Source organism: Mytilus galloprovincialis, chromosome 6 (genome assembly GCF_965363235.1).
Source record: "Mytilus galloprovincialis chromosome 6, xbMytGall1.hap1.1, whole genome shotgun sequence".
Classification (NCBI taxonomy): Eukaryota; Metazoa; Mollusca; class Bivalvia; order Mytilida; family Mytilidae; genus Mytilus; species Mytilus galloprovincialis.
The window spans coordinates 20,761,982-20,993,063 of record NC_134843.1 but is presented as its reverse complement, the minus strand read 5'-3'; the positions used below and the strand labels follow the sequence as shown (position 1 = coordinate 20,993,063).

General features: G+C 32.2%; 11 protein-coding genes across 13 annotated transcripts; 8 read left to right on the top strand and 3 right to left on the bottom strand.

Annotated features, from left to right (window-relative positions):
- The first annotated feature begins 22,977 nt into the window (after positions 1 to 22,977).
- Positions 22,978 to 47,511, top strand: LOC143078534 (fibrocystin-L-like). Its single transcript, XM_076253397.1, has 3 exons — positions 22,978 to 23,073; positions 43,200 to 43,398; positions 47,391 to 47,511. The coding sequence occupies exons 1-3, from the start codon at positions 22,992 to 22,994 to the stop codon at positions 47,509 to 47,511; spliced, it is 402 nt and encodes a 133-aa protein (XP_076109512.1). The 5' UTR covers positions 22,978 to 22,991.
- Positions 47,512 to 49,450: 1,939 nt separating this feature from the next.
- LOC143078533 (fibrocystin-L-like) lies at positions 49,451 to 77,281 on the top strand. Its single transcript, XM_076253395.1, has 20 exons — positions 49,451 to 49,505; positions 50,971 to 51,070; positions 51,637 to 51,687; positions 52,868 to 52,944; positions 53,315 to 53,357; positions 54,694 to 54,866; positions 55,147 to 55,233; positions 55,693 to 55,973; positions 57,364 to 57,443; positions 59,159 to 59,445; positions 59,995 to 60,147; positions 60,740 to 60,912; positions 61,579 to 61,815; positions 62,526 to 62,653; positions 63,599 to 63,765; positions 64,202 to 64,453; positions 65,687 to 65,841; positions 70,564 to 70,686; positions 73,566 to 73,671; positions 77,229 to 77,281. The coding sequence occupies exons 1-20, from the start codon at positions 49,484 to 49,486 to the stop codon at positions 77,279 to 77,281; spliced, it is 2,748 nt and encodes a 915-aa protein (XP_076109510.1). The 5' UTR covers positions 49,451 to 49,483.
- Positions 77,282 to 78,926: 1,645 nt separating this feature from the next.
- LOC143078532 (fibrocystin-L-like) lies at positions 78,927 to 92,114 on the top strand. Its single transcript, XM_076253394.1, has 3 exons — positions 78,927 to 79,224; positions 87,107 to 87,231; positions 91,965 to 92,114. The coding sequence occupies exons 1-3, from the start codon at positions 78,927 to 78,929 to the stop codon at positions 92,112 to 92,114; spliced, it is 573 nt and encodes a 190-aa protein (XP_076109509.1).
- Positions 92,115 to 92,696: 582 nt separating this feature from the next.
- LOC143078531 (fibrocystin-L-like) lies at positions 92,697 to 101,662 on the top strand. Its single transcript, XM_076253393.1, has 7 exons — positions 92,697 to 92,838; positions 94,166 to 94,413; positions 97,137 to 97,319; positions 97,829 to 97,959; positions 98,138 to 98,186; positions 98,908 to 100,395; positions 101,457 to 101,662. The coding sequence occupies exons 1-7, from the start codon at positions 92,774 to 92,776 to the stop codon at positions 101,618 to 101,620; spliced, it is 2,328 nt and encodes a 775-aa protein (XP_076109508.1). The 5' UTR covers positions 92,697 to 92,773; the 3' UTR covers positions 101,621 to 101,662.
- Positions 101,663 to 102,434: 772 nt separating this feature from the next.
- LOC143079187 (fibrocystin-L-like) lies at positions 102,435 to 106,405 on the top strand. The gene is made up of 3 exons (XM_076254419.1): positions 102,435 to 102,546; positions 104,042 to 104,198; positions 105,987 to 106,405. Exons 2-3 carry the CDS (start codon positions 104,124 to 104,126, stop codon positions 106,239 to 106,241), a joined length of 330 nt encoding a protein of 109 aa, XP_076110534.1. The 5' UTR covers positions 102,435 to 102,546; positions 104,042 to 104,123; the 3' UTR covers positions 106,242 to 106,405.
- Positions 106,406 to 108,282: 1,877 nt separating this feature from the next.
- Positions 108,283 to 148,618, top strand: LOC143079186 (fibrocystin-L-like). The gene is made up of 22 exons (XM_076254418.1): positions 108,283 to 108,366; positions 109,276 to 109,405; positions 109,880 to 110,263; positions 111,276 to 112,209; positions 112,910 to 113,480; positions 113,929 to 114,094; positions 117,040 to 117,279; positions 117,780 to 118,055; positions 118,619 to 118,873; positions 119,880 to 120,035; positions 121,015 to 121,248; positions 121,853 to 122,560; positions 123,031 to 123,193; positions 137,540 to 137,769; positions 139,426 to 139,686; positions 140,178 to 140,729; positions 141,235 to 141,539; positions 141,929 to 142,297; positions 143,000 to 143,390; positions 144,917 to 145,098; positions 146,146 to 146,281; positions 147,040 to 148,618. The coding sequence occupies exons 3-22, from the start codon at positions 109,915 to 109,917 to the stop codon at positions 147,204 to 147,206; spliced, it is 6,645 nt and encodes a 2,214-aa protein (XP_076110533.1). The 5' UTR covers positions 108,283 to 108,366; positions 109,276 to 109,405; positions 109,880 to 109,914; the 3' UTR covers positions 147,207 to 148,618.
- A 3,612-nt stretch (positions 148,619 to 152,230) lies between these two features.
- Positions 152,231 to 163,810, top strand: LOC143079185 (receptor-type tyrosine-protein phosphatase delta-like). Of its 2 annotated transcripts, XM_076254415.1 has the most exons (10): positions 152,233 to 152,422; positions 152,648 to 152,716; positions 153,430 to 153,652; positions 156,281 to 156,325; positions 158,215 to 158,288; positions 159,963 to 160,185; positions 160,970 to 161,008; positions 161,581 to 161,654; positions 162,717 to 162,942; positions 163,713 to 163,810. In XM_076254415.1, exons 2-10 carry the CDS (start codon positions 152,648 to 152,650, stop codon positions 163,775 to 163,777), a joined length of 1,038 nt encoding a protein of 345 aa, XP_076110530.1. In that variant the 5' UTR covers positions 152,233 to 152,422; the 3' UTR covers positions 163,778 to 163,810. The 2 variants fall into 2 exon arrangements, with proteins under 2 accessions (XP_076110531.1, XP_076110530.1); XM_076254416.1 differs by lacking the exon at positions 160,970 to 161,008 and having other exon boundaries at positions 152,231 to 152,422.
- Positions 163,811 to 170,096: 6,286 nt separating this feature from the next.
- On the bottom strand, positions 170,097 to 173,993 carry LOC143079184 (ubiquitin-protein ligase E3A-like). Its single transcript, XM_076254414.1, has 5 exons — positions 173,947 to 173,993; positions 173,171 to 173,256; positions 172,394 to 172,636; positions 171,785 to 171,919; positions 170,097 to 171,231 (listed from the first exon to the last, which is right to left on the bottom strand). The coding sequence occupies exons 2-5, from the start codon at positions 173,223 to 173,225 to the stop codon at positions 170,174 to 170,176; spliced, it is 1,491 nt and encodes a 496-aa protein (XP_076110529.1). The 5' UTR covers positions 173,226 to 173,256; positions 173,947 to 173,993; the 3' UTR covers positions 170,097 to 170,173.
- A 1,081-nt stretch (positions 173,994 to 175,074) lies between these two features.
- LOC143079183 (uncharacterized) lies at positions 175,075 to 185,852 on the bottom strand. 2 transcript variants are annotated; one of them, XM_076254413.1, is made up of 6 exons: positions 185,786 to 185,852; positions 179,595 to 179,685; positions 178,170 to 178,520; positions 177,594 to 177,878; positions 176,537 to 176,836; positions 175,075 to 175,200 (listed from the first exon to the last, which is right to left on the bottom strand). In XM_076254413.1, exons 2-6 carry the CDS (start codon positions 179,650 to 179,652, stop codon positions 175,109 to 175,111), a joined length of 1,086 nt encoding a protein of 361 aa, XP_076110528.1. In that variant the 5' UTR covers positions 179,653 to 179,685; positions 185,786 to 185,852; the 3' UTR covers positions 175,075 to 175,108. The 2 variants fall into 2 exon arrangements, with proteins under 2 accessions (XP_076110528.1, XP_076110527.1); XM_076254412.1 differs by lacking the exon at positions 185,786 to 185,852 and adding an exon at positions 185,619 to 185,779.
- Positions 185,853 to 191,445: 5,593 nt separating this feature from the next.
- LOC143079182 (V-type proton ATPase catalytic subunit A) lies at positions 191,446 to 204,809 on the bottom strand. The gene is made up of 15 exons (XM_076254411.1): positions 204,729 to 204,809; positions 202,292 to 202,388; positions 201,179 to 201,307; positions 199,816 to 199,905; positions 199,377 to 199,501; positions 198,679 to 198,816; positions 197,160 to 197,311; positions 196,530 to 196,692; positions 196,079 to 196,187; positions 195,375 to 195,612; positions 194,661 to 194,868; positions 194,289 to 194,348; positions 193,751 to 193,845; positions 193,105 to 193,276; positions 191,446 to 191,914 (listed from the first exon to the last, which is right to left on the bottom strand). Exons 1-15 carry the CDS (start codon positions 204,729 to 204,731, stop codon positions 191,822 to 191,824), a joined length of 1,872 nt encoding a protein of 623 aa, XP_076110526.1. The 5' UTR covers positions 204,732 to 204,809; the 3' UTR covers positions 191,446 to 191,821.
- A 10,179-nt stretch (positions 204,810 to 214,988) lies between these two features.
- On the top strand, positions 214,989 to 226,093 carry LOC143079181 (N-alpha-acetyltransferase 50-like). Its single transcript, XM_076254410.1, has 5 exons — positions 214,989 to 215,109; positions 218,555 to 218,691; positions 222,762 to 222,881; positions 223,807 to 223,873; positions 225,658 to 226,093. Exons 1-5 carry the CDS (start codon positions 215,102 to 215,104, stop codon positions 225,824 to 225,826), a joined length of 501 nt encoding a protein of 166 aa, XP_076110525.1. The 5' UTR covers positions 214,989 to 215,101; the 3' UTR covers positions 225,827 to 226,093.
- Positions 226,094 to 231,082: the final 4,989 nt, after the last annotated feature.

Here is a 231,082-nt window from a genome sequence, read left to right as displayed (position 1 = left end):
GAAGGAATGTATAGATGGGTTTTAGTCTATTTATAAACAGGATTTTTTTCCGTCCTCAAGAGATCAGTAGATCCCTTACTTGATTTGTAATTGATTTCACTGTTTCAAGACATGCTTTGTAAGTTATTAGAATACTCCATGACTGATTATGCTATAAATTCATTATAAATTTGAAGTACATTTATATTTAGGATGAATTAAGTTATTTGTTTATGATATATGGGAAAATCTTATGTATATAACTATTGTATACTATATACCGTTAGTGTATTGAAGATATATATTTATTATTAAAAATGAGTAATTTAAAACTGAATTTTATTTTTGTCAACAGAAATGTAATGAATAGCAAAAATTCTGTTCTGATGTTTTAAAGATTACAAAAATAAATATGTTTACCTTGAAATGAAGATCAACTTTTATCCTAAAATTTAAACCTGATCATTCTTTTTTATTTATAAGCAGGGAGTCAATTTGTATTTGATATGACAATCAATGATTATAATATTTTGTTTTAAGTTTCATCAATTTGGAAAAAGGATCTAAAATTAATTTACATCTTAAAAGTGCTATTTTATTGTCTGAAATAGAGTGCTTGTTTTAGTAAACAGTTGTTTGTTCTTGTATTGTAAGGATTATTTTACCTTCTGTTTATTATTTTATTGTTATATTAAATTTTCGCATATTTATTGTTTTTGGCTTTAATGTTTTTTAGGGAGGGGGCTTGTGTTGTATTTACCTGCTCTGGTAATTCACCCATGAAAAGCACTTCATGTACTAAATATAATATGTGACTAAAGTTATAACATATTTACATTAAACATTTAGTACACTTCAGTAAAGTTAAGGATTATTTGAAAAACAAACGATTTTAAGATTTTAATTGAGTTGTGCTGATCATAAGTTTATTATTTAAAGTTGGTTAACTCCTAAGATTTTGTGAATAATATATGATTTAATATAAACAACCAAATTTAGTTTGCTTTAGGAGCATAAAATATCAGTAGTGGTATTGCTGAAATGTTCAGGTTAAACTAATTACTCATACCAATTTTCTGTGTTAAAAAATGAAGAAAAATCAGTGGGCAATACATACAAAAGTGTATTTCATAAATGAAATTAAATTTGAGCCATTTTGTGTTTTTCTTCAATGAAACAGAGTGTCCTTGATTTACTTATGAATCCATCCATTTGTATTATTGAGATCAACTTTTATGTCTTCATAGTTATAGTATCCAAAGAAAATGTGATGTTTATATATCTATCTATTAAAGCTTTGTTTATATTCATCTGTGATAAATGCTTCATTACATTGTAATACATAATAAAATATTAATTTTAAATCTTTCTGCATTTTTAAGAATCAAATATGTTTCCTTTTGGTAAAACATATTTTCAAATTGTTACAAGTATGTTGAATTTTAGACCAACCACAAGTAACATTTTAAGTGGCTAATTTCTCAATCCTCGAGAATTTAAAAGTTGTGAGTAAGGTTAACATTCTAATACAGCAATATCAGTCATAAAAAGTAAAATCACAAAATTACTGAATTCAAAAATTCAAGTCTCTAATCAAATGGCAAATTCAAAAGCTCAAATACATCACAAGAATGGATAACAACTGTCACATTCCTGACTTTGTGCACACAAAGCATTATTATATATGAACGAAAAAAGATATGGAGTATATGTTAATGAGATGAACGAAAAACTATACAAGAGTAGTTTGTGGAAAGTAATACATCTAGTGCTAAGTGGCAATGAAATATGCGATTCCGGTCGGTAAATAAAGGCAACAGTAGTATAAGAGAGGGACGAAAGATACCAAAGGGACAGTCAAACTCATAAATCTAAAACAAACTGACAACGCCATGGCTAAAAATGAAAAAGACAAACAGAAAAACAATAGTACACATGACACAACATAGAAAACTAAAGAATAAACAACACGAACCCCACCAAAAACTAGGGGTGATCTCAGGTGCTCCGGAAGGGTAAGCAGATCCTGCTCCACATGCGGCACCCGTCGTGTTGCTTATGTGATTACAAATCCGGTAAATAGTCTAATTCGGTAGGTCAAATTCATGAAAGGGAAGGGGATTGTAGTTACGACGTGAGGAACATATCCGATATCATTTGTGAAATGGTTATTCCATAACGGTCAACCAACTCGTGATGGCGTCCGTAAAATTTACGAAGGGATGATTTCAACTTCACCATTTGGAACTCTTGATTTAATAGCTTCCTTGTGAGCAGTAACCCTCTATCAAGAAAATCATGATAGGAAATGCAAGCACGGGAATATCGTATCAATTGAGAGATATATACCCCGTATGCAGGTGCTGCTGGAATGTTGCTACTTAGAAATGGAAAGTTCACAATTGGAAAGCTGAAATCATCTCTTTTGTCGTAAAGTTTTGTCTTCAACCGACCCTCATTGTCAATTTCTAGATGTAAGTCAAGATATGAAGCTGACTTAACTGTATCTGTAGTATCCTTTATCTCCAATTCGATGGGATAGATGCGTTCCACATAGTCACCAAATTTTGAATTGTTTAGTGAAAGAACGTCATCTATATAGCGGAAAGTAGAGTTAAAGGATATTGCTAACTTCTTATCTTTCTTCCTAAGAAGTTCCTGCATGAAGTCAGCCTCATAATAATAAAGAAACAAGTCAGCAAGTAGAGGGGCACAGTTTGTTCCCATTGGTATGCCGACAGTCTGTTGAAAAACACGTCCTCCGAACGTAACAAATATGTTGTCAATCAAGAAATCAAGCATCTTGATAATATCGGTTTCAGAGAATTTTTTGTTTGAATCCGAGTGATTCTTTACAAAGTAGGATTTATCCCTCCCTAAGACAAGATACTTGTATCTACGTTGGCCATTCTTTTTTATGAAGCAAAGTAATACCAACTCTTTTAATTTGTCTTTAAGTTTGGAATGTGGAATACTTGTGTAAAGAGTAGAGAAGTCAAATGTTTTAATACTGTTACAAGATGAAAGAGAGTTAGATTGTATGTACTCTAAAAGATCTTTGGAATTTTTAAGTATCCACATCTGATTCACGCCACCTCTAGAATAGGCAGTTTCACAATAACTTTGAAGCCCGTCTTTGATTGCTGATAAAATGGATGTTAATAATTTAGAAAGAGGTTTTGTGGAGCACTTGGAAGACCCAGCAATATACCGCTGTTTGTAAGGACACTTATGTAGTTTAGGTATCCAATACAGTGATGGAAGATCCAGTTCTTCATCTTTGGTTGAAATACCAAAGGAACAAAGAACAGACCTATGATTATCCAGGATTTCCTCTTTGGTAAGTGTCGTGAGGGTATATGTTGAGTTTCCAAGTGAATTGTCTATACCTAATTCGTTTATCAAGCAATTAATGTAATGACTTTTACAGACAAAAACGATGTTATTTGGGGCTTTATCTGCGGGGACAACAACATATTTATCATGGAGGTCGGATAGGTGTTTAGCAACATTTGGGTCTTTAAAAATTGACGTAGCATGGGCATTGATGGACCCATTCAGTTTCTTAATTCTGATTTGTATTAAGGACCTCACTGCCTTTATCCATTCGGATAGAGTGTCTACGTCTTCCTTCTCGCGCTTAGCCCATTGCCTGGCATAATCCTCGACTGAATCCATCAAAATTTTAAAGTTGTATTTCCAATTGATGGATTTAGGCTCACGATATTTCGGACCTTTCGATAACACGTTTCGTAGAGAAGTGTTATTAACAATGTTAAGGTCACCGGTAATAACGTGGCCAGCGGGATTATATGTGAATTGGGAACTAGCACAAGTGCAATCAGGAGGTTTAGACTTGAAGTCGTCAATATCGAGATCCTGCAAAACGCGTTTGTAATTGAAAATTTTAGTTGCAATAGGTTTGGTATAGGTATAAGAAATTATTGGTACAGACTGGTCTTTAAAATAAGGAGGTATTTTCGATTGAACTAATTTATGATGAAGGATATTGCCAAGGTTGACGCCATCGAGACCTTTGTTGGCAAAGGAAAGATTTAGAAAATATCTTTTCTCTTTTTCATCTTTTCCAATGCGAACTGGCTTGAAAAGTCTGTGACTTGCAATATCCGAAATTATAGCTTGAAGTTTGTATTGGTTTGAATGAGGGTTTGTAACAGTGGATTCCAAACATAAATTGAACAGAGAATGAAGTTTTGAAAGGGGTAATGAATAAAGTTTCGTGCGAATGTGATGAATACCTAACGGTTTTTGTATGAATGGCAGCAAGTCATTAATAGAGACATCATGCAGAGAGGGTGATGTATAATGACGATGACCATGACTGCGTCTACGTCGAGGAGTCGAGTTGAAAATATTCATCACATTCACCGAGTTACACGAAGGACTAGATAGAATACCTATACCATCAATTTTGTCATTGCAGCCATACGGTGTTGTATACCGCTGTTCAAAACTCATAACTCCATGGACAAAAAACAAAATCGGGGTAACAAACTAAAACCGAGGGAAACGCATTAAATATAAGAGGAGAACAACGACAAAGTATATAAAGACGTGGTTAGTATAACCATTACATTTCTGGAATCAACTGAATTATAATGTCAATGAATTGATTATATGCAAATTGTGTGGGGTTAATAATAGGCGTACATCAGATATCGAATTGTAAAGGTAGTAAAGTCACTATATAGAGAGCACCCGAGCTCAGCATGTGAATGTGTTAGATGTTCAATGGTAGGAGTAACATCATTCACTGATGTTCTACTTTCTTTCTTAGTCTTACATTGATCTGTTTAACAGGCTGATGACTAAATACTTTTGCATGCATTTATGTTTCAGAGGCGCATTTCTCGATTTACTATCATCCGGAATGGCCAATCCCAAATATGTGAAAGCCAGGGATGCACAAAAATATAGAAACAGCATTTAGTTTTAAAAAAAAAGTTAATGGAAATAAGCTCAGAGAAGCAATGCTGTGGAGTTAAAATCAGAATTAGTGTGTAATAGGTCAATCACTGAGATTAGGTTATTGACTTCCGATAATATGAAAATAAGGAGATGCTGTATAATTGATAATGAGACAAATTTCTATTTAATAGAAATAACAATGATGTAAGCCGTTACAGATGACAATATAACCCTCGACGAGTTTCATAAGTTTTATTCTTCGTCTTCCTTTTTACAACTAAGATGACTCTGGGGCTTTAATATTTTTAATGAACGACAACCCTATTGTACAGTTTAAGTTGTTTACTATTTTTAATTAAGTATTATTCATATATCCCAGTTGGGGTTTATGTTCAAATCAAAGGCTGGAAAGTGGCAACTTGAAAAGACCAGATTTGCACTCAATACATGTGTACTAAGTAAGTTTATGTCTTTTAAGCACGAGCACAAACTTGCACTCTTTATGAATACTCAATTTGAATACTCATGCAGCTATAACATTCAAAATATACCAACTGTCCCAGTCAAACTGGGGTCATGAATTTAAGATATTCACTGTAATAAAATAAATATGTGTATAATCATCATCTTGATTCAGATGAATAACTATAATTTTTTATATAGTGATGCCTATCATCATTAATTGATTTGATTCAAAGTATCTTATAAGGAGATTTGTCCTAGGGTGTTAAGTAAACCATGCACAGTAGGTTCTCATCAGTAAATCTACTTCTGGTATTGATCCTGAACGGATTGTAAAACTGTATAAAGATACATTGTATCATTCCTATTGCTTATATAAGACTGGGATTGCTTTTGTTTCATGTTGCTAACTGGTGGATTGAGATAAATTATTTTTATTGGTGAGTTTGTTTTTTATAAATATATTCTTGTCCAAGTCGAAGATATGCATTTGATATTTGACTCTCTTTGGCGCAAAGCAATCAACAATACATCTTTTTTTTAACGTTCATGCAATCCTAGTTTTCTGGCGACATTCATTCACGTGATTGATAAAACTAATTCTTTTTCTATGTGCAAATTTTGTAAGATAGAGTTGTATACTTTTTAGGGTTAGAAAAACAATTTTGTTCAATTTGTATCATATTTAGATTAGGGGAATATGTTATAATATATCAACATGCATACTCCTAGATTTTTTATGAAAGAATAAAATGCATGCATTTTGTTTCATGCTTTTTTGGTCTTCGATTTTACCAACATCTCGGTCAAGTAAACTTAATCAATGTGTTGTTTATAGACACTTTTTGGCATTGTTAGGACATTTTTCGAAATGATATGAGTACATTGTGTGATTTTCAAGAATCTGTGTCAATTGTTAGATATAATAATATTCAACTTACAGCGATCAAACATAAACAGAAATTAGCAAATCTATATATATATAAAAAGAAGATGTGGTATGATTGCCAATGAGACAACTGTCCACAAGAAACCAAAATGACACAGACATTAACAACTATAGGTCACCGTACGGCCTTCAAAAATTAGCAAAGCCCATAGTCAGCTATAAAAGGCCCCAATAAGACAATGTAAAACAATTCTAACGAGAAAACTAACGGCCTTATTTATATAAAAAACTGAACGAAAAACAAATATGTAGCGCAGAAACAAACGACAACCACTGAATTGCAGGCTCCTGACTTGGGACAGGCACATATACATAAATAATGTGGCGGAGTTAAACATGTTAGCGGGATCCAAACCCTTTCCTTAACCTGGGACAGTGGTATAACAGTACAACCAAAAACCGAACATTAAAAATCAGTTGAAAAGGCTTAACTCATCAGATGGACAAAAATACAAGTGGACGTGCACGGGTACTTATACATCCCGACACAAAAATACACAATGAACAGATCTGAGAGTACTCACAGTTATCTGACAGCTAGTTCAAAGCCACTAACAACTAATAAAAATATAACTGACTGCTAATAAGTTCGATTGACAAAACGCGGTTTGGATTTCAGGTGAATCGTGCACGATTGTACGTTGTCTCGTATTATACCCTCATATACTATATCTTCTAAATGCGTTTACGCAATTTGAATATTGATCGAATACTATTTTTCTCTTTTTTCTCTTTTACTGTCCTCAAGTTTGATTCATTGATTATATCGACCCTTTTTATTGGTTTAATATTAAGAAGTGAGTTTTATTGATTATAATAACATTAACGGTACCAATTTTCCTGCACCAGATGCGCATTTCGACAATACATGTCTCTTCAGTGATGCTCGTGGCCAAAATATTTGTAATCCAAAGCTTATATAAAAGAGGAAGAGCTATAATCCAAAAGGTCCAAAAAGTATAGCCAAATCCGTGAAAGGAATCAGAGTTTTGCATGAGGGAGATACATTCATTAATTTATAATAATTTATAACATTTTGTAACAGCAAATTTTAATAACACGAAAAATCCGTATTTTCATGCCAGTACCGAAGTATTGGCTACTGGGCTGGTGATACCCTCGGGTACTAACAGTCCACCAGCAGAGGCATCGACCCAGTGGTAGTAATAACAATAACGGTACCAATTTTCCTGCACCAGATACACATTTCGACAATACATAAGATTGAGAATGGAAATGGGGAATGTGTCAAAGAGACAACAACCCGACCAAATAAAAAACAACAGCAGAGGGTCACCAACAGGTCTTCAATGTAGCGAGAAATTCCCGCACCCGGAGGCGTCCTTCAGCTGGCCCCTAAACAAATATATACTAGTCCAGTGATAATGAACGCCATACTAATTTCCAAATTGAACACAAGAAACTAAAATTAAAATAATACAAGACTAACAAAGGCCAGAGGCTCCTGACTTGGGACAGGCGCAAAAATGCGGCGGGGTTAAACATGTTTGTGAGATCTCAACCCTCCCCCTATACCTCTAACCAATGTAGTAAAGTAAACGCATAACAATACGCACATTAAAATTCAGTTCAAGAGAAATCCGAGTCCGATTGTCAGAAGATGCAACTAAAGAAAATAAACAAAATGACAATAATACATAAATAACAACAGACTACTAGCAGTTAACTGACATGCCAGCTCCAGACTTCAATTAAACTGACTGAAAGATTATGATTTCATCATATGTCTCTTCAGTGATGCTCCTGGCCAAATTATTTGAAATCCAAAGCTTATATATATAAAATGATTCCTCAATGCTCCTCAACTTTCTCCTTTATTAGTCCTTTTGGGTTTAACATTGAACATCACTGATGAGTGTTTTGTAGTCGAAACGCTCTTCTTCCGACCACAATATTATAGTTGCCTTGTATCTTTGATGAGTTGTTTTGTTTTTACAATGACTGGGAAAATGAGTACACATTCCAAGTGAACTTAAAATAAAAATTTACTGAAGGAGCTATTTTTTAATTGAGGGCTCTTGTATATCATAATTGTCATGTCGGCTCAGACGATATAAAAAAAACTGTCAAGGAATATTCCTAATATGTCTGGGTGGTAACATTGTTAATGAAATGAATGCTCTGTTTGGGTAGGTAACAATGTTTATGGAATTAATCATTTGTTATGATGAACATTAACATCAGATTGTACACAATGTAACATGTACACTCCCTCCCAAATCACTCCCTTAGTAAATAGCATCCCCTGTGTGTCAGTTATAAAATACTTAATATATATAGTCGACACTTATATTCTTAAAACATATCTTTGGGTACATAAGATTATTCAACTAGGTTTTTACAGTTAACAAATAATTTGAGGAGGATCACGACAAATGAGTAACTATAAAGCTTAATTAATTATTCCCAATACATGTGCAGTTATTAAGTCAAAGCGTGTGTAAGTTGGTATAACTGTTCTTACTGCCTATCCATCGTTTTGTTTTCAAATGCAATTGATGCAACTGCCCACACATACCAATACAATAAAAATAAACCTATATAAAGTAAAACTTGTTCCAACAGGACAACACAAACTCTACAGATACATTACACCAACATTTATCAAACGGGATGAGACATACAAATCAGCTAAATAAGCACGAAAACATCATCCGCATAAAGTCTTAAATAGAAACATGCTTAGTTGAAGCAATAAAAAAAGCAAAAGCGCATCAACATACTGATGACTAAAATCAGCCGCAGTGATATTTTCAGCCAGTCCATGAGTTCATCAGTCTTTTAAAGAGAAATACGATTTTTTGTGAGGTTAAGGCAGATCATTCCATGAAGACATTCCCTTGCAGTCTTTAGTGGTGTTGGAGGCGTTGTTTCGTGGTACCTAAACTAATATTGCTTAACTAATATTTTTTTGGATTAATTACATAATGTAAATCAAGAGGACACTATTGATTGCCAATTTGGAAAACTTCAGTAACTATAGTTTTGATATTTATAATTGTAACATCGGTTTGTTAGTTTTCCAATGTAGAATTAATTTGAAAAGTCGGGATTACATGTTTCTTTTAAAAGAATAAGAAAACTATCAAATATAACTATAATGGTATGTATCGTGAAAGTATCTGAGATAGACTTGAAAAACTATGATGTTAGTGTCTATTTTCATATACTGATAAAATCTATATCCTAATATGTTATTATATACTTCAACTCATAATACATGTAAATGATAACAACTTATTCATCATTTGAAGTTTCAGATTTCAATCTCATTTCATATGTAAGATTAAAATAAGTATCTATCTTTTTTTACTGTCATATACATAAATTACACAGCAATTTGTTCTACATTAAATTTACCAATACTTCAGGTCAAGTGATAATATTTTTGATATCTGTGTTGTACTTTAATGTTTCATTTATTCTGCTTCACCGGAGGTTTCAAAATCTTGTTAAAACATACATTTTTATGTTATAAAAATAAGAAATGCAGGTCTTTGAAATTTGTTTAATGTTAAACTTCAATCATTAATCATTAAATTATAAATCAAATAACTCGTTTAAATTGTGTCTGATCACATTACTATATTTGCATTTTTTTGGTGATTAAAATGTTTTATGGTTTCTTTATATCTTCATTCGAACTGATGGTTCACGTATACTTATACGACCTTGTTCATGCTGTTACATCTCTATAACTTAACGAATGCAAATACAGTTTTAAAGTCTACATATTACTTAACGAATATTATAAGTTGACTTCTACGAATTACAGGTATTCGAAAAAGTCACTTTTCTTTTAAAACCCGAGGTAAAATGTTCGAATGATAAATATATAAAATATATTTTACCAAGCTCGACATGCCATTCTCGTGTTTCCCGTACTCTCGTTCGGTTGACTTCGGAAAATGAAAATATAAAAAAGGCTACGTTTTACGTTTAAACCAGATTTCTATTGTAAGAGAAAGAGAGTACAATCTTATTATTAACAAAATGATCATAGTGTTAGAATATTATTTCTATTGCTGGATATCTTGATCTTACTTTCCAAACCCATAATGGTATTTTATAAATGTTATATTTGTAATTCTCATCGAATTTTGTCAAATGTGTTGACGTCTTTTCTATTATATTCATGTGTTATGGTAAAGAAAATTAATCACCGTCTTCTTTTATTAGATTTGATTTTGTCCAACGTAATCTGTACGATGTTTTACGTTTGAAGTTAGATTCAAAACAAACCGGACATAGCTTTATAATATAGTTAATTGCTACCTTAGTTTGCTATTAATAAGTATTGAAATGTGCATTGTTATTAAATGTAATATCAGTATTTAGTACAAATATAATCTTAAATCAATGCTAATTCTATCTTATTCATTCAAATGTGACGTCATTTTTCATTTTTTGATGATCTGTTTTACAAATTAAATTGTGACGTCATTTTGTTTGTCATTTATTACAATTTCAAATATGACGTCACTTGGCGTTGAGGTTTTGACTGATTCGGATGTGTCTATTTTTTGTGTTGCATTTTGTCGGGTTATGTAATGTTTTTCGGTTGTTTCCTGTAATTAGTTAATACTTCAGTTTTATCATGTATATCTGTTGTATAGTCATATTATAAAATTTACTGTTTGCAAAAGTATAAATTATTCTAAATAATAGGGATGTTCTGGTACCTAACAGAAAACCCTGGCCGTTTTTGGCACAACTTTTTTTAACTTTTGGTCCTCGATGCTGTTCAACTTTGTACTTGTTTCGGCTTTCAAACTTTTGTATCTGGGCGTCGCTAGTAAGTCTTGTGTGGACAAAATGCACTTCTGGCGTATTTAAATTTTAAACTTGTTGCCTTTTGTTAGCTATTATTCGTGTGTTCTCCTATTTATTTATATTGTAGTCCTGTAATGTTGTGTTGTCATTTTAATGTTACATTTCACATGGCGATAAAAGAGGGAGGTTTGGCATGCCACAAAACCAGGTTCAACCCACCATTTTTTCCTTAACAAATGTCCTTTACCAAGTCAGGAATATGGCCATTGTTATATTATAGTTCGTTTCTGTCTGTGTCTCATTTTAACGTTGTTTCTCCGTTGTGTCGTTTGTTTTCTCTTATTTTTGAGTATGAATTCACATTACAGACATGTCACGGTACTTATCTATCCCAAATTCATGTATCTGGTTTTGATGTTATATTTGTTATTCTCATAGGATTTTGTCTAATGCTTAATCCGTTTCTGTGTGTGTTACATTTTAATGTTGTGTCGTTGTTCTCCTCTTATATTTAGTGCGTTTCACTCAGTTTTAGTTTGTTACCCCGATTTTGTTTTTTGTCCATGGATTTATGAGTTTTGAACAGCGGTATACTACTGTTGCCTTTATTTATACAATCATGATTCTGACCACATTTGTATTACTTAACTCCAGTAAAACTACATCTGTCCTGAATTTGGACACATCTTTACTGTAACCCATCTTAATCCAATGGTACTAATATCCAAAGATAAAAATCAGCTGGTACTCAGTGTTTGCAATCTTCTTTGGCCAATTGATGATTTGAATTGAAGCAAATACCTGACTGTGGTCATTTTTATAAGTTTCATGTTTACAAAACTTTTAAATTTTTCGAAAAATTAAGGATTTTCTTATCCAAGGCATAGATAACCTCAGCCATATTTGGCACAACTATTTGGAATGTTGGATCCTCAATGCTCAATCAACTTTGTACTTGTTTTGCTTTATAAATATTTTGATATGAGCGTCACTGATGAGTCTTCTGTAGACGAAACGCGCGTCTGGCGTACTAAATTATAATCCTGGTACTTTTGATAACTATTAACACCACTGGGTCGATGCCACTGTTGGTGGACGTTTCGTCCCGAGGGTATCACCAGCCCAGTAGTCAACACTTCGGTGTTGACATGAATATCAATAATGTGGTCATTTTTATAAATTTCCTGTTTACAAAACTTTTGATTTTTTCGAAAAACTAAGTATTTTCTTATCCCAGGCATGGATAACCTTAGCCATATTTGGCACAACTTTTTGAAATTTTGGATCTTCAATGCTCTTCAACTTTGTACTTGTTTGGCTTTATAAATATTTTGATATGAGCGTCGCTGATGAGTCTTATGTAGACGAAACGCGCGTCTGGCGTACTAAATTATAATCCTGGTTCCTTTGATAACTATTTTAAGTCATTTTCTTAGTTTAAATAAAGACGGGTAACAAAGTTGGTAAACTTACTATCTGTCTTTTATCTTCCTAGACAAAACAATGGTTCCCATTTGAACATATTTAACATTTACATGTGATCTGTTACAAAAGCGCCTACGAATTTTTCCAAGTAGAATGAATCCTCTGTATTAGATCAGGTGATGTTATCCGTAGTTTTAACCGTCATTGCATAGGTTGAATTTGATTAGTTTCTAAACCAAATACCAGTACATTTGTATAAAGCTAGAGGCGTGAGTCTTCCCCATTACTTATTTCCCAGTTGACTCGACATAATCACAGGAAATGACTGGATTACGTTCAGGAGCGATTCAGTATTGCATGTCTATTGTTTTATTGTAAAACAAAATCACAACACGCACTTGACAATCACAACTTACGAATAGCATAATTATTATCGTTCTTCATCTCAAATGTACAACAACGCCTCCAACTCGGAGGTCTCTAGCAATGCCACAGGTTAAAGTCTTTATTTGAGATGTTGATTACAATACATAATGCAATAAGGAACACGGCTATAGGATAATGTCAATCATAAATGAATATGTGTGAGTAATACCTATTTACGTCCACTGATCGACTTGTTTTGTACGATTCATGTGAAGTAGAATTCATACATAGCCATATGAAAAAAAAATGAACAAACAACTTGCAAAATTCTATTGATTCCCATTCAGATTGATTATGACCCATTTTTTTCAGCGAGTGATTTCATCTCAATTGTAACTTGGATGAAGCGTTGTGTCATTGACACTCACACCACATCTTTTTATATCTATTTACATTAATAATTTGGTAAAACCGACACTAGACGGTCTTATTTGTATTTTGATATAACAATGACAAAGTATAAAACTAGATGTGTCAAAGCGACACAAATGGCCCCGTCCCAAAAAATTGAAAAATCTGCAATTTCAATATAAACACATGTGGACACAAACATGATGGTAGCCTCACATACAAATAAAAATCAGCTCAAAATCTGAAAGGAGATAGAGAAAAAATCCGTATAACTGTGATTTTCAATAATTTATCAAAGTCCAAAGCCCGTAATTTCAGCGAAAAGTAGAGGAGCGGAACAAAACTTAAGCTTGACCTATAACTTATCATGGTTAACTCACATGCCAAAAATCAGCCCAATATCTGAAAGCGTTTAAAAAAAAAAAGTCAGTATAACTGTGATTTTCAGCATTTATCAAAGTCCAAAGCCTGTTATTTCTGCAAAAATTAGTGGAGCAGAACGAAACTTAAACTTGATCTGTAACTCATTATGGTTAACTCACATACCAAAAATCAGCCCAATATCTGAAAGAGTTTAGAAAAAAAGTCCGTATAACTGTGATTTTCAACAATTTATCAAAGTCCAAAGCCCGTATTTTCGGCGAAAATTAGTGGAGCGGAACGAAACTTAAAACTTGAGCTGTAACTCATCATACTTAACTCACACACCAAAAATCAGCCCAATATCTAAAGGCATTTAGAAAAAAAACTCCGTATAATGGTTTGTTGCGGAATGACGGAATGACGGAATTACGGAAAGACGGAAAGACGGAAAGACGGAGTTACGGACAAGGGTAAAACTATATGGCACCGACAACTTAGTTGCGGGCCATAAAAACCAACAGAAATGACAAAACGACAAAGAACAGCATTTACAACACCGCATTGGGTACTTAACACTGTGCAACACGAACCTAACAAAAACACGGGTATCCAATACATAGATTGGAAATTTGCATCGTCCATTTTTCTATGTTATACTAAAGGAGGATTTGTGATTTTCTATAATAACCTCTTTCAAGAATAATCTAAGGTATATATGGAATTATAAGTTTTTCTGTTATAAAAAAGTTCGCTTCTGAGAAATTCTAAATGACTGTTTTTATATATAGAAAGAAAGAGTGTTTGGGGGTTTTGTTTGCTTTTATAATTAACGACAACAGTAGTATATCGTTGTTCAATAGTCGTAAATCGATTAACCGAAAACAAAACCAAGTAACTAATCAAAACTGACCGAAACACCCCAACTATAGGAATAAAACAACTTAACACCAGAAACACTGAACTGCAAAAAAGACAAACGCCAACAAACATAGAAGGGGGTGACTATTTGATACCAATACTTCTTCAATGGTTCTAAATTTTTATGCGAAGGTTGTTTCACACGGACAAGTATACGACGGCGGCAAATTCTTGTGAAATTGAATAACCATATATCATTGACTCTATATTCATGATATTTACATTAGGTTTGAAATGTTATTTATTAAAAGATAATGATAATAATAGTTGTAAATTGTATGTGCCAAATTTCAAATGTGTTCAAATAGTTTAATGTTCTGTTGTACCTTGTCTTTTAGTTGTTGTCCATTCGTTTGATGTGGTGACTTTTAAATTGTCATTTTGCTTTTTACTAAGGACTTTCCGTTTTAAACTTTCCTCTGAGTTGAGTACTTTTGTGATTTTACATTTTACTTTATTTGTTTTCGATTAGTTAACAATGAAAACCTTGGCAAAGCGATATATTTATGATAATTCCATAATACACTCAACTAACTTTTGATCAAAAACATATTATTTTCATCTGAAGCATATCATTTTAATATGTAATTTATCATCTTTAAAAGTAATATAAATATATGAAGATATGTAATTTGAGATAAAAACAAACTCATCAAAAATACTAATTAAGTTTATAAGGGATTTTTATACAGCAATTTTTTTTTATATAATTTAATATGTAATAATAATATAAACTGTTTTACAGGGCAGAAAACGGAGTACATATCAAACGCTTAACTTTACATAAAAAAATATCAGTAATAGCAAATGTCATAAATACATAATACATAAATAGTTCAACATTGAAACTGCATGTACCGTTACTTTGTACATTATATTTTACAGTTTACAATTGTTTAGAATAATAAATCACCATCACCATAACAAGGTACTTTTTCTCCTTCTCACATATCTCTGTGTAGTAATTCAACACGTTCATGATATTGAATTAGACAATTCGCTTTCAAATCGTGTTTGTGTTCTTTGCACGAGGCCGCATCCACCACTTGCTCATTTTCATCCTGATGTCTTTGAGTTGGCAGCATTTTCATTGGCTAATACACTCCATCGCCTTCATAATTTTCACATTCTCAATCATCAACATTATGAGAAATTTGTGTAAACCACCATCTCAATGTGTCCATTAAAATTAGATTAAACACGTCAAAGTAATATGTTATATCCTGTTACTACCATTTCACGATCACTATATTAAGGGTGAATTATGAAAGTAATATAAAATATCCGATATGCAATCGTTATATTACTTATATATTATATATATAGATATAGATATTTCAGAAAAATCAAGATTGTAACCATTGATATGAAACAAATAATCAATTATTCATAACTGTGGTGTTGAAATCAGTACATTGGTTTAATATGTTTTATTTCAATGGTATAAACGAAGGCACACCTTGTAAAACATTTCATAATTTTCATGTCCTGTTTTCAAATATTTTTATGTGGAGTTAAATTTAATCGTGTTTTTTTCATTTTTCTTTTCTTTTAATTATTCTCGAATTTGAAGTAATGACATTCATCCGTACACTGACAATTTTCCATGGCATAACCATGTAATGTTATTGTTGGTATAATCATCAGACATGTTATTGAAACATAGCACAAATATGTAATTATATCCTTGCGTGTGGTTGAATATTAAAACTATGCATGTGCAAGCATTAATATAAAGTTTTGCCTTCATTCATTGTTACATCACAAGTGTGAATCGTATTAGGCACTGATTAGCTTTAATCGTAAGAGAAGATGCAACATACATACTTCTGATTTATGACAAGAATGGTACACATTTTATGGTCGATATGCTCAATACCAATACAGTCCTATTTGGTTTCTTATAGCGTAGCCGTAGGAATATATTTTCTGATTTTATAAAACTTCCAATTTTTCGGAGTACAGTTTTTTGCCCTTTATTCATGATTCCTCTCTGAATTTCATGTTGGATTAGGAAGCTTCATTGCGCAAGACCATTTAAGCAATTGTCTCTTCCAAACACCTACAAGGACTCGTACTATGAAATGTACAAAAGTCATTTTAAACATATTCAAAGATGAAAAGGTCAGAAGTTTACTTTAAACATTGTATATAGATATAAGACGATGAGTTATCAGTGCCAATGAGATAACTCTACGTCCAAGTCACAATTCGTAAAAGTAAACCATAATAGGTCAAAGCACGGTCTTCAGCACGGAGTAATGGCCCACAGCAAACATCCAGCTAATGAGGGCCCCAAAAATGACTGGTGTTAAACCATTTTAACAGGAAACCAACTGTCAAATCTATATAAAAATGGGAAATGAGAAAAACTTATGCTGTCAATGTTTCCGGCAATCCATTATTTCTATGCCTTTTTGTCGTATTGTCATAGAAATTACAAATAAAAATAAAATATGAAATTTTGGTAACCAGTATATGTAATAATGTTAGATATATTTTGTGCACTATTTTTAATTTTCTTAAGAGGTTTTCGTCATCAAATTAAAATGTATCTAATCCATCAAAAGTTTTTCTGATATAATTCTACCATATTTGTCTAGTAGTTAAAATCCTGATTTTCTCAAATTTTTAATCTAGATTTATTTTAGCATTTTTTACAGTGTGATGGGTTTCACATTAATAGCTCATTTACGTTCCGTTTTTTTTCGCATTGGAGGAGGATGTTGACATGAAATGTTCACAACGAGGCATCGTTCAATATTAATATACAATCGAATTGACAAAAAATAGACACAAACGATAACAGGAGACGTAATCACTACGCAATATTAATGTACCCAATATCCTCAGCTCGGTAATTTGGTTAATCACCGCCCTAGAAAGACAACCCTCTAACAAAATCAACCAAACATCTCAAACATCAAAGACTGAAATTATTTGAAAAAACATGTAAATAGTTCGATCATTAAATATGTAGACATTTCACTTTTTCACAAAGACTCAGTGCACTTTGAAATGCCTTTGCCTTCTGACTCGATACAAATTAGTTAAACCGAGTTTTGCTGTGCGTATTGTTGTGTTTGGTTTTTTTTCTACATTGGCCACAGGAAAAAGGGTAGGGTTGAGATCTCAGGAAAAAAATATATCCGCGCAGTATTTTTGTGTCTGTCCCAAGTCAGGAGCCTCTGACATTTGTAAGTCTTGTATGATTTTTAATTTTAGTTTCTTGTGTATAATTCGGAGTTTAGTATGACGTCCATTATCACTAAACTAGTATATATATGTTTTAGGGGGCAGCTGAAGAACTCTTCCGGTTGCGGGAGTTCTCGCTGCATCAAGACCCGTTGGTGGCCTTCGGCTATTGTCTGCACTATTGTCGGGTTTTTTTTGGGTCTTTTTGACAAATTACCCATTTCCATTCTTAATGTTATTGCATAACAACGACCATAATTGATTTTATGAAGTGAAATTGCACAAATGTCTAATGAAAGACTTATTTTTACAGAACTTGACAAAATAAGCAATAATAGTAGTTATTTCAGACCGTGAAACATATAAGATAAAATCTCATCAATTTAACTTCAATTAATGAGCAATGAAACAAAAAAGCACTATTCTTTTTTATTTGGTGTTCCTTTAAACATGTTTTGGAAACTTCTTAATAGTCTTACGATACATTTTCATTTTTAAAGTGGATTTGGCAAGGGTTTAAGTTCCACTTTCTGTCGAAAGAGAACTATACTTTTATTCTAATTATGCACTTTGCAAACAACATAATTAAATCGACCAATCAGAGACTGTCATATTGCTATTGATAGTGATATTGAATTTCATATTGTCAGGAAATTACAATTTTTTTGATTGTTTGAAAATACTTCTAAAAACTAGAGATAAAGGACACTACAGATATAGCTAAGTCTGCCTCATATCTTGACTTACATCTAGACAATAAGAGTTGATTGAAAACAAAACTTTACGTTCCCAATTGTGAACTTTCCTTTTCTATGTAGCAACATTCCAGCAGCGCCTGCATCCGGAGTATATATCTCCCAATTGATACGATATTCCCAGGCTTGTATTTCCTATCATGATTTTCTTGATAGAGGATTGCTACTCAAAAGGGAAGCTATTAAACCAAGAGTTCCAAATGGTGAAGTTGAAATTATCCATTTGTAAATTTTACCGGCTCCATCACGAGTTGGTTGACCGTTATGGAATAACCGTTTCACAGATGATATCGGATATGTTCCGTATGTCGTTACTACAATACCCTTCCCTTTTCACGAATGTGAATTATCGAATTAGACTATTTACCGGATTTGTAATAACATAAGCAACACAACGGGAGTCACATGTGGAGCAGGATCTGCCTACCCTTCCGGAGCACCTGAGATCACCCCCATGTTTTAGTTTGCTATGTTTTGTCTTCTGTACTATTATTTGTCTGTTTGTCTTTTCATTTTTAGCCATGGTTTTGTCAGTTTATTTTCTATCTATGAGTTTGACTCTCCCTCTGGTATCTTTCGCCCCTCTTTTTGGATTCTTTTCAAACAGCATTTTCAGACATATTATCTTATCTAACCAACGCATAAAAACAAAATCTATGTTGGTCAATCAGCTCCTTGATCTACAAATAGGCATGGAAATATTTCGTTCAGGGGTTATGCAATCAAATCATAGTACGTCACTTCCGTGTATATACAAAAAAGTTCGAAAACAAAGATTCCCTTGAATGTGTCGGCTGTATGAATGTAATGCTATATTTTATTACATAAAAGATTTCTGAGTCAGAAACATATATCTTGGGTGTTTCAAAGCATTTTCATTTTTTATTTAGTTTAACCTAGAATATTTTGAAAACTTGAGGTTCCATGGTTACTAAAGCTTGTACACAGGGGGAAAGGCATGGACATTGTATACAACTTCCATTGATAGTTATTTTCTTATATGCAATGCAATGATATGTAACGTTTTGTATATTGAACTGGAAAGGATAAAGAATATAACTTTATACATGCCAAGTATTTCAATATTTACAGCAAAGATCACAAAGACTAATAGGGGAAACTCAATGGCACCTTCAAAAATCTTTTGTTGAAATAATAAACTTCATCAGTTTCACTAGGGGCCTACATTGAACAACCGAACCTGTCTCCGATAGTCGCTGCTTTAAGGAGTTGCAGTTTTGGGTTAAGTACAGTTGCATATTCGTATGAACTGTACATTTACAGACAAAAAGTATCATTAGAATTATGCATATATCAAAGCAATGGAAATTTTGCGTTTAGTACATACGGGAGGTGGTACGTCTTTTTTGTGAAACATCTCAATAGAGTGGTATGCTAACTAAGTTCTGTGCTTGGTTGTTAATCGTTTGATACTTGTTCTATAGCTATATACAAAAATAAGTCTAACCTTGCTTTGTTTTGTCACATGATAACATCATGCATTGGAACATGTGCGTCAACCGGCTTAATTTTGTGTGCTTAGTCTTTAGTTTTAAATTTTGTGTCTGTTTGTTTTTGTATTTTTAAGCCAAGGCGTTGTCAATTTATTTTCGATCAATGCGTTTGAATGTTCCTCTGGCATCTTCAAGTGTTTAATAGTATTTAAATAAAGGAAACAGTAGTATACCGCTGTTCGAAAATCATAAATCGATTGAGAGAAACAAATCCGGGTTACAAACTAAAACTTTTATTGAGGTAAACATATATCCTTCTAAAATGAAATAAGTATTTCACAAAATTGCACACTTTCTATTCCAAGAACTTCGATTTTCACCATGAGAATGACAAGGCGGGATTTTAAATGATGTTTTATTTCATTGCATAAGTCTTGATATAAAGAAATTTCTTTTTCACAATAATTTTAATAGCAATTGAGAAAGATAATTTCACGATATCATTATTAAATAGAAGGCATCAAGCATTAACCTAGCTCTGATAAACAAAATACTGTACTATTTATATTATCAAATACGGGTACATTATTGAATCGTAATAAATGTTAAATAAGGTATGACAAATGTTTCGTTCAAAAAAGAAAGAAACACATAAATAGACACTTATATAAAATAACCATTTACGAAATGATTAACATATTTAATGTTTAATATCTAGTATATTTAGTTTTTTATGATGCCATCAGATTTGAATTTGAAACATAGCAGGCTACCAAAGAACAAAATAAGCTCTTAGAAAACAAATTATAACTATGTACGAAATCTGTGTGTTTAATTAAAAATGCACTTCTGAATGCATGATCAAAAAGCTCTGATATATGCTGATAGAGTATTTAGTTTTGGTTCAAGTTGATTTCTTTTGCCCATTGTATGACATTGTACTTAACTGTATTCGTCAGATAGTTATTCTTTTAGATTTATGGACTGGGAAATTCACATAGGCTAACAAGTTTTTAAACAAAATTTAGACGAATTCATGTTTATCTTGATCCATTAAAGAATAAAATGTTTCTAGTTGTTTTTGGCGAATTTGAGAGTACATTAAGTGAAGTTGAAAATTGAAATGGGGAATATGTCAAAGAAACAGCTACCCTACCAAAAAGCAGGTAACAGCCGAAAGCCACCAAAGGGTCTTCAACACAGCTAAAAGATCTAACATATGGAGACAATCTTCAGCTGGCCCCTAAATATAAATGTGTTCTAGCTATATAGTTCAGTAAAAACGGACGTCATACTAAACTCAAAAACATAAATGAACTTAAATTAAAAAAAACATGCAAGACTAACAAAGACATGAAACTCCTGACTTGGGACAGGCGTAAAAAAGTGGCAGGAATAAATTCCAACCCTCCCCCCTAACCTCTAGACAATGTAGAATACACAGCAATATGCACAGTAAAATTCAGTTTAAAAGAAGTGTTAGTAACTGAGCTGATAAAATCTTCGGTGTCTAGCAATATGATGTAAATTGACTGTTTTTCGCTTTATTTTTTTTTTTCATTTTTTATCTTTTTATTTTTTTAGTAAATGTACATAATTAACAAGTTTTATGTTGTTTTTTGTTTAAATTGTTATTTAAAAAAAATTGATAAATTATTTCGAATTTGCTTTCTTCTTTACATCAGCTAGCTATTTTATGTATTTGAGACTGTACCAAATATAACAACTGATTTCCATTCGTTTGTTGTGTTTGAGCTTTTGATTTTGCCATTTAATAAATTAATTGACTTTCTGTTTAGAATTTTCGATGGCGGACGGTATTTGTGTAATTTTATTTTTGCAGTCAAAATAAAGTTGTTTCGCTTCTATTTTTTCGATTATCAGGTGAACAAATGTTATCCTGAAATATTTCAAATTCTTATGAAAATTGTTGTTTACCTGGTGCAGTGTTCTTCCGTCTTTTTATGTTGTTTGATGGGATTTTTTATATTCAAAATCAATATGAAATTGATACGTTCAGGACTTGATATAATTTTTCAGTATTGTACTAAAAAAAATGAACACAAAAACAAAGCGGCATAAATGATATAACACCTTATGAAGAAATATTTATTCTTTCTTCATTTATGCTGAGTTATAAAATTCATATAAGGAGGTGTCAGATATCATAAATATCACAAATATTTCATTTTATTGTAAAGTATACTAGGCAGAAAAACATAAATATTTAATTGATCTTTATATGTATAAGGTTAAGATAGATATAGTGTTCACTTTGGTATTTTAAAGATGAATATGTTGTATATAGTACCAAATAGATATCAATTATTCAAGCCTAGTATCAATATAACATTTAGATGTTTTTAATAATCACGTTTCCTGGTACATGTATATAAATTTTCAAAACACACAAAACTATATCTTGCTCAGAAGTCGGATTTATCACAAACTAGTTAACGTTTATAAATTTTGAGGTTATAAAAAAACTAAAGTTTTAAATTTGGCCTTATACTAATTTGGCTATTTTATATTAAGTTCTTTCTGATTTACAGCTTTTCAAGTTTTGCGGTCCTTTTGCGTACTTGACTTAAAGATGAATTGTATAAATCCTATTTTATGTAGATAGATTATATTTTAAAGAAGCTTCAGAAAAATATGTTACTAAACGTTCACTAATATATGTAGGAAAAACACTCCCCCTTTCCCTTAAAATTATTCAAACTGATGCTCACTATATGTTTTTGAAACGCAGTCAATTAGATAAATTAAGTATATATTTTGTTTTTATAGTTTTGTGCCGTTAATAGGTGAAATACATAATTATAATTTTTACGAGTCTTAATTTCAATAAACAATGAAGTGTAACAGATCAATATTTAACTTCCTATTCGTTATCGGGGTTTAAATTTCTGTTGATGACGCAGGTGTTTATATAAGTATATAAGTAACAATTAGTTAAATTTCCTTTACAGGTGAACAAGGTTTTAAAAGATGGGGAAAAGACGGAAAACAATGAAGAATGTTTTTCTTAGCTGTATTATTTATGTTTTGACAATCTCCATCACAGAATCAGGTAGGATAATTCACTGAATTAGTTTTAGATTTTGTAGCAAAATAGAAAAAGAAACCGTCTTCTTATGTGGTACTGTTACAGGAGTGTTGGTATACCGCTAACATGTTTAACCCCTCCACATTCTGTATGACCCAAGTCAGGAGCCTGTAATTCACTAGTTGTCGTTTGTTTTGTTTATGTGTTACTGTTTTGTTCAATTTTTGTACATAAATTAGGCCATTAATTTTCTCGTTTGAATTGTTTTATATTGTCATTTCGGGGCCTTTTATAACTGACTATGTCGTAATTGCTTTGCTCATTGTTGAAGGCCGCCATACGCTGACCTGTAGTTGTTATTTTCTGTGGCATTTGGTCTCTTGGAGGGTTGTCTCTTTGGCAAACATACCACATCTTCTTTTTTATATTCATATATGTTTTTTTTATATCCAAATTTGTGATATCGGCGGATAAAAAGATAAATCAAACTGTAATAACTGAGCAACTTTATCTCATAGCAAACTTCAAACTGCAAGGCAACAATTACTCTAAGTGCCAGAACAGAAATATATCGACGACATAATCTAAGAACGAATGAAATTCGTAATGGAGATGGTAGTCATATCTTATGAGTCTAATACTTCGCCGTTTCAGAATCTAATGCATTCTGGGTAATATTTTCAAAAACGTACATCGAAACGTCGTGATTGGTTGAAAACGTCCAAAACAATGGAAGTTCAACCAATGTAGTGACGTTATTTTCATTTTGGGGTACGAACAATGAAATTACCCATAGTCCTATAGATTCTGAAAAGGCCACTTATGAAACAACTTTTGGTGGATATTCAGGACTTTATTTGTTAAATAAATTATGTAATAAGTAATATACATTTTACCTTCCTATTATTTGTACGGATCAGATATGATCCACTTAACGAGACATGTTTTTAGTAGCTAGTTTCATTACATTAAGCATGTTAAGTGTTTATATATCAAATTATCTTTGTGGATTTTCAGCTTCCAAAACTCATTTCCAGATTTGCGTTCTATAAATTCGAGCTTAAATTGAAATAGTTTACATGCGTATATATATTATAATACCAGCAACTACTTATGAGTTTAAATGTCTATCTAGTATCTTTCGGCTCTCTTATAAAATTGTACATGTATATAGATTTAGCGAGATAGAGTTTACACATATTTCTATTTTACACAGTCCAAAATGTTTGTACAATAAAATAATAGTAATGGATTTTGTGAAGTAGTTAATATACTGTAAATTCAGAAATTAATGCGAGGTTTTTATTATTGCGAAAAATGCGACTGAGTTGTAAACGCAATAATTCAAACTCGCATTTTGAAATATTTGATATGATTTTAACAGGATTTTTCTCAAAATCGTAAAAATTAAAATCGCATTCAAGTCTAAAATGACAAAATCGCAATAATAAATGCACGCAATAATTTCTGAATTTACAGTAGCTCATCATGTTCTTTCGAGGGGAAAAAAAAAGTGTCTTCCTGAGAAATAAATTGAAACATGTACTTCTGATATATGATTTTTTTGTTGGTCAATACGATTTAAGATCTTTACATAACATGAAAATTGAGACCTTTAAAATAAGATACCATCGAATTTTTTTATTGTTTTTACATACAGTCATATAACTTATTCTATATTGTATTGAATATATCATATATACATTTGTTAATTTGTGAATCTATATAAAACTTGGATCCTCAATGCTCTTCAACTTTGTATTTTTTTAATTACTTTATTCGAGCGTGTATAATGAGTCTTTGTAGACCAAAACCGGCGCCTTTTGGATAAAAATTGAAATCCTGGAATTTATGATGAGTTAATATACATCCAGCAAAATTAATAATATACTCAAAAGAATATGAAACTTGTATCCAGTATAAATACAAAGTGTCACGAACAAACCTTCACACAAACATAACCGTAATTTGAAAGAGGGGCAAAAGATACCAAAGGGACAGTCAAACTCATAGATCGAAAACAAACTGACAACGTTCCTGTTGAAAAAGAGAAACTATTCAATAGAGTTCAATCATCATTGAGACAAAGACGTTTTTCTGCATTTCTGATTTTGATGGGGAACATTTATAATATATTGAAAACAACACGTTATTAATTTCTTGCGTCCGAAGCGCTTTTCTGGATTTACCTTCATCAGGAACGCTCAAAGCCAAACATTTGAAATCCGAAGATGTATAAGTACCGAAACCGTTGAAGAGCTTTATGTCAAAAATACCTAAAATAAATAGCCAAATTCATCTAAAGCCAACTTTGCCTGAGGGAGTTGAAACCTTAGTTTCTTAATAATTTATAAATTTATTAACGGACAATATTAGTAAAATTTGTTTAATCATGTCAGTACCGAAATACTGACTACTGAGCTGATGATACCCTCGGGGACTGATAGTCCACCAGCAGAGGTATCGACCTATAGAAAATGAAAGAAAACCAAACCAATGGTTTGCAATAAAATATAAACTACCTTGTAACATGATAAGGAAAATTTAAGGCAATTGGACGACCAACAAAACTAAATGAAAACTGTAATGTGTATTGACTGTCACTTCTTGTGACTACGAAATGGCAAAAACAGAACAAATAGGCTAAAGATCAACACAACATAAAAACAATAAACTGAACAAATAGGCTAAAGATCAACACAACATAAAAACTATAAACTGAACAAATAGGCTAAAGATCAACACAACATAAAAAAACTATAAACTGAACAAATAGGCTAAAGATCAACACAACATAAAAAACAATAAACTGAGCAAGACTCATACCACCACAAAATTGGGGGTCATATCAAATGATCTGGAAGGTTAAGCAGTTCCTTCTCCACATAAGTTAGCCTTTGAAAAATAAAGATATAGTATTTGAGTTAGTTCTAAAATCAAGTTATCACTATTTTAAATTTGGTTGAGGATTTGCTCAAATCTAAGTGTAATAATGGCATTTACAACTTTTATTTTAGCTGAATATTTTAAACTTAGTTGCAAAAAAATAAGGGACGAAAGATACCAAAGAGACAGTCAAACTCATAAATCTAAAACAAACTGACAACGCCATGGCTAAAAATGAAAAAGACAAACAAACAACAGCACACACGACACAACATAGAAAACTAAAGAATAAACAACACGAACCCCACCAAAAAACTAGGGGTGATCTCAGGTGCTCCGGAAGGGTAAGCAGATCCTGCTCCACATGCGGCAACCGTCGTGTTGCTTATGTGTTAACAAATCCGGTAAATAGTCTAATTCGGTAGGTCACATTCATGAAAGGGAAGGGGATTGTAGTTGCGACGTAAGGAACGTATCCGATATCAATTTTGAAACGGTTATTCCATAACGGTCAACCAACTCGTGATGGCGTCCGTAAAATTTACGAAGGGATGATTTCAACTTCACCATTTGGAACTCTTGGTTCAATAGCTTCCTTGTGAGCAGCAACCCTCTATCAAGAAAATCATGATAGGAAATGCAAGCACGGGAATATCGTATTAATTGGGAGATATATACCCCGTATGCAGGTGCTGCTGGAATGTTGCTACTTAGAAATGGAAATTGGAAAGCTGAAATCATCTCTTTTGTCGTAAAGTTCTGTTTTCAACCGACCCTCATTGTCAATTTCTAGATGTAAGTCAAGATATGAGGCCGACTTAACTGTATCTGTAGTATCCTTTATCTCTAGCTCGATTGGATAGATGCGTTCCACATAGTCACCAAATTTTGAATTATTTAGTGAAAGAACATCATCTATATATAGCGAAAAGTAGAGTTAAAGGATATTGCTAACTTCTTATCTTTCTTCCTAAGAAGTTCCTGTATGAAGTCAGCCTCATAATAATAAAGAAACAAGTCGGCAAGTAGAGGGGCACAGTTTGTTCCCATTGGAATGCCGACAGTCTGTTGAAAAACACGTCCTCCGAACGTAACAAATATTGCATTGCATTTTTTTGTATTGTTGAACAAAATGTGATTTCTTAACTTGACTTTTTTCGGTTCTTTTTATTTGGTTTGTTAAAGCGATGTGCAACATGGGTTATTTTATATGCTGTGCTAAAAAAAATAACAAAGTCGACTTCTCGAACCCTAACAGAAACTTGCGATATTTAAAAATCACACTAATTTCAGAGTTTATAGATTTAAAGAATTTTTAAACTTCAGGGTAAGGTTTCTGACCTAACATTTTGTGAGTCGTTTTTAAATTCATACTCACGATAACCTGACGTAAGCTTTTTTTTTAATTTGCGTAAGGGTATCCCTAGTGATCATTTAAAAAAAAACAGTTTACGGTTAGTGCCTTTCTTTTTAATTGATATCAAGACATTACAGTATTACATTTTACAAATGGATAAATAATTAACATTACTGAACCTATTTGAATTTTAATACGTAAAAAAATTTAATTGATCATAATTTGCTAACGGATCATATATTAGATTTGAGAAAAATAAAATGTAAAAAATTAAGAGTAATATAATTGTCATATCTAAAGTATATTTTCCTAAACCGAAAAATTCATTGGAATGTGTATTTTAAATAGAATATAAGATAAAGGATAGGGTGATCTTTAAAAAATACATCGGATTTTTATTAGTTTTTTAATCTATTTTACTTTCAATTGTTTTGATTATATGAAACTGGTGAGTTCTATACGTAAAGCGGGTCCTGGTTAACAAATCTCGAGGCTGGCATCTGAGATTAGATATTTTATAGACAAATAAAAAAAAAACTGCAGCAAACAGTAGCAGTGTGTTGAAGAGGATTCCACACGTCTTAACACAATTAATGAAAATAAGACGTATAAAACATAATCTAATGAGTATCAAATATAAAAGGAAATTACAAAAATACAGAACTCAGAGGAAAGTTAAAAACAAAGTCCCTAATCAAATGGCAAAATCAAAAGCTCGAAGATCAAACGAAAAGATAGCAACTGACATATTCATTCTTGTAACCGGCATTTTCTAAAGTAGATCATTTTGGATTAAACCTGGTTTTATAGCTAAGTAAACCTCTCACTTAAGTTTATCATACCTCTGAAATAATATTTATGACAGTACAAGCTCCCTACTACTGATACGATTTCAGTGAAAGGGGTATTTTGTTCAAATTCTCAGTCTTAACTTATTCCCTTTAAATAAATGGATTACATGTATTATTCATTTGTATATTGATTTAAAAGTATTCAAATGGTTGAAATTTGGATAGTTTCCTTGTATGTGTAAGAATAATAACAATATAAAGATATTATCTTTAGAATTACTTTTAATATATTGCATTTGAAGTATCATTTACAAAAGTAATGACAAATATCAAATACAGCATGAATATAGGACTTCAATAATTTGCATCGTTTTTCAAAACATTATAAAGCAAAAAGTAATTGGTGCCTACAGGAAACATTAATATCGGATTAAAACATACATTGCTATACAATGTACAAATATAGTTTACATCGGTATCTGTAACGGACATTTGATTCTTACAAGTCATGATCACTGTGCTTAAACGGCTGTGGGTAACTTAAGTTACCCACAGCCCAAGATGGAGCCGCCTTGCGTCGGTTCGATACTTTTCTTCTATAGAATAACAATACCACGAATGCATCAATTAAACAACTGAATTTAAAAGTTGTATTAATCGTTTGTGGAAACCCCTAAACTGGAAAGGTGATTAAATTCTACAAAATAAACGATCACAGCACGATTTTAAAAAACACTTAGGCTGTCCGTAACTTCAAAACAACTTGTCCGTAACTTTTTTCATCATACCAATAGAGATGTCCGTAACTTTCAAAGAATCGACAGACGCGGATGTAATATTTAAACTTATGATAGAGATTGAATCGAATACATATTCACAAAACGAAGTAGATGTCTAGTATGATATAATTCATTGTATCGATGGAAGACAAAATTGGGAAAAATATGAAAAAAATCACGATAAATCCGCAAAACTCGGGTCTCATTTTGTATAACGTCGGGGTACCCGAATCGCCTAGTTCGGAGGGTTGTTTCCGATCATAGCAGATAAACTGTTGAAACATCATTGTTCGTTTTTATTTTTGAACAAGTAGACTACACAAGTATTTTTTACACATACATGTAGCATGTATACACTTACTGATTTTCTGCCAGCAACGACAAGGGTAGCGTGAATCTGGGATTTTGGAGGGGAACCCAAATTTCCCAGGCATGCAGTGGGTAGACTATAAGAGACTTTTAAGTGCACAAACTTTTTTCCGTCTTTTTGAAAAAGCTAAAAACACTTTTCTCTCATCCCCACAAAAACAAATCCCATCAGCATTGACAGTAAAATAAAGGGGGTGTCAATCTGGACACACTGGGACGTTGCGCACGGTGATATTGCGGCACCCTGGCCAAGGTTTACAGTAAATGGGAAAACTTAAAAAAAGGACATTTTGTATAAATGAATAAACCTAGTTTTACAGCTAGCTGCATATTTCATTTGTATGCAAGTTGAATTAAATCTCATTAAACTGAATAAAACTAAAAGACACAATAGGTAAAAGTCAGTGACCGTTGTGAATAAAAGGAAAAGAGCAGTCAACATAGTGTAACAATTCGACATAGTATATAAAAATATAAATAACTACGTAGGACAACAGGGTAATTTAATAGTCTAACAACCCCTGATAACATACAAAGAGAGAAAAAAAAACATACTAGGAAACATATTCAAAAAATCATAACACTATAATTAACTGGTGGGATGTATAAATACCGAGCCGCGTCAAAGAGTATTCATCAAAATACACATAGAAAGAAACAGAGGTGAAGGTAAACCGCAAACATATAATTAAACTCAAAACATTAAAGAGTATGGAAAAGCCTTGGTCTGACGAGTGAAAAACGTCGATAAGACGCACATCAGTAAATAAAAGTTCAAACCATAACCAGGATGGAGTACCACAAACCCCACATAAAACTTCTGTGGTGTAAGTATGATGCGTTAATAAAATCACATTTGGTGGTGAATGAGTAGTATAAACGGCCGCGAAGGTTACAAATATGATGTTTATTGTCTTCTAATTGTTGAAATTATAATTCTTAAAATTTTAAATCAAAAGTTACCCACATCTAAAAATAAAGTTACGGACAGTCTGCTTAGTTTCGATCAAAAAGTTACGGACATCTTATGCATTTTTTAAAGTTGACCTTGCGCTTTAGTGAACTCTATATTAACAAATTTATGGTAATTGTTAGTCATTTCTTTATTCAATAATCCTATAAATATTTACATTCTGCATGAAAAAGTCGCAAAAGGTACATTTTGTATGAATTAAATATCAACGAGTTTAGAGTCCGCCATCTTGGTAAGTTACCCACAGCCGTTTAAGCACAGTGATGATGGCGTTTTTTAAGAAAATGTTTTAATAGTTGGAATGCTTAAAACACTCAGTATGAATAACGTCATGTATAGTTAACCCCAACGAATGTTTAATCCATGTCTTTCTTTTTGAGAACGCTATTGTGTGCGTGTTTTATTCTTCTTTTTAACTCTAATTACCGAAACTCAAACCTTTCCATATTGAATTGTTTCGTAACGTTTGAACAAATATCTAGTAACGTATAAATTGATATATCTACTTTTAACGAAATTAGGATTTGATAGTATGCTAAAGTTTTGATCTGAGGGTCGCTGGTGCGTTTTGTGTAGATGTAAACACACGTATAGTGTATTTAGTCTGGTACCTTTAAAAACTATAACCATGTCGAAAGGTCTTACTGTAACAGTTTTTGCGTATTTCTCTGTCCTAAATGTTCTTACATTTATTTGTTCTGTAGTCTGTCATGTAATGTTGTTATGTTAGCGTTATATTTAACATTGTTATTAAAGCTAGCCGCAAAACCAGGTTCAACCTAACAAATTTTTCGTAAAATATTTTAAAACAAATCAGGTAAATTGCAGTTGTTATCTTATAGATTGTTTCTGTGTATGTGTTGCCTTTTAGTGTTTCTGTTGTGTCGTTGTTCACTTCTTATGTTTGGTGTGTTTCCTTTAGTTTTAGTTTGTAACCCGGATTTGGTTTTTTTCTGAATCGATTTATGAATTTCGAACAGCGGTATACTGCTGTTGCCTTTATTCAAAGCGACACAAGATACGAGATATAAAAAATCTACAGTAAGATTAATTTTTTGTTTGTTAAATCATCAATGCAAGTGGAATAGTGTAATATTAATTTGTTTTTTACAGCTAGTATGGTTCAATTTTGTGAAAATAAGCTAAGAAACGATGAATCCGTATTCATTGGAACTTAAATTTTACCCCTTACCTAGGTTTGGATAACGCATGAATTGTGCGTGTTCTGGTATTTAGAGGAAAAGATTCAAGGTGAAACAAGGATAAATCTCTTTTCGATTCATAAAAAAATCTGTCTTATACAACGATGATTAACATATATTTTTAATATGTAATATGAAATTAAACTAACTTTGAAAAATCCAATTGCACGACTTCTCTTTCTATTTATATATGAATATATTTATGGTTATATCGCTTATATGACCATCGTAGGTCTTCGGCGGTCAATTCGAAAGTTAATTAGATGGTGGTTACTTAAATACACACGAAACGGATTTAAATATTATCGAGCCCATGCCCTGTAAATTGTTTTTTTAGACTTTTTTTTATAATTTGAATAAATGGTCTAAAACGTTTTAGATTCGAGCGTCACTGATGAGTCCTTTGTTAACGAAACGCGCGTCTGGCGTAAACACAAATTTTTAATCCTTTTATCTGTGATAAGTTAATTAACAAGGTTATAAATCAAATATGATAATTTAAATCAAATCAATGACATGTATTTGGCAGCTAGTGCCCCTTTAAAAGAGTGTCGTATATTTAATACAATGTGATCCTTCGACTTATCAGTTTTAGCAATTGATCGGAGGAGCTAGCCTACAATATATTCACACTGATATATGCCTTGATTTTTTCATGGAAATAAACACTTGTTACATAGTGTATAAAATGTTAGACGTATTTTCAAGTTTTTCGTAATTATTTCTCAAACTGAAGTAAAAGTGTCTCGCATAGATTATTTCCGTACTAATATCCTCTTTTTACTATTTAACTTTGAAACAATTAATTGAACTTCTGTGAATCGTTAGACAAGAATAATTAGCTTTCTTACTGCATCATGGAAAGAGAAGAAAATGACATTGCAAATAGATACAAAAAAATGTATGATTTTCAAAATACATTTCATGTTTATCGAAATAAATAGCTAGTTAAATTTAAGAACCTCTTACAAAAATTGAAGATAAGGCACACTCTGTAATGAAATGGTTTTAATTAATAAAACTCATTTTTGCAGCGATTCTCTGATTTAAAGTAATAGTAGTAAATTTTATTTTACGCAAGACTTTCAATTTTATTTCAATTTTATATCAAAGTATCAAATATAAAAAAGAAGATGTAGTATGATTGCCAATGAGACAACTGTCCACAAGAGACCAAAATATCACAGACATTAACAACTATGGGTTATCATAGGCCTTCAACAATGAGCAAATCCCATACCGCATAGTCAGTTATAAAAGGCCCCGATAAGACAATGTAAAACAATTCAAACGAGAAAACTAACGGTCTTATTTAAATAAAAAAAAATGAACGAAAAACAAATATAAAACACATAAACAAACGATAACCACTGAATTACAGGCACTTACATAAATAATGTGGCGGGGTTAAACATGTAAGTTCTTTTTTAGTGTTAAATATGGAGTTTGATGTTATCCTATATTTTTATAAGCACCGGCTGTTTCTTAAGCAAAGGACTCATTTATTATGTATTTCGTTTATACAGCACTGTTCGATACTGGTGAGGATGGCCTGTCAGTTTCTGGGGGTATTATCAGCTCAGAGGTCGGAACTTCAGTATTTAAATGATTTACTCAACACCTTTCTAAAATTGTGCGTTCATGTGTGTACGTATGAATTACAAAGAAAAGTAGGGTTTCAACTCCCTCGGCAAATCTTACCTCAGATGGCTTCAGTTTGTTTCCTGTTGTTATTTTTGGTTATTTAACACTTAACTGATTCGCTCCTTTTTTGGTTCCTTGGCTTTCAAACATTCGGCATTGCGCATTTATTTTGAAGGTAAATCAAGAACAGCGCTTTGAACGCATGGAATTTATTAAGTGTTGGTTTTTTTAGCATGTTTTACTTAAAAACCGTTCTTTTATATTTTTTACAAATCTAAGTTTTGAACGGACTTTTGAAAATTTTGTTCATTGAACCTAGAAAATTCTAGAATAAAGTTTGACGTCACAAATATTCATACCAGTTTTGTGTCACCTTTGTTTATTATGCAAATTACATCCCTTAATTATAGATCCATTTTTGTAAATTCATTCATTACTAATAATTAACAAATTCGTGTCCCCCCTCCCTAAAACTCTTCTAAAGAACAATGCAAGTTTGAATCATCGAAATAATGTTTAAATGTAAAACAAAAATAAACATATTTTGAGAAACAAAGAATGACTTTGCTGCATTTAATTTTTAAATATACTTTTTGATTGTACTTCATACCCTTGTTTGAGTGAGTAATTCTCTAGTAAAATGATAAAACAACAAGTAAAAAATTAAATCTAATACTCGAAATGATAAAAACAAAATCGTCAAACAAAGAATTCATTCTTTTTGTCACAAATAGAATAATTTAAAATTAAATTCATGACTTTACGAATCGTTAACTTTACACACAATTTTAAGTATAAAGGAGGTTAAAATCCTTCACAGGTGTGCGTGTACTTCAATTTGCATATATAATGACGTTACATTATTTTATATCCGGGTATATGGACTTATTCAAATAGATTCTTCAAAGATAAAATATAAGACCAAAAAACGATGTTATTTTCAAGTGAAAAAGAGACGTTTATGCAAGTGTCAAATTTGCGTCTTTAAAATATAAAACATTTTTTGTTTTGTCATTAAAAATCAATAATTCTAATTAGATGGACTTATATTTGGAGTTTAAACTCTTGCAATATTAAGGTTTAACTTAATTTTTTTTTTTTTTCTTTTTATATAGCTTTTTCTTAAAGAATTATTGTTTAGAATTACAGATACAAGGAACAATAATTAATAGTCTATTATTTTTCGGAGGTCATGACCACTTTGTTTTCTGTCAATAAAATTTAAACATGCAATGTCTATCTGATAGACGCATGGCTAACGTTAAGACAAGGAAATAAATATATAAATAATAAATAAAATTGAATCCCCCAAAAAAAGTTCAACTCAAAACTTGTTAACAAAGTTGTAAAATGTAAATATGGCATTAGGACTGTCAAATTCATTACGATGAATACGTCGATAACGAACCACATACTGAAGTCGACATAGAGGACTCTTGTCGGATTTGTCAGTCAAAAATTGTGTTATAAGTGCAAAATAGATATTAGTTCTTTTAGCCAAATCTCACGTCTTATTTTATTTCAAATGTGTTTACTTTACCAACAAAATAAATGTATCTTTGATGTATACAAAATCTCATTTAAAAATTTTGTAAATGTAAGATTTAATTTGACTTTTTTGTTATTCGTAAACAAATATATTTTTAAATCTTCGTCAATTTTTCTATTATGCAGTAAAATGGTTCGGTGTTGGGGTTTTTCATCATTAAAATTAACTTTGAAGTTTCATTTGTACAATCCATGGCTCACTGAATATAAACATGAGTTATTTTAATTACGATGAGACATATGTAATATATATTTTAACTAGTAATAACAAATTAAAAAAATAATGTTTGAAAAAAGGAAAAAAACTCTGTAAAATATCATGCATAATTAAATCTAAAATAATAGTAAAAGAAGCATTATTAACAACCTATGCTTCAATTGATAACAAATAAAACAACGTTCCGAAAGTAATAAATGGTTTACTCGCTTATAAAAAGAGTTATGATTAACTTTCTTTCATTAATAGTTGAAAGATTGCCAACTAATTTTTTTCTTAAAATGTCCTGTACCAAGTCATATATGTGGCCATTGTTATATTATAGTTCGTTTCTGTGTGTGTTACATTTTAATGTTGTGTTTCAGTTGTATCGTAGTATCCTCTTATATGTGATGTGTTTCCTTCACTTTTAGTTCGTACTCCGGATTTGTTTTTTTTTTCTCAATCAATTTATGATTTTCGAAAGCGATATACTACTGTTGCCTTTATTTAAAATTGTTTATTCAATCAACTGTCAAAGTACTATTTCCGCCGACTACGTTAAGTTCTAATACAAAAAACCAAATCTGCACATAGACATTTCAACCCAATCTTTACAGTTCTATTTCAATCAAATCTTTACAGTTCTATTGCAACCCAATCTTTACAGTTCTATTGCAACCCGATCTTTACAGTTCTATTGCAACCCAATCTTTACAGTTCTATTGCAACCCAATCTTTACAGTTCTATAGCAACCCAATCTTTACAGTTCTATTGCAACCCGATCTTTACAGTTCTATTGCAACCCAATCTTTACAGTTCTATTGCAACCCAATCTTTACAGTTCTATTTCAACCAAATCTTTACAGTTCTATTGCAACCCAATCTTCTATTTCAATCAAATCTTTACAGTTCTATTGCAACCCAATCTTTACAGTTCTATTGCAACCCAATCTTTACAGTTCTATTGCAACCCAATCTTTACAGTTCTATTGCAACCCAATCTTTACAGTTCTATTGTAACCCAATCTTTACAGTTCTATAGCAACCCAATCTTTACAGTTCTATAGCAACCCAATCTTTACAGTTCTATTGCAACCCAATCATTACAGTTCTATTGCAACCCAATCTTTACAGTTCTATTGCAACCCAATCTTTACAGTTCTATTTCAATCAAATCTTTACAGTTCTATTGCAACCCAATCTTTACAGTTCTATTGCAACCCAATCTTTACAGTTCTATTGCAACCCAATCTTTACAGTTCTATTGCAACCCAATCTTTACAGTTCTATTGCAACCAAATCTTTACAGTTCTATTGCAACCCGATCTTTACAGTTCTATTGCAACCCAATCTTTACAGTTCTATTGCAACCCAATCTTTACAGTTCTATTGCAACCCAATCTTTACAGTTCTATAGCAACCCAATCTTTACAGTTCTATTGCAACCCGATCTTTACAGTTCTATTGCAACCCAATCTTTACAGTTCTATTGCAACCCAATCTTTACAGTTCTATTTCAACCAAATCTTTACAGTTCTATTGCAACCCAATCTTCTATTTCAATCAAATCTTTACAGTTCTATTGCAACCCAATCTTTACAGTTCTATTGCAACCCAATCTTTACAGTTCTATTGCAACCCAATCTTTACAGTTCTATTGCAACCCAATCTTTACAGTTCTATTGTAACCCAATTGACACTTATAGCTAGTTGAAGTTCTATTCGACTAAAAGATGTCAATATTGTTCCAAAATATCACAACTAATACCACACAATCTCAAACTGGCATACTTTTATCACATTAAGTTTAATACAATTATATCCAAAATTGAAGAAGAAAAACGTATATCATTGTTTATATTGATTAAGAAGGATACCCAATTTAATATAGTTATCTATAACACAAGCTTTATTGATGATCTTACTGTCTTGTTGTCTGAAAATTTACTTTGCTTTTAGCAGTTAGTTTAGAGAAAATTACATTTTCTATGTTGCGTTGCTTCCTGGACTGGTAATATCAACAGTAGGTGTATAATGAGCACGCAGTTATCTACAAAAAGTTAATAGTTACTACTTTCCTTGTTACTGCACGATAACCTCTTAAAATGTAATGACCTGTTATACATTTAATGTTAATTGCTTAAAACGTTAATGGAAACTTGTGGAGTGTTAATTAAATTTTTGACAATTTGCCGAATTGTTCCGGATGTCACTTTCAGTTTAATGTGGTTTCGACTTTGGATGTTTATTCAATATCTCAGTTAATTCTTATATAAAAAGAAATGAAAAGTCCCAGGTTCGGAGAGGTTTGGCGCCTTCGTCCATGTTTAACCCGACCACAGCATGTATATGCCTGTCCCATGCCATGCGTCTTCAGTCCAGAGGTTGTCGTTGGTTTATATCTGTCACTTTCGTTTCTTGTAGATTGTTTTGTTATAAGCTTCTATAAATTATGTCATTGTTTTCTCGATTGAATTGTGTCATACGCTTCATGTCGGGACTTTTTATAGCCGATCATACGGTATGTGTTTTTCGCATTTTGAAAGGCCGTACAATTGCCTATAATTGTTCACAACAATTTCAAATTTGAATATTGATGGCTATTTGTCTCATTGGAAATCATATCGTATCTCATCGTTTTATATCCATGTTAAGTTAACATATATTAACATTTTGTTTATTCACTTAAGTTTTTATGTGTGTTTTCTGGGTAAGAAAAATTTACCTATTATGTCTGTTAGTTTTGTTCACACATCGTTGTCAATATAATGGAATTTTATACGACTGTCATACAAGTGAGATGTTTAGCTAGCTATAAAACCAGGTTTAACTTATCATTATTTACATTAGAAAATGTCTGTACCATGTCAGGAATATCTCATGTCTATTTCAACTAAATCTGTGAAACTCAATTAATTTGTTCTTTACAATTTTGTCTTTCAGTCAAATATGTACAGCTTTTTTTCAATCAAATAACTTCTTTGACAACCAATTCTGATCAACTTACATCTTATGATTTTTATAATACACGACAATAAAAACCTCCACCCTTAGGTATTAGATTAACAGGGATCCATGAAAAATTAATGTCAAAACTAGAATCAAAGCAAAATGACAACCAATATGCAGAAGTGTCCTTTACTTAAACGGCCGTATCCTATTGATACTTAAAGCTAGTTGACAGTTTTATTCGACAGCAAATCTCAACATTGTTCCAGAATATCATAACCGATACCACACAATCTCGACCTGGCATACTTTATAACACATTCGGCGTCATGAAATTATATTCGTAAAGAAATAGAAGAAAATAAATGTTATTATAATATTTTTTTTTTTATCTATATTGTTTGAGAAGAATACCAAAATACTTATATATACGTAAACCTTGTTAATGAACTCACTGTCATTTTGTCAAAACTGACTGTGCTGGCCGCATTTACCAGCGGGAGAAAATATTATTCCGATGTCATTTTCAACCATATTGGTCCGACTTAAAAACGCGACAATTCTTATTTAGATAGAGCTATGTCATGGCATTCTCATATTTAACCCAAAAAAATCACCATCTACAGATCGATATTTAATTGATGAAAGTCGATCTGTCCTATCTATGTTTTGTATATATCATGAATCATTATGGCCAAAACAATTCAAAAGAAAGTCCCTGTATTTTTTTATTTTATCTCGCTTAACAATTCGGTTATGATTTTGATGGTTTACCAGAAGTGTAAACAAGGGAGTCATCCTCAAAACCGTTAAGTAAAAAGTTACAAAATTTCATTAAAATAGAAAGACAATTACATACAATATTTCTCGCCACCAACTGAGGAGATCAATAGTTTTCACTGTTAAAACTCATCAAAGATGGCAGGCTTATAAATTGAAATTTGGTACTAACATCAGCACTTGTATCGATCTAGTGGTAAATAATTAAAGCCTTGCTTGTACACGTTCACATCTTAAATGATCTGTTACACAAAAAAACGTTGTCTGTTCGTATGTTTTAAAAATAATAGTTTTAAATGTTTATGGAAACTTGTAAAGTGTTAATTATGCCGAACTGTATGTCACTTTCAGTTTTATGTGATGTCGACTGTTTTGCTATTGGATGTTTATTCAATATCTCAGTCGATTCTTACATATGAAGGAATGAAACGTCCCAGGTTAAGATGTGTTGGCGCCTGCAGACATGTTTAACCCCAATGCATTCTGCATGTGCACGTATCAGGAGCTTGCAGTGCAGTGGTTGTCGTTGGATCATGTCTGTCATTTTTGTTTCTCGTAGATTGTTATTTATTAGGCCGTTAGTTTCCTCAATTGAATTGTTTCATGTGTCGGGGCTTTTTATAACCGACTATACGGTATAGGTATCCCATTTGAATATTGGTGGATAATAGTCGAATTGGTATTCATACCATATCTCATTGTCTTATATTTAATTAAAGTTAATGTTTGAATGTCCTTCTGGTATATTTCACCCCTCTCTTTTAATTCATATTTGTTTATTCAAAATAAATTTGTATGCAGTTTGTATCGGTGTTTTTTGGTTATATATGTTGTATGTTTGTGTATATAAAGTGTGTCTTTTCTACCGCAGGAATAGATTACCTTAGCTGTATTTGACCAAACTTTTGGGATTTTTTTTTATCCTCAATGCTCTTCAACTTTGTACATTATTTGGCCTTTATAAATTTTGATTCGAGCGTCACTGATGAGTCTTTTGTAGACGAAACGCGCGTCTGATGTATATATAAAATTTTAATCCTGTTATCTTTGATAAGTTTATTGAGAGCCATTTTGCTGGTACAAATTTCTGCATATCAGCTGTTAAGTCTTTTTAACAGAATTTGAAAATCTTTATTCTATTCCATTCCTTTCAGTTTTCTGGTGTTGTTTTCGACATCTTTGTGCCATTTACTGATACGAATTTTTGGTCACCTTACGTACAAATTTAAGTCTACAGCTTTCAAAATGTTTTACCGTATAAATTAGCTTTCTTTGCTTTCGAGATGTTTTTTTTTTTTGGAGTTCGGTAGTTTTGTTATTTTACTTTTTTCTATATGCTTTAATTACTTCGCATGATAGTTTTCAGAAAAAAAGAATAAAACAGTTTATTGAAAGTCTGTAGAAACTCCTATGGGAACCAAATGCACCCTGTTTTTGATATATATACTTAAACTTTTTGTCTCATAAGATGAACACAGGCGGATTTTGTAAATACATTTGGATAATCTTCTTTAAATCAGTATGCGCTATATACGTTTGCCAAAAAATCTTTGGAAATAATAATTTTCAAAGTTTCAGGGTTTAGAAAAAACGTAATTTTTGACAAAAATGTTCAAACGTATTTTAATTTTTCAATTTAACTAAAACAAAGATGATCAATATAACATAATACATTTGAATATCGGTTCTAACATTGTTTTTATAAGTTAAAAAACTAGATTGTATGTGTTCCTACATGCACCGTTATGAACGCGTTATGTCCACATCCTGTCAATACTTATATTTTTGGATTGCATGCAGTGTCCAGTCAGTTTTCTTAGACTGTTACTGACAGCTTTACACTAAATCTATTGATTGGTATTTCAATCTGTAGCCTCTGTAAACATGATTTGTTTTACTACCTTTCTGTATCTGTGAGTACTCTTAGCTCTGTACTGTATGCTATTACATTGCAGTTTCGTTAAGGGAGAGTCTAGCATTCGCAATCATGTTTGCCATATTCTGTATATGGCTGTCCCATGTCAGTAGTATAGGATTCATTGGTTGTACTAAATCATATATGTTTATATTTTGGCATGCCGGTACCATCTATAGCTGACTATACATATAAAAAAGAAGATGTGATATGATTGTCAATGGGACAACTCTCCACAATAGACCAAAATGACACGGAAATAAACAACTATAGGTCAACATACGCGGCCTTCAACAATGAACAAATCCCACACCGCATACTTCAGCTATGAAAGGCTCTGAAATGACAATGTAAAACAATTCAAACGAGAAAACTAACGGCCTAATTTATGTACAAAAAATTGAACGAAACGGATCCAACCTTCCTCCTAACCTGGGACAGTGGTGTAACAGTATGAACGAATTATAAAGATCACTTGAAAAAGACGTTTAAAACTCATCAGATGGATAAAAAAATACCTTGATATTACCAAGTACAAAAGGACGTGGCCGGGTACTTGTACATCCCGACAACAAAAAGACACTTAATAAGTACAAATCTGAGAGTACTTGCAGTTACTGACGGCTATATTTCAAAGCCGCTAACCACTAATGAAAAAAATCATGCATCTTAGACAAAATCCATTTGTCGTTGTGGGCGGCACGGTGAACTATTACAGTTCCTTTCATGAACGTCGTGGGTAGTTGTCTTATTGACAACAGAGACATATAATACATTATATGTCTTTGTTGACAAGTATATCACATCTTATTTTTATATTAATTATTTATTTCATTAATTTTAAAAATGGTTATTTCTACCTATTTTTTCCAGTATCATTCACATAAATTTCAATTATATACATTTCATTGAGCATTTTATACTAAACCTCAAATTTGTCCTACGTCCCAGTGGCGGATCCAGGGGGTGGTCCCACGGCGCACCGGACCACCCCCATGACGAACCTCAATTTTTTTTTAAAGTGTCTATTTTTTTGCAATAACTAGCTAATTAACAAATTAACACTTAAGGACGGTCCTGTATTTAAAAGTGCATTTAATGCATTTAGTCCTGTAAAGAATAACTTTTTGTATAAATTGGCTAAACTTGAATACCTGGCTTTTCAATTAGCAGGTCTATTTTCCTGACTAAGGGACTTATCATTTTTTATCTGGGAGGGTGGGCTGGTCAAAATGCAGTGGGGTCAAGTTTTTTTCTTTATGTGGAAAAGGGGGGGTTCAATTTTTTTTTATAAATCAAAAGTGGGGGATCAATATTTTTTTGCACATGGGAATATGTAGTTTACATACTCCAAGAGACATAATGTGTAGAAGAATATCACTAAAGTCTAATCGAAATATATGTTTAACACCATTCATATACAATTAAGTAAGACATTACAAGACTTCGGTGATGTAGGAAGCTGCAATTTTGTGTCATATTGTCCCATATAAAATACACAGGTGCTTCATAACCCTTATAATTCAGTCGTTATATTTCACTCACTCCGATCACTAAAGTAACAAGCATTACTGCCAAGTTTTGTTATGATCAGCTTCATAGTTTTAGAGAAATTAAGTATGAGTTGAAACGAAATCTACAGCAATTTGTGCAAAATTTGTTAAAAAAATCAAATTACACCACATGATGAAAGAATATGGTGTAGAAAATAAATCCTCCAATAAATGATAAGATATTCATCTAATTTGCATACAAACAGTTGAAAATTGCTACAAAAGATGATTCTGAAATGACGAACACCACTAATGTATCTTTTTTTTCAATACCAGATTCCTTAGGGTTCATTTATTTATACATCTCACTCCCTCAAAATTTTGAGGTTACTATCACACATTTATGAATGAAATATGTCAATAAATGAATAATTTAATTGGTGTTTAAGCTGACAGCATGGACTATCCATATATATACAAGTTTAGCGACTCAATGGAGGTATCAATAAGGCCTAACTTGAGTTTAAGGGACAAATAACAGATCCTTCTTAGTAATTATATATATAATGTGTTGTTACTGTTTCAAAAAGTTTACTTTTTAATGTGTATCTTTTACACAGATCTAGAGTTACTATAAGGATCACGTTTTCTTTAATAGCCCATTATAGGAAATTACAAAAAAAAAGTCAGAAAAAGCTTCTCAAAGCACTAGCTTGCTCTCTACCTTCTCATATTCATGGAAGAGTTCTATTTCAAGGCAGTTTTCCCTCAAATATGTTTTTGGACTCAATCCAATGAGAATATTTCATGTTTTCCAAATTTTCGTGAAATAACCTTAGTGTTTTGCATGTTAAAATTTTGGTATGTTTAATAGGGGGGGGGGGGGATCACATTTTTTTTAATGTTTTTACGGGGGGATCAAATAAAAATAGTGAAATATTATGGGGGATCAAGAAAATTTTATATGTTCGATTTCAAAATGACCAGCCCCCACCCCCCCTTTCCCAGGTAAATAATGATAAGTCCCTAATTCAGTAATTGTACAAACTAAGATGGAAACATATATTGTTGTTTTTTTCTATGGTCGGGTTGTTGTCTCTTAGGCACATTCCCCATTGCCATTCTCAATTTTATTCCATGTCGTGATTGACTTCATAAATGAAAAGGAAAGTAACAACGGTGTAGGATATAGTCACGTTTAGCAATGTTTGGGTTGGATTAATAATGCTATAAAATATATTTATAAAACTGAGTTTTTTTTCAGCCGTCCGGTCAGTATTAAAAGTAAATACTATAGCAGGAAGTTTAAATGGAGGAACAAAGATTACAATTGATGGAACTGGATTGGCAACAAACCAATACGATGGAGGAAACTCGGTATTTCTGACATCAGAGACAGAGGTGGTGGAATGTAAAGTACAGAAGGATGGAACAACGGAAGTTCAAATTTTATGTGTAACAGAGTAAGTTACATGAAGTTAGAGAAAAGGGGAAAGGGGCGGGATTTTCCCAAACTATAACTAAATAGTCTTCATTATTTCCGACAGATCATCGTGAGATGTCGATTTTATTTATTTTAATTAGATAACAACATGCAATTTGTAACGTTACGTACACAGTTCTACTCCAGGCCTAACATGCATCAGTAAAAAAAAATAGTTAACATTATTGTACCGTCGGACATGTCCGACATAGATAAACAACCATACGAAATACTTGCCCTGACGAGGGCTAATATCCGGATTTGTTAATACCGACTTAGAACCTCGAGCTTAGAACCGTGCATATTTTTGGCTGCACGTGCATCAATGGATCAGGATCTAAATAGGCACTTCCATCCTTTAGTTGAAAGGGTGAGCAAAGCTGATATATCCATTACTCTACCCTTTTTACATATTTAGTGTAACAATTCAATTCAATTCAATATTTTATTGGAAAGAGCACAATAGAGGCGTGATCCAAATAGAATCCAAATACAGACAATTATAAAATTAAAAACAACATATAAATGAAATAAAGGTGCATGTAGCAACAAGTCATCAAACAATTCTATGTATGTCATTACATTATTAACTGATATTGATACCATAAACTTACACATCAGTATTATTCTAGATTTTCATAAATTTACTTAAAACACATAATATAACATGTATAAGATATATATGTATATGCACAAACTACTGTAAAAGATTATTACCTGATGAAACGGCATGGTGGTCTCTCAAATCAAGAGCTTCTTTTATATACATACAAATAGATTTTAATTCTTTTTCAGACAGGATTTAACATTTTCGTAAAATTTTCATCCAAATTATTTGAATTAATATCATTTATTTTATATTTAGAACTAATTTTGTTACATTGCGGACATTCAATCAAGAAATGTTTCTCAGATTTTCAATTTTTCCTGTGCAAAATTTACAAAATCTCTCATTAGAGGGTATTTTTGGTCTTACATACCTACAAGTTTCTATTGCTAATGAGTGTGCAATTTAGTGAGTTTTTTCTAAGGTATTTAGGAATATTAAAGTTTAAATATTCTTGTTGTTTAAATTTAGTATAAATTTTACTAAAAAATAAAAGTTTACCACAGTTTCCATCTTTTATCTTAGATAGCTCAAATATAATTTTATTTTTGTAGAAATCTTCTAGTTTCTGTTTGAAATTACTATTACAATGCTTGTTTAAGGGTATTCCAATATATTTCATTAATTCAGATAGTTTATTAGACCATGAATTTTCTCTATTTGTAAGAGTTTTATCTACTTCAAAAGCAGCCTTGAGAATTTCATGCGGATCACCAAACCGTTCACCAATATCACTGAGACGCACATAGTATTTATACATAAGTTGATAACATTTAGTGCTAATGGGTAAAGTGCCATAACAGAAATATATATACCATATCACATATTTTTGTAAACAAAGTTGACCTATATTCCTAGAGCATGATCATGATATCAGAGGCTATCTGATAGTATCTCCGACCTGGGACTGTTATACTATAAATGGTTTATATATCAATTTATTATGTACCACTTCTGACATAGTTACAAATACATGACACATTTAGTGCAATTGGGAAGTCGTCTCACTCGCTACACAAATTTGAGTACAGAGGTCCATTAGGGGTCTTAAAAGAGGCAGGGGCTGACCCAGCCATTTAAAAAAAGGGGGTCCAACTATATGTCCCCATTCAAATGCAATGATCTTAAAAAAAAAAGTGGGGTTCCAACCCCCAGAATCCCCTGGATCTGCCACTGTGAGGGTAGTACATGTAGTAATGCCTTTTCCTGTCAGGGGTCAATTGGCCATTTTCGGCTACTGTTAGCATCAAATTGATAAAAAAATTACTGTGAATTGTCAAAATATCCTTCGTCAGAGGTCTCAAATAATTATTGTTACCGTTATTTTTGGAAAAAAAGTAATGTGATTTGTCAAAGTCATTCGATTTTTTATCTTCTAAACATGCTAAAAGGAAGTGCATATTTTATAGTCATGCAACAAAAATTACTGTTAACATCATTTGGCAAGGATTTTTACTGCTATTCGTAACAAAGGTACCCCCATTACAACCCTCTTAAAAATTTAAAAATTCTAAAATCTTGACTCATTGATCATTAGGGAGCTACCATTTGATTTTTATGGGGGGGGCTAGGATGAAAAATTTTGTCCTGCTTTTTTTTTTAGCTGTTATCTCTGTCCTGCCTTTTTATTTTTCACTCTGTTTGGTCCTGACTTTTTTTTTTTAGTTTATCCTGACTTTTTTTACCTAAATTGTCGTCCTGACCTTTTTTTTTTGCAAGTGTCTCATCCTGCCTTTTTTTTTACTCAAAAACTCCTGTCCTTCCTATTTTTTTCAAATTTCATCCTAGCCCCCCCCCCCCCCCCCCCCCATAAAAATCAAATGGTAGCTCCCTTATAGCAGACAAGGATTTGGTTTTTAAAATATTGTGATAGATCCGTGTTTTCCTTTCTCGGATACTAATAAATAATAACTATATTTTTGTAACTATTTTCTATTCTTAAAACTAATCTATACATTTATGCTACAAATCTACACTCTCAGTTTATGGCTACACGTGCTGTTCTTATCTATAAAGTCATGAATATTTATTAGCTATGTAGGCGTGTCAAAATCGTATCATACGCGATAATGACCAGCCAGTACACACTGTAATGATTTCATTAACCAGTATTTAAAAGATAAACATAACAATTGATTACATTCATAAAGTAGACAAGACACTGGGTTCCATGGAACCCTTGCAATTTTTTTTATAATTCAAGGTGAAATATTAAGCATTAAGAGCCATCAGTCACGTCAATGTAAAACTCGTGTTAATCATCTCATGTTTAATATGACCGAAAAACATTTTGAGGTCATTATATTTGTATCACATCGTCATCCTCCGAAGATATTTGGTTTCCAGACAATATCTTTAGTATATGTGAAAAGAAATCTATGAATTTTAAACACAGGGTTTATAACCACAAAAGGTAGGTTGGGATTGATTTTGGGGGTTATGGCCCTAACAGAAATTAAGGACCAAAAAATGGCCCAAATAATCATTATTCTAGTTTCAAGACAATAATTTGTGGAACGGTGTATGAATCTCTTTGAAATTATACCACAAGTTTCCATGCCACAAAGAGATGGTTAGGATTGACTTTGGGGGTTATGGCTCACACTGTTTGGGAATTAGGGGCGAAAAAGGGGAAAAAACAGGTTTCCTGATTAATAGACAATTACTTTAGAAAATTTAAAAGCAGTGTAAGGAAGGTAATCCAAACACATTTAAAGTACAATAATGTGTAAGTTTGGATAACCTCCCTTTCACTGGTTTTGAACTTTTGAATTATGTATAAAGAAATGTTGTATTGTCAATTTCTATTTAGAAGTTATTTAGCCATATATTTGTAAGTCATTTTCTATTGTTAGACTTTTATGATGTATTTAAATGGGTAAGTATGGTTGCAAACTCCATTGGAAATTTGAATTGAAGTTATGACCATATCTTGAAGGAAACATTATTTTTTAAAAAGGGGGGAGTCGAGAAAAAATTTCGAGGGTTGTGTTAAAATAGAAATTGTCGGGGGAAAGAAATTTTTTTCTCATTTCAGATTTCAGAAATAAAAATAGAAAATTTCTTCAAATAAAGAATATTTCTTTTTGCCAAAAAAAAGGGGGTCAACAGCATAGTGTATTGCACAAAAGCAACTGTTCAGGGTTGGACTTCTTCGGTCGTATCCAGCTTTGTATTCAATATCTGCATTTTTGTTATCTGATGGCATATATACATTTGCTGCGCTGGGCAAAGCATTTTATTTTTAATCTGTTGCTTTAACAAGCATTTTATTTTTGAAATGTTTATAACAGAATACTTCAAACATGAAGGAAGTACTTTCTGCAATAACTGACAAATAATTATGATGTATTGTTATTTTACAGACCAGCAAAAGAAGGATATTATTTTGTAAAAGTTAATGTGGATGGTGAGGACATTCCCCCAGAATTCCTCTGTGGGGGTAATCCAAAACACTCGAGCTGTAGATTTAGAGTAAGTATTTAAAATCTAATACTGAAAACCAACTATATTTTTGCAAGCTATTTGCCTAAATGCTCCTCGCAAATTGAAAAATAATGTGAATATAAATCATAATGAAAATTTAAAACTTGGATCTTTCCTTATCTAACATGGTTCGCACAGGCACTTGTCTCAGAATTTCTTTTTATTATGCCCCATTTATTATGCGCAAGTTATTGGCATTATATTTTCTGGTCTGTGCTTCAGTTCATCCATCTGTTTATTTGTCTGTCCATTCTTCTGTCAGGCCTCTGTGTAAAGTTTTTGGTTGAGGTAGTTTTTGATGATGCTGAGGTCCAATCAACTTGAAAACTTAGTAAACATGTTCCCTATGATATGATCTTTCTAATTTTAATGCCAAATTAGAGATTTTATCCCATTTTCAAGGTCCACTGAACATAGAAAATGATAGTGCGGATTGGGCATCCTTGTACTTGGGACACATTCTTGTTCTATATAACTTTATATAACACATTCTCTTAAGGCATATATAGAAAAACAATTCAGATAAAACTATGAAGTGAATTTGAAAATCCCAAAATGAAATTGCTGTGATATGGGTTAGAAAGGGCTTAATGTGAAATAAAGTAGATCTGTGAAAATAATTTGGCTTGCATAAGTCCTTTGGTTATGGCCTCAATGCCTTGCTGTTTTTATAGGCCTATATGAATTATAATGCATGTGTTTCTGCTAGCATGCCCTAGCCCTTCACCAAAAAAAATAGGGTAGGGAGGCAAATATTAATTTTTTTAATTTGATTAGGGACAACATCAAAAGTTCAATGTAGGATAAAAAAAACTTAATTCACATAGTTTTTTCACTGACCCCTACCCCCCCCCCCTCTTAACTTAATTTGGGAAAAATTGATTCACCAATAGAGATATATGTAAAACTCGATTTTAGATATACAAACTTGTGGAATTTTAACCCCTCACCCCCAAACTATTTGATTTAAGTTTTTTATCCTACATCGATCTTTTGATTTTCTCCCTTGGTTGAAACAGTTTTCATGGTTTTAATAATTTTAAATACTTATTCAAGAATTGAATGCTTCTTTTTGTAAATTTATTGGGGTGTAAAAGCGTTGACCGAAGTACATTTTGTATGAAGCGCGGAAGCGCATCATTCTAAAAATGTGCGCACGGTCAACGCTTTTACAACCCTATAAAGTTACAAAAAGAAGCATTCAATACTTATAATTACATTTTTTAGCTATGATCATGAAAACAGGAATTTTATATATTTTTTTATTTAATTCACCTGTGCACTTTATTGTTTTACCACACGTATTATGAATGAAAAGTTGTATTGAGCAATGCAACTGCTTACGGAATAACACGTGATGTGAAGTTAGCCAATCAGAATAAAGTATTATAATGAAACATAAATGTTATGTTATTATTCAAAATTAAAAATGACAAATAGATAATAAGGATTAAAAGTCACACTTTATGATAAAAATGTATGTGTATTGAATCTTCAAAAGATCTAGCAGACTGTCGCTGTGAATTCATCGTTTTATCATTATTTGTGGACTTTTAATGGAGCATATATTATATTTGGATAATACTCAAAACTCATTCTACAATATAGTACACAGCAGTTCCAGAATTAAAAGCCTAGTAGGTGCACAGTTTCTATATTTGTTCTAAGACCCCAACTATCTATTTTATTTTACTGTAAATTCTAGCAAGACATTTTATCAATTTTGCTTCATTCAACTCACTTTTATATTTTTATTGTTCATTATCAGTAAAAACATGAAAATTGAGATTATTTGAAGTTTTTTTTTAAGAATATGTAAATGTTAATATTCATAGCTGTATATCATGTATGTTCACAGCAAACAAAGTACTAGAAAAGTTTGCCAAAAGCTAAAAGAAGATATTATTTTTCTAACTAGTTTTTAACTTTGTATTTTAAGTATACAATTTACAACACTCCAACAATAACAGAGATGCAACAGTCAGCACCACCTGGTAAGTATACAATAAATGTCATGCACATGTACACATGTGGGTCAAATAGCATCTTAACCATAGATATATGTTTGAAATTACCTCTAATTTAATTTACAACGACCATACCATCATGACCAGTATCTTATTTGAGTTTAATAACTTATAAAAAATCTGAGAATGGAAATGGAGAATGTGTCAAAGAGACAACAACCAGACCAAAGATCAGAAAAGAGCCTAAGTCCACCACTGGGTTTTAAACACAGTTGTCAGCAAGAAAATGCTGCACCAGAAGGCCTGCTTCACCTGGCACCTTAACAAAAATGTGAACTCATTTTAAATAACAATAATATGCAGCCATGTGTCTCTTTAGAATTTATTTATTAATAAGTAGTTCTTATTACTTTTGCTCACATGACCATGATAATGTCATCATCAAAGTTATAGCCCTAACTGCTAACTGTGCCTAACCTTTCTTATATCAGTTGTATATTCAGGTTCTGATTTTTTTCTATATAAAAACAGTTTGTTGAAGAATCATACCTGCCAAGTTTTCAAAATGCCCATGGGGTTTTTGCGTTCAAGATGGCTGCCATGCTCATAAAAAACCTTCAAGGGGGCCTTCACATTCAGTGTAATGTTGTTTTTTGGCTTCTTCATACTTTTATAAGCCTCAATTCATTGTAGAATTAATTGTTTTGTTAAAATTGTGGACAAAATTGCTCTTTAAAAATTTCAATTTGGGAGCCTCCATGGGGGAAATCCCCCCCCCCCCCAAATAGTGACAGTTGGCAGGTATGAAGAATTTTAAAATTAACAAATCTTAAACATTTGTTAAATTCATTAGGGTTGGGGTCAGGATTTTTGACAGGGAAAATAATCCATTAAAGGTTATAATTTGGGACTATTTTATGCCAAAAAATCATGAGATATAGTTTTATGGGGCAATCAAAGAGGGGCCACCCTGGTTTCGTTACTGATGAAGCATGGTAATAACTTTAAGAATGGAAATAGGGAATGTGTTAAAGCTACAACAACACAACCAAAGAGCAGAATCCAGACCAAAGCGCACTAACAGGTCTTCCAACACTGCATGAAAATTATACCTGAAGGCTGGCTTTAGCTGTTCATTCAACAAAAAGTGTAAAAGTTTAAGGAAAATGATCGTCACACTAAACTAAGACACATATAAATTAACCAGAATTAGAAAAAAAACATACAAAGCTAACAAAGACCAGGGGATTCTGACTCGAAAATGTGGCAAGGTTTAACATGTTTTGTGAGATCTTAAACCTCCCCTATACCTCTGGACAGTACATACCTTATTCACTTGTTCACAATTCAGAGTTCAGTATTTTTGTCATTTTAATTTTCACTGAAATTCAGAATAGTCTTCATAAAATACACAAAAGTCAAATTTGTTCATTTTATTAACAATTAACATGATTTTTGGTACAACTTCTTAGGGATTATAATATGATTTCAGGTGAAGTTATTGAATTGAAAGGTAAAATCATGTCAGCAGTATATGGCAGTAACGTAATCAGTACAGCAATAACAAATAGTATCAGTGATCCTATACTAAGGTAAATACACCAACATTATTAATATTTAAACTGTATTTTAACAAAAATTGATAATTAATTTACTTGTGGGCTGTTTCATAAAGAGCAATGTAGTCCAGGGAAGGCCTAGTCATGTACTAGGCATGCTTTTCGTTTTGCTACAAATAAGGGATGCTTCAGATTGATGGGATACAATACCTAAGGAAATTGCGTTAACACTAATACCTTTCAGTAAAGATGGGGAGAGTAAAACTATTATTATTAAGTCCAAAGTTCAAGCTTTAGTGCATTTATAATTTTGATAAAGAAGCCTAAATCAGGGTTCATATGATGAACCTGTCCTGAATGAATGTCATATTTGCAACTGGACATTAAACACTAATCTATGTATCCATCCATTCATTATAAGAACAGATGTATTTGGCTGGGAAAAAGAGGGGGAATGAAACAAGAATTGAGGCTTTAGAGAAGTAAATATTGAGGTGCAATTGTTATAAATCTGTCGTAACTATGTGAAGTTCCCATTGTAATTTAGTTACATAAAATTAAAATGAATGTGTATTGATATTCTGTTTTTTTTTATTTAGAGTTTATGCTGCTTTCCAGTTGTGTGAATTAAAGATGCCAAATGATGTTTTGTAAGTAACCATGGAAACTGTTGTGCAGTATTTAGTATATAGATACTTTTCACTTTGGAAATATATATGTGGAATTAAATTGCTCAAATTATTATAAAGAAGTGACGCTAAGAGAAAAAAAAACATTTAGCAATCTGAGTAAACTTGGCCATTGGAGTTTTTTGTCCATATTGTAATCTGTGAGAAAGAATAAAAGTTTGTCTTTTTTTAAAAGATTTAATATTCTTGTATAATGATGACATTTTTCATTCTGTAAATGAAAAACAATGTTCAGAAAAAGGTTAAACACAATATTATGTCATTGAATTTTTAACAAAATTAGTAATTTGTGCTAATTTTTTACTGTCAAAGTATGAAACCAATTTAAATTGTTTTAGTTAAAAAACAGAGTAGACTTTTTCTAGATTAAAGTTGGATAATAAATGATTGAGTGTAAATGTAATTAAAATGTGTCCTATGTATAACCTAACTCACAGGTTTCATTGCACATGGAAAATGGACTTTAGATTTATCTAAACATTTAAATCTACCATGAGTACAGACAGCTTCAATAACGAGTTGAGAACATGAAGGTCAATGCAGGAAACAAAATATAAAGATACTTTAGATAAAATAAATGAATGCAGAATTCCAGATTATAAAGCAAACTGAGTGCATAAATTTATATTGCAATTGGTTTGTTCAATTTGCATGAGTCATTCGGTTTAGAGAAATTGGGATTTGCAAAAAGGTTTATCATCAGGAAAATTAATGTACATTCCAAAGTACTAAATAGAATAGTCTTGCTTTAAAATGTCAAAATATTTAAATTATAGATGTAAATATACACTTTGAGCTGACTTTTTCTAATCACAGTCAATTATTTTAATTCAAAAGCAAACACAAATTCAGCAACAATCTTTGGGTGACCTGGCATTCAGCGGTCTAAGGTTCATGTATTGCTTTTCTTTTTTTAAGCAACTAGTTTCAACAGGTGATCTAGACATGTAGGCAAAAGGTATAATTTTCATCCCACACGGCTTATAATAAAAATTTCATGGATAATTATATATAGTAAGCATACATCTTTGACCTATAATGGTTTACTTTACATATTGGGACTTGGATGGAGATTTGTCTCATTGGCATTGACATAACACATCTTCTTATATCTATTAATTTTATGCTTTAATTTCTACAGCTATGGTATAACATTAGATAATGATGGACTAGCTCAAACAGGCACCTTGAAATGTAAAATGACTGGAACCTTCATCGGTAAGTTGTATAGACAGAATAGGGCAACATTAGGGTAGCTGGGACAGGGTCACATCATACTAAGTTAGAGGATGATAAACCAGTTATAACAGGTACTGGTAGCTTCACTTATTTCATGACTGAATATTAACTGGGTATTAAAGACGAGCAGATTGTAGGGAATGGGGATTGGATATTAAAAGGCACTTCAATGGCTTTAATATACAGTTATACACCCTTATGTTTTGTCTCATATAGAACTGTACTAAAGCTTAACATTTGTATTGTTAATTTTATGGTTGCTGTTCTTATTCATCATATATATCAATTTACATGTTTTTGTTTCTTAACAACTCTCTCTATAACAAACAATTTTTGTTTTATATTTTAGGTAACAGTAATGCCAGTATTATAATTGATGGTCCTTACGGAAGGTAGGTACTGTCTGTTGCAATTAATGCCTTGTCACAATAGGCCATGTTAGCTGTATATCATCACTTTATGAAGAATATTAATGTTGTCAGAGTTGACAAAATTCCTTAGAAACAACTTCTAGCAAATTTGACTGCAGGGTTCCTTTTAAGCTTATCTCAATCGATGGATTTTTTTTATGAATTCAGTTGGTTTGGAATGCTGTAATTGTTAATGTGTATAGATTGACTAAAACAAGCTTTAATTTCTGTGAATTTTGGTCATGCAGGAGGTTTTTTAAAGCTTCCTATGTGTTATGTATTTTGCTCATTGTTGATGGATGTACAGTTCCCTATAGTTGATATATCCCCATCCACCAGTCTCTTGTGGAAATTTGTCTCATGTCAAATAACCACATCTCCTTATTTATATAAAGTTGCTTTGAGATTTGAAAAGATAGATATTTTAAGATCCCTTTCAAAATTATGATCATGATGATTGGGCAATAGTAATGCTTGTCAACAGAGCATCTGACTTACTGTCTGAAGTGGGTACCATCAAATTTTAAGAAATAATATTTTCTTTTTAAGACTATGTTCCAATGTATTTATATGAATTATAAATTGGACCAATTTTGGTTTTATTTGGTACATGTATGTTGTATTTAAAGCAAAAAGTTTTAAGAAAAGAGAATTTTGTAAGCAATGCTAGTTGTTTAGAAAAAAATACTCAAAATCAAGCCTCAATAGAACTTTTAAATTTTAATAACAGTACAGTGGTATTGCTTCTTAACTGCTTCATTTAGTCAATATTATGATTTATTCCATATTGGTATTATTTCAGTAGGTTTCTCTATACGAATTGGATTTTGAATAAAAAAGCATATTCACCTGGGAAAGTGTTATTCACCGCGCTTAACGTCACACGCTTTTACATACAACGTTATGGTAAAATGTTTCATGTAAAATTTGTTTTGGTATATGTTTGTGATTAAATACATTTTCTTCTCTCGGAATATGGAATAAAACAATTACTGTCTTTTGTTTCGGTAAATATGGGGTTTAATTGACTTTTGAAAAACTGATATTCACTTCGGCCGTCGGCCTCAGTGAATATTAGTTTTTCAAAAGTCAATAAAATCGCATATTTACCTCATCAAAAGACAGTAATTGTATAACATTTGTGAGATCAGATGTCTTATCTGTAGTTTTTACTGTCACTAATTACTACTCGCTTTATTATCATACAATTTATTTTAAAAATATTCTACAAATACAAATAATGTTTATAAAATGGGAATTGTTTGTATGATGTTTCGACACCAGATATTCTATCTTATACTCTAGTATATTTTTACAGAACATTACCAGACCTTGATCTGCTTCGTGTATCAGGTAATGGTGATATTTACATGATCCAGACTTACGCTGAGGTAACTGGTATATCTCCACCTTTAGGGAGTACGGAAGGAGGACTCAGATTAACTGTTACAGGGAACAACTTTGATACAAATGTTAAAGTTACAATTGGAGGTAGGTTTTTGTTGAATATTTTAAATGTAAATGGATACTTTAGATAATATATTCTAGAATTGCTGAAAATTTTCCAAGTGTTACCTGTTAGATGCAAATGTAGAGAATTTTTTTTTTTTCTTTTGTCACATTCAAACACAAAATACCTAAAGGGACATTTTATTAACATCTGCCTTTCATAATTTCTGAATGAAAGTATGTAACTTGTGTCTATCATCTTTTTGAAAATAAAACCCTTGTAAGTCATTTTAGTCTTCTACAATTATGCTTATATTTGTAGATACAATGTGTGAAATAGAAGGGGAGGTTACTCCTTCAAGCTTTGTGTGTGTAACAGCAAAACAATCTTCATCCTCAGCTTATTTTGGTAAGAACCTATAACATGATATATTTTTGTTTTGAAATTTTTAGTTTTATTTTATTCACTCTATCATTACCATGATTTGATAGGTGGAATTTTCTACATTAACATTTTGATCTCTTTTTAATATTTGGTGAAGTTTATAAATAAGTCTTTTAATAATTTGTATGAATCTGATTCAATGATTTATGGAAAAAATATTTTACTACAATGACATGATTATTAAAAAAAAAAAAAATATGTATTGAAAAAAATTAAAAATAGATTAATTAACTTTCTTTGTCCTTTGGTTATAATGGGTAGTTGGCAATCATACCACAATTCCTTACTTTTATATACAAAAAATGAAATTGATGCATACATGTCTGAATATGATTTCTGACATTTCTTCACATTCAGTATTTGAGAACAAAAGTGATGTAACAGTATCTCTGGAGCCTCAAATTTATTGATATTTTTTTAAAGGGAATCGAGGACTAATTTGGGAAAGATGGAATGAAACGACCTCCACTTTTGCTAATTTGGAAACCACTATAGCAGGATTAACTGGATCAGAGCCTGATTATAGTACTAGTCAAATTGATGATTTCTTTTTTGAGGATGTGGGAAACAGTTTTGTATCCAGAGTGAAGGGATTTTTTGTACCTCCTTCAAATGGAGAGTACACATTTCATATCCTTGGAAATGGAGGAGCCAGACTTTATTTGACTACAAATGCTGGAGACACACAAAATCCTGCATTAAAGGTTAATAGATGTAAGAAGATGTGGTATGAGTGCCAATGAGACAATCTCCATCCAAGTCACAATGTGTAAAAAGTGAGAGGCCTCAAAGAGCGAGGAGCCTTGGCATACACTGTACGGCGCTCTATAAAAGGTCCCAAAATGACTAGTGTAAAATAGTTCAACAAGAAAACCAACGGTCTAATCTATGTGTGAAAGTAGTAATGTCCTTAACCGTCAGGCGTCAAATGGTAAATTTTTTGGTTAAAATTTTACCTCAATTCTTCAAAATCTCCTTATCGTGTTTTGTCAGAGGTCTCAACTAATTATCATTACTGATTTTTTTTCACAAGATTCATCAAAATCAGTCGATTTTTTATTGTCTAAAAGAAAGTGTATATTTTATTGCCATCCACCAAAAATTACCGTTAACATCATTTGGCAAGAGTTTTTAGCTCACCTGGCCCAGAGGGCCAAGTGAGCTTTTCTCATCACTTGGCGTCTGCCGTCGTCCTGCATCGTTAACTTTTACAAAAATTTTAATTCTCCTCTGAAACTTACCAGGCCAAATTTAACCAAACTTGGCCACAATCATCATTGGGGTATCTAGCTTGAAAAATGTGTCTGGTGACCGGGCCAACCAACCTAGATGGCCACCATGGCTAAAAATAGAACATAGGGGTAAAATGTAAATTTTGGCTTATAAATCTGAAACCAAAGCATTTAGAGCAAATCTGACTAGAGGGTTAAATTGTTTATTTAGTGAATACCTATCTGCCCTGAAATTTTCAGATGAATTGGACAACCGTTTTTTGGGTTGTTGCCCTCCAATTGGTAATTTTTGCCGTTTTTGGTTATTATCTTGAATACTATTATAGATAAAGATAAACTGTAAACAGCAATAATGTTCAGCAAAGTAAGATCTACAAATAGGTAATCATGACCAAAATGGTCGGTTGACCCCTAAAGGAGTTATTGCCCTTTATAGTCAATTTTTAACAATTTTCATTGATTTGGTAAATTTTTGTAAATTTTTACAAAATAATTACCTCTGTTACTAATGGGCAAAGTTCATTATAGATAGGGATAATTGTAAGTAGCAAGAACATTCAGTAAAGTAAGAACTTCAAACACATCACCATCACCAAAACACAATTTTGTCATGAATCCATCTGTGTCCTTTGTTTAATATGCACATAGACCAAGGTGAGCAACACAGGCTCTTAACAGCCTCTTGTTACCAATATTTATTGTGAAGATAACCCCATTCAATCTTCAAAGCAACAATGAGAAACACTTCAAAACTACACCAATAAACGTCAACCACTGAACAACAGGTTCCTGACTTAGGACAGGTGCAAACAAATGCAGCAGGTTTAAATATTTTAACAAGCACTTATTTTTTGTTTTCCAGGTTGAGGTAGTAACCAGTTCCAGCAGTACTGCAAATTATAGAAACTCAGCTAACAGCTTTCAATTGACTAAAGGAACGCCGTAAGTTACACTTTTTTGTGTTTTACTGAGGATTCATTTATTTTCTTGGGTGCTAATTTTCTTGGACACGAAAATTATTAATTTGTTTATACATTGGAATTCATGGTCCATGGATTACCTAGAAAATACCTGAAAATTGGTATCCAACGAATAATTAGGAATCCAACGAATAATTAGGTATCCAACGAATAATTAGGAATCCACAGTAGTTGTGAATGCCTTTCATTTTCCGTCAATTGCTACGAACATTAGGGATGTACCATGAAAACATAAATGGGACACATGGATGGCATGCTGTAAGGAATTGATTTATTTTAATATATTAATGAATGTCTTTTTAGCTCACCTGACCTGAAAGGTCAAGTGAGCTTTCTCATCACTTAGCGTCCGGCGTCTGGCGTTTGTCCTCCATAAACTTTTACAAAAATCTTCTCCTCTGAAACTACTGGGCCAAATTTAACCAAACTTGGCCACAATCATCCTTGAGGTATCTAGTTTAAAAAATGTGTCCGATGACCTGGCCATCAAACCAAGATGGTCGCCATGGCTAAAAATAGAACACAGGGGTAAAATGTATATTTTGGCTTATATCTTTAAAACCAAAGCATTTAGAGCAAATCTGACAGGTATAAAATTGTTGATCAGGTCGAGATCTATCTGCCCTGAAATTTTCAGACGAATCGGACAACCTGTTGTTAGGTTGCTGCCCCTGAATTGGTAATTTTAACGAAACTTTGCAGTTTTTGGTTATTATCTTGAATACTATTACAGATAGATATAAACTGTAAACAGCAATAATGTTCAACAAAATAAGACCTACAAATAAATCAACATTACCAAAATTGTCAGTCAATCCCTTAAGGAGTTATTGTCCTTTATAGTCAATTTTAAAAACTTTTTCGTCATTTTTTGTACCTTGTACAAAAATCTTCTTCTCTGAAACTACTGGGCCAAATTTAAATAACTTGGCCACAATCATAATTGTGGTATATAGTTTTAAAAAATGTGTCCGATGACTCCACCTACCAATCAAAATGGCCGACATGGCTAAACTTAGAACATAGTGGTAAAATGCAGTTTTTGCTTTATATCTTTGAAACTAAGACACTAGGTCAAATCTTTTAAGATTTAAATGTCCATCAGAATAAGATCTATCCCCTCACAAATTTTCAGATGAATCCTACAACCCGTTGTTTGGTTGCTGCCCTAAAATTGGTAATTTTAAGAAAATTTTGCAGTTTTTGGTTATTATCTTGAATACTATTATAGATAGAGATAAACTGTAACAGCAATAATGTTCAGCAAAGTAAGATCTACAAATAAGTCATACATAACCAAAATTGTCAGAAAACCCCTTAAGGAGTTATTGTCCTTTATAGTCAATATTGAACAACTTTTCGTCATTTTTGTAACTTGTACAAAAATCTTCTTTTCTAAAACTATGGGCCAAATTTAACCAAACTTGGCCACAATCATTACTAGGGTATCTATTTTAAAAAAGTGTCTAATGACCCCTCCTACCAACCAAGATGGCCGACATCAGTAAATACAGTAACAGGTGAGCGACACAGGCTCTTGAGAGCCTCTAGTTTTGGTTAATTCACAAACATTTGTACCAATAAACAAATAATTTTGTGATTTCCACTGAATGCTGTAATTTTGTACTCGCATGAATTTATAATAACCTGAAATTCTATTGTTAACTTTTTTTTCAGTTATTATATAGAAGCAATTCACCAAGTAACTTCAGGATCAGCCAAATTACAGGTTGCAGCTCGGTTTTTAAACACAGAGTTATTAAACACCCAAACTGGTTTTGCAAAACAGGAAAGAGTTAGATTGAAATTTGGATCAACTGTAGTAAAAGCAGTTCAGACCATGACCATCTCAGGATTCTCTTCCATGAACCAAACTAATGCTGTCTACCAAGTACAGGTGACAGAACAAAGTGGTGGCTTTACTGATGCTACATACCAGCTCTGTATATATGGCTCATGTACAGGTGAGTAATGCTACATACCAGCTCTGTATATATGGCTCATGTACAGGTGAGTTAATATATTGACTGATTTGTATTAAATGCCACTTTCAGCACGGTAGGCTATTTTGTAGGGACCAGTTTTTATTTTTATTGAAGTCAGAGAAAACTCATGATAAACCTTTTGTAGGAATAGTTATCAAAGGTACCAGGATTATAATTTAGTACACCAAACGTGAGTTTCGTCTACATAAGACTCATCAGTGACGCTCATTTCAAATTATCAATAAAACTGACAATCATTGTCAATTTAATCATTGGAGTCAAATACACACAAAATTATTCACTTTTTATGGATTTTTTTTATAAATTTGATCCATAAATATTTCATTTCAAAATTCAGGAAGCAAACAATAAGAAACCCTTTCACATCAAGATTGTTAATTTATAAAAACTTATTGAATATATGAATTTTTTTTTTCTTTAGTTTAACATGATCAAAGAAACAATTTGAGCTTGAAATTGCACATTTATGGAACATAGAAATTCATTTTAGTATATATTATTTTTCAGAACCCTTGACAACTTCAGCTGACAATACAGAAGTTGAGGCTTCTATGAATGATCTTGCTTTCTTAGAGACATCTGAATCCTTCACTGTAACAGCTACACCGACCAATCCACAACCAGGGACTCTACTAACAATTACCTTCAACTCAGAACGAGGTATTCTCATTTATAAATGTTGATCATGTTGATTGAATGATCATTACTCTAATTATGAAACAATATATAAAAACTTCTTTATAATATTTTAACACTGAACAAGGTAACACAATTTATCCTTATCCTATTGGTGCACACGTTTGGTTAAATTTACTATTGAAATTTATGTCTATGTATATTAAAACTGATCAGTTGATTGGAGATTTTTTTTAGCCACATCAACATAAAAAAGCTGTATAATTGTACTGACCACAAGGTTGTTTAATATAACATGACAATCTATTTTATGATTTATTTTAAAGTCATAAGTCATTGAAAATATTGGGGGGATTATTCTCTCTAGATTTGCCTTACATTTAACAGTTTATTTCTTTCAAAAACTATGGAAAAAAAAAATAACAAGGATTTTCAAAGATGGCATTCTAAAACATATGTAATCAGATAATGGAAAGAAAAGTTGGGGAAAATTATTATTGGCACCACATGGTTAAAACCAGAGAATTCTGATTATCTGTAAATAAGAATAAAAAACAAGAAGATCCAACATCCTTTTAAAAGCACTAACTGTTTTGTACAAAATACATTTTTGTAGGAGGACTTGGTGGAATTCAAATCATGACAACGCCAGGCAGTATTGGTGAAACCCTGGCAGCAACTGGTAGCCAGACCACTTCAGGAAGCCCTAGTGGTGATTTCCTGGCTGTATTACATACTGGTTTAACTGTTCCCTCTCCTCTAATTAGTCCGACTGCTTCAGCTCAACAGGTGAGTATTCCATCAATCTATGACTTAAAACATTCATAGTTTGTGTAGATTGTTTGGATTATTTAAAACTGAAACAGAGATACATAAGCTTCCATTACAGGTGGGACCTATTTAAGTATGGGCAGCTTCAGATCATCTTTTTACATATACCTTAACTTGCATGATAGCTCTCATTTGGTTTTGTGTGTTTGTTCTAATATGTAGTCACGTAAATTATTTTCAGGTACATATGATATAAAATTATTTCAACTAACAAAAGACCCAATCAAGTACCAAGTTGGAGAGCATTGATGACCCAAACTTTCAAAAGGTTTTGTCAAATATGAGCCATATGAACAATAATAACTGTAAAAGTAAAAATGTCAGCCATGTAGTTGAGAAGAAAAATAAAGAAACTGAAGAAGGCCATTGGCCGAAACGTCTTTAAAATTGGTTTAATACTACAATAATGTTAAGTATGTTCCCTATTGAAATTTAAAAAAAAACAACAATTAACTGATATATTGATATCAGGACTCATCTTATACATAGCTTTTCATCAGGTTTTTTTGGTAGTCATTCCTATTTGACTGTTGTGGAATAAAAAAGTAAAGAAAAATATGGCAATATAAATTAACCATTTTTTTTTTTTTTAATTATCAATATTTATGAAAGTATATATTTTAGGTGGAAACTGCACTAAGTATTATGTATGGAACCAGATGTTCCAAAAAACTGAAAAATCCAGAAGGAAAAAGTCGACATTATACTTTTGAAACATCCATACCTACTGGTTTTGGTGGACTGATGACCAATAAAGTGGAACCATTTTGTGGACAAAAGGTTGTAAGAAACCCAGGCTATCTTTTTAGAGATATGGTGGTGGCTAGTAAAGGACTATTCTTAACAACCAGTGTATTTTTGGTAGGTTTTCTTCAGCCTTAAAACATTTTTTTATAAAACCTTTTTTGTTTTTTTTATATCTATCCTTATTTTTGTTGGAGAACTTTTCTCTGGTTGATTTGGTCTAAGATAGATACTACACTGTTTTAATATACAAATGTAGTAAGAGTAAAATAATTGTATTTTATGAAATGCGTTTTAGCAATGTTTTCAGATTTATAATAATTACCAGTAAATACTGTTAACAATGTTTTTATGATTGTTAAATTTACAACATCGACATATATATATATATATGTGTTGCAACAACAAAAAGTTTTGTTTTAGATTTTGATCTCTTCATTTGTGTGCAACATTTATTGATATCAAACTAATAAAACTCACATTTATGAAGATTTTCAAAATGGAAATAATGAATGCACACAATAACTTCTGAATTTACAGTAGTTTCATCAGATATTGGTAGGATGACATCATCAAAGTCACTTATTTTGTAGAATTTCAGAAGGTTTTACAAAATGTTCAGACCTGTTACTAATTTGGAAAGTGTCTGTTATAAAATGCAAGAATCATCTTCTTATATGTTGTAAAAAATATGTTGTATGATATATTCTCTGTCTATAAAAAAACACATTAAAAGTTACTTATCCTCACCAGAGTTTAACTATCTAGGGGTGTCAGTGTTGTAAGAGGGCATTTAAAACTATGCACTTTAAAATTACTAATTTCAGGTCTGCTTTGCTTACCGTGGAAATGAAATTCAGAGCAGAATTCGTCTATCCTACACTTACCAGAATGATATGTTGGAGTACATATACACTTATTATGATGTACCTGTTACGTTTAATACAGACGAAGGGTAGGTGACATTCGGCATAAGTTAGGCCAATATTAGGGTAAGGTAGTTGACCAATTGAGTTGCTTCATTAACTCAAGTTGTTTCTCTTAAAAACCTGATTTTTTTTAACTGCAATTATAAAGTTGTGAAAAGTATTTAAGAAAATACATGTATGTTAAAATTAAAAATTGTTTCAGTTATAAAAGGTTTTTGACTAATGAAGTCATTAGTGTGTCATAAATGTAGGTGAATGTGTGAATGCCTGACCTTTTGCATAGTTTGTGTAAGTTTTCTGAAAAATTGAAATTGGTTCCACCTCTTATGATTAAACTGTTGCAACTTGTACAACATTTGGAGTAGAAATAATATTGTATAAGGCTGAAGGTTTATTCAGATAGATTTTTACATAACAATAATATACACTTGAAATAATATCTAGGAGTCAGAAACAAGCAAAGTTGCTTTCACAAACCTTTCAAAAAGAAAAACCCAGTTAAATTCAGTTTTATAAAAAAAAGTTTGTTGGTGCATATTATTTCTTAAACTAATTTCAGTAGTAAGTATATCATATATGTCTGTTTTGTTAAAAAAGAAAAACTTTTTTTTGGCAAAATTAACCAGTCTTGACAGAAACTCCCTACTCTGACCAGTTCCGGCGGGAGGACCTGACCCAACAATTGGTTGCAGGGTTGACCAGTTGACCTGACCTGACAAATGGTTGCAGGCTAATCATGTAAACTCTACATTGTAAACTTAATAATTTCAACTACTCTAAAAATGTTGAGGGAAATAGATAGAAGTGTAACAAAGTTGTTTTACATACTTGTTCATAGTGTGCTTTTCTACTGGTGAATTATTGAATTTATAACTTTGATATCAACCAATTGTTTTCATGATGCAATTGCATAATCAGAATATAACAATTGTGCAATAAGATTGATTTTATATTCCCTATTTTGTTAACAGATGGCACCTTCACTGCTTAGACATGAAAGCTGCACTAAGTCAACGACAACCAGCTGCTCTTAAATTCTATGTTAAAGAAATCAGAGTGTTTAAACAGGGTATTGTCCAGGAATTCTTTATTGATGATGTGTATATTGGAAGGAAAGCTCCTGTTGATGATTTAGATAGTAAGTTGGAATTATTTCTTTCTAACAGTTAGCTAATAATAAGTTTGATTGTATTTAATCATTTGATAATAACTATAAAGGTTTTGCTTTCATTTAGGATGTGACTTGTTTGACACTAATGGTGGATAGTTACCTCATTGGCAAACTCCTGATTTTTATATGAAAAAATTATACAATTATAAATTTTAAAGTTTATTATATTACATGTATTAGCCATGAAGTTGTTCTTTATTACAGTTTTACTTTTTTGCTATTCAACTTTTTTCATGCTTTTGTAAAACAGTATTTGTATATAAAAGCCACACCTTCCATTGAATAAGTATCTAATTTTCAGGGATCCTGTCCCGACCACCACTTCCAATTAGTTCACATGTATATAAGTAAAAAAATTTAAATCACACTTTCACTATTGCATACTTTTCTTTCTATTTTTCAGAAGTAAATGATTATAGAATTTTACCATCAAAACCAAACAATGCCTTGATGAAATCAGTATCTGTTATTTCACCTTCAATTGGTGTTTATGAAATAACATTTACACCCCATGATTGTGGCTACGATTTCCCTGCACTAACACCAGTTACTCCCCTTGTTACTGATGGCCAGGTGGCAGTTTCCAGGACAACAGAGGCATCACCACCCTTGACAGGGACATATAATGTTGAATTTAACGGTGAAACTGTATCAGGTAACTGTAACTAACATAAGAGACATGATCTATAAGGGAGCTACCATTTGATTTTTATGGGGGGGGGGCTAGGATGAAATTTGAAAAAAATAGGCAGGACAGGAGTTTTGAGTAAAAAAAAGGGCAGGATGAGACACTTGCAAAAAAAAAGTCAGGATAACAATTTAGGTAAAAAAAAATCAGGATAAACTAAAAAAAAAAAGGCAGGACCAAACAGAGTGAAAAATAAAAAGGCAGGACAGAGATTACAGCTAAAAAAAAAATGCAGGACAAAATTTTTCATCCTAGCCCCCCTATAAAAATCAAATGGTAGCTCCCTAAAGTGAAAGATCAATGACACAATATAATATCTAAATCTTAAAAATTGTCATAAAATGTTTTAGGCAGTTATTACAATTTACCGTTTTTGTCCAGTCTACTATTTTCCATCTTTTAACTATTGTATTAATTTAGTATTTTAATTTATACAGAGAAAGAACTCAATCTGATAGAGTTGTGCCAATAAAAATCATGAGTTTCTTTAAACTCCCTTTTTGTAATTTTTTATATAAATTAAACAGGATTTTTCTCAATATCGCAAAAATTATAATCGCATTTTAGTCCAAAAGGAGAAAATTGCAAAAACAAATGCACGCATTAATTTTAAAATTCATACTATTTTTTCTGGTTTTCACCAAATCTCATTAATTATTTTGTTTATAGTCACATACAAGTGCAAAAAACTGTTTTTCTAATGAGACAGTTCCTAGATTTATTTAAGTTGACATGGTTGATAATTTTGTACTTATTTACTCTGATAAGTTATAATTTGGATTCATTTATTTTCCTGGATACCAATTTTTGTGGATTGAGGAAAACAAGGCCGTACGGTACCGGTAGTGACTTATAGTTGTTAATGTCTGTGTCATTTTGGTCTTTTGTGGATAGTTTTCTCATTGGCAATCATACCACATCTTCTTTTTCATATTGACACTTTTGTGTATATTTAATTTTGTGGTTTTGGTAAAATCTGCATACAAGCCAATTGAAAATTTCTGATTCGTTGAAAATTTAAATTCGTGGTAAAATGTACCCACGAAATCCACGAAAAATTGGTATCCAACAAATATTAAAAAATCCACAGTAGGTCACATGTTTTTGTGAAATAAACAACCTGTCTCTGAAACCTTTTTTTGTTGTCAATTATGTTTTGAAAGCCTTTTTAACCTATTGATAATATTGAACATTTTTCAGGTATTGACTACAGTCTAGAAAATGAATTGTTAGCAGATGAACTGGAAACTATGCCAGGAATTGGTAATCTAGGCGTTAAACGTTCAGGAGACTGTGCTAACTTTCAATATGACATCACATTTCTGTCCCGTCCTGGAGATGTCCCACCTTTGAATGTAAGTAGAAATTCAAGATGTCAATAAAATCAGGAAACTGGGTGTTCAACGCTCAGGGGACTTTGCTAAATTTCATTTAGTCATCACATTTCTGTCTCGTCCTGGAGATGTCCCACCTCTGAATGTAAGTAGCAATTCAGGAGTCAGTAAAATCAGGAAATCTGGACGTTCAACCCTCAGGAGACTCAGGGGACTGTGCTAACTTTCAATATGATATCCCATTTCTGTCCCTTCCTTGAAATGGTCCACCTCTGAAGCAAGTACAAGACTAAGTTCAGTAAATCAGGAAATCAGGACATTCAAGGCTCAGTTGGTGCTAACTTTCATTTAGTCATCACATTTCTGTCCCATCCTTGAGATGTTCCACATTAGAACAATCTAATCCTGTCAACATCGTGTTTATAGTGTATCTATATATATAAAGTCTATACCTTTCTGTTTACATCGTTCACATCGTATACATCGCGATGTTGACAATATTGTGTCAACATCGTGTTTATATTGTATATATAGTGTCTACACGTTGCTGTTTACATCGTTCACATCATATACATCGTAATGTTAACAATATAGTGTCAACATCTTGTTGTTGTTGTATATACATTGTACATTTTTTTTCGTTCTTTTTTTTAAAATAAGTTAACATGGTTAAGCAGTTAGTTATTTAGTTAAAATTGTTTTCTATATTTTCATGTCGGCGTCTTTTATTGTTAACTATGCCATATAAACTTTGCTCAATGTTAAAGGCCATACGGTTATCTATAGATGTGCAAGTTAGTATGTATGTACTGGAAATTTTACTTATTTGCAATCATTCCACTTCTTTTTTAGCTCACCTGGCCCGAAGGGCCAAGTGAGCTATTCCCATCACTTTGCGTCCGGCGTCCGTCGTCCGTCGTCCGGCGTCCGTCGTCCGTCGTCCGTCGTCGTCGTCCGTCGTCGTTAACTTTTACAAAAATCTTCTCCTCTGAAACTACTGGACCAAATCAAACCAAACTTGGCCACAATCATCATTGGGGTATCTAGTTTAAAAAATGTGTGGCGTGACCCGGTCAACCAACCAAGATGGCCGCCACGGCTAAAAATAGAACATAGGGGTAAAATGCAGTTTTTGGCTTATAACTCAAAAACCAAAGCATTTAGAGCAAATCTGACATGGGGTAAAAATGTTTATCAGGCCAAGATCTATCTGCCCTGAAATTTTCAGATGAATCGGTCAATCGGTTGTTGGGTTGCTGCCCCTGAATTGGTAATTTTGAGGAAATTTTGCTGTTTTTGGTTATTATCTTGAATATTATTATAGATAGAGATAAACTGTTTACAGCAATAATGTTCAGCAAAGTAAGATCTACAAATAAGTCAACATGACCAAAATGGTCAGTTGACCCGTTTAGGAGTTATTGCCCTTTATAGTCAATTTTTAACCATTTTTCGTAAATTAAAGTAATCTTTTACAAAAATCTTCTCCTCTGAAACTACTGGGCCAAATTAATTCAAACTTGGCCACAATCATCTTTGGGGTATCTAGTTTAAAAAATGTGTGGCGTGACCTGGTCAACCAACCAAGATGGCCGCCACCGCTAAAAATAGAACATAGGGGTAAAATGCAGTTTTTGGCTTATAACTCAAAAACCAAAGCATTTTGAGGAAATCTGACATGGGAATATAAATGTTTATCAGGTCAAGATCTATCTGCCCTGAAATTTTCAGATGAATCGGTCAATCGGTTGTTGGGTTGCTGCCCCTGAATTGGTAATTTTGAGGAAATTTTGCTGTTTTTTGTTATTATCTTGAATATTATTATAGATAGAGATAAATTGTAAACAGCAATAATGTTCAGCAAAGTAAGATCTACAAATAAGTCAGCATGACCAAAATGGTCAGTTGACCCCTTTAGGAGTTATTGCCCTTTATAGTCAATCTTTAACCATTTTTCATAAATCTAAGTAATCTTTTACAAAATCTCCACTGAAACTACTAGGCCACAATCATCTTTGGAGTATCTAGTTTGAAAAATGTGTCCGATGACCTGGCCATTCAACCAAGATGGCCGCCACGGCTAAAAATAGAACATAGGGGTAAAATGCAGTTTCTGGCTTATAACTATGAAACCAAAGCATCTAGAGCAAATCTGACAAGAAGTTAAATTGTTAATCAAGTCAATATCTATCTGCCCTGAATTTTTCAGATGAATTGGACAACTGGTTGTTGGGTTGCTGCCCTCCAATTGGTAATTTTTAAAGAAATTTTGCCGTTTTTGGTTATCTTGAATACTATTATAGATAGCGATAAACTGTAAACAGCAATAATGTTCAGCAAAGTAAGATCTACAAATAAGTCAACATGACCTAAATGGTCAATTGACCCCTTAAGGAGTTATTGCCCTTTATAGTCAATTTTTAACAATTTTCATTAATTTGGTAAATTTATGTAAATTTTTACCAAATATAGTTCTCTGTTACTAATGGGCAAAGTTCATTATAGATATAATTGTAAGAAGCAAAATCGTTCAGTAAAGTAAGAACTTCAAACACATCACCATCACCAAAATACAATTTTGTCATGAATCCATTTGTGTCCTTTGTTTAATATGCACATAGACCAAGGTGAGCGACACAGGCTCTTTAGAGCCTCTAGTTTATTAATACCTTTCTGTTTAAATTGTTCACATAACAATGCTAACAGTATTGTGTCAAAATCGTGTTTATATTTTATATTGAGTCTATGGTACGTATATAAACGTTAAACTAACTGCATTTGTTTGCACCTGTCCTTAGTCAGGAATCTGTCGTTCAGTAGTTGTCGTTTGTTGAATTGTTCATACGTGTTTCTGGTTTCATGTTTTTTTTACATTAGACCTTTATTTGTCCTGTTCAAATAGTTTTACACTAGTGTTTTTTTGTGCCTTTCATAGCTTGCTACTCGATAAAAACCAAAACTCTGTATTAATGTCAAACCTATAGGGGTATACTTATAAAAGATGTAACTTAAATAATAAGTTGTCTCATTTGAACTTATACCGCATCTTCTTATATGTATACATCGCTATGTTAATGATGTCAACGATGTAAACAATATATAAGAGTTCAAACAATGTTAACAAAGTTGACTAGATATCGGTTTAATATTGTGTACATCGCAATGTTAACAATGTCAACGATGTAAACAATATATAAGAGTTTAAACAATGTCAATGATGTTCACACGAAATCGTTTTAACCTTGTAAACATCAGGATGTTAACGATGTCAACGATGTAAACAATATATAAAAGTTCAAACAATGTCAACAATGTTGACACGACATCGTGTTTACATTGTATACATCGCAATGTTAACGATGTCAACGGGGTTAACAATATATAAGGGGTCAAACAATGTAAACGATGTTGACACGACATCGTGTTAACATTGTAAACATCGCGATGTTAACGATGTCAACGATGTAAACAATATATAAGAGTTCAAACAGTGTCAACGATGTTGACACGACATCGTGTTTACATTGTATACATCGCAATGTTAATGATGTCAACGATGTAAACAATATATAAGGGTTCAAACAATGTAAACGATGTTGACACAACATCATTTTAACATTGTATACATCGCGATGTCAACCATGTATACATTATATAAGGGTTCAAACAATGTAAACAATGTTGACACTATATCGTGTTAACATTGTAGATATCGCGATGTCGACAGTATTCAATAAACATCCTTCACTGGACATGAATGGATGTTTCAGCTCTGAATGTGAGTACCAATTCAGAATGTCAATAATTTAGAAAAAAAAATCAGGACATTTAATAATTTTAATGCTTAGGGGACTTTTATATGTCCTTACATTTCTGTCCTGTCCAACATTTCAGAAACCTTAGTAATGTAACAGATACAGATAATCTAATAATAATACCTTTTCAATTTTCAATATCATATCACATATGCCTTCTTATTTGTCCTTCTTTATAGTATTTGTTATGCCCCACCTAGTGGCATTAGGTTTTCTGGTCGTGCATCTGTTTATCCATTTGTTCATCCATCCCTTCATTCCTCCGTTTATTCATTCGTTCGTCTGTCCCACTTAAGGTTAAAGTTTTTGATCGAGGTAGTTTTGAATGATGAAGTTGAAGTCCAATCAACTTGCAACTTAGCACACATGTTCCCTATGATATGATCATTTGTAATTTTTAATGCCAAATTAGAGTTTTGACCCCAATTTCACTGTCCACTTGACATAGAAAATGATAGTGCGAGTGAGGCATCCATGAACTATGGATATATTCTTGTACAGTCTGTTATTGTCACACAGGATACTTAGATACTTAATGTCCTCAGAATTCCAATATTAAGGAAAATTTTGCTTAAATAATCAAGAAAATGTTCTGTTTCAAAATTGTAACTGATAATGCAATCTTTCCGAGGAAATGCTAATGTGACACTACATGTTTCCAAATATTTTCAGACCTTTGATTGGTCTTGAAAATGGGAAGTGTTTTTAATTTACTAAACTAGACAAACCAAAGGAGACTTATAATTGAATGCCTTCTAAAGATCTGATCTTTATTACGAGACCAACTATTTAATGATTATTTGATAACCTGAAACTATTTTTGATTATTTGATTATCTAGTTTAAAAAAATAATTAATGATTATGTGATACTGTGATTACTTGGACACCACCATGTGGGGCCTCATTTTTATTCTGTTATAACTTCAGATTGATGGTAGTGATATAAATGGAGTTGGTGTTGTAGTTACCTCACAGAATATAGAAGATGGTGGATTGTGGTTTGGTCCAATTTTTGGAGAGTTTCTAAGAACATTCCATGTAAAACCGCAGGTTTGTATGACTGTGTTATAAAACTTTGTCTGTGTGTATGTCCTTCCATTGGTCATGTGAATGTAAGATGGTATAATGTGAAGCATAATTTAATTGGTGTAACGGTTATATAACTGTAGCCAATTGTCTGTCAGTCTATCAGTGGGGACTCCAATTATCATTTTCACATGTGATCAGCATAGAAATACCATTCTTGAATATTTATTATGCTGTTATGTCAGGATTGGGGAAACTATAAGAAATGTCACCAGAATGCCACATCCTTTTTCATGAGGGGGGTAAGGGGTACTGATTCTGAAATCCTGGGCTTAAAAACATGAAATCCTGAGGTCCCAAATTTAAAGAAATTTAAATCCTGACATACCGAAATTCCATAAAAGAATTCCTGATCACGAATAATCAATCCCGAAATCCCAAGTTTTTCAAACCACCCAATCCAAGAGTCCCAATAAAGATCCAACATCCTCCCACCATTTCCTTACAATCACTCATGAAATTATGAAACAGCTTATATTTGCTAAAGTATAAGAATAGAGTGGATTTTTTTTCTTTGGATCTTTTCAGGTGTCTGTGGTTTCTTATGATGTCCCATCCCTAGTTTTTTCTTTCTATCTTTTCAGGAGTCTGTTGTTGTCAATGATACCACATATATAGTTTTTGTGGAGCCTTCAACTTTTGTTGAAAAAGAGAGACATAGCAATCCTTCATTCTGTTGGTGTTATTGTCCACAAATATTCACTCTGTGGTTAAAGTTTTTGAAATTTTAATAACTTATACTAGCCTGGATTTCTACCAAACTTGGACAGAAACGTTTTTATGATCATAAGATAGTATCCAAAAGTAAATAAAAAAAAAATCTTTTTTTTTGTATTTTACTTATAAATGGACTTAGCTTTTCTGCCAGGAAACATTACATTCACTCTGTGGCTAAAGTTTTTAAGATTTTAAAAAACTTTCTTAAACTATCCTGGATTGGTACCAAACTTTGACACAAGCTTGTTTATGATCATAAGATAGTATCCAGAAGTAAAATTTTTTTTTTAAATACCCATTTTTCCTATATTTTACTTATGAATGGACTTAGTTTTTCTGCTTGGAAACATTACATTCATTTTGTGGTTAAAGTTTTTATAAGTCTAATAACTTTTTTTTAACTATCCTTAATTTGTATCAAACTTTGACAGAAGCTTGTTTATCAAGTTTATGATCAGAAGCTAGTATCTGGAAGGTTATTTGATAAAATTAGTTACTGTTTTTCCGTATTTTACTTATTAATAGACTTAGTTTTTGTTCCAGTTATTAACATTACATACAGTCTGCTGTTAAAGATTTTTATGGTGACTTGAGTAACACCGGTATCACTCAGATTAAAATTCTACCTTGACAGGTAAGTTTGTATTTAGCCTATAAAATACTTATTTAGCCTTGAGAATTGAAAGGTCAGTTTATCCCATTCATACAATAGAAGTTTACCTATGAGGGTCTGAATGGGGTTTACAGAATAGAGAATTCATGTTATAGCAACAAATAAATAGAGAATAGAGAAAATGAACAACAAAATAAAGAATAGAAAATAATTTAATGCGGTGCAAAAGTCTAAAGAATAACTGTGCAAAATAAAAAGGTAACTTAGGTAACTGTAATGCGATACTGATAATATAATGATCAATGTACAGAATTAATAAATAATCTTGTAACAGAAAGACTAAATAGAAAAATCATTTTCATGAGAATTTTACAGAATGAGAGTTATTTTTAAGGCTATTAAAAGAAAAATGCCCTAAAAATTTAAAGAATACAGATATTAAAAAAACCCATGCAGGTCCTCATGTCATTTACATTGTCAAAATATAAGACACATCTAGTCAAACAGGTTTTAAACTAAACATCTAGTCAAACTGGTTTAGTATAACTGACTGTTTCTTGCCCTATATGTCTATTTCACAGTGACCTTATGTGTTTGTGCTTATGAGTACATTGCAGTCATATTAATGATTTTCTGTTGGGACATGACCTACATTGTTAACATGCAAAACAGCAGCTTGAGATATCAACTGATATTAGTATAATAAATTAATATTTTGAATTATATATCCTGGTTGATGATGTTTTTTTTGGGACAAAGATGTTTTCTTCATTCTTGTTCACATTATGATATTTTAACCTTCAATGCACATTTAAAGATAGAAAAAATTTCAGCTCTCATTTAAAATATTTTGCAACTAAATAATAATCTGTCGGATTTGATTTAAACAAAAAACAAGACAGTGTTATAGATAATCTGCAAGCATAGTCTATTTCTATAAAGTCAAGCAGATAGTTTTTTGTTATATCTGAAAAAAAACTACCATGTAAAGAAATATGCAATTAAAAGGCTGAAAATAACCCCAAAAATTCAACATTAACTAATTTTTAACAATTAAATCAAGATGCACGAAGTTTTAAGTATTGGTCAGAATATAGGGTTCTTTTGTACTTTAACAATATCACAATAACAATAAAGTGACCTAACTTTTGGACAAGGTAAATGGCATGAAGCCAAATTAATCAACTTCTATTGTATGAATGGGATAAACTGACCTTTCAATTCTCAAGGCTAAATAAGTATTTTATAGGCTAAATACAAACTTACCTGTCAAGGTAGAATTGTAATCTGAGTGATACTGGTGTTACTCAAGTCACCATAAGCATTAATTAGATTCATATCCTGGATTTTTTCCACACTTGGACAGAAGCTTCTAACAATCAAAAGATAGTATAGAGAGGAATATTTATATTTTTTTTTCTTTTTTTCTCATTTTTTTTTAGCCTGCAATTAAAAGTAGACGAGACACTGGGTTCCGCAGAATCCTTACAATTTTTTCTTTCTATCTTTTCAGGTGTCTGTTGTTGTTAATGATATCCCGTCCCTATGTGACGGTGACTGTACATTTGAGTGGTCATCAACAAGTACACCTTCATTAACTCAAAGTAGTCCCTTTTCAGGTAAGGAATTGATTTGCTATTTATCTTCATGTAATTTGAAAATTGTAATTATGTTATCAGTTTTTCAATTATTATCACATTAAACATTTCAGACCCATGAAATATTTTGGCCAGTGAAGTTCAGAAATAAGCCATGAGTAGTTTTAAATGGTATACATGGTATAAAGAATTAACTTTAATCAGCCAAAGACTTTATGGATGAAACAAAGCACAATGTACTGTTATTTCAGATTGTTTTGATAGAATACCATCAGTATACAAGTCCCCTCATACTCAAATAATAAAAAATGGACTTTTAAATTTGTTAGGACTATTTTGTTTGGAGTTTTTTTTTTTAAACTCAGTATCACTCAAAATTTTTTAGAATTTATTGTAACTGAAATAAATCATAATACTAGAAAACATGATGTACTATGATTTTTCAGAGAGACACAAGTTTTCAGGTAGAGATTTGTGTGTTTTTGTTCTTTGTGTTCTTTCCTGAAGTATATATAATTAGAAAACTCATTTTTACTTGATTAAAATAGAAGATAATATTTATTCATTATATATATATAGTTCACAATAATGGGATCAGCCATCATACATTGTTTGCTAAAAGTACCTCAGCTTAAGCTACTTTGTCAATTTTGGTACCACTATACTGAACAGTGGTGTTGAATTATTCGAGTTTTGAGCTTTCTGGTGGGTAGCTGTCTCCATATGTTTGGTCAAGTTATTAGGGCCACCATAGTCCGCTTTGCATGAAGTGTAGTAAGCATGGTCTTGACCCTTGGCACTGGATTTGCACCATTTGAAATCAGATCTCGAGGCAGAGTTGAATTTGGTTCGATACTTGGTCTTCTTTAATTTGCTGCTGGGGTATTTAGTTATAACATACAGTTTGTATTTTGTGAAATTATAACATTTTAGAATTGTCCAAGACAAACATACTTATATAGGTATTTCATTGGCTTAGAAAGAAAACAAGCCATACATATCATATTGCAGTTGATTTCATTTGTCTTTGAGGTTCAGTTACTGTTCCATGTTTACAACAGCATCAAATTAAAGTCGTCGTTTATTCATACAACTTAATCCATTGTCAGTATTTCACTTTTAATCATCCAGGTGTGTGTCTTAAAGGTAGCCAGTTGATCCCCAGGTAATTGCCAATCATCTTTTATTCTTGTATTATATAGTCTAATCCTAAACACCTTCATTGATTACTAGACACTATAACTTATTTACCTTTTGACACAAAATAAATAATAGGAAATGGTGACTTAGAACTGTTTTTCTTGGACTTTTCCCATATTCATTTCGAGTTTCTCAGACTTTATATTTGTCTATATCAATTTTACAGACAAAAAAATTTCAAGATTGACATTTTCACGAAGCCAAGATTTCAAATTTTAACGGGAGGGACTGAAGAGGGTCTGAAAAAGGGGGATATTTTGACTCCCGCTGGAAGAATCACATATATGCATTATTGTATTTCAGATTGATTATTTTTGTAGTCTGTTTCAAGCAAAATAATTAGTTTAAAATATAAAACTTTGAATTCAGAAGGAAACAAAATTGATTTTCTGTTAATTTATAGACAATTCTTGATTGTTAAACTTAGTTCAATCATGTTTTGAAACTTACAACAACAAAAAATCCAGGGAGGGGGGGTAGGGGATATTTAACATGGTTACATTTATCAATAGCAAGTTTAGTTCTAAAAATTTCTCATTCTTCACCAAAATAGAGTTATAGTGCTAAAATCTGTGTAATGTAAGAATAGAGAATGTTTCACGCTTGAAATACAAGATTGCCTAGATTATTTTTGGAAAATCAAAAAACTTATTGTTAAAATTTGAAGATAGGGGTTTAAGTACAGTTACTGGAACTTTTTTTTTGTACATAACGATTGAAGTTTGACAGACAGGTTTACAGTTATAGAACATGTTGTTGTAATTGTTGTGTATGCTATGCTTTATCAATATCCTTGTGATTGTTGTTACTTTATGTTATGTAAATACCTACTTTAAAAACCTAGTTACACATGATTAAGTATACAGACTTAGATAATGTTTAATTATGGCCCTGTTCCAAAGAAGGAGAATCACTGGTCTTTTTGTCTGTTCCATGAAATATTCGTCACATTTCTCAGAAACTGAAAATGTGAGCTGACTGACATTTTGTAGTGTAAAAGGAGGGGGTCGGTGACAACACCTCCCGGGATGTGTAGTGGCCAGTACTTCTTCCCTATTTAACCATCTGGATACCTGATATTGGATTATGGATTAACAACAGACAATTAATCAAATGAAACTATATTTTATTCACAAATTTACAATAAAATTATAAATGCATTAATCAAAGATAAACAAGAGTCAGAAAACTTTCCCAAATGAAGTTCAAAAATAATGTGACGGTACCCAAATTGCACATATTTTGACAGTTTTTTCACCTACGTTGTTTACTGATCAAGAAAAAGATGTCCATACTGGGTTTATTTTGTAGCCCTATCCTTCTTTATTGTATAGGTACACCAATTTGATTTTTAATCCATATTGAGTCATAAAAAATGGGTTTGAATCAACCTCCAAACTATCCATGATTCTGTAATGAGGAGTACCCAAATTGCATCCATGCTTAAATTCACATCGTCAAAAGTCTAATAACTTTAAATCTTCAAATATTTTAAACAATTGGATATTAGTCCGTGCTTACTCTTCATATTTTACGAAATGGATACTTATAATATATTGTATTTGCTAATTTTAAAAAGATGACGTTTTGATGACGTCGCATGGTGACGTTTTTGTACATTTTGCTTTTTCAGTAAGCAGTCCATCTGTTGATAAAGACTGTGAACCTTTTATGTATATCTAAACATGTTTACCTATGTTGAAAGAAGTGCATAGTATCAAATCATAAAAAAAAATTTGTTTAGTCTCTAGTCTTTGCTATTTTTTTCTTAATAGGTGCAATTTGGGTACTCTTACGTTAGAGTTATTTCAAATGTAAAATGAAAATAAAGTGTTCCCAGAGTTAGTCTTAAATAAAGTGCAAGGCCGACTCCAACTGAATATCAATTAAAATCCTAAACTTGTCATTAATCAGGATGACTTTAAACAATAAGGTATGAAAGAAAACTTGATGTGTCTGTCTGTGTCCTTTTGATCTCTTGTGGACAGTTGTCTCATTGGCAATCATACCACATAAGTAAATGAATATTCTTAAAACATTATAAAAACACCAAAAGTTAAATAATAAAACAGTAAAATTAACAATCCTTACTTGTATCTTACTATGTTTAAATCAAATTTAACTTAAAATAAACATTTAAATACTAAATACTTAATCTGTCCAACTTAAGGGGAATTAACCTAGGCACATTTATTACATTAGCAAGCATCATATGAGCATGCTTTCTGTGTGATGCTAAGTCTGTTTTGTTTTGGTTTTCCCTTTTTGATTTTTGTTTCACCTGAGACAAAAGTCTCAGCATGCAAGACATAGGTATTACTATACGGCGGCAGCAATGTAAACTATTTGTCATGTTTGTAGAAAGCTTTATTTTTCAGAAGGTAGTAGATCTGGATACTTCATATCTTGTATACAGATACCTTATGCTTGAATATTCCATATGTCAGATGTCCATTGTCCTTGGCCTCATTTTCATAGTTCAGCCACTGCTTGAGGAAAAGATTGAATTTTTTTGTCAAGTGAATATCTCAATTGTTAAGAGTAATAATGAAGCTTAAGATAAATATATTTGGTTTATGAGTTCCTTGCAAAGTCTACATGTCCGACAGACACTCACTCACTCTAGGCTCATCAGAACTCTACCTCATTTCATGGATCAGTGATCTAGGTTAGAGTTATGTGATTAGGACCATTTCTATAATACTATAAGCAGTAGGTCAACTATATTTGGTGTATGGAATGATTGATATGGGTATGTAAACATGTCAGTCGGGCAGATTTCATATGAAGTCTACCTCATTTTCATAGTTATTGGTTAGTGTTCAAATTTTTGTTGTGCTTTGGTCTGATTTCTAGTACTATATGCAACAGGTCAACTATATTTGGTGTATGGAAAGATTGTTAGGTCAACATATCTGTCCCACAATCTGACCTTGACCTCATTTTCATGGTTCATTGGTCAATGTTAAGTTTTTGTGTTTTGGTCAGTTTTTCAAGAGCTATAAACAATAAGTCAACTATATTTGGTGTATGGAAAGTTGCAGCAGTGTAAAGTAACTTGTCATACATACCAAAAAAGATGACCTAGCAAGTCTCTTAAAACCAATGAGCACTGTTACAGCAAATCATTTGCTAAAAATTCAAAAAAAAATAAATTCAGAATTCAATCTCATAAAAATAAGAATTTTAAGATGTGATATTAATTCTATTAAGACATTTCCCTACATCAGTCTCAGATCAAATGATGTAAAAGTTAGCAACTATAAGTCACCATAACTTGCAGCTGCACATTTTGGTAATATTTACAGGGTGCTGTTGTACCAATGTGAACTTAACTGCCATGAAACCTCAAATTTAAAACAAATGATGTTTTTATGACTAAGTGGATACTGTGGATTTATTTATTTTCGTGGATAAAGGAAAACTTGCATTTTCGTGGGTATTTGATTTCGTGGTTTAGAAAAATATCTGCATACAAAGCCTATAGAAAATGTGTGATTCGTTGAACATTTGAATCGTGGTTCACATGTACCCATGAAAACTACGAAAATTGGTATCCAACGAATAATCATGAATCCACAACTACTGTTCATTATATAACTTATGTACATATACTTTTTCTGAAGAAAGTTCTTTAATTTTCCTACATTTACAAGATGTTTACTTTTTTTAATTGCTTGCTTCCAGGAAGCAATTTGCCGACTTATTTTCGGCATGCATGTAACCTCAGTGTGACCCTTCTTGTAAAAATTTGGTGATCACAATCCTCATGAATCTGTCATTTAAAAATCTATTATCTGATTGCATATGTTATACATGTTCTCAATATCCATGCTTCTTTGTTGATTGTTTACTATAAGTTGACAATCTTTAAACTACGGCTTTAAAACATGACAATTAAGTAGCTGCCATATTTTCACACAATAACAGACAAAGAGATTAAAAAAAAATGACAATTTTACAAAGTGTTTCTGTAAAAAATGATAAAATTGTGCACAGAAGACTAAGTTTATGATATATACATGCATTGGTTCCAGAATTGGATAAAATTGTTTTTCATCAGTCACTTGTTTCATATGACTTTAATATGTGTCATCCATTTTACAGGAGTATCTGGCACAAATATCACTATAACTGGATCAGGATTTGATGCTTCACCTGAAAATAACATTGTAATGATTGGAGACATTGACTGCTACACATTTGAAGCAAAAGCCGATGGGACAGAAATCCAGTGTACTGCAGGCGAGGGTCCTAGAAATGTTGAAACTATAAAAGTGAGAGTGATAGGAAAAGGCTATGCTACTGGAATGAATATATTTATTTTCAATATGAGATTGACTTTTTTTTCACCATTAATAGTCAGTTTAGGAGGTAAGACTTTTACTTATATTTTTAATACTGTACTGATATTTTTAGTTGTCAGTTTAGTCTGTTTAGTAGGTAAGACTTTTGGAGTACTGTACTAGAATAAAATAGAATAGAATATTTTTATTATCCAAATTACAGGGCCCTTAAAGGGCATAAAATCAGATACAATTGATTTACATACTTGGTAACAAAAACAATAATAGTCCCATGTTAATATATATTTGGTATATTAGCTTTGGTCAGAATCAGAGCCAAAAACCACATGTATACTTCTTGTACTAATACTTTCAGTTGTCAGTTTAGAAGGTAAGACTTACTGTTGGTGTAATTTCTTATACTATAAGGTTTCGGATTAGAGGGTAAGTCATCACTATTGGTGTACTGAACTTATTCTTTTATTTGGCAGTTAAGAAGGTGACTTTTTTGGTTATGAAAATTCAGAAATTATAGCAACAAATGCGACGGTTATAATCGCAATAATTTGAACTTGCATTTTAATTTTTTTATATGAATTAAACAGAATTTTTCTCAATATCGCAAAAAATTAAAAATCGCAGTTTAGTCTTAAATGACAAAATCGCAATAATAAATGCAGGCAAAAATTTCTGAATTTATAGTTCATATAATTGATTTTTTTGGCACTATCAGTATAGCCCTATTCTTAGCCCTCAATGTAAAGTCCCTTGCATACCTGCCAACTTTTCAAAATGCCCATGGGGATTTTATGTGCATAATGGCTCTTATAGTTCTACAAAACCTTCAAGGGGGCCTTCAAATATATTTTAATCTTGTTTTTTGGCTTCTTCTTGCTTTTACAAGCCTAGTGCAATTGTAAAATTAATTGATTTGTTTAAAATTGTGGACAAAATTGCTCTTTTAAAATTTCCATTTGGAAGCCTTCATTTGGGAAATCCCCTGCAAAAAGTGACAAGTGGAAGGGATTTTTTTTCCTTTTCTTTTGTTAATTGTTTGAAGAATTTAGCCAGATTTGTTTGTTAATTTGTTAATGTGTAGTTTACACAACTTATAGACCAATCTCAATGAATTTTTAACTGGTAGGGGACAATGTATTGGCATGCAATATGACTCACAGATAATGCTTGTTTTATAATGTGTTGGTATTTACTACCTATATATACCCAAATGGGTAAAAAAAAATGATTTTGGGGAAAAAAGACAACATTGTCCAGATATCAATCACAGTTATGCCTGTGAAACTTAAAGAGCCCAGGAATAAACATACAAAACATTCAAGTCGAATATATAATTTATTTTAACAAACACTCTAGCCAAATATTTTTATGCCAAAGGGGAGGGGCAGTGTCTGTCTGTATGTATTTATGAATATGTCCTAAAGTTGGTTTCTGTTCTCTAACTTAAGTTTGCTTCACAGATCAAGTTTAAATTTGGGTGGTGTCACTTCAACTGCTCTAGAGATATGCCTATGTACAAATGAAAAACAACCGTTCTACCAAGGCTTATTAAATTTAATCTGTTGTTAATGATGGTATTTGAGATAGATGATTTTAGCTTTTGCAATTCACAAGTTATGGCCTTTGATTAATTGCAGAATTTCATTTTAAGTGGTTTTCTTTTCCTGCACTAAATTGAAAACTGTTTTAAAAATGCTTGACAGATTGATGTTATATGTTTTACTGTTGCCATTCAGAATTATGGCCCTTAAGGAGGCTCGAGGGTACAAGAAATTCAGCAAAAATAAAAAAAAAAAATTTCATTACAAATTTTACCTATTACACTATTAGTTGTTACTTTATGATATGGTACAAAAATCAACCAGGTAGTTTTTGATGAAGTAGAAGTCCAATCAACTTGAAACTTAGTATACATGTTCCCTATGATATGATCTTTCTAATTTGTCATTAAATTAGAGAATTTCCCCCATTTTCACAGTCCAATGAACATAGAAAATGATAGTGCGGATGGGGCATCCGTGTACTGAGGACACATTCTTGTTCTCCTATTAGTTCAACAGAAAAAAAGTACCTTCACAAAAATGCTAGCTTCTTTAATTTCCCCCATTTTCACAGTCCAATGAACATAGAAAATGATAGTGCGGATGGGGCATCCGTGTACTGAGGACACATTCTTGTTCTCCTATTAGTTCAACAGAAAAAAAGTACCTTCACAAAAATGCTAGCTTCTTTCAAAGGCAAATTGTGAGTGTAAATGATTAGTGACCCCATTTTTATGCCTCATTTATAGGCATTATGTTTTCTGGTCTGTGCGTCTCTTCGTCTCTTCTTCCGTTTGTTCGACTGTCCCGCTTCAGTTTTTAGTTAAAGTTTTTGGTTTAAGTTTTTGGTCAAGGTAGTTTTTGATGAAGTTGAAGTCCAACTTAGTACACATGTTCCTTATGATATGATCTTTTTGATTTGAATGCCAAATTAGAGTTTTGTCCCCAATTTCACAGTCCACTAAACATAAAAAGTGAGTCCAATTGGGGCATCTGTGTACTATGGACACATTCTTGTTTTATTTTATTTTTAGTATAGGATAAAGTTCATTTATAGAAAAAAGAAAAAAAAAATCCTATATAAAAAAATAATTAATTATACCCGTGAGCCCCTTAATTGCTTATATAATGACACTAGTATATGTAAACAAAACCTGGTTTGCTATCTTGATGATAGCCTTTTGTTACAGATGAAATAAAAGTATAGATGTTATATGTGGTCCAAGGACACAGTCATCGTCCTTTGGTTTTCATTGTCTACGAATATAGTCGCTGCCTAGTGTAAACAGTGTATAACTTGCATGTTTTATTTGATACACTTTCCCAATTTATTTCTTGATATTAAATGCATGAAATATTAAGTAGGGGGATGTAATTACATGTTAAAAAAATTTGGGTGATGAATATTTATGTTAAGTAGTGATTTGGTCCAGTTCAAAAAGGTCAAATTTTATCACGTCTGAAGCTGTTAAATTGAATTTTACACCCCCTTAACACAGAATTGTCAATATTGTGAGTTAGAGCTGGTAGAAGTTTCTATAATTTTGATATTATTTGTCTCACTAGTAGTACACTAACGTGTAAAAATCTTTTTGAGAAAGAGCGGGTGTGATTTTTTTAATTTGAATTTATTGTCTAAAAGAAATGCACTACGAAATAACTGTGTTCTCGGGCCTAAGAGATGGATTCCTGAAATCTAGATTCTGTACTTTGGCAACTTTCCTGAATGATTTGCTGGTTTCAATTTGTCAAACTCAATCAAAGTAAAGGATTTACATCTCTGGTTTACAGAAATTCTGTTAAAATGTGCCATTTTGGCATTCTACAGCTATAATAAGCATTTTAAAGCAGTTTACATTTTATGCCTAAGAGGCATGCTGACTTTCTATCTGACAGCTTTTTTTGTTCCTGATATTTGTGTTTCTATTCTTAAATCAAATTTAATTAACCATTTGTGAACTCTGAATATAGAGAAAAGTAGATTATCACAGAAAAAAAGTGCAGCATATTTTGTATTCATGGCCCTGGTTAAACAGCCTAATTGATGTATGTAAAATGTGATGAGCTTTGTACATCAAATCTGTAGTCCATCACAAATATTTCACTCAATCTGTAAAAAAGCACTTTACTATATTCAGTTCACCTTACTCTTTTCATAGGCTACCATATTTTTATTTCTGTATGATAGTAAGAGGTCCAAATTTATGCCTATTGAGACGCAAGTTTCCATTGAAAAGTGAAAAAACGGGCCATCAGACCATATTGTCTTTCAAAAAATTTAAATGCAAGAGTCCTTTTGCAATAAGACTTCTTGTATCATAACACCTTAGCATAGAAATGAGAAAAAAATAACACATTTTCATTTCTGTTAGCTTCTGTGTGCATTTTTATATGTCAATATGGGCTACCACCTAAATCGACTCTAAATCATTCTCAGTACTACATGGCCCAAGACCATTTTATACTCATGTGGTGTGCTTTTTGTAACTTTTCTATACATTTGAGGTACATTTAATATATATGAAAGAATAATTTAGGCTTAAAAAACATAAAAACTTGAAATTGGCTGAGAAAAATGCATATTTATATAAGGCTTCCCTGAATTGGAAAATCTCTATTTTAGGCACAGGCTCATATAAATTTGATTTTGGAATAATTACAATACATCTGATAAATAAAATGAGTGTTCAGATGCTTTTAATACTTAATATATAATATTCAAGAGCATTTAAAAAGCAAATGTTTAGGCCAAAATCTTGACAGTTGAAGATATTTAATTTATATACGTAAAAAATATCATCCAAATGTCAATACTAAAATTACCCTAGTTTCTCTAATATATGCCATATGGCCATGAAACTTTGCAAACTATGTCATAATTGCCTAAGCGTAGGTTATGCAAAGTTTTATAAAGATGGGTCTAGTCTTTCTGTCCTATTAGGTCCAAGGACACAGTTATCGTTCTTTGGTTTTCGTTGTCTACGAATATAGTCCCCAGTGTAAACAGTGTATAACTTGCATGTTTTATTTAATACACTTTCCCAATTTATTTTTTGACATTAAATGCATGAAATATTAAGTACGGGGTGTAATTGCACATACCTGTCAACTGACCCGTATTCTGTGGGTGTTCAGCTAGCTGTGTAAACTGTCATATTAAGTGACCCATTAAGTGCACGGCTTCACTTGACAGCTTTGTTGCCAAACACACTGTTAATTAACACCAATTACCTTAGCTTTAGGTCGTAAATAAATTTCACCTAATAGTTATCCCACAAGGACGCAGTGTTTCAGTGTAAGATCACCCGATGGCCGGAGTCCGAATGGGATAACTATTTTACATCCCAGCTGTTTTAGATTAGACGAAAAACCGTCTACAATTCATAAAATCGAGTTTAGAACGCCACACAACCATTATAATATACTTTATATATTACTAAATGATGTATACCCTTTATGACCCCCGAACACGATGAGTAGATATCAAACGATGTCAACTCGCCCCCCTTGCCAATCGGCCCACACTATATCACCACGTTTAAAAAAAATTGCCCCACTCTTGTTTACCGACTCTTCCCACTTTTGAAAAAGTGTAAAATCAAATTGAACAATTAGTCTGACAACTCACTTATAAACGAAAAAGGTTTAAACCCCACTGAATAAAGGTCTGCCAACTCGCCCCACTAATAAAAAGATCTTGCTTCCTTTAAGTATGTAACACTACTGTTAGTTCGTATCCAGTCGTCCTGGCGTAGTGGTATGTGTCGTGGCTTGATATGCTAAAGGTCTTGAGTTCGAATCCCTGCATAAACACTGATTTTTTTCTACGTGAATTTTGATAGATAGTCTTTTCCGTATAATTAATTACAAGTTTTATAGTGGATTTGACATTCCCGCCAAAATGTTACAGAACAAAGGAAAGCATGCATAACAAAGAAACTCAAACTGGGGTGATCTGGTATGGGTGATCCGGCTCAGATCCCCCCTGTTAGAACAAAGGAGCTGGGATGTAATGTTGTTTACAAACATTTTCCAACTTGAGTTACTTCCCCTTTTTTGTCACCATTCAAAATTGTTCCTTATATTTACGTTTTTTTTGTAAACAAGATTAAATCTATAATGAATAGAATTCAAATACATATTGAACTTCAACTTTTCATTATTTTGATACCTTTATACAATTATAAAAAAAAAGATGAAATTTTTTTTTTTTCATCTATACTTCCTTTAACTGTTTAAGGAGGCTCGAGGGTATAAAAATTTCAGAAAAAAATCAAACATTTGTTTTTCATTACAAATTTTATTTATTTCCTTTTGTAGTTGTTACTTTATCATATGGTACAAAAATCATTCAAAAAAATCAATTCGTGGTGGCCTCAGATGACTTTCAAAATGTATACATCATTGAAAAAGTTCCAAATTATCTCCCTTTGGTGGAAAAATGCCATTTTTTGGCTCTAAAATTGAAATATCTTTTTCAACTCATCGGTGACCTATCTTTTTTAATATCATTTCCATATAAGCTGTACTTAAACTAAGTTATTGTAAAATTTGATCGATTTCTGTAATAAATTTCTTTTTTTTATTTCGATATTACGTTTATTTCTCCTATTTCTTCAACAGAAAAAAAACACCTTTACAAAAATGTATGCTTCTTTCGAAGGCAGATTGTGAGCGCAAATGAACGGTGACCCCACTTTTTTATTTTATTTTTCTATTAACTATAAGATAAAGTTCATTTATAGAAAAATATAGAGAAATCCTATATAAATGATTTAGACCCGCGAACCCCCTTAACTTTATTTTACTATACTTTAATTTCAATCCAAAATGACGATCTCATGGTTAAAGGTTTTGAAGCCAGTTTAACATTAATACCTACTGTGGATTCATTATTATTCGTGGGATACCAATTTTCGTGGATTTCGTTGGTACAGGCAAACCACGAAATTAGATGTTCAACGAATGACAAATTTTACAAAGGCTTGTATACAGACTTCAGTAAAACCACGAAATTTAATATCCACGAATATGTAAGTTTCCCTGAATCCACGAAAATTGGTACCCACGAAAATAAATTAATCCACAGTATTAATACTTCATTTAATGTTGTTTAGATAAGTGAGGCTGCATATATGTTGAAAGGACAATGAATAGTGTAACACAAGTGAATCCAAAGTTTTTTAAAGTGCAATGGACTAATACTTAATAAAATTTTAAATTACTTAACCAAGTGAACTTGTTTTGATATAATTACATTAGATGTATGTTTCATTATAATATTTTATTCTGATTGGCTAACTGCACATCACGTGTTATTCCGTAAGCAGTTGCAATGCTCAATACAACTTTTCATTCATGATAACACGTGCTCCAACAATAAAGTGCACAGGTGAATTAAATAATAAAATATAAAAAATTCGTGTTTTCATGATCATAGGTGAAAAATGCAATTATAAGTATTGAATGCTTCTTTTTGTAACTTTATAGGATTGTAAAAGCATTGGCCGTGCGTACATTTTTAGAATGAAGCGCTTCCGCGCTTCATACAAAATGTACTTCGATCAACGCTTTTACACCCCAATAAATTTACAAAAAGAAGCATTCAATTCTTAATTAAATTATAAGAAAAATGTCCCCATAATACTGAAATTCAGCTCCCAAAAGTTTGTATGCGTTATGACCTGAGATTTCATTCTTCATGCATTTTCATCATCACAGGTTGACAGGTATGAATTACATGTTAAAAAAATTTGGGTGCTGAATCTTTATGTTAAGTAGTGATATGGTCCAGTTCAAAAAGGTCAAATTTTATCACGTCTGAAGCTGTCAAACTGAATTTTACACCCCTTAACACAAAATTGTCAATATTTTGAGTTAAGAGCTGGTATTTCTATAATTTTGATATTATTTGTCTCACTGGTACTACACTTCACTGTAAAAATCTTTTTGAGAAAGAGCAGGGGCGATTTTTTTAATTTGAATTTCTTGTCTAAAAGAAATGCACTACGAAATAACTGTGTTGTCGGGCCATGTGTTTGGGGATAACAGTTGTATGCAGTATTTATGCAATATGTTCATTGTTGCAAAATAAGCATGTGGAAGCAACTGGTTTTGACCAGTATGTTCAAAGTAGAATGTTTAAAAAAAATCATCTGATATTATTCAGTACATAATACTGAGACTCAGTACTGATTAAAATGTCCTGTTTTGAAAACTGTTTAATGATTTTCTTTTGATTTTAATTAATGTTACTTTTATATCATATATATATATTTATAAGTACATCTGAGTTAGTGACAACTCTACAACAGATTTATTCATCGGATCACCAGCAGTGATGGTGATACATATATATATCTAGTTTACATACAAATCTTGACTGTATGATTAATATTCCTGATTTTTCAGGTGGTACTCAACTTGATGTAAACGGTGAAGGATTTCATGAGATTGTTACAGTATTTGTCAATGAAGTTCCATGTGAAGTGTTTGAAGGGACAACACGATTAGCTAGATGTATTCTTCCAGCACTGGTAAGTAAAGTTGCTCAGTTTGTGCTGTTTGGCTACAACATGTTAAGCTAGATGTATCCCTCAAGCATTGTGGTTAGTACCTGCTCAGTCTGTACTGTTCGGCAACAACATGTTTAGCTAGTTATGTATCCCTCAAGCACTGTTTAGTACCTGCTCAGTCTGTACTGTTTAACTACAACATATTAAGCTAGTACGATCCTTCTGCACTGGTAAGTACCTGCTCAGACTTCTGTTTGGCAACAACATGTTAAGCTAGTTGTATCCCGCAAGCACTAGTGATTACCTGCTCAGTTTGTTCTGTTCAACTACAACATGTTAAGCTAGTTGAATCCTTCTGCACTGGTAAGTACCTGCTCAGTCTGTACTGTTTGGCTACAACATGTTAAGCTAGTTGTATCCCTCAAGCAGTGTTTAGTACCTGCTCAGTCTGTACTGTTTAACTACAACAAGTTAAGCTAGTTGAATCCTTCTGCACTGGTAAGTACCTGCTCAGTCTGTACTGTTTGGCTACAACATGTTAAGCTAGTTGTATCCCTCAAGCATTGTGGTTAGTACCTGCTCAGTCTGTACTGTTTGGCTACAACATGTTAAGCTAGTTGTATCCCTCAAGCACTGTTTAGTACCTGCTCAGTTTGTTCTGTTTGGCTACAACATGTTAAGCTAGTTGAATCCTTCTGCACTGGTAAGTATCTGCTCAGACTGTTCTGTTTGGCTACAACATGTTAAGCTAGTTGTAACCCTCAAGCACTGTTTAGTACCTGCTCAGTTTGTTCTGTTTGGCTACAACATGTTAAGCTAGTTGAATCCTTCTGCACTGGTAAGTACCTGCTCAGACTGTTCTGTTTGGCTACAACATGTTAAGCTAGTTGTATACCTCAAGCAGTGGTAAGTACCTGCTCAGTCTGCTGTTGGACCTGCATGCATATTTACTATAAATTGGTTGACTGATTTCTTTTGTTATTGAGTACACTTCAATACTGTCACTAACATGCTGTCATGAAACAGAAGCTCATTCATGATATAATTATAATATGGATGAAATATTCTATATTATCGGTCGTCCAACTGTCTATATCAATTTCCTCAGCTCTTAATAAAACTCCATATCACAGCTTTGTGACGTCAAATACGTTGACCTGGCCTTAATAACTTTGACCCGGACATATCAGCGACGTCATAATGTTTGAACCGACGTTGATAAGTTTGACCCGAACTTATCAAGTCAACTTCTGGTTGCTGGTGAAACTAAGACAATACTTCCAAAAGACGCAAATACTGCCCGATAAATCGATTATCAGGTTATCGGCATATTATTATTGTAAAATATCAGCTGCTCGACATAATATGAAGGCTTTTTGATCTCGTTTGCTGCGCTTACTCGACAAAAAGCTTCATATTATGTCTCGCAGCTGATATTTTACGATATCAACATGCAGACAACCTGATAATCGGTACGTATCAGTAATTCTTATATTTTCCCTTTGATCTTACTGCCTAATATTTTCGAGTATCAACGAACTGGCTGTATCACTGAAAATATTAGGGAATACATTGTGTGATGTCATAATTACCGATAAACAGAATAATAGGTAGTTTCGTTTTTGATACTGACTATATCATGTGGAATATCTTAACTCGCCCTAACAGGCTCTTCTAGATATTCCACATGATATAGTCAGTATCAAAAACGAAACTACCTATTATTCTATATATATATTATTTTCTGTTTGAACAAATATTCTATACCCTTTAATATTCCATTACAAACAAATTATGTGTTAATTATTCCACAGAAAATAATATTATAGAATATTTCATCCATATTATAATTATACCCCCGCTTTAAAAAAGGGGGGGGGTATACTGTTTTACCTCTGTCTGTCAGTCAGTCTGTCCATCAGTCTGTCCGTTCGTCCATCAGTCCGTCCATCAGTCCGTCTGTCAGTCAGTCCGTCCCATGAAACTTTCGTCACATTTTTCTCAGGAACTACACATCCACCCTTTCTGTAATTTGGTATCAACATTTATATATGTCAGCCATACCGTGTGATGTGTTTTCAGATTTATCACTTGACAACTTCCTGTTTACCTACCACTTGTCTGATTTTACACATGATAGCCAAGTTGAAAATTTTCGTCACATTTTTCTCAGGAACTACAATACAAGGATTTCTGAAATTTGGTTTCAGGATTTATATAAGTCAGCTATACCGTGTGATGCGTTTTCAGATTCATCACTCGACAACTTCCTGTTTACCGAACACTTGTATGATTTTACACATGATAGCCAAGTTGAAAGTTTTCGTCACATTTTTCTCAGGAACTACAATACAAGGATTTCTGAAATTTGGTTTCAGGATTTATATAAGTCAGCTATACCGTGTGATGCGTTTTCAGATTCATCACTCGACAACTTCCTGTTTACCGAACACTTGTATGATTTTACACATAATAACCAAGTTAAAAATTTTCGTCACATTTTTCTCAGGAACTACAATACAAGGATTTCTGAAATTTGGTTTCAGGATTTTTATAAGTCAGCTATACCGTGTGATGCGTTTTCAGATTCATCACTCGACAACTTCCTGTTTACCGAACACTTGCATATTTTTACACTATTAATATTATCCACTTGCGGCGGTCCCGGTATCATCAGTGAGCAGTTTAATTTTGAAACAAAATCATGAGAAATTTTATCTATTTTATAAAACTTATACTATAGGTTAATATCACCAATTTCTCAGATCAGTTCAAAAATAGCAGAAAATAGATTTTTTTAAGAGATATGTCCCTTGGAAATATTAAAATTATGGAAAATGGCCTCATTAGTGCTTTCACTGGTACATCTTTTGACAGATTTTTATAAAACTTATACTGTAGGTAAAAATCAGCATTATCTTGGACAAGTTGTAAAATGGTGGATGATAGACTTTTTTTTAAAAGAGTTATGCCCCTTGGAAATATTAAATATATGGAAAATGGCCTAGTTAGTGCTCTCATGGGTACTATTCTTATCAGATTTTTAGCTCACCTGGCCCAAAGGGCCAAGTGAGCTTTTCTCATCACTTGGCGTCCGGCGTTGTCGTCCGTCATCGTCCTGCGTTAACTTTTACAAAAATCTTCTCCTCTGAAACTACTGGGCCAAATTTAACCAAACTTGGCCACAATCATGATTGGGGTATTTAGTTTAAAAAATGTGTCCGGTGACCCAGCCAACCAACCAAGATGACCACCATGGCTAAAAATAAAACATAGGGGTAAAATGCAGTTTTTGGCTTAAAACTCAAAAATCAAAGCATTTAGAGCAAATCTGGTAATATTGTTTATCAGGTCAAGATCTATCTGCCCTGAAATTTTAAGATGAATCAGACATTTCGTTGTTGGGTTGCTGCCCCTGAAATGGTAATTTTAAGGAAATTTTGCTGTTTTTGGTAATTATCTTGAATATTATTATAGATAGAGATAAACTGTAAACAGCAATAATGTTCAGCAAAGTAAGATCTACAAATAAGTCAACATAACCAAAATGGTCAGTTGACCACTTTAGGAGTTATTGCCCTTTATAGTCAATTTTTAACCATTTTTCGTAAATCTTAGTAATCTTTTAGAAAAATCTTCTCCTCTGAAACTACTGGGCCAAATTTAACCAAACTTAATCATAATCATCATTGGGGTATTTAGTTTAAAAAATGTGTCCGGTGCCCCGCCCAACCAACCAAGATGGCCGACATGGCTAAAAATAGAACAAAGGGGTAAAATGCAGTTTTTGGCTTATTACTCAAAAACCAAAGCATTTAGAGCAAATCTGACATGTGGTATATTTGTTCATCAGGTCAAGATCTATATGCCCTGAAATTTTCAGATGAATCGACAACCCGTTGTTGGGTTGCTGCCCATGAATTGGTAATTTTAAGGAAATTTTGCCGTTTTTGGTTATTATCTTGAATACTATTATAGATAGAGATAAACTGTAAACAGCAATAATGTTCAGCTAAGTAAGATCTACAAATAAGTCACATGATCGAAATGGTCAGTTGACCCCTTCAGGAGTTATTGCCCTTTATAGTCATTTTTTACCAATTTTTCGTAAAATTTTGTAGTCTTTTACAAAAATCTTCTCCTTTGAAACATCTGGGCCAAATTTTACCAAACTTAGCCACAATCATCATCGGAGTCTCTCATTAAAAAAAATGTGTCCGGTTACCCGGCCAACCAACCAAGATGGCCACCATGGCTAAAAATAAAACATAGGGGTAAAATGTAGATTTTGGCTTATAACTCTGAAACCAAAGCATATAGAGCAAATCTGAAAAAGTTAAATTGTTTATCTAGTCCAGAATGATCTGCTATGAAATTTTCAGATGAATTAGACAATGGGTTGTTGGGTTGCTGCCCCTGAATTGATAATTTTAAGGAAATTTTGCTGTTTTTGGTTATTATCTTGAATATTAGTATAGATAGAGATAAACTGTCAGCAGCAATAATGTGCAGCAAAGTAAGATCTACAAATAAGTCAACATGACCTAAATGGTCAGTTGACCCCCTCAAAGAGTTATTGCCCTTTATAGGCATTTTTAAACAATTTTCAATAATTTTATAAATTTTTGTAAATTTTTACAAAATATTTTCCTCTGTGTAACTAAAGGGCCAAGTTTATTATAGATAGAGAAAATAGATAGAGCCTCTAGTTTATTTTTTATGTACAAAATCTTTTTTTTTCTTCTTCAAAATAGCCAGCAGGAGTCTATAAGGTTAAAGTGTCAACTGGAGAACAGAGTAGCACATTTAGTGCAACTATAGAGTATGATGCTTCTACTACACCCACTATATCCAATGTTAGTCCTTCCACAGAGGGAGTAGTAGGTATGAATATTCCAATGTAATTTTATTTAATTTTAAGTTTATTTATATCAAGTGTAATTTACCATATTATACTGTTTTTATAAAGCATTGTTTTCTTCAACAGTAATCGTGTGGCCATTGCATTGATATATATTCTTGCTTCTGATAAATTGCCTTGAATTAGATCCTTGTTTAAGTGGAAATCAAAATGAACAAGTTTGTTGCTATTAACTATTTCATTTTTATGACCAAGAAATTGTTAATATACATATGATTTTGTTTTTATTCAAAGAAGAAAATAATTAATTTGATTGAACAATCCTTAGTTGTTATATTTGAAAATGAATGATTGCTTCCACTGACATATTTGGAAAAATACCCAGGTCATCCACCATTTGGTAGGTGAAGCTATTTGATGCGTACATTTGTTTACAACTTTACCTGTGAAGTTCATGTTATTTTTTCCATTATAAAACAATGAACAAAAGGCTACTGTAAACTAATTTTATTTCTTCTGGGCATTGTACTTCTAAAAAAATGTATTTTGCATGTTTATTTTTTACATTTTTCATTATTAGGTGGTTCCCAAATGACCATTACTGGTTCTGGGTTTTCTAATAGTGGAACTCTTCGTATTGGAGATACAGAAATACCAGATGCTGTATTTACAGACAATACCATCACTGCTACTCTTCCATCCATGTCACAAGGAGTTAAAAAAGTCTGGGTGTTTGCTAGTACCAGTAATGGAGCAGCTGTCAACAGGTATACATATTTAAGCAACATAAAATTGATTTTTGTGGATCTCAATGTTCCATGTAATTACTGGTCTGATAGTCTATTATAGCACAATATACACCAATTTTCAATTGATTTTGTCTTTATTTAAGAAATAATTCTTTCATGCCATGCTCTATGCTCATTTTAACATGGTTAGGCATTATATTTGTTAATATCTTAATACCGAGCGGTAGCGAGGTATTAAATGTTTACAAATATAATGCCTACCCATGTTAAAATGAGCATAGAGCATGGCATGATAGAATTATTTTGATTCTAATAGGAATATTTTGAACTTTAGTACCTCGAAGCGGACCTATAGAAGACGCTCGAAATGTCGCCATTTTGATTTGATGAACCAAAAACGTTATAGAAAATCAACAGTTTATCAATAAAAAAGAACAGAAACATTTAAACTTACTTTTAAAATGATTTATTTAATTTCCTAGCGAGCAACAACAACAAAAATGTCCATTTTGATCTTTGGCGTTGTTCAAAATTCATCTGACGTTGCAATTTCAATTGTGACGTCAATCACGTGCAGCCCATGTTCTATTCAAATTAGAACATGGCTTTGTATCAAAAGCTAAAGAAGAACATCATGTTAGAATTCCCCATTTTTTGGGGTTAGTGGTCTTGCTTTTTTGACCATGAGCCATAATTGTCAATTTCATTTAAAATTAACTAGAGGTAATTACTTATGGTTATTTCTCATTCGCAACAAAAAGTCCATTTAAAGATTAAATTCATTCTAATTCTTAACCGAAATAGTTTTAAATCAACTCTACGTGAAGCTTAATTGCAAAGCTCAGTAATTTACATAATTTTTTCTATACAAAATCATTCTTATACATGAAAAAAAATATTCTCGTTATTAGCACTTTAGCCTGACAAATGGCTTTTCAGTCTATTGCATAAACAAAAATTGCCATCTATATTTGCTGCGCTGAAGTCTGACATTTTTTTACTGGAAATTACAATAGGGTTTTAATTGCATTCTTTCAAATCATCCTTCTCTGTGATAATTAGAAGATGTGGTATTATTGCCAATGAGAACTTTCCACCTGAGAAAAAATGACATAGATTAAGTAACAACAGTGAAGTACTGTTGGATTTATTTTTGAGAGATTTCTTGGTCAATAAAGAGCTGTACTTTTTTAGGGAGAGATTATGATCAGTCATTTGAACAAATGAAAAATTATTTATTCATGGAGGGTAACTATTATAATACCTCATTTAACGTATTTTGTTATCGTTTTATTATATATATGGAGGATACATTTGAAAGAAAAAATATATTTGTTGTTTTTAGTTTGAACCAGGTTCCAGAAATAGAGTATTTGTTAAAAGTGACTAATGTATTCCCTAAATCTGGATCCCTGTTTGGTGGTACCAGAGTAACAATAACAGGTGTTGGGTTCGGTACAAATGAGTCACTGACAGAGGTTAAAGTTGGTGACACTGACTGTGATGTTGACTCGGCCAGTGACACAGTGATAGAGTGTACCATACAAGATACAGGAGATGTAGTGGAGATCAACAATCAAGGAATACATAAAGGTACTAAAGTATTTATAAAATATAATATATAATAAAAGTTGTAACTGTTGTATTATGAAACTGATAAGAGTTGTTAGGTAACTTAAATTGATAAACTAACTGGTTTTCTTATCATGATGCATTTGTCTGTTTGTAACAGAAATATGTTGAGAACATCCGTCCCTGAACAGTTCGTCAAATATTAACTAAATTTATCAAAATTATCTAAATTACAAAAACATAGTATTATAAATATTAACTATGTCATCATTAAACTTTTTCCTATCGTCTTGATAGAGGTTGCATTCACATATGAAATGAAACTGATTGTCAATTTTGTTAGGTATGTATAAAGGTATTTTACAAAACCTGACAGCCTAACATTTTCCCATTTCAAGCCAGTAGAGGTTACATAAAGAACAACAGTATTATGAAGGCATTTAAGCTCTGATTTATGTCAGACAATCGATTTTTTTAAAAAATTTTATACGACCGCAAAATTTGAAAAAAATTTCGTCGTATATTGCTATCACGTTGGCGTCTGCGTTGTCGTTGTCGTTGTCGTCGTCGTCGTCCAAATACTTTTAGTTTTCGCACTCTAACTTTAGTAAAAGTGAATAGAAATCTATGAAATTTTAACACAAGGTTTATGACCACAAAAGGAAGGTTGGGATTGATTTTGGGAGTTTTGGTCCGAACATTTTAGGAATTAGGGGCCAAAAAGGGCCCAAATAAGCATTTTCTTGGTTTTCGCACTATAACTTTAGTTTAAGTTAATAGAAATCTATGAAATTTTGACACAAGGTTTATGACCACAAAAGAAAGGTTGGGATTGATTTTGGGAGTTTTGGTTCCAATAGTTTAGGAATTAGGGGCCAAAAAAGGGCCCAAATAAGCATTATTCTTGGTTTTCGCACAATTACTTTAGTTTAAGTAAATAGAAATCAATGAAATTTAAACACAATGTTTATGACCACAAAAGAAAGGTTGGTATTGATTTTGGGAGTTTAGGTCCCAACAGTTTAGGAATTAGGGGCCAAAAAGGGACCCAAATAAGCATTTTTCTTGGTTTTCGCACCATAACTTTAGTATAAGTAAATAGAAATCTATGAAATTTAAACACAAGGTTTATGACCATAAAAGGAAGGTTGGTATTGATTTTGGGAGTTTTGGTCCCAACAGTTTAGGAATAAAGGGTCCAAAATTAAACTTTGTTTGATTTCATCAAAAATTGAATAATTGGGGTTCTTTGATATGCCGAATCTAACTGTGTATGTAGATTCTTAATTTTTGGTCCCGTTTTCAAATTGGTCTACATTAAGGTCCAAAGGGTCCAAAATTAAACTTAGTTTGATTTAAAAAAAAATTGAATCCTTGGGGTTCTTTGATATGCTGAATCTAAAAATGTACTTAGATTTTTTATTATGGGGCCCAGTTTTCAAGTTGGTCCAAATCGGGGTCCAAAATTAAACTTTGTTTGATTTCATCAAAAATTTAATAATTGAGGTTCTTTGATATGTCAAATCTAACTGTGTATGTAGATTCTTAATTTTTGGTCCCGTTTTAAAATTAGTCTACATTAAAGTCCAAAGGGTCCAAAATTAAACTAAGTTTGATTTTAACAAAAATTGAATTCTTGGGCCTCTTTGATATGCTGAATCTAAACATGTACTTAGATTTTTGATTATGGGCCCAGTTTTCAAGTTGGTCCAAATCAGGATCCAAAATTATTATATTAAGTATTGTGCAATAGCAAGAAATTTTCAATTGCACAGTATTCAGCAATAGCAAGAAATCTTCAATTGCACAGTATTGTGCAATAGCAAGAAATCTTCAATTGCACAGTATTGTGCAATAGCAAATATTTTCAATTGCACAGTATTGCACAATAGCAAGAAATATCTAATTGCACAATATTGTGCAATAGCAAGAAATTCCAATTGGATTTCAATTGGAGTTATCTTTCTTTGTCCAGAATAGTAGTTGAATCAACTTAAATCATTGTTTTATACAATATACAATGTATATTCACTTTTACTACCAACTGATAGATTAAAACAATCTTTACCATTCAGTGATAACAAGCACTTTTTTTACATTTTAATATTTTATGATGTATTTAAATGAGTAGTTATTGTTGCAAACTTCATTAGAAATTTGAATTGAGATCAGTTTTGAAATAAGGGAAAGGGGGATGTGAAAAAAAATTGGGGGGTCAATTTTTTTCATTTCAGATTTCATAAATAAAAAGAAAATTTCTTCAAACATTTTTTTGAGAGGATTAATATTCAACGGCATAGTGAATTGCTCAAAGGCAAAAAAAATGTTTTAAGTTCATTAGACCACATTCATTCTGTGTCAGAAACCTATGCTGTGTCAACTATTTAATCACAATCCAAATTTAGAGCTGAATCCAGCTTGAATGTTGTGTCCATACTTGCCCCAACCGTTCAGGGTTCAACCTCTGCGGTCGTATAAAGCTGCGCCCTGCGGAGCATCTGGTGTTACTTGTTAACATTTTATATTTTCAGTTTTTATGACTAAATTACCCTTTTCGATTTGAATTTACCTCAGTGGTTGTTTTTTTCAATTTTTTAAAATAAATCATACAGTACTGTTAATGATATCTTCTTTTATAGGCTCCACAAAAAAATGTATGAAAGCCAGCATTCTATTTACGGTTGTTTTATATAAGATTTATTGGTGTATTTTAATTATTTGATACAATCAATTTTTATTTTCAGTACATGGTAAGGGCTATGGATGGACTCCTAAGAATGCCAACGTAAAAGTAGGTGATACGATAAGATGGACATGGACAACATATTTCTATATAATTAACTTTAACCCTTGTGTTAGACAGACAGTCAACCTGACATCCATGGTTCTACCTGATGATGGATTTATCAGTGCAGCATCACCAAATGGTACACATTTTATTCTATTAATTATGATGTAATTGAAAATTGGAATAATTCTAACAGACAATATAAGATTGTCTTTGTTAAACTGAAATAAAAGATTTGAGTAGTTGTAAAAACTTCTAAAAGTTAAATCTGAAACATGCCAATGATGTCGATGTAAATTTGTTCTGCCTAACCAAAGTTCCACTGGAAACTTTATTGTAAACAATATGATATCTGTTCCTGTTTAAATATTCTATACCATGTATTCCTTCAGGAACATAAACTGTAATATTTATTCATGTGGAAACATTATTCCAGAATATTTTAATCCATTTGAAAATTATATTAAGAAGGAAAAAAAATTATTTTGTGGCAATGAGACAATTATTTACCAGAACCCAAATAACCTAATTATTTCTAGATAGTAAACTTTATAGTTGTGTAGTAGATTCTTATTAACTCGAAGTTGACAGTACTATATTTTACAAATTGAGATTTTATAGAGTAATTGAATATGTAATTTATTTCAGGTGTGTTTGAATACAGAGTCTCAAAGTCAAATGTGACATACTATTATTCTAGTTGTTGGATAGAGGAGTATGAAATCATCCGTTATATTGGAACATTGATTGTAGAAGAGAAACCTCAGTCTGTAGAGGAGGTTACTGTAAAAGTAGGAGGATTTGAGGCCACTTACGATGTTAATTCAGGTACTAGGTTAAGGTATTCACCAATCAGTCTGTAGAGGAGGTCAGTGTAAAAGTAGGAGGATATGAGGCCACTTACGATGTTAATTCAGGTACTAGGTTAAGGTATTCACCAATCAGTCTGTAGAGGAGGTCACTGTAAAAGTAGGAGGATATGAGGCCACTTACGATGTTAATTCAGGTACTAGGTTAAGGTATTCACCAATCAGTCTGTAGAGGAGGTCAGTGTAAAAGTAGGAAGATTTGAGGCCACTTACGATGTTAATTCAGGTACTAGGTTTAGGTATTCACCAATCAGTCTGTAGAGGAGGTCAGTGTAAAAGTAGGAAGATTTGAGGCCACTTACGATGTTAATTCAGGTACTAGGTTAAGGTATTCACCAATCAGTCTGTAGAGGAGGTCAGTGTAAAAGTAGGAGGATATGAGGCCACTTACGATGTTATTTCAGGTACTAGGTTTAGGTATTCACCAATCAGTCTGTAGAGGAGGTCACTGTAAAAGTAGGAGGACATGAGGCCACTTACGATGTTAATTCAGGTACTAGGTTAAGTTATTCACCAATCAGTCTTATACATGTAGTAGTGCTGTGGTATAATTAGTTTATCTGCACATATACCTTTTATAGTCTATTAACAATGTGTTATAAATTTTTGTTGCTATTAAAGGTCATGTGCAGAAACGGAAGGTGCACTCAACTTTACCTTCTGTTCATACATATTTTATAATGTATTAGAATAAACTTTCAATATTTTTTCACCATTTGATTGTTTTTGTTTGGTCTTTTCTTGACATTCTCTTAAAAACACAAACACTTCACAAGTAATTTAATCATATTGAACCATCTGCAATTAAAACTGATAAGGTACAGTAATTTTTGCATTAAAAAATCTTTTGCATTTCAGGTGTTTCTGACCCAAGTGCACCATCAGGGTGCAGTGAAATAAGAACACCTAAAACAGGTTGTACCACAGCTCCACCAACAGGGGGAGCTGCTGACAAGTTTAACTTCCTGTTGCAGACATGCTTCACACCAGTAGTTGATTCCTTCAGTACAGGTGATGGGACAACATCAGATAGCATTACAATCTTAGGTGAAGGTTTCTCGTCGACACCCTGCCAAAATGAAGTTTACATTGGAAAAGACATGTGTACTGTCCAGTCATCCACTGAAGGTCAGATAGTATGTTCACTGGATGCAGCTAGTTCACCATTGGTATGCAAGCCACAAATGTTCAGTGTTCGAGTCGCTAATCGTGGAAATGCCAATATAGAGGTCAGTGGTCAGAATGCTAGGCGATTTGTGTTGTATCCAATGATCAGTGGTATCTCTCCATCCTCTGTGTCCATCAATGGTCAAGGTTTACTGACTATAACAGGATCTGGTTTCCAAGGTGATGAGAACTCTATTGTTGTTACAGTTGGTTCATTGACTTGTGCAATCCAGTCTGTTACCTACACTGAGATAACTTGTACAATGCCAGCATTTTCAGCCAGTAACCAGTTGGTAGAGGTTAAGGTTGGTGCTAATGGTCGTGTGTGTGATGCTAAATGTGAAGTTTCTGCATCCTGTGAAATAACCTATGCCCTGGCTAGCACACCCGAAATGACAAGTGTTGCTCCCATATCGTTTGATGGTACATCTACTTCAGTAACAATAACAGGTCAAGGATTTGGTACTGATAGTTCAAATGTAATGGTAACAATTGGCGGGGCTGATTGTACAGTTTCCGTTGTGACTGCTCAGACCGTCACATGTACAATAACCAATGTTCCTGTTGGATCTCAACCTGTAGTTGTATTGCTAACCTACATTGGATTAGCAACAAACACTAACAATATACAGATAACAAGCCAAGCTATAATTTCTAGCATAACTCCATCAGAAGGGAGTATCCATGGTGGTACTATGATTGATATTGCTGGAAATGGATTCACAAATGATACAGTTGTTACAATAGATGGAGCCACTTGTCAAATAAGACTTGTTACCTTGTCCTCAGTCAAGTGCATGACACCATCACACACTGCACAAACAGGAGTAGCTGTCAACGTCATGGCTAACGGTGTCAATTATCCAGCTCAGACATTTGATTACACAACAGCAGCAACCCCACAAGTCAATATCATCACCTTCACAACACCTCATGCGGGAGAAACTGTATTCATCAATGGTGCTGGATTCTCAAGTGACCAGATTAAAAACAAAGTAACCATAAATTCTGTTGATTGTCCAGTGACCTCTTCATCGCCTACTGAAGTTCAATGTACAGCACCTGCCCTACCTGACGGAACACACAACCTTGTTGTTCATGTAGAAGGAAAAGGATTATCGAATGATGACAAAACAGTTACATATGTGATAACATTATCAGCAATAAATCCAACTCAAGGTATGATATTTAGAAATGATTTGAACTGGATGACAAGCTTAGTTGAAATCTTGTAACAAACATATGATTAAAAACACAAACAATATCATTCTTTGAAACATTTTGAAACATATAAAAACAGACATTATTATACCAACGTTTGGTTAATGTAAAAGAAATCACAGTCTTTGTAGATTGTATAAAAGTCATGGAAATAAAGGATTAATTTTCATTATTAGCTGGCAAAACTAACTCAAAAAAACCATGATAACCATAAAAACACAAATATATGTTTATTTGAATTGTATTTAGATATTATATTTATAATTAACTTTTTCCACCCATTTTAAGTGTAAAGTACTGTGGATTCATTATTATTCGTTGGATACCAATTTTCATGGGTTTCTTGGGTACAGGTGAACCACGAATTCATATGTTCAACGAATTACAAATTTTCTATAGGCTTTGTACATAGAAATCGGCAAACCAGGAATTCAGGTATCCACGAAAATGTAAATTTTCTTCAATCCACGAAAATTGATATCCACGAAAATAAATGAATCCACAGTACATTCAAATAGTTAATTGTTTTTGAATTTGAGTTGGGAAAATTCAATATAGAAAATCAATGTTATAGGATTGAAAGAATTTAAACTGTATATAACCAACTTATAATTAAAAATTGACAAATTGGTTGTGCACAGCTTTCATTTTTGCACTGAATTTCAATGAAACAAATGCAGATACTGATTCATTACCAATAACAATATACATGTATATCAATAAGATATAAGAACTCCTTGGAATTTTATAGAGATTAAGGAAGTAGACCCTAGGTTAAGGGAAATTACTCTTTAAATCACAAGTATTTTTGATTCAATCATTGTCATAAAGATATTCTATGCTTCTTTAAGTTACATAGATTATTCCCAATCTATTTAAGGTAAATGCTTAAAATACTTTGATGAAACTTTACTTTACAAAAACATAAATTTATGATTTAAAGAGATATCTCCCTGAACCAAGGTCTATTCCCTTAATTGCATCTAATAATACAAATGATTTTTTTGTTTTGATAACAGGTAGTGTTGGTGGTGGACAGAAGGTGACCCTTACAGGATCAGGATTCAGGAACACAACAATAGTTGAAATTTGCAATCAAGAATGTCAAAGAGATGAGTCTGAGGTGCAGACAGCAGCACAAATTATATGTTTAGTTCCTCCAGCTAGTGGTAAATTTTATTGATGTTTTACACAGTTGTCATTTATTCATATGGGGATACTGTAAATTCAGAAATTATCAAATGTGTTTATTTTTGCGACTTTTGAAGCTCTGTAAAAGCACAGGTCAAGTTTGATTTGATAAATTTCATAGTTGTACTAGAATTATGCCCTTATTATTCTGTATTGTGGATTATGAGTGCCAGATTTGAATTTTATTTTTACAGCCCCTCAACACAGGTGTAGTTAATACTTGACTAATATGCTCACTTAATTTTAACAATTGATAATGTAGAAAACATGCATTTACCCCTGTCATTAAAATTTGTAATGATGTTAAAAATTTGCTTAAAAATTGTAAAACTCAGTTCAGCAAAAGGAGACAAAAGATATTTGAAGTAGGCATAAAATATGAAATAGATGGTTATGATAAAAAGGACATCGGAAAATTATTCTGTGTTCTGAATTATTCCTGATTTAAACCAAAATGATAACCGTAATCACAAGGGATGACAAAGACAAACAAACTTCAGTTTCTATACTAATTTTAGACTAGAGAGCCAAAATTGATTGATTTAATATAGAAGACACAGACAGCAAAATGTTCATGACAGATGTAATCATAAAGAACTCGGGTTTTTTTGGTCAACATTTTGATCTTCCTATTCTTTATACATTTGCAGTTTTATTAACAGAATATCATTATTAAATGCAGAGGTTCAGTCAACTAAGTTGAATATTCTTTTTTATTTTTTATATATTTGTAGTTTCAGTAACGAGTACCTTAGGATGTAATGTAGAAGTCCAGAACTCCCAGTCAGGAAGACGTAAAAGGAATCCAATTACCTATACTTACTTGGCAAGCCTGACTCCCTCCATCACTAATGTAACACCTCGTCGAGGGGGAACTGGTGGAGGGGTAACAGTTACCATCGATGGAACTGGATTTGGGTAGGTATTATAAAAGGGACTTCTATTCTATTAATCATTTGTTATTCTTTTTTATACGCCCGTCGTCTTTAAGAATTTATGGGGCTTTATTCATAAAAAAGGGGGGATTTTCAACACTTCGTACAATAACTCAAAAAGGATTTCACCAATGTCCATGAAACTTTGGTGAATTGTTTATATCTAATGATGTAATCTTCCTTTCAATTTTTATAAATTTCAGATTTAAAGTTTTGGATTTATGGGGCTTTATTCATAAAAAAAAAAGGGGGATTTTCAACACTTCGGACAATAACTCAAAAAGGACTTCACCAATGTCCATGAAACTTTGGTGAATTGTTTATATCTATTGATGTAAGCTCCCTTTCAATTTTTATAAATTTCAGATTTTAAGTTTTGGATTTATGGGGCTTTATTCATAAAAAAGGGGGGATTTTCAACACTTCGTACAATAACTCAAAAAGGCTTTCACCAAGGTCCATGAAACTTTGGTGAATTGTTTATATCTATTGATGTAAGCTCCCTTTCAATTTTTATAAATTTAAGATTTTAAGTTTTGGATTTATGGGGCTTTATTCATAAAAAAAAAGGGGGATTTTCAACACTTCGGAGTATAACTCAAAAAGGCTTTCACCAATGTCCATGAAACTTTGGTGAATAGTTTATATCTATTGATGTAAGCTCCCTTTCAATTTTTATAAATTTCAGATTTTACATTTCCGTGTTATGAATTTTTATGCTTAAAAAAGGGGGGATTTTCCAATTTTGGGACAATAACTAACACTTTCACAAAATTTTATGCAACTTTGATAAATTGTTTATATCTATTGACATAAGCTCCCTTTCCACTTTTATAAATTTTAGATTTTACATTTTCTTAAGTAATGAATTTTTATACTTAAAAAAGGGGGATTTTATGAAACTTTGGTGAATATATTAATGTAACATCACTTTTAATTTGTATACAAATTAAAAGAGCAATGGGCATATCATGCGCTAAAGCGCAGCCCTTTATTAATTGAGTTATTGTCTCATTGAAATTAACCAGCACATCAAGTTTAAGAAACATCAACAATGTTATTAGCTTGAGATCTGTCATATCATTTGGTATAGACAGGGGTGTATGTCAAGCAGAGAAGTATTCATATATTTTAATGTGTCAATGGAATACCACAGACATCAGCTTGTATACATATCTTTAGGGCATATTTAAATATTAACATCTATTGTTTTAGTATTTTAATTTTGTAATAATAAATGAAGCATGAACCTATAAGATAGATTCCATTGGTACTAACCAGCACTATTAATGTTATAAATTTTACAGAACTGGTTGCAAGGTTTGTTGATGTCATGGTAGCATGAACCTATAAGGCCTCCAACCATCCCTGTTACAATTTATTTTATTTTACAAAACTGTTGCTGGATTTGTTGATGTTATGGTACCATGACAATATAAGGACTCAAACCATCTTTGTGACAATTTTATATTTTACAGAACTGTAACCGGGAATGTTGATGTTAAGATAGCAGGGACACCATGCACAGTTATTAACGTTGTGGATAATCAAGTAACATGTATGACTGGGGAGCACTCACCAGCAGAGGTCACTAGTGTCATGGTCCAAGTCAATGGAAATGGATATTCTATTGAGGTACTATTCAGTGTTCTCCCCAGGATTTTTGGATAGCACCAGGGTAACGCGTGACGAAATGAATTTTACAATATTGTGTGTCGCGTTGCGTCGCTTATTTTTTTCTTGTTAGTTTTTGTCATTACCTTTTTGCCTTTGTTTTGTTTACTATGGTACTGTGTTGTATGGACTTTGGGTCAGAACATTATTGGTAGAAAAAGTAAATCAATAAAACAGTTTGTATACTTTAATATCTTTGAAAAAGAAAAGAAAGCACAATAAGTCTTTAAACTAAAGTCACTTCTTATATTTTGATCAAGCCATTTTGTCCCAATACTTGTAGTTACACTACACATTCCCCATGTTAGATTTGACCATAACAATGAACTTTGAACAAGATTAATTTTTGATACAGAATCTTCAGTAAATTAAAAACTTTCTATTCTTTTTAACAACAAATTAATTTATTTTCTTATGCATATTAGTTTTTACTTTAAATTATTTATATATAGTTAAAATATTTTATTTCAAATATGAAAGTAATTTTAAAATTTATATTCCTATTAAATTTAGGCATTTAGCTTTACATCCATTGCAATTTGAAAATTACTACCAATTTGATATAAAAGTCTGTGTATCAATAAAGGTATGATTCTCTAAAATAATTTGCAAAACATTTTTGTTGGTATGTTCTACGAAAGTTTTTATCCTTAATGTAACATTCTAATATAATTTTGCATTCAATTTGTACTTTATTTTAATTTTCAATGAGAAATTATATGTGAGGAGCATTTATTTGTAATAAGCAAAATCAGGGGAAGTAACTCCACAATTAATTTCTAACAGGCAAATTATTTTGACTAAAGACTGGCGTAATAGAGTTCATTAACAAATGTCTGCTTGTCCCCTATTACAAGTCTGTTATTAAAAATATGATCTCTTAATTAATTAAAACACAAGAGAATCATGTACATCGATTAAATCCAATCATCAAGGTTAACCTCAACAGGTAAATCGATCACGTGGTGTAAACAATCTACTTGTCAATACTGGATTAAACTGGTTAGAACTGGTCAATTTTCATGTAAAATTTTAATCCTCACTGAAAGTTGAAGTCATCTGAAACTTTACCGATTTTGATACGATTTTTTTACCGAAAACTTTAGCACCACGGAGAAAAATTATACATCGCGGCAAGAACGATACCACCGCGGTAGAAAATTATACATCGCGGGCCCGTGGTCCTTTAAGGGCCTGGGGAGAACACTGCTATTGAAAAAAATCTTTTTTAATAAACAGGGAAAAAAATACCTCCACATGTAATAGGTGCCATTAAGGTGAATTAATTTATTGTTTTTTTTCGTTTGTATATATTCATGTCATACTTTTGTAAGTTCTAATTCCCCTCAAACTACTTTGACAGAGAGCAACCAAACTTGCATTAATTGTTAGACAGGAAGAAAAGTTTTGCATATTAACTGCAGAATAAACTGATTGAATACAGGTTAGTTCCAGACAATGATTATTGAGAAATACCTGTTGATGTACTAGCCTTTATTAAACATGATGTTATGTAGATCTTTTTATACAATGACTTCCAGGCATCGAGTGAAAATACAATGTACGTACAATGCATAGATTTGTGTACAATGACATGTGCATTTCTTTATTTGGGAGCTACCATTTGATTTTTAAGTGGGAGACAGTAGGACAATATTTTTCATCTTAGCCTCTCATATATAAAATCAAATGGTAGCTCCCTTAATATTGTATCTTGTAAATATACATTTTTTTTTAAACTTATTACAGGCTAGTCCTGGAGATGCCAAGTTCCAGTATGTTGATCTGTGGTCTTCCCCCTGGACCTGGGGTGGAAACCCTCCACCAGGGGATGGTACTTTGGTGGTAATAAAGAAAGGACAAACTGTTGTTCTGGATCAGAACACAGCATCTCTGAAAGCTTTGTTGATACAAGGTGAGTTTATTAGTTCAACAATTGGCAAATCAAGTCATAAGGTTACAAAGCATTCACAAGATATGCATGTACGTAAAATAGATATATAGATTTGTTCAGAAGCTATGGTATATCAAAATAAAGCAGAAATGGGGAATATTTCACTCCAACCTATTATTACAAAGGACATTAAGACTGTGATGTACTCTTTCCTGTGAAGACAGCAATAACACCAGTGGCTGATCCAACCATTTTTAAAAGGGGTAGTTTTTGGGATATGATTGCTTTCAAGCAATCTGTAGACTTATACCATTGGCTCAGGACAATGCCCTCACGTCAAGCGTTTTCTTCTAAACATTAAGGACCATCTCAGATTCTTATGATTGTCTTGGTTTAAAAGGTAAAAACAAACAAAGGGATTGAACTTAAACAACTTTCCTATAATGTTCTTTTCATAATCTTTATGTTTGATATTTCCCTTGACTGATATGCGTGTTTTTAACAACACGGAAAATCAGAATTAAGCAGTATTAATATTTAGTGTTTTTATAAATTTAGAAACACGTCAGAGGGAATTCCCCAGTATGTGTTCTCTGAATTCCGATAAATCTATTTCTGTCATATAAGAACTGAAGTGGAGTTTTACTTGTATGTCACCGTTATTAAACTGATATTTGATATTGTACTTCCATAAAGAAATAGAGAACCATCTAGGTTTAATATACGTTCTTACTACAGGGTTTGTTTAGGTAATTATGCGCATGCGTATAGTTTTCTTGACTTCAAGGGCTATTAGATTAAATGGTTGCTATGGATTCCCCACTCAATTGATTAATTTATAACTCATGGGCTCGTTTCTATGTATGTCTGCTATTGAGGGTTATTGTTGTTGCATAATTTTAAATCATATGCATCATTTAAATTTAAATAAATGTAGTCCACATCGTAATGGTTTAACTTCAACACCCCTGCAGGCGAAATGGAGCTTGAGTCTTCCATGTTATCGTTTCGAGTTGTCTCCCTTCTGGAAGTCACTTGAATTCTGAATCAAAACAACACGTTGAGAAAAATTAACTCGTTCTCTCGATAAACGTCATATTATATTAAAAACGATCACAATTTAAACCGAAAAATGTGTACGGAAAGGAGTCATGATCACTGACCCAAAGGAAATTAAATATTTAAAGAGTTAGGAATGGGGTGATAGGTGATTGGATACGAAGTGAAATACTTCTCCCACTCTTAGTCTCAGTGACTGCTGTGGAAAGTAAACTTGGAATTGATAGTACAAAAATAAAACACATTAGGCCTAAGTACATTGTTCATACACTTTTAACCGGGATTGGCTATTTTGTAACTATTCAGATTACGTAAATTACATTTTACATGTGCAGTTGAATTAGTTTTGAAAATAATATTATCCAGCTAGATGTATACATGAGTCAATGAAAACAATGGCAATCGTATCCCTCAGAGCAATCTGCTCTTTGATTACCATATGTCCCCATCCAAATAACCCCCGAAACATGCTTAAACTTGCAAATTATTGAAAAAAACTGTTACTTATAAAGTCATAATAAACAAGTGACCGGTGAAAAATAATGTTATTCCAATTCTTGAACCAATGCATACAAACATCATAAACTTAGTCTTCTGTGCACGATTTTATCATTTTTTTCGCATAAATTTCGTATAATCGTCAATTTTTTTTCAATCTGTCAGTGTTGTTGTGAAAATATGGCAGGTAATTGAAGTTCGTGTTTTGAAGCCAAAGTTTAACGATTGTCACCTGTTTGTCAACAAACAGCAAAAAAGTATGGATATTGAGCATGTGTTTAACATGTACAATCAGATAATAGTTTATTTTAAGGACATCCATGCGTATTGCGATCACCAGATTTTTACGAGATGGGTCACTGAGTGAGTGACTGAGGTCACTTTGCATACGGAAAATATGTCGGGGTATTGGAAGCAATTAAAATAAAGTAAACTTCTTCTAAATATGAACAAATTAAAGAATTTTCTTCAGAAAAAAAGTATATGTACAGAAGTTTTATAATGAAAACTATCCATTGAGTTATTAAAAACATATGCATTATTTTTTTTTAATTTGGGGTTTCTTATGAATTTAATATAATACATATTTTGATTTCAGGTGGTGAGCTAATATTTGATGAGGCAGATGTAGAAATAAGGGCAGACAACATTTTAATCCTAGATGGAGGACTTTTACAGGTATTCGATTTGTTATTTTGAGGACTAGCAATTTATATAGAGAAAGTAAATTTTTAGATGTCAAAAGTGGATGTATTTACAAGATTAATAATGATAAAAGCATTTAAGTTAAGCATATCCTTGCTAATTCATTTAATTTTATTTAGTTTTAAAAGTTATTTCATCAAATTTCATTGCTGTTATGACAAAATGAATAAAACATTGAAATCGTATCATTACAAATGAAGTAAAAGTCATTTAAAGTAAAACTGGCTTTCCCACTTCTATTATAATTATATGATATATGGCACATTTTTGGAAGTAAAATATCTTTTATTAATGTGCCTAGCAAAGTCTTTCAATTTTTCTTATTAAAAAAAATATTTACTGTGAATTCATTTATTTTCGTTGGTATCAATTTTCCTGGATTGCTAAAAACTTAAATATTTGTGGATATTTGATTTCGTGGTTTTGCATATCTCTGTATATAAAGCCTATTTAAAATAAGTTATTCGTTGAACATTTGAATTTGTGGTTCACCTTTAACCACTAAACCCATGAAAATTGGTATCCAACGAATAATCATGAATCCACAGTAGTTCTTCAGTCGACTTCAGATAGTGCAGTGGAAGTTGTTGAATTTCTGATTTGCTTTTGGTATACCCATTTTTTATTGGTGTATTGAATTAAAAATAATAATACTGTAAATTCATTCATATTCATTGATACCATTTTTTGTGGATTAAGGAAAATGTGCATGTTCGTGGATATTTAATTTTGTGGTTTTACCCAAGTCTCCATACAAGCCTATTGCCAATTTGTTATTCGTTGAACATTTATTTTGTGGTTCATTAGCTGTACCCACAATATCCTCAAAAATTGGTATCAAAAGAATAATAATAAATTCACAGTATATTAAATTTAAAATAGGTTGGTACAGAGGATAAACCTTTTCAACATAAAGCCATTATCACTGGTACTGGACATGTCAGAACTAAAGAACTGCCGATTTATGGAACAAAGTCAGTTGGTGTAAGAGAAGGCAGACTGGATCTTCATGGTTTGTTTAATTTGAAACAATTAAATCTGTCTAAACTTAACCCTGAGTAAATAGGAAACATGTCTAAATGAAATTCTGAGTAAAAAATAATAAACCTGTTTTAAAGGCTTAATATGCAGGAGAGTCTTCTTGTTCATTTTCTCTTTTTTTTGTTGGTATTTTTGATATGTTCTATGGAAATATGCAAAGAGAAGAATACCTGAATGACTTAATTGTTGCGATATTTCAGCCTTAGATATGCATTTTAAATGTAAATATACAAATTTGAATCACCAATACTGTTTTATATAAATTATGGCATGTCCTTTTTTATATCAGCCTTGGCATCATCCCATATTAGCCCTAGGCACTTAAGCCTTAAAAAAGATATATTCATTTAATCAACATATTTATGCTGATCTTTATTAAGTTATGTCTGTAAATGTGTAACTACTCACATTTATTTATTTTTATGAATGTTCAATCTATTTAAAGGTCAGGTCATAGATGTTACATGGACAAAGTTAGCCATGACTGCAACTGTTGGGAGTAACACGATAACTGTTAAAGACTCAGTGGTCAATGGTACAAGACCATGGAGAAATGGGGATCAAATTGCTATAGCATCTACTGGTCACTTCAACTCACAAGAACAGAATGAATTACATACTATTGATTATGTTGAGGCGAACGGGGTAAAGATACACCTGACTGATATGCTGAAATATGAACATCTGGGAACCTCTGAAACAATTGGTGGACACACACTAGAATACCGAGCAGAAGTAGCTATGTTGACACGTAATATTCTTGTAAGAGGGTTCAGCGACCCCCAATGGGAAGAAGAGATTGAAAAATGTGATGCAGGATTTAATACAGGTTTGTAAAATATTTTTCTAATGATGGTCTACTTGTTAACATCTGCTGTACTTGTACATAAGTGGTTTTGACTGAAATAGGTTTACTGTGGATTCATTCATGGGATACCAATTTTTGTCGATTTCGTGGTTACAGGTGAACGAATTTAAATGTTCAACAAATTACAAATTTGCTATAGGCTTGTATGCAGTGCTTAGTAAAACCAAAAAAATCAAATATCCACGATAATACAAAGTTTCTTCAATCTTGAAAAATTGGAACCATAGAAAAGTAATGAATGCATAGAATATTAAAAACAGATAATTTTGGCCTTGACGTCTATGATAGTGAAACATTAAATCTTATTTGAGTTTTGGTTCATAACTTTTTTACTGTAGCACTTAGATTAACAAACATTGTATGCAGAAGTATCATTCTGACCTTGACTTTGACCTTTAATTTGTATATTTACAGTATACTTACCGAAGAATTTGTTCCTGAATCAGTATTATAAATTCTGTATGATGGACCAATCGGTAACCATGTTAATAACTAACTCAGAGGCAATGATTAATATTACAATGAATGACTGAAACCCAAAATAACAAAATGCCACTGTCTTAATTTAAAATCTTCATAGTTGCTGCTAAAATGCGTTTAATAGGGGATGGGGTTATTTGCTCATGTATGTGGAAGGAAAGCTCTATTTTTATTCAACTGAAAATTTCATTCTTTTGGTTTCCATGTCATAAATGGTACCATTTGACAATATCTGATAAAACATTGAATAAAGGTTTTAATTTCAATTTAAAGTTTGGTTATGGCATTCACGGTTTAAGACTTTTTCTATGAACAGGGTTGGTGATTACTAGATCATATAATTCTATGTAGTCTAAACAGTGGTATCTTGAGCATTCATAGTTTAAGACTTTTTCTATGAAGGAGATTGGTGATTTCTAGATCATATAATTCTATGTAGTCTAAACAGTGGTATCTTCAATGTTTTATTGTGTTATTTGTTGGGTAATTACAGGTGAATTTGCTGTACAAAGCTGCTTTCTAGGAAGATTTGGTGAAGAACTCGGAAATGATCAGTTTGGTGTTCAAATTATAGTCCATCCACCTGAATATGATAAACATCTAGCCCAGGCGTATGTTGAATATGTGGAGTTTACTCATGCTGGACAAGCTTTCCGTCTTGGAAGATATCCAATGCATTACCATTTGAATGGAGATATGACAGGATCTTATGTAAAAGGTTGCGCCTTCCGTCAAACCTTTAACAGAGCTGTCAATATCCATGGTACTCACAATGTATTGGTTCAAAATAATGTGGGATTTAATGTAATGGGTGGAGCTTTCTTTTTGGAAGATGGTATTGAAACAGGAAACATTTTTGATGGCAACCTTCTGATATTTGTACGGGAAAGTTCAAGTTTACAGAATGATGATATAACACCTGCAGCCTTCTGGATAACTCATCCTAATAATACAGTAACAAACAATGCAGCTGCTGGTGGAACTCATTTCTGTTTTTGGTATCGACTTAAAAGCACTCCAACAGGTCCATCTCGTACCGACTCTATCAATCCAAAACATGATATAATGGGTAAATTTGAAGATAATTCATGTCATTCCTGTGGCTGGTTTGGTTTATGGCTATTTGAAGATTATTTGCCACGAGATAATGGATTATCCAGTGGAACTCCAACAACCGCTGTATTTAAGAATATGTACACATGGAATTGTGACAAAGGGGCGGAGCTTGTTAATGGAGGGGCAGTACAATTTCAAAATTTTGAAATGGTCAATAATAGAAAAGCTGGATTTGAGATTAAACAAATTATGGAAGGTGATTTCTATGCAGACACTGGAGCATTGATTAAAGATGGATTTGTTGTCATGTCTTCACCATTGCTAGGATCTGCCAATAGCCCAGGTGGCATAGTTCTTCCACTCACAAATAGGTAAAAAAAATTACACAACACATTAAATAATTTCATGCGTTCTTAGTGCTTTTCTGGATTTATCTTAATCAAAAATTCTCAAATCCTAATATTTAAAAGCCAAGGATGCATATGAAATGAAACAGTTCAGAAAGCATGAAATATTTGATAGACACTTGTCTATTATGAACGATATTATAGGTGTCTTAAATGGTTCTAATTAAGGGCATGTACTATCATGATCTACTGTTGTTTATCTGTCGACCATTTATTGGTCACTCAAAAGCAACACAATACTTTGAGCAAGTTTCATGAATTTTGTTATGAATATATATATTACCAACTGTAATTAAAAAAAAAATGAATGACAGTTGATTTTAATACAGAAACTTTACTTATGAGTTTTTATGCCCCACCTATGATAGTAGAGGGGCATTATGTTTTCTGGTGTGTGTCCGTTGGTTTGTTCGTCTGTCCCGCTTCAGGTTAAAAATTTTGGTCAAAGTAGTTTTTGATGAAGTTGAATTCCAACCAACTTGAAACTTAGTAAACATGTTCCCCATGATATAATCTTTTCAATTTTAATGTCAAATTAAAGTTTTTACCTCAATTTCATGGTCCACTGAACATTGAAAAAATGACAGTGTGAGTGGGGCATTTGTGTACTAGGGAAACATTCTTGTTTGGAATATTTTTTATCTTGACAAATGTTTTTTCACAGGTTGTTAGTGGATGGAGTAGAGTTTCATCAATGCACCCAGTCAAACTGTGCAGCCTTTAAATATGCATCCATAACGGGTAAAAGCAGTACTTATAGTGGTGGATGTATGGCTCAAACTCAAAATCTGGTATTCAATAATGTTGGCCCTAACCATCGAGGAATATTTGACTGGGAGTTCCATGGACGTGTAAAGGATTTAGATGGTTCTTTGATCGATGATGTGTCAAAAGCAGGTTGGACTATTGCCACAACAACAGGACTTTTACCAAACTCTTGTGTGGCCTTCCCCGGATTTTCACACCCTGGAAAAAGTCCAGCCAGTATATGTCCTCCAGATGTCAAATTCCACAGATTTTCATTCAATAATATAAAACCTGAATCATTAGACTTTAAAGATTTTGAGATAGAAAGTAGCAATGGTAAATCTGTCGGCCCATGGGCAAAGAAAAGGATGACACATAAAAAAGGGTGGATGGTTTATCTGGTCAGCCAGACAACGTACACACTTACATGGAAAGATGCAGATCAAACAACAAACATAAGTTTTACTGGTGTTCTAGATTCAATGACGGTATGACAAATGCTTTTTACATGTTTAATAAAAAGTTAGGAAATAAGCTAAAAAGAACTAATTGCAAAAAGGAAATTATTCTGTTGAGACATTTGATCATGTTGTCATATATGCTCCTGGTTTATGCTTTTGTATGATAAAAGGGAATCTTTTTTCAGAAAATTTATAGAACTGATATAAAGTCATTGAACTGACTCCGCCAGTGTCTACCATAATTAAATGATGAAGATTAAAACCACAACAGGTCACTAGCTATCCTGCCTTCAAAAGTATGACCTTTAAGAATAGTCAAGTTTTGTTGTAAAGAATATTACATGAGCAGATTACTCATTTATTAAACTGTCATGACTGTCTTCTCTTTATCATTAATTTTCCATGATAAACAAAAATAACCCTTCACCACCTGTTTATAGATTTATGGACATCAATTATATGTTCCTTTCCTTAGGATGGGGACTGGGTCATCTTTAAAATGAATGTAGCACAGAAACCTGATTGTGTGGAAACTGATGGAATCTGTGTCAATGAAACAGATGCTTTATCACTAGATGGCAGCACTCATTTCCATGGAGATTGGATTTATTCTCCAAATGATATGACTGTCACTTATTTAGGTTTGTATTTATTGTTTGATGATTAAGTAGTTATATGGAAAAATAGAAAAAAAAACCTTTTAAATCAAACATTAAATTATATACACAATTTTTTCTGTTATATCTAATTTGAGAATTGGCAAAAATCAGTCATGTATGACATGTCAACAAAGACCATACTCCAACAACATGTTATCTCCTGAATTTCTCAATTAATTATATAATTGAGCCCACTTTGATTTTTTTTTCAATTTTTCATTGCTATTTGAAATTAATCAGTCTCAGCAGAAGCTATGCATTATTTATCTACAATTCCTATCGGTACAGGTGTCGGTAGTATAACGAATAAATTTCATGAAAATTTTGAAATTATTAAGTACTTATTAGACCCCTTTGCACAATTTATTTATTATTTCTAGCTAATTTCAAATACATTTTTAGCTCACCTGGCCTAAAAGGCCAAGTGAGCTTTTCTCATCACTTGGTGTCCGGCGTCTTCGTCCAGCGTCGTTAACTTTTACAAAAATCTTCTCCTCTGAAACTATGGGCCAAATCAAACCAAACTTTGCAACAATCATCATTGGGGTATTTAGTTTAAATAATGTGTCCGGTGACCCGGCCAACCAACCAAGATGGCCACCATGGCTAAAAATAGAACATAGGGGTAAATGCAGTTTTTGGCTTATAACTCAAAAACCAAAGCATTTAGAGCAAATCTGACATTGGGTAAAATTGTTTATCAGGTCAAGATCTATCTGCCCTCGAATTTTCAGATGAATCGGACAACCCGTTGTTGGGTTGCTGCCCCTAAATTGACAATTTTTAGGAAATTTTACTGTTTTTGGTTATTATCTTGAATATTATTAGATAGAGATAAACTGTAAACAGCAATAATTTTCAGCAAAGTAAGATTTACAAATATGTCAACACGAACAAAATGTTCAGTTGACCCCTTTTGGAGTTATTGCCCTTTATAGTAAAATTTTAACCAATTTTTCGTAAATCTCAGTAATCTTTTACAAAAATCTTCTCCGCTGAAACTACTGGGCCAAATTAAACCAAACTTGGCCACAATCATCATTGGGGTATCTAGTTTAAAAATTGTGTGGTGTGACCCCGGCCAACCAACCAAGATGGCAGCCATGGCTAAACATAGAACATAGGTGTAAAATGCAGTTTTTGGCTTATAACTCAAAAACCAAAGCATTTAGAGCAAATTTGACATGGTGTAAAATTGTTTATCAGGTCAAGATCTTTCGCCCTCGAATTTTCAGTTGAATCGGACAACCCGTTGTTGGGTTGCTGCCCCTAAATTGACAATTTTAAGGAAATTTTACTGTTTTGGGTTATTATCTTGAATATTATTATAGATAGAGATAAACTGTAAACAGCAATAATGTTCAGCAAAGTAAGATTTACAAAAAGGTCAACATGACCCCTTTAGGAGTTATTGCCCTTTATAGTCAATTTTTAACCATTTTTCGTAAATCTTAGTTATCTTTTACAAAAATCTTCTTCTCTGAAACTACTGGGCCAAATTAATCCAAACTTGGCCAAAATTCTCATTGTGGTATCTAGTTTAAAAAATGTGTGGTGTGACCCTGCCAACCAACCAAAATGGCCACCATGGCTAAAAATAGAACATAGGGGTAAAATGTAGATTTTGGCTTATATCTCTGAAACCAAAGTATTTAGAGCAAATCTGACAAGGGATAAATTGTTTATCAGGTCAAGATCTATCTGCCCTGAAATTTTCAGACAAAACAGACACCCTGTTGTTGGGTTGCTGCCCCAGAATTAGTAATTTTAAGGAAATTTTGCAGTTTTTATGCCCCACCTACAATAGTAGAGGGGCATTATGTTTTCTGGTCTGTGCCTCCTTTCGTCTGTCCGTCCGTCTGTGCCTCCGTTCGTCCGTCCGCTTCAGGTTAAAGTTTTTGGTCAAGGTAGTTTTTGAAGAAGTTCAATCAACTTGAAACTTAGTACACTTGTTCCCCATGATATGATCTTTCTAATTTTAATGCAAAATTATAGTTTTGACCCCAATTTCATGGTCCACTGAACATAGCAAATGATAGTGCGAAGTTCAGGTTAAAGTTTTTGGTCAAGGTAGTTTTTGATGAAGTTAAAGATACATCAACTTGAAACTTAGTACACATGTTCCCTGTGATATGATCTTTCTAATTTTAATTCGAAATTAAAGTTTTGACCCCAATTTCACGGTCCACTGAACATAGAAAATGATAGTGCGAGTGGGGCATTCGTGTACTATGGACACATTCTTGTTGGTTATTATCTTGAATATTATAATAGATAATAGAGATAAACTGTAAACAGCAATAATGTTCAGCAAATTAAGATCTACAAATAAGTCAACATGACCAAAATTGTCAAGTTACCCCTTAAGTAGTTATTGCCCTTTATAGGCATTTTTTAACAATTTTCATAAATTTTTGGTTAATTTTTGTAAATTTGTAGAATATATTTTCCACTGTAATTACTGGACCAAGTTCATTATAGATAGAGATAACTGTAGCAAGAAGAATGTCCAGTAAAGTAAGATCTACAAACACATCATGATCACCAAAACACAATTTTGTCATGAATTTATCTGTAGCCATTGTTTAATATGCACATAGACCAAGGTGAGCAACACAGGCTCTTGAGAGCCTCTAGTTTGTAAAATGAATGCTGGTTACACATTGAAGTATCTTTCATAATGTTTACTCAAAAATGTAAGAGAATTCAATTTTGTCTTAATTGCATTCTTTTCTATTTTAACTTCATGTATTTGCATGTACATATATAACAAAAATTAAGTGTCCATTTTAAAACTTTCGTAATTTATAGATATTTTACACAAATAATTGAAATGAGCTTAGAATCTAAATAACAGCATTGCTAGTGTACAAAGAATATCTGTTAGTAAATAGATTTTCTCAAATTTAGCAAATGATTTTTCGTAGTTTCCTTGACTAAACGAGGTGGTGCAAGAAGAAAGAGAGCTACAAATGATCTGTACCAACAAATTAATCTGAACTTCCAGTTGTTTAAGTGTGCCTATGCAGATTGCCAGGTACCATTAGATCCATATGATATAGCTCCTGTTGATGTCAGACCAGTTGATGCTGTATTTTGGTCAGCTAATACATCATGGCCGAATGAAACACTTCCTGAAGACGGAGCTTGTCTCACAATTCCTGAAGGTAAGGCTACAGGGAATCTCCTTAATGATATATTACTATTTGAATGATTTATCTTTGTCTAAATATGTAGTATACCTGAGTGTTAAATACACTAATGAATATATAAAGTGAAATGCAAAAAGTTGTCAAAGCTTGAGAATATTGTTGGGATTGATACAATGTGGTAGAATGTTTAGTGATACTGTTTTGTTTTGAAAGTAATTTTCATTTTGCATTCTTAAATAGATACAAGAAGATGTGGTATGAGTACAACTCTCAATCCAAGTCACAATTTGTAAAAGTAAACCATTATAGGTCAAAGACAGTCTTTTACACGGGGCCTTGGCTCACACTGAACAGCAAGCTATAAAGGGCCCCAAAAATGACTAGTGTAAAACCATTCAAACAGGAAAACCAACAGTCTAATCTATAAACAAACAAAACCAGAAACACTTATGAACCATATAGTATAATAAAGACAAAAGATACAACAAATACTAACTTTAAATATCCTTATTTAGATGTATGGATGGTAGCTGATACTACAATCCCTCCCTTATGTGAACTGATTCTATATGGAACATTGGAACTAGAGGCTGACGATGGACAGGGAGGAAAACGTAGTTTTGAAATCAAGACACCACGTATAGTTATCATGGGGAAAGGTCGACTGATTGCAGGATTCAACATCAATCAACCATTCCTAGGAAATCTACATATAATCCTACAGGGAAGCCATAGTTCTCCTAATTATATCCTTGAACCTGATGGCAGAGACATTGGAAAAAAGGTCATAGGTTAGTCATCATAGATTTAACAGATAAGTATAAAAAAAAAAAGAAGATGTGGTATGATTGCCAATGAGACAACTCTCCACAAGAGATCAAATGCCACAGAAATTAAAAACTATAGGTCACTGTATAACTTTAAAGAATGAGGAAAGCCAATATACCATAGTCAGCTATAAGAGAACCAGAAGGTTTACCTCAAGACAAATGTGACTTGTTTTTTTTTAACAGGAAAATTGTCTTTCAATGTTTAATTCTACCAATTGTTTCAAGTGAAGCTATTAGTTTGTTGGAATACATGTGCTTTAAACCTGATATTTTCATGTCAAAATTTCTATTCATCTTAAGATGCTTGTTGATTTTTTTTTAAATAAATGCTGTGAGAGATTTATTCATGATCCCTATGTGTATATTTTTTTCCTTCATGAATAAAAGTAGAAACACAACAAATTTTAATAAGTTGTGTAAAAATTGCTATGATTAAATTGATAGATGATGATGATTTGTGTAAAGGGATGTCAAATTATTTTAAAATGTCATCTCTAAATCCACATACCCTGATTGTTTTACAGGGGTATTTGGTGGTCTTGATTTGAATGGCAAGCTAATAACAACATCTTGGACAACATTAGCAGAGATGGCCAACATTGGTGACCAGAGTATAAACATAACAGGGGATGTTGGCTGGGTAGCTGGAAATGAAATTGTCATAGCACCAACAGGATATAGTGCCTGGGAAACAGAAACATTCCGAATTAATGCAGTGTCTGTTTCCTATGGAAACACAATTCTCACGCTTAATGATACCATCAAGTATAAACATTTAGGTGAGGTTTTTTTTTTGGTGTATGTTTATATTCACTATGTTTGAGGTTGACAATGTGATGTAAACTTGAAACTAATAATTGCAATGCATTAAGGGGATACCAAACACCTTAACTAAAACTAATTTGACTCATTTAATTTTCATAAAATTTTGACAAAATATTAACTTTGAATAAGTTCATTAATTCATAAATGAAGTTAGTTCATAAAGTGAATAACTTGAACCACAGACTGTATCGGAAAAATTTGGTTGGACAAATAGAACTTTGGACAAATAGAACTTTGACCAACATCAATTTTGATCATAGAGAAGCTTTATATTTCCTGAGCAATAGAATGTAATTAAAGCTTCCAGCTGATTTTTACAGAGTTATCTCCCTGTAGTGAAATATAATGTACCACCTTAAGAAGTAAACTATTACTTTATATTTTGGTTCTTCAAATTGATTGTACCACTTTAATATCATGGTTAATAAAAGATGAGTAATATTTATTATAGAATGAGTATGATTCCTTCATAAAATCTCATCAGTAAAAACATCTATAGATGTGAAATTTAACAAAAGTTATTCATAACCTAAACATTTCTTCTTTACAATGTTTACAATACAAATATAATAGTTGCTACATATACATGGATGGAAGCTATCAAAAATTTTATTAGTTTATTTTCCCTGCAGGACTTTCTTTTTCATATTTAAAAAAATAAAAATTCATTTACAGCGGATTCCATTGAGTGTGTAGCCAAAGGTAATATCTTTGGTTAGCTTGCTTGTTAGCTGAACCGTGAAGTCTTTATAAGGTATGGTATACTACCCTCCTTTCAAAGTAGCATAGTCCAACAGACATATCGATTGGTTTTCTGTCTGACTAGTCTATTCTTAAAGTAGGGTAATTTACTAAACCTAACAATGACTTCACGGTTCAGCTAACAAGCAAGCTAACCAAAGATATTACCTTTGGCTTCACACTCAATGAAATCTGCTGTAATGATTTAAACTTTTGTAGCTCATGAGGAGATGATAAATGGTAAAACTTTATCTGTGAGAGCTGAGGTTGGATTGTTAAGTAGAAATATTCTAGTTGAAGGGGAGGATTACAGCGATCTTTACCCAGAATCCTTTGGTGGTTACATTCTTGTTAGTGCTTCATCTATTGGAACAGGTCAGTATATTATTGTTACACGTTTGGTGGCAAGTTTAGATTCTAGAATGCAAAATGTAAATATTTGAAACTTTATAGTTTTCCTTAGAAACATTCAAGTTTCATTGAAAATAGTAATTAAAGGTTTCCTGAGTTTAAGTAGAGTGGAATATATTGAAGAGCTTTCCCTTTTATCAAGCTAAAAATGGACTATTAAGATTTGCAAATCAGTGCTGTACTTCTTAACCAAATCCTAAACATTAACAAAGTTTTATGATCCATAAAGAGGGGATTATTTGATAAAACATTCAAGATTTATGTCCCTTTATGATTGAACAATTGGTCTCATATTGTATTATGGAGAAGACTGTCTCTAATTCTATGGAAATTTATCCCTTTCCGAACCCATTGTATAAAAAAATTTAATCAATGTGTGGTTGTCAGTGATCACAAAAGATGATTGGATGATTTTAAGGGTCATAACCTTTTTAGCTAACTGGATGAACCAAAATGTGCAAACAGGTGTTAATGAAATCGTCAACTTTGTGGAATGTGAAAGGCACTTGAAGGGGATTTTCGTTTAACAAAAAAAGAAAAAATCATGTTTAATCATTAGAGAAACAGATTCTTACATAGTTACTCGTGGATTATCAGATTTATCCAATCTCGATAGTTGAATTATAATTTTAAAGTCCTCACCAAGGTGGCTCGGACTTTAAAATTGATAATTTAACTATCTCGATTGGATAAATCTGATAATCCACTGGTACCGATGGAAGAATCTATATTTATAGCATTTGTGCCTGATTCATTCTGCTTAGATTTAGCAAATAAAATATGTAATAAGCTTTGATGGAGGTGGCATTCTTCATAAACATTCAATATTATGCCTCTTGTGACTAAAAAAAGATGATAATCCTGGTACTACATAGATAAAACTTGCTTGAGAGATAACAATTTGCCAATAGATTGTAATATTGATATTGACTTTATTTTTTAGGCTATGCTAGAATATCTAATGTTGAGTTCTACCACATGGGACAAGAAGGCTATACTGAAGATTACGACCCACGATATGCCATTGCCTACGTTGACCACGGTCCTGTCAGTAATAATAAACCATCCTATGTGAAGTCTAATGCCTTCCATCATGGTTTCTCACCTGCTGTAGGAATATACAACACTCAAAGTCTACCTGTGGAAGATAATGTTATCCATTTTACTATAAAATATGGTGAGTAACTACAGTGTAGGGCTGTTGCAACATATAAACTGTACAGTGTTTCAGTCCCACCAACCATAATGCAGGTTGGATTTTTTGGCTATGGTAGTTAACCATGAAGTTTTGGTCACATCAATTTGAAACTAAATATGAATATAAAGATACAGAAATTCATTGATAATTTGTGTAGGTATGTAAGGTGTATATTTTTATCATTGATAATTTGTGTAGGTATGTAAGGTGTATATTTTTATCATTGATAATTTGTGTAGGTATGTAAGGTGTATATTTTTATCATTGATAATTTGTGTAGGTATGTAAGGTGTATATTTTTATCATTGATAATTTGTGTAGGTATGTAAGGTGTATATTTTTATCATTGATAATTTGTGTAGGTATGTAAGGTGTATATTTTTATCATTGATAATTTGTGTAGGTATGTAAGGTGTATATTTTTATCATTGATAATTTGTGTAGGTATGTAAGGTGTATAATTTGTGTAGGTATGTAAGGTGTATATTTTTATCATTGATAATTTGTGTAGGTATGTAAGGTGTATATTTTTATCATTGATAATTTGTGTAGGTATGTAAGGTGTATATTTTTATCATTGCAGCAATAAAGTCTAATTCTATGAACACACAGCTTAGAAGAAATTTGTTAGTCCTGAATGTGTGGGAGGGTACTTATCTAAATAGACATGAAATCGCTAACTACGATCATGATGGATCCATGTCATTGATGGAGGCATCAAACGTAGTACTAGAAAACAATGCAGTGTCTGGCGGTGAGAGGTCATGTTACCACATTCCTCCCCAGTCATGTGACTCAACGACAGGTTTATACTCTGGAAACATTGCACGAACATGTCTTCTTGGTGTTATGGTACTCCCAACCGATTCTGTGTCAGGAACATGTGCCAAATTTACTGGATTTGCTATGTCAAAGTGTGCATACTTTGGAATATATTATAACAATAAACCAAGTCTTGTAGTTGATGATGTATGTATTTCTGACAGTGCTGTAGGTATATTCCCTATGATCATTGGACCATCTGCTACTTCACACCAGTATGATGATAAAACAGCCCTCATTTCTAATTCCTTGATTGTTGGAAAATCATCAGCCTATGATTGTTCCACTGATGTTCTTGACTTAAGTGACGCCAACATACAAATAGCTGTTCAAAGCAGACCTACAGAGCTCAATAGAAGAATTGGTGTTGTCTTTACCAGTTTTACAAGTGGATCCAATAAATGTCCAGAGAAACCCTGTTTCAACATCATGGCCTACCAAGCAATCAAGGGATTAACCAGAATAGAAGGTTAGTATATAGTACAGAGACAAAGCCATTTTCAACGCAAGTTGGTTTATTAATAGTTTTCAAAACTTTCTTCTTTTTGAAATGACTTTTATTTAATTTTCAGTACTTTTGTCTATTATTGTTGAGTCTATTTCATATAAAAAAAGTTATTGAAAACAAGTTGTCACTTCGAAACTTAATACTGGAGAAAAATTGACCAATCCCAAGTTTTATCTAAATGGATTTTGTTAAATAACTATAATTTTCTGTGAAACCCCAGGTATATAAGATTATGAATCATTATAGATAATCCATGGGTTTCAGACAATAGAGCTGTTCTGAATTGTAATTTCATCAAGTGCAACATCCCTAAGATGAGATGTGACAAAGAAACATCTGAGTTTCAAAAATATATACTGTTTATCATAATTATGACTCTGACGTTGTTTCTTGCAATAATTTCTGTTTCAATATAAGAAAATATTTTACAGGTGTAACGTTTTCTGGATTCAATGATGAGTGTTCAACGAATGGTGCTGCCATAGCAACCAACACCAATAACGATGATGGCCAACATCCAGTAGAGGTACAAGGATTGACATTTGATAATGTAGACATGGCTCATCGTGTATTTTATCATCGTCCTAGACTTTCGTAAGTTTATTTAAATATTTAGGAAGATGAGTAGTTTTCGCTTTCATTCCCTTGTTTGAGTTGAACATGCATGATAGCTATTGCAAAGGGAAGATTAGGCCACCATTAGCAAAGTCTTTGTTTGAAGTTGCCGAGATATGCCTTGTAGGGTTGGGTAAGTAGTTATGGATTTTTGGGGGATTTTTTGGCAAACAATATTAGCTACATGTTCTATACAAAAAATAACTTAAGAGTAGGAAAAATGAAAAAATTGAAACGATTTGAGTGATAAACTTTGTCAGGTAGTCTGGTCTTTAGGAGGGTAGTAACCAAACACTTTAAATATAAATTTTGGCTTATTGTTCTGCAGCAAAGATTGAAAATTGTACATGGAAAATTTGTATTAAACTTTTCATGGCTCCTTTAGAGGGATGATTTAATATTTTGTCTTCAGTTTGATAGTGTTGAGGTGTAGCCAGTATACATCTGTTGTTTAGCCACTGTCTGTCTGTCAGTTAAATATGTTACAACACACATTGTACAAAGAAAATTCAAGAACTGGTATTGTTCACTAAAACTCTGATTTATGAGCTAAGGTGGTACCTAACACTACAGGGAGATAACTCTTTAAAATCAGCTCAATGTTTTAATTACATTGTTTTGTTAAATAATATTAAGCTTCTCAATGATCAAAATTAGTTTTTGTCAAACTGCTATATAACCAGTGTAATTTTTCTGATAAAACGGTTGGTTCAAATTTTTTGAAATTTTTATATTTTATTCAAAGGGTCAAACGCAGGTAGGTTAAGGCACTTTTAAACGTAAATAGGGGCAAAATGTGATATTTCAAGAATAAAATTGTTTTAACAACAATTCATCAATCTTATCCTTACTACATGAATATATAAATTCAACAAATATCAGTAAACCGAAATTTTGGTCATGATCGCCTAGGTCACGTGACTTCCACAGGGGTAAAATGCCTTAATCAAATTGGCAAAAAACGGGTTACTAGACTAAATAAAAATCAACAAACTTTTTTTTAAACGAATCCTTGTGCTTTCCCGTTGCTTAAAAGTGCTGCACGATTTTCCAGAAGTGAACATATTAAATTAAAATAATATTTTTAGTTTACCCGGCAGCATATAAGGATAAATTTGTACACAGTTTCGTTCTTAATTTGATTACTGTTTCATATTCATTAAGCGCGCAGCACTTTTCTATTAGGTAATAACTACAGCTTTCTATTTCAGTTGATTTTTTTGAGAAATATCGTCTCTGGTAACCCGCTTTTTGTGAATTTAGATTTCGTAACTATGGTTTCGATAAATTGTCTATGTCATTCAAGCGCACTGACGACCCGAACAATCATCAAAGAACCACAACCCTTGTCACAGTAAATTCTGGAGTATTTACATTATTAAACCTCAACATAAATTGATCTTATTAACAATATCCGTTGAAATCATTCGACCTTTGCAATAACCGACGATAGTAAAACAAGTTGTGCGTGTTTGCCGCACTTCTTCAGGTTTCAACTGTATGTAGAAAATCGAATTTTCCCGGAAAAGAGACTGACAAAATATGTGCAGTTCCACCTTCATACATAATTTGTAATACCAATCTCTATGCAAATTTGGTCGCTTAAACTTTGAAAAGTAGTCTTATAGTGTATATGTTGGTTGTCCGAGTTCTAGATTTTTATGTCCGGGGCGGATCCAGCCATTTTAAAAAAAAGGGGGTGGGGGGTCCCAACCCAGAGTAAAAGGGGGGATTCCAACCATATGCTCCCACTCAAATGCATTGATCATCCAAACAAAGGGGGTTCCAGCCCCCCTCCCCCCTGATCCGTCAATGTATGTTATAAGTTGACCTTGGTCCTGTTAGTCAACCATTTATTTTCTTCCAGCCCCAGGTGATTATAATGACTATGTCAGACTGTTTATTTTGGGTATATAAATCACTGATCTTTTGCTAAATAAATCCTTGATCTCAACATATTTAAATCCTTTCTATTAAATGTGGATTTGTAAATTTATGCTAATAGTATGCCTTAAATATTATATAAAAGAAAACAAGCAGTTCTGACATATTCAGTTGCAAAATATGTTTGAAAATCAGTAATACAAATTCAATCAGAAGTCTTGAAAAGTATAGAGAATCAACTTAATTTTAAATGGAAGATAATTTCTATTCAGGGTGAGGCAACTTCAAAGTTTTCTATCATCTGTTGCTACCCAGACATATTTTTTTGGTGGGGGTTGATCACTGTTGCTGTTACTGTGTGAAAAAATATTTTCACTTTTTCCCTCCATTTTGTGTTTTTCCAATTTTTACTAGGCAAGGATATTCATTTCCAAAATTGATGTCCCAGTCAGTAATCGCATACAATTACATTTCATCTATCATGTATTTTGTGTATATATCAAACATCACATTTCATTTTGTGACCAAAAAAAATATTTTGTATTGGTGTTTTACAGTTTTAAAGGTCAGTGGCTTGTTTTAATTTGGTTCATGTCTGTTGACATATCTGTTTTTTTATTCATTAGGCTGTTAAGTTTCTCAATTGATTTTTTTTTTATGGCCAAGCCATATTTAGCCCACTATTCAATATGAATTTTCTCATTGTCAAAGGAGGTATTTGCCTATAGTGTAATTACTTAATTATAAAGTTATTTCATTAGAACTTGCAATTGGTGGATAGTTGTCTCAATGGCAATCATACTTCATCTCCTTATTTGATATAAAACAGACAAATTGCATTAAAGTCTTTGTGTGACCATGTATTGCTTACCTGTTTCTTGTTGACCCGCGCCCCTCTTTAAAAAATCTGGATAAACTTAGAAATTATATAACCAACACTAACCTAATTAGATTTCACACATATATATATATGTCGATTTTCAATATATTTTTGAAAAATGATTCATTATTTAAAATAAAATCAGTTTATAAAACATGTGAAATCAGGATACCCAGCAATTTTTTTTAAAACTGTAAATACTGAAAGTTTTGCATGCATCTATTATACTATTTCCAGTATAAGATCATTTATTATTGCATGTATTCAAGAATGGATGCCTTAGCTGTTATCTGCTCTTTGGTTGGGTGGTCTCATTGACATGCACATTCCCCAAATTCCATTCTCAATTTTACTAAACAATGTTTATTTATTGAGATTTCTAATAATTCCTTATAAAAGTGCATGTTTCAGTTACAAATGTTTAAGAATGCAAGTTCTTATTATTACGATATTTACCTAGTCACATTATTCGCATTCAATTATTTCTGAATTTTCATGTATACAGTTTGAGTGGTTTACAATAGGCGATATGTGTTATGGAACTTTACGGAAGAAAAATAAATAAGCGAAGACAATGATAGAAGTCTCATCTGTGTCTTATTTTGATAATGGAAATGGAAATATTTTATGATTACATGTACAATGTATCTGTATATTTAACACAACTGAAAGTATGTTTTCTGTCCAAATACAGTCTAATGGAACATACTTCAAGTTCAACTTTTACTGGGATTCATGTTTAGTACCAAATTGTGGCTTTTATATTTTAACTTCTTTAAATATTTCTTTATGAGTCCTTGTGCATGTTTTGTGTGTTTTACACCAATCAAGTTTGATTGAGCTATTGATATATTTTTTCTTTTTTCTGCATTATCTACAGATATGACCGAGTTTGAACTTCGTCAATTGCTGGTATTCATTGATATCTACATGTCATTCATGTTGACCGACACCCTTTACCTTATAGTAGATTCTTTTAAATACAATGTATATTGCAAGAATATAAAAATCCTAAATTTAGCTGGTGAATGTACATGAAACTTTCCGTAACATTAATAGAATTAAAAGTACATGGTACCACCTTCTATTGAACAACCTGCATCTCAAACTTTGAACCTGTATTCACCACTGCATGTTTCATGTGTTTCATTTGTCATTATTTACATAATTTTCTAAGGATTTCTCAAGGTTGAATTTTTTTTCTGGTTTCTTTTTGTTGAATTTTGTACTGCAACACCCTCAATTGTTAAAGGCAGTGCAATTTTCAAGACGAGCATTTCAGCTAAATGACTATGTTGTATGAAATTTGCTCGTAGTTGTAGGCCTAACACTGACTTTTAGTTTTTTACTTTTACATCATTTAGTTGCTTGCCCTTATTTGGGAGAGTTGTCTCATTAGCAATGAAACCACATTTACTTAATTTTGTATGTACCCATACATGTACATGATATTTAATGCCCTTTCTTAATCTGATATATGTTAATGTCACAGAAAAACTCTCAAAAACATGTTTACGATCACATGACTATTGTCTCATTGGCAATCATACCACATCTTCTTTTTTATATTTACTAAGTCACATTTTATGTGCCAGTCTCTCAAAATGCTTAAGCTAAAGCTTATGTTGTTCTTTTTTGGTTGCTGTCTGTCATTATTTGTTAATTTGTGTATTAAAGGTAGCATAACTCATGTACAAATGTAATTTGATAAAGAGTTTTACTCATTGTTGAAAGCTGTACAGTAACCTATAAATAGTTGTGATGAACATGATGAAACATCCAAGAACTTTCATAAAAATCTGAAATCAAACTGGCCTTATTACTCATGAAATTGTAAGGCAAGTACAGTGCAAACATAGAAAGATTTAATCAAATTAATGTTTTGATACACACGCTTGACAAAAAATTAATGGATGATGTTACTGTTCAAATGTTGATACTGCAGCTGTTCTTATGAACATAATGTAAATTTACAGATATCTATAACATTTAGCCCTTTTATGTTGGTCTTTTGTTCGTAATAAATTGCACATGTAATTTTTAGGCAGTTAAGCTGCCTTATGCGAGCGCCCTGGATTTGTGTGCTACCCAATAAATGCTGAAATACGTGCCATTGTTATCATCTAGCTGGCTACTATATTATTTATAACTTATTGGACAGTTTTTTCATACTTTTCATTCTGGATTACAAAAAATATGACCAGAAAAACATTAAATGATCGTCGATTTTCCCAAAAGTTTTGAAGTTGCACATAGGAAGTAGAGCACATTAGGAATCCTTATGTAGTTTATTATCCCCTGAGCTTTTGGCTAAGATGTCAAAGAACAAATGTATGAAATATTTAATCGCCGAAAATCTCTAAAGACGAGTAGTTATAAGATTTCCCAAATTACAAAAGTCGTAGGAATATTGTTTGTCGTCAATACGTAGTCAACTACGTATATATACGTCAGTAGTCTATTAATATCAGTTCAACTGATCACGCTGTTGGCGGCAATTTTGAATTAGAAGACGAAATTTGCGTATCTTTTCAATTTGGACGCAGGGGTTCAAATTAGCGGTGGTCCGAGGTCTGCGACCTTCCACTTTTGCAGTCGGACTTTCTACTTGGTTACTAGCTACGCCCGACGGACCTTGAAAGAAAATTAAAAAAAATACTTTTGCAAACATTTTTACCGAAGTTTCCTAATAAACGATCTCAAACTTATTTTCATCATTACCATTCATGACAGCGATGTTCAATTTGTTCAACCGCCAGCTTTATACAGAAAATCGCCGATAAATAATGTGTAAATCCGAGTAAAATCGTATCTCACTACATTTGTCAAAAACAACATTGAAAACAAAATGGCTGCCGCGAGATTACAATATCGGATCCGATTCCGGAAGCGGATAAGGGTAATCCCGGGTTTTGGCTATCAGCTAAAAAAATCCAGACAGGTGACAAAATACATCTATGCCTGGAATATCAATATGAACACTAGAATTTAAAACCAAAAGATATATGTAAAAGAAAGAAAAAGCAGAAAATATTTTGTACAACAATTTTAATGTCAAAATCCAATACAATGTGACAGCTGGGAACAGTTTATCTAACAATATATATGTTCCTGGTAACAGTATAATTTTTTTTTATCAGTGATAAATGTTTGTAATGAATGTTAAATGCTTTTCAAGTTAAACATATTACTGCACTTTCAAGGGGTATTTTTTTCTTCTCAATTTTGATAGGTCAGTTGAAATAGCTAGCTGGAAGTTTCTTATATAAAAAAAAAAAGATGTGGTATGATTACCAATGAGACAACTATCCACAAGAGACCAAAATGACCAAAACTTGGTAATGGTCAAGATCCCCACCCCTAAACAATATATATTCATGTATGGGACAATATAACAAATCATATGAAATATAGGTGGAGTACGTTGGGCCACTCTGACTACCCCTTTCTGTTTGAGAATTTATAACGGTCGAGATCCACAATCTCAAACAATATATATTTATGTATGGGACAATATTACAAATCAAATGAATTATAAGGGGTCCCTATGGTCACTGTACACCCTCCTGTTTGAGAACTTGAAAAAATTCGAGATCATCACCCCTTAACCATATAAATGATATATACTCATGTATAAAACTATATAACAAATCAAATGAAATATAGGGGAAGTCCCTGTGGTCACCCTACCCCTCATGTTTAAGAACTTTGAAACAGTTGGGATCCCCAACTCTAAATTAAATGAAATATAGGGGGAGTCCCTGCAGTCACCTGATTGAGAAATTGGAAACAGTCGAGATCCCCACCTTTAAATCAAACCATATATATTCATGTATGAGAACTAATCAAATGAAATATAGGGAGAGTCCTTATGGTCACCCTACCCACTCCTGTTTGATAACTTAGAAACAGATGAGATCCCCACCCCTCAACCATACATATTCATGTATTGGACAATATAACAAATCAAATGAAATATAGGGGAAGTCACTGGGGTCCCCCACCCCCTCCTGTTTGAAAACGTGATAACGGTCGAGATCCCCACCCATAAACCATATATATTCATGTATGGGACAATTTAAAAAATCAAATGAAAAATAGGGGTAGTCCCTAGGGTCACCCCACACCCTCTTGTGTGTGTTTTGAGAACTTGTAAAAGATTAAGATACCAACACCTAAACCATATTCATTCCTGTTTGTCATTTCAAAAAAGATTGAATGACATACAAATTCAATCTCATAGGCGACACATATGCATATCACTTTGCTAGACCCTGAACACCTGTCATTTTATTCCAAACTGAGACATCATGGACTTGGGATGAAGGTGGGAGTCATTTACATTTACTATGGACAGGTCAGTCAGACCTCACCATTGATCCCTGTAGTAGTAAACTTTGTCTGATTTGTGTTTCATAACTTTTGTACTGTACAACACAAACCCAGTTTTCTTTCCAGGGAAGCAAGTCCATTCATACTTTTACAAGCTCGTACTAAAGTCAACTTGAACTACTAACAGTCAACTAATACGAAAAATTACGATCAACTAGAAGAACTGCAATCATTGCAAATTTGTACCACTGCTGACTCATGAAAGACTCATGACCATTCGTGGTCATGTGCGTTGCTATTGAAAACCTTGATAAAATATGAATTATATGCCTTATATTAATGATTAATTCATTAAATGAACATAAATGTACAATTATATATGAATGTTTAATATTTGTTCTTTTAAATCTTTAAAAAAAAAAGTTGAATCAACATTGCCACAGTTTTAATAATTATACGGATTTTTGTTACAAAAATGTCGGTTATTGATTTGGGGATGTACGGAGGGCGGCCAGGCGGCACCAAATGTTGTCCGTGCATATTCTCATGAACCGTGCATCCAAAGCTTTTAAAATTTTAGTATGTTGTTACTGACAACAAAATGAAGGTCAAGTTCAAGAATGACGATTTTGACTTTTACCGTTAAGGAGTTATGGTTCTTGAAAGATTGAAAAATGGCGTTTCCAGTCGTGTCCGTGCATTTACGCATGAACTGTTCAACCAAAGCTTCCCAAATTTTAATATGTTGTTACTGATGACAAAATGGAGGTCAAGTTCAAGAATGACGATTTTGACTTTTACCGTTCAGGAGTTATGGTTCTTGAAAGATTGAAAAATGGCGTTTCCAGTCGTGTCCGTGCATTTACTCATGAACTGTTCAACCAAAGCTTTTCAAATTTTAATATGTTGTTACTGATGACAAAATGGTGGTCAAGTTCAATAATGTCGATTTTGACTTTAACCGTTCAGGAGTTATGGTTCTTGAAAGATCAAAAAATGGCGTTTCCATTCATGTTGTTGCATTTACTCATGAATCATTCAACCTAAGCTCTTTCAAGTTTTAATATGTTGATACTGATGATAAAATGCAGGTCAAATTTGATATTGCCGATTTTCACTTTCACCGTTAATCAGTTATGGTTCTTGTGATATTGCCAGGAGACAAATAAATGTTAATAAATCCGGTTTGCTGTCGTTGTTACAGCCTCTTGTTATGTTTGCCTTGGTTTTTGGTTAACTGCCTACAGTGCTTACAGCGCTTTGATTCCATTATACAGGTACAAAATTGTACAACGTACATGTATACATGGTATATGAGCACACATTCTTTTTAATCAAATTGTACTTGTTTAGATTAATTTCTGTGTGACATGTCTGTGTTCATGTTGAAAACTAGAACTGTTCACCTTTGGTCATCCTTAACTGCTGTTGAACAATCTCTACGAGGCTGCTACAAGATGTTGAATTACTTTATAGATTACATGAGGTTTTTTCTTTACACATGTTTCCATCTGTAGGTTCTGTTAATTTTACAATTTAACAGTCACTTTCTGCATTCTATTTAAATGGAAGGTTTTCTTTCTGTCCAGAAAAAACAGGCAAGAAAAAGTGGGTGTCAAAAACTGGATCCTCCTTTCACCTTTAAGCTGAGTCTTACTATATTGTTTTTAATCATTTTTAACATGCTGTTGGACATCACCATGATCACACTGTGGAACGTCTGGTTGGAAAGTTATCTTTATTCCATTTCAAAAAGTTATGTTGCCCTGAACACATGTTGTCCATGTTTTTGGTTCATACATCCTGCAGTCACGTATTGCAATGTACATGTAAGGCTTATCTTTTGCACTTTTGTTCTCATCATTGTCATCTTGAACCTGTAATAAAAAAAAGTAACAATTGACAATCGTGTACACAAAAAAAAAACATCTAGTAAGCAGTATAACAGTATTACTGATATGCACATTTGGAATATCAAGTTATTTTGTAATAAAAAAATAGCAATTACATATTTGTTCTTGCCGATTCTTCCATTTTCAAATATTAATCCTCCCAAATTACTACTTCTTACATATAGCGAACTACGTTCCAATATATATAAACATGAAGGACTAATTATATTGTAATCCAAACTTACATGCAAAAATTCTGTGAAAAGAGATGTGTTCAAAACTTAACAATATCCACCTAACATTTTTGTAAAATAGTCACTATCAAAATAACAACTTTTTGCAAAATTAAAATAACTCCGCTACATTATGTATGTATGTAAATATTTGTGCCTGTCTCGTTTGAACATGTTGAATTGTTTTACATTGTTTTACATTGTAATTTCGGTGTCTTTTATAGCTGACTATGTGGTATGGTCTTTGCTCATTTTTGAAGTCCCGTAACGTGACATACAATGTATAGTTGTTAATTTGTGTGTCATTTTGTTCTCTTGTGGAGAGTTGTCTCATTTGCATTTATACCATATCTTCTTTTTTATATTAGTTAATTTAATTTAATTCAAACCAAAACGAATTTAAATTATATGCTTGTTTCCAGCCTCCAATTTGAAACAAAAAGGTTCAGGTAGTAATTCGCCTTTTCCATAATCTATATACAAATGTATAGGACTATGGGTAAATGGTAATCTCATTGTTTGTACACCAAAATGAAAATAACGCCACATCATTGGATGGAATTCAAATATTTAGTACGTGTTAAGCCAATCACAACTTTTTGGTGAACGCTTTTGAAAATATTAGCCAGAATGCATAAGATTCCGAAACGACAAATCTATTTTATGTCTTATTTTTTTAAATGATTATACAGGTACATTTCAGAACAGTGAATGTTCTAACTTCCAAGCCTATACCAAATTAGCATTAAACACCATATACACATGTAGCAACCCAGTGTTCACGTTCCGCGGGGTCTTTCAGTGTTTTCATGTGAGGCTATACATGTATTTCTTGAATGTGATGCTATCTCAGTGGTGGATCCACAAATTTTCATAAGTTGGGGCCCACAGCACTGACTACCTAAGAAGGGCCAACAAATAAATTTCCTCCAGAAAAGGTGAGCCCAGAATAATTATAATATTAATTTTCCTTTTTAGGCCACACCAATTCATGATTTAGTTTCTTGTTTTACGGATTTTTGGACTCCAAAAATTTGGGCGAGCGAGCGATTTGAAAATTTATCTAATTAAAAAATATTCAATTTGCAATTTTTTAGGTGAAGCATGAAAAATAAAGGCGAACGATTATAATGTTTTTTTGTGAACATAAAATATTAGATTTTGACAATATTCATGATATTAAAGCTTGATTTGTTACAAGTTTGTACCCTGACATTTCTTTAATGTATGAAGTGTTTTTCCCTGTACACCATTAAATAATTGAATAATTAGATGTGGTATATGTATGTGTTCCAAAGAGACAAATCTCCATCCAAGTCATAATCAGGTTGGGAACCACCCCACAATGTTATAGAATATCCCTTTTATGAGGGGTCATATAAGTTATAATATATATTTTGTAAAAAAAAACACTTTTTAGTACAAAACGCCTCATATTTTCTGAAATCTGGTATTAAATGGTCAAAACATGTCTACAAATTTTGTAATATTTCTGGACTTTAATCAACCACACATTTCATTTACTTTTATATTATTCAGAAAGTGCGGACCCCTCTTTTAGAAAAGTTGTTTCAAATATGATGTAGTTTTCCTCGTTTTAAGTAAAAAATTCTAAGCTTTTCCAAGGATTTGTATAGTAGCACTATACAAATCCTTGGTTTATTCTATTTTTCTTTTCTATAACAGTTAAATAACCCCTTACTTGAAGAAGGGTTCTTCCAAACCTGATAACAAATTCAAGTCATTTATCAGCCTTTTACACCGGCTAGGCCTATGACCCAGACTAAACAGCAAGCTATAAGGGCATAAGGGACCCCAACATAACTAGAGTACACAATTCAAACAGGAAAACCAACTATCTAATATATATACAAACTGAGAAATAACAGGCTATGAACCACATCAACAAACTACTGAACGACAGGCCCTCAAATCAATCCTGACAGGTACATAAACATGCAGCGAGTATGGGTTGTTTTTTTCTGCCGACATACAATATATTTGCAATATATTTGCAATTGAAGCCAACTGTTCTTTAGAAGTTCTGACAACGAACATATTTTGTAAGCAAGGGGAAGGAAACCAATGTACAGGCATTTTTTCCTGTTATATATTTATCATGTTTATATTGGAGTACTCCCACTTGGGATACAATGTATATATAGGTTTAATTATTAATAAAAAAAAATACACAAGATATTTATACAGTGTGGTCGGGTGCTTATAGGTTTTAAACAATAAATACAGGTAAGACAGTGATTTGAAAACAAGTGTTAATATCTTTTTATAATATTTACAAAAAATGATGCGGGAAATGGACATGATTACATTTCCAGATGCGGGAAGGGGGAATATATATTAAAAAAAATCCTGTTTTGAAAAAAATAAGTGCAGGCGGGTTGGTCAAACAAGGAATTAAATTGGTGTGGCCTTTATACACGTTTACTTTTCTACATTGGCTAGAGGTATAGGGTATAGTCTTGTATTATTATTTTAATTTTAGTTTCTTGTGTACAATTTAGAAATTAGTATGGCGTTCATTATCACTGAACTAGTATATATTTGTTTAGGGACCAGTTGAAGGACGCCTCCGGGTGCGGGAATTTCTCGCTTCATTGAAGACCTGTTGGTGACCTTCTGCTGTTGTTTTTTTCTATGGTCGGGTTGTTGTCTCTTTGGCGTTCCCATTTCCATTCTCAATTTTACTTATTTCATAAAGACTGTAACTAGTATAGCAACAGAATGAACCGTTTTCTGGTAGTACAAAATGTTGAACAGAAAGAACTTCTGTAGCTGTCTCATGATATATAATTATGTACACACAAAATGTACAATGTACACCCTACAGGCCCATAACCAGGAATTTTCAAGGGGGTTTGGGGGGGGGGGGGGTTCGTTGGACTCACAAACTCGACTTTAAGTCACAATTTGAACAGAACATTGACTTTAACAGTGCTTATTTGTTTTCAAGGGGGGGGGGTTTCGTCCGAACCCCCCTGGCAACGGGTATGTCCTACATCTCCATTTATTCATATACATATATTAAAGAACTGAAACATGAAGCATACAGAATAAAATAAGGGTATATATTGTATATATAAGATTTACACTTGGGCATGTTGGGTACAGGACAAATAGCCCAGGTTTTTAAAAACTTCTTTTAGGTCTGTCAGAATTTCTATTCAGTAAGTACTACATTTGCTTGTACACTACAGACGAATTAGTATACGTACTATGCAAAATTTTCTTTAGAAAATAAGAATCTGGCCTGCGGCAGCTTAAGAATAAAACATCAATCAGCATACAGTTACTCTTAAGTCTTTCGAGTCTTTATGTGAATAAAAATCTAGAATTTTTATTTTTTTAGAACGTAAAAAAACTGACCTTGTATTCATGATAACTGTATGCTGATTGATGTTTCATATGATGCAGCTTTGAAATTGAGGAAAATGTAGTTTGTACATGTACATACATGACATAGCCATAGGCGGATCCAGGGGGGCCTGGGCCCCCCTTTCGTGGGAAAAATTTGGTTGATTATATAGGGAATCATTGAAGCATGACTGGAGCGGGCGCCCCCTTAGGTCAGTCAGCGGGCCCCCCCTTAGGAAATGTTCTGGATCCGCCACTGATAGCTAACTTTAGAACATCTGGCAGTGTCTTGCCTACACACTGTCTGCAAAGTTATAAACTCTGTGATAATAAAGGTGCTCACTACAGTTCCTATTGATAATATTGAGGTGGGGTCTTTGTTTAGTCTAGTGTCTTCTTCTACAGATTCAAAATTTTTAAACCAGCAACTTGTTATTATAATTGCCAATCTCATGTTCTTATATCACTTATATCACTCGCTCTCAAAAAAAATTATATCCATGATTCATGAATTCAAACAGATTGACTGTCAGCTGGCCAACCATGGAATAGACTAGACCTTGAGTTTTTTTTACATCAACAAGTGAAACTATAGCATAACAAACTTCCTGGACAGCTCATGGGTATTCTAAAACTTCACCTAAACTGCACATAAACACTGTGGACCATGAAAGGACTTGCTATTAAGACAGTTCAGGCATAGTATACTATGCAATTCCTTGGTTCAGGGATAATTTCTAAAACAGATGAAAAAAAGGGGGAGAATTTCAACTTCAAGGGTAGATTTTTGTCAAAATGAAGATAGTCGGCTACAGAAAACAGCAAAAAGACGACAGAATACTTACTCATAGTCAAGTTATGCCGTACAATTCGGCTTGTAAACTGAAATCCGTGGGTACATAGGCCATTATTCGCCTCTTGCAACAAAAACATTCCGTCCGTTCAAAACATGTGGGTTTCAAGCTTCCTGTTGAATCGGTTTTCCAAATAAGGAAAACAAGCCACGCCTCCGTTGCGAGATCGACAAGTAGGATTTTCATACAATACAAGTTATGGCTTGTAAAATAATGTGACATTTTATTTTTATTTCCAAGAAATTATCATTATTTATCTTGTTCTGCATAGTTTATCAATAAAAAGATCAAAATACAAGAGCAATTGACGACCAGAGAAATGAAGCGGACAGCGTCGTCACTATGGAGACGCAACGTTACTCATTAATATTCATGAACATCACAAGAGTTATTTGCCCCTGAAAAAAATGCCTTAACATACCCGCGAAGTAAATACTTTGTCAAAATTTTATGAAAATTAAACGAGCTAAATCAATTTTCGTGAAGGTGTTGGGTACCACCTTAATTTATAAGAAGGTACTTGTAGCAAACCTTTTTCCAAAAATAATTATGTAAAGGGAACCCTGAAAACTTTGTTTGTAATTAAATCATTTGTGAGACGGTGACATTTTGGATATTTTGAAAGAAGCAACAGTACACCCCTGTCCCAAGAAAAAAAAACCTAAACAAAATAAAATCATATCACAACTCTAAGAAAGTCTTATGAGATTGCTTGCAAGACCTGGAAATTTCAGATACCTTGCGGGTCCAGCTCATGACAAGGTTTATAGGGGTCATTACTGATAGGAAATATAATCCTAGCTGAGGTCTAACCTTATAACATTTATGTGATAGTTTACCAGAACGAGATTTTATAGTATAAGCACCATTTTTTACAGAAAAATCAATGGTGCTGACTGTGTAGACATGGACTGTGATGGCTTAAAGAAGGCTTTAATCAAAGACAAAGACAACAGTCTACTGGGTGCTGTAGGAGCTGTGGTTCCTCAATCTGAATTCATGTGGAGCGATGACGTTCAAAACCCACGTGGTCTTGGTGATTACAGACTTCCTAAATCTATGTTGACTACTGTCAGTGGAATCAGGATTGATGCTGCAGAATATAAGGGTATGTTCTGTCCGGTATAAGTGTTCTAACCATATTACCATCTACTCGAGTTGTATATATAATCTACCTTTTGGCGTTTAGCAACCACTAGCCAGATATCTTTGCAAAGTAACCAACAGATTAGTTTAGTTTAAACATATTTATTTATAGTGGATTGGGAAACAAGTTTTGCAACTTATATTAATCCCTTTCCACTTTGCGGGTGCGAGTGCTGCCTTGTAGCGGCATTAGCCTGCTCTTTTTCAAAATCTACAAGGGTGTCTTTAACGTGCAAGAGATATGGCTCTCTCTTAACACGGGTCAGCCATTTATCGTCCCCTTTCGACGGACTATCATCGTTTCCTCGAGACCATACTCGCAAATGGTGTCAAGGGAGAGCCGAAAATTCAGTTCCTGAAATTTTCATCCCAGACGGGAATCGAACCAGGAACCTCTGTGTTAGTAGTTCGATGCACTAACCACTACACCACGGCTACAGATGTCTTTGATAAGGTCAGAAATTGGTTTAATTCTGACAAACATCATTGAAGGTCTTATTTAGGTAAACACAAAGCACAATTTACAATAGTCAGATGTAGACCAAAGGATAAAATTTTGTTCCTTGAAATGAATTAATACTTCTAAAGATAAGTTGAAATAATTGGGTCCTCTTCATATACTGATAATAAGGAGTTAGGTTAAAGTGGTTACCCTGTTTTTATTGATACAATTCTTTCTTAAAACAATGAATGAGATTGCTATCCTGGATTCAGTGACTTGCATAGAGGGCAAGTTTGCAGTAGCTTGGCTGACTTGAATAAAAAAGCCAGCTAAATTACAGGTTAATTTCCCTGAATCAAAGGTTAAGTCTAGTAAATCAAAGTTTAAGTCACCTGAATCAAAGGTTAATTTACCCGAATCAAAGGTTAAGTCTCCTGAATCAAAGGTTAATTTACCAGAATCAAAGTTTAAGTCACCTGAATCAAAGGTTAATTTACCAGAATCAAAGGTTAAGTCTCCTGAATCAAAGGTTAAGTCTCCTGAATCAAAGTTTAAGTCTCCTGAATCAAAGTTTAAGTCTCCTGAATCAAAATTTTAAGTCACCTGAATCAAAGGTTAATTTACCAGAATCAAAGGTTAAGTCTCCTGAATCAAAGGTTAAGTCTCCTGAATCAAAGTTTAAGTCTCCTGAATCAAAGTTTAAGTCTCCTGAATCAAAGGTTAAGTCTCCTGAATCAAAGTTTAAGTCACCTGAATCAAAGGTTAATTTACCAGAATCAAAGGTTAAGTCTCCTGAATCAAAGGTTAAATCTCCTGAATCAAAGTTTAAGTCACCTGGATCAAAGGTTAATTTACCAGAATCAAAGGTTAAGTCTCCTGAATCAAAGATCATGTCACCTGAATCAAAGGTTAAATCTCTTGAATCAAATGTTTTAGCCACCTGAAACAAAATTTCAGTCACCTGCATCTCAGGTTATCAGTCATCTATGAAACAACTGGGAAGTCACCAGATTTTTTTTTTAAATTATATAGTTCTGAATATGAATTTAAATTTTAAGAAATATTGATACAGTAAATCAGTATATGCATTTTTTCAGATTGGTTGAGATTTATGAAATCAATTTTTATATTTGTTTTAAAATAGCATGACAACCAAAACTGATTTGTTTTAACTAGGTGTTATAAGAAACCAGTCCTGCACATACCATACTAAATGGCAAGCTTACGAATGCATTGGAATGAATTATGAAATGTTAGTCATAGAAAGCATGGATGAAGATACAGAAACAAGGAGGATTTCACCAGTGGGCATCATGTCCTATGATCAGAATGGGGATGGATATGTGGACCTTATTAATGGACCCCAAGATCATGGATGGTGCAGTGGTTACACATGTAGAAAACGTTTATCCACATTCCAGGCATTAGTTATTACAGGTAAATAGAAATTGTAAGGAAAATGAGAAAGCTATTCCTGTATACACTTCAGTAATGTAATGATAATATAAAAAAGAGTTAAGAGAGTTAACCAAAAAGTCAATATGTTAACCATATAGAATAATTCAAAAATTTGTATCCACAATTCTAACAAATAAATATTGGTATATCCCTGTTTTTATTGCAGACACTGTAAACATATGAGTTACAAATGAGTTTGCACTGCAACCTCTTGTGTCCATGTTCTGTCCAGGGACATGCTTCAGTGTGTTTTTTTACAGATAGGAACCTTTTTTTACTGAATTGAAAAAAATCAACTATAGTATATATTCACATTGTCAACATATATTTGTTCTGCCTAACAGAAGTTCCAATGGAAAATCTGATGATAGAGAGGGAATTTGAGACCCAAATAATTCACCAAAAGTAAAATTTTTATAGGATAGTAAAAATGAAGCACTTAATTCACAAGCAAAGATTATGTTTTTCAGAAAAAACTTATATCATACACTTCACTGGAACCACTCCACAAGGCATGAGATATTTCTTACTAAATACAGACGACACACAAGCCGTAGTGCTTGGAGTATGGTACTCCAAGCCTTTCAGACTGGACGTATATTATAAAGACGTACATGTTATGCCACAAAATGGTGAATGGAAATCCATCGGTGGTCAACAAATCTATAACCTCAAACCAGAAAATGAGATAAATGAGTATGTTCCTCTCCCTGAAGATCTGGCAGGAACCAATTGGTTCGATAGGGATGAAGGAATGTTATACTTTGTTGTCCGTGGTCCATCTGAGATAGAAATAAAGACAGTCCAGGCAGTTATTATCAGCTTCAAATATCCACCTGCCACAATTAATGTTTTCTATGGAGAACAAGTTGTTCAATATATTGCTGATTTCTTTGATATAGACCCAGAGAAAGTGCGTGTTGTAAACATTATCAGTGCTAATTCTGGAGGGGGAGGGAGACGTAAAAGATCTACTGATTATGATGTATTGGTCATTGAAATTAGTGATGAACCTTCTTATAGTAAGTATTCATTATTCTGTGATCCTATTGATTTTTTTTTTATTTGAAACATAGACATGATAGTGGATGTTCATATCATCAGAAATGCAAACAAAAAATTAAATATTCTGCAACTTTTAAATTTATGCCATGAACATTTGCAGTGATTACTTTTACTAATTAAATTTACTGTTAAATTACAATTGATAGATTTAAATTTGTAACATTATAATGTCTTTAAATATAAAAATACTATATTTTTAACCAGCTATTAGTTAATCCTTATTCATGAAATTAGTTCAAATAATAACTTAAAACAAGTTCCTGTTTTTATAACAAATATTCTTGAACCAGTATTTAATCAGAACAAATACTTAATATTTATTCAAGTGAGAAAAATATTCTAGGCAAATATTTTCATTTGGAAATAAAATTATGACAGAACTTTTATTTCATTACATGTCAACCTCTAAATAAACATGTCTTTTACTGAAGATTAATAATGAATTCATTTTTGTTTTTTTAGATTATAATGGAACTGTTTCAAACCCGTTGACATGGGAACAACTACAGCAGGTTTTGTCTATGTTTGTGGATCAAGGTCAGCTTGGTAATTTCAGCGCCATTCTGAATGGTAAAGTTATTGGTGTGTCAGTAGTTCCACCACAGTCCCTTAATGATTCTACGTGGGCCACGATTAATGATGGGACACTTGAGGGATACAGGATCCTTGTGGTAGTAGATAGATTGGCCATTCATCAGAATATAGTACCTACATATGAAGGATTACCATTCACTAAACAGCCCAAGATCAAAGTCTTAGATACATATGTAAGTATATTTCTACAAGTAGAAATTCGTGTTTTCAACCACTGCTGTTTAAAAACTTGATATTTATTTTTACAACAACAAATTATTAAATAAAATAAAGTTTTGGTTGAAAAAAATATCTTATATGATATAGTTATCACAACTAAAATGACATGTATGTCTTTTAATTTACCAATAGAATAAATATAACTTATAAACAAAAATAAGACTTTTGAATATTGAGTGGCCTTTTTTATTTGAAGACATTCTTTTCAAAATGCATGTAGCATTCGGATGTGTTTTGGGAAAAAATAAAAACTTAGAAGATGCAACTAAAAATTCTTTATATAAGATGTTAATTTATTAAAAAACACTTAGAGAAAAAAATTATTAAAATTTCTTGTTTACAGGGAAACAGAATATCAGAACTTGGTACAGAAGAATATCCCTGGTTTGTCACGGCTACCTTAAGGGGAGGTAACCCCTCTGGTGAATTAATGGGAAATACAACAGTGCAGTTTGTTGATGGCTGGGCTAACTTCACCAATCTAGGAATCAACTGGTTTGGTTCTGATTACATCGTAGACTTTAACATATCATCGCCACAAGAAGGAGAGAATTTTACTGTGGCTTCAGATCCAATTACTATACCAGCTCGACAAATACATGCTGTGATCCTTGATGGTAGCATACAAGTAGTAGAACAAAGCTCTATGTCTGTAACCATAGAACTCAGGGATTCTATATCAGGGAATGTTGTAGAGGATATAGCATGGAGGGTAGGTGTTATTATGTATACAGAAAGGGTGTCTGAGGGCATGGTAGAATAAGATTCCCATGTATTCTAATACAACATTATATATATATGCTGAAATATAATTGGTAAAAGTCTTGATACTGTGAATGATGAGTAGGCCACAAATTTTATCATAGATGAATGTCAATTACTGGTGTGGTATAGTGATTTATATTGACTATACAGTATTGATTTTTGTCATTGTTGAAGGCCAAATAGTATCCTATTATTGCCTACAACCACTTCATTTAATCAGTTGTTATCCATTCCTTTGATGTGTTTTGAGCTTTTGATTTTGCCATTTGATTATGAACTTTCCATTTTAAATTTTCCTCAGAGTTTGTTATTTTACTTTTGAACTCTGAAAACTGGTGGATAACTGTCTATCTGGCAATCATACCACATCTCCTCAGTGTTTTATTCAATACAACATGCATTGTTCTTAAGATGAATTTGTCAAAATATCTCATTTAATTCAGTGCTTTTCCATTTTTTTAAGAATGTTGGTGTTGAATTTTAAGGATCATGGCCTTATAATTAGAAATTTCAAATTTGATAGTATTGGGGCCCAAAATTACATAACCCATTAGTTAAAATGCTGTGAATTTAATGTATGAATCCCTGTAACTTATTAGAAATAAAATATAGTTTATTTGTGTATTGCTTTTAACTGTCTTTGTTACAGAACCATCTATGGAATGTAGAAGCCATGTTAAGTAAACCTGAATTATACAAGGGAACATTATCTGGGTCAAGACAGATTGGATTTGAGACGTCTAACTCGAGAGCCTCATTTTCTTCTATACAAGTATCTTCATATGGGATGTACATTGTGAAATATCATGTAACATCCGTTCCTGCAGACTACGACTTTTATGTAGAACATTTGGTCACAGCTAGAGGGCAGCACCATCTCTCCATGCCAATGGATGAAACAGTGGAACTGAAATTGAAATTTAGTGAGAATTATCAAACAGTTGTAGGAAGTGAAGGGAATTACGCTGCAGCCTACTTAGGTAGCTGGTTTGCTCATGAACACCAAAACATTGAAGTTCTGACATCAACAGTTTCTTCTGGTATGTATTTTATTTCTATCAGAGAGAAGGTAGATGCCAGATTGGACACCTTAGTTTACAACAACATAGGGGATAGCTAGGAACTATTTTGTATCTGTAAAACTGAAGAAATTTGTTCCAGTGACATTTTAGATGTTTGCCATTGAATAATGTAAATTCAAATTTCCTTAATTACTTTGTCCATATCTGTTCTAAAACTATTGTTGTACATCTTTAGATATTTGCTCATTTTTAAAAATGTTCCTTGAACAAACCTCTGAAGAATATAAAATATAAAAGTTGAAAAACATTATCTTACAATAAAATAATTCAAGTTGAAACAAAATTACTAAACATAACTGGTTAGAATTTTGTTTTATATCAAACCATATGAAATATTTTTACTTAATAAGTGTTTTCAGTGTCATATTCAAAGCATAAGCTAGCTAGTACTATAGAACAATTGAAACAATATTGTGGATATGTTTTCAGCTAATTTGTTAAAACTTAAAACCCCCAAAAAAGGTCTTTGTTTAAAAAAAACTGGCCATTCAGTGTGATATAACAGTTTTAATGATTGTCCTTCTAGATGACTACCATATACTTTGTCTTTCCTAGCTTGGAATCTAGAAAGTATTGAACATTTTACTTTGTTAATTTTTGAATCAATTTGAATATATATATATATATATATATAACTCGTCTAAACATCAACCCAACAATGTTAGATCTGTAAATTTGCTTTCGCAAATTTTTGGTTCTTCCCTCGCCGGGATTCGAACCCATGCTACTGTGATATCGTGACACCAAATCGCCTGCACTGCAGCCGTCCCGCTAGACCACACGACCAACTGGGCTCTCAAAAAAAGAGCTTTCGCTGGCCGTGTGTTACCTTTCCTCGTCAGTTTTAATCTAGCGGCGTACTACAGTACATGATATATAAGGCATGAAGATGTTATTGTTACAGATCAGCTAAATTATCTATAGTAAAGGATCCTACAAATTAATGTAATATACAGTCACAGAAAATAATTATATTTATAAGTACGTCTGAGTCAGTGACAACTCTACAACAGATGTATCCATCGGATCGCCATCAATGATGGTGATACATGGCTGTGTACATAATGTATATACAACTCGTCTAAACATCAACCCAACAATGTTAGATCTGTAAATTATACACTTCGTGTATTGTATCAGAGATCCTTGTTTAATTCCTACAAGCAGGTAACACCTCCCGAAACGAAAGCTTATTTTTATAAGCTAGAGTTAGAGGAGGGGATAAGGTCTCTGCGCAATGCTAGGCGGTGTTGTCGTAGAAGTAAGAAAAAAAAGTACAGGTTCCAGCCCCGGCACCGGGGAGGAAGTTACGAATCAAATCTACTCTAACATCGTTAGGTTGATTTTCTAGGCACTTTATATATATAGTACATGATACAAATTTTACTTATGTGCTAATTTTGACAGGAAGCATAATTTGAAGCAATTTGAATATATATATATTGTATATAATATAAATTTTACTTATGTGCTAATTTTTACAGGAAGCATAATTTGGATCATGACAATAAATGGTACAACTACCAGCATCAACAACACACTATATGCTACATGTAATTTCATTGATAGTGTAGAACAAGGGCTGTCGTACAATAGTTACAATATGACATTGTCTAAGTTTTTGACTCATGATGGCAAGACTTTCAGTGAAGAACAATGTTATGAGGTAAATGTTGTTGACAGAAGTCTAGAAGCTATATTGTCTTGTTCGTGTAGCAAATTTGAATATATAAGGGTGGCACGTAAACAAACCTTGACTGAAACTAATTTGGCATGTTTGATTTTCATTAATAAAAGGAGGTGTTAAAATATTCAATTGAATTTTACAGAGCTATCTCCCTGTAGTTATGAGCTACCTTAAATTGAATTTTATAAAGGAAAACATATTATACAACACACAATGATTGATACTTTGACTTTTTCAAACATTCAGGATACAATATAAACAAATTAGAACATTGATTAGAAAGTAAGTAAGTAAATTTTTATTATAGTGACATGTGTATATAACAGTTCAGTAAAGTATAAATATATTACATACACAATAAAATACACCAGACCCATTGGGTCTATAAGTCACTTTCAAATCATAAAACGTAATTCTTTTATCACAGATTTCAAACAAAATAACAAAAAAAGATTAAGGTAAATTCAAAATAATTAATTGATTGTATGTTGATTGATTGGTGGTAGTTTATCATCACTGTTACTTTCAGATTTCTGGGCTATAACATTGCAGACAATTTTTTGGTGAAGATACTGTAACAAAACATATATCTTGTTTAATAACCCCTGTTCAATCTTAACATATAACCTAGTAAATCATATTATAACAGAAACTTCTTATATAGATACACAATGCTTTTAAAAATGGGCTATTATATGTCATTACAAATTCCACATGCTGATTACATTTTATTTTGAAATCAAGACATTAATTTGGTGTTTATGGGTGATTCTGATTAAAACCATAATATGCATTATTTGTGAAAAACTTGTGTATCTAAGACCTAAACAGTTGCAATATTGGTTAATAGTTTAATGATCCTCCCTGTTAGAATGTCTCATATTTGTGAAGTAATATACTCATGATTTGGTTTGGTATTAAACAGAAGGGGGAGGGGGAGAAATGAAACTGTTACTGTGGTTAAACAAGAAAAAATCATTCTGTCAATAGTGATAGCAGTTTATGTAATATTCTTCTGTTTTACAGGAATCTGTTGATAAGAAGAAAGATTTCATGCTTGCAATAATTATAGCCTGTTCTATGATTGGTGTAGCTCTACTTGTTCTAATAATCTTCTGTTGCCTGTGGAAATGTAAAGTTGTTCCAAAGACTAAAACTGCAGGTATGTTTTGTCAATTTGTAAAAAACCCAGCCCCAAAAAATATTTTTGAATCTAGATTATAACATGAAGAGTAGATGTAAGATCAGATTACAAAACAATACATGAGCTGAGAGTCCTCATTATTTGGCCTAAAACTTGCTCAAATAGGTTTTACAAATTTTTTGTGTTAATATAATTCATGTATATGTGCTATGCTTAAACCATAAAAAATGTATGTTCACTGATATTATGAGGTTGAAAAATTGATTGATTGGTATTTAAAGCCACTTTCATCAATGTTGAGCTATTTTGTGGGGGTTAGTTTTTAATTGTGGAGGAAGCCAGAGTGCCAAAAAAGAACTACAAACTTTGGTTGAGAAACTGACAATCATATATAAATCTAGTCAATTAGGGATAGAAAGATACAGCAGATTTGATTTTTATCCCCACATAGGGGCATTATGTTTTTCGGTCAGTTTGTCTGTCCATCTGTCCCACTTCAGGTTAAAGTTTTTGGTCAAGGTATTTTTTGATGAAGTTGAAGTCCTATGATATGATCTTTTTAATTTTAATGCCAAATTAGAGTTTTGACCCCAATTTCATGGTCAACCGAACATAGAAAATGATACTATGGACACATTCTTGTTTAAAAATGTAATCAAATGATTTTTATGTATTTTTTTAAAGACAATTACCTTTGAGAATGTTCACTGTCATGCCTGATGTATATTCATTAAATGAAGTGGGTTTTTTTTAACATTAATTGTATTTTCTTTTAGATTTGAAGCATGATTATTATAGTAGAGATGTAGACAGCATACTGTTCAGGGAGAAATCATTTATGAGTATAACATCCAACGATAAATCAGCTGCTCCCAAGGCTACTAACCTAGATTTTGGTTATTACCATGGAAAGAAGTCACCAGTAGCTCCCCTCGACTTTTAAAGACTTGCTAGATACTTTTTTGTAACACACAAAGACTGAAAAGGGCAAACACATTTATTTTTACTTTATAAGCTCTTTTTTTTGGGGGGGGGGGGGGGGTGTGGATAATTAAACTGATAATAAATGTCAAAGTGAAGTGTTTAGAAAATATGCTGTTAAATTCATTTTGGAATAGATAAATTGGGAAAAAAATCATTTTGGAATATTTCATTTTTTTTTAAAAGACACATAAGGAGTATCTATTTTGTAAGTTAGAATTTATTGTTTAAATACTCTGATGATCCGTCCAGTTATAATATGTATTTTTATATATTTCTTTAAATTGTCTTGTTACTGATTGTGTTTTATTAATCTTAGATTTATTTTTTTGCAATTAGGAAATGTTGTGCCATCACTGATGTTTTTTTTTTTAAATATTTATAATATTTTATTTTTAAGTTTTCTAATTAAAAACTAATTTTGTGTATTTGTTCTTTATTTTGTTAGTTATAGTTTATGTATATTAGCTTTTGTTTGTACTGTTTATCTTGTATTTATTTATTTATTGCTGTTTTGTTGACAAAAGTTTTTGACTTGCATTTTTGCTTCAGAATCTTCTACCTGACCTTGCTGGCAAGGACACATAACTTTTTTTATATCTTGTATTTGACTCAATGAATATTGCTATTATGTTGAAAGATGTGGAAAATTCCCAAGTTTCAAAGTATTTTCTATGTTGTAGTTCTAATTACAACATTAAGGTAATTGATAGGCTGTTGAATACCATCTAATATTACAATTTTAAGATAAACACTAATTTAAACTGAGGTTGCTGAAATGACTGTATAAATTTGGAAGCATTCAAAAGAATTTGTATCTGTTACCCTGTAAAAGTAACTGTTGTTATAATACTAGGTTAGGCACAATAAAGTCAGCTTTGTTTGAACATGTTCTAGCAAACCCAACAAGTTATTAAACAAAAATGCCAAAAGATTTTCAAAAAAGGACCATCTTCATCTAAAAAAGGGATATTTTGATATTACAAATTTGAAATTGCCTCATTTGTGGTATGTTAAAGATTCAATATTGTCTCCTAATGTGGGCCCAATACCCCTTGTTTCCTAGTTGTGTAAAGTCTTGGCTCACAAATTGAATTATACAAGTATAACTATTTGATATGCTATTTCTACATCAAAATATATTGTAATGTCTTGAGTATATATTAATCAGTATATACACATGCCCTTATTAACTGAAATTATTACCTTACCTTATTTTTCTTTACATTGTTTGTATTTAATTTCTGTATACCGTTGAGAAGTTTTTAAACCAAACTGTGATATATACCAACTGTTGGGATAATTTATGTATTGTTTAAATTATTTGGTTTTGACAAATAAATATATTTCTTTAATAAAATCTCTATTTTTCAATTAGATTTTAAACAAATGTTTGTTAATATTTAAAGAAAGGGGCCTATAAGATCAGTGTTTCATTGTATCAAAAATTACCAGAAGATACCAAGGTGCAATAAATGAATAAAGGCAACAGAAGTATACAACTGTTCAAAATTCATATATTGATTCACAGAAAACAAATCCAGGTTACAAACTAAAACCAAGGGAAACACATCAAATAACAGAAACACTGAAGTGCATAAAAAAAAACACACAATGCAAAACACACAGAAACAAACTAGAAGATGACAACTGCCATTTTCCTGACTTGGTACATGACATTTTAAGAAAAAACGGTGGGTTGAACCTTGTTTTGTGGCTAGCCAAACCTTGCACTTTAATGGTAATGTTAAATAGAACACTCAAATGACAGGAATATAGTACAAATAAATGCAAGAACATTTAGACAGAAATACACAAATAAACAATACAATAGTATATATCGACATGCTAACCAATGAATAAAAACGAATATATGTAAAACAACCAAAGACAGCACAAAAAAGCAGCAAACAAAATTAAGATAAACTACATGATGCAGAAAAACAGACAACATCATGATAAACAAAACGAAAAAAGATAAACATAAATTGCACACATAACTATGGAAACTGAAAATTGAGCACTAACCAAATAAAAACCAGTTGGGAACCCAGGTGCTATGAAAGCGTAAACAGTTTCTCCTTTACTTGTGTCAATTCATGTTGCTCATTGCAAGTAAACATTTGTGAGCCCCATTCAATAATGTGAAAATTGAGAAAAAGACGAGATTGAATTAGATTTATTGAATATATTCATGATCATTTGCAAGCCAAATCCTAATTATGTTGGAAAATTTGGATGGATGAATTTATCATTAAGAACCCTTAGTTTCCAAGGAGACCTCTAATATATTGTATTTTTCTGTCATATAGTTTTCTGATTTTGTGAATTAATTGTAGTTCGCAAAATGACTGATTAACCCAAATAAAAATATAAGAAATTACAAGAAAAGTATAGGAGACTGTAATGCCTTCCGAATTTCATATTAATAACGAATGGGAAAAATTTAGACACACTTAAAAATACTAAAATAAAAGAAATACCTATTTATTTAACCGTTTATTTTTTACCTGAATATATAGTGATGAGGGTGTTCGTTCCTCTTTTAATTCGCCCTCTCATACTATAGTACCGACTACTGCTCCATAAACACCAACATTGATTTTGCGAGCTCTTCAAAAAGTTTTACTAACATGTATGTTAAGTCCTTTGTATATAAACTCATCATAAATTCCAGGACGCGCGTTTCGTCTACAAAAGACTCGTCAGTGACGCTCGAATCAAAAAAAGTTTATAAGGCCAATCAAAATACGAAGTTGAAAAGCATTGAGAACCAAAAATTCTTAAAAGTTTTGCCGAATACACCTAAGGTAATCTATTCCTGATATAATATTGATATTTATTTTGCAGCTAGTAGAGTCCATTGAGACTTCTGTTCTATGTTGTCCATTTAGGCATCTCATTATAAACCTGTTAAACTGTAAGTTGAGGTGACATCAACTTAGAACTTAGTCTTTATGCTCTTTATAATAAGAAATTTGAAAATGATATGCCAGATTAGGTTTTGATCCGAATTGTCAGTTTCACCGATTATAGATATGTGATGGTGTGAAACCAGTGCATTCTTGGGTTAAAGTTTTGGGTAAGGGAAGTTCACCATGAAGTTGTTAATTTGAAATACATTATGTGGGCACTTTTCATATCATATGCCAAACAAAGGTATTGATTTTAATGACAATATTACATGATATTGTGTCCCAGCATTATCATTGAAAAGATCATTTATAAATTTACTGTTTAAAAAACTTATTCGATATACTAAGGATATTTCTATCCCCGTAAATACATTGTCCTAGCTGTATTCGTTCAAACCTTTCGAAATTTGTGTTCGTCAATGCTCTTCAACTTCGTACTTTAGTTTGCCTTTCAACTTTCTACTAGTTGAACGTCAATGATATTTGTTTTAAAGACGAAACGCTCATTTTGTGTACACAACTGTAAGCCTGGTATCATTGATGTTTTAACTACTGTTTTGGATAACTTTGGCATAACGCCCTCTGTCATTACCCAATGCAATACACAATTGTATTTTTTTGTCCTTAACGCAATTTCGTAATTTTAACCATATCATGCAGTTTTGCACATATTCGATTTTTATTCAAATGTTTTCCAGGTTTTCTAGAGTTACAAATTGGCTTTGTATTAGCTGTATAAAACTGAGCACACCGAACTTGTTGTTTGACTTGAATCATCCTTCACTTTAAAGTTTACTTTAATTTTATTGCTTTACTCTTGTACCTATTTTCCTTTGATGGTTTATTAGATATACTTAAACTAATATAAAACAAATAAAGAAGAGGTAAATCTGTCGCTAGCATGCAATGAAAAATGAATAGATATCCATATTCGGAAATTGGGACATAGGAATAAGCTTACCGAAATGGTTAAAGAAATAAACGAAGGGGTAATGAAAAGTAAAACAAACGGGTCTGTCATTTCTATTCATAGAAGCAGCAGTATTCACTGCATACTTTTATTGTTATACTGATCAATTATTGTTTTGTTTTAAGTATTTTTTTAATGATGGACAATATACTAGCTTGTAAATTTCCCGACCTCCTATATAAGGATTGTGGTTAAAAGGGATACTTGATGGAATGCTGTACATTAAGTGGTTTGTTAAAACAGAAAAGAGTGCAATAACGAATTTATGATATATGTTTGTCTGTTAGTAAATCGATTTTGACTTATGACATGTACTCGAGGTAAAGAACGGTACCGTTTCAAAAATATTTCTCAATTTAAATGACAATGTAATGCAATCAAAATGTTTTGTATGTGTATTTTCAATACAGGACATGAGGTGCGACTGATGATACTCAAAGTTTCGATTACTTTATTAAGGAGTGTTTTCAGCCGTATTCACCATTGTCTTATTAGTTCTGATTTTCTGAATGCGTCTTTTAAGACATTTTTCAAACTAAATCAATTATCTGTCATCAAGGACAGATGATATACATTTCGAACTGCTCATTCTATGTTTCGTTGTTTTTCATATTTATGTTTTTCCTTTAGAGTAAAAAGAAACTCTTCAAAAATACCAGGCTGATCATTTTGTATAACAAAAAGTCTCGAATGTATGTTGTTCAATACGTTTACTGTTCGTCAAGATGTATTCCTTTCAGCAACAGTGAAAATGAAGAAAATACAAGGCATACATCTATAGTGGCCAAATTTGAAGACAAATATATCCGTTGCAAGATAAATGATAAGACTTAACACATCTGCAACAAACGAGGTAAATCACTGTCAAGTCATTTTCTTCAATCAAACTGATTCAATTCTTTCAATATGATTCAATTATTTCAACATACTTCCTTCAAAGTGTTATAAAGAAACAAAAGATCCCAATAATTGTGGTCAATTGATTTATATGATATACAATCAGTTGATATTTAAATAGTGATCGAATTAAAGTATTATATTGCAGTCCGGTCCAATAGACTGGATATTTATTGTTATTAGATATAATCCTATGAAAGGATTCAGTAATGACTACAGAAGTTTAAAATGGATTACAGTAAATATATTGACTTTGACCAAGTCACACATATATTAGTACAATGTATTCCGGAATGTTTAAATGCTAAATGGTGTATTTAGGTGGAATATCAATTGATGATTTTGTAACCTTGTGAATATTGCAACATGAATTAAATCACAAGACTTCTCTTAAAGGTAGGAAACGTTTTCATTCGGCAGAATTTATATTGCAATATATTTGTCTTTAGTAACCAATCTAAATCGAAATAAACTAAATTCGATGGAAGTTATTTTAGAAATACAACATAACTCCCATTATGACATTGTGTTTAAATATCCTAGGCACTTTAGTACCTTTTACATCTATAAGTGTAATTGTATTATTTATTTTATGGTATTGAAAATTATCATAATTTGTAGATGTTTGTTCCTAGTATTCTAAAGATTTGTCCAACAGATGAAGGAACTGGTATTTACCTAGAATGGACTGTAAGAATGATCATATGTAATTTAAGTTTTGTATATCAAAATGTATAAAATATATTAAATATATTATCAATGTCATTCTTACTTAGAACCCATATACCAAGTTCTTGATTATAGATGATACGTTAAAAACTATGAATGTCAATGCCAAAGTGATAGCAACGTTATCTTTTATACCAATTCTGCATAGTATTGAGTGAATACTTGTAGTGGATAATGAAATTTATGGCAAAACGCAGATAGATTTTTTTTATTTTAATTGATGTTCGTTTTCCTACACTACAATACCCAGTTGTCATCTTCTGGGTTTTCGTTATAAAACGATCAAACATATGTTCTTCTCTGTTAACGTATATTCGCTAACCAGAATATGAGAAAGTCTCCCGTTTCGTTTGTTAAACAATCAGCCATATGGGTAATTTATCGTTGGAAGTGCTTCATTGTTGCTCACAGTTCGTCTGTTAAGTTTATTGTGATCTATGCAAATTTAGCTTGTTTTAGGAAGACAACAGGTCTTACATTACTTCTGATAATAAAAGAGTAAGAATAAGAGTGATAAGTTCCTATTTCATCCGAATAAGACGATCAATTTCAAATACAAAAAGTACTTTCCAGCGAATTTGTAGCAAAGACAGTTTTAGTTAGATTTATTCGAATGCGTCATTATTATGCATTGCTTATACAATTTATAATAAGGATAGATTCATATATTTTAGATTCCAGAAAAGGATTGCAAGCCACCAGTCCATGGGTATATTGTTGCATACAAAAGACATGAATTAGATATCAACTACAGCTGTAGAAGCCTTAAAGGCGGTCGCACCTGCAGTCATGTGATTTCATTATCACGCGTTAGCAGTAAATATAATATTATGGTTTCAGCGTATGGATACAAAGAACATGGAGATTTCTGTCCGCCTGTCATTCTCTGTATGTCTGGTAGGTAATGTAATTCTTTCTAGCTATACATGGCATAAACAAACAAAAAATACGAAGTCAGTATTTGTTAACTGATATGTCTTACGTTTGTTAAGTTGGAATGATGTGGTTTCTTTATCCTGAATTTTATTTATCAACTGTTATTCGACTATCTTTTTCGCTTTATTTCTCTAAATATAAATCTGAGTTTGAATTCAGTGTCTAATTTACTTAATGAAAAAATTACATGCATAACAAAATTTTGATGAAAAATAATAACTTGATCAGTATTTTATTCAATATTTAAATGCCATTTGTATTAAATCAACAATTACATAATCGTTTTGGAATATATAGTATGCATCAATGATTAAATGTTTGTAAACAATATTAAGTAATTATACAACAAATATGACCTTTATTTCTGTTTGTTTGATATCCTATCGTTTTAAATACTTTAACCATTTATGTTTTATTTCATTAGTTATTTTTGTTATAATGCATTTTATTTTATTTGCCGCTGTCTTTACTCGTCTCGTTCTATTTGCTTCTCATGATAACTTAGGTATACTTTTCAGACGACATAAAAGAATCGTGTTCTGAAGCTAAGAATCACTACGAAACGGACAGATACGTTGTTTATAGAGAACAAATGTAGAAATTATAAAGGATATGTTTAAATTATATAAATTGGCGGATTTCTTTTTGTTTAGATTTAAGAAACAGTCATTTGCGTTTTAAAACTTTGCGTTTTTGAATAAACTTTTTTTTCAAAATCTTTGGATGTCTCTTGTCTAATTCTGCATAGATTATCTCGACAAATATAATGAAAGTTATCAAATTTAACCCTACTGTTATGCAAAATTTTACCTTATAGACAATTTGGCAGGCAAATATATGTATATTCCCTAGCCAAAGATCTTGAACAACCCCTACTTAAAACTCGAAAATTTACCCTTAAGTCTTTGTAGCAAGAGAGATGGGTTTCCTTCTTCTTATCATTAAATGTTTATTTAACGGTGAAAGTTGACATTTGTATAGTAGTATATGACGATTGTGCTTATACACATTGGTTTTTGTATACATCACCTTTTCGTGTCATATAATTTCATATAATTCGTTTTTATGTCCTTCATGGCGTGTTATATTAACTGCATTAAATAAACATTATTCAACTGATTTGGTTTTGCTTAGTACTGTTATTATGATTAAGACCTTGTTACTTTTTATAGTATAGAACTTGTTGTTACAATTAGGTAGAAGATTATAATATTTTAATTTCTGTTTTTAACTGTAAGGAGTGTTAAGAAGCACTTAGAAAAATTGAGTTTATGTTTGAAAAAATCTTGATACTTTGCCTTTTTGATACATAACAAAAGGAAATTATTTTTTTTGCGTTCGAAATGGTTTTTTGAAATTACAACCACCAGGTACACTTGACCCAAAACATTTGAAAGCAATGGACGCAAAGACCAAAACATAAAGCAGATATATGACCAAATGGAATATAAAACAGCCAAATTTTCGAAGATCAACTTTGCTAAATGGAGTCAGAATCTAAATGTTAATAATTTCTTAATCTATATATATGGTTATTAAGCGATATATTTTAACATTTTCATCAAACGGGAGGTTTGGCTAGCTATTAAACCAGGTTCAATCGACCATTTTATTTCTTAAAATGTCTTGTACCAAGTCATGAATGCGGTAGTTGTTTACAAATATGTTGGCGTTTGTGTTTGTTGCACATCAGTGTTCCTGTTATTCCTTTATTTTTCTCTTTTTTAGTTGATCTGTTTCCTTCGGTTTTAGTTTTTAACCCGGATTTGATTTTTCAAACGATTTATGACTTTTGAACACCGGTATACTACTGTTGCCTTTATTAGCATACATTTTGTAAAAGATCTTTATTAATCATACAATTAAGGTATTTCCTCATTTTTCGTTCGATAAACACATCATTTTTTGTTTGCAGAAAATATTGATTCGGTAATTATCTGTAAATTTGAATTTCATAAAATGTTTAGAACGCTGGTGTTTTTCTATCCAAAGGCATATGTGTTTCTCGCCAGATTAAGCATAATTTGGGAGAAAGTCCATTTTGTTGCTTTTTAAACGTGTTTTAATTGACTTACCGACTGTTTGAATTAAGAGTAATTATTGGCGTCTTAATTATGTTAACCATAGATGTAATACCCATCTATACCGATATTACATCTATGTGTTAACTAAAACGTGCTCCTGGCATCTTTGATGAGATTTTTCAAAACATGTTTAACTGTTCACATCAAGACCACAACTCAAAGTGCCACAACTATACTTCTACTAAATAACGGGCTGATAGGAAGAACGCAAAATGTTTAATACTGCAGATAATCATTTTTTATCAAACTTATTAATAGACAATATATTATAATACGTGGAGTGTCCTGATATTGTTGATATATAAGTGTTTTCAAGTATATTGAGTTATGATTGTGGTTACTTGATAATTTGCTTGTTCTGTTTCCTTGTTGCTATTGATATAATATTCTGGCATCAGGGGTAATCTCGTACTGTTTATATGATTTATTAATAACCTCTCGTATTATATATCCCATTACAGTACTAAAGGGTTCAACTTTTTTTCTGCATTTTATTTCTTTCCAGATTATTTAGATGTAAATAGGAGCCAAGGATGTGGTGATATTAGAGGTTCGTAATTTATTAATGGCTAAACTGAAATCAGATAATAAGGATAATAATAAGCATACTTTTTACTTAACATAGTGTTTATAATTTGAAAATTTAGATTTCTTGCAGTATTGGCGCACTAAATCCATGTATAGTTCATTATCCTTTGAGTGAGTTATATACTCAAATGACCTGTCTTGATAAGGTTTCCGGAACAAACAAACGTTGTAAGAATACCCTCTTTCGAAAGATAATTTCGAAAAGTTTTAGTTCGATAACTCACCGTCTCGCTCACCGAAGTTGTTTTGTTAGGCATTGACTTCGGGTCACAATTAAAATTTGTGAAAAAAGGCGACGAAGGTGTCAAATGAATTAAGGTTCGCAGTGATCAAGCACATACATACATTGTGCATTGGTATTTGGCAGTTGGACTTGTTTCATACTTGATTCATCTAATGTTTGTGAGGAAAAGACTGCATAAATAAAGGCAACAGTAGTATACCGCTGTTCAAAACTCATAAATCCAGGGACAAAAAACAAAATCGGGGTAACAAACTAAAACCGAGGGAAACGCATTAAATATAAGAGGAGAACAACGACATAACACCGAAACGTAACACACACAGAAACGGACCAAGCATCAGACAAAACACCACGAGAATAACAAATATAACATGAAAACCAAATACATGAATTTGGGATAGACAAGTACCGTGCCACGTCTGATCTCAATATCTCAAAAATAAGAGAAAACACAAACGACTCAACGTTAAAATGCAACACACACAGAAACGAACAATAATATAACAATGGCCATCTTCCTGACTTGGTACAGGGCACTTTTAAAGGGGAATAAAAGTGGTGGGTTGAACCTGGTTTTGTGGCATGCCAAACCTCGCACTTTAATGGCAAAGTTAAATATAACATTGAAATGACAACATAATATTACAGGACTACAATACAAATAAATAGGAGAACATATTAGACAAAGAAAAACATGATTAATAGATAACAAAAAGCATCAGGTTTAAAATTCAATACGCCAAAAACGCGCCTTGTCCACACAGGACTTACAAGTGACGCCCAGATATAAAAGATCGAAAGTGAAAAAGGTACAAAGTTGTACAGCACTGAAGATCAAAAGTTGAAAAGGTTTTGCCAAATATGGCATTGTTTTTATGCCCGGGATAAGAACATCCTTATTATATAGAACAACTCATGCTATTACAAACAGTAAATTTTAACAAATGAATATGAAAGAGATATACATAATGAAACTGAAGTATTAACTAATTACAGAAAACTAAACCCGAATACATAATGCTATTAAAGTTTAACACAGAATAGACACACCCGAATCAGTCCAGGTGTCAACGTAATTACAAAAATGTGACGTCACATACGATGGCGAAAAGGTACAAACGTTATGCCACATTTGAATTTATAAAATTTAGAAACAGCATGACGTCACATATGAAAAACTATCAAAGTGAGATAGAATTAGGATTGATTTAAGATTATATTAGAACTAAATACTGATAATTAATTTAAACAAAATGCATATTGCAATACTTATTAATAGCAATTAACTGTAATATATATATGTCCAGTTTGTTATGAATCCAACTTCAAACGTAAATAATCGTACAAAATTTAATATAATTTAAAACATAAATGCTAAAAATACCGTTTTTTTAGATCAGAAATTATTGCGTTGATTGCACTTTTTGAAGAATGGACAAAAATGTGAGATTTAATATTGCAATTTCAGGAAAAATCTGCATAATAATAATACAAAATTATTGATACAAGTTCAAACGTAGTCTAATTTATGTCGCTTCCTCGGACACATATGTTCAATGCCATCAATAGCAGTACTCGTACTATATAATCGATATAATATTTTCCAGAACTGCTACCAAAACCTAAGATAACCAAGACAAAGTCATTGCATGAAGGCAAAGGGCTACATTTGAAATGGAGAGTAGGTACAACCTTATTTTGTAATACTTAAGACACACACTGTTAATTTATGAAAATGTATTGAATTGTTTCTTTTTTAACTTTGGATTTACAAAGTCAAAGCAGTTATACCATCTAATTCAAAAAATAATCAAAGATAGCAGGCTGCGATCACCCATAGTTTTGGTGGGGTTCGTGTTGTTTATTCATTAGTTTTCTATGTTGTGTCATGTGTACTATTGTTTTTCTGTTTGTCTTTTCATTTTTAGCCATGGAGTTCATTTTCGATTTATGAGTTTGACTGTCCCTCTGGTATCTTTCGTCCCTCTTTTATACTGTATAACAAAGAACTTGCATTTGTAATGAAATTTAGATCATTACTAAAGAGACTTTTACTTTCAAAATTCATTTCTGTTGCAGTATAAATGTAACCGTAAATGTTATCATCGGATACGTCGAAACAAAAAAGTCAAAAGACCAAATAACGAACGAAGTTGAAAATTAAAAGTTATGATAAACATTATGTAGCGAATTGTTATGGAAGATGTCGTATCCATTTAGTTCTGTCTATTCTTCAGTAGAGGCATGACAAAGTTTTATTTTTAAAGAAATATGCTGAAAGTAAAATGTAAAAAATAGCAAATATACCGAACGAATGGATAAACTAGATGTGTCGAAACGGCACGAATAGCCCCGTCTCAAAAAATTGAAAAATCTGCAATTTCAATTACACATGTGGACACAAACATGATGGTAGTTTCACATATCAAAAAGCAGCTCAAAATCTGAAAAAAGTCCGTATAAATGTGATTTTCAACATTTTCAAAGTCATAAACCCTTAAATATAGAAAAAATCAGCGGAGCGGAACTAAATTTAAACTTGATATGTAACTCATCATGGTTAACTCACATACCAAAAATCAGCCCAATATCTAAAGTATTTTGAAAAAAAGTTCGTGTAACTGTGACTTTCAACAATTTATCAAAGTTCAAAGCCCGTACTTTCGGCAAAAATTAGCCGAGCGGAACAAAACTAAAACTTGATCTGTAATTCATCATGGGTAACCTACATACAAAATATCAGGCCAATATTTGAAAGCGTTTAGAAAAAAAGTCCGTATAACTGTGATTTTCAACAATTTATCAATTGAAAGTCAAAAACCGTAATTTCGGCAAAAATTAGCCGGGCGGAACGAAACTTTAACTTGATCTGTAACTCAACATAGTCAACTCACATACGAAAAAACAGCCCAATATCTGAAGGCGTTTAGAAAAAAATCCGTATTATTGTTTGTTGCAGAATGACAGAATGACGGACAAGGGTGAAAATATATGGCACCGACAACTTCGTTGCGGGGCCATACAAATGTCATATTCCTGACTTGGTGCAGGCATTTTCTTATGTAGAAAATAGTGGATTAAATCTGGTTTAGCTAGCAAAACAATCGACAAAAACAACGGCTAGAGAGTTTTAAAAACAAAGATATGACTCCTGCGGTTTTTTTTTAAAGAAATATGCTCAAGTTTAAGAAATTGACATTAACAAAAGCATTTTTTTAATGAGTAACAAAATAAGTGGTTTTCATATTTAGGCTTCAACGCTTTTGTCTTTCATAGCATCTGGTAGGGTTTACCCATAAACACTACTAAACTCAACAATTCAAGGTTTGATCTTTTTTTTTTTATCATTACGTAGGTTCCTTTAGACGTGTCTAATGTTATAATAGAAGGATACATTGTTGCTTACAAAAGATGCGGATTGGATACACAGTACAAAGAAAAAATGGTTCCTGGTATGAATACGAAGTGTCATGCAATTACTGGAACTAAACCATGTACATTATATGAAGTGAAAGTTGCGGCTTGCGCTAATGAGGGCACTGGTTTATTTTCTGTACCTGTTATTGTACGAACAGGAGGTAAGAATTGTCGGGATGGATTTCAATTTAAAAGATAATTTCATTTTGATTTAGTCTATAGCTTATTATCTGATACGTCTATGCAAATTCTTTTTATACCATTTAACCTGTGAATGCAAAATCCCCCGTACCTTTTAGAAAAATTTAAACTTGTTAAGAGTTGTGCTGGAACATATTAATATCGATACCTCTAGATGGTTGAATAAGCCTTATAGCCTTGTTCTTGTTTGTCCCATTGAAAAACTGATCTGTAGTAGTTTTGTAAACATTATTATTAATTAATAACATTTGTAAAGATTGATGAAAACCATGATGATTACTTTAAGAATAACCTTTCTCTGGAAAACTCGAGATATAAAAGATCAACAATTTGTCTACATTCATATAATGTATTATATAAATATATCGAAACCATAACACCTGAGTATCTTCTCCCATTTTTTAAGAATATCATTATTTACAACCATACATTCAAAAAGCCGAGAGGGGAAAACTGAAGTCGAGTTAATCGCGAAAACACAAAAGCTTAAAGTCAAATTTACCCGTGGGAAATGGTAAACTCATTGAGTAGATCACTAGCTATAGGTGTAATGCTTACAAGAAATCATTCTCCATAAGCTGTTGAACAGACATAGTGAAAGCGTGAGTTTTAACAGATTTAACAAGACTACTTTGGTTCAACATCGTAAAAATTCCAATTTTAAATAAATTTACATCTATTGGAATACTGATCTATATTTTCTGTTGATCGAACTAGTTTTGTATTTCATATATCTCTCTGCAGTTGAAAATCAGCAGCCTCAGAAAATGTCAGAAAGAGCAGGTGAGTTAATTGTACTAATACTAAGACAACGATAGTACCAGTGTTAGAATAAAACTCTCCATTTATTATTTGGTGTTTTGCAAGCGCACATAACTGTAAGCATGCAATTAATTATTTCTCATCTAAATTGGGAAACAACAAAACATATGTACTCTCTGATTTTGCCTACATTACATGTTATTTTCAAAATGTGTTTCGAAATTTTGTTTAAGGATTTATTATCTCCTGGAGCAGATTCCCTATGCTGTGCTTTTTCTTCAAGTGGGAAGCAATCCGTTTCTTTCGCAGAAAGAAGTAAAATACGTTTAAATACAATTATTATTGACCTCTATAAAATTGCATTGGATAATTGAATACATCTTAAGAGAATATAAATGATGCCCCTAAGATTGACAACCGTTTAAAAATAGACAGGAAGATACTGAGTTTTAAAAATATGCATTAGACATGTTATTAAATACTATATTGTTCAGCTGGTAAATGAAAATATACAGATGAGATATTTCGTATTAAGCAACTCAAATTGATTAATTAATATGTTCTTAATTTCGACTACAATTTTATTTTTACAGAGCCAACATTTACCCCAGCAATAACTGGAATATGTAATATAATTGGTCATCCGGGAGTTTTTGTCAGATGGAAGGTTTGTTGTTACAGTATTTGAATATTCATCAACTTAATCTAATGTATATTATTTATATTAATTATTTTTTTTAATTGTAATGTGTATTTCTATGATTGTACTAAATGATGAAGCTGTGTAAGTGTGTTATTGGACTGCGGTTGTCGGTGTCTAAATTCATGTTTCTTAATGTTACATATTATATACCAAATTACAAGTATATATTGTACATCGAAAAACAAATAATCAGTATGTTTATGTGTGTTACATTTTAGTGTTATGTCGTTGTTCTCCTCTTATATTTAATGCGTTTCCCTGGGTTTTAGTTTGTTACCCCGATTTTGTTTTTTGTCCATGGATTTATGAGTTTTGAACAGCGGTATACTACTGTTGCCTTTATTTAGTCTTACAATGTGCCTATTGAACAGCTGAGTTTAGAATTGTTAAAATGCTCGTAATAGAATAACCACTCATGGAAAATTTAAGTGTTGTCTTGGGTCAAATGATGATTGAATTACTTAATTTTAAATATTTGTTCATTTTGAGAGATTATATCAACAAGATGTGGTATGAGTGTAAATGAGACAATTCTCCATCCTAGTCACAACGTATAAAAAACTAACAACCTTCAACACGAAGCCTTGGGTAACATCGAATGAACTGCAAGTTATAGAGGACCCCAAAATGACTAGTGTATACAAAACAAGAAGAGAAAAATGTGATTTTTTTTATAGCAACTGATCACAATTGATATACATGTCCATATGTGTTTGATATGTGTATTTATCTGTATTCTTTTAAATTGCCATTTGAATCCACATTGCAAAAAAGTATTAGCAAAAACACCAAACTGTAAGGTAAATTCAAAACGGGGGATCCATAAAACATGACCAATTCAAACATTAGATTATATCTACTAGAGGTATAAATGGAAAACAGGTGTCACATTCCTGACTAGGTACAGGCATTATTTGAAGCCCAAAAAGAGGTGCGAAAGATACCAAAAGGACAATGGTGGATTGTCCTGGTTTTAAAGCTAGTTAGCCACAAAATTAACTGCAATCAAAACCACTCTATGTTCAGATACCTGATAATGCTGATATGAAGAACGTGGATGGTTATATTGTTGCATTTCGTAAAACTGTTCCAAGTACTGCAGAATACCACAGATGTGTTATCCATGACAACTCTATGACATCACACTACAAAGAAGGGCTCCAGTTTGGTATGACCTATCAAGTGAAAGTTGCAGCCTACAATTCTCTTGGGTGTGGACAATTTACACTGCCCAAATTGTTTGTGTTTCATGGTTTGTATTTTTATCATTTATTCTTTTTTTGAAAAATTAATGATATGTTTAAGAACATCACATATCAGAGCATTTTCAGCCAACACAACAGAGTTAAATATCATTGAGATACCGTTAATGAGGGAACAGTAACAAAGGGATATGTCCCCATCACTAACGTAGCTCTTAAAAGTTTATATCCAATCTTTATGTATGTGTTATTACTGTTCGGCAACAATCACCGCATTTTTAGAGACATACATTTATTATATCATATATTTTGTTTACATAACTAGAAAAACAGCTGCTGTACAGACCACACTTCAAAGCTACCGATACACATAGGTTAAAATCGAAGTACAAAACTGATAAACTTAAACGGGATCACACCAAAAGTTATGACATCATAGGCAACTCCTGATATACATGCATTTTACTAAAATATATACGAAAGGCTGTCAAAGATAACATAAAAAATGGAAACTATAACAACAGTGGATAATAATAAAGGGCTCAAGCTATGATTAATTGCTTACTGTGCATTCATTATTATTCGTTGGATACCAATTTTCGTAGGTTTCATGGGTATAGGTGAACCACGAACTCACATGTTTAACGAATAAAAACATTTCTATAGGTTTTGTATGAAAAGATTGGCAAAACCACGAAATCAAATATTCACGAACGTGCACTTTTTCCTAAATCAAGAAAATTGATATGCACGAAAATATTTGAATCCACAGTAATGGATTATACAAAAGTTGAATAACATTATTTTTAACTTTCTTCAGGAAAGGATGCATCGAAAAGGCGGAAACTGAACAGGAAGCTCAAATTTAAGACTAAAATATCATGAGATTTTTCAGAATAAATATTTTTGTACATGTTATATTTTGCTGTTCTTCATATGTCATTGATTAATATATATTTGTATCTATTGCATGTCTGGTTATACACATTTTGAAATACAAATGCAGTATTAAGTTAGAGTGTTGAACAAGTATTTGTTGGTATTTATTTTGATTGGTAAATACTTAGTTATAGGGTCACCATTCTCAAACATCAGACATGTCAAACTCACTGTTTTTTCACATTTACACCTACCTTTTTGTGCTATATTCCTGCCACGTACTGATGTCATTTTAGCGATATTTTTTTAACATTGCCATATAAGAGAGAGGTGTGGCTTGCAATGAAACCAGGTTCAATCCATACTTTTTTTTCTTGAAATGTCCTGTACAATGAATAAACGGATATGGCAGTTATCAAGTAGTCTGTTTCTGTGTATTATGGCATTTTCTTTAGTATCAACATCTAGATTCACTCAACAATAACAGAAAGTAGTTTCATAACTCCAAAGCACGGATTTATGTCTGGTAAAATTTATGTTAATAGTTTACAAAGTGGTTTCTTGAAGAACTTGGAAGACCTAGCAATATAACGTTGACTGTAAGGATCCACATGTAATAAAGGTATCCAGTGCAGTGAAATAAGATCTAGTTCTGATCTTCAGTTGAAATTACAAAGGATCATAGAAAAGACCTTATTGTAATTCAAGATTTCCTCTGTGATAATTTTCTTGGGGTATAAATTAAGTGTCCAAGTGAATTGTCAATACATAATTCATATATATCAAGCAGTATGTGTAACGGGATTCACTGCAGAGACAACAACGTATTTGTCAGGCAGGTATTTAGCTTCAATTAACTCTTGAAAGATAGATTAATGATGATTTTTTAAAGATCCAGTCAGTTTTTTTCAGTACTTATCTGTATCAAAGGCCTCGCAGCCTACCATTCGGAAAGTGTATCTAAGTCTCGTTTTACTTCATTATGTCCATTTCGATCAGTATTTAAAATGTGTTTCCAAAAAACGGAGTAACGGCTCAGAAAATATCAGGCTCCTAGATCTCGTAGAGAAGTGTTATTGTCGATATTCAGGTCACCAGTAATAATGGAGACTACGCTTTTTTTAAGATATCAATACCTGATTCCATAAACATTAAGATCCTAAGAGTATTTTTAAAGCCTGACTGTTTGATTTTAGTTAAAAATATTCTTGTTTTTGTTTTTCTACAATAAAACATATCTGTTTGGACTGTACCATACGTTTTAAGAAAAAAAAACGAATTAATGAATCTTAAAATATCGATAGATGTTTGGAAAGACTGGATATTTTCTAGAAATAAAGTGATCACTAACGTCACTGTGATATTGTTCATTGTCCTATAGTCCAAACAAAAACAATAGTTAGTGTAAGCAAGGAGACGAGATGATATTATCACACAATGGTCTGTCGATTTTTAAATAGAGTAGTTTACCTAAAGGATGACAGGGGGAAGAAATTGTAGTCTCATATCTTTGTCCAAAAAGCAGTGAAGTCCATGCATAGTGGGGTGTCTGTTTGTCTGTGTGAGATGTACAAAACGGCAGTCACGTCCAGTCAAAATGAAGACTTTAAATCTGATACCTTGTGTAGAGAGAGTACTTTGCTCTCTGCACATTAGGAACCACTGCAACAACTCTTCGATGGTCCTGATGTGGTCTGTAGCAAAGCAAAATGCTGTCCCTATCCAACATACCATCATTTTCTAGTGGTAGTCTAAATTAACCTGACCTATCCTTGACTGCCTCTATTACATGTCATATCTATTGTATTTACTGTTCTCATCCTGAACATGCACGACATATCAACAATCAAAAGTATCTCAAATATTAACCTATCCAGATATCTCAGAAGTACAAAATAGTTACTCTCAATCTCAAGCAGAATATTTATGAAAGGGTTGTAAATTATGTTGTTTCTTGTGTCAATATGTTTGATTATACTGTCATGGGTATGTTATATGATCCCCCTCTTTTTCATCAATAATAAATACAACATAAAGTCAAAAGTTTTTAAAAAGCAACATTTAATTCTTTCAAACATCTACACAATGTAGTCAAATAAATACAATTGTATAAAAAGACAACCATTAACAAGTGAAGCATTCAACATTATCATGTTGATGCTCTAATATCTAAACATATAATTACAAACTATTTATCAAACACTTTATTGTGCAATTTACCATAAATTTTACTTTCAAGTATTTGTATTTGAGAAATTGCACTTACATAGATTAAATATACATATTATTGTCAGGCTATTTTTGATTGTGAAGCCATCATAAAGTGTTGCACTCTTTTACTTTTCATGCTAGGTAATCGAAAAATATATATCATTGTAAAAAAGACTGTTCATTTATTTTGTAAATATAAGAACAAGTACTTATGCGTTTTGCTCATTTGGAAAAAAAAGCAAAACAAGGAAGGAGTTTCAACACTTGTGTGTCTCAATAAGCAAAATTGTCTCTAATTGTAATAAAAATCTTTTTTTAATGGATCAAGTGAACAGAAATGAAATGTGAATTTTACTCAGGTGCTGCTATATGAGATTGCTGTGTGACTTTATATCATTATAGTACCATTTGAGTGAACACATAAAATACAAGGCACATTATGTAGTGATGAATTGTAAAAATGATAAAAACAAAATCACAAGGCACACACTGTTGTGATTAATGAAATTAATTGGTGAAACGGAAAGTGCACTCTCAGCACTTGTGTGTACCTTTCTTGTGCTATGAAAACTACATTTTCTGGTCAAAGGAAATTTGCATTTTCATTAATTATTTAAGGAAATATGGTACAAAAGTTGATGAATGCAAACTTATTTTTAACAAAGGTGGAAAGAAAAATACTGATTTATCATTTTTTGTAACTCTGGAATGTGAAAAAAATGTCATGAAGTAAAAGAAAAATCAATCAAGTTATATGCAATATAATAATAAGATGTGGTTAGATTACCAATGAGACACCTCTCCTTTAGAGACCAAATGAAGAAAAAGATACCAACCATACGTGATTGCACATGTTACTTTAAAACATGTTTACTGAGACAAACAATGGTAAATCAGGATACATTAATGAAAGCATATGGAGAATGACACAAAAAATAATGACTTCATAACATCTCATTCAAGTGTTAAATGTCTGGGTAAAACGAAGTGGACCCCATATACCAAATTAATCACTCAACATTTGATTAAAATTACACACAGGCACACATAACTAAAAGCAAAACAACACAAATCTGTGTGAAAATTCAGGAACAAGTTTCTTTAACAGCAAACCTTAAACCACTGATTATAACATAGAATGAGGAATGATTTGATATAGATGTAAATTAATACAAGAACTAAATTATTTCTAAATCTCCTATAACTAAATGATGAGACAGAAAAGTATTGCACTAAAACATTCTATTTTGTTTAAATCTACAAATGCAAAGAGGTCTATAAACGCTGTGTTACTTTTCTTTCAGAAGAGAAACTATTGTTTTAGGAATGTAATTTCAATGAAGTCACAACCAAAAAATAATAATTCAAATTCATATTAATAAAATCAAAAACATTGTCTACCATATTGGTCAAGAACAACTTGTTAACACAACCACAACTATTTAGATAGAACAAGTCATAAATTGCTATAGTTAAATAAAAATTTATGATACCATCACTACTGATAATATCAGATGTCTGATTTCTGAATTTGAAACAAGAGTTGTAGTAAAAATCAACTAAATGACATATATCACAATGTATCTAAAAATCTGTTTTCAAATAGACACAACAAACATATAATTTGGTCTTTTTCATTAATTAAATAAAACACAGTAAAACAAGGAAAAACGTCCCCAATTTCTATATTTCATATAAATTTCTCATTCTTCAAATATGATTTTGATGGATTTGTTTGAATCTACTGATTTTTGTTTTGATTATTAATAATAGATCATTTACTGTTACACACATAAATTTCTAAATACCTCAAACACTTGACATCATTTAGAAAAAAAAATTGAAACTACAGACAGTTTTCAATTATAGGTTAAGATTTCATCAATATCAGACAAAATTTCTTTGAATTTAGTTTTAAACGTAATACAGTGACAAATCTTTGTATTGGGACTTGACATGTCCATTCACAGTAAGTCTAGAAAAGAGTTCCAAAGTAAATCCAATTTATGACTAGTACACAACACCTTGATAAAATTTTCTATAAAAACTAAACATTTCAAATCTAATAAATCTCTATTAACACATTGTATCTACAAATAAACTTCACATAACATTACAGATAAATCTATATATACAACCTTAACATTATTTGTCACAATGTTATATTCAACAATTGGATTAAAATCGAATAGAATATAAAATCACTAACTTATCACAATTTTAATAAACAACATGATTAAATGTTTATGTAGTACATGTACTTTAATTTCAAAATGATCTCAATTGCCATACAAGCCATTTCAAATGCATTTTTATATACAAATTTTGTGGGAATCTTTTAGACAACCCAAGGTGATAATAATAAATCAAAATAAAATATATTCCATTACTTGTGTTTATTCTATGGATAGTTATTTTAACTTCTATCTTCTCTACAAAATGCAAGTAGATATAAGAAGATGCGTTAAGAGTGTCAACGAGACAACTCTCCATCCATTAGTCACAATGTATAAAAGTAAATCGTTATAGGTCAAAGTACGGTCTTCAACACAGAGGCCTGGCTCACAATGAACAGCATGATATAATGGGCCAAAAAAAATACTGGTTTTAGCCATAGTTTCAGATCAAGCAAAGAAAGGGAAGATAATCTAACCATTGATCCAAAATAACTGATTATTTGTTTATAATCAGAATATACATCTTCTATTCAATTAAAAATTGTCAGTAGTAAAAGTCATATGGAAAATTTTTAAAAACAAAAAACAGAAATATTATCACAGATACACTAACAAAGATGTACAAATAATTTAGGATTGTCTAAAAATATTTCTCGCTTTTTCAGATAGATAAAGTTATATATTCTTGATGACTTCTCTGGTCAGAAAATGTCAATCACAATTTTCATTAAAATTGATTGATAAAGGATTTGAACTTTTCAAAGGATGTGAATACAAAAGATCATAATAGGCGGAACAAACATTTTTTTTAACTGATATAATAAAGAAAAGGATGAGTGTAAATATGTAAAGGTCAAGACAGACAATGTGTTTATCAAAGCATGCATAAAAACATATAACTTTAAACATCATGTAATTGAAGCACATACAGGTGTGACACCACCAAAACAATGACGTCACTAATGTTTGAATGTTAAATTAGTACATAAACAAGAAAATTACAAAGCACACACTTTTGTGTAACATAATCCTACAATTCATTGCCATTTTTGACATTTCAGGAATAGAAAAAAAACTCATTCTTTTTTATATTGGATTTATTAAAATTCATGAGACTTAAAGAGAAAAAACTTCTTTTGATGCATATCTCAAACAGAGTGTTAAAATTACACCTGCAATAGTCCATTTGCCAATTACCGATTTGATTCTGTTATTACACACTTTTTAACCAAATTACTTCCCTTTGTCAATCATAGACTCGTTCCATACCAGATAAAATTGGCTTTTGCCAATGCAAAGCATGATGAATTAAAAGTGATGTATCGGCAGTTTTACTTATTTATTAAGAAACATAATTTCTGATGTAAAATGTATTTAGCTTAACAACAAATTAATGTAAATAAAAGATTTGAAAACCTTAAAGAATCCTCACATTACGCACAGGTAAATTTGCTTTTTTTCGCTAGCCCTCCATTGTAAATAAAAATTAATGTCCCTCATAAGGGAGACAACTAAAAAAGGGATCTCTAATAACAGGGTCAAATACGGGAATTGGCAAATAGCTTATTCATACCAAAGCTTGTGAAAATGGAAGCTGGATGAAAATCATAACATCTACTCAAGACAATTTCTCTTATCATGCTGAAATTAAGATGAAACATCCATATCACTAGACTTAACTAGCAATTTGGCAAGCAATATAAAATCAACTTTTTGATAAAAAAAAAAACATATTTAAATTTTGAATTGCTTGTATTTATTTGAGCATTAAACATCATAAAAATTAACTGCACCTTACTTAAGTTAGGGTTTCTAAAAATATATTGAGGTAGAAAAGAAATTTTCTCTCAATCAAAAGTAATAATGGTCATTATCATAAACTCTTGTGATGTCTTGATCTGGACGGACTATACATTATGATACGATGAGAACACAGTGGAATTGCATTATATGCTGTGATGAAGATAACACAAAACAACTCAAATAAATTAAATCAAACAGAACAATTTTAAATTTACTGTACATCAAATCTCAAAATGTCGGATTGTAACACATTCCTAAATTCTGTTTCAAAATCTGTATAATTGTCATAAGCTTCGGGAATTTCAATTAGGTAGCCACATGTATGTGCTACTGGTCTCCTTTCAGCACCACTTAGATTTGAAAATTGGACGGATATAGTACGTTTAGGCACACAATTTTGTCCAGTGATAAATTGTAGAAATTTTTGTAAGTCTTCATCTCCAAGCTGTTCAATGAAATCTTTAAAGTACTGGAAAACTTTTCTTCTTCTCATGTCCAGTAATCTCAATGGTTCAGCTAATTTCAAACATTTGACAACTTTTTCCGGTGTTGGTTTTAACCTAGCATGAAGTATGCTGATATGATCAATTGTCATCTGAGACCAAAACTGATCAAAATGCACTTCTGGTATTCCTAGTCGTAACCTTTCACAAAGAGATCGTGGTTTTAAAACAAGTTCATTTCTTGCCATATTCAACAGCTGATCACGGAAAGTTTCTTCTTTAAGTATACAGCCCATTTCAAACTGGTAAAACAAATTCTGGAGATCCTCTTTTTGGTCTTCAGATAAACCAGAGAAGTCGTTTAAAGCACTTTGGATTAAGTTTCTATCTTTGAGATCAACAAACAGCAGAAAATCTTCCAATAAAGTATTGGATTCAATATGAGTTGTATTGAATATTGTCACCATCATACAACTTTTACAAATTGATATTGGAATATAGCCAAGAATTGCAGTACTATGAGCAAGAATACGCCCCATCAATAAAAAGTTTCTCTCCTCCTCCATTTTATGTGGAGGTAAATAAGGCACATGTACATCATTACCTTTGAAATACAATGCGGTCGCTTCATTCCAGAACGAGGTAAATATATCCCTGCTGACCCCACCCCAGTCAGACCCAGGTTCACCCAAAACGTTGATATGTAAATAGGACTGAAGGATTGTGGGATCAGTGTATATGTTGATGAGATCTTCAATGATGTTGTCTCTTCTCACTTGAACCTGGTTCTCAGTAGAATTCAACAGCTTCTTTAAATGAGATAAACCTGTTAAAAGATAATAATGTTAGTACTAAAATAAATCTTAGGATTGGCAGGAACCCTTGCATCAGCAAAGGGATCATCTGACTTACTATTATGTTTATAGTCTGCTTATTACATTTATTAGACTACTCTTTTTTTTTGCTGTAAAATGTGTAGAATTTATTATAATCGATAGTCAATGTGGGAAGTTGTTGCTTTGTTATTTTAATATCTAACTTAATTGAAGGAACATTGATCAGAGATGACATAAGTACTTACAATTTTTTACAATTTTTATTTCAAAAAAGAGTTGTATAATAAAAGGTTTAAATGGCACTTTTAGAATCAAATCAATGTAAGAAGTATTCAGCTATTTGAATATTTGGTGATATATTTTTCACACATATATAGGCAATGAATTATAAATGTAACACAGTTAAAACTTAAAATTCTTACTTTAAAGAAGAATTTAGCTACAATCAAGTTATTACCATGGCCATTATCCAGCAACTTTGCATTTACAAGATTCATAAACAACTTTTCTATGTTTAAATGTAAAATATTATAATAAACTTACATGTCTCCACTTCTCTTACAAGTGTTGAATGGTCCACCCCTGTGGCCCCTAAAGTACTAACATCAGACACAGTAATGTCATCACCATTTACTGTTTCTTCATCATCCTGGAAATCAGGATTATCAATACCACTTTCTAAAACCAAAAACAGTTCTATACATACAAATGTATTCACATATATAAATCATACCAATATAACATTGAATGAATTCACATTAAAAACTTAAAACTAGTGAACATTTTGCATGACACAAGAACGAATGTCAAATGTCATAATCAAATGATAATTAGTAAAAAAGTAGGTAAGCTTAATCAAAAATCAAATTTTATCAGTAAGATTCACTTCATGGTGAATATCAAATATATCATTATTATATACCTAAGATTGTTGAAAACTGAGGAAAACAAGTTTGGTATGCAGAACAAACTCAAAACATAGTATGAAACTAATCATGATACATTTACTGTACAAACCAAACATCATGGATCAATTACTATTAATAATAATTACGTTGATTCTATTTAATTTTAAAAATATTACATTTTTCCTTTTATGTATTTCTTAAAAAGCAAAAATGATAAACATATTACATCTAACAAGTTTCTTACCATCATTTTCAAATGTTACTGTATTATCAGATGATGACGTCCCTTGTAGAGCCTCTGGCCTTGGTGGTGGGAGATATTGGTCTGGTCGTGGGGTGGATAACATTGGTCTGGGTGGAGGGACGGTTGGTGGGTGATCTCCAGAATACAGGTCTAGGATCTGTCTCCAGTCAAGATCATCATGTCTACCAAAATCACCATGTGGCATCTGAAAACGAGGCTCGTGAATGTCGAAGTCAATGTCATCTATAAAAGATAAATTAATTGATAGGTATACATGTTGTTTATAAAGATGTTATTTTTTCACATTTTGATTTATTGATATTAAGTTGATGCACTGTAGGCATGGTTTTGTTTTTTTACTTTCTTGAACAAGAATGCTCTCATTATTCAAATAATTTTTGAAACCAGGAAGTATATGTTTGACTGATTTAGTGTTCACATCTTTAACACTCATCACTGCAAAGCTGCTGACAAAAAAGAAAGTTGTTCTTTAGAAAATATTTTATGAATTCTATTGGCCTGAGGTAGAAATTCTTACAGTGGCCTGAAGCATAAAGACAAACTCATATTTTGTGAGTGGAAAGGAGTACACTGTAGATTCATTATTATTGGTTGGATACCTGTTTTTCAGGTGAATTCAAATGTTCAAAGGATGACAAATTTTCTATTGGCTTTTTATTCAGAGATTAGAAAAACCATGAAAGTTAATATACACAAAAAATGCAAGTTTTGTTCAATCTACAATAATTATTTAATTCACACTTATAAGTAACATACCTTTCATGCATTTTCTACAAATACAAAATGGACTTCGTCTACACAATCCACACATACTACGGCAACATTTTTTTACTTTATCTTTTCTGTAAAATAATTAAAAGAGGAGGTGAGGTAAGGGAATTTGGTTTATTGATCCTTTTTTATCAAGTAAATCATATCTAGATTAATACTGTTTTAAGTTGAAGTATAAACATCTGAAAATGAGGATTAGACCATTTTTTGTCAAGATTTTTTTTAATTGTTGATGTTATCAGTTTGATTTTGACTTATGAGTTTAAATATCTCTTTGTTATCTTTCTTCTCTCTTTTTCATCCTTTATGTCCATTAAACTAAGACTAAATAATTTCAAAACAACAAAAATGCACCACAACACATGAGACTATTACATGTATTACCCAGTGTAATAGTTATCTTCAATAAAGCACATTTCTTTGTAAGTGTACTCTTTTCGATTGTGACTATGCACATTGGATGTATCTTGTAATGTATTTTTCAATCCCATTTTGTTATTATTGTTCTATTCAACCCAGATGAAGATAACTAGTAAATCAAATGAAAAACTGATTGGTCTTTTTTTTAAATCATATGAAACATGTTTCTTGGGTTTATAATGGTAAGGAAATTATTGAATGTATGCATCCATTGTTGTCTCATAGGCAATCATAACAAATTTCCTTATTGTTATAAATATGTACTAAACTAAGTCCTCTGTGCACTTCAATTACATTTCTTCCATTAGTCAACCAAGGTACCAATTATTGTAACAACTTACCCACAGTAGGCTATAATGAGTAAAACTGCACATAGGAGTGCTGAAAAAAACAAAGGATTCGTTTACTATCATTACCAAACTGAAATTTTCTAAATGAAACAAGCAATTTTACCCTGTTTTATATACCTAAATCCTTTTACATTTATGGCAAGTGGTTTTTGTCCTCTAAGGACTTGTGTATACTGTTGCTACATTCTTTTAACTGGTATATAATATGATTTCATGATTGCTTTTAGCTTTCTAGAGACAACTTAGGATGGAGCAGGTTATGCTGCATATTCATTAAGGGCATACGATACAGTTTTGAGCCCGTATTTAAATTTTGATGAAAATCTGCATGTAGGCTATTTTTCACCTGATTAAATCAAATATGTAATAAAAAATATACCTTCATGTGCTACTTTTTGAGTAAATTGAGGTTCGAATTTCAGATATTTCCTCAAAATACGGATTTGTTGACGTATTTTTCCTTTCGATAGAAATATATAACTTTTTTGTTTTAAAAGATAAACACGATCTGCTTTTTGTTAAATTATTTGTAATTTATGTGATATATAAATATTGCATAAATTTGTACATTTTATTTTTACAAATAACTCAAATTTATCAAATGATCATGAATATAGGAAAAAACCGTCATTTTTGCTGTATATTAATCAAATTTTAAAAAATTGCACTATTTACATTTGAAAATTGGTACACATAATCTTCTTACGTAATCAAACCAAATGTTATTTTAAAAAAGAGGGTTCCATGAACTCGTTTTCAAGATAAATCAGTTTGAATGATTAAAATCAGCTGAAAACTGCATCTTTTCCCGATAAGTTGACCATTGACGTCGCGAAAATAACAATTTACGTTAGCAACGTCATTACCTCCCCTGTAACTGTATCGTATGCCCTTAAGACCTCAATTTGAACTTGAATATTTTTGATTTGCCTTATAGTCTTTGGTAGGATGGGTCTAAATTACAATTTTAATGTTTTTTTTCAAAGAAATAAGGATTATTTGATCATGTCAGCAATAAAAAGACTTCTGTAAATAGTTTGAAGACAATCTAATACTGAGTCTTATTAATTTCAAATATTATGCAGATTATACATTTTTGGTTTGTGATCTTTTTTAGCCCTTTTCAGGACAAAATTCACATCCAAATTTTATTTCAGAACTTACAAAGAATAACAACTCCTGCAATGAGTCCACCATTTTTCTCATCTTCAGAGGGCGGTGGGACTGTAACAGGCTTGTATGTACCTGAATAAACAAACGTATAAATCTTCAAATATGGTATTTTTCACATATTTAAAAGTAAGATTAAAGACAAGTTCATGGAAAGTCAGACTGTTATTTGTGAGCTAGCTTGATTAATATTTGATTATATCTGAAAGCCTATATATATATATATATATAACTCGTCTAAACATCAACCCAACAATGTTAGATCTGTAAATTTGCTTTCGCAAATTTTTGGTTCTTCCCTCGCCGGGATTCGAACCCATGCTACTGTGATATCGTGACACCAAATCGCCTGCACTGCAGCCGTCCCGCTAGACCACACGACCACCTGGGCTCTCAAAAAAGAGCTTTCGGTGGCCATATGTTACCTTTCCACGTCAGTTTTAATCTAGCGGCGTACTACAGTACATGATATATAAGGCATGAAGATGTTATTGTTACAGATCAGCTAAATTATCTATAGTAAAGGATCCTACAAATTAATGTAAGATACAGTCACAGAAAATAATTATATGCATAAGTACGTCTGAGTCAGTGACAACCCTACAACAGATGTATCCATCGGATCGCCATCAATGATGGTGATAATATATATCAGTCTAAAGATTTGCACAACGGTACTGATATAAGATGTTATAATACGAAAATGTTGTTATTAAATCGTGCTGACAAATATATATCAGTCTAAAGATTTGCACAACGGTACTGATATAAGATGTTATAATACGAAAATGTTGTTATTAAATCGTGCTGACAAATATTTCGGCTCAACAAATGGCCTTCTTCAAGTGTCACAAGTTTTAACAATACTGATGTATTGTTAAAACTTGTGACACTTGAAGAAGGCCATTTGTTGAGCCGAAATATTTGTCAGCACGATTTAATAACAACATTTTCGTATTATAACATCTTATATCAGTACCGTTGTGCAAATCTTTAGACTGATATAATTTTTTCCTTATCTGCATAGTATCGCCTATTCTAGATGATCCGGTACATAGTAAATTTGCTGGTTGGTCGTTTTTATAGACTTTTATATATATATATATATATATATATAGCTAGTACTAAGAAAAGGATAGTTACACAACTTATATGACATAGACATATTATTGCCTTTAATATACATATTTTCTCGCAATTTTCACCATCCAACTATCAATACTTTGTTAATTCTGTTGTATATATATATCATAAAACTGAGCTATTCTCAAAATTTTGATCTAGAGAAAATCATCAAAAGGCAAGGCAATTTTAATTGCCATCAAATTTTAATACAGAATACACATAAACATCATCTTCTGCTAGATTTAAATTAATTCTATGACCCAGAGATACATTGCAGATGACTTACAGAGAGTGTGCGGATAAAAGTGTTGACTGTCTGAGTAGCTTCCCTTTAATTCACGGACAGAGCAGAATAAAGGCTGGGAATTTTCTGAGCTGCAATCAACTTCATCTAGGATCAAATTTGATCCATTCTTAATAACACTGTATCTGGCATCGCGGGGATATTTCCATAATACTTCAAAAGTTGGTCTGTAGAATAAAGGTGCACCTGATTTCTGTTCGGCTTTACAGCTCATGTTGGCCCATATTTTACCTGATGATAGACTTGTGGTAATATTCTGTATAATTGGTAAATCAAGTTTATCTGAAAAAAAGGCAGTAGGATTTAATAAAGATATATGTCACGTTAAATACAGCCATATTTCCAAAAAGCTTTCCTTTTACCGTAACTACATTTTCAAGAGAAAAAAAATCTAATTATTTCATAGATTATCTGTGCAATAACATAAACAGAAGAAAATGTCATGTTTTTATGAATAGTAAAAATGATAATCATTACAATTACAATAGGTATTTGTATGAACTAAAGTCTGGAAGATTTGATTTCTACTATAGGTATATAAACTTGATAGTTTTGCAAGTAGGTCATATTTTTTCCTTTTTATTCACCTCATGCTGACTTATAATTCTATGAACGATATAAAATAATTAGCATTTATGAAATTTTGGTAGCATAATTCAAATGTTGAAATTAAAATGTCATTACTTAACATGTAAACAAGTCAATGAACCATGACTGAAGGTGCAGGGCTAATTTTAACTTAAGAGCTATAGAAATGAGAAAATGCTTATACTTTAATACATTTAAACTGACCTAGATACAATGATTCAATCATTGTTTCAACATGTAAATTACTGGTATGCAAAAGTGTCATAATCAATATAGTCAATGATCTATGCAAATGCTAATACAACTGCATAACTAAATATTAATGATCTACCAACTGTGGTTCCCTTAACCAGATGTAATAAACAAAAAAAAACAATACATTGTTGCTACTTGAAACAGCCCATCTAAGTCTTGCTTCTTTTACATCAAATATTTGAGACAAACAACTTACCTAGAACAACTAGAGTTATCCCACTTCTGTTGCTATTGGTAACATAAACGTAAGTTCCATTGTCTTCTTTTTTAGTATTATATAAAATTAATGAGAAATTTCCCACATCATTAGTGTAACTTATTTTTGATTTATTTCCAATAACAGTAATCACTGAATTCTGTTTTCGTATGATTATCTCCCCTGCTGGATTGACAATTTTAAAATTGTTGTTTGTCTGGTTCCAAGTTAAGGTAGAATTCTGGGTAATATTAGTGAACTTGTAACCTTTATTTTCTGTTAAAACTGTAAACAAAAAATAAAAGAGATTTAATAAGTACCAATAAAAGAACAGCATCTGGTATCTGGTATGTTAATGTCAATTGCAGGTGTGTATGCTAAAATATCATGGTATTGGTCAATCCCATATATTTCTAAAACTGGTCAATCAAGCTTGACTTTCTTATGTATATTACTTCTAAGGCTGGTTTCTGCTCTTTGGTCGGTTTGTTGTCTCTTTGACACATTCCCCATTTCCATTCTCAATTTTATTCTAATTTTATTCAAATGAAATTTAACTTTTACTTATCAACTTACTGTGAGATGAGAACAGATTATATCCTGCTGACTTCCCATAATACCGACAGCCAAATAACGTAGGGTCTGTCTGATGATTAAACCCGCGGACATCCAAATACATCACGGTTGTCGTGCCAACAGACTTACAAGATACATTGTACATGTATTTGGAGTACAAGTCGACTACATCACAAGGATGGTGTACAGTGCCAATGTCGGAACTCTCTCTGTAGAAGTGGACAGTGGCCGTGTGGATATTCTCTGTTACACAACAAAACTGGAGTTTGTCAACAGTTGGTATTACACATGGATAGAATGAGATCTTTGGAACAGACTTCTGTACAGTTGAGAGATGTGAAATGGAATTTGCTGGAAAAGAAAACATAACATATTAGTCAAAAGGTAAAATAACAAAAATACCCAAATCGAATGGAAATTCAAAACCGAGTCATTAATAAAATGTCAAAATCAAAATTTTAAACCTATATAACGAATGGAAAAATCATTATCAAAGACCAATCTGTTGAACAGAAACATTGAGTCTCTCTAAAACTACTTCATAACTAGTATTAACTCGGGACAAAGTAGAGCCTAGCTGACATATGGTATGGACAAAGTCTATTGTCAAAGGCATTGATGTTTTCCTTTAGATGTTTATCTTGTTTTATTGTGTGTCTGATCGATCCAATGAAAAATATCCCATATTTCTTCTTGTTGATGTTGTTTATTTTTAGTCATTTGCCATACACTGACCTATATTATGGTTATAAATACTATTGGGAAGTTCCAAAGTGTGATGTTATATAACTAAATACATTGTTTTACAACAAGGTTATTGGTAAATTATCAATTATATGGTCATAAAACAGCAAACAAGTAATCAATTTGACCATTAAGTTTTGCTAGATAAAATTTAACCACACTAAATATTATTCTTTGGTTTTAAAATATTTACAAACATTTTGTAATAAGTAATTAAATGAACTTTAAACCTACGAAAAATATACAAATGGATTATTTCTCTATGTATGTAACTGCTACTTGTACAAAACTGTAGATCAATACGAGCTGATTAATTGATAAGATCACCATTTAGATGAAATCCTTATACAGTCTGATTTAGTTTTTTATGACCTTAATTTGGTAATGTAAAATTGAATATTCTAAATTCAAATCACTTTAGGAATGATTAAAGATTTAATGATATTTTTTTTTAATTTAGCATTTTAGTATAGTGTATATTCAATCACTAATTTAATGAAATTTCCCTTATTGTTATATCATATTTGCCTTTCGTAAATATGTAGAATCTAAAATTGCTATTTCAAATCCCTATAAGAATGATTATGGATTACACAACATTTTTTGTTACACATATTTTTATCTAATAATAACATACTGTCTGTATATATTTTTTATACTTTTGTTTGTTGGTATATTTACCTGTACATGATGTGAATACCAAACCCAGTAAGCAGGATACCAGTAATAGTGTAGCCATTCTTAGCTATCATTTCAAGGAACCATAGATAATCTGTAATAATAATAACAAGAGGCTGTCACAACGACAGCAAACCGGATTTATTAATATTTATTTGTGTCCTGGCAATATCACAAGAACCATTACTGATGAATGGTGAAAGTGAAAACCGTCAATATCAAATTTGACCTCCATTTTGTCATCAGTATCAACATCTTAAAATTTGAAAAGCTTAGATTGAATGGTTCATGAGTAAATGCAACAACGTGAATGGAAACGCCATTTCACAATCTTTCAAGAACCACAACTCCTGAACGGTAAAAGTCAAAATCATCATTATTGAACTTGACCTCTAATTTGCCATCAGTAACAACATATAAAAATTTCAAAAGCTTTGGTTGAATGGTTCATGAGAAAATGCACGGACACGACTGGAAACACCATTTTTCAATCTTTCAAGAACCATAACTCCTGAACGGTTAAAGTCAAAATCGTCATTATTGAACTTGACCTCCATTTTGTCATCAGTAACAACATATTAAAATTTGGGAAGCTTAGGTAGAACAGTTCATGCGTAAATGCACGGACACGACTGGAAACTCCATTTTTCAATCTTTCAAGAACCATAACTCCTGAACGGTAAAAGTCAAAATCGCCATTATTGAACTTGACCTCCATTTTGTCATCAGTAACAACATATTAAAATTTGGGAAGCTTAGGTAGAACAGTTCATGCGTAAATGCACGAAAACGACTAGAAACTCCATTTTTCAATCTTTCAAGAACCATAACTCCTGAACGGTAAAAGTCAAAATCGCCATTATTGAACTTGACCTTCATTTAGTTGTCAGTAACAACATATTAAAATTTTAAAAGCTTTGGTTGAACGGTTCATGAGTTAATGCACGGACAACATTTGATTGCCGCCTGCCCGACCGCCCGCCCGACCGCCCGACCGCCCGCCCGCCGTACATCCCCAAATCAATAACCGACATTTTTGTCACAAAAATCCGGTTAAAAATTAGTGAAATTAAAATTTTACAATCATGATAATTGAGAAGAATAAACCACAATAGGCTATTTCTCAAATCATGTCATTCAACATGACATCATTAACCACATACAAGGCACGCCTGTATCCCTGTAATGTATTTAAGCTTCAAGCACTTTCAGAATCGTCATTCTGCAGGGTAGTATAGAAATAATTGATGTTCCATAAGAAATTGAATGTGTTATCAATTCCCTAAGGACTGAAGGGAGGGTGACCAACAAATATACATGATATAAGTTAATAATTTCCCAAATATTTGGTGTGTATAAGATCAAACTATATATACATGATATATATCTGTTCGCTCCACAACTGTTGGAGGTGAAAATGCCTACAATTTCGTCAAAGATCAAGAACAGCAATTAAAGTACTGTTCCTTTGGTAAATCATTTTCTTCATAGAGACTTGTCTACAATTCAGACAAATACCACAATAGTGTCTACATCAAGTCTAAAGATCAACTTGTACCCAAACTATCTAATTCATGTACACAGTTAGATTATTAACAGTTGGGAACATGTCTTTTTTTTTTAAATAAAAGACTATAACTTTATATATATTTGTTTAGGGGCCAGCTGAAGGACGCCTCCGGTTGCGGGAATTTCTCGCTGCATTGAAGACTTGTTGGTGACCTTTTGCTGTTGTCTGTTCTATGGTAAGGTTGTTCACAGTCTCTTTGACGCATTCCCCATTTCCATTCTCAATTTTATAACTGTTTTGATACAACATGTACAAGATGTACAGTTGTTTGTTTGTTTTGGGATTTTTTTTGGGAGGGGGTGGGGAGCATCTAGACAATTTAAAGCTATATACCTTAATATAGGACAAATTCATAAATGGCATGTATGTCAGGCAGATTCTGATAGAAGACTTTCAAAATTTTAACCCCGATTACCTGGTGCCTGTGGTAAATTCCTTTCAAGATGCAAATCTCCCTATTTCACTTTCATATCTAGTTTCTATCAAAAGGACAATTTCTCTACCCTTTCCCTGTTTTTGTTGTTTTTGCTGTCAATCTTGAAATTACAATTTCATTCTAATTTCTGACCTTCCTGAACCTCATCTACTTTTGTTTTCATTGTATATTCTGTTAATGATTATTTGTAAGAACCATAAATGATACTGTGGATTCTTTTATTTTGGTGGGTACCAATTTTCGTCGGTTGAAGAAAACTTAGTTTCGTGGATATTTAATTTTGTGGTTTTGATAATGTCTGCATACAAGTGTATGGAAAATTTGTAATTTGTTGAACATCTTAATTTGTGGTTCAACTGTACCCACGAAATCCATGAAAATTAATATCTAACAAAAATAATGAATCCACAGTATGAGAATACAGCTCCCTCACTTTAAGTCAGCCTTACAGTAGATGAGTTTGATTGTTCAATTTATGCCCTTTTTTGTTTTCCTGTTACATACATGTATATCATGTATATGGGGCCATAAAAAAGAATATTTATATATATTGTATGTGTGTTTGCCCAAACCCTACATGTACATTAGTACCCAGAAAATGCCTACCTAACTATATTAGTATACCCATTGTCTTAACCTTCAGGTGGGGTTTGGAACTTTGGACAAACCACAATATTTTTAAGTGTGGCCTGGCTCCAATTTTTTATATGGTTTACAATTCTATAACAATTTTGAACATTAAATGTTTAAACTTAACTATTACACATGCATTACAACAGTTACTGTAGTTTTTAATCAATTAATTACAAATACTTCATCCAGCTTTTTCCTGCAATTAACTCTAGATTCATAAAAAACTTGGCTAGACCTGATCTACAATCCAACCAAGTTAGACACTTTAAAATTCAGCTTCCTAAAAAAGATTGGAACCTTCTACCTCCGGCTACAACGTATCACCAAGATGCAATTACAGGTAGAACTAGTTACCTTGTTCACAGAAATTATAAGGTGAGTCAAAAGTTCGAAGACAGCATAAACACTGACACATTAGCTTGTACATATATATATATGTAGGACTCTAAAGTGCGATGGTACTCTAAAGTGCGATGGTCCCGCTAAAGTGCGATGGTCTACGCTAAAGTACGATGATGTCTCACGCTAAAGTGCGATGGTCTACGCTAAAGTACGATGGTGTCTTACGCTAAAGTGCGATGGTATAACACGCAACGACTTACGTAAGATTGTTTACCAGAGGCTAAAGTACAATGAAATAAAACGAAAAGTACAGACGTGTTTGTCCAAAAACACTGTAATGGTCACAATACAAAAGTTAGTGTGCTAGTGGGGTATAGCACAGTAATGTTTGAAAGAGATCTTTTAAAATTAAAGTTTTTCTACTATGCTTAAGTTAATTAGACTTTATTTCCTTAAGCCAATTTTCCTGGTATTAGGTAGACTCTTTTCTATTCTTGTAAGCCCTATATAACATGTCTTACATGAGATCCATTTTGTAAATACAAAATAATTACAGTATATATGTAGACTTTATTTATGCAAGTAGAACATGAGTTTTAAAATATAAAAAAAGAGTTTCTGAACCGAATTCGAGCGTATTAAATAAAGTATTTGGATAATTGATGTATCTTGCCGTTCACGCAGCTTTCTAACAGTACAGTGGACACCTTCTTTTATCAATCTTCAATTTCAGTCTAAATTAATAACATTTTGTGTACATAAAAAAAATATACAAGATTTGTACATAGTCTGTCGAAAATATAACTATAATTTGTACTTTGAGGTTTTTCTTCTGTTTCGTAGCGAGTATAGGGGGCTCACACATAACTTTTATAATTTACGAATACTGTTTTTAAATCTTATTCGCTTGAACGTATGCCTTTTTTTCCACTGACGTTGATTTTCAATTATATCAACATAATTTAAACGATGAACGACTTTAACAGTATTATATATATAAATGTACCCGTTAGCCAGCAACAGAAACAGGACACAAGGTGTTGATAGGGTTTACAGAATAGAGAATAATGGGTCAAAATGTATAAAGAATAGAGAAAAGTGTCTGAAAAAATTGAAGAATGCAGAGTTAAACGACCACTCTCTACTATTCTTCATCTTTACTGTAAAGTTAAATGGTCGATTGTAGGAAAATTCCCAAAAAAAGAAATACATTTGGTTCCGCCGGTATAACACAGCTAGTTTTAAAATTCAGTAAGTTATGGACTGCTGGGGCCGGTGTTCATCTCTTGGTTAAACTTTAACCTATTGTGAAATATCGTAACCCTTGCCGGGTAAAAGAAGATTGTCAAAAATACTTAATTGATTTTCAGGCATGTCCTGTTTGTAAAAAAATATGTTAACGTCATAATGAAATAACGTCGCTTTCAAATATACTTTCGCAGACCATCGCACTTTAGCGACCGGGGACATCGCACTTTAGCGTACACCATCGCACTTTAGCGTGGCCATCGCACTTTAGCGTCCCCATCGCACTTTAGAGTCCTACATATATATATATACTGCAGCTGTGCTATTTGAGCAGTCAAATTGCATTGACCGTATATTCATATGTGATATACAGTCACTGACCGTATATCACCTTGTTCATGACGTTGACAATGTGTTTCCGTAGAGTGTTATTTATGACGTCAATAAAACATACAGGTTCGCGGAAATTTTACGTCTTCCGCTCAAAATTGAGAAATGATGGTTTTTTCCCTAAATACTTCATTTAGAACAGTTATAAGAGTTGCAGTATATAAAGAATAACCATACATTGTCTCGAAATATCAATGTTATTTGTACTCGGCTCGAAACATGTAGAAATGCTCGGCACAGCCTTGTACAAATAACATTGATATTTCGAGACAATGTATGGTTATTCTATATATATAGTAATGTCCATTGTATAATCAAGATCAAGACTAAGCAATCTAAGTCTTGATATGGAATGAAAGCTCACCATGCATTTGCCATGTAAAATTCCAAAAAGGTCATGTGTGAAGGTAATAGGTTATGTTATTGCTTACATTCATTGTTACATCATTATCGCCTCTATTGTGCCCTTCCAATAAAATATTGAATAGGATCTGTCAGTCATGTCAGTGTTGTAGACCTGGAGATATAAAGGTAGTCTAACTAGTTGAGTTAGGGAAGATCTTAGAAGATCTTCTATGGCTCAATTGGTTAGAGCGCTGCCTTTAGATACCGAAATTGAGGGTTCGAATCTCGCTGGTACCATCCATGGATTTTCACATCATTGGCGCTGCGAGCAATGACTACTTGTACAAACAAGTGTATATAGGTGCCTGGCAGTTTTGATATGGGGTCATGGTGGTTGACCAGCGGTCATAGGATGACCATGACATATCTAGGTGGAACTGACCAGAGGATTTCCCAGTACATGTCTCGGGGTTGTACAGGTAGTGGACCTGTGAGTTGCTCGGATGGATGGTACGCAGCCCGAAAAAAGAAAAAGGGAAAGAGTGTTGTAGACCTGGAGATATAAAGGTAGTCTAACTAGTTGAGTTAGGGAAGATCTTCTCAGAAGATCTTGTTTGGCTCAATTGGTTAGAGCGCTGCCTTTAGATACCGAAATTGAGGGTTCGAATCTCGCTGGTACCTGTACCATCCATGGATTTTCACATCATCAGTCAAGGAATCTGGATACAAAACTTATGTCACATAATTTTTATAGTACTTGAAAATGTTAATAATATTTAAATCTATATGCAAATTTGTCAAATTATTGTTTTAATAAATATCCTTACAGTTCTCAAATAATCGACTTATACAGGTAAATAATTTTTCAATCACTGAAATTCTCAAACTTAATAATCTGATAATTGGAAATCATAATCATATTTGAATATATGTTGCTACTGTGAACATGTGTCAGTCACTGTTAGTTACCCCTATGAGCCCTTAAATTCGTATTACATCTTTACCTCGTGTCCAACATTGTTTTAAATTGATTGTTTACAAAGTCATGAAATGGAACTATTACCTGCATAATCTTTTTGTCAGTCCTCCAAGTGAAACGAAAGTAGGTAACAATCATACCATGTCACACAATAACGTAACTTCTTTGGTGTTTAACTTGCATTTTAGGAATTAAAAAAGCAGCTTTGTTGTTTTAAAGATCCGTTTTCGTGTTGATGTTAAATGATTTACCTGTACTTTGGGGTATTTTGTCGACAGCATTGAGTCACTGGTGATAAGATCTCCAAGACGTTTTATTTGACATTTACGTCTTAATCATTTAAAAGCTTCTGTGTGATCAATTGGAAAGCTGTGAAAGATAAAAATAACTATTACCTCATTCTAAAATTAGATTTAGGTCCAGATGGTTTTCATTGGTTTCTATATAAAACAGACTGATAATTAATGATGAAAAAAATGTTGATTATAAGATGAAAGTTATAATGTAGGCGAGGCTAAATAAAAGTAAAGTAATTGACCACATTTGCAATGTACACATTGCCATATTGGTCATTTAATATGAGGCAGGCATTACCTGTAAATGGGGACGAAGTCTGTATGAATTATTTTTTTGTAACTTAAATATTTGTTAAAAAAAAGAAACGGAAATACCGTAACGTTTCCGATTTTGGTTCTGTTGTTAGGGATTTTAGTTGTGACGTTATTTAAATTATGACGTCATATGCAATGTAAACAAAGAAACGCTATCATCAGGTAACGTTTTTCAATATCAAGGAATTATTAAAAATGAAATTGGTATTGCGCGTTCCTTCCTATTTTATACTAGACTGATAAATATATATTTTACTCAAAGTTTCATACAAACGAGACCGGAAAAAGAAAGTACATTGTACATTTCTGCGCATGTCCGGGATTTCAAAACATGACATAAAAAAAATTGAACGATTTTGAGTTCATTAGTACAATGAAAAATTCGGGAAATTTTCCCGAATTTTTTTTTTTATTGAATTTTCTACTGTTATTGGGGACTTCGTCCCCATATAACCTGAAAAGGGGGGGGGGGGGGCTTTTCAATACTCTAGATGGGGGCACCTTTTCCCAAAACATAAAAAAAAAATAATAAAAAAAAAAAATTGGCACAAAAGTAGTAAAAATTGTTGCTGTTAGGCTCGCCCCACTTGGCTTAATTGTTAAGATTCAATTCCAATAAAGTTGCAACATTTTCTTTAAGAATGTATTTTTATCTAAATCAGTGGCGGATCCAGAAATTTTCATAAGTGGGGGCCACTGACTGACCTAAGAGGGGGTCCGCTCCAGTCACGCTTCAATGATTCCCTATATAAGCAACCAAATTTTTTCCCAAAAAGGGGGGCCCAGGCCCCCTGCCCCCCCCTAAATCCGCCTCTGTAATTTAATTTACCAAATTCTTTATTGAAGGATACATAGGAACATTGTGATGAAATTGAGTGAAGGTGTGGTATTAAAAAGCCAATGAGACTATTAAACATGTAATTCCATTACACCTTACAGCAGTGACAGATCCAAGGGGATTCCAGTGTTTAAAACTTAGATCCCCCTTTTTTTGATAATCAATGCTTTTGAATGAGGAGATTAATATTATGGTTAAGCACCTCTTTATCTTGGATATCCCATCCTTATTTTTACAGTGATGTTGATCATAAAGCCTGTAAACTTAGTCACATCCCAAGTAAATAAATTGATCCTGTAAATAAACTTATTCTTAATGTCAGGTTATCAATTGTGAATTTTAATTGACTAGGATTGTCAGTTTTCCTATCAAAGGTTGGTGGTTTTCTGCGGGCACTCCTGCTTCCTCCACCAATAAAAAAAGTAAGTTTCCATTGAAAATTTGGAGAAAAAAAGGTAATCTTTTTCCTGTTTGATTTTGAACAAAAACTATGTGTTTTTATATAGTCTGGGAAAACATTTTGTCCATAGACAAAAAAGCTGATGACCCTCCCCCACATAAAATGCATTTTCTTACTAATTTAGCCAGGCTGATATATAATGATGTATTACATCATAATCATATGAATGATTCACACATAATTTCCTCTTGGTTATCTGAAAAGCATGTATATTGATGTGTTTCTTAGTTGTCTGTTTGTAATGCTGCTGCACTTTATACTAAGATTGTCAGGCTATTAATGACGGTGTTTGTAGTATATCTTTTGACATATAATTTGACATTGCTTTTCAGATGTTGTCTTCAATTCAAAGATTAAGCATGATTGACATCTAGCAAAGAATTTTGCTCAAACCAGTATTAAAACAGCCATAAACAGCATGTTCCCTTGGTTCTAATTTTTGCATGTGTGTTGTGATTTTGTATTGTGAATTAAACATCATATTCCTTTCTTTTCAATTATATAAAAATGTATAAATATAACAAAGGATGTTGGAACAAACCCCTACTGGATAAAAAGCTGTAAAAGACCATGGCAGGACAAAAATGTGAAGAAATTCAAGAGAAAACCAAAAGCCCAATTTATATTAAAACCAATAAGAACTTAGAAGACCCACATAAAAATAAAGAAAAGTTGTAAAATTGTCAATGAGTCAACTATCCACCAGATACCAAGGACACAGTATTATAACTTTAGTTCAGGGTATGACGTTCAACAATGAGCATATTGTAATCAAAGCCGTAAAACATCCTGGCATGGAAAAAATAAAAACAAATCCAATAAGAAAAGGTGTTCAAATTTTGTTTCCCCATGACCTTCATACTAGCACACAATACCTGCAGTTGTCTTCATTACAACATTACAACAGCATAAAGCATTCTTTATAAAGTTAGAAACTGTCCTTATCATGTTGTACCTCTTGAATTTTTCTCTAGTTAAAAGGATGCTAAAATTACAATAAACTATACAGGGATGACCCTCAGAATATTAGGTAAAACACTTTCAACCAAACATAAAGATGAAGTACAGCAATAGAAAACTATTGTAGGTACAAAATTTCAACATAATATATATATATTAATTTTACAACATCAAGTAGGCTATTATGAAATAAAAATATCTTCATTGCACTTCAAAAATAAGTATTTTTTCAAGTCTTCATTTATTTCACTAACACAGTTTTCTTGAAAACCTGTCATTTTTCTATGATACAGATCCATGTACCAGTAAGAATATATAGTTGGAAAAACTTCCTTTTGAACACTTGTGTTTCTATAACTCACTGACAAAATCTTGTGATGAACCCTTTTTGTAATTTTCTGATTTTGTTACCACTGATACATCTCAGCACACTGGATACTAGTACTGGTAGTTAGGTAAACTTATACCGTATTTATTCTAAAAAAAGCCCCAGGGGTGAAGACAATTTCCGAAAGGGGGGCGTCAATTAGAGAAACGAATTTCGTACCTTACTTCATTGACCTTTACCTGAATTTTGTTGAAACAGACTATAGTAACATACACGTGTTTCTTATTGTCTCCATAATCTATAAATAGCGTTTATCGGTAATGTGACCTCATCAAATAATTTATTAAAATTTTTGAATGAACAAGCTAGCACATCAGTGGAACATAATTTCAACAGCGTACTGTGTAACTGACAGATCTATTTTTGGAACTTGTACACACTGTGTTGGATTATCGGAGTGGATTAAAACATGGACATTATTGATTTTTCGTTTCATGTTTCTGAGTTACCGGGTCAATGTCTTTGCAATATTGTAATGGTTAAGTTTCAATTTTATTTTTTTAACTACAAAATGGGGCGTTTATTAGAAGTCAAAAGTTCTGAACGCACGATTTTCGGTAGGGGGGCGTTAATTAAAAGGGGGGCTTTAAATAGAATAAATATGGTATCTACTTTAAGAAACAATATAAATTTTTTTATATTAAAAGAGGGACGAAAGATACCAAAGGGACAGTCATTTTACAATTTGAGCTTTCGGACACCTTCCCATTTTTCATCCCTGATTCAATTAAAACTAAACATAGCCTTTATTTTAATTCTATTTGATGAAACAAAACACATTTATTTTTGCTCAATTTTTATTAATTGATACCAGATAGTATATATATATATTGTAAATTTTGCATCACTTTTTCTAACATACATGTACTGGTGTAGAAAACAATGTAACACATATGTCTAACAAATAAAACACAAATGTCTAACATCAAATACATATTTCTTATACAATGTTGCCTGGTTAATGTAACATTAAATATGATGAGAATATGAAATATAGAAATCCAAGAGGAGGATTTAGGGGACATGAGGGCAGGGTGCCATGGCTCTCTCCATATGGAGCTATATACAAGTCCCACTCTGAACATTGTCTAGATTCGGGCCAGGCCCGCTACCCTTTTTCGAAATCCACATCTGATTCCAGTAAAAAACATATTTGGAAAGGTATCATTGTTTTGAAACTTTATTTGCATAACTACAAATTTACCCTCAAAGCTCAGAAATATACCTTTTAGGAAAATCATTAACATGAGTTTTCTCTAAGAAATTTTTCAGCATTATTTATAGTTTTATTATTTGTGTTTTGAGAATAGATATGAATTAATATGTACAATTCGATAATATCTGTATTCATGCATATTCAGTAATCAAACAAAAAAACAAATACAGCTACAGTACATATTATTACACGAATTAATTGAAACCATCTTTTAAATTTATCTTTCAAAATTTTGCAATTCTTCTTACCGTTAACTTACACAATTTGTAATCAGTCATACGAATAAATGAATGGTTAACATCCATTTTTCACAAAAATGATAAAACTACCACTTATTTAAGTGTGTTCTATGTTGACACTCTATTGAGAATCTTACAATAAATAATATGTTGAAACTTTTTTTCTACAACAGGGGTCATCTCAATATTGAAGAAAACTTTATTGGAATGTAAAACAATTCAATATTCTCAAATGACTAGAATTCAAAGATATTCAAAGAAATCATTCTACCGTTTATATTTCCTAAATGTTATTTTTTTATATATAATCTAGGATATTCAGATTGAACAAAGACTTCAAACCACCATATTTAGGCAATATAAATTTCTTCTTCATTAAATATAAAAAAATTATGTTTGTGAAACAATTAACTAAATTAGGACATTCACATAAGTATCACAGAAATATCCAAATATATATATCTACCTATTGCTATATTATTTATATTAATTTAAACAAAATTACTTCAAAGAGACAGATCCATAACTAATTCAGTAAAAACAAAAATAGGGAAATTGTTTTAGATTTTCATCCTTTAATGTTCTTATTTAGGAGTGCTGAATAGTTTATTTATGGATTTCAACTGTATTTCATACTTTCAAAGCACATATACCACCAACAATCTCACAATCACATTGACACTTTATATTGTGACTATATACACATGATTAATGGTTATTTTCAGTCAATTTTATTTTTTAGTGAATAGTGAATTATCTCCCCTTAAGAATGATAACTTATCTAGATCTCCATTTAAGATTGATAGTTTATCTCCCTTTAAGAATGATAATGCTATGTCTACTAAAAAGTAACAGTTTTTATTTTACAACATATAAAAATGGGGGACATCCTTTAAAATATGTTTTATGTATTTTAAAGATTTTTTTATTGACTTAATTTGAAAATGAAATGAAAAAAATAGACATAAAACGGTTTCTTTTGGAAAAAACTGATTTTTGAATTGTAACAAATATCAATTTAACTGACTTTAATTTCATTTACCCGCTTATTGTACAGATTAGTGTTTACATCAACCACCTTTAATTTACATATTATGAAATGGAATGTTTATATATTAAATTTTTCTCTTTACTCAGTCTCCCTGAATCACGATGTTATTTTTAGCACTATATGAAAAAAAGCTTAAGAATAATAAATCTTCACACTCAATTCTTTATTGATATCTTAATTACAAAGATAGGGTATTATTAACCAGTGAATAAATAAATAAAAATATTGTTTGAAAACAAAAATGGTAAAATGGAGTAAAATGATTTTGTTTAATCAGAAAAAATCCTGAATAATCCTGCACTCAATACATTAACATTGCAGCAAAAATGCCTGACATTTTTACATTATTTGTGTTTATCTGAATTTTTCCTAACACATCTACTCTAAGTTACACAAATTCTGAATAATATTGTCAACAAGAACCTGCTTGGATCATGAGATGTTTATATAAGTACTAGCAGTCTAAACAATAATTATTAGTATAACAATCGTCATGGTGAACAGAATTAAGTTTGAATTATATTTTAGTCTTCTAAATTTCGGAATGCTTGTTGTAGTTCTTCGTGCAATTCTTCATAATCTGATTTTATTTTCTTCTCTCCGTCTTTAACTGGATCCTGAAAATCAAGTTTAAATTGGTTATTTGAAGCTAAGCACAAATTATAAAGAATATTTCACTTTGTGGCCAGTTTTAATTATGGAAATGTATGCACTGTAAACATACTTATAATATTTCTGTGGATATTTTTTTTTCGTGTTTCACTCTTTGTACCAACTGCATTGATTGTTCTTGCAATTCTAACTATATTACACAAGCAAAAATACAAGTTGAACATATTTTCATCAGTTACAGTTCTTCTATAAAAGCATGCAAAACAAAACATTGATCAACTTGCTTGCTATGTTTGCTTGGTTGTTTGCAAACAATAGGTAGGCAAAGTTTCAGTCTGTTTTTATATATACTGGGATTTGATTGGACAATAAGAAATGACATGAAATGATTAGAATTTCATGTTTATTGTCCAATCATATTCCAGTAAATAGTAACTTTTGTTTACAAACATCCAAACCAATATAGCAAGCAAGCTAATCAATGGTTATTTTGCATGCTTTTATAGAAGAACTGTAACATTACACACTTTGTGATGGTTTACTGTATACCAATGTTTTACTAGTCATCAGTAACTAATTTGAAAATGTTTTCTGGTTTAAATTATTTTACATTTGTCAAGTTTGCTATTAGATAATGATTTTGCTTATTGTTAAAGGCTGTACAGTAACATATAGTTGCTATCCTTCTAAGTCCTTGGATCTCTTGTTGAGAGTTGTTTCATTGACAATCATATCACATCTTCATATATTCAGTTTAACATTAATTGTTGACCACAATGCCCGAAAAAGTAACAACAATGTCTCCTGTCTTTGCATTTTTGTCTGAAAATGACCAAAAAATAAATGAGGAATGTGTCGATGCCAGTCCATGCACATAATGTTATATATAGGGACAAAACTCAAGAAGGATAGTTTCAGCAAAATTTCCATTTGTAAAGGGGCATTAACTCTAGAATGGTAATAGAGTTCATTTAAACTTGATCTATGTTTTGTAGTAATAAGCATTGGGTATTAGTTTTATAATATTTGGTTGAGGCAAACTCAAGTTACTGTCATATTATTTGGTTGAGGCAAACTAAAGTTACAGAACAGAAACCAATTTAGGGATGTACTGACATACAGACCAACCAGGGTAAAACTTACCCCCCCCCCCCCCCCCCCCCCTAATGACAGGTGCATAAAATATAGATCATACCTTAAATTTCATACTGCTAAGTTTATACAATAAATCGTTCATCTGGTCCCTAATAATTGCCCATGTTACTTTGTTTTCACTCTGTGCTGTGCTCTCTATTGAATGTTTAGCCATGTCGTAAAAACCTATAATATTCTTTAGCATACCAACGGTCTTGTAAAATGGACAAAATCTGAAAAGAGGAAAAATATAAAGTAATACATAGGTATCGTTAATGTTTATTAAGTTACAGTCTATTTTTGATAACTAAATAAAACCTGACATATGGAATGGTTTTTTCATAGTTGACAGCCAATTGCTTACATTCAAGTAACATTAGGTCCACATTGAATAGTTGTTTCATTGGCAAATATACCACATCTCCTTATTTTTATAATAAACTTGACAGTTTTGTGTAATTAAAGTTACCAATAATTTGATATCCATGTATCTTCTTCATTAAATTTATAGGTTAAAAAGAAAGAGGTCAATGTAAACATCTTGATTATTTCTTCTATCAGGACTACATTTTTTTTGTAATTATGAATGATAAAGTTAAATTTTGTGAAGACTTGTGGTCTGAACAAAATTTTCAAAAATATGTGAAAGCTAATACGGATTTTCATACTGTAAAGACTAAATATATATTTCAAATAAAATATTTTACCTATCATAAGGTGTATAACCATTTTGTTGTAAAAAGTCATCTTTAATTAGTTTGGCAACTTCTAATGTGATTTTATCTGCTTCAGCTAAAGATGCCTACAATATTTTAAAATATAAAATTATAAGCATTAAAAAATGAAAATATATTAGATCCTTGTGATGTCTTTATTAATTTCAATTCCTGTTATTCAAAAATTAAATTTGTGTATTTATTATTATTTTGATGAACAAAAAAAATCACAAAATAATTGAGTGTCAAATAGATTTAGAAATCTAAAATTAAAGAAATGCATAGTCTTAACTATGACGTATTTTTGCATAAATAAAAACATCTCGATAATTTCTAAATTTACGATATATATCCCAATCATGTTTGCAAATGTTTTTGATGCATAAATTAGTAACCTAGTCTGTTTTATGTGTTGTCTTGTTCTCAATGTTCAAGGCTAATAATGACCTTCAAGGATAACTTTCCTGCAAAACTGTCTTGGTAGATTGTTGTTACACTGTACTAAAAGCATTGATATATTTGTATTTACCTTTCCTACTAACTGTACAATTTCTGACAATTCTTCCTCTTCTTGTAGAATTTCTTTACACTGAAAATAGATTGAGTTCTCAATTATTCTTATGTATAATGTTAAACTTTTGAGAGTAGAAAAATAAAGTGAATAAATATCCTAACAAATATAGATAACTATGTTCTTCCCTTATATTTAAACATCAAGGAAAAAACAACACAAAAATAAATAATTGCTACTTGCATAATTGACAGCTTCCACTTATCACTTTATATGGCAGATATTATATCAAATGTTTATAAATGGATAGTTAAAGAAATTTCAGATACCCTGGCATTCTTGCACACAAATACCAACCTAAAAGATTCATAACAAAGCTTACATGCTTACCTTCTTTCTCAGTGGCACAAAGTCGTTGAAATTTTTATCGTAGAACTCATCTAATGCTCTTGTGTATTTACTATGACTAATCAACCAATTAATAGATGGGAAATGTTTACGTTGAGCAAGTTTCTTATCCAATCCCCAAAACACCTGTACGATACTCAAGGTAGCTGATGTTACAGGATCTGAGAAATCACCACCAGGTGGAGACACACTGAAAAAAATATAAACCAATAATTATATATATTCTAATAAACTATATGCCAAACATTAAGTATATACTTTTAACTGTGTACTCAACATACCTCTGAATATGTTATTTTGATAAATAAATGTGTAACTACATTCCAGTTATAGTCATCAATTTTTTTTTTAATTATTGGCTTGGAACTAGCTTTTAGTAACAGTGAGCACTCTCAGATTGGTATTTTATGTCTGTAGTATTTTTGTTACTTGTTGGTTTTGCTTTTATTGATCTCTTTCAACAGATTTTTAAAGTTTTTTCTTATAAAGGGAAGGTAAGGGAGCTGCACATGCTCTACTATACATCATTACAACAATGTTTAAGGATAACTGAATGGTAACATAAACATTTCTATCATGATGTCACCTTACAGTTTGTGATGGTGTATAGTTACTAACATGCTTGTTTCAATTGTACTTGCAAAATGGAAAGAGTTTACATATATTTGTCATTTCTAACAAGTGTTTATTACTTACGCTCCTACAATACTGACACTGCCCTCTCTAGATGGATTACCCAGACATTTCACACGACCAGCTCTCTCGTAAAAGGAAGCTAATCTAGCAGCTAGGTATGCTGGGTAACCAGAATCGGCAGGCATTTCAGCCAAACGACCAGAAATTTCTCTCAAAGCTTCAGCCCATCTGGACGTAGAATCAGCCATCATGGATACATTGTAACCCATATCTCTAAAGTACTCAGATAGTGTAATACCTAAAAATATGATAAAATATATTCTCAAACCTAGTCCACTATTTGCTTTCTCTATCTCTATCTATATATATGAGATATGTGTGAAGGTTGATTGATGGTAGCTTAACATAAAGCAACAGATATTGTGTACATATTCAAAGCTATTACATGTTTATTTTTAACGTGATATGAAGATACCTTGTGTTGTCAAGGTTAGTCAGATTTTAAAGCATGGTAGATGAGCTGGGAAATAAATCTGTATGCTTTCATGCTATTTGATTTAAATTTCCGATTGACTTGTCATTTCTAACTGGCAAATAAAACATCTGGTTTAACTTATAAAAAGACATCTTCAGCTGGACTTTTTTCAAAAATATTATTTCTATCTATATACATAGAACAGTAATTTCTTCTGCAGTAAGGAAGTGTAAAACTCTAGAGGTTTGTTTGTGATAGGTAAGTATATTTGAAGAGTGTCTATACTAACCAGTATAAATAGAAGCCTCTCTAGCAGCTACAGGCATGTTTGATGTATTGGCAACCAAAGCTGTTCTCTTCATAATACTTTCTGGTTTTCCATCAACTTCCATAGTCAACTGAAATATGAAAAACACAGATTTAATGATTTTCTACATGATTTAAAACAAAGATACATGTATAATTGGTGTATGCTTTATACTTAAATGTGACATATAATTATCACAAACAGGCACATGTAATAAGTTTCTGATACTCTCAGATGAAGAAAACTAAGATATTGATACCATATATATAGTACTGTAAGATTATTTATTTTTATTATTAACTATCATGGGGAAATATCATGGGGAAATCTATCTAGAGGATATTTTCAACCTTTACATAGATATAGCAAAGCCATGATAGTTAACCCTTAACAGTTATATTTTCTGTAAATCATATTTAATGATTGTTATTACCTCAGGGAAATCCCGCAATACTTCAGACATTTCATTTCCTCTTTCTCCACATCCTACGTAGACAATGACATCACTGTTACTATATTTAGACAAAGATTGTGAGATTACAGTTTTACCACATCCGAAAGCACCTGGGATAGCTGTTGTTCCACCTTGTACACATCTGAATAAAATCAAAACAAAAATATGTAATGTCAATTTTTGTATCAATAAATCAACAAAAATAAGTAATGTCAGTTTTAAGTTCATTCAACTTATGTCCTTCCATATATTTCATGTGCTTTTTAATTTTGTATTTTATCTTGAATTGTCATGACATCAGTAGTTATGAATGCATCATGTTGTGTCATGTTTAAAGTGATAAATTTAATTGACGTGCATTTATATTTTCTGGTGTCATGACAATTCCTACTGATTCTATAGGAACAACATTTGAATTTTTGTGTTATTTTTAGGTTGGAGAAGCACATGCTACATAGAAATGCATGGGGACCTTTTTGTTGTTGTTATTGCAAAATATACCCTTTAAGTTGGATTTAGCTGTTTTTCTTGTGTTTTGCTTTGCTAATTCTGCAATGTGAAGCTTTTTTGATAAAAAAAATATTTGATTTTACAATTTTTATTACTTACGGGAAAAGAGCATCTAACACTCTCTGTCCTGTGAGCAGTGGGTAATTACCAGCTAATTTTTCTGTGACTGGACGAACTGTACGTACAGGCCATACTTGCAACATGGTGAATTTAGATTTCTCACCATCAAATTCTGTTTCTAAAATAACATCCTGAAAAATAAAATGTGTGTTATAAAAACAGTAATTTGTATAATTATTAGTGTTGTCAACGATTAACCGGTTAACCGGTTAACCGTTCGAACCACCGAATACCGAATACAAAAAACGCTAACCGGTTAACCGGACTTTTTTCAATTTTAATAGATTTGATATAAATTTGTATTGAAATCATTAAACATTTATGTTGTCTTTGAAAATTGTCGTCGTGGTAATTAATTTGACAGATTGATTATTGTCCAGTATATTGATTGCTATTGTTAATCCAAAAATATAAAATTAATTAGAACTTGTCTCTCAGCTCGGGGCAAGATATTAAGGAAACATAATTAGTTACATGTTTTTTAACAGTAACTTTAAAACAGTTATACGATTAAATTTTACGATTTACTTCATTATTTCATTTTTGATCTAATATTGTGTAGACCTACATCTGAATTTGCAATCTCCGTCTTTGTCATATTTTAAACGAAAACCTAACCCAAAAACAATAAGATAAAAAAAAAAAACATGAATGTAATCAATATATACTTGATGGATGGATAAATCAATTTAAAATTAAAATACTTCACATTATTTTCGGAAACAACAAGTGAAAATGGAAGAATCATCGGTTTCGAACATATTCAAATCTACGAGATCAAGATTTTATGTTTTATTTTTCAAACTACAGTTAGTACAAACGCCATAGTTGATACCGTGTATTTGATTAAAAATCAAACTTCGACAGGAATCTTCACAGACAAGCCTTATAATATCAAACGACAAACTTCAATGCATGGTACTATAAAAACGTAAATGTATGACTTGAATGGAAGATATTAACATTGACACTCATACCACATCTTCTTATATCTATGTGTAGGGTACTATTGAAAAGACTTTCAAACATCAACTTAAACTACCGGTTAACTGGTTAATCGGTCGAACGATTATCCGAGTAACCGGTTAGGCAAAAGTGTACGATTTGACAACACTAATAATTATAGTATAGCTTTTCTTTTCTATATGTTTTGTTAAGGATAGTTGCTATCACAAATTAAAAAAAAAAGTTTGCATTTTTAATTTACTACAAATAAATTAGATAATTTGTTGAACACCCATTTGTAGCCTTGGCCATTCCAATCCTATACTTCTACATTTTGAATACCCATTGGTCGCCTTTAGTCTAGTTGTCGTCTTTTTGACAAATAACCCATTTCCTTTCTCAATTTTACTAGCAATCTTCACAATAGCATTAAACTTTGGTTTCCTTTTCACAAGGCTATCTGTATTCTTTAATCTTAATAAAAATTTCACACTTCTGTGTAACTACGTGCCCCTGCCCTTTAATCATAATACATGTAATGAGTTTAACTTACATTAACATCATAACAACCTGGTTCAGCTATCCATGTGACCTTGCCCTTTGCTCTGGGTGGTAACATGATTTTGTGTTTGACTAGAATATTTTCATATACAACTCCATAAATATCACCTCCAGTTATATGACTACCAATCTGTAATGAGAAATACAAATCTAAAATGTGGATATTTTCAGTTACAATCTCATTTAAAGTTTTATTTGAAGGTAGCTTTGCTCAAGATAATCAAACACAGACCTATAAAGCACTGTGGCATAAGTTTTATATTTTTTTACCACAGTAATATATTTACTTTTCAATATCTTTTTTTATATGTTTTACCAAATTTTTATTACAACTTTCATAACAACCAATAAAGGAATAACTAATTATATGTCTATTGACACACCTTCAAACATGGTAAAAAAAAAATTAAACAATAGGAATTCATGTCACAACATGGAAAATATGTCAATTATTTTCATTCAGGGTGATTTTTTTTTTTATGAAAACTAAATAAAATTTGTTTTGTGACAATTGTGATCTCCAATTCACTATCTGTATTTAAACAATCTCTTTCTTACTGTCATGGAGTTTCTTCTTAATACTGAAACATATTGAGGAACCGAAACATCTTATAATCTTGACAAAGAGATCATATGATACCAAATAAATAGCAAATGGGAAAATTCTGCATCATTTACTAGCTGACTTACTCTGATATTGCCTTGAGGTTCAAACTCCCATTTCTTACTTCTGTCTAAAGCTGGTGTGTTGATACCTTTAGGTATATAAATACTCTGTGTGATATCACAAATGTCTGCCAGAGGTCTCTGAATACCTGGAATCAGAAATTTTAATATGAAACAATCAGTCAATAAATATCAGGTAATCTTGACTTTAAAAAGCAGAAAACTAAGTAATCTTAAGAGTTTTTATCAAGATACTTTATCAGATATTAAGAAGATATACACCTATGTGGTATACACCTCGTTTTTTTACCTACTGCATAATCATCACAGTTGGTTCACTTATAGAATCAAATTTATCTTGTTTAATTAAATGTACAAATAAATGCATCAATATAAAATAATAGTGCAGTGTTAAACAAAAATACTACCAGCATCATATCTTAAAAATATAGTTTTCACTTACCATCAAAAATACTACCCATAATTCCTGGACCTAATTCTACAGATAGAGGTTTTCCTGTTCGTAATACAGGATCTCCAACAGTTACACCAGCTGTACAAGTGTTAAGGTAAAAATATCCAAACCATTCAGCAAAGTATTAGAATCGATTGAATGTACAATTACAGAAAAAATGAAAAATTTCTGATTCTCCATTTCTTGTGTTTACCAATTTAATTTTAGGGTTTACAAACTTATAATAAAAATAAAACTTCATATAAGTTAAACTTTTTTTTTTAAGAAACTGCTTCAACATTTTCAATGGAACTAACATACATGACATATAAAAGAAATTTCTAATGGTACTCAGTTTGTTACATTGGTGTAGATTACGCTTAAAGATGATAGATACATATGTATTTACATGTGTCACAATTGCAGGATGTCTGATATTTCAACCTCTATTAGGATCTATTGGTATATAAGGGTACAATTTCTATCCAAAAGTTATAAATGCATTTATCATATACTTAGACTAAATAACATATGATTTTTACTGTATGATAATAGCATTAAATAAACGTAAATTCCATATTTTTCGAATTGGTGCTTAGCGGGCTGATATGAAAAGTTTATCACATGCTTCTATTGTTATCACATGCCTTTCCGTAACGTTATCACATGGCGTTCCGGTGATACTCGGCAAATTCCGGAAAATACACCCAAATGCTACGTTTTCAGTGAAAAACATTACGAAATAGTGTACAAAACAATTATTTAGATACTGAAAAGTATATTGTGTAAATTAATAACAAACAAAAAAATAAAAATAAAAAAACAAACAAATTATTAAATAAATGCATTTTTTATAAGTTTCAAACATAATTTAGAAAGTTACTTTGAAAAGGTTGACTTTTCCTAACAGTGTTCATTATTTATATTGTTGTTTTTTTGGTTTGTCGAGTCGTCCATATTAAAAATGTGTTCTGCTCTGCTGAGGCATATGGTAGAACTTCTATTTGGGAACCACGTAAAAGGATCAATATATGAATCTGTTATTTTTCTCCATTGTTGAAGCATATATGATAAAAAGATCATAACATGTCATTTTTCATATCGCATGTATTATCAGCCCTCGGTCAATATCAGCCCTCGAGCCATGCGGCTCTTGGGCTGATATTGAACCTAGGGCTGATAATATATGCGATATGAAAAATGCCATGTAATAATCTGATAAAATCATATCTTTTCAAATATCTATTCACTTAAAAATTTTAAAAAGAATTTCATTTTTAACTGCTCTAAACCCCTTTGATGATATTCAATATTAACCCCTGTTCATTGCATTGTAAACCCCTGAATATATATGTAGAGATTTTAAGGATACAGGTGTCTTCATAAACCTGGATGGTTGCCATGTCACCCTCCAATCGAATGATCTCCCCTACTAATTCTGAATGTCCGACTCGAACCAACTCGTACATAGCAGCTCCTGCCATGTTCTGTGCCACAACGACTGTAAAACAAAATATGAAATATTATTATTCTATAACTGAAAAAGTAACATTCACTCAGGGCTATTCCAGAAAAAAATGTATCGGGGGGTTGGAAGGCAGTTTTTGTCAGCGCCCGCCACCCAGACAATGGTAATTGAGAATTATAGTGTGAAAAGTTGCTCTGATACCCATCACCCATGTATTATTAATACAATGTGCCTTCCAACCCCCCCCATACATTTTTTTCTGGAATAGCCCTCAGTGGAGTCATAATGTCTTGTGATTTCATGAATGTACTGAAAATTAAACGTCTACAACCAAATACACAGTCACCGGTATGTTTGCAGAATTTGTTCAAACCACAAAATCACGTATCCATCAAATACAGTTTTCCAAATTCTTAATCCTTGATAAATAATATCCACAAACATTATTGAATCCACTGTATTTAATAATTTGAAAAAAAAAATGGAGAGATACCATGGATACAAATTTTAATAAAGCAGCAGTAAAGATTTTTGGAGGGTAATTGTTTATTTTCTTTGGTGTTAACTCACATTTCATAAAGTCAATTTATAACGTTTTAGGAGATATTTTTCAATTCGTTTCTGCTCCAAAAAATATATCCATGTGCATGCCTTAATCATGTTTATTGCACATTTCTACATTAAGTTTGAAATATAAGTTTGGTGAGAGGGTGTTATGCTACCAGTACATGCAATATGCACCCATTTTAATAGCAAATACACAATACAGATTACTCAACAGTATCTAAAAATTAAATCTCATAAAATTATACACATTTAATAGGTACATGTATCTTAGCTTAATCTTTGCAACAAGTTGTATGATAGCACAGCATTTAAACAATTTGTGACCTTGATTTTATACCTCAGAGCATGCTGAAAATTATATGCTGTGGGTCAATTGATACATTTAGATTTCTCAGAATTGTACATCATATACATGTAGCTAAAGTTAACATGGTAAATAAAAAAGGTTACCTGGTCCAGAAACAGCAAACACATTGCCAAACATAGATTCTCTTTCTTCATCTTTAATCTTTGGTAGACTACTCTTAGCTCTGTCTAAACCACCAGCCTAAAAATACAATTTTATAGACATTTGTAGTGAATATTTTTGCTCATAGTTTCTTAGCTAATATAATTGTTTATACCCTAGTATTTGGACTATTTTCACAACCCACTTTATCTTAATGTTACCATACTGATTGGTTTTTTTTTTCAATAAAGAAAATTGTGAATATGGTAAACATTCCTTTCTTATATTTTAGTACATCTGCATTTAAATATGAAAGATACAAATTTGACATTGCTTTAAGACATGTAAGAGGAAAAATGACAGCATGTCTGGTTTTCATTATATATGAGCTGCCTCCTTACATGCCTTATGCAATGGAACTATACATGTACATATATAACTCCATGTGTAAGACTTTAATTGGTTTTGGAGCATTTAAATATGAATTAAAAGATAAATTTTGGTTCCTTTTGTAGGGTTCTCACAACAACTCAATTTTAAATATTTACAGCCTTTCTGTAGAGATTTTTCAACTGTTAACAGATGTATTGGTATTCATTTGCATAAGGTCAATCTATCTGACATTATATTTAATAGTCATGATAGTGTCATTATGATAAAGAAATGAAGGGCCAAAAAAAAAACATTTAAAAGCAATGGATAAATTATTCTTAAGCTGAAGCATGTTATTAACTTAAGTTTTTGCACAGAAACAACAGGAAATGGTATTTTCAAACCAACTAAGGACCACACCATACAATGTATGCATGGCAGAATTGAAAAATAATCACAATTAAACTTTGCCTTCATTTTGATCATTTTGTCATCAGTAACAAAATATTCAAATTTGAAAGCCAGCGAGTTCTAAAGTTATGACATGGAATCAACATAATGTACATTTTCTACCTGCTCAATACATGTACATGTATATCATTATATTGAGTCCATTCAAAAAAAAAAACTAAGTCGTTTAGACAACTTCCTGAATCGCAAAAAAAACAAAGGTCATCAGCATGAATGAGCTGCGTGGAAAAAAAATGTTTGGAAAGCAAACATTTAAACATTTTTATAGTTTATGAAGCAATTTTTACAAGACAAATGAAAGTCATTAATTGCTTTGTTTGATGTGTTTAAAATGGTTTTGTCAGTGCTATGAAAAGTTTTAAGCACAAAATATTATTTGAACAAGGCCCCAGATAGCTTCAACTGTCAACTGGTGTGAAAAAGTTGGTGTAATTTTGGGGCAATGACCTAGGCATCATGGATATAATTCCTGAAAGGCAAAAGTGAATCAACATCATTAAAAGACATACATGTATGTCTGGAGTTCTACCTAAATTATGTTTCGAGATAAGATTGTACCGTCTAACATGTCTAAGCTTGTGTATGCTAGAAATATGATTTTTTTTCCTATTTTATACTCCAAAAAGAAGCATAAATAATTGTAGACGGTAATTTTTTTCATAAATTTCCTGTTTACAAAAATATTAATTTTTCGAGAGGAACTAAGGATTTTTCTATCCCGTGGCCATGCATAGATTAGCTTAGCCATATTTGGCACAACTTTTTGGAATTTTGGGTCCTCAATGCTCAACTCTGTACTTGTTTGGCTTTATAACTATTGATCTGAGCATCACTGATGAGTCTTATGTAGACAATATGCACATCTGGCGTATTAAATTATAAGCATGGTACAATGTACCTTCGATAACTATTGGATATTTCTATCAACATGATCAACGACCTGAAAGACCTTCAACATCAAAGTGGTTGAAAAAAACCTTCCCAGTTTTTCGTTAGCTTTCAAAATTTTCAGAAACATTATGAAGGCATCTGATTTCCTGCAAATTTGTATTGAAGGAGCAGATGATTTCTTGCAAATGTGTATCTGATTACCGAAAAGGATGATTATGACATGAGGATAAATGGGAAAAATCCTGTTATAATAACCTTTTGGATCTCATCTAGAAGCAATGCCTCAATTAAGTATAAAAATCAAGACATACTATAAAATCACAATTTTTAACTTGGTATCATCATGAATATGCATGTAATAGTTGCCACTGGACATTACAGTCATTAAGAATACAGCATTAATTCAATCTCCTGGTAAAAACCTGACAAGTTAAATCTGTTATGAGAATTCTAGAAAATAGATATTTTAAAGACCTTTCAAATGTGGTCGTTCATCAATGTTTAGTGGTTGTATATGTAAACTGTCATGACTGTAGTGTAGAGGTACTAGAACCAAGAAACCGGCAAATGACTTCGAGTGGCTACATGGTGCATTTAGGATTCATGAATAACACATTTCTTAGTCGATCTTTGTAGAACTTCAATTGTTTTGTGGTGACTGTTTAACATATGTAGTATTCAGCCAATTCTTAAATAAATACTTACCATTTTGCAATGAAATATTGGATTTGTAAAATTATCATGTGATAATCGATGTCTTGAGAGAAAACAACTTCCGGTTTGATAAAAATGCTGAAGCGGTTTTGTAATAACATAAAACTTTATCGGCGAATAACGAATACCGATCCGGATAAATTAATTCAGTTGTAAATTTATATCAAAGTAATCCCTTTAAAATATCAATGCTTATCAAATTTCTTCAAAGTGGCTTCGCTTTTTGGTTCGATTTTGACTGACTTCAATTGTCATAATCAGCTTAGAAACATCGTTGATAGATTATTCGTCCTCCTTGAAAAGTTTCCCGAAAGTGACCTACCAAATTAGAGTGATTTCTAGTTTTTTTAGACGAGGAACACATGTATATTGACTTTATACTAACATGACCGGCATAACGGGTGCCACACGTGGAGCAGGATCTGTTTGGTACCATCCTGGAGCACTTGAATGATTGAGTCGATCCACAAAAACTTATTCGTAGTTGATTTAATAAAGTTACTAGTTGATTGGTTTATCATGAGACAAAAGCTGTTGTCAATTACATAAACACTTATTTTATTCACTTATATAATCCAATTATTTAATCATTGAATATTCAACTGTAGAGAAGTCAATTATCTTTGATTATTATAATTTAATCCACGAATACGAATACGAATATTTTATTCTCATAAACATACATAGTTCTAGAGCAAATAGTATACAATTATAATACAGTACAGTATACAATTTCATATTATTTCATTTTACAGCAAAAATTTAGATGAATACAATATGATTGTGTAAATCATATGTTATGTATAAAGAATTATTTTCTTTTTTTATTAAAAAAAAATAACATACGGTCCGCATGCCAGAGACAATTTCAATTTCAATACTTTATTACTTTGAACAATACAGTTCAATTACATTATATGTCTCTGGTCTAACAAACGTCTCTGGATGATTCGTCCCAACTCCGCTTCGTATCCATGCCAAGAAATCCTCGCTAAAAATTCCGGTCGACCTCCTACGGCAGTCATTAGTAGCTAAAGATTTGATTTCATTCAAGAAATTAATTTATGACCTTCATGTACGTGTCGCTTAGAACACGGCCATATACCATTATACCAAATGGTCAATATTAATCATCCATGTAATTTGCTCTATGGGGTGTTTGCAGAATTTCAACGGAGGCAATTTCTTGGCATGAACCAATTCGTGCCAAGTAGAATCATTCACGCCTCAGTCATTACAGCTGAACGGACGTGCTGGGCCAGCTCTCCTTTACCCGCTATCTTCGATGCCGAAGGGTTTACTTTAAGATGATCAACGACTTTACTACTTTAGATGACAGAAACCTATCCAACGCTGTACAGTAAACGTTGTTGTTGGCGTTTATTCCCGCGTTAACATGCACCCCAAAACCCATTGTAGATGGGGGGGGGGGTTATGCCGATTGACGTGCGAGGGCTGGCACATGATCTAGATGATTGACCTTTATTTCACTGCCTCACGGCTTTGGTCCTGATAATGCTTCCTGTCATCTTTAATACCAAGTCCAAGACTCATCTACCAGTACTCCATGACATCATCGAGGTTAGCGGGCTGCCAAGCTGACCAAACTGGCCCCGAAAGCAGCCGTTGTGAAGGCAGTAAACAAACCAAAAAGAACTCACCAAAACCAAAATGGCGGTCTTCCAAAATGGCGTCCTCTACCGCCTGTTCCTGACCCACTGCAGAAATTATTGAAACGCTCATCTAACGCCTTCGGGCACCGAGCCGACCATGCGAGGGCTGTATAGCCAGTCAAGGTCGTTAATCACTTCCATCAAGTGCCAAGTTGCTTGGTCAATTTGTTCCCGTGAACCCGGCGGCTTTTAAGGGCATACGATACGTACCGATTATCAGGTTATCTGCATGTTGATATCGTAAAATATCAGCTGCGAGACATAATATAAAGCTTTTTGTCGAGTGAGCGTAGCGAACGAGATCAAAAAGCCTTCATATAATGTCAAGCAGCTGATATTTTACAATATCAATATGCAGATAATCTGATAATCGATTTATCGGGCTATATTTGCGTGTTTCAGAAGTGTTTTCTTTGTTTCACCAGCACACAAAAGATGACTTGATAAGTTCGGGTCAAAGTTATTAACGTCGGTTCAAACATTATGACGTCGCTGATATGTCCGGGTCAAAGTTATTAAGGCCGGGTCAACGTATTTGACGTCACAAAGACATGATACGGAATAATATTAAGAGCTGAACAGAGTGATATAGACAGTGGGACGACCGATAAAGTTATAGAGAGAGGTAATGATGACGTTGCAAACGTAAATTGTTATTTTCGCGACGTCAAACTATGAATTATTGGAAAAAGATTCAGTGTTCGACTGATTTTTATCATTCAAACTTATCTAACTTAAAAATGAAAATGTAATTCCATGTCAGATTTGCTCTAAAAGCTTTAGTTTTTGAGATATAAGCCAAAAACTGCATTTGACCCCTATGTTTTTAATTTTAGCCATGTTGGCCATGTTTGTCGATGGATCAAAACTTCGGATACAATTTATAAACTAGATACCATAAGGAACATTTAGTTAAAGTTTGAAGGTATTTGGAACAGTAGGTTCAGAGGAGGACATTTTTGAAATAGTTTATGACGACGACGACAGACGACGGACGCCAAGTGATGGCATTAGCTCGCATGGGGCCCTTTAGGGCACTATTTACGTTTTCATGAAAATTGACATACAAAATCTTCTTACGTAAGGGGACGACCATTTGATATTCTGGGGGGGGGGGGGGGGGGGGCAGGAGGATTTTGAAAATAGATAACTTGGCCTTGATAATCACAAAAATAAATGGTTTGTTCTGTGGTAGTTTGAAAATGAATTACCTGACTTGCAATGTCTTGAAAATAAATAACTCAACAGGTCTAATCGAAAGTATGAGATGGCACCAGATTCTTCATAAATTTATCTTTTTCCCCAAAAAAATCGGGAAACTCTTCCCAATTTTTTTAATAATAAAAGTATAAATATTATTTAAATATACTTGAAATGTCTGAAAATTGGTTTCATTTATCTTGAGGTATATATTGTCTCAGAAACCTTACCTCACTTTTATTTTATTACAGGGCCGTAACTACATTGAGGCAAATGCCTCATGTAGGAAATTTAAAACCCAAATGCTTGTCTCCATATCAAATTGTGTTCACAGCGAGTGCCTTGCAAGAAGCAAGTTCTGTTTTCCCTCAGACGTAGCCCTGATTTTTCGGGATCAATCTTTCTTATTTATTTGTCTTTTGTTCATTGATTGCCCTTCTGTATTCTGTTAGTGTTGCATTCCTTTTGTAATCTAGTAATTTTGTTATGAACTTGATCATGAGTTTAAAAAAACAGCAGCCACAGACTTAACTATGTGAATTACATTTTTGCTTTATCATGCACATTGGTCTTTTGATGTTGTCCCTAGAAACTTGAGTCTTACACTGAATTTATACATTGTGCTTTGAGACCAAAATATTGTCAAAAAATTATTAAAACAAAACTTGCATTTTCAGATTATAAAAGGGTCTTCGGAACACCCAGAAAGCATTATTTTGCATCATTTGTTCTATAGCTTCTTGGGCCTGCAGTGGCTCCAAAACCCTTCAAAAAATTTTTTGCCTCGCTCCGCTCGCCGAAATATGTTTGCCAATACTTTTAAAAGAGACTAGTTACAACCAAACTTTAATAATATGTATGTATGCAATGCATGTATATGCAGTTGTGAATATAAAGAGATTCCTTTCTGCAGAGGGTTATGATTAATTCTGATTAAATGGTACATAATGACTTTACTATACATGTATTATTTATAATAAACAAATCATTTAAAAATTGTATGTTTTCAAATATCATAAATATAGTTGTGAAAATGAATAATCAGTCCCTTGCTTTAATGAAAATGAAAAATCTTGCTTCAATAGTGCAGAAAATGAATAATCTGTCCTCTTAGTTTACGAAAATAAATAACCGATCAAAAACAAATCCTCCGGCCCCCCCCCCCCCCCCCCCCCCCCAGAATATCAAATGGTCGTCCCCTAATCAAACCAAATGGCATTTTAAAAAAGAGGGGTCCATGAACTCGTTTTCAAGTTAGATAAGTTTGAATGATAAAAATCGTTCGAAAACTGAATATTCTTCCAATACGTCATCGGTTGACGTCGCGAAAATAACAATTTACGTTAATTAACCCTCTTAATTACTGCGGGAAGGACATATGTGTCTTCCCCTGGCTTACTGCGGGAAGGACATATATGTCCTTTGTGTAAAAAAAAATTATTATTTTTTCCCTTTCGTAATATTTCTGAAAAAAACACCTTTCCTTCAATTATTGAATACATTTTATATATTTTATTCATCATGATGTGGATATTATTTTTGTTGTTTTCTTTTTACCTATCTTTTTCATAAAACGTCATCATTACGTCATATATTATTTGACGTCATTAATTCGACGTCGTAATTGATGTGACGGCATGATAGCGCTATCAAATTTTAGAATGAACAATTTTTATGCTTTTATTTTAATATAAGATAAAAAAAAAAAAAAAAAATGAATCATAGTAGTATGAAACAGAAGGGGGAAAAAAACAACATCAACAAATGATCATTAATAAGCAATACAAACAAAAGTATTTGCTAATTGGTTTTACTGAGTTCTTGTACCCAACAATAAATAAATATTTTAAACAAATGTCCTTAACTCTTTTAGATTTGGAGGGACACATATATACGAAGTCTTGAACTTGATGCTTGCCTTGGTTTTCTTACTTCTTTAAAAACAATTAAATTAATTAAACAACGAAAAAGTCCACGTTGGTATTTAATAAATAAATAAGTCTTAATTTACTGACACGAATTGTAAAATTGGCATAAAATAGCATTCTGCATTTTAATGGTTTTTTTTATGCATTATTAGCTATTATAAACTTTAGTTTATGTGCAAAAATGGATAGATACTATAGAGTTATTGAAAACCCGTTATGAGCAGGAATCAGCCAAATAATGAGAAAAGCATTTAGCGTAACGTCATCTTAAAAGAAGTAAAAAGAAGGCCCGGACATGAAAAAATGTAAAACTAACATGAAAACTAACGGCGCAATTTATAACAATTCAGTTTATGAAAAACATGTGACAGACATGATCCAACGACAACCACTGAATTACAGACTCATGACTTGGGACGTAAACAAAAGAGTGTGCTATCTTTATTTTTTCGGTCATTTTTTGTTTGACGAGTGTTGTTACCTTTTGAAATATTTGCTGCTGAAAACTTATGTCTAACTTAATCTATTTTGTGTTTTAGTTTTTTGTATCCTGTCTTTCAATCTTTCAGAGCAAGTGTTCTTATTATGTATATAATTTTATAACGCATGGATTGTGATGACTCGAAGTTACACCACATTGGAACTGTATTAACGGCATATTTTGAAATTCCTTTACAATTATTCAATGAAGTAACACCTTACGATGTTTAAATTTGGGACCAGTAAACATTTTTAAAACTCATATCTATCATGCTGATACTGAATACGGTGCTTTAAACAAAAATCTATGTTTTCCTTAGTATACTTCACGTGCTATATAAGTTGGGAGAGGGGGGGGGGGGGATAAAAATCGAAAGATGTAATAAAATATCTTTTCTAAATATGTGTAAATATTAGATTGAAGTACGCATAAAAGGGCCCTCTAATTATTTATTCTATAAATATATATACATATTGATGTTAAATTTATAAATAGTATGAATATACCATTGAACAATAGTAATCAAAGAAATTAAGCAGTTATTAGCGAAAATGTCAGAACCGAACCTAAAAATTAAGAAACAGAAAAAACAAACATGTAAACATATAGCTACTAGCGCACACTATCCACAGATTCCAACACCTGAATGAAAAATACAGGTATGCAAAAATATTACAGTTAAGAATATTTTATGGTGGTAATTAGTAAGCATGCAGGTTAAAATGTGTGTTTGATCTGGATTTGTCATTCGTCAAGCATCAATATGATATGATAATGAATATAACAAATGAAATATGATATGAATAGATATAAGAAGAAGTGGTATGAGTGCCAATGAGACAACTCTCCATCCGAGTCACAATTTATAAAAGTAAACCATGATAGGTCAAAGTACATGCTTCAACGCAGAGCCTTGGCTGACACCGAACAGCAAGCTATAAAGGGCCCCAAACAATTCTAGTGTAAAAAAAAAACAACGGAAAAACCAACGGTCAGCAATACCGTCTAATCTATATAAAAAACGAGAAACGAGAAACACTTATGAACCACACCAACAAACGACAACTATTGAATATCAGTATACTGAACATCAGTATAACATAGAAAAGAATAACAGTACTCAGTGACAGTAGTAAAAATACAAGAAACATTTCAAGTGATGACACTAGCGTCGTTGCAACCATCATCTACACAGAAAAGGGAACATGACGATTACAGTGTATCACTGATGGAGGATATTCACGGAGACAGATACATTTTACAGTATACATAGCAAAACATTTCACAGCATTGACATATTTTTGGCATCTTTAAACATTTCTATTAAAAAAAAGGATATAAAGTGTGCATGTGTAAACACCATTAATCTTAAATGTGTCTTTCTTAAGAAATTAAGGCTGAAAATTAATTGCGTCATAGTTAAGCCAATAAAATGGTTTTGTTTTTAGGTGTGGCGATATTTATGTTGGGGCACATACATCCTTTATAACATTATATCAACTTGAGCATAGTTAACCTAATAACAAAGCACTATTTAACTCAGATTGTTTTGTATAACTTGCTAATCGTTTGACTTTAAAAAGCTTACATATGCTTTGTTATACCAAAATATGAGAGCTTACTTCATACGAATCAAAAATAAGTGCACAATCACTTGCTATTGAAACGGGGCGATACACAGTTTACATAAAGCACTAGCAACTGAAAGTTTCTGTAAATTTTGCGGAGATAACGCAGAATATTGTGCGCATTGCCTTTTATAATGTCCCCAATATAAAAACCTTCGGGAGAATTTATGTTTAAGTTTTCAAAAATTGGTTAAAGTTAATATTATCAAATCAGTATCACATTTAATTAATCAAAATAGAATGGCGGATGCCAACCAAATTTGTAAATATATGAGATAAGCATTTGAATAAAAAAAAAAGGAGATGTCAGATGTGGTATGATTGGCAATAAGACAACTATCCCCCAAAGATCAAATGAAGTGGATGTAAGTACATTGTAATTACAGGCAATCGAACGGTCATTAACAATGAGAAATCCACAATTTAAAGTTCAAAACAATGCTTAGTGTTAGTTAGTCTACCATAAATAATGAAAGAACTATACAAAAAATAGACTTGTAGTTATAGATACAGCATATAATAAATTTTATCTAATTTTGCATTATGTTTTATTTACATTATTTGTCATGTTGTATATATGTCATGTTTGTTGAAGTACACTTGGAATACGCAATGCCATCTTTTTTATATGAGGGTTTGGATGGGGTTAAATGATTAAAGAATAATGCCCTTAAAAATGAAGATTAGAGAATAACGGGCAAAAAAATGAAGATTGGAGAAATGCGTGGTCTAATTTTTTGAAGATTAGAGAAAATATGGGTTATTTTTTTTGAAGATTAGAGAAAAAAGGGGTGAAAATTAAATGTTTAAAGAATAACAGACCCCCCCCCCCCCAAATCCAGACCCTCTTATATGTCACTGTGCTTTATCCAATGAAATATTTGATTTGATCTAAGATGACCAACCGAAAATAAGTAAATCTGACTTGAAATTTTGTAAAGTTTAGTGCTGTTTCTTCAAAACACTGCAAAGTGCTTGACTAATTGAATAGCGCGAAACTTCCCTAGGACGTGACGTGATCATCATTATGACGTTACGTCATGTCATATAAATAACGTTATTTTTTGAAAAAAAATAAACATCTATACTTTATGTTTGGTAATTCTTCAATTATTTGAGTTAACATGCTGTTATAAAAGACTTAATAAAAATTTACTGTTTTTGGTATTTTTTACTGAAATTGACCCGTTTCTGGACAATGTTTTGAAATTTAGCTACGCACTAAGAGGGTTAACAACGTCATTACCTCCCCCTGTAACAGTTCTGTATCGTATGCCCTTACTAATTAAGAGCATGAGAGTGCTTGGCCGAAAAGTCTCAAAAGCTTTTTTTCGGCCTTCATGACATCAGTTCGACCTTGGTTGTTTCGATCCATTATATCATTTTTTCTATTCATTGACAGTGTGCTGAGTAAATGAAATAAGAGATAAGAAAAGAAAGAAAAAAAAACACCCCAAAAAATATGTTCACCTTAGAAATGTCTCCTACCTCTTATATCGCGAAGCGGAGCGAGCGATTTTTTGTATCCTTTTTATTTGCTAAAATCACGTAAATTTTTTTTTGAAAAAAGTGCAGGTAAAGGGAGGCGTACGCCCTCTCACCCCCCCTCCCCCCCCCTGAATCCGCCACTTCTAACAATAGTGTTTTTGACAATTTTGTATTCATTAAAATGTACTGTGTGTCTCTGTTGTCACTAATTTCGGTATCACCCCATTAATTGCCAACAATTTCACTTGTGCATATTTTAAAATACTATTTGTCCTTTAACGTTACAGTACGCACGCTGTTTCTACAACCCCTAGGATTTAAAACAGAATCTTCGAAATTTCCTCTGCAAAACAAAATAAAAATGTAAGCAAACACGAACAAATCCAATATATGTTTTAAATTATGTGTTTATAGCTCTTGATCATATATTTAGTAATGTCTAGTATGTCTGAGGATTAAAATAACAAAGCTATGTGAAAAAAAAACGGATGTCCAACGTTATATACATTTATGAAAAACTGTTTTAACTCTTTATGTATAGTGATCCTATTTCTTGTATTGATCTTCCTGAAACTTGGCAGGAACAACGACATATGTCAGTTCTTTGTGGCGTTATAAAGCGGCCCGTTATTCTGCCAAATTTCATTTGACTCGTTGGCTGCATAATAAGCTGGAATAAGAAAAATGTCCAACGACGTTTTTCGTTAACTCAACGACTAAAAGTGAATTTTATAAGTAGATATAACAAAAAATTAATAAAAAGAGTAAGCCGATAATAACCTCTACCAAAAGTACAAAAATTTGCCTAATTGTTCCTGAGTTCAAATATTGCAGATTATATAAAATATTCTCTACACAGTCGTTTTTCAAGCAGTAGCCATTTTGTCTAAGTTGATATTTCATTTTTCAAAGCAGTTAACGCGTGTATTTTAACTGATATTTCAATAAGTTATTTATAATTGATCAAAATAAAAGTTAGATACACGAAGAGTACACAATGCCACGATTCTTTTTTTATTAACTACATATCTGGGTCTTAAAGGTATAAAATGCTTCCACACATTACAAAGCGGTAGCCAATTTGTCCAAACGTGTGAAAACGTCGAAAAATCCGGAAAACGCTTAATTCCGACGTCACATGTGCTAAAGTGTCAATTTGATGTTTATGATCATTAAAACAAATCGTGCAGTGAAATTTGGAAAAAGATGGTTATGGCTGCCGAAAAAAAAAAAGAATGGTGCATGTTGCTATAGACTCTGGCCAGGGACATATAAATTCGACACAGATTACATTTGTCAATTTTTATTAATCGCTTTTATAAAGTTTATTTAAAAGAATGGTAAAATAGAGAGAAAAAAAATCATTACATGAACTTCGTTCAACTTTTGCAAAGACAAATTGGAGACACAAAGACAGTCCTCTAAATGTAACTTGAATGCGAATTTTAATTTATGTTGCGGAAGTACTCCGAAATAGATCATTTAAAGTCGTCCCATTTTTCCTTCCTATATTACTTGCGACAGTTTTGAATTTTTAGGTAAAAGAACTTAAAGGGTAATTATTATTAAATCGATTTCCACAACTTGATGTAAATCACAAAAACAACAGAACCAGAATCAACCAATAACATATAAAAACCCGAAATTGGAATAAAACTTGCAAAAATTAATCGAAGTAAAAAAAAAGTCTGTGACGCCACATTTTTAGTGTAACGTCGTGTTGTAGGAACATCGTGGATAACGTTTTTACAAATGAAAAGTCATGGAATACTGACGCTCTTTTAACAAACCGGAAAGTTTTCTGGCTTATAACGGACTTGTTTTTATTGTACTTGTGATTATTCCAATCAAAACAGCATTTAATTTTACCCAATTAAGGGACCGATTCAAAACAATTTTTGTTTATTTCCGGTTTTGGAGCGGGAACACATGTGAGCAGTTAGTTGATGTTAATCAAGTGTTTACAATGACAAGGTGCATATTTGTGATCTTTACTTTGAGTAGTGTATTCATTATTGCTTCCAATTGTACACCAAGTGTGCACCGAAATCGATTGGTGGATCAATATCATTCGTAACCCCCTTTTTATCTAGCCCAGGCCTGTTTTATTTTAGGCACCTTTATTTTATTATTCTACTCATAGGCACTTGTTTCCATCCATGGGAAGATCGACTATCTATATATTTATATAAATCCACCTTCCCGTGGATAGAAACAGGTGCCTGTAGTACAACTTACTAGGAACATATATTTTGACCGGATTTGACGCAACCAAATAATTTGTATCGGACTTGATTGTCCTGTCATAGTAAAGGGGGCGGGGGGTGGGGGGGTGGGGGGTGATCTGCAAGGAAGAATGCGATATAAAATTGCTATTTCACGATGAACGAACAATTAAAAATGTCTTGCACATTGATCTTATTACCAATTTCAAGAAACACAGTGAATAACGTACCTTATTCATGGCTGCATGTGAAATGGCAAAACACCTTGCACGAAAATAACCCTTTACCACCCTCATAAATGAATGAAAAGACATGTGTAAAATACACTATCGCTTAATAATTTCTAATAAGGCTCTTCACAGTTAGTTCGGCCGTATTGGATAGGCCATTAGGGGGCAGATTTTTTGGAAAGAGGTGGAAATAGTATGAAAGTATGGGAAATGCTATGTATGTTTCCAAGCAACAGCTCTGTTTTAATGATGTTTTCCCGTATTTTTCACAGTAAATCTGTCAAATGTTGGAATAAGTATAGATTATAACATGCCCTTTTCCATATTGGCCCTGGTATCATCCCGAGACTCCCATATCAGTCTCCAGGCTTTAGCCGAGGGCCGATATGGGTCGAGGGATGATACCAGGGCAATGTTCTCCCCAGGTCGTTTTAGCACCGCGATTTTCAGCGCTATCACAATTTTCCACTGTTCTATTGCACTGACCGCAGCTCTATCCAAAACAAGCGCAACACTATATTTTTTTCGTAATTTTTTCAAAATTCCCGCTTATTTTTCACTTCGGATCACGTGATCGACTGGTTTACTATTTCTGAGTGAATTATATCTGCTGTATTAAGTAACTCAGCGGGACCAGTCAAATAAATTTTACAAAATGGCGTATTTGAAAGATCAAAATAAACAAAGATTTCAACAATGACATCTATTGTTTTTATTTAAAGAATATACAGAGGCATTTATACATGATACATGCATGAAATGAGATGATATAAATTGACCGCATTTCCCCACGACACTCACAAACTTGTTTTAGGCCTAAAAAAAAAGATATGTGTTTCCGGTAACATCATTTTGAAAAATAGGGTCGGTAGGTCGGAATTCTTTTTTTTTTTTTTTTTTTTTTTTTGACATCGTAAATGAAATCCGGAAAATTATCATGGTTTTTCCAAGTCCGGATCCGTAATTAGTTTCAAAAACCGGAAGTGTGCCATTTGCAATGTTTTTGAAGCACCTGCTTTCCAAATTCTTGGATTTTAACCTATTTGGAATACCTTTTGACATTAATAAAATGTTTTACTGGCTTTCTATGCAAGTAGAAGCAAGAGAGAAAAAATATTATGTCATCTATCAGAAGCCTGTGTCAAAAACCGGGTCGGTTGATACAATTTTTTTTTTTTTTTTTGAAGATCCAATAAAAAAGTTAGGGTCGGGGCTAAAAAACAGGGTCGGTCGGGTTACCGGGAACATCGATCTTTTTTTTCTCGGCCTTACGAACTTTGAACAAACGATGATTTTAAAAACGATCAAACACAGGGGTTTGTTACAATTTGCCAGGCTTACTATCCATACGAACCCCGAAAATGAGCAAGTCTTTTGAAGTATTAATTATCACCTATTCAAACTAATAATTGTTCATTCACGATTCTACAGTAATGAATTTTACCATTTGAAAACGATCAGAAAAACAAACCCTAAGCTGATACTTTCTCGAGATCCAGCTTGGATGAAGCCATTTGAATAAAACGTTTAGGTCAGAAAAATGAGAAATCATGATGTTAAAAAATGTCAATTCCTGTCAACAGGTCAAACGTCGTAAGGTTGACAGTACTACTTGTCAGAAAACTGGGGTCACTGCTACAGTGGGTTTCAAAACCAAACACAAGAGGCTGACAATGACTATTGTTGGTACTACATGTTCTGCAACATCACCTGTTAGTGCTAAGAAATCTTCACATAGGCAGTCTGGTATAGACCCATCATGGAAAAAGACTTCTCCTTGGGATTTAACTTATGCACAGATAATATGAGGATTATGAATTTACAATGGAGAAAAAAGACTCTTCTTCTATATTAACAAACAAAGGGGTAACTTCAATGAGCATGATGAGGACATCATTACAAGAGAAAAAAATCAATGGCATAATATAAGAAAAACAAATAACAAATCAATTACAACAACATGTACAAACAAACAGCGCGCCGCGACAAAGTTACTGAGAATTGTCGAAAATTACGCACTTACCACAGCTCTATACAAAAATCCTGGGGAGAACACTGACCAGGGCCAATATGGAAAAGACATGTTATAATATAAATCACATTTAAGTTTTGCAGAAAAGAGAAAAAAATATTAATTGTAACAATTTAATGAAACAACAGGTAAATCTTTTTTTTTTTTTTTTTTTTTTTTTTTATCACAAAAGCAATTAAAAAGTTGTTAAGGATGCAATGACATCACGTCATTTGGAATCAGGGTACAATAACCAATATTATACTCTTTTTTTGCCCTCAGCAATTTTGAGGTTATTATATCAGTGATATTGTTAGCCTCAAATTACCCCTGATATTCGGCTTTTTCCCCTAGAGAAAATTCCCAATTACAAAATAAAATGGCTTAAAATTCCTCCCAATAAGTTGTACATTTTTCCCAAACAGTGATGGCATCGGTAGTAATGATACGTAAATTTCGTATTCATGTTATTATTTTGATATAATGAAAGCGTTTTTGAGATCAGGGATTCTGATTCGAATCATCAGGATGTTTGTAACATGCATGGATTTTAATGTATTAAATACTGTCATTGTATTCGTTTCTTTCCCCTCCCCCAAATTTTCCTTTCCGGTTAAATATGTCTCAAAATTTCCCAATTTCCTCAAAAAACGATTCACTTCTCCCCCCCCCCCCCCCCCCCAAAAAAAAGGTAGTTTTGAAAAAAGACAACAGTATCACTGTATATATTCAAAATCCAACATACAATTTATTTGTAACAAATATGTGATAATACAATTTACAAAATCATTAAACAGGTTGGGGACAACTAGACAAATTGGGAAAACCTGTTAAATTGAATTCAGCACCATTTCCCTGGTCATCTAAGAAAGATAGTACATGTATGTGACTTTTTATGATACATGTATGATGCAGCTGAGGTTATATAAGTTGATTATGTCTATTCTTTTCAGAGGTCATACAGAACTAGGGGACATAACTCCTCATAACATCAAGCAGCTAAAGTTGTTGAATCAAGTGGTGTTCCCTGTGACTTACAATGATAAGTTCTATAAAGATGTATTAGAAGTTGGAGAGCTAGCAAAACTTGGTATGTTTATTACACTAGAATAACAATGATATATATAGATTCTACCACTGCATCGAGTGTGATACAATATTTATCCACTCAAGACAGTTAAATTTCCAAATTAAAATGTGAGGCTTGTCAAGTGTTTTAACATGTTTAGATATTTAAAATTTAACTGTCGAGAGTGGATAAATATCGTATTACAAAGAGATTTGGTGGTGGAATCTGTTTCTCTAAGGCAGCAACCATTTGATTTTCTGGGGGGGGCTATGGTTTTTTTTTCTGTACAAACTTTTTTTTTCGCCTGCAGCGAAAAACAATCTATTTTTTTCGCGACAAGTCGAAAACAATTTTTTTCTTTCAACTTTAGCATTACATATAGTGGCAGCTGAGGGTGAAACAAACAATTTTTTTTTCTCAGAATCAAAAACAAATTATTTTTTTCTCCGAAAACTGGAAACAAAACTTTTTTTTCCAAAAAAAACCATAGCCCCCCCCAGAAAATCAAATGGTTGCTGCCTAATGATTTTCTAACAATATGCAGGCAAACCAATTCCTTCTTTTCGAATAATCTGCAAAAAGTTGTGTTCTTTCAGTGTGACATAATCAGGCATGGTCGCCTCTTTTCATGCTATCACAATAGTAAATTCAGAGGAAAGCAAGAAAATTCGATGTCATAATCAGATTTAAACCAATGAACATGATGAAGTACTGAGATCAAACAAACTGCACATTGATTAATTTTTTTTATACAATGGAGATCAATGACACAGAAATAAACCACTGTCATGACTGTAGGTCACTGTACTGTCTTCAACAATGAGCAAAGCCCATACTTTTTAAGGTCTATAAAGATATTCTAGAGGTTACAGAAAGTTCAAAATCATCAATTGACTCCCTGTAAATTACAAATGCAAGTTTAGATGCTTTCTTGAAAACTACCAAAAGGGGGGGGGCAATAGGGGGTCCGTTAAAATGTTAACAAATTTTAAATGCTGATAACAGTTAACACCAACTTCAATCAACCCTTTTTTCTAAAATCAAAGCTAAAGCTATGAAAAGGGGGAAATGTACACCTTCAATGTGTTCAGAACCACTGTGGAAAGTCACAGAAATACCAAGCTCTTAAGGAATCTTTGATAAAGCTGATCAAGTTTCAGATAACAGCAAACTTGGGTAATCATGTGATGTAGGAAAGTGAGACAGACAGATGGACAGAGTGATTACAACCAATTTCAAAGCTTAAACATCTTTTAAATCCTGAATCTGAGCTATTGACAGAAGTTGGTGACTTTAAATGTATAAAGCAATCTTTAGAATTTCGAAAATGAGCTCCATGTCCATCAAAGGTTACATTTCCATTATAACTATGTTTTTATGTTTACATTTGTAGTTCTTCACTTTCTGTGTTATGTATATAATTATATTTGTGTTTACTTGACCCATATGGGTGTATTTGCAAATAAAATTATCATTAACTATAGGAACTATATGGCATGGTGTAGTGGTTAGTGCATTGGACTACTAACACAAAGGTTCCTGGTTCAATTTCCGTTCCGGGATGAAAATTTCAGGGACTGAATGTTCGGCTCTCCCTTGACACCATTTGCGAGCATGGTCTTGAGGAAACGATGTCAGATAGTCTGTCGGAAGGGGACGATAAATGACTGACCCGTGTTATGAGAGAGCCATATCTCTTGCACATTAAAGACAAGAGCAGGCTAATGCCACTACATGGCAGTACTCACACCTGCAAAGTGGAAAGGAATTTATATAAGTTGCAAAACCTGTTTCCCAATCCACTATAAATAAATATGTTTAAACTAACTATAGAGCGTGACCATTATTTTTTATGGAGGGGGCCCTAATAATATATGGTTGCATCTCGGTGTAATCATACGACTCATAGCTTACATGCTTTTATGAAAAGGAATTGAAAAATTGCAAATCAATAAACCAATGTATCAAACACCTCTTCCATCTCCAAGTCCCAAGAACTCTGAGCTGATAAAGAAAAAGCCTTTGGCCAATACTTACACTTCAGAAGTCTAAGACTAGCAAATTTGGCATCAATTTGAGAAAAAAAATCATTTTTTAGCCTCTTCTACCAGGCCACATTTTTCACAACTTCATTCAGTTTTTGAAAACTGTATTCAGGTTCTCCTGGTTATCATGGTTATTGTAACCAGTCAGGGGACTTACTTAAATGAGTGATTTTCTAAATCACTGATTCAAGTAACATTATTTCCATAAAGGTTGAAAGTAAGAGTTGTCTTTCTTTAATAATCACCTATTTAAGTAGTACAAAATAATCACTAGAAGAAGTGATTTAATTTTACTGTAGCTTTAAATATAGAATACTAATGATCCAGGGACTAATTATGTTTCTAAACTTATCAGAACCAACATCTGTGTTGTCTAGGATGACCAGGTCATTTCAGGTGATGACCTTGTATTGAATCTAGGATAATGACATAAAAATCACTTGTTTAAGTATCATACCTCAATTTCTTTCCCAAAAATCACTTCTTTAAGTATCATTATTTTAATAACCCCCACTAATTTCAACACCCCCGAACAGTGAATTTTTTATCGCGAACAGTAGAATTTTATTACATAATCTGAAAGATGAAACCTTGAACTTTACAGGAAAAATACTCCCACTGCTGGGAAAAATCTGTTAAGAAAGTATCAGTTCATTATGTAAAGCCAATATTATAGCATTTTTTCAACTAAAATAGAATTTGCAGCTAAATGATAGCATCAAAGGCATAAACCTTGATACTTAAAAAAAGCAAAAAATTCATTTTTTTCAATTTTACTAATGAAAAGATATTTTTGAAACCTATGTGTTTAAAATTTTTGGTAAAACTACAAAATCACAATTTGAGACAAAACTTCGAATTTGCTACTCAAATAAGTGATTTAAAAATCACTTATTTCAGTAAGTCCCCTGACTGGTAACTTATCAAACATTCTATATCATCTTAATTGTTTTTATTTTGGGACTGACCAGGATTTTAGCTTGGTCAGAAGTGGTCATTCCTATTAACGTGGGGATTAATTATTAATCAGAGACAGAAATAAACTTCTGTCATAGTCTTGTAATTTTTTTTAATATTAATTTTGGTTCATTTATATGTTTCAGAGTTTATTGTGACGTTCATTTTATAGGAACTAGTACACTTTTTTGTTCAGAAAAGACCATTGAACTTGGTCACTTTGGAGTCAGCTTCAACCCGCCTCCTGGTGCAGGATTTCTCACTGTGTTGGAGACTCATTTTATTTTGCCCTGTGCTGTTTTCTACTCTTTGGTTGGGTTGTTGTTTCTTTAACACATTCCCCATTTCCATTCTCAATTTTTTCAAGGATGTGCTATATAGTTAAAGATCTCCAAAGACAGCTACATATATGTTGATTGTGTTACTCCTTTAAGGAAGCACCATAAAGAAAGAGATGGACAGAAAATTTAATGTGATATTAACGTGTGAATATTTAAAATTCTTGTAAATGACAGTTAAGATCAGTTCACAGAGAAAAATTATGTCAAAAACAGGGAACACTTTAAGTGTCAAGTAACAGATAACAGGGATCCTATTTTCAAAAGAACAGCTAACAACAGTGCAAATTTAAACAAAACAGATAACAAACACTGGGTTGAAAACAGTTAACAGTAAAATTTTATCTCATATATTAGTTAACAACACCTTGAAAAAGGCCAAAACAGGTTAACATAACAAGGTATTGCCCCCCCTCTCATCAAAGATAGAGTAAGAGAGAGAACAACAACACAAAATTGGCTAGATTATAAGATCTACACGTTCAAAAAGCAAACAATACATCATTACATGTGACATAACTGATTGCAATAAAAATAAAAAGTAAAAAAAATAACACATTTTTACCAGGTACTCAAATCACTCTCTTAATTAATGCTAATAGCCTTTGTTTTGAGTTTCAGTGAAATTGGGCTCTTTCTTTTATTTCATTTTCTAGGACATATTTACACTAAATTTACACATTTATTTGAATTGTCAGATTAATCATTTAATGAAACTTTTTTTAATTTTTAACAAATGTTTATTTTCCAGCCTATTTTAATGACATTGTGGTTGGTGCTGTTTGTTGTCGTATTGATACATCTGATAACCAGAGACGATTATACATAATGACACTAGGATGTCTGGCTCCATACAGAAGATTACATATAGGTAGACTAGTTATAAACAGTCTTGTAGCTTAGATTTAAAGGGGCATTTGCTACAACAACAAAAAAATAAAAAAAAATAATAAGATTGGTTCAATCATTTATGAAAGTCAATTAGTGGACTTATAATTCACTAAATGTGTCAGCGATTAAATAAAAAATTTGAGAATTCAACCTGTATTCATGCGACCTTCAGTTCAATTCATTTACTAAATGTTATATAACCATTTGCCATCTTCAGGTGTGACCTCAATGGTTAATTAGATGATGTTTAGACTAAAATACACACAAATGCTGATACATATTACTGAGTACATGCATCATCAATTGTTTATTTTAGACTTTTTATAATTTGGCTGTACATTTAAGTATGTTATAAAGCAAATATGCAAATTTGAGACAAATAGATAGACATGAATTTGACAGCTAATGTCCCAAGGGCAGAGTGGTACAGTTTTAAGATAATTGACATATTAGACTATACATGTATATATAGTTAAGAACAATTAGAACCGTAAGACTTAACTACTGTGAATTCATTAATATTCGTTAGATACAAATCTTGGTTGATTTCGTGGGTACAGGGCAGCAATGAATTCAAATGTTCAACAAATAACAAATTTTCTAATAGAATGTGTGCAGACTTTGCAAAATCCATGAAAATAGATATTCATGAATATACAAGTTTTCCCCTAACCACGAAAAATTGGAACCCACGAAAATAAATGAATCCACAGTATAATCCATATCTACCTTATTTTCATACAGTGTACCGTGTAAATTTATATCTTCGACCTTTTATCAAATGTTAATGGTTGAAATGGATATATTTGTTATTTTGTAAAGATAAAAAAACTAAACAATCAAGATCATGATGATAATAGGACAAAATTGTAAATAATTCAAACATATATGATGATATTTTTCAGGTACAGTTATGTTAAAGCATGTGTTGAAGATCTGTGAGGAAGATGCAAATTTTGATAATGTATTTCTGTAAGTTTTTAATTATAATATTGTTTCCATAAAAAATAAGACACACTCAAAAAGAGTGATAGAAAAAATGCACATGATTAAAGCAGAAGAAATTGTTCGTTTAAAATTGTAACTTCTACAATTTCTTTGATCTTTTGTCAAAATTGATAAAATTTTCAGCAAAGGCTATTGATAATTTAGATTTTGAATTTTTGTCGAGCCTTCGACTTTAGTCGAAAAAGCGAGACTAAGCGATCCTACATTCCGTCGTCGGCGGCGGCGGCGGCGTCCACAAATATTCACTCTGTGGTTAAAGTTTTTGAAATTTTAATAACTTTCTTAAACTATACTGAATTTCTACCAAACTTGGACAGAAGCTTGATTATGATCATAAGAAAGTATCCAGAAGTAAATTTTGTAAAAATAAAATTCCATTTTTTCCGTATTTTACTTATAAATGGACTTAGTTTTTCTGCGAGGAAACATTACATTCACTCTGTGGTTAAAGTTTTTAAAATTTTAATAACTTTCATAAACTATCCTTGATTTGTACCAAACTTGGACAGAAGCTTGTTTATGACCATAAGATAGTATCAAGAAGAAAATTTTGTAAAAATAAATTTCCACTTTTCCATATTTTACTTATAAATGGACTTAGTTTTTCTGCGAGGAAACATTACATTCACTCTGTGGTTAAAGTTTTTAAAATTTTAATAACTTTCATAAACTATCCTTGATTTGTACCAAACTTGGCCAGAAGCTTGTTTATGATCATAAGATAGTATCAAGAAGAAAATTTTGTAAAAATGAATTTCCACTTTTCCGTATTTTACTTATAAATGGACTTAGTTTTTTTTGCCAGAAACAAAACATTCACTCTGTGGTTTAAGTTTTTAAAATTTTTATAATGTTCTTAAACTATCCTGGATTTCTACCAAACTTAGACAAAAGCTTGTTTCTGATCATAAGATATTATTCAGAAGTAAATTTTGTAAAAAAAAAATTAACTTTTTCCGTATTTTACTTATAAATGAACTTAGTTTTTCTTCCAGTTGACATTACATACAGTCTGCAGTTAAAGTTTATAAAACATTTATTAGATTCATAAACTATTCTGGATTTTTTACCAAACTTGGAAGCTTCTTTCAATCAAAAGACAGTATTGAGAGGGAAATTTTTATTGATGTTTTTCCTCATTTTTGTTGAGTCTGCGATTAACAGCAAAAGTAGGCGAGACACTGGGTTCCGTGGAACCCTTACGAATTTTGTTAATAAGAAGTCTAATACCATTATACATTACATAATTGTGCAAGTGTCCCCCTCTTTTTGGTAAGTACAAGATTATTCTCTTCCAATTTGAAGTCATAAGATTAATTGCTGTGTTATATTTTTATTATTCTAAAAACCTCTTTTACAAAAATAGGTATAAAATTTCATGCAATTCATACAGCATAACTATTAATAGAGGTTTGTGTTGGGACATCTGGTATGAATTTGACCATTTGAAATTAGCACAGCTTTATTGTTCGAAAAAAAATACAGAATCTTGCCTTTACTTACAGATTATGCAGGGTTTGAAGTTAGCAGGGGCCCACTCGCCAATGACCCCTGAAATTTTTGCTTTTCTTGTATAGGACTATATATGTGGGCTATAAAATTTAAGCTGTGGTCTACCATGCCAAAATTTTAAACTCAATCCCTGTTTGATATGAGATTATTCGTTCTTGTTTCAGATACAACACAAGTTATTGTGGAATCTGGATTCCTATTATGTTTTCATCAGAATCTTACATTCTTTTTTTCAGGCATGTGCAAGTAAATAATGATGGAGCTATAAAATTTTACGAAAAATTTGGATTTAAAATCGTTGAAGAAAAAAAGAACTATTATAAAAGAATTGAACCTGCTGATGCTTATGTGTTACAAAAGACATTCAGAGAAAGTGGCGAACAAAAAGCAATGGTCAAAAATTGAACAAAAATTCAGAAATAATTGACATTTGGAACTGGAAGTCTTTGAGTACAGATGACAAAACTTTAAAATAGACAAGATCAGATCTAGAGAAACAAATTAATTGAAACATGTATTACTGTTGAAAAAGCCTTGACCCTCTGTCTCTAGAGAAACAAACTAATTGAAACATGTATTACTGTTGAAAAAGCCTTGAACCTCTGCCTAGTTATTGGTATATAATCCCAGCTAAATAAACGTTCTATCTTTGTTGACTTTGCATTAAATATATTTTAAAAAAACTTTATGAACTATATTGGTCTTTCTGTATGTGAAATCCTGAACACTTTCAATCATGACTGAATGAATGCAAATTAAACATATACGTCAGTCTAAATATTCTTTGTGAAACCCTATCTGTTTACCAATAGTAAAATGTGCATATGTATAAATGTTTTGTGCATATGTGTAAATGTTTTGTGCATGTACTTATTATTAGGATTAATTTGTTAAATGGGGTGCTGGGTTTTAAATTTTGGCTTTAAATTTATTAGCTATTAAATTGTTTATTTTCCGTCATGGTTTAAGATTTTCTCTGTATATATGTACCTCATTCTCTCTTAAATTGGAAATTCATTGACTCACTGTGACTGAATTCTGGCTTAAAATGAAACAATTTGTAAGCAAACACTAAACATGTGAAAGACTATATCTTGATAAAAATATGGGCTTGCATTAAAAAAGCCAGATGTTTGTACAAGATTTTGTGAACATGATGAGAAAACTGTAAATAATTGATGTTCTGCAACTTGCACTAGATGCCAGCACTTATACATAAATTTGTTGAAATTGATGTTCATGAACACTTTTCTATTGATATTTTGTACTTGTGTTATTGTATATGACTTTAATTAATTGGTTTTTCACTTTTCATTGATTGAAAAATATATAAAATGTGCATTTGTTGTTGTTTTTGGGTAAAAATCAATATCCTATATTACTGACTTGATATATCTAAATCTTCCAAGGCTTATCACTATCTTTTTGATACATAAAATATCGTGCATTCAGGGCCGTAACTAGGGTTCGAATTCAGGGGAGGCAGGGGTTTGGGGGCCGCCGATTGAGGCCCACTAGATCCGCCGATTGTTTTTCTCTCTCAGTAAAATGGCTAAAAATTACCCGTTTTCCTTCGATTTCCTTACTTTAAGAAACATCAATATTGCTTGAACCTGGAAGCAATTTTATGCAAAAACAATCTGAGATTGCTGTTCGGGTTGAGCAAGGGCTACGTCTTGAATGCCGTACTTTGACCTATAATTATTAACATTAAATACAATGTGACCGCGGATTTTTTTCTTAATAAACTCGGTGGCCGTAAAAATTACCCGTTTTTCTTCGATTTCCTTTCTTTAAGAAACATCAGTATTGCTGGATCCTGGAAGCAAATTTATGCAAACAATTATTATCTGTATTTGAAGATATTTTTGTAAGAAATCAAACTGGTAAGTTAAAAAAACATATAAAGCAAGATCATAGAACGCAAAATTTTTTTTTTTTATCGAGGACCTTGAATTTCAATATTGTTGAAAGCTGGACAGACATGTATAAACTACAACCAGGGAATTTCTATACTAGTGTATACTTAGTATAGAAAGTCCCTGCTGCAACGAATGGGAGTGTTTAACTAAGTAACTAAGGCATTGACCATAATGTTCTAGTATGATCTGGAGATGTTAAAAAAATGATCCAACAGCTGATTCAGCCGGTGATGAATTTCCGATATCATTATAAAAGAATCACAATACAAAGTGAATTTCCTCTGCTTAATTGAGCCCCTAAATAAATGTGAATAGTTAGGTTTTATTCAAAATTGTCGAAAGCAAAATTTCATCTGTGTTCTCGTACGAATACTGAATAACAGACGGACGGCCACACGAAAAAATAAAAATAAAACAAATACTGAAACGGTTCACTATCAATCAAAAATCCAGACAATGACAGATATATCATGTATCATGATAACACTGTTAAAACTGTAAACTTGTGTTGTTTATGATATAAATTCAAGTTTTTCTTATACATATTGTCAATATTTCATTTTATTACTTTAAAAAAAAATGATGCAGAAAATTCAGGGGAGGCAGTTGCCTCCCCTGCCTCATAGGTAGTTACGGCCCTGGCATTGATCATAACATTCTATACATCCTATCGACAAACATTTCCAGAAATTTATCCATTTAATATATGCTCAGATATTCAATGTATATATGAAAAAAAAATGTTACACCTGTCAAAAAAATTACTTAACTTTCGTTCTAAAAATATAAATTATGCCATTGAAAAATTCATCTTTATAATTTGAAGTTATCTCCCATTGTCCAGAATATAGTTGAATCAGCAACAACTAAAAGCCTTATTGACCATGCAATATTTAATTTTACTTCTCACTGATAAATTAACACAATCTTAACTCTTCTGTGTTTACAAGCACTCTGACCTATGTACTGATTAATGAATTTTAGCAACAGAAACTTGTGGTCCCAGGAACTGTAAGTTACCTCAACCAAATGATATGAAACTTATACACAATGCTTACATGTATAACAAAAAAATACATATGGAGTTTGAATTTTGGTGGTGTCTCTTTTACTGTTCTAGAGTTATGCCCCTTTACAAATCGAAAAATTGCTGATGTTTTTTAGTACCTTCTCTACTTTCTGTTTGCCTCAACCAAATATTATAAAACTTATACACAATACTTATTCATACCACAAAACTCCTATCAAGTACAAATTTGAGTAGCAACATTTTTTTTAATTTTGTCCCTTTACAGCCTTCACGGTAAACTTGTTAGTCCACAAGTCCAAAGCTCAATTTTTGGAACATTTTTAGCTAGATTCTGTTGGTTTGTAGAAAAGAAAGCAATTTCTCAAGCCATAGGACTTGTGAATAAACTTTAGACTGCCTTTATAACTTTATATGCAAGCTGGAGGCATCATCTGTGTCCCATGGACACAATCCCCATTTATTTTCTCTAGCTGTTCTGTCATTTATGAATATCTCACTTATGAATTACAGAACAATGATATTTGGTATATGGGATCCTTGCAAGGCCAACATCTCTTTATCAGACCAGGTTTATCTGAACTGCCTTATTTTATAGATAATCAAGGTTAGTGGATATATTCCGGACCATATGAGTATTTGGACCATACACGTATGGTCTTTCTGTTTATATCTGAATATTAAAAGCCATGTCAGTTCTATATATATTTTTTTGGTGTATGGTATTATTGTTAGGTGTACATGTCTGCATGGTTAGGACCTGATTTTTCTAGTTCATTGGTTAATGTCCAGTTTTCATGATTATTTCTATGTGTAATAGTTAAACTTTTTCTGATGTATGGAATTGCGGTTAGGTGTACATTCTAGTCTGCCAGTGTTCAGTAAACCTTGACCTGATTAACATGGTTCATTGATAGTTGAAGTAAAACCTTTATCTAAAAGACTTTACACATAAAATCGATCTTGATCAGAATAAGAAATGTTTCAGCATGAGCTCTCTTGTTTATGTCACCAGTTCAACTGTCCAAACAGAACACACAGCTACAACTATACAATCCAAATTGTTGTCTAGCCTGTAGTTGGCAAAACATTACTATTAATTACCTCCTGCTGCAACTGTGTTAACACATTGTATTTCGTATGACCTTGACCTCAATTTCATACTACAGTGATCAGGTTAAGTTTCCAGGTGGAGATATGTACCTCAGTTCCTATACATCTTGGTCAACAATATTCTGTGTGTATAGATTGGTTATGAGAAGTATATTTGCAACTGACATGTTATATGGCCTTGACCTATAATGTTATGCTCTAGAGTCAGTTGAGTTTTCTGGATGTATTCTGTTCTTCATTTAAGTATACATTATAGATCATCAATGCAGTTAATTGGATTGATTTCAAGGATTATATATGTTTACCTTTTGGCCTTGACTACAATTTAATGTTTCAGTGTTGTTCAGGTTAAATTTTCCAGATGAGATCTGTTTCTCAGTAACTGCATGAAACATCAAAAATATGCAAGAAGTAGAATAGACAGTTTATTTTTCCTTTGAATAATTTTACACGAGTCGTTTTAGGCCCTTAATAGCTGGCTGTTTGGTGTGAACCATGGGTCTGTGTTGAAGGCCATATTTTGATCTACAAATGTTCACTTTTTAGCTCACCTGGCCCGAAGGGCCAAGTGAGCTATTCTCATCACTTTGCGTCCGGCGTCCGGCGTCCGTCGTCGTTAACTTTTACAAAAATCTTCTCCTCTAAAACTACTGGGCCAAATCAAACCAAACTTGGCCACAATCATCATTGGGGTATCTAGTTTAAAAAATGTGTGGCGTGACCCGGTCAACCAACCAAGATGGCCGCCACGGCTAAAAATAGAACATAGGGGTAAAATGCAGTTTTTGGCTTATAACTCAAAAACCAAAGCATTTAGAGCAAATCTGACATGGGGTAAAAATGTTTATCAGGTCAAGATCTATCTGCCCTGAAATTTTCAGATGAATCGGTCAATCGGTTGTTGGGTTGCTGCCCCTGAATTGGTAATTTTGAGGAAATTTTGCTGTTTTTGGTTATTATCTTGAATATTATTATAGATAGAGATAAACTGTAAACAGCAATAATGTTCAGCAAAGTAAGATCTACAAATAAGTCAAAAAGACCAAAATGGTCAGTTGACCCGTTTAGGAGTTATTGCCCTTTATAGTCAATTTTTAACCATTTTTCGTAAATTAAAGTAATCTTTTACAAAAATCTTCTCCTCTGAAACTACTGGGCCAAATTAATCCAAACTTGGCCACAATCATCTTTGGGGTATCTAGTTTAAAAAATGTGTGGCATGACCTGGTCAACCAACCAAGATGGCCGCCACGGCCAAAAATAGAACAAAGGGGTAAAATGCAGTTTTTGGCTTATAACTCAAAAACCAAAGCATTTTGAGGAAATCTGACATGGGATAAAAATGTTTATCAGGTCAAGATCTATCTGCCCTGAAATTTTCAGATGAATCGGTCAATCGGTTGTTGGGTTGCCCCTGAATTGGTAATTTTGAGGAAATTTTGCTGTTTTTGGTTATTATCTTGAATATTATTATAGATAGAGATAAACTGTAAACAGCAATAATGTTCAGCAAAGTAAGATCTACAAATAAGTCAACATGACCAAAATGGTCAGTTGACCCCTTAAGGAGTTATTGCCCTTTAGGCCAATTAAAATTAA

What these genes read in the sequence shown, in the direction of transcription:
- LOC143079184 (XM_076254414.1), bottom strand. Translation starts at nt 173,225, where the DNA reads ATGTGTGGATTGTGTAGACGAAGTCCATTTTGTATTTGTAGAAAATGC. An exon ending in TTGTAGAAAATGCATGAAAG is followed by an intron (nt 172,637 to 173,170) that starts GTATGTTACTTA and finishes TATCTTTTATAG; the next exon opens with ATGACATTGACTTCGACATT. An exon ending in AGTAACATTTGAAAATGATG is followed by an intron (nt 171,920 to 172,393) that starts GTAAGAAACTTG and finishes TTTTGGTTTTAG; the next exon opens with AAAGTGGTATTGATAATCCT.
- LOC143079181 (XM_076254410.1), top strand. An exon ending in ATACAGAAGATTACATATAG is followed by an intron (nt 222,882 to 223,806) that starts GTAGACTAGTTA and finishes GATATTTTTCAG; the next exon opens with GTACAGTTATGTTAAAGCAT. An exon ending in AATTTTGATAATGTATTTCT is followed by an intron (nt 223,874 to 225,657) that starts GTAAGTTTTTAA and finishes TCTTTTTTTCAG; the next exon opens with GCATGTGCAAGTAAATAATG.
- LOC143078533 (XM_076253395.1), top strand. Translation starts at nt 49,484, where the DNA reads ATGCAACAGTCAGCACCACCTG. An exon ending in TAACAACCAGTGTATTTTTG is followed by an intron (nt 61,816 to 62,525) that starts GTAGGTTTTCTT and finishes TACTAATTTCAG; the next exon opens with GTCTGCTTTGCTTACCGTGG. An exon ending in TAACGGTGAAACTGTATCAG is followed by an intron (nt 64,454 to 65,686) that starts GTAACTGTAACT and finishes AACATTTTTCAG; the next exon opens with GTATTGACTACAGTCTAGAA.
- LOC143078532 (XM_076253394.1), top strand. Translation starts at nt 78,927, where the DNA reads ATGACTTTAATATGTGTCATCCATTTTACAGGAGTATCTGGCACAAAT. An exon ending in ATTAATAGTCAGTTTAGGAG is followed by an intron (nt 79,225 to 87,106) that starts GTAAGACTTTTA and finishes CTGATTTTTCAG; the next exon opens with GTGGTACTCAACTTGATGTA. An exon ending in GATGTATTCTTCCAGCACTG is followed by an intron (nt 87,232 to 91,964) that starts GTAAGTAAAGTT and finishes TCTTCAAAATAG; the next exon opens with CCAGCAGGAGTCTATAAGGT.
- LOC143078534 (XM_076253397.1), top strand. Translation starts at nt 22,992, where the DNA reads ATGGGGAAAAGACGGAAAACAATGAAGAATGTTTTTCTTAGCTGTATT. An exon ending in AATCTCCATCACAGAATCAG is followed by an intron (nt 23,074 to 43,199) that starts GTAGGATAATTC and finishes GTTTTTTTTCAG; the next exon opens with CCGTCCGGTCAGTATTAAAA. An exon ending in CAAATTTTATGTGTAACAGA is followed by an intron (nt 43,399 to 47,390) that starts GTAAGTTACATG and finishes GTTATTTTACAG; the next exon opens with ACCAGCAAAAGAAGGATATT.
- LOC143079186 (XM_076254418.1), top strand. Translation starts at nt 109,915, where the DNA reads ATGACTGCAACTGTTGGGAGTAACACGATAACTGTTAAAGACTCAGTG. An exon ending in CCAGGCATTAGTTATTACAG is followed by an intron (nt 139,687 to 140,177) that starts GTAAATAGAAAT and finishes TATGTTTTTCAG; the next exon opens with AAAAAACTTATATCATACAC. An exon ending in TAGAGGATATAGCATGGAGG is followed by an intron (nt 142,298 to 142,999) that starts GTAGGTGTTATT and finishes TCTTTGTTACAG; the next exon opens with AACCATCTATGGAATGTAGA.
- LOC143079182 (XM_076254411.1), bottom strand. An exon ending in GTGTTAGATGCTCTTTTCCC is followed by an intron (nt 196,693 to 197,159) that starts GTAAGTAATAAA and finishes GATTTTATTCAG; the next exon opens with ATGTGTACAAGGTGGAACAA. An exon ending in TTGTACAGTTAGTAGGAAAG is followed by an intron (nt 193,846 to 194,288) that starts GTAAATACAAAT and finishes AAAATATTGTAG; the next exon opens with GCATCTTTAGCTGAAGCAGA.
- LOC143079187 (XM_076254419.1), top strand. Translation starts at nt 104,124, where the DNA reads ATGACTGGGGAGCACTCACCAGCAGAGGTCACTAGTGTCATGGTCCAA. An exon ending in GAAATGGATATTCTATTGAG is followed by an intron (nt 104,199 to 105,986) that starts GTACTATTCAGT and finishes AACTTATTACAG; the next exon opens with GCTAGTCCTGGAGATGCCAA.
- LOC143078531 (XM_076253393.1), top strand. Translation starts at nt 92,774, where the DNA reads ATGTCACAAGGAGTTAAAAAAGTCTGGGTGTTTGCTAGTACCAGTAAT. An exon ending in AATGGAGCAGCTGTCAACAG is followed by an intron (nt 92,839 to 94,165) that starts GTATACATATTT and finishes TGTTGTTTTTAG; the next exon opens with TTTGAACCAGGTTCCAGAAA. An exon ending in AGCAATAAATCCAACTCAAG is followed by an intron (nt 100,396 to 101,456) that starts GTATGATATTTA and finishes TTTTGATAACAG; the next exon opens with GTAGTGTTGGTGGTGGACAG.
- LOC143079185 (XM_076254415.1), top strand. Translation starts at nt 152,648, where the DNA reads ATGTTTGTTCCTAGTATTCTAAAGATTTGTCCAACAGATGAAGGAACT. An exon ending in GAAAATGTCAGAAAGAGCAG is followed by an intron (nt 161,009 to 161,580) that starts GTGAGTTAATTG and finishes TTATTTTTACAG; the next exon opens with AGCCAACATTTACCCCAGCA. An exon ending in CAAATTGTTTGTGTTTCATG is followed by an intron (nt 162,943 to 163,712) that starts GTTTGTATTTTT and finishes AACTTTCTTCAG; the next exon opens with GAAAGGATGCATCGAAAAGG.
- LOC143079183 (XM_076254413.1), bottom strand. Translation starts at nt 179,652, where the DNA reads ATGGCTACACTATTACTGGTATCCTGCTTACTGGGTTTGGTATTCACA. An exon ending in GGTATTCACATCATGTACAG is followed by an intron (nt 178,521 to 179,594) that starts GTAAATATACCA and finishes TTTCTTTTCCAG; the next exon opens with CAAATTCCATTTCACATCTC. An exon ending in GATAACTCTAGTTGTTCTAG is followed by an intron (nt 176,837 to 177,593) that starts GTAAGTTGTTTG and finishes CCTTTTTTTCAG; the next exon opens with ATAAACTTGATTTACCAATT.